This window comes from Talpa europaea, assembly GCF_964194135.1.
Source record: "Talpa europaea genome assembly, chromosome: 6".
NCBI lineage: Eukaryota > Metazoa > Chordata > Mammalia > Eulipotyphla > Talpidae > Talpa > Talpa europaea.
In genome coordinates, this window is record NC_140072.1 from 58,155,467 (window position 1) to 58,443,824 (window position 288,358).

The following is a 288,358-nucleotide window of genomic DNA, read 5'->3' on the forward strand; positions in this document are numbered from 1 at the left end:
TCTCCATAGTGGTTGGACCAGTTTGCACTCCCACCAACAGTGCAGAAGAGTTCCTTTTTCTCCACACCCTCGCCAACATTTGTTGTTGCTAGTTTTTTTAATATGTACCATTCTCACTGGTGTAAGATGGTATCTCATGGTAGTTTTGATTTGCATTTCCCTGATTGCAAGTGATGTTGAACATTTTTTCATATGCCTGTTGGCCATTTGCATTTCCTCTTCAGAGAAGTTTCTTTTTAGCTCTTCTGCCCATTTTTTGACAGGATTATTTTCTTTGTTGTTGTCGAAACTCATCAGCTCTTCGCAGATTTTTGTGATCAGTCCTTTATCATTAGTGTTGGGTGCAAAAATGTTCTCCCAGTCGGTGGGGTTTCTCTTTGTTTTTGTTACTGTCTCTTTTGCTGTGCAGAAGCTCTTTAATTTGATGTAGTCCCAGCTGTTTATCTTTGCCTTCACTATCACTGCTTTGGGTGATGTGTCTGTAAAGATGTGTTTGATGTGCAAATCACGTAGTGTTTCGCCTATATTTCCTTCTATGTATTTTATGGTTTCGGGTCTTATGTCTAGTTCTTTAATCCATTTTGAGTTGATTTTTGTGTATGGTGTGAGGTAGTGGTCAAGCTTCATTCTTTGCATGTAGCGACCCAGTTTTTCCAGCACCATTTATTGAACAAACTTTCTTTGCTCCAATGCATAGTCTTTGCTCCTTTGTCAAATATTAGTTGACCATAAATCTGTGGGTTTATTTCTGGATTTTCTATTCGATTCCATTGGTCGGTATGTCTGTTCTTGTTCAAATACCATGCAGTTTTGATGATTATGGCTTTGTAGTAGAGTTTGAAGTCTGGGAGTGTGATGCCTCCATTCCCTTCTTTTTTTTTCAGGAGAGCTTTGGCTATCTGGGGTTTTTTGTGATTCCATATGAATTTCATCAATAATTGTTCTATTTCTTTGAAGAATGACATTGAAATTTTGATTGGAATAGCACTGAATCTGTATATTGCTTTTGGTAGGATGGCCATTTTAATAATGTTTATTCTCCCAATCCATGAGCAGGGGATGTCTTTCCATTTCTTTGTGTCTTCTTCTATTTCTTTTAACAGTGTTTTATAGTTTTCTTTGTGTAGGTCCTTTACCTCTTTTGTTAGAATTATTCCCAAATATTTGATTTTTTTTGTTTCAATAATAAAAGAGATGGTTTTTTTGATTTCTTCTTCTTCAGATTTATTGTTTGTGTATAGGAAGGCTACTGACTTTTGCGTGTTGATTTTGTATCCTGCCACTTTACTGAACTGATTGATGAGTTGAATTAGTTTTTCTGTGGAGTTTTTGGGGTTCTCTATGTATATTATCATATCATCTGCAAATAGTGATAGTTTGACTTCTTCTTTTCCTATTTGGATTCCTTGGATGTCTTTCTCTTGTCTTATTGCTCTGGCTAGGACTTTCCAGTATTATATTGAAAAGCAGTGGTGAAAGTGGACATCCTTGTCTTGTTCCAGATCTTAATGGAATTGCTTTCAGCTTTTCACCATTGAGAATGATACTGGCTGTTGGCTTGTCATAGATGGCCTTTATGATGTTGAGGTATGTTCCATGTATCCCAAGAATTACAAGGGCTTTTATCATGAGTGGGTGTTGCACTTTGTCGAAAGCTTTCTCAGCATCTATTGATATTATCATATGTTTTTTTTTTTAAAGATTTATTTATTTATACATGCACTGGGTACAGTCAGAAGCGTGGGAGGGTGAGAGAATTCACCAGAGCCAGAGCGGGGAGCAGAACAGGCAGAAGGACCGAAGTACACTGCTGAGGGGAGCAGCGGGCGGCAGGAGAAGTCTGCGCGCCATGCGGGACCCTCCTCTGGTGGCCGGGGAGCAGTCGGGGATTGAACCGGTGCTGCTGAGGCTGTGGGCAGCTTCGCAACCCAGAGCTCAACCGCTGCGTCACCAGGGAGGCCCTATCATATGGTTTTTATATTTCTTTTGTTGATGTGTTGGATAACGTTGATTGATTTTCAGATGTTAAACCATCCTTGTGTCCCTGGAATGAATCCTACTTGGTCATGGTGAATTATCTTACGGATACATTGTTGGATTCTGATAGCTAAAATTTTATTGAGGATTTTTGCATCAGTGTTCATTAGGGAGATTGGCCTGTAGTTTTCCTTTTTTGTGTTGTCCTTGTTCGGTTTTGGTATTAGTGTAATGTTGGCTTCATAGAACGTGTTTGGTATTGTCCCTTCCTTCTCAATTTTTTGGAAGAGTTTGTGAAGGATAGGCACTAACTCGTCTCTGAATGTTTGGTAGAATTCATTTGTAAATCCATCAGGTCCTGGGCTTTTGTTTTTGGGGAGGTTTTTGATTACCATTTCAATTTCGCTGCTTGTAATTGGTCTGTTTAGGTGTTCTATTTCTTCTTTATCTAGCTTTGGGTGATTGTAGAGTTGTAGGAATTTGTCCATCTCCTCTAGATTGTTGAACTTGTTTCCATATAACTGTTCATAGTAGTTACTGATTATTCTTTTGATTTCTGCTGTGTCCGTTGTGATTTCTCCTCTTTCATTTATGATCGTATTTATTTGTGCTTTCTCCCTTTTTTTCCTTTGTGAGCCTGTCTAGGGGTTTGTCTATTTTATTGATTTTTCCAAAGAACCAGCTCTTGGTTTCATTGATTTTTTGGATTGTTTTTTTAGTTTCAATTTCATTTATTTCTGCTTTGGTTTTTATTATTTCTTTTCTTCTACTGGTTTTGGGGATTTTTTTGTTGTTCTTTTTCTAGATCTTTGCGCTTCGAGATTAGGTTGTTTCTTTGAGTTCTTTCTTGTTTCTTGATGTGAGCTTCTATTGCTATATATTTTCCTCTTATTACTGCTTTTGCTGCATCCCATACATTTAGGATATTGGTGTCCTCCTTGTCGTTCAATTCAAAGAATTTTTTAATTTCTTCTTTGATCTCCTCATTAGTCCAGTGGTCTTCCAGTAGTGTGGTTTTTAATCTCCATGAGGTAGGTAAGTTCCTTGCCTTCTTTTTATGGATTATTTGTATTTTGATGCCTTCATGGTCAGAAAAGATGGTTGGTATGATTTCAATCTTGGTGTATCTGTTGATATTTGTCTTGTGCTCCAGTATATGATCGATCCTGGAGAATGATCCGTGTGCACTTGAGAAAAATGTGTACTCCCTTTATTTGGGGTTTAGTGTTCTATAGATGTCTGTTAAGCCCAAATGCTCTAGGTCCTTATTTAGAGCTTTAGTTTCTTTACTTATTTTTTGTCTTGTTGATCTATCCATTGATGATAGTGGTGTGTTGAAGTCTCCCACTACGTATGTGTTTTCTCTGATGTCTGTTTTCAGAGAGGACAACAGTTGTCTGATATATTTTGGTGCTCCTTCGTTTGGTGAGTATATGTTAATGAGTGTTATTTCTTCTTGAAGTATTGTCCCCTTGATCATAATGTAGTGACTATCAGGGTCTCTTTTTACCTTTTTGGGTTTGAAATCTGTTTTATCTGATATATGTATAGCTGTTCTTGCCTTCTTTTTTGGTCCATTTGCTTGTAGGATTGTTTTCCATCCTTTAAATTTGAGCCTATTTTATCTTTTGTAGCTAAGTGTTTTTCCTGGAGACAGCAAAAGGTTGGGTTTTGTTTCTTAATCCAGGCTGCAACTCTGTGTCTTTTTATTGAAGAGTTTAGTCCATTTACATTTAGAGTTAATATTGATATGTTAGCATCTGTATTTGCCATTGTGTTTGTCTTTCCTTTGATTTTATTTATTTATTCTTTTAATAACTTTATTTTTTTGGCCTTCTTTTGTTGTTATTCGTCCCTCTGAGGTTCTGGCTTTAGGGTTCCTTGTAGTATTTTTTGGAGTGGGGGTTTAGTCGTAATGAAGTTCCAGAATTTCTGTTTGTCTGGGAAGATCCTTATTCGTTCTTCATAGAGGAAGGAGAGCTTTGCGGGATAGAGTATTCTTGGTTGGTATCTGTTTTCTTGGAGTCTGTTGACTATGTCCCTCCACTCTCTCCTTGCCCGTAGTGTTTCTTCGGAGAAGTCTGATGTCAGCCTGATTGGTTTTCCTTTGAATGTTATCTGTTTCTTCCCTCTTGTCAGCTTCAATTTTTTTCCTTTGTCCTGGATTCTTGGGAGCTTCACTATTATGTGTCTTGCTGTATTTTTCCTTTCGTCGTGGAAGTTTGGTGTTCTTCTTGCTTTTTGTATATCAATTTTCAGCTCCTTCTTCACATTTGGGAAGTACTCTTCAATTATCTCCTGGAATATTTTCTCTGTTCCTACATCTCTCTCCTCTCCTTCTGGAATTCCTATAACTCTTATATTTCCTCTCCTCATGGAGTCAGATATTTCCCGAAGTCTTTCTTCATTCTTTTTCCTTCGTACTTCTCTTTCTTTTTCTGTTTTGGTTCTTTTTATTTCTGTGTCTTCAAGAGTACTTATTCGTTCTTCCATTTCATCTATTCTGCTTTCATTGCTTTTCCCAGAGTTCTTTAGTTCTTCCATTAATTCTTTGATCCCCTGCATTTCTTTTACTTCCCTCTTTAGGGACTGAATTTCATTCTTCTGTCCATTGTTTTCCCTCTTTAGGGACTCAGTTTCCTTCTTCTGATCATTGTTTTCCTTTATGAGTTCTGTCATTTTTTTAATCATGGCAATTTTAAATTCTCTTTCTGGAAGGCTCAGAAGTTCTTCCAAGTTACTGTCGTTGCAATCTTGGGGGTGGTTTTCTTTTTGTGGTGTGCTTTTTTCCTGAGGAGTTGTTAGGTTGCGTGTGGTTCTTCTACTCCCTACTGTCTGTTTTCTAATTTGTCATATGCATTGGGACACTGTGTTGCTGGCACTGGCCGGCATCTTGGGTGAGCTTCTCTGCTCCCCTCTGGCTCTTCCAGGAGCCATCTGTCAGTTTCAAGCAGTCTTTACTGAAGAAAGGTCCCTGTTCTAAAATACCGATGTGGGGACACACACCCCTGTGTGCTTGGTCTGCCCCGGCGGTGGGTTCCCGCTCCCCCTCTGGGTTTGGACTGCAGGCCAGAAGTGGCCTGGCGTGGGCGAGCTTCCCCGCTCACCTCTGGCTCCTGAGGGAGCCTTCTGCATGCAGTCTTTCCTGAAGAAATGTCCCTGTTCTAAAATGGCGATGCGGGACACACTCCCTGCACATCCGGTCTCAGGCACACTCTTCTGTGCGCCCGGTGTGCCCCGGCTGTGGGTGCCCGCTCCCCCTGTGGGCTCAGACTGCTGGTCTGAAGGGGCCTGGGGTGGGCTAACTTCCCAGCTGGCCAGGGGTTCCCTCAGGAGCCTTCTGCAGGCTTCAAGAAAGGTCCCTGGGTGTTAGTGACTTTTTCTCTGGTTGCTATGTGGCACCAGAGATCTCTCCTAGTCCGTGGGGGGCTGTTTTTCTTCACCCCGTGGGACAGGGTACAGAGAGGGAATGGTAGGGAAAACCTCAATGGCTTTGGGGTGCTGTGTCTGCCTTGTGCCCCACCGACGTGGAGGACCCACGCTCCGAATTTCGTGCCCCAGGTCTCAGTTCCAAAGCCCTCAAGTCCAGGACGCGAGCTGTAGCCCAGTTCAGTGGCTGCAGCAATGGTGCCTTTTGCACCCCACTCCCGTGTCCGGGCGCCTGGTTTCTGATCACTCAGTGAGGGACTTTCACCTCAGTGAGGGCCCCCGCGTGTCTCCCCGCAAGCCTAGGTCGCAGGTGCGGGGACCTGGGCAGCCGCGATCCCGATCCACGTTTGTTTTTCAAGAGCGCCACTTTTCCGGCGCAAGCTTACCAGCCGGCCCTAGGCTGTGTGCGGGTCTCCTGGGTTCTCTGCTGTTCTCCAGTGGCGCCCGGAGCCGTTCGCTCACTGCAGCGGCGAATCCTGCAGGGTTCTCCACAGCTCCAGTTCACGGGGTGTGGTGACTGGAATAGTTCCTTTCCACTCCAGTCCCGCTTGCTGCGTAGTTTGTTCTTGTTGGTCGTTTTAGTTTGTTTTTTCCCTCCTCTCTGCTGGTCGGAGAGTGCCGACTCTGTGGGTGGGGGAGGGTAGCAGGGTTCTGCGCTTTCCTCCCTTCTAGTCCTCTTTTATGGCAACTTTCTTCTTCAGGTAGTTTGTTGGAGTCGTCCGTTTATCTTCCGTGTCCCAGTTCTCACTTGGACTTGCCGCTTTCCCTCCCTATTAACTTTTTTAAATGGGAGATCTTACTCGCAGCGTCTCCTCGCCGCCATGTTGCTCTGCCCTTCTTCTAATTTCTTCTTTGATCTCCTTATTAGTCCAGTGGTCTTCCAGTAGTGTGGGTTTCAATCTCCATGAGGTAGGAGAGATCCTTGTCTTCTTTTTATGGTTTATTTCTAGTTTGATACCTTCATGGTCAGAGAAGATGGTTGGTATGATTTCAATCTTGGTGTATCTGTTGATATTTGTCTTGTGCTCCAGTATGTGATCGATCCTGGAGAATGATCCATGTGCACTTGAGAAAAATGAGGTCTAGATCCTTATTTAGAGCTTTCATGTCCTTACTTATTGTTTGTCTCATTGATCTATCCATTGTTGATAGTGGTGTGTTGAAGTCTCCTACTACATATGTGTTTTCTCTGATAACTGTTTTCAGAGATGATAATAGTTGTCTGATATATTTTGATTCTCCTTCATTTGGTGAGTATATGTTAATGAGTGTTATTTCTTCTTGAAGTATTGTCCCCTTGATCATAATGTAGTGACTATCAGGGTCTCTTTTTACCTTTTTGGGTTTGAAATCTGTTTTATCTGATATACGTATAGCTGTTCTTGCCTTCTTTTTTGGTCCATTTGCTTGTAGGATTGTTATCCATCCTTTTACTTTCAGTCTATTTTTATCTTTTGTAGTTAAATGTGTTTCCTGCAGACAGCAAAAGGTTAGGTTTTGTTTCTTAATCCAGCCTGTGATTCTGTGTCTTTTAATTGAAGAGTTTAGTCCGTTTACATTTAGAGTTAATATTGATATGCTAGCATCTGTATTTGCCATTTTGTTTATCTTTTCTCTGATTTTATTTATTTATTCTTTTAATGACTTTTTTTTTGGTCTTTTTTCATTCTTATTCATCCCTCTGTTGGTTCTGCCTTTAGGACTCCTTGTAATATTTTTTGGAGTAGAGGTTTAGCTGCAATGAAATTCCGGAGTTTCTGTTTGTCTGGGAAGGTCCTTATTCTTTCTTCATAGAGGAAGGAAAGCTTTGCAGAATAGAGGATTCTTGGTTGGCATTTGTTGTCTTGGAGTCTGTTGACTTTGTCCCTCCAATCTCTCCTTGCCCGTAGTGTTTCTTCAGAGAAGTCTGATGTCAGCCTGATTGGTTTTCTTTTGTGTATTATCTGTTTCTTCCCTCTTGTCAGCTTCATTATTTTTTCCTTGTCTTGGATTCTTGGGAACTTTACTATTATGTGTCTTGCGGTATTTTTCCTTTCATCATAGAAGTTTGATGTTCTTCTTGCTTTTTGTATGTCTATTTTCAGCTCCTTCTTCATGTTTGGGAAGTTCTCTTCAATTTTTCCTTGAATATTTTCTCTGTTCCTATGTCTCTCTCCTCTCCTTCTGGCATTCCTATAACTCTTAAATTTCCTTTCCTCATGGAGGCAGATAGCTCCCAAAGTCTTTCTTCATTCTTTTTTCCTTCATATTTCACTTTCCTTTTCTGTTTGGTTCTTTTTATTTCTGTGTCTTTGAGAGTACTTATTCATTGTTCCTTTTCATCTATTCTGCTTTCACTGCTTTTCCCGGAGTTATTTAGCTCCTCCATTAATCTGTTGATCTCCTGCATTTTTTCACTTCCCTATTTAGGGACTCAATTTCATTCTTTTGATTGTTAATTATTTTTCCCATATCATTTTTGACTTCTTTCAGTTTTTTAATCATGGCAGGTTTAAATTCTCTTTCTGGAAGGCTCAGAAGTTCTTCCAAGTCACTGTTGTTGCATTCTGGTGGGTGATTTTCTTTTTGTGGTGTGTCTTTTTCCTTGCTTGGTTGCTTGTAGTTTTTCTTCTCCCTGCTGCTTGTTTTCTAATTTGTCCTATGCATTGGGACACTGTGTCACTGGTACTGACCAGCATCTTTTTGGTGTGCTTTTTCTAGGATGTCGGAAACTGGTGGTCCAGTTGAGTCCAATACTGTTATGCCAGAAGTCCAGTAGGGCAGTGGTACTATGAATATGTTAATGGTCACTGTCACAGAGAGTCTCCTCCTTCTGTATTTAATTCCAAAGGTGTGTCTTGAGGTCCCACAGACTGCCCTGGAGATGGGGTGGCTGGATTGCCTGCTGGGCTCCAAATCGCTGGATCCCCTTCTGGGCTCTGACTCCCTCCAGGCAGGGCCTGGCTTGTGGGGGCCTTCAGCTCACCTCTGGCTGTGGGTGCAGCCCTTTCCCAATTCCACACAGTCTCAGTGGGTTCTGGAGGCAAAGATCCCTATTCTAGAATGGCGAGTCAGAAAGGCACTTCCCTGTGCCTTCAGTCTGCCCTGGAGTCAGGAGTCAGCTGGATCCTCCTCTGGGCTCCCATGGGTGGCCAGACAGGCCCTGGTGCTGGATCAAGGCAAAGATCCCTATTCTAAAATGTCAAGTCAGGAGTGCACTTTCCTGTGCCTTCGGTCTGCCCCAGCGTCAGCTGGATCCCCCTCTGGGCTCCCATTGGAGGTACCTGAAGGGGCCTGGCATGTGGGGGCTTTTCAGCTCACCTCTGGCTGTGGGGGCAGCCCTTTCCCCATTCTAAGCAGTCTCAGTAGTGCCAGAGGCAGAGGCAGAGGTCCCTATTCTTAAATGGCAAGTCAGGAGTGCACTTTCCTGCACCCACGTACTGCCCTGGCGTCAGCTGGATCCCCCTCTGGGCTCTGATGGGGCCTGGCTTGTGGGGACCCCTCAGCTCACCTCTGGCTGTGGGGGCAGCCTTTTTCCTGGTTCCAAGCAGTCTCAGTGGTGCCTGACACAAAGGCAAAGGTCCCTATTCTAAAATGGCGAGTCAGGAATGCACTTTCCTTCACTCACTGTTCTTTTTTATTCTAATAATTTTTTTTAATAAATTTTATTTTTATATTCCCCATACAATTGCAACCCCCCCATTCTGACCCCAATCCCTCCCCTCCTGCCCCTCACCCCCCAAAAAGTGTCTCTGGTTCATAGTTTTTTGTTGATTTTGATTTTTGCTTTCTTATAGTTATTCATTTTTCTGGTCCCTTATTTAAGTTTTCTAGATTCCTGCTATGAGTGAGACCATCCGGTATTTTTCTTTTTCTTTTTGGCTTATTTCGCTGAGCATGATCCCTTCCAGCGCCATCCATGTTGCTGCAAATTGCATGTGTTTATCTTTTTTGAATGCTGAGTAATATTCCATGGTATATATGTACCACATCTTCTTAATCCAGTCATCTATTTTTGGGCATTTGGGCTGTTTCCAAAGCTTAGCTATTGTAAACAGTGCTGCTATAAACATAGGGGTGCAGGTGTTCTTTGGAATTGATGTTTCTGTGATTCTAATAATTTTTAAATTGATTCTCATGGAATTTTTAGGTAGTCATATTGTTTGCAAGTAATAGTAATTTTTCTTCCTGATATGTGTAGTTATTTTCAATTTTAGTCAGGTAATTCACTGGTTAAAACCTAAGGTGGACAATAATGATGATAGCTGAAATCCTTTATTAATTTTTATTTTAAAGAAATACTTCAAGTATTTCAACATTAAGTGTAATATTTGTGTATTTTTTTTTTTGGTGGATACCTTTATCATGTTGTAAGGGCAGGAATGGGCCACAGTGCAGGTTTTCAGTGGACCCAAGCAGTTGGGGTAAAGGAGGAAAGAGTCCTGGAGCCTTGGTGGCTTTTGCAGGCTTTTGTTGGGATTTACCAGGTACACAGCAGGCAGGGGTACTGGGGGGCCAGGAGGCTGGCAGGCCTCCCAGCACCCAGCAAGTCTTCATTCTGTCTGGGCTCTTCGGCGTTTTCTGGTGTTCTCTGCTGCTCTGCTCTCTCGTGGTTGTGCATCTGCTTCTGCTTTTCTGCTTCTCTGCTTCTGCTGGTGTCCCTGTGACACAGCCATTAAAAGCCCAGTCTTAGCCCAGGTGAATCCCATCTACATATGCCCAGACCCTAATCCAGGTGCCCACCATCAGGCATGCATTTGGGACCACAGGGTTTCGTCATCTATCCTGATGGCGGGAGGGCAGAAAAGCCTGATACTTTTACCTTACCCTACACATGTTAAAGAAGTTTTTTCTTCTCTACTCCTAAATTTCTAAGAAAATTAGAATTTTTCTATCAATTACTGCTGTTAATTATAAGCAAGAAAACTATGTCCAGGACACATTACTGGAAGGATTGCTTATTTTTACTAATGGTTCAGTGATCTTTTAAGAATCTCTTGAGAGCAAATATTGAAAAGCCTATAAAAATTCTGATCTAAACATCAAAATTCTGCAAGAACCAACAGTCAGTGCTAGTTGAGAGTGACCATTTGTTTTTGTAAATTTAATGGGGGAAATATAAATGCCTGATGAAGGTCAGATGTGGAATCAAAATCTCCTGCAGGATTGCATATCTTATTCCTCACAGTAATGAGTAATAAGTCTATTCAGCCTTTTTAAAACACACAAAACAAAATCACTAAAACTGTACTTCTGTAACACAGGTATTGATAATAGCCAAGAGGGACTCATTATACCCAAATGGAGTGGAGAAGGCAGTCAGATACGGCAGAAAAGAGTAATTGTTGCAAATACTGACATGCCTGGAAGCAGGAAAGAAAATTTCTTTTCTTGGAGAGATGACTAAAACTCTCATTACTCTCCTTAAGGATGGAACTTATTCAATGGGAGTTTGAGTCTGTAGGGTAAGTGATTATCAGGCTTTTCTGCCCTCCTGCCATTAGGATTAATGATGGATCCCTGTGATCCTAAATGCATGCCTGATGGCACTTGGAGTGGGTGGGGGCATTTGTAGGTGGCTACACCTGGGCTGAGACTATGCTTATAGGGCGGTGTCAGGGGGAATGAACCACCAGAAAGAGAAGCAGAAGAGAGACGAGACCACGAGAGAACACCGGAGAGCCCAGAAAGAGTGAAGACTTGCTGGGGGCTGGGAGGCCTGCAAATCTCCCGGACCCCCGGCACCCCTACCTGCTGTGTACCTGGTAAACTCAATAAAAACCTGAAAAAAAACAGAGGGCTCCAGGACTTTCCTTTACCCGTCTGCATGGGGTGCATAGAGATCCTGCTCCTAGCCTTGCTGGCACTACAGAGTCCCACCATCTTTGCCACCATTTGGATAAAAAGACATTGAACAGGTTTAGTCTGAACTTTCCACTTAACCCCACCAGCTATGAGTGGTGGCCTCAGTGAGGGTGTGTTTATGGAGGGTAAGTGAAAAAAGTATCAGGCTTTTCTGCCCTCCCACCATTAGGATTAATGATGGATCCCTGTGGTCTTAAATGCATGCCTGATGGTGGGCACCTGGACTAGGGTATGGGCATGTGTAAGGGCAGGACTGGCCACAGTGCAGGTTTTCTGATCCCATGCAGACCGGGTAAAGGAGGAGTCAGAGTCCTCAGTAGTTTTGCAGGTTTTTTATTTGGGGTTCACCAGGCATATGGCAGGCAGGGGTGCTGGCTGGGGGGCTGGGAGGCTGGCAGACCTCCCAGCCCCCAGCAAGTCTTCACTCTATCTGGGCTCTCTGGCGTTCTTTCTGCTGCTTCTCCGCTTCCGCTTCCGCTTCTACTGCTGCTACTGCTGCTGCTGGCGTCCCCGTGACGCCGCCCTTAAAAGCAGTCTTAGCTCAGCTGAATCCCATCTACCTATGCCCACACCCTATTCCAGGTGCCCGCCATCAGGCATGCATTCAGGACAAGGATCCATCATCTATCCTGATGGCGGAAGGGCAGAAAAGCCTGATATTTTCTTTACCCTACAGCATGCATAGGTGGGTACACCTGGGCTGAGACTGGGCTTATAAGGGTGTCGTCACAGGGACGCCAGCAGAGGAAGAGAGGGAACCAGGAGAAGGAGAACAGGACCAAAAGTAAAAGAGAGCAACAGAATGAGAGCAGAAGCAGAGACAATGAGAGAACGCCTGAGAGCCCAGAAAGAGTGACGACTTGCTGGGGGCTGGTTGGCCTGTCAGCCTCCTGGTCCCCTGGCTCCCCTGCCTACCGTGTGCCTGGTAAACTCAGTAAAAGCCTGAAAAGCCACCGAGGGCTCCAGGACTCTCCTTTACCCATTTGCATAGGCTTATAGAGAACCTGCTCAGGGCTTTCCTGCCTGTACAATCTTACAGTTACTGCCACCACAAGGTAACTGGTCCGGGGGTTCCTTGCTATATCCCAGTGACTGTATCACCATGCCTAATGTCTTTAGCTAGCAGGGCCACTTAGCTCACTAACCTTCCCAGCTCTAGTTTACACATGCCTTACTCCATGCCAGGCTTGAGTTGCTATCAGTACGCAGCATGCTTTGCCTCCTCTTTCTTTCTTGCCCCTCTTGCCTTGAATGGCTCCTCTCACATTCTCATCTCCCCTTTCACATTTTACACACTATCTTTGGACCCCCATCCCTCCCCAAATTGGTTTCTTCCTTACCTTTTTTTAAATGGAATTTTGATATTTTCTTTTTTATTTTTTCTTTTAAGATTTATTTATTTATTTATACAAGCACTGGGTACAGTCAGAAGCGCGGGAGGGTGAGAGAATTCACCAGAGCGGGGAGCAGAACAGACGGAAGTACCGAAGTACACTGCTGAGGGGAGCAGCGGGCGGCAGGAGAGGTCTGCACGCCATTTGGGACCCTTGCAGGTGGCTGGGGATCGAACCAATGCTGCAGAGGCTGCGGGCAGCTTCGCAGCCCAGTGCTCAACCGCTGTGCCACCATGGGAGGCCCTTGATATTTTCTTTTTTAAAATTAAATTGAGGTAACATTAGTTTACATCGTTGTGTTTTAGAGGTATAGGATCTCCCTCTTCAGGTGATGGTATCATACTGTACTTGTTTTGAATCTATCCCAGTTGGGAGAAGCCTGTTCTTGCAACTTCAGATGAATGTGAATACTTCTGAATCATTTTATCTATGAAACACTCTTTGGATTTGCATGGAATATTTATCTGACTCCAGAAAAATTGGGTTGGAAATGTAGATGATCATTAATTTCAATCCAATTTTGTATGGCTTAGGTGTCCTATTCATAATTTAAAAGAGTAAAACCAAGCAAAAAGACATGGACATTAGATTCTGAAAAGGTGAGATGGGGTTCAAAGGGAGGGATACATCAAAGTGTTGTATTAAAAAAAATGTGAAGCTAGAGGACTGTATGAGTTCCATGGTTACTTTTGGAGGTGCACATTTTTGAAAGGGTGAACTACAGTGAATGGATCACTGACAGCTGTTTTATTTCTCCTCCTGAAAAAAATGAAATGTTTTCTTTCTAGACACTTGCACTAACACCCAGTATTTCTTGTGCTTTGAAACTGTTTTTCAAGAATATTGGTCACTTTATTGCATGAAGAAAATTGTCCTTTGTGAGTTGTGTTCATTCTAATGTTTATAAAAACTCCCAACCAAAGATGCTGGATAAAGAACTGAATGTGCACAATTAATTCAACATCCTTTTTAACAAAGCTTTGCTTGGAGCTTAAATGACTCAGGCAGCATTTGTTAACTGCTGCTTTCATTTTATTAGTACATTGTGATATATTTAAACTAAGTAAAGAAGATGTCACACAGTTTTGAAATCCAAAAACAAAAATTGGCCTAATTTAAGTGGAGAACTAAGTTTTAAGAGACTTTAAAACTTAGTTTCGAACTAAGCCATTTGAATGTTGAGTAGAAAGAAGAGGAATTAAAAATTACCCTAATATAATTGCAAGGCTCCTGATTGGTTAGGTGTGACACTTTTGGGATGGAGGTGTGTTGGTTCAATGCAATACAATTGTGATGAGCATAAAATCCATCTGTTTGGCATATGTTAAAATCTATAACCTCATACCCAATATTTGGTAATTGTAAGCACACTGAGCTTATTTACAAAGTATTTAGATGAACAGAGTTCCTAACTGCATCTAAGTTTGTCTCTAGAGAAACATTCATCTGAAGAAATAAAATTGGATTAATGACGAACAGTTGTGTGTCTCCCACTCAAGTTCATAATCAGCACCTATTCAGTGATCTTTTCCCTGTTACTAATTATTGTTTGTTTATTCATCTTTATGCACTGCTCAGGGTAGTTGTAGTGATGCATAAGTTGGTTGGTAATAAAAGCAGTAAGTAGTATTTAAAAACTATTCATGGTACACAGTAAACATTTTTACCACTTCTAGTATTTTCTTGGTTTCATTTGTTATACTTAAATACAGCTGGAATTTATTTTGGTGCAAGAAGTGAGGTAGAGCTCCAACTTTTCTTATTTGTTCCAGTTAGGCTGTTATCTCAAAAACATTTGATGATTAAAGATATAATTTAAATGTGCATGTGCCCCGGATGCTATTAAAAAGTGAGTACACATGAAGCCTTGGGAAAAAATTGTGATATGACTTATTTTTTGCAGGTGGTTTTATTCCAATTAAGAGGAATTCAAAATGAGGACTTGTAAAGATAAACATCTACTGGTAAGAGATACCATTTTACATACAAGAAATGTAAATGGAGGAGCTGAAGTGAAACTGCTAAGAAGAGTAAAGGGATTTGTATTAGAAGGCAGAAATAATAAAAATATTTTGAGGTGTCTATAGGCAGATATTTATTGCAACACTGTGTAAAACACTACCTCATTTCCTAGGTAGTTGAAAATCTCTGGAGTCATTGGTCAAATCAATCATAGCCAAGTTCCTGTTATAGGCAGTCACATACCACCCACAATCTGAACTGACATAGTACATTGTTTTTTCTGTGTGCCTCCTTGTATGCACTTTTTATTTTAAATTTTCATTTAGCATGGATCACTTTGAAAAATTGAAAACTATAACTAGAAATAAAGAATATTTTGAATGTTGGGCAACTAAGGAAGTAATGACAGAGACTTAGTTTAGTGGGAAGCCTAAAATTGAGAAATATTTGATTTGCAGAATGACAGCTATTTTATTATCAGAATGTTAAGCACTTAAACAATCTATACGTTATTCTTATAACAGAGCAACACATAATCAGGGAAAAAGTTGTTTTTAGGAATTTATTATTTTTTGAAAAAGCAACTTCCATGGTTTGTCATTGTACAAATTTTCCCAGTCTTCTCTAACATGGTACAGTGATAACTGAATTTTTATAACAATGACTCAGAGCACTGGAGATCCATAACTGTCTTCTGAATTCTCACAGAAGGAATAAAGAGTTAGAAGAAGAGTTTAATGTTAAGTGTATTGAAAAAAGTCATACTCTAATTCTTTTAAATTGGTTATTCAAGTATGATAACATAATAGAGCTCAGATAACTAGAAAAGGCAATTGACTAGAACACCTCATTTCCACCTGGTGTGCATTAACAGAGTTTTTATTGTATATATTTTTATATAGTTTGCAAACTAATTCAACCCATTTTACACAGCATTAACTGTTTTTATTGAGTTGGCACTGGGCTGAAATTGTTGCTCATTATCTTATAATTATTTTTTTTTAGTTATTTTTGGGGTTTCCCTCATCTGATACAGTGTTTGGACTTTGGTGTATACTGAGACTTCAAGATCATCTCTGCCCATTCTAGTGATATTTACGATGAGGATGCCCATAGCCAGATATCTAAGACTACTAATTTATCTGCCAGCTCTTTTCTTGACCTTGGTAAAAGAGAGACCTTGTATCTCACTGGAGTATGTGCCAAGTTCCAGGCAAGAAACTGTGAGCTGGTCGAAGCAGAGGGGACCATGGAACTCAATGTTCTTATTAATGCTGTGCAAACAAGGGTCTCGTCCTTTCATTAACTATTTGTACATTTATAAAAGCAATACAGTCATGGAAAAAACCAACAAGCACAGCTTGGTAGAATAACCTGCCATGAAATATCATTGGCTTTATAATAATTTACTACAACTGTTCTTTTTATTCACACTGGATAGGAAATGCTTCCATCTAACACATGGAACACGAATATATACAACGACAGGCTGGGTTTTAGCATAAAACAAAAAACAACAAAATCCAACAAATTTCACAAGGACAATAACATGGGGGTTGAAAAAATTATTTTGTGCAGTTTCCTGATCACAATCATATGTCTGCTGCCTTTTACAGGGAGTGACACAAGTACTGATGGATTTTATAAACCCATTAAAGCACTTTCTTGCCTCTAATAGCTCTTGCTATTAAAATATTTCCTTGTTCATACAGTATAGAAGTTTCTCTGCAACTGTAATTTTAAATAACTAGGGGTGATTTGATGAGTCAGTTTTAAGGGTAAACCCTGCTAATCCTTTTCATATTCATCATGTATTTTCAGTTCCCCATTTCATCAAAAAAGTCCACCAAAACAACATCTTGGAAACTGTACAGGGCTTCTGATTGATGTGCTGTGGAGATCCTGAACACTGATTCTCACCGGATGTCTGCCATTTTGCTGTACAACAATGTTGGCATCTTGGCTTGAACTTCCTTGTGCCACAGTGGGTCATGCTGCAGTGGTGTGGGGTCGACTGTTTCGTACTGCCAGCAGTCAAAACAGTTGCCGTAGGCTCACTGTCTCTGCATTGTGAGCCTGGGGAATCCATTCTTTTTATGGAATGGTTTTCTGGAGTCCAGCAGTGTCACTGCAGGTGGCCAAGACATTCTGGCCCCTGCTTCATCAGGGACTACACTAAAGAAGAAGCCTAGTGTTCTACGAATAGATAAAACTGGCCAGGTTGGGGAGCAGTTGAGGGAAGTTGCTTTCATAAATTGTGGAAGCTATCTCTGATTTTAGCTCTATGAGAAGTCTGGGAGATTATCTGGAAGTGGCAGGCAGGGAGAAGAGCTTGGTCTGAAATATGCTTGGAGAAGTGTCAGTTTGGAGTTGGCACTGCCAATTTAGTGCCTAAGGTCTCCCACTAAGGCACTCTATGTAGATCTGTTTTCTCCTGACTATACTTTTCATGCCCAAGGGATTTTTCATTCTCCCACATAATATTTGGTTCTGATTTCTAAAATAGGGTTGGCAATTAGGGTTCATCTTTCTCTCAGTTCTGACTGATGAGTGGCTCTTTGGGGTCATGATCCTAGGACTCCTTGGGAATAGTGCTGTGATTGATGAGTCTGCTATGGGTACAAGAACTGGTGTTGATGGAATGCATGCCAGGTCTTTAAGTCCTTGTTCTATGAAAGGGGAAAGAATTAGACTGGCTTGATGGGTTCTTGAAGGATCTTTGGAGAGGAAGCTCAAAGCACCAAGTTTAATTAGAAAGATTTAAGAATTTGGGCAGTTTGGGAGAGGAATTTTTAAGACCTGTAGAAAGCTGGATGGGGAGATAATTTTGAAGAGGCTGATGCATCACCCTGGGTGATGAAGCCCTATGCTCAGAAAGTAATTATAGGGCTTATTAATGACAACAGATGCAGAAAGTCTTCCAGGAATTGTAGTGGAGGGTTCCCAGGCATGATGGGAATTTCAGGCAGAGCATCTGTGTGTTGCACATCTTGTGTATTTCCCTTGGGTTGACAGCTGATTTTTGTGATATGTTGAAAAGCCAAGAAGAAATATATTTGTATCTACCACACATATCTCTTTTGGGGTCAATCTTTTGCTTCATGATCCTTACTATGTCAGAACGATGGTCTCTCATCTCTACCTAGAGAAGTCTCTGGTGCAAAACTTTATCAAAAGAGAAAGGAAAAAAAAAGTTGCAAAATTGGTAGTGCTAATGACACCATTTTGGGGAGTTCAACTCATTTTTATATCTGGAAAATGAATCAGTTGTATTTCAAGTAATTTAAACCAAAGTAAAATCTTGATTTTTAACCTGAATCATTAACAGGTCCTTCTTTGCCAAAGCTGTTGTCTGTTGGGTCACAGCCAGTCACCTCTAGCTGCTGATGCTGATGGCCTGTGGGTTTCAGAAACTGTCTGATGCGCCCATCAATACTCTCGATGCCAATGCACACATCTGATTTCACTTACACAGCAACATGGCAACGTACCTTTTTTCCATCAGTGGACACTTGCTCTCTTCCTCACTGGGAAACTGGGAGAATTTGAAAGGAAAGTGAGGCACACTTCAGGAAAGCATGCTTCTGGATAACTATCTGATGTTGAGTTTTTCGCCACAATGGGAAACTCAAGTTTTCATAAAGTTGTAGACAAAGGATTTCCACCTTCCTAGATGAGGACTCCTTGATGCCTAGGCCAAGGGTCTAGGGTAAAGTGGAGGAGGAAAGGCAGCATTTAGAAACCCAGCAGTGTTATTTCTTATCCAACTCTGCATTTCACCTTCAGAGAAAAATGATTTTCTTATTGGTCTCCATGAGACACAATCCCATTTAGAGCATATCAGCAGTTTCACTCTCTCTGGAACCTTCTAGACTGGTTGGTTGACTAGAATTGTGACTGTGGTTGCCTCATTATTTGTTTTCAGGCATTTCAAGATTTCTATTTCCGCTGATCACAATTGTTGGCATACTGGCATTACAAACCAATTTTAAAGTGTGTGAATGTCAGTGGGCTTTATCACCACTCATTTCCAAAGCAGAAGTCTCCTCTAACTGGAAAGACTTGTTCTAACACCACAGAGGAGCCTCCTCCCCAAAGTTTCTGAGAACCCAGAGCATGACCTTTGGGATTTAGACAGAGGGCCTAGGAGGAGGTCGGGAGGGGGGTGGTGCCCTGTTGGGAGGTGGAGCCTGAGGAGGAGGAGGGAGGGTGGAAGGTGGGGATGGAATTGGTGGTGTGGGAGCACTGGGGGGTGGGGGAGGGCAGTGGGGTGCAGGTGGTGGTGGGGTATAGATAGGGGCAGGAGGTGGTGAGGTGGTGTGGTAGGAGTTGTTGAGGGGGTACTTGGCAGGCTGGTTGTTCTTGACTCTGGTGAAGTTGATACAGCGCCCCTGGAAGAGAATCAGAGAGGAGACATGAGTTGATGATTGCAGTGGCCTTATATACAACAGGGCAGTTGGGAAGTGTAGTGTGTGGCTTCAAAGAAATATGTAGAAAGCAAACACTTTATGAAAATGTTTTACTGGTACATAGTAGAACTTGACAACAAATAAGCCCCACATTTCCTTTTTCTGGGCTTACTGTGTTGCAGAATTATTTGTTAATGTTTATTTTTCCTGGAACATCTCTACCAAGGGAGAAGGAAGAGAATGGTAATGACCTTAACTGGATGCACAGGATTAAGCCAAATATAGATGCCATCGAAATTAATATCCTCAATAGCCTTGTCAGCCAAATATTATCTTTAAATGTTCCATTTCATAAATGAGGAACCTGAGGTTCAGAAAGGCAAAGTCATCTTCTCAAGTTCACACAGTGAGGAGTGTGATTGGTGATTCAAACCCAAAATAGACTGCAGAACTACTATACCTCCAGCTATACTATATTGTCTTATAAAATGAGGTCCTCAAATTTTATAAACAAAGGTAATACATTTCTTTGTTTTTTGAATTCTTAAGAACATTCCAGTTTATTCTGCCCACATATAATGAACTCATATATTAAAATGTAATAATGAGCATAAAATTGTCATTTATGCTTCTTAAAAATATTGCCTTTATTTTGTCATTTAAACAAACATACTATTAAAGGAACTTATAGGTTTTTATTTTTAAGTACCAGTCACTTGACTACAGTAACTTAATAAGCAGCTATATTCCTCTTATACCCTTTCAGTCATAAGAATCTTTGTGATAAATCTTTTTTTATTATTTTTTAAATTATAAATTATGAACCATTGTAACTAGTGATTAGATGGAATATGAACTTATATCTAAGTAATAAATTTCTTAAAAAACAGTTTCATTAGAATTATTTTTTTTCATTGATCAAAATTTTTAAATTTTCACTTATATTTTAACTACATTATTTCATTGAGGTAATGTTGGTCTACAACACTGCATATGTTTTAGGACTATAGCTTTGGGCCTCTTCAGATGTATGTTACCATATCACACCTATCATCAAAGCACCTAAAATCCCCCACCGTAATCCCCTCCCCTCTTCTGGTAGCCTCAGTTCTGCAATCATATTTCAAGACCTTGTTCTGGCTTATTTTTGTCTGTACCTTTGTCTATACCTTGTTCTGGTTTATTTTTTTCTGTATCTTCTTTATATATTCCACATATAAAGAAACATATATTTGTCTTTATCCTTGTGACTTACTTCACTTAGCATAATCCTTTCCAGTTCTGTTCATGTTGTTCCAAATGGCAAGATTTCATCTTATTTAATAGTTGAGTAGTATTTCATTGTGTACATATACTACATCTTCTTTATCCATTCACCTGTCATTGGGCATTTAGTTTGTTTCCATAGCTTGACTATTGTAAATAGTATTGCAGTGAACAATGGAGGGTATGTATCTCTCTGAATTAGTGTTTTTTGCATCCTTCAGGATGTAATCCCTAGGAGTGGGATTGCTGGATCATATGATAGATCCATTTTTAATATTTTGAGAAACAGTTACACTATTTTCCACAAGGGCTGGACCAGTCTATATTCCCACCAGTAGTAGAAGAGGGTTCCTTTTTCTCCACGCCCTCACCGACACTTGTTCTTTCTGGTATTTTTGATGTGGATCATTCTTGCAGGTGTGAGATGGTTTTGATTTGCGTTTCCCTGATCAGTGTGGTTTTGATGTGCATTTTCCTAACTAGTGATGACGAACATTTTTCATGTACCTATAGGCTATGTGTATGTCTTTGGAGAAGTGTTTATCTCTGCTGCCTATTATTTGCACTTTTTATTGTTGAGTTTTTTTTTGAGTTGTATGAATTCTTTGCAGATCTTGGATATTAGCCAAAAGTAACTTATTTCCATTACATTCTTGGAGACAGTAGATTAGCAACATGAGCTTCTCCTATATTGTAAATTGGGTGACAAATGAATGTGTTGTCTGTGTTGTCAAATGTAGCAAATTGGGGTGATTCTCAGAGGTCCTCATGTATTTTCCTCTCCAGCCTCCTTTTGCCCCTTCAATTGCCAGTGCTGGGTAGATAATTAAAGAGGTAGCTATTTCTACAGATGTGAACAAGACAGTTTCTGTTCCATGCTCTGCCTTATCCAAAGCAATACCATGAACAATTTAGCTTGCCTTGGCCCTGGTTGAGGGAGTTCCTCTTCTTGCACCTGCCTAGGTAGCTTTAGGTTCTTAAGAAATACGATATGGGGACAATTTATTGCAGAGCAGGTATCAACCCTGAATTCTGCTTTTTACCTACCCTTCTGCAATCCAGACTGGACAATGCAGGGCAGACACCTAGAACCCCCCAGCAACCTCTCGAAAGTCTGGACTTCAAATCCAGCTCTGAAAGCTCTTTCTTTCCTGTGGGCTCTTCTCTCTCTGCTCTCCAGATTCCTGGTCTCACCTTCATTTCTCCCCAGCAGAGACCTCTAGTCTTAAAAGGCACTTGAGAGCCTCCCACCCAACACGTAGCTCTGCAAGGGACAGAGCACAGGACCTCCTGGTGCCTGTACTACTTTCTCTTTCCCATAAGATCCTCCCTTACTGCTTGGGCAGAATACTGGTCACCTTTGTGGGGTCCTGGCCTCCCTCAAAACTCCCCAAGTTCATGGGGCATCTTATTGTTCTCTCTCTTGTGTGTCTTGTATGCCAACAGAATCCCTCCACAAAGAAGCTGAGGCAGGGCCTTGTTTCTCTGTGGCTGCACTGCCCCTTTCTCCTTCTGCTTATTTTTAAACCCAATACAGTGCAACACTGGGGCTAGGGTGGGGATGTGGACTTTTCCTGGCTTCACCCTCAGCCTGGATACCTACTTGGTGGTGTCATATCTGGATGGGCTATATCCAGAGAGGTGATAGCTTCCCCTTCCTGGTCTTTTGAAGGAGTCTGAGGGGGAATGAAAATGTGGATTTTAAGGACCACAAATGTGATTTGAGACTGGCATAGGATGAGAGCCATAGCAGGGACATGATGCACATTTGTGGGAAACATTGGGGACTGAGTAAACTGTTCCCCACAGGTGAACATCTCACTCATCCTTCCCGTCATGTCAAGTTCTTTTGCCTCCACACATCTTACCCCAATAACTCCAGTCTCCTTATCCTTGCTACTCGCCACAATTTCTTCTCTAACTATTGTCTACACAGCACACTGAAGCCTGCATACTATAATTATTTGATCTGTAGAAGTGGTCTTTTACCTTTACAGTGGTCTTGTTTTGCATCAAAGCCCCACAACTGGGAGCCTTATGGATGCCCTCCACGGCAGGGAGACTCTTGATCAAAATTGCCTTATTTGAAGCCACTTGAAAACTATAGGGCTTTGGGCAATACTAGTTATGAACTGAAATTGCATTTACAAGACAGAATTAGCCAGAGAATCTTGACAAGGAAGGGCCAAGCTTTACTGGACTGCAATTTGTTTAAGAATTACAATGCCATATTTAGATGCCAGCACCCATTTTCTCTGAGCTTGTGTTTCATGAGATTGAACTGGGACTTAATGTTACTAGGTTTAGATTTGGGGCCTACTACTGCAGAAATAAGTTACTCTTGAATATCTTCTCCAGAACTCCAAGATTGTGTTCAAGCTTTTATGCGTAAAGTTGATTTTGTAACCCAGTACTGTATAAATTCCCTGTTGTCCAAGCAGCCCTATTTTACAGCTTTATAAATCTAAGCCTTGGTTACAGTTTATTTATGATTCTGGATAAAACTCTTTCCTTCAAGATGTTAGAATCCTAATGATTACCATCTGTGATAAATTCCTGTAATGGACAACGCAGAGTTGGGATTTACTGTACTACATATTCTGCTCTTCGTTCCTAGACATGCTAAGTCAGACCAAGAGACTCAAGAGATTAATTCCCTTTAAAAATGAAGGAAAATTCTGATTCTGGAGAAGCAGCTGCTGGTGTCTGGTATCAAGGCCCCACTTGGCTGTGCTTTCCTTTCGCCCTGCCCTTAGGGATCAGTGAGGGTAGGCTAGGGTGAGAGTATGTCCATTAATCCAGAGATCCATTTATTTCACATAATTGTGATTCTTAATATTTTTACTAGCAGTTCTTTTGTCCAGAGACAGTCAGGAGTGCCCAGCCTTCCTATTTACAACCCAGGTTAGGATCCCAAAAGGTCCTCAGAGTAACAGATGAGTTCTCTTATGAGTTCTCTCTAGGCCAGCCCCTCCAGCTGCTGCCTCTGTCTCTCTGCCAAAGAAGCTGAAGAATGGGGAAACTTGGGGAAAGGCAAGGATTGCATTCTTATGGTCAGTAACACTGAGGGGTGTACCCACAGGTCTGCTCAGAACGCTGGGCTGTGGCTTTATAGACCCCTAGTCACTAGAGCTGAGCATAACAGCCTAGAGCTCTCAGTAGGCAGCCAGAGGGGAGGGGGACAAATTCACAGCTTTTTCCACATCCCTGCTGTGTGACATCCCACCATGTGATGTGGGGTGGGGATGCTCATATCACCTGCCACTTACAGTCATTATGAGGATTAACTTAATCAGTGTTGGTGAAGTCCTTGGAAATGTGCCTGGCACATGGTGCTTAGTAGGTGAAGTTGAGTCTAGATGGGGAAATGTGTTCAGACACAATAATGACCTTGTCTAGGATAAGGTGATTTGGAAGTAGTATCAGATTTTCTGACTCCTAGTTTAGTGCTTTCTAAGTGGGCACAGGCTAGAGTCTCTGTCTTCCACACCTGGCCTCCATAATAAAACTGGCACAGCAAAAAAAAAAAAAAAAAAAAATCTTGTAGGTTGGACATGTGACAAGACTAGCCCCCCAGAGCCACTCTATTGTGCCCCCCTTCAATCCTCCCTCTGCTACAGAACTCCTGCAACTTATTCTTATAGGACCTCACACCGTGCTTTGTGCATACAATTGACTGACCATGCATTTACACTTACTTATCATCCTGAAAAAAGGTGCAGACTCAGTATAAATGAATCCCCAGGGTCGGTTACAGTAAGAGGCAATTAGGACTTCAGGGAGGGGTGTGGCTACAAATTAAGTTCTTAAACCTGGAGCCAGAGGAGCCAACACAAACACTGTAACACTTAGACCATATAATTGGCCTAAAGATCAGTTTACACGACATCATTTTTTGCTTGCAAGGGGATAATAGAAAGGCCAGATGTTCTCAGTGTCATATCTGCCAAAAACTCTGCACTAGTGTTTGGTTAAAAGGTTGCTAGGATGATTGGTGCTCTTTCGTACACTGGCCTTCAATAAGCAAGTTAAATTCTTTGCAATATTGTTTTTTTGGTGATTTGATTCAGATCCAAGATTTAGCTTTGACCTCAGTTTACCTCAGCTTGCTTATTTACAAAGTATGAACATAGTTATTTCCACACATGAGCAATAAAATACTCTTGTTAAATTCTAAGAAGAAAATGCCACAATATCTCCTGCTAGGTGATGGTTTAGCAAGATGCTAGGTGACTTTCTTCCTGGCTGGTAAGTGGCATCGTGATTGAACTGAATCTTAAGGCACTGAGAAGATTATTAGAAACAGTGAGGCACATAATCTTTTTAATTTATTATTAAAACCATGTGGAGCTACGTATTATTATCTTCACTGTGTAGAAAGGAAACTGAATATTCAGATTTATTTAAATTAGACAACCAAGATTACATTGCACATAATTGGTTGAAGTGGGATTAAAACCAGCTCTGCTTGTTTTAGGCTTTTAGCCCCTTTCCCCTGTATTATTTTGTTTACAATGTGCAAATAATTGACTGTGCAAATAATTCCTTGAAGCACTTGTAGTTGATATCATACAAGGTAGCATTTGTTATAATCCATCAGTTCTTGACATAGCTATCAAGAGATCTTTCCAGATCATGTGTCTGGTCAATTTACTGCCCAAGTCAAAATCCTCCAATGGTTTCCCATCATCTTTAGAATAAAATCCAAATGCCTCCTTTGTGATCTGGTCCTTGCTTACTCTTTCAATTAATTCTTTGCCCTTTTATTGAAGGATGTCCAGCCTGGTCACCCTAAGCCCTCCACATATATTTGTTGGTACTCTTCTCAGTGTAAACATTGCTCCCTGACTGAGCAGGGAATGGGGTGAGCATCTCTGAGGCAGCATTTGAGTCTTCTTGAGTTCTTTATAGTAGCATTTGGTTCAAATCTAAGTTGGAGCTCAACAAATACTCTCAAATCCCTGAGATGGGGCAAGGATTTTAGAAAGCTCAGATTTTCCTTGCAAGTTTAGTTTCTTAGCGGATCAAGGGTCCATGCACTCCTGATGTGAGTTTAGGTCTCTGTAGTCACTCCCTCTAGGTCTTTTTGGCACCTTCTAGGCTTTTGGAGGAAGAGTAGCAAGATCCTATCTGCTCACCTTGATTTCCACATTGAAATGCTATGAAATTACCTTTAAAAATACAGTTTTGGGTTACTTTTGATTGATTTATTAAAAGAATTTTACCTCAACAAAATTCTTTACCTAAATTGCAGGTGCCACACACAGAAGCAATTTGGTGTAATCAGGATGAAAGATCTTGCTGATCTAGTTCTGCCTTCTTTCCAGTCTTGAGCTGCAGATACTGATGGTCCATGGAGAAGAGAGGCAGGAAACTGGAGCTGTGGGGCTATGATCTGCCCTGTGGGTCAGCACTGGGCAGCAGGATTTTTTTACCCCCCATTCTGCCACACACACACTCACTGTGAAACCCTGAGTAAGTCACTTTCTCTCTATAGGTCTCAGCTTCTTCCTCTGTAAATATAGTTGTTGCACTAGCTAGATGATGTCCAAAGGCCTTTCATCCACAATATTTTATGGTTCCATCAAAATTTGAATTGCTTTGGAAACTTTTCCTCAAATACTTGAATCTGAATTCTTTTGGGGTTGCCAATTTGTGCATTTTATACTGAGTTCATATAACTCTTTTGTATTGCATATTTCCCAGTTGGTCATTAGATTTATAAAATTCTAATAAATTGGAAATTCAAAACTGAACTCTGCACCTACTGCTCTTTTGTGACCAGGGTAAGAATTTGAGTTAGCTTGTGAGTTGTGAAATTGGGTGTGTGGAATGACAGGGGAGATGTGAGAGGAGCTGTGGGCTTATTGTGTGCAAGACTTGCCAGTGGTGAGCTCATGTGTGCTGAGTGCTATAAAACATCTGTTTGGGTATCAGGCATGCTCAGTGGAGCGGGAGCTGGCCTTTGGACATGGTTAAAAATATGCCAGGGCTCCCACAATTATACCAAATAGTTTCCTATGAAGAGAGGTCACTTAAGGAAATTGGATTTCACAGGAAGAATACTAAAATAATCAGATGGAAAAAGTATAACGTGTATCCACGTTTCTTCTAATGAATACCTTTTGTCTCTGGCCTAATTCTCTCATTGATTATCTTGTTTGGAGGACTGTAGGTATTTCGCAGGTTACAAATGGACTGGGTTTCTGAAGTTTATTTTAAGTCAGTTATTTAGAATTAGGAGCACAGTTTTTCACTTGTAAATGGGGTGTGGTTCTCAGGCTGGACCCCAAAAGTTTATTGGCATATGGAAGACAATTAATGTAATCCTGCTGAATTTGATGCTCTCCTGATAAATGAGACACATGAACAGGGGGTTGATGGAGGTGTATACTGGATGACTAATAGTGCCTTCTGTCCTTTTTATGATTTCTTCATTTAAGTAATTTAGCAGTTATTTTTTTGACAAATGGTTTTTGAGTGCCAGCTATTTCCTGGACATCTTATAAGGTGCTGCAGACAGTGCTAAACAACCAAAAATATCCCTACTGTCATGATGAATATAGTCTACAGGTGGAGAGAGATAGTAGTCAAGTGATCCCATGAACAAAAACCCCAGCAACCATATTTGTGGTTGATACTGGCTTGGGATTTGTCTATGATACTGGCTTGGGCCATAGTTGATTAGTCAGTGGTGGACACCTAACCTGATTAGCTAGGCTGGTCAGATTCTTTCTTCTGTGATTTTGGAATTGCAGTTGAGTTACTGGCAGTGAATTAGGTTGATCCTTTGAGTAGAGGGGATGTATGTAGAAACTGGGTGATGGTCATCTTTTGCCATGTCCAGGAAAACAGAGTTCTGATTTTATCTCTTAAATATCCATCATATACCTTCACTTTACTTCTCCCTACCCTCACTATTGTTCATCTTCTATAGCTTGGGCTTCTATAGCTTGGGCTACCAGTCTTGCTACCGTCATTCTTTCTCTTTTTCAGTAATATTTTGGTTTCCATATAAAATGTATATGCACATATAAATAAAAATGTATGCACAAACATACATGCACATGTGTTTGCACATATATACATAAAATTTATATATGGGGCTTCCCTGGTGGTGCAGCGGTTGAGCACTGGGCTGTGAAGCTGCCCACAGCTCTGCAGCACCGGTTTGATCCCTGGCCAGCCGGTGAGGGTCCCACATGGCATGCAGACCTCTCCTGCCATGCCCACTGCTCCCCTCAGCAGTGTGCTTCGTCAGTCTGCCTGTTCTGTTCCCACCTCTGGCTCTGGTGAATTCTCTCACCCTCCTGCACTTTTGACTGTACCCAGTGCTAGTATAAATAAATAAATAAATCTTAAAAAAATAAAATAAAATTGATATATGTAAATGTATACATATCCACAGCCACATATTCACAGTTGTTTTCCTGCTTAAACTTGTCAATGCTTTCCTACCTTCTATAGGAAAATATCCAAGTTCTCAGTACACACTGGCTCTGCTCTCTTTTTGTTTCTGCCATCTCACTTCCTTCTCTTTTTTTCAACCTTGCACTTCAACTTTGGTCCATCATTTGTCACAGAGCCACCATAATCTGACTTTTCTTTTGAGAGCCTTCACAAGATGGCACAGAGACACACATCTTGCTTCCTGCTTCTTTCCCAAAGCTGGAGCTCAGGATAAAAGGAAGGGCATGTTGTGAATGGTGATGCCATATTCCTTCTTGACTTCCTGTTCTCCACCTCAAGCTTGTCCCTCTATAAATCACAGATAATAGCCCGCCTTTTGTGTGCTATTCATGGCAAAGAATCCAAGGTCAATCCTTTCAGTTCTTTGACTCATTTTGCTGACACATACACTGGCATTCTCTCCGTAATAACTTCTTTCAATGCCAAAACTGAGGGTAGGATGAAAGCACAAAGGAAATGTTTGGTAACAAGAGGAAATTAAAAAAATGAAAGGGTAGAAATAAAAATGAGACCTCTATAGTAGGATATGAGTAGATACATGGTTTGTTGAGAATTATTAGTGAGATAAGACTTACTTAAGAACAAAATCTAGTTGTATTTCTTCTTTGGAAAAGTATCTTTTTAGCTTTTCTGGCCCATATTAAAAAAAACTGGCAACAACAAATGCTGGTGAGGACGTGGAGGGAAAGAACCCTCTTACACTACCGGTGGGAATGCAAACTGGTTCAGCTACTATGGAAAGTTGTGTGGAGGATCCTTAAAACACTGAAAATGGATCTACCACATGACCCAGTGAGTCCACTCATGGGAAAGGAATGCTGTGAGTCCAAAGGAGGTATAAACGCTAATTTGAAGGGAGACCTTCACTCCTATGTTTACAATAGCTATTTACAATAGCTAAGATATGGAAACCTAAATGCCCCTTAACAGATGAATGGATCAAAAAGATGTGGTATATATACACAATGAAATACTACTCAGTGAGCCAAAAAAAAAAAAAAAAAACCCAAAAAAAAAACAACTCATGCTACTTGAGGCAATATGGATGGAGCTGGAAGGTATTATACAGAACAAAATAAGTCAGAGGGAAAAGAAAAACATCTGATGGTCTCACTTATAAGGAGATTATAGGGAAACCAAACAGAGAATCAGGAAAAAAGACAAAACGCAGTCAAACCATAGATCTGAGGTATATAGCAGGAGAGAGGGAAGCAGAGGATTCAAAACAGGGGAAGGAAGAATATAGGGACTATGGTGATAGTCACAGTTGCTGTTGTGGGGGGATAATTACAGGGTCTACACCTGATGGGAAAAGTCAAATATTGTACAAAAATGAACAACAATGTAAGAAAACAACAAAATCCACCCCCACTCTCTTTAAAAATTTTTTTTTTTAGAAAAAGTTCTACTTTTTCTTTGTGGAGAATACACAAAGGAGGGAGGAGGAAGAGAGAAAAATTTTAAATTGTAGCACTCAAAGTTGACATTTTTATTTTATTTTATTTTTTAAAGATTTATTTATGCATACAAGAACTGGGGTGTAAGCCAGAGGTGCAGGGGGTGAGAGGATTCACCAGAGACAGAGTGGGGAACAGAACAGGCAGATCGACTGAAATACACTGCTGAAGGGAGCAGCGGGTGAGTCAGGAGAGGTCTGCTGTGCCATGTGGGTAACTCCCTGGCTGGCCCAGAATTGAACCCGTGCTGCAATGGCTGTGGATTGCTTCATAGGTTGCATCTTAACCCTTGTGCCACCAGGGAGGCCCTATTTTATTTTTTTTAAGATTTATTTATTTATACAAGAGCTGGGGTACATGCCAGAGGTGTGGGAGGGTGAGAGGATTCACCAAAGACAGAGCGGGGAGCAGAACAGGTAGACTGACAGAAAGCACTGCTGAGGGGAGCAGTGGGTGAGACAGGAAAGGTCTGCTGCACCATGTGGGTATCTCTCTGGCTGGCTGGGAATCAAACCCATGCTGCTAGAGGCTGTGGACAGCTTCACAGCACTGCGCTCAACCCACTGTGCCACTGGGGAGGCTCTCAAAGTTGACATTTTTTGTACTTAACCTTTCAGTGCAAGCATTCTCTCTCTCTCTCTCTCTCTCTCTCTCTCTCTCTCTCTCTCACTCACACACACACACACACACACGCACACACACACAGAGTGGTGCATAAATTTACAAAAATAGTATCGTGTATCACAGTTTTTTTTTAAAACAAAACAAAACAATAGGCTTGGAACATTTCCCCCCTGGCATTTTAATGGTTGCATGATCTTCTATCATGTGAAAGCACCAACTGCAGTTTCTAAAGTCCTTATTGGGCGTGAAGAGTCCATCTACCTTCTGCCTTCTAATTACTCCAACATTACTAAAACTACTGCTGAGATGTTCTACAATCAATTGTTAATCTTTGATTATGGATTTTTGCATCTGATTTCATATGTGAGATTGACTGTTTTTTGTTGTATGCTGTTTTTCTCATCAAAGTTATGTTAACTTCACAAAAGAAATTGGGAAGATTTTTATATTTTAATATAGTCTTTATTGCTGAAATAGCATCAAAGTTATCTGCTCATTAGATACATGAGAAAATTCTCTCAAAATATGGAATTACTGTTTTTCTAGAGAACAGCTCTATGGTGACTTCAGAAGTTTTTGCCACAAGTATTGACCTATTCAGATCTTGTGCTCTTTCTTGGGTCCATTTCCATAATTTATCAATGATTTTCTTAGAAAATCATTCATTTCATCAAGATTTTTAAAGCATTAACTTAAGTTAGCACTTTGTACACAAGAAATTCTTACAGTTAAACATATTTATTTGTAAGTGGTCCTATCTCTTGTCATTATTAATATATATTTATATATTTATACTGTATAAAATGTATTAATATATATTTGTACTGTATACATAATATACATTTATCTGACTTTTTTGACTTTGTAAGATTTATCAATGATGTTGGTATTTCCAAAGAAAAAAATTAAGTTTTCTCAATTCTGCTGCTTTCGCTTTGCTTTCCTTAACATGTTCTTATATTCAGATTCCTTGTTTTTGCCTTCTGTAGATTAGTTTCATATTCTTTTCTAAGTTTTAACTGAATGCTTAGCTCACTTATTTTTATTTCTCTTGTTTAATAATGAAAAAATGAAGGCTATGATTTTTTCCAAATCCTGTAAGTTTTTATTGTGATTTTCCAACCACAATATTATTATTTTCTAGAATTTTAGTAATTATAGTTTTGTTTTTTTTCTTAGATTCAACAGTAATTTATGAAAATATCTTAAAACTTCTAAGTGCTTTAAAAATCTTTAATACTTTATTGCTAACTTCTAGTCTTTTTTTTTTTTTTTTTGGTGGTGTTGGTGGTATGGTGGGAATTGAGGCTTCTCCTTTTTCAGGTTTTCTTTGTTACCTAAGCTATAGTCAGTCTTTACAAATTTTGAAAATAATATAAATTCTTTATTTGATGGGTGCACTGTTAAACAAATTTTCATTTGATTAAAACCTCTATTTTATTTATTTGTTCATTCATTATTTCTTTGATCTGTTCACTCTGTGAATTTATTGACTAGACCCCCACCCAATTTTTCTTAAAAGTACCACCTGCTAACCAATTGCACCCATTGCATACCCTCTAATATTTTAAAGAATTATATTTGCTGAAATTTCACTTTGCTACTTTAGTCACTGGACCACCCAAGAGTAGCAGGGAGGCACACTCTCTCAGGCAGTCTAGGCAGAGAGAATGTCTTCTGTTTCAAAGAAGTCTCTCTTTCTGTTGGATGGCAATTTGTCTGCCAAGATGGCTGCCACCAATTTCTTCCCTTCTGTGTGAATGGGTCACTCCCCCAAGATGAGAAGGAGTCTATTCCTTTACTCCCTTGAATCTGGATTGGTTTGTAATGGTTTTAAATAGTGGAATAGAATGGAAGTGATGTAGTGCTAGCTGTCAGCCTAACTTTAAGAGGCCTGGAAGTTTCTGTTTTCTGTTCTTGGTGTCCTGAGACTCTGCATAAAAAGTCCAGGTAGAGGAACACTGAGCAAAGACAAGTGGGTAAAGAAGTCCTCTTGGTTATCAGTCCAATCAACCTGCCAATGACTCCAACCCTCGCTACTATCTGACTGCGACCTTCATCAGAGACCTCAAGTGAGAATTTGCAGCTGAGCCCAGTCATCCCACAGAAAACAGTAAGTTTAGTCACTATGCTTTGGAGTGGTTTATTATTGAACAATATTGAAACAAGTAGAAACTCATTTCTTTGCCTAGTGGGGTCATTTAGGGTGTGTGGAACTGAGTATAGGAGTTGTAGTTCTCCTTATTTTGGGGGATGTTTAACTTGGCACTTGGCACCCTTCCCAAAGGTACTGGTAAGGAACCAGATCTGTGCTCCATTCATTGTCTGATAGTCTAGGAATTTACATCATTAGATTCTAAGGGCCCCCAGGAGAGAGATAAGATCACTAATGAGAGAAAGGAAATGTTAGCCTGCACTATTAGTTATGAAGCATAGTCTGTTTTGGTGATGAGAAAAGGCTAAACTGGGAGAGGATTGGGAAAGATGTTGCAATATTGAAAATGTTTTGCCTATTTACAAAAAACCTTTCATTTAAAAAATTTATAAATAAATTTTATTTATGCAAGCTTACTCATGTGAGCTTGAGACATCCTCTCACCCACCCCCATGCTGCCAGTGAGTAGCTCAAGGCTGAAAAGTCTCTTGATTCTGCAAACAACCAAAGCACGTGCTCAAATTGTCATTCTGACCTGAAAGTCTTCATAAATATTTCAATAAATACTCTGACAGAGAGGAAACAGTAAAGTAGTCTTGCCACCCAAATGGGGATGAATAAATTCACCTTACATGAAAATCTGCAAAGTGCCCAAGTCTAACCTATGCCTAAGTTACAAGTAGTTACTTGTCATACAAATGAATGAATTAGTAATTCCAAGTAGAGGACTCACTCTAATGGTCTCTGAAGAAGGTCAATATTTGTTGACAAACACAGAAACACACAAGATGACATAAGGAACTGTTTTACAAATGAAATGTTACCATCTGATGCATAAAGCCCTTTCTTAAGTTTCATCATTATATAAAACCATGGCTTATTATGTCTGTACTTAACTAGTTACAGCAAATCTTAAAAAAACAAAACAAAACAAAGCAAAAAACTAGAGACAAAATAGAATTGCAGAAAGGAGATCCAGGAAAAGTGATCAGGTGGCCAAAGCACTATCAGTAGGGCCTGGCTTTAGAAATTCAGACCATTTAGCGAAGCAAGAGATATCATAGATGGCACACTTCAGAGGTAGAATTAGTTGCAAGCATTTGTTGATTCAAGAAAAAGCTTCTTCATGGTGCTTAACAGTCTGACCCAGCATTGCACACCTTGTGTTGTTTCTTAACTTTGCTTTTTCTAAAAATCAGCCAGTGGGACTGACCACTGGCATCAAGTCCAGTGCATACTCCATGGGTCCTATTGAGCAGTGCAGAAATCACTCCTGCAATGAGTCTGCCATTTTGGATGGGTCTTAGTAATAGCATAACTTTATTTATTTATTTATATATTTTTAAAAGATTTATTTATTCATTTACACAAGATGCACAGGAGGGTGAGAGGATTCACCAGAGACAGAGTGGAGATCAGAACAGGCAGACTGACGAAATACACTGTGAGGGGAGCAGTGGGTGAGACAGGAGAGGTCTGCTATGCCACGTGGGACCCTCGCTGGCCAGCCGGGATCGAACCAGTGCTGCAGAGGCTGCGGACAGTTTCACAGTGCGGTGCTCAACCGCCTGCGCCACCAGGGGAGGCCCAGTAATAGCATAACTTTAATGCCCTTTTCTAAGATTTACAAAAACACTGTGGCATGGTCACGCTGAGTGAGTGGAAGTCTGACTCAGGATGAACTAATAATTTTATTCAGAATCTTCCTTCCCTCTTCTTGTCTCTCCCAGTTAACAATCTTGAGAATATTTCTCCTGCCCTTGTTCATGTCCCCAGTCAAATGATTCTGACAAATTAGAACTATCATTAATAGAGTCTTTTTGTTTATTATTTTATTTATGTTCAGGTATTTGCTTTAAAAATTGATTCCTGAAGACTGAACTTGCTTGGCCAAGAGCATTATTTAACTTGGATGCAAAAATGTAAATTTTTATGAAATTACTTATTTTCTAGCCCAACCTCATCCTGCTGTATATAGTCAAAATTCATGGATAAAGATTTGTTTTCTTCTTCTGTATAATGTTAGAAATGTCTTCTTTAGGATTATTCTTTTTCTGATGCTTGTAGCTATGGAAGAACTTTCCCCAAAAGTGGAGATAACATTACTTAAAACAACAACAACAACAAGTTTTTGCTTTTACGATTATATTGTCACTGAGTTGCATCTTTAATGGCTATGTGCCCTTAGGGCTTGGGACTAATTATTTTTCATACACCACTCCATTTTGTCCTAATAGTTGGTTTATATTATTACCCTGATTCAAAAATATGGAACTAGGCTCAGAAAGGTGAAGTAATTTGCCTAAGGCCTCCCTGCAAGAAAATGATGGAGCAGAGATTTAAATCCACATCTGTTTAACTCTAAACTCTTCCTTAGAGCAACATGTGCTTCTATTTTTTTTTCCACAGCATCGGTGCCCAGGCTCCATAACAACTCCTGAAGATATTTAAGTACGATACGTATCTTCCCTCTCCATTTACAAGGCAATAAAAAGCTCTGTGTTTTAAGAAAACTATCCAGAGGAAAAAGAGCAAAACTTTTCTTGTTTTACCACTGAATCTTTTCAAATTGTCTGGGCACTGGTTTTTTTTTTTTTTCCTGTTTCAGAGTACTCATAGGCAAAATAGCAGTGGTTTTAGGAATATGGGGAGAAGTAGTGATATGATTTAATTTTTTTAATTTTAAATTCAACTAATTAATTTTTAGTATTTTTTTTCTCAAATTTTATTGATTTGCCAATTGTTTATATATCTATATAATTTAGGACCACAACTTTACCATACCCATATATGCTCATCATTCACCCTCCACCAGAACCCCAATGCCAACACCATATCATCTTCCCTCCCTTACCCCTTCCTTCATCCTCTCTATTCCATGTGGTAGTCAGTATATTTTTCACACAGTCTAAGAATATTTTTTTGTGGTGCTTTGCCAGTTTGTTCTCTTTGGTTATTTCTATTCCACAAATGAGTGAAACCATCCAGTTAACTCTTTCACTTTCTGGCTTGTTCATCTCAAGGTCTACCTATTTTGTCCCAAAAGGCACTATTTCATCTTTTTAAATAGCTGAGACTATTTCATTGAGTATATATCACACAATTTCTTTATCCAGTTGTTTGTTGATGGACATCTATGTTGGTTCCATGACTACGTCATTGTGAATAATGCTTCTGTGAATATAAGTGTGCATAAGTCTTTTCATATTAGTGTTTTCATATACTTTGGATAAATACCTAGTGGTGGTATTGCTTGATCGTATGTTTTCTTTATTTTTTGGAAGAATCACTATCCTATTTTTCACAGAAGCTGCACCAAATTACATTCTACCAACAATGGATGAGTGGTTCTTTTTTTCCACATCCTTGTCAACATTTTTTTATTTCCAGTGTTATTGATATATGCCAGTCTCACAGGAGTGAGGATATTCATTGTGGCTTTGATGTGCATTTTCTTAATAATCAGTGATGTTGCATTTTTTTCAGCACATGTGCTTTTAAACTAGAATGATCTAGGGCAAAATGAATCAGTAAGGATGACTTCTTAATGGAGCTGGCCACCAGGAACATGCATTTGAGAATTTACCTTGGGTCCCAATGCTTCCCTACTCCTACCATTCTCTTCCAGTTTTTTATGTCTCTAGTTTTTCCTTCCTCTGAATTTCAGTGTCCCTAGCTGACCTTTCTGGACATGGGCCCCATGTTTCTAGTCTCTAGTCTCTCTAGCTCTAGTCTCTCTTCTAATCAAAACTTGAATGTATTTGTGTGCCTCAATTTTTCAGCCCTTCTCCAATAGACAAATCTCTATTGGATCCATGAACTTGGTCCCCTATGAAGGTTTATTCCTTAATAGGTACAGCCAAACCTGGACGATATTGTGGGTTTGGTTCTAGAGCACTGAAACAAAGTGAATGTTGCAATAAAGCAAATCCATGAATCTTTTTGATTTCTCAGTGTATATAAGTTATGCTTCACACTGAAAATCTGTTATTTAGCTCTCTGCTCCTCCCAGTTCTGCAGGCAGACACCTTTTCTCGTGCAGTGCCAGAGTGTCCCTCATACACCATGATGAAGGTTGTAGTGGATGGATTTGGTTGAATTGGGTGTCTGGTCCTCAGGGATGCTTTTAACGCAGGTAAAGTGGACATTGTTGCCATCAACAACCACTTCATTGACCTCAACTAAATGGTCTACATGTTTTAAAATGATTCCACCCATGGCAAGTACAGTGGCACAGTCAAGACAGAGAATGGGAAACTTGACATCTACAGGAAGTCCATCTCCATCCTCCAGGAGCAAGAACCCACCAACATCAAATGGGGTGATGCTGGTGCTGAGTATATTGTGGAGTCCATTGGCACTTTCACTACCCTGGAGAAGACCAGAGTTCACACAAAGGGTGGGGCCAAAAAGGTCATCATCTTTGCCCCTTCTGCTGATGCCCCATGTTTGTGATGCATGTGAACCATGAGAAGTATGAAAAATCCCTTAAGAGTGTCAGCAATACCGCCTACACTACCAGCTGCTTGGCCCCCTGGCCAAGGTCATCCATGACAACTCTGGCATTGTGGAGAGACTTATGACCATGGTCCATGCCATCACAGCCATCCAGAAGATTGTGAATGGACCCTCTGGGAAGCTGTGGTGTGATGGCCAAGGGGCTTCCCAGCACATCATGTCTACTTCTACTAGTGTTGCCAAGGCTGTGGGCAAAGTCATCCCTGAGCTGAAGGAGAAGCTCACTGTCATGGCCTTCCCCCTGGGGGACCAACCCCCAACATGTCAGTTTTGTATCTGACCTGCCAGCTAGAGAAAGCTGCCGAATACAATGTCATTAGAAAGTGGTGAAGCAGGCTTCACAGGGCCCCTTCTAGGGCATCCTGGCCTACGCTGAAGACCAAGTTGTTTCCTGTGATTTTGATAGTAACACCCACTCTTCTACCTTTGATGACAGGGCTGGCATTTCCTTTAATGATCACTTTGTCAGTCTCATTTCCTTGTGTAACAATGAATTTGGCTATGGTAACAGATTGGTGGACCTTATGCTCCACATGGCCTCCCAAGGAGTAAGAGTCCCTGCACCACTAGCCACAGTGAAAGCAGGAGAGAAAGCCCCTGCTACTCCAGCTGCTGGGGAGTCCTTCCCTCACTCATCCACAATGAAATTCTCCTGCTCTGTTACAGTTCCATCCCAGATGCCCTGGAAAGTGGGAGGAGCTTAGGGAGTAAGCTGCCTTGTCATGTACCATCAGTAAAGTGCACTGTACCCAGCAAAAAGTTATCTGTTTTGGGGCCTCTCTGGTGGCGCATGGGGTTAGGAAGCAACCTATGAAGCTATCCGCAGCCACTGCAGCACGAGTTCAATCCCTGGCCAGGGAGCTACCCACATGGTACAGCAGACTTCTCCTTACTCGCCTGCTGCTCCCATCAACAGTGTATTTCAGTCAGTCTGCCTGTTCTGTTCCCCACTCTGTCTCTGGTGAATCCTCTCACCCCCTGCACCTCTGGCCTGTACCAGAAAAAAATTATCTTAAAAAAATTATCTGTTTTTAAGTATAGCTACTTTCATCAATGATCTCAGCTAGACCTTCAGGATAATTTGCTGCAGTTCCTCCATCAGTACTTATGGCTCTACCTTGCATTCTGATGCTATGGAGATGACTTCTCTCCTTGAACCTTATGAAACACCCTTGGCTAGCATTAAGTTTTTCTTGTGTAGCTTTCTCACGTACCTCTCTCAGCCTTCATAGGATTGAAGAGAGTTAAGGCCTTGCGCTGAATTAGGCTTTGGCTTAAGGGGATACTGTGGCTGGTTTGATTTTCTATCCAGACTTCATGTCAGCAATAAGGCTGTTCCACTTTCTTATTGTTTTTGTGTTCACTAGAGTTGCACTTTTCATTTCCTTCAAAAAGTTTTCTTTTGCATTCATTGTTTCGTATAAGGGGTCTAGCTTTCAGTCTTTTGACATATCTTCCTCACTAAGCTTGGTCATTTCTAGCTTTTGATTTAAAGAGAGACATGAGACTTGGCCTTTCACTTGAAGACTTAGAGGCTGTTATAGGGTTAATTGGTTTAATTTCAATATTTTTGTGTCTCAGGGAATAAGGAAGCATGAGAAAGGTGGGGATCTAACTGTGTAAGTAACTCTTTTTTTTGGTTTGGGAATGTAAGTTTCTAGGTAGAAAAACATCATCTTCATGCTCATTTGACTTAGGACTGATTTTCTGGAACTGCAGCAAACAGAACAAAGCATGGACAGCCTTCATCTCCTGACTTCATAGGAGATATGGATTTGAAGGCCTCCAAGATGCAGAGATACACACTACCAAATTCTTTTCCTCTAGGAAATGTGAGGAAGGTGGGTTTTCTAAATGGCTCTGGTCTCCTCTGGACATAAACAAAAGGCAAAGTTGCTCCAGCTCATCCAATCTTCCATTATCTCCTGTGCAATTAGTCTCTCTGAGCCTTCACTTGCACTCTTCCAGTCTATCCACAAAGCAGCAGAAAAGCCCAAACATCACAGCATCAGGCCACATCCCAGAATCCTTCCCTAGCTTTCCAGGACACATTGCTGAAACTTAAACCATCAGTGTGGCCAACAAGGCCCTGCACATTTGACCTCTCACCATTCTGTGCACCCACAGCCCTGTAGCTTCCTTTTCAATGATCACCTCTACTTCATGACTTTCATGTGTCCTGCCTGGAACATGCTTTTCCCAAACCCTGATTGGCTAAATGCTACTTATACCTCATGTATCAGCATAGTTACTTCCTCATAGAGGTTTTCGCTGCCCCTGCCCAGCCTCAGTTAGGCCCACCTGGTAATCTCTTTCATGGTTTCCTGCACATTTCCACTTCAACCTTGCTCATTGCTTTTATATTCATCTCTCTCTTTGTCACCATCTTGGAAGGTCTTTGCTGACCACTGTATTTCCTTTACCACCAAGGGCCTGACACACAGAAGAGCTTCCAGTGTATTGTAAAATACAGGAATTGAAGAAGCAGACCCTGCCTCTTAGAAACATGGGGAAACATTTGTTAAATACCACAGTAAGCCCCATGAAGGTTATAATTCTATGTGTGTCCTGTGGACAAGCTTAGAAGCTTATCTAATGGGTACAGAGTGGTATTATAACTATAATGGCTATGATTGAGCTAAGCCTTCACTATGTTATCCTAAAACCACACCATAATTTTATAGGCAGGTTTCACTCTCCCCATGTCAAAGACTTAAAAAAAAAAAATGGAGGCGTTTGAAGACTAAGACCCTTCTCTAGGGCCATACAAATAGTACACTGTAGGGTCAGGATTCAAACACAGGTTGGTTTGACTCTGAAGATATTATGCTTTCTCCTCAATACTTCCTCTGAATTGTGCTCCTTGGTATTTCCCCAGCATCCAGACATTACAGACCATGATGGTGGGGGACACCTTGAAGGGTTCCCTATAGAAATAGCTCAAGTAACTTCAGACAGAGAACCCAAATGAACCCCAGTGAATCCAGACAGTCCAGAAAGGTGACCTCATACTTAGTAAGAGCCATCTTTGTTCAGATTCTGAAGACCCTGCAGTGAATGGGAGCTGCTAGTGGTTGGGCCCACTCCCCTGTCTGCCACCACCCATCACAAATCCTTTCCCAGTTCTTGGAGAAAGAGGATTCCCAAGGCTAATGGATGTGGCTGGAGCCACAGCAGAGGAAGGTAGAGTGCAGCTGTGTGGGCACGCACCACAATTCCTAGCAGTGCATTCTGCTTTCCTAGAGCTCTAGCTGCGAGGAGGTGAAATAATGAAGCAGCAGAAATGCACGGAGCAATGGCTATACTCCTTGTGCTCATTTTGGCCATCACAGATCCCACCTGATCAATCCATGTTTCCCAGCCAGCCTTCTCTCTTTGAGGACAGGGCTGATGTTATATTATTTGGTTTGAAAGAAGCTTCTGGAATAGCATCAGACTTGCTAGGTGTTCAATAAATAAGCTGTTTGAAGGGGTTAATGCATCACATTGAGAAGCTAGAGAGGGAAGCTGAGAATGTCTGCATTGTTCTTTTTTTTTCCTGTGGCGAATGAGGAGAATCCTTTGATAAGTGTAGCTTGATCTGCTGGGACTGGTCCCTGGGCCCCAGCTACTGCTCTGCTCTAGTCTAAGGATACCTAGGTAAAAATGCCTCTTAGCAGTTTTTCACTCCTCAGTCTTCCTCACCATCCAGGGATCTGGGCTCATTCCCTATCCCCTTCTGACCTGCTGTTCTGATTGATGTAAGAGCAGCCTACTAAATAGTCTCTGGGGGGAATGTCAGTTTTCTTGGGCTGTTTGTTATATTGCAAGAGCTCATTACTGTTGTTACAGAGAATCACAAAAATTTGTAGTGGGGACAGATGGGGACAATGACAGTTCTGTCACTGTGGAATGAACACTAGGAAAACATCACTGTCCACTTAAGACCACAGAGAGAATATTGGATACTGGCTTTTTAAGCTCTCAATGTTTTTCACTTTTAAGGGTTTAAATCTTATGCTAGCCTGCCAGAAAACATTACCTCATCTTCCTCTGTCACTGATTTAAGAAAAAGAATTATGAACTAAATGAATACTGAACTTCATGCCAAAGTTCTGAGTTGAAAAACCTTGGGGAATCACTAGATAAATAGAACAACAAGACTAGGGAAAGATTTTTAATGAAGGTGGTCTTGTAAAGGAGTGTCTTGGGAGATAACTGGGCCACAGACATGAAGGTGATGCTGCAGGTAATGAAGGCAGAGGTGACCTGGGCAAAGCCCTGTGTCTCGGTAGGACCAGCTGCTCACACCTCCTCACTTGGGCTTTGATGTAATGGACTGGAACATTTTTCTACCCACCAGGGAGTCTAGTTCAGACATCACAGATCCAGTTCTACAATCATCTCTTAATACTTGATCCGCTTCTTCCTTTCTCTTCTTTTAAATGTCCACAACTCTCATTAAGTGAGAGTTATTAATGACATTAATAATTTTATGGAAACAAGAGAAAAGAGCAGGTTCACTACCCATTGTTAACATTTTGGAACTATATGTTTATTTTCACATTTCAATGGAGCCTCTCATTTTGAATGATGCAATAGGAACCAGAATTTTTTATTTTAGGAGTGGAAAACTGAGGCTGTATTTTATGAGTTGCTCCAGGATTACAACTGAGACCCCACTGATGCCTTTACTTTATTTTTAGGTCCCCTTTTTAGTCTCACATTGAAAGTTATTACATTATGTTATAAAATTATGTTATAGTGACAAGATGGGACTTTATTTGGAGAATTTTAAGGAAATAATTTTTAACTTTGGCACATGGACTAATGAAACCCCTTAAATTCTGATAATCCCTCATGTGAGATCTTGCTGTATTTTAGGTGCATAAGATAGTATAGATACTTACTGAAAAGTATCTTTAAGTAGGTCTCAGTGGCAGGTGACTATTTTGGGGAACAATGTCCATTAGTTCTGGTCCATTAATTGGATGGACACTTTGCAGCTCCTGGCAATAAGACCCCATACTATTGAAGGAAAAAAAAAACTTTCCACATATTTCTACTTCTCAGAGTATAAAAGAATATTACTTAAGTCTTTCCTGTGGCATTCCATCCATCTCTTCCATTCCTTAAATAATGTCTTATTTAATAGATCTTCATTTTATTATGACCATTCATATAAGTTGTATTCTCAGGACAGATTGAATACCACACCCTTTGCATTTGAGGTAATGAAGACCCCTGTAAGAGTCTCAGAACAAATTCAATATGGGAGGAGGGATCATTGGCACATAGGGATCTCCAGGGATCAAACCCTCCATTCTTTAGTTTCACAGTTAGCTAGGATTCTAACTTCTCTCTGCTCAGAGAAAAGGGAATAGACCCTATTTTCACAACCCCTCAGAGGAGAGTCAGCTGCTCCTACGTACTAATTCTGAGAAGTACAGACTGAAGTCAAGTCATGGAATATATGTTTTGAAAAGTTTGTTTTAAAGAAATAAAGAATGATGTACACATACCTGCTTTAAGAGCAATTATTATAATTTATAGTAATATGTACAAGAGACCTTCTAGGTTATATATATCTAAGCTGAAATTTTCTTAGTGTCGTAGACCCAGAGATTTCAAAGCAGTGACTTGTTCCATCAACAACTGGTGGGAAAACTCTCAGTGAATTGTCTTTACGTTTTAAGCATTTCTCATTCTCTTAGGCACTAGAGGCACTAGTGGTAACATCAGACGATGAGGAAGCCTTGTTTCGGAGAATGACATGACAATGGCAACTGTTTAATTTTGCTTGGGAAACTCAGAGTCCAGTACAGTCTTGTCTTCCGGATCCTTTCTGTGTGGAGAGGAGGCAGTAGTAATCACTGCTTCCTTATATGGCTGGAAAAATTAAGCCACAAAGAAGAACGTTAGGGCACAGCTCCAAGGTTTCCTTGCAGCCATGAGACTGTCTTGGCTCCCTTTGTGGATATTTCTGTTAAGTATTTTTGCCTTTTCAATAGATGGAGCCACCAGCAACATAAATGTTAAGCAAAATGGCTCTAATGCTGAGAATTTAATAAAATGCAAAAGGGTACTGTCTATAGTTTGAGACAGTTTCCCTTCCATAAAGATTTCCTTGCAGAGTACTACTTTGGTTTACAATAACTGAAGACCTGTTAAAAAATGCACAGGAAGGATGGAGATGCTTCTGGAAGGGCTAAACATAACAGGAGAGGGGAACTTCCTGATGGTGAAGCAACTGTGGCCAAGTTCGGAGCTGCTGGTATTGGGTGCTCCTCACTCAGATGGATAACAGGGCCTACAGGCACTTTCCACCACGTGTGCTGGTGACTCCTGGCTGGAGGCAGGAGACATTATGGGAGAACAGAGTCAGCATGTTAAAGAGAACTGGACAGGTTGGACAAGAGGATAAATTAAATGAGATGGTACTTAAGCACAAAAGTTCTGTCTGACACTTAAGAAAATGAATTCTGGCATGATGGGGCTCTGGCCCAGTCACAGCCTGCGTGAAGGGGATCTGGGTGTTCAGGATGCCTGGTCAGCATGAGGCAGCAATAAAAACCAAGAGAGGCCACATTTCTGTAATCATGGCATCTGGCTAAAGGCAGGATTTTCAGATACACACTGGGACCTACATTCATGACTCTCCTCCCAAATTGATAATATGAAAAAAAAGAACCTTGCTTTTGCACAATATCTGCTTCTACTGTTAATGGACTAGGTAGACTGGAATGTAAGTACTTAATTCATAGCTAGAGAGCTTTGTCATTGTTATGAAAACTTTTAAGATTTACTCTCTTAGTAAACTTTAAACTATAAATTTAGTATTATTAGCTATAGTCAATATTCTGTAAATTACATTCCTCTAAGTTATAAAATATAATTGGATGTTTGTACCTTTTGACCCCCTTCATCCACTTTGCATTACTCCCCTCCTACCCCAGCAGTCACTAATCTGTTCTGTGTCTGTGAGCTCATTTTTTTAAAAAGAGCCCACATATATTATAAATAAATAAATAAATCTTAAAAAAAGAAGAGTCCACATATAAATGAGATCATACACTATTTGACTTTTTCTGTTTGACTTTTTTCACTTAGAAAAATCCCTTCAAGGTTAATCACGTTGTTACAAATAGCAAAATCTCATTCTATTTTACAGCCTGAATAATACCCTGATTTTCACACTTGTGTATAAGCCTTTCTCTTGCTAGTAGACATTGGGATGTTAACTAAGTTCAGTTCCTCAAATCAAGGTTAACCTTTCTCCTTTGGAGAGTCTGGTAGAGTCAAGGACATCAATATGCACAAGGAAGTTTTCTAATCAGAGAAGGTGCCTACAGTCCATTTTGCTTATGTGTCCTCTGATTAAGCCCCAAAGTAGTTGGAACACCAGAACGCTGATAAGGAATCTGGGGACTTCTTCCCCAAAGAGTCTGACTCTGGGAAAAGTTTCCTTGTGGCTCACTGGTTTAATTCTTGTAAGTTAAGCAAGTCCACAAAGAAAAAAACAAAACAAAACAAAAACCATACATTATGTTCATTAGCAGAACTAAGAATAGATTTCCTGATGTCAAAATAGTACAGCTGTGAAGTCTCCTGGCTTGTTTTAATTGGATCTGGGCCTTTTGACCAAAGTCCCTCTAGCCTTTAGAATCATTTCTATTCCTTTTGCCTTTAGGGCCCCCTCCCCAATTAAGTGGTGAGTCTAGATAGGGCAGGGATTTTTAATAGGCCTTTGATTTTCTGTTAACCTTTTATTAATGCTGTAAGTTCTACTGGCCAAGTGTTTTTGGCTGTGTCACCTTCTGGATTCTTGGCTATTGTGGTTTTGCTCCCACTATGAGTTCTCACTCCTGTTAAAAGTTGGTCAAAGTTAAGGCTGGAAATATTATCCCTCCCAGAAGAGCTCCAAGTTCACCCAGACAAAAAGCAACCTGGCAATCTTGCCCTTTTGTAGCATCTTCCTAGCTGCTTCTCCTACTCATATAACTCTCGCATCATCTAGTGAGGATGGCTGAATTCTGGATTTTCTAGCAGTTTGAAGCTACCACTATGGCTCCTTAAACTGACTGCTTTTGGACTAACAGACACAACTGAATCTCCTTATTGACTAAACATTAGTATGAACATATGAAAGGATACCCAACTTCCTTATATTTTTTCAGAACTGAAAGTAAAAATTTCCCAGCTGTCACTTATTACTATTGCCTTTAGTTCAAGTACTTTTAAAATAAATTAATTAGCTTTAGAAATTGACCCAGAACTTCTAAAATTCACTGCAGCTGAGTCCTGCCAGCTTAATTTGAATCAACAGTCACAGAGTGACTTTTCTGCAATTTTCCCACGAATGCTGGTTCCATGTCCTGTAATAACCTTTGTTTTCTGGGTTGACATGGTTCTTTTGAGGGGCCCTCAACCAGTTCCTTGGTTTCTCCTGTGTGTTCGAAGAGACTGAATCTCTTTTACTGTTTGGGAGCTACCCTGAGAGCCTGCCCATGAGAAAACCTGTGTGTCATCTGCATAGTAGTTCGGGGAATGAGCCTGAGTCAGTCCTGAAAACAGCAAATTCATAAACTGTGTGACAGAAAGGGGACAGACATTTTCTCATGATTTCTTTATGAGAATCCAAACTTTATTGGGGGGGGTGTTTTCCACATATTTCCTTGTGCCTAGAAAGATAAGTGAATTGTGTTGCTATGGATGTGCCCCTCACATGCAGGTCTTTCCTTTGGGCCTATCTCTAACCCTGCCCCTCCCTTGACCTGCAGTACTTGGTTAATAAGGTCATCTCTTAGAACCTGACACGTACCAGGTGTGTTGCTAAGTACTTCATGGACAATACTGCCATTAATCCTCACAAGCTCCCCACGAGCTGTTATGCGGGTTCAGAGAGGTTAATTAATCAAAGCTACATAGTAAATGGTAGAGTTAGGGTTTAAACATAACTGTGTTTGATTGAGAAGTCTATTCTGACACTCTCAGCTAAGCTATCATGGGCCCTGAATTGCCGCTGCTGATACAGAAACAATTATACAAACTAGAACTCTCCATACCTCACCTTGTGCTCTTGTGCATATAAGCAGCCATCCCCTCTGGTAAAGCTTATAGGAATTAGGTATGAGGGATACATTGCTGCGACCTGGACATGGGCCAGCAGCAGGGATGTGAGACTCTGAGGCCCTCAGCATTTTTGGTGGGAACTGCTGACTGGTGAGATGGACGTCAGTCTTTGGCAGGAAGCTACAACAGATTATTAAACAGATGGCTTGTAAGTTCCAAAGACAGGAAACAGTGGTTATCCCTGTGAGCAAAGGTTTGCAGAGAGTGAATCATGCCAAACCTTGGGGTTTTTTTTTTTTGCAAGTCTTACTAGATTCATAGAGGGGAGACTGACCACTGTAGTTTATCTGTAGATCAGCAAATCAGATCATACAGTGTCTCACAGCACTTTTAGAGAAAAGATGGACAGATGTGGGTTGAATGCTTAGTTGCTATTTGGATGGTTAGAAGGATGGAAAAAACAGCATCTGAAGAATGTGGATTAAAGTAGCAATGACAACAGTCATTTGTTCTGACTGCCAAACACAGGGTCAAGGATCTAGCAAGCACTGTAGTGTTAAACTCATGAAAAGTCTTTGGTGGACCCACAAAGGGCTCTTTGATTTAGCAAACACTTAGAATAGATGAGAAGTTTGGGAAATAGGAAAGGGGAGTAAAGTCTGATCGTTGACGGAGGAAGGGGAGTAGAGGTTACGGTTATCCATTTCTTTGGCCTTAGGAGTCTAACCTTTCGGACATGGTGATGATTGAGGGAGACTGCCACCTTTCATTGGTAGGACACACTGTGTTTCACCAGCACTTAGGAATTCTGAGTGGGGGGGGAGGGGTTTAGAGAGACCACTGTGTGCCAAGTGTGAGTGTGTGTGTGTGTGTGTGTGTTGTGTCTAGTCTGTGCTTGATTTCCTGACCCACTGCCCATCTGGAACCAGATCATCTGTCCTTGTTTGTTTTTCATATTGAGTTTTTGGTAAGATATCATTTAAAGAAGGACGGCTCCTTTTGGCCCCAAAAATGCTTGAAAACCACAGACTCTCATGACATCTAAGATTCCTTCTACCTCTAAAAATTCAGTGGTTCTTAAAAATTGTGTGGGAGGAGGAAATGCAAAAGGCAAGCTGTAAAAAATATTGGTGTTATTTTCCATTTTCCTTTCACCTCCTGGTATGCTCAGTGTCTCTGGCAAATCTCTGTATTATGTCCCCACCTCCCCAACAAGTCTTTCTGTAAATTCCTTGCATCCACTGGTCTTCTTAAGTATAAATGACTGATGGCATCCAAATGCAGATATTTACATTGTTTTTTTTTTTAAGATTTACTTATTTATTTTTAAGGATTTATTTATTTATTTTACACAAGAACTGGGGTACAGGCCAGATGTGCGGGAAGGTGAGAGGATTCACCAGAGACAGGGCAGGGAAGAGAACAGGCAGACTGACAAAATACACTGCTGAGGGGAGCAGCGGGCGAGTCAGGAGAGGTCTGTGCGCCATGTGGGACCCTCGCTGGCCGGCGGGGATTGAACCAGCGCTGCAGAGGCTGCAGATAGCTTTATAGCATGGTGCTCAACCGCCTGTGCCACCAGGGGAGCCCTAAAGATTTATTTATTTATACATACAAGAACTAGGGTACAGGCCAGAGGTGTGTGTGGGGGGGTGAGAGGATTCACCAGAGACAGAGTGGAGAGCAGAATAGGTAGATTAATTGAAATACACTTCTGAGGGGAGCAGTGGGTGAGTCAGGAGAGGTCTGCTGCACCATGTGGGTTGCTCCCTGGCCGGGGATTGATCTCATGTTGCAATAGTTGTGGACAGCTTCATAGGTTGTGTCTTAACCCTTTGAGCCATCAGAGAGGCCCCAGATATTTACATTGTTAAAGAAACTCAAACTGAGGGAGATGATCTCTGATTGGTAGAGTTTTAAGAGTGTGATCAAGTGAAGAATTTTGGGAAGGGAGAGACAGAAATGCTTTGGGCCTCCCCTCCATGGTCCTCCCTAGAGAAATGTGCCTTTTGTCAGACTTATTCCAAACTTTTTAAAGCACCTACATTCCAAACTTTTTAAAGCACCTACAGGTGCTTTAAAATGATAGCCCACACTTTGTTACGTGGGGTGCGGGGGTGGATTGAATAAAAATAATCTCACTCCCTACTCTCATAAAACTTATAGTCTGGGGAGAGGAGATTCTTTTACTTAAAAATTAATTGAAGTCAACGGTTATTCATTGAGAGCCTATTATATGTTGGGGTATAGCAGTAAATAAACCAGATGAAGTTCATGCCCCCTGGGGCTTTTGTTTAAATAAGCACATAATTAAAATCTGAGATAAATGTGTAATACATGTTGAAATAGGAATTTCAAGTAAGCTACAACTCATAAGAAGTTCTAATGACTGGATAATTGCCTATGCAGATTTCCACAGCAACATTTATAAGCTGGCTCCCTGATGCTGGGACCTTTCATTCAGGTGAAAGATATTTAAAAAGGTCTTAGCAGGGCAAAGGATTTGTAGAGGTATTTTTTGGAGACAACTCTTGCTGTAGGCCACCAGTGGCCCTCCCACCAGGGGCAGGAAGGGAGGGGTGAGGGAAGGGAGAGGGTGTGGCTCTGTGGACGGCCCCTCAAGGTTAGAAGGTGAATGAGGCTACTTTGAGAGCCTGGAAATGAGTTCCCTGAAGATGGTGAACACAGAGTTCTTCTATCTGAGAGAGTGGGCACAGCCTGTGGCAGCAAGATGGAGATGGCTTCCATAGGGCTAGCCTGATCACATGCTGTCTAAGTGTCTCCCATGGAGCAGATATGGCCATGGGGAAGGAGGCCCATCTTGGATCCTGTCCAAGGCCATCTGGAGGGATGGAGAGAACTTAGTAGTGAGAAGCTAAAGGTGAATGCTAGACCGAGAGGTTGTGGAAGCAGCCACATTGCAAACATTGGGAATAAAGAAGTTTCCTGCCCATGTCAAGGAAACTGCAGAAGAGAATATCTGGAAGGAAAGTCCAAAGAGCACATGTGGATGGAGGTGGGGTAGAGGGACAAGTGAGCATTAAACCTTTGCTGAACCCACAGAGCATGTGCCAGCCTAACAGGCCTGTTCAAGGAGATCTACTTTTTCTCCTAGCTCTGCTCATTTGTCTTTGTCGAGGAGAAATAAGAAAGTAGCTAGCAAGCTGGGGAGGTGACCTGAGAGTGAGGCAAAGTGGAGAAATGTGAGAGACAGCCATAGTCCTTTAGCCGGAGGAGGGAAGATTTAACACCTGAACAGTTTTGAGGTTTGGATTAACCTCTTAAATTGGACTTTCTAGCTATTGAATTTAGTGTGGTTTTGATTGCAGACCTGCCTATAACCTAAGAGTGGGCTGAACAGTTATAGGACCTGCCAAGTTTATATTTGGTGGCAGGAGAAAAACCTCTCAGAAAAGTTTTTAAGGGGTGGAAGATAATACAAACGAAAGCTTTGTTTTGATTACATCACAAGTCATCTTGCTGAACACACCAGGAACTAGAGAGAAACCTAATTTAGTGGAAGATGATAACAAAGGAACTCATCTAGACTGCAGGGCAGGGAACTGTTGGCCTCCCTGGGCTTGGGGACTCTGTTGTCATTTTTTCTTCTTCTTTCTCATAGGCCCCAGAAGTGTCGTGCTAGAGGGGCCCTTACAGGCAACTTGTCCCCTAACACATTCAACTGGTTTTCGTCTGTAGGGCTGGGGCTGTGGATACTCTGCTCTGGCTCAGTCCTGCCCTGGCTGAGCTCCACCTCACAGTGGGAGCTCTGGGGGCGAGTGTGGTGGAGGAGGGACAGGAGGAACTGGGGCTACCTCTTTCCCGTGGCTGCACCAGCTCATCACACTTGTTGTTCAGCGCCCCCACCCATGACTGGTGGCTGTTGGCATCTGGGGCACTGTCCTCTGCTCACAACTTGTAAAAGTCTGAGAAAACATTCACTGGACCCCAGGCCTCCTGGCACTCAGGCTCTTTCCACCAACTGTAATTGGGCGAGCGATTCAGGCGTTACCCTAACGCTCTGAAGTGGAATTTATGCACAACCATGCAAGAAATACAGCTGGACATTTAACAAAGTGTTAGAGATGGGCCTTGGCGAGCCGCACTTCCATAGGATGAGCTTTTCCAGGGTGGAGCTCTGGTTAGGCCACCGGTGTTTGCAGAAGGTGACTACATCAGAGGAAAAGAATTGGCTTCTTACAAAGAAGGGGCTCTTGAAGATGTCTGTCTAACCTTGTTTATGACATATACCATCTTGTTTGGCATTTTGAAAATGTAGAGGGAAAACAAGGGCTTGGTCTCTTTAGGAAACAGCTTTGATAAGGAGAGTGGTCACAGTTGTGTGAATCATATGCATGAAACAGACGTGGGGATATTTCTGGTGTCTCCATTGCAGGCAGTTGGCCAGTTAGTACAGAGACCACAGACTGTCTAGTCACCAGAATCAACGCTTAAGCAGTGTAAGTAGTGAATGCACAGGACTACACATTTGAGGCTTAAGGCCCAGGCCACACAGCCTTGGGGTCCAGGCCTCTTACAGCATTAGCTTTACAGTTTATGTGTACTTTTTGGTTATGTATTTGGTTTAATATTTAGCATTAAGTATATATTGTATCATGTTTACAAAAAATGGATACATACGCTGTTTTCTTAATGTGCAATGATAGACATATACTATTAATCATTTTTACAAATCACAGGTTAGGTTAAGGGTCAGTAAATGACCATTCTCAGATATGATGGGGCACCTCCAGTTATACCTGATTTGATACAAATGGACACCAGCCTATGACAAAGTGGGCCTGGGTCAGATTTACCTCCCTGTGGTTGCCTCAGCTGCTTGCCTAAGGAGAACCTCATGAACATCTCTTGCACAAAGCAGTCGAGGTACTTTCCCTGCCACCGCTGCTCAACAGAAGCACCATGCGAGAGGCTGTAGAATTCACTTTCCCTTTGTCACCTTGGTGCACTTCTCTCTTCCTCGGCTTCCTTCTTTCCTTCTTCCTCCTCTCTACCTCTCTTTCACTTCTTTCCTGTTTCTCCTCTTCTTTCATACCAATCCCACACAAGGTATCAGAGATAGAAAGGGGTAGAAACTAAGCTGTAAAATGCTCAGTGAGCATGACATGAGCAGTCAGGGTCAGAAGGTATTTCCAAGTCCTGCAAGGGACCAGCACAGCTCTCAAGAGAAGACAGGACTTGGGTTGAATAACAATGAGAGCAGAGGAAGGGTCAGGGGACTCTGGACAGGGGCAAGGCAAGGTCTGAGTGGAGGTCTAGAAAGGGCCACACGGAAGGCACAGAGCCTGCAACAGTGCCTCAAAGGGCAGTCTGCTTTGTGCAGGATTTGTGGAGAGGCAGGCAAGATCCGATTGACTCTGGGCTATTGGAAGAAATGCATTAAAATAGTTGCAAGTTATAAGACTCTTGCAAATACTAATTCTCATTATTGTTTAAGTCACGTCTGTTCTCCATGGAGGGAGAGAGGGGAAATGCCACCACCAGAGTGCAGAGCGCAGGCAATCATTTGAAATGATGTGCTTTAAAAACAGATCAGCCATTGACGAGTTGGGGAAATGCTGCATATTATATCCTCCCCTTCTCCAAAGGCATGTTGACTTAGTAAAGATCTTTGAAGTCCTGCAGAGAAAAAAAATCCTGTTTGACATTAACTGCACTTTCCAAACTTATTAGACGTTTATGAACAGTTGTGGAAAAAGCATTCTGCAAAACACACCTTGTGTGGCCAGGCAGTGGGAGCCAGGGAAGGTTTCAGAGGGGGCACAGTGCATTGATGGGAAGAAGTAAAGAGTCCCTCATGTCAGAGAGGGGATGTGGCGTGTATGCAGGCATGCCAAACACCTGCTGCTGGGGTTGATTCCCCTCTGTTTTCCTGGGAGGAGACTGGCTATGATGGTAGGTGTAGAAGGGCGCGTCCTCATTCTTTAGCACTGACAGCATTTATGGCCCTTGAGTATTGATGAAAGCTCAATGCACCGATGCCAAGAAAATGTTTTCCCTGGCTGGAGAAGGAGCTGCATATCCATATGCATGCACATGCAAACTATTGCTGACTGGCAACCCTTTTGATCTCACATCCTCCCTGCTTCTCTTTGTTTAGCCAAGCCTGAGCATCCTCTAAGGAAAAGCATAAGTCATACCACCTCTCTGCCGTCTTTTCAGCCCAAGTGTGGCCTCCGGCTTACCCCTCCACCCATGATCTTTCTCTTCATTTACTGTCAGCAGCAAACAAATAATTATTTTATGACACATCATCTGGATCCTTCGTGGCCACCCCTTTGTCTCCTACTCAAAAGTGCCTACACCATTCCGGGCCCCAGTGTGCATGGCACATTTGCTGATGATTGGTATATAAGACATTGCATTCTGGTTTTTTTTTTTTTTTTTTTTTTTTTTGGTTTCCAGATGGTAGCAGGGCAAGTGACTGTACAAACAACTCATTTTCCTGCCAGCTCCAAAATGAGATAGAAAGAATCAAATTGATTCGCTTTATTTCCATTGGAGTGATCCTGGAATATATCAAGGCCTCCTTGTTCATCATGGATGTGCTTTTATTTATTTATTTTTAAAGATTTATTTATATATGCATACAAGAATTGGGGTACCAGAGGTGTGTGTGGGGGGGTTAGAGGATTCACCAGAGACAGAGTGGGGAACAGAACAGGCAGATCAACTGAAATACACTGCTGAGGGGAGCAGCAGGCAAGACAGGGGAGGTCTGCTGTGCCATGCGGGTAGCTCCCTGGCTGGGGATCAAACTCGTGCTGCAGTGACTGCGAATAGCTTCATAGGTTGCCCCTTGTGCCACCAGGGAGGCCCCATGGATGTGTTTTTATAGGTCAACATGAACAATTAGGAGGCTAACAGTTAGGCAGAATGATGAATTAACAAAGCAAAACAACAGGCTCCTGTACAATGGCAATCAGCTGGAATTTCATCCTGTGTCTGGGCATTATTGTGAAGCCATTTCTGAGTAAACAGGAATTAGACTTCTCAGGCACAGCATGCTGAGAAGGGCAGTGAAGGAGTGGGCAGTTGGGGTAATCAGGTCAAAAGTCTAACCGAGGCTAAGCAAGTCTCAGGGGTTCTATACCCATCCATCCATCCATCCATCCATCCATCCATCCATCCATCCATCCATCCATCCCTAGCCATTTTGCTCCATTCTCTCCTTCCCACTGCCTTTCACTCAGGACTGTGGCATCAGCCTCCTCATTGATTTTTCCTCCTTACTTCTACTCTGGCCTCCCTACAACTGACTCTTGCCACCACATCAAGAGTGGTCTTTGTAGGACATGAATTATATCATGTTCCTCCTCTACCAACCCTCCATTCCATGACACCTTCACGTTACACCCAGAGTAAAATCCAAATGCCTTTCCTGGTTTATAAGCCCTGCCTGCTGGGACCCTGCCTTCTCTGGTCTCGTGGCTCTTCTATCTCTCCAGCCTCATAGGCTTTGCATTAGTGGTTTGTCCCCCCTATCCCAGTATGGCCAGTTCCTTCTTGTCAGTGAGATCTCACCTTCAGTGTCACCTGTTCAATATCAGCCTCTCCAAAGAGAGGGCTTTTCTGACCATGCAGGCTAGATAGCATTCTCTTTCTATCCCAGCATCCTATTTTAATTCCTGGTATAGCTCTGAATGCTTGGGTTCTAAGAATCCTAGAAGCAAACCCCGTGGAAAGACCATAGTCTCATGTTCAGCAGTGCTTAGTGAACAATAAACATGTGTTGAGTGAATAAATGAGAGTTTTTCCATTTATCAATTGTGGAGCCTAAGTTCTTGAGACCTGTGGAAAGAGTGTTTCCTCTTCTGTAAAATAGAAATGAGAACACCTACCTCAAAGGGTGATCAGAGGAAATGCATTAAAAATAACTGCAAATTATAAGGCCCTTGACAAATACTGTCACTGTTCAAGTCAAGTCATTTTCCTATTTGGTAAAATGAAGATAATATTTGCTGTCCAGGAATTTTTCAAAAATAAACTAGATAGAACAGAAAATCCAATAAATTTATAAATTCATAGAACCAAGTTTGAAATGCTGCAAGATCCTTCTTCTCCATGATGATTGTGGAGGAAAGATACAGTAGAAAGGATCTCTTAAATGCTTGCTTGCTTAAAAATCAAAGCAACATGAAGGACTTCTGGCTAGGAACAAGAAATTTGGAGTAGGAATTGGCCCCCCAAAGCAAAGACACAGCTGTTCACATAGTAAACCAGGAAGGGCAGAATTTCTGAAATTCTTATTATGTCTACAAAATATAAATGGCTGGAGGACACAGGTCCAGTGTGAAACCATATCATCCCTCTTCTCACAAGTATTTTCCAAACTAGTCCTCTAGACCAGCACAGTCCAATAGAAATACAAAGTAAACTGCAAGGATAATTTTTAGTTCTTAGTAACCACATTTGTAAAACATAAAAAGAAACAAGTGAATTTAATTTTAACAATCTATCTTATTTAACTCAGTATATCCAGAATGTTATTTCAACATGTAACCAGTATAAAAATCACTAATGAGATATTTCACTTTCTTTAATACTGCATTTTTGAAAATCCAGAGTATATTTCAAATTCAGTGGACATGTCATTTCTGACTGGCTGCGTTTCTAGTGCTCAACAGTTAGATGTGGTTAGTGTCTGTCATACTGGACAGGGGAGGTCTAGACTTTACTTTTTTTTAAAAAAAGATTTATTTATTTATACAAGCACTGGGTACAGTCAGAAGCGCGGGAGGGTGAAGAATTCACCAGAGCCAGAGCGGGGAGCAGAGCAGGCAGAAGGACCGAAGTACACTGCTGAGGGGAGCAGCGGGCGGCAGAAGAGGTCTGTGCGCCATGTGGGACCCTCGCCCAGCTGCCGGGGATCGAACCGGCTCTGTAGAGGCTGTGGGCAGCTTCGCAGCCCAGCGCTCAAGTGCTGCGCCAGCAGGGGAGGCCCTAGACTTTACTTTTGAAGTGTTTTAAGATCTAAAACACCTTTTGATACTTGTGGGCATGGAAGAGGTGGTCACTAGTAATTTTAACAAATGTGACTCCATTTGTAATCCCACTAAGTTCCAGTGTTCTACACATGGAGGGAGGATCTAGTTCATTCTGCCATTGAGCAGTAAGAGCTCAAAAGGAAATTCCTATAGAAAGTGGACAGGAAAGATACACACTAAAATTTTACATGTGGTATCTTGCAGTGGAATATCATACCTATTTTAATTCCTCCTGCGTTTCATTATTTTTCTAATTTTTATAGCTAATACACTATACATTAATGCTGAAAATTATTAAACATAATACAATGTAACAATACATTAATAATGAAACATAATGTAACATGCTACATTAATGTTAAAAAAAAGATTTTAAATTACTGTCATGGAAATACTTTATCCCCTGTTCTTCATAGACTCTTTCAGACATATGAGTCTGTCTGTCTATCTATCTGCCTCTCTCTCCCTCTCTCCCTCTCTCTCTCTCTTTCTTTCTCTCTCTTTCTCTCTCTCTCCTGGAGGGATAGGAAGATTACTCATTCAATATCAAATCATGTCCCTCTCCTTGAACCTTGATGTTTCTGGGAAGGATTTATGAGAAACTGTGTTTCTTTAGGGAGGGACAGTTTGTTTCATGTCTTGGAAAGCCAGAGAATGTTAATGAAATTGTTTCCATTTAAAAAAAATCAAACTTGGAAATGTATTAGAACTAAATATGTCATCCACAGAATAGGCTTGACAGTGCAAGGAAATTATTACAAAGTTATCCAGAAATTATTCTCTTTTGACACATAAGCCTATTATATAGTCCTGGATTTTTGGGATGTGGATTGGGTGTGTTTTGTAAATGACAGGCGTCAAAGCCTGGCTATGGATGACAATTTAGGGTCAGATCATTTATTCTAGCATTAGAGTCAATGATATCCTGAAAGCAGAGTAGTAATGCTGGGTGAAAATGTAGTTTCCTAATGGGGGGGTTAAATATTTTGAAAACCTCTAGTCATGTTGCTTATTAATGGCTTGATGTGGGATATAGATAGGTGAGTTGTTGGCTTGATAGATAAGTATTTGTAAGATCCAGCTTTTGCCAAGAGATTCTGTTTTGATCCACCAGCAAACATATTTTATTTATTTATTTATTTATTTAAAAATATTTTATTTTATACAATTCTTACATCATTTTTCATCTTTGTACAATGTATGCATTTTCATTTTGGTTATATTCCCCATACAATTGCACCCCTCCCCCCTTATTTTGACTCTAGTTCTTCCTTTCCCTGCTCCTCTCTAATCCCCCCCACCCCCGTAGTGTGTCTCTGGTTTATAGCTGCTTGTTGATTTTGATTATTACTTTGCATTTATTAGTCTTTTTCCTGGTCTCTTATTTAGGTTTTCTAAATTCCTGCTATGAGTGAGACCATCTGGTATATTTCTTTTTCTTTCTGGCTTATTTATTGTTGCAAACATACTTGTAACTTTAGGCTACCAGCAGAAAATCTAGTGCAGAACAGCTAGTGTAGCACTGGGGTGCAGTGGGGATCAGGGGCTATGGGGAGTTCTGGTGTACTTATTCCTGCTTTGGAGAAGCACTTACTGCTTATAAACACAAAAGGAGGCCTCAGTTCTGCAGCTGCCTTGGACATCTCTGGAGGACCACAAGACAGCCCACAGGCCCATAGTCATGATGGGGACATGGAGTCAATGACCTCAGAAATTCTTGAATGCTGGTTTCCACTACCAAAAGGAAAAACATTTTCCATTTCTCTAGACCTCCATGCCTAAGAAACCCAACCTTACCTGGTCAGAACTACTTCCCTTGCTAGAAAGAGAAAGGAGAACAATTTCTATATGGTACAGCAACAGATGTGATCCCACATGGACTTTCTGGTGGGCCCATTTTTATTTGTTATACCACTAAAGAGAATGGCTGTCAAGACAGATGTCCAGTTTCCAGACTCTGTGACATTGAGAGTTTTCCATTACAAATTACCTTTGGTAAGTAGAGAGAAGGTAGAAAAGCTTATACAAGATTTATTCCCACTTACAGCTTGTATTTAAGTCAGAGCCAGTGTCCCGTATGCCAATGTTTGAGGCCAATACCTGGGTGTCAGCTGCTAGGGCCATACTAATCAATGGGACAACCCAATCAGATGTTGGGGAGAGTAGCACAGGAATGCAGAGAGGTGCTGAAGGCTAGAAGAGTTAGCAGCCCCAAAGCTAGCTCTGCTATTACTGTGGGTTCTGAACATGACTTTGCTCTTGACGCTATTAGTCAAAAATAAAAAATGGAAAGGCTTTAAAACATTGAACAGAAATCATCAGAATGAATTTGTAAAATGCGACTAGTAAAATCTTACAGAATTATTTTTCTAATAAACTTTATATTTTCAAACAAATAACTTTTAAAAGTGAAAGTTATTAATAAGTGGTAATATAACTCTTTTAATCAGCCTCATTATACCTGGACAATCTCCAGGAGACAGTGTGAACTCTCTCCCTATTAAAAGGCAGTGAGTTTATTGGGATGTCTTTTGTCCACTACCAAAATTCAATTGCTTTTTATTAAAGTTTGATTGCTTAGGAGGTTTACAAACAGCTGTGACTAGAGTTTACAACAGGACCTAGGGACTGCAGAAAAGGTCTAATCTCAGTGAGAAGGAAATAAATTGAGCCATGTCCTCATCCCAGTGAGTGAAAGGAAAAAAAAAATATATGAGTTATGGTCCCTTTCCTCAAATTATTAACAGTTTCTCTAGGGAGTTAAAATTCAGTGTATTGATTTTAAATAAAAATGGTGCTAAATTCTGTGACTATAACTAGAAGCACAGGAGAAAGGAGGGGGTCGGACAATGAACTGGGATTGGGGAGGGTCTTGGAGGAAGTGGGACTTTACTTGAGTGTTGAGTCCCCAGTGGATGCCAATAGACAAAAGTGGTAGAGAAGGCAGAGCATGGAGGTGGGATATGGCTACTGCCTCCCTCCATGCCCATTCCAGTGTCACTTGGGCCTCCTCTTTCAGTTTGCTTCCTATATGGGCTTTCACATATGCTGTTCTTTCCAACCAAAAGTTCTTTCCCTCACTTCAACAGGGAGGTCTTGCGTTAGTTCTCAGCAGAAGGGTCTCATCTTTTTGGATGCCTTCCTTGATTGCCTAGTCTAGATTAAATCTTGCTCTCTGCTCCCTGGAAAACTTCTGACCATATCACTCATCAAGTGGTAATTAATTTAGTGATCTTTCTGACTGCTTTACTGTAGACTCCCTAGGGTGGGGACCTTGCTTCATTCACCCTAAATCCTCACTGCCTTGCTTAGTGCCTTGTGTAGAGTAAGAGCTTGAGAACTGTTTGTGGAATAAGTGGGTATACTCTGTTCTAGCCATGGTGCTTGTGGTAAAGGGGGAGGCAAGGAGAGGTAGAATCAGGGAGAATACAAAATGAAACAAAACAAAACATGAGGTAATTTGGGGGCACAGTGCACTGTGCAGGAGAGTGAGGTAGAGTAGAGGCCTTCAGTGGCTATGTCATCTTGGACAGGGTATAAAAATAGAATGGTGCTGAGAGGTGGGAGAAAGTAGGAGGACAAAAAGGAGGTGAATGTGGCAGGGACTAGCTTTTCCACAGTTGGGTCTAGTGCTACTTTGTCCTCAAAAAATCAAGTCCAACTGTGACTTCTACCTTCTTCACCTAGCCTGGGGTGAGGATTCAAGGAAAACCAGGCAGTATAGGTCTAATGGGTTCTAGTCTTCCCATTTCCACTGATTCCCTTTGTGACTCCAAACAGAGCAGGAAACTTATCTGAGCCTTATCTTCCTATTATGCAAAAATGGGGTAAAGTAAGGTAGTTATAGGGAGCAAGTGACAAAATGTATTGGGAAAAGCTTGGAGGTTTCCTATCACCTCTCTGGACCTCAATTTCCTTACCTCATAACTGAAGGGGTTAAAGTACTGAGGAATCCCCAAACTATTCCCAAGACTGAAGGTCAGATTGTGTTGGGGTGACCATGAAGACACTGAGAAAAGATGGGTTGATCTTCTAGAACAGGCTGGCTCTTCTTCCGCTGTAAATTCCAGAGAGCCATCTCCTAGGTCAGATGTTGCCATTTATGCTTAAATCAAATGTTTTCAGACCAGAGCAGAACTTCTGCCAGCTCAGCTTATGATGATTCTCAGTTGAGGTCTATCACAGAGTGGTAGATGTCCCTAGACATCTCTTCCAATGTCTCTTCCAATGCCCTCAGCCAGTCGGACAGGCCTGTGGCAGCTAAGTGGCTAAACATAAGCATCACATTTGAACAAAGTAGCAAACTTCCTAAAATGTTATGTACTTCAGTGAAATTTTCACTCTAGAGCCAAATCCTACCTCCCACAATCCTGACTGTTTAGAAGGAAAAGAATGAGGTCAGAAAATGTGAACAGGAGTGTCTTTATTACCCAGCCCTGTCTTGTTCAGCCTCTAATATTTATTTCTCCTCCGTTGGCTATTTGCAACTTGATATCAGGACTTGACCTTCTGTGGCTGCAGCTGTTTGGGAGATGAGTCAATTCAAAGGTGAAAGCGCTAAGAGAAGTTATAAAATGTTATAACAATGATAATGGTGATGGTGATCATGTGTGCGAAAGAATGTGTTTTTGTGTGGACAAAGGGGATCTAATTGTGGGGGCTGGAAGAAAGAGGGAGAATAAAGAGGGAAGAGAGAGGGAGAGTCCTTAATCACATCAATTGCCTTCACATTATTTATTAGAGAGATCTACTGTGAGGGAAGGAAGTTGGTACAATTTTTTTTTTAACATGGTGTATTTTGCAGCATCAACTTTGAGTTTGACTTCTCTGAAAAAGTTAACTTTGCAGGTTTTTAGTACACTTTGGTTTATGCTGTGGACAGAGGGTGTCTTGAACTTTTTCTTTTTTAAATTCAGGAGAGTGAGCCAAGAATTCTAAGTACTCATGTCCCTCTCCAATGACACAGTAGAGGAAAGATTTCCAAGGGTGAGAACTGAATAAATACCACTGAGAATTCAAACATCCAGGGAGGTTGCTCTGCCAAAGTAAATCACACCCTCTAGGAACATTTCCTATAATTTTCTCTTTTTTAAAATGATCTATCCTTACAAAAGCTTAGAAAGGTCAGGAGTCAGTGGCTAGTAAATTGGAATTTCTGTCCAGATCTCCTGAGGACTTACAGCCTGGTGTCAGACACTTATTGAAAATGTGAACATCTCTATTTACTCATTGTAAAAGCTAATATATTCTACATAAATCTCCCACCCCTTCTTTTTGGTAGAAATGTCCATTATCTCAGCAGTACTATGAATTGAATTAAAGATTACAGTGACTATTAAAAAAAGTCAATATAAAATTCACTGTTTATTGTGCAAGAAAAGATAGACCTTCCCATAAGCACTTCAGTTTGCAGATAACATGATTCTTTTAGTTATTGCTGAACATGAGACTAAATCTGAGACATTTTCATATATATCGAGATATAACCAGACTTCTCTGAAATCAACTGTAGTTTTCAGGGAAAAATGAAGAGAAGAATTAATGAACTCCCATCTATTTGAATTACTTACATTTGTCATTTTATTTAATCCTGTTAACCTAAGGAAGAATTAATAGATCACTTTTATGCAAGAGGAAATTGAAGCTCAGTGTGGTTGATTCACTTAACTTAGATCACAAGATAGCATTTGATTTAACTTGGGCTTCCTGATGCTAAAACTGTTGCTGTCTTTCTCCATACAATGCAGCAACTACTATCAGACAGTGCTGCCTTCACCTATGCCTTTTCACTTCCTGTGTAACCATTTAAATTCAAGCCTAATGATCCATGCTTGGACTATTGCAGTAGCCTACTAGCTTGTTACTGACACATTAGATCCATTATTCCTGAACTTTGGTAGAATGACTTTAATGTGGCTGCTCTGCAAGATGACATCTGTAGACAAATTTTACATATAAATTAAAATAATTAAAGATCTATTAATATCTAGTCAAACCATGGCTTTGCAAACCTTTGGAGAAACTTTGTATTATATGAAGTTTCTTATAATACAATATAATTTGGCATTATTACATTTATCCCAGATCAAAATTAATCATAATGGCTACAGAATCATGTCTAAACTTTTTAATCTGATTATAAGGCTGGTAAAATCGCATCCATGTTCACCTTATGGGGCACCAGCTACTTTCCTTACTCCAGCCTGAGGTGTTTCCTCATTACCCTGCAGGCTGGCCAGAGGCACTTATGGGCTGCACATGTCCCCTCTTGTTCTCAACTTAAATGCCACCTCTGGAAGTCACTTTTGGCTCTAAGGCTGGAGAAATTTCTTTCCTGAGGGGTATCCCCCATACCCCATGTATACTCATTTCATCATAGAGACTTTCATACAGGGTGTTGCTTGGGGACAACCATTTGTCTCTGCTCCTCAAGGGCCTTATTAATCAGTGATCAGCACTAACAAACACAGTGCTTGCCTCATAGAAGGTGGTTGAATTTGTAGTACAGGGGCTCAGAAATTTCTGTGTGGATTTTCAAGTCTGGTAGTACTGAATTCAAGTCTCAGCTCTACAGTTTGCCAGCTGCATATTGTTGGCAAAGTTAATAACCTCCTCTGAGCCTCAATTTCTGTTCTGTAAGAAGATCATTATTCCATCAAAATTACTGTGAATGGATTTGTGCTGCTATAATCATTTGCAGTTAATACAACACCTAACCTTCTCTTATCTTCTAAATCTTACACTGCACCCCAGGACATCAGAAGGAAACCTATTCTATTGTAATGCGTATCTCTAGTGCCCAGCTCAATGGCTCAATGGTGGGTTCTTAGTGGGGGCAAAATGGATGTTTGATGAAATAATCCTTAAGGGACGGCAACCAAGGTGAAGGGGGAAGGAAGAGGTAATACAGGGACTGTGAAGGAGAAAAGAGAAAGGAAGACAATAAATGTGGATGCTTCTTCTGAGACTACTTATGTTACAGGAGGCTCTTCTACTTTCAAGGTGTTGAACTGACTCTCTGCTCAGAGATAAACTACTTTTGGATATTTGCCTGTGATATGGTATAGGGTAAGGAAAAATGTCAGGTTTTTCTGCCCTCCCGCCATCAGGATTGATGATGGATCCTTGCGGTCCTGAATGCATGCCTGATGGCGGGCACCTGGAATAGGGTGTGGGCATAGGTAGATGGGATTCACCTGGGCTAAGACTGGGCTTTTAAGGGCGGCGTCACAGGGACACCAGCAGACGCCAAGAACGAACAGAAGCCGAAAGAGAAGCCGAGAGAGAAGCAGAGAAGCAGAAGCAGAAGCAGAGATCACTGGAAAGCCCAGATAGAGTGAGGATTTGCTGGGGGCTGGGAGGACTGACAGCCTCCCGGTCCCCCAGCACCCCTGCCTGCTGTGTGCCGGGTAAATCCCAATAAAAAACCTGCAAAAACCACTGAGGACTCTGACTCCTCCTTTACCTGGTCTGCTGGATATTAGAAAACCTGCATCATGTCCATTCCTGCCCTTTACATATGGGGAGACCTGATGCCCATGTGACTGGCCTTGTTCCCTTATTGGAAACAGCTGGGCAGACAACAGCCCTGGGCTGGAGCTCAGGGAGATTTCACAACCTCCATGACTGTACTTCAGATGACTTTCAAACTGTGTTTATATGCATTTATATGTGCTTCTCTGGCTCTCTTCTGATTGCAAGGAAGCCATCTTGGAAAACAAGCTCAGAGTAAGGCTAAACGACCTAGCATTTTGTTCTTGCTTATAGTAATAGAATGCCTCCTGATGCCAGATCTGGGAGAAGCCAAGGAGTTGAAAACAAGAAGACACCCAATCCCAGAGGACATGAACGGGTAAGGTGTTTAAGTTGAGGTGAAAATAATTGGGGAAGGTTTAGATTGGCTGAATATTGATTGAATTCAATGGAGAAAAGACATAGGTAGAATTTATATATATTCTCTTCTCTATCCTCTCTACCTAAGAAGTAACAATACTGTCACAGCCAGATCTATGTTTCTATATTCCTGGTTGGAAAAGGACAGTTGAAAGCACATAATGATTGTAATTATCCATTTCCCTTATGCTTGCAAGGCACAGATGGGTTTCTGAAAGTGTGGAGAGCTGCCTTCAAAATGTTCCAAGAACCCAGAGGACACAGAAACATCAATTCCAAAGAGTACCTGCATCCCTATGTTTATAGCAGCACTGTTTACAATAGCTAAGCTTTGGAAACAACCCAAATGCCCAAAAATAGATGACTGGATCAAGAAGATGTGGTACATATATACCATGGAATATTACTCAGCATTCAAAAAAGATAAACACATGCAATTTGCAGCAACATGGATGGAGCTGGAAGGGATCATGCTCAGCGAAATAAGCCAGAAAGAAAAAGAAAAATACCGGCTGGTCTCACTCATAGCAGGAATCTAGAAAACTTAAATAAGGGACCAGGAAAATGAATAACTATAAGAAAGTGAAAATCAAAATCAACAAAAAACTATGAACCAGAGACACTCTATGGGGGGTGGGGGGCAGGGAGGGGAGGGATTGGGGTCAAAATAAGGGGGTTGCAATTGTATGGGGAATATAAAAATAAAATTTATTAAAAAAAATCCCAAAAATTTTAATGGAAAAAAAAAATGTTCCAAGAAGGAGAAATGATACTGGGTGAAAAAAATAGGGAATTAGATCATATCACTGTTTCTCAGCCCTGGTTGTGAGGGTCCATTAGAGTGTCTGAGGGACTGCAGTATCCAGAGAAAAATTAAATAGAAGTTTTGGGGTGGGTCCCTGACATCAATGCTTTAAAGTCTTTCAGGTGATAGATCACAATGATCATTGTTTGAAAATCACTGGATTCCATGGACTTTGCTCCCTAATACTCATTTACATTTCTGCATTTTAAATTAGTAATCTAGGAGCATAATTGTCTGCAGCTGGGAAGTGTTTCTGTATAGTTGGTTGGAACTTGATATTTAGAGTTCAGCTAAAGTAGTTATTCCCCAGTGGTGTTAACAGATATTATATGGAGAAATACAGGAAAGCAATGGCTTAGAAGTAATTTATGTATAGAAATGTTGACTTTGAATTCTAAAGTTTCAGAGTTAGAGAGACTTGGAGGTCAACAAATTCATTTTATCTCACTGGTTCTCAATGTGTGGTCCTCAGAGCAGCAACAGCAGTAGCAGCATCACCTGGGAAATTGTTGGAAATGCTAACTGTCAGTTTCCATCTGAGAACAACTGATCAGAAACTCTTAAGAGTGGGGTTCAGCAATCTGTGTTTTAACAAATCTAGGTGATTCTGTGCTCAAGTTTGAAAAGCACCCATCTACTACAGAAACCCTGTAGTAGTGGTATAACCTGTTTTATATCTTTTGGTAACAGGGAACTCAATCTCTGGGGCAACATATTCTGTTAATGAAACTCTTGTCCTTCCATTCTTTAAGATTAAATCTGCTTCACTATAACTTCTACCTGTGGCTCTAATACTGTCCCTTGGAATGACTGAAAATAAATCCTAGTCAAATTCCACACTTCAAAGAAATTGAAAAATTCTCAAAAAATGGTCGGGGAACACAAGTTCCAATTTCCATACTTCCTTGAGATAATATTAGTTCTAGGACTTCTGGTTTAATGCAAAATATGGCTAATTGCCCTTGAAGATAACTTCCTTAAATTTGCAATAAAATCCACAAGAAAATACAGAAAAAGTGCTAACTTACATTACCACACAAAAGTAAGAATGAAGTAGTTGAACTAATAGAAGAAAACTTCCAAAAATATATGTTTCCTTGGAGTAAGATTGTTTAAAGTTTGGCACCAAAGGCAGACATTATAAAGATTTATAGATTTCACTGTAAAATTATTGATGGCTTCCATATGTTTTTAAAAAGTTAAAGGCAAATGACAAACTAGGAAAAACTTTGGGGAGATACATATATTTTTAAAATCTTTTATATGTATATTTTATAAGGTAAGCACCATATATTGAAGGTATAGTACAGGAAGTGATACACACTAGGTTCTCAAACATTTGATAATAAATGAATGAAGATGAGTTAAGCAAATGACAATATAAAAACTAATGTTAAAATAGCCAATAGAAAAATGAGCCAAGGGTATGTATATGCAATTGACAAAGAGAAAATAAACACTTAAAATGTTATTCTATCTTAATGAAAAATGAAAGTTAATTAGCACCTATGAAATAGCTAAATTTAATGTTGGTGAGCATCTAGGAAGATGGACTTTTCATAGAAACAGATGGGAAGATTAATCCACACAATGTTTCAGGAAGGCAACTGGAAATATGTACTAAAATTTAAAAATTTTGCATGCCAGTAGATAGCTATATACATATCCTAAGGAAACATTCATAAATATGTATAATGATTTGACAACAGGGATACTGATTACAGCTTCATTTATAAAAAGTAACACTTGGAAATATCTCAAAAGAGAAGATAGGTAGATATATTATGTTACAGATAGACAATAGAATAAGACATGACCCTTAAAATATTGTAAAAAGATAGAGGCATGGAAAGATTATTCCTTGAATATGGCTGAGTGATAAAATATTGATTACAAAATGGCAAGTAAAATGGCTCTCATGGTCCCTTTAATTCTTTTTTTTTTCCAGATTGAATATTCTCAATTCCTTTGACCATTTTCACTTGAAAAGTGAGCATGTTTTCTGAATTCAAAGGAAGACTTGGGGCCACCCTGAAAAATGCTTGGGGAATACAAATTCCAATTTCCATACTTCCTTGCTTAATTTCCATGAACACACTCTGCTTTGTAATGTTACCTTAAAACATGGGTCTGGTAATCCCCTACTGGGATACCATGGGGACAGTGCACACTATTCCCAAGGTGATAGATACCACTAGGTAGAGAGGGTAAGAAAGGCATTCCAAGCAAAACCACAGAGACAAAAGAGGTTCTGGCATGTTCTGGGAAGGGGGAGTAATTCTACTCCACCAGAACCTAAATGGTATGACGAGGGAACCTGGCGTGGGTAATAGATGAAATGGAAAGGTAGTAAATTTTTCTTTCTAAATAAGCTAAGGATTGGAGCTTTTTTCTAGTCATGCCAAGTCTGAAGCTTTAAAAAGGCACACTGAGATCCATGTTTTGACTATATTCTGGCAGGAGGGGGATGGTTTGAACAAAGGATACCATATGCTTAGTGAACTTTTAAAATTTTAGGATCAGATGTGTGGCTGCTTTGCTATTTAACTGGTTTCTTCTGGTACTTTCTCTTTTATTTTGGCTTAGGGTTTTCTTGGTGGGCTCCAAGGAACAAGAAGAATGTGAGCCCACCCCAGGCAGAGATAGAGAGTAGGGGCAGACAGAGAGCATGCATGTCTCCTGCTATTGTCCCATTCATGTTTTCCCTGATGTGGGACTTGGGCAGCACTGAGGAGGTGGGCACCAATCCCAGGGAAGGGTGTGGCTCTGGGCTCAGGCCTTCCCCAACCCTCTCCTCTGTGGTGGGGGTTGTAGGCACTCAGCGCTTTCAGCAGCCTCGTGGGCTCTGTTGGTGGGCCTGTGTGCATCTGTAGGGCTATGGTGTTTTGCTGGGGGAGCAGGGGAGAGAAATGGAGCAGGCCGAATTTGAGAAGGAATTGCTAGGTTTCTGGGAAGTCAGCATGTGCTTAAAACAATTTAAATTGTAACTGAGAATGTAATTAGGTGATTTTTGTTTTTGTTTTAATGGAAGACTTCAGAACCTGTGACTATTGTTCATGAGCACATGCCTGGATGTAGTAATATTTTGAGTTTATGGAAAATGTGGTCAGCTTCATAAATCAGCACTGAGCAGTTTGCACAGAGTCATCCTTGTGCAAGTAGCACAGATCTGTAGAGTCTTCTAAGGTTATGCAAAACAGAGCAGAATGAGCATGTAGGCAAAGTTCAAATATAGTCTTCCCTTCCCCTGAAATTCTTTCCTGAGTGGCCATGAGGCAGCTCTGAATTCCCATTCCTACCCAGCCCATGACCTCGTTTAACTCTGTGTAGACAGAAAAAAATTGAGGTCAATGCTATGACTACAAAAACACAATTTTCTGTATCTATTTCTCCAGAGTATCTTAAAATTTTAGCAGGATTTCTATAAAGAAAACCCATATAAATTTTAAAAGCAGGCTGGACAATCACAATTTGTGATGGTTCTGAGAATATGGTCAAATATATTCTAATTTTTAGATCTCATGCATCTCAAATCTATTATTTTTGGGGACTGGAGGATGACAGTTCAAGGTGGGATTATGTTTCTCAAAAACATATGGAACATCTTCAAATGTTAATAAAACTTTTAACTTAGAATTAGTAAATAAAACTCTGCAATTTTGTTGTGATTCATTAAAGGGAATTCCACCAATTTCATTCCACTGTTACTGGGCATAGACAATTCCAGTATTTGGTTCTTACATCTTAAAAGAAGTAATATTTCCTTCTATCCGCTTTTCTTCTTACATCCCTCCCACTTCTCAAATTGGCCCCTGTTTAAGAGTTTGTTTCTGCCAAAGTGTTCATCAGAGTTGGAATGCTAATACATTTTAGTAGAGATGTTTTTCAGTTGTTCTGAAAACAAAACAAAACAAAACAGAAAACCAACAGAACAAAGCCTTGTGCACTGTCACAAAACAGAACCAGCATGTTGTCACAAAAATATAGTATTGCTGACCCTCAGTTTTAGGTATCTTCTTTTTTTTTTTTTTATCATCTCTTAGAGGAGTCTCATGCAAAAAAAAATTCTTAATTTTCCACAGAAACCAGATGTATAACTTATAAGGCCAAATATTTACCAAGTACAAAGTTTATGGCTTTTGCCAATTTCTGTTGATGGGAGAGCCTATACTTTGGAATTTGCTATAGCAAAGTGTTTTTGTTGACTTTCACAGACAGAATACAAATTCCATGTCATGGGGGACAATCAACCAAGCATTTATTTGATGTCATACTTGCCGGCTGTCCTTGCCACAATCTGGAGCAGAAAGAGCTAACTGGATAGTGGCTTGACCTGAAAGCTATGAAACTTTGAAACTTTCAATCAAATCCCTTCAGTCACAAACCACCCACTGTTACCAGGTGCAAATGGAGAGAGGCTCTGTCCTCATGTTTGTCTTAATAGCTGTGCCATGTTGAAGAGTGGGTAAGGTTAAACATGTGAGTGTATTTGATAAACATCAACTGCAGTATGTCTTGAATTTTTGTATCAACCCTCCACAGACAGTAGAAAAGCACACAGCAAATAATAACAAAATAATACAGTTTTCCACTGATTGAGCATTATTGTGTTCAACATTGAGCTAAATACTTTATAAACATTACCTTCTCAAAGCAGTCACACCATGAAATAGATTATCAACTACTTTATAATCATGAAGTTCAGAGAGGTTAAGTGACTTGCCTGGAGTTTTTCAGCTAGTAAGGAAGTGAGATTCTAACCCAGTCTTAGCCTGCTTTGAAAGGAGCTCTAAATTAGACATGTTTATTCAGCTTTTGGGTTAATTTGCCTGATTCCTAGAGAAGCAGGTAGAAGATGCAGGTTACTGGTAGTTGAGAGAGAATCTGGTCTCAAAGTTTTGCTCCATAAAATTTAAAGAAGAGAGACCAGCTCTTAGAAGACCACATAGTAATGATGTGATTTCAGAGGAAGTGAGGTAGTTTCCAGTATTGTTACTATTCAAACAAAAACAGGCTATTCAGCTTCTATTTCCTCTGTTTCCTCATTTACAAAATGAAGACAGGAGCTAGGTGGTTTCTAAGGTCTCTGTTGCTCCCCCTTTTCTAATTCCTCTAAGTTGGAGCCACTCCATGCTTGGCTCTGAGAGTTTCAGGGCAAATCTTCACCAGGATAGAAGATCCTCCTATAGCCCTGGGCCAGCTGGGCCCATCACTTGCTGGGAGATGGTGAGAGTATTTTGTGTCCCTGTCTCCTGGCCCTGGCTTGTGGTACCACTGTCCTATTGGTCACCAGTGGCCAGTGTGACTGAGAAATGACGCCTTTCTCCTGGTACTGCCCAAAGTAAAACCCTACTTTATTCACTTGTTCTACCTTTAAATCAAGAGGCTCAGGTCCTAGGAAGTTAAATTAAACTTATTTCTGTTAAAATCCTTTTCAGAAAAGCAAGTCAAAACCCAAGGTGTTGTAGTAACTGGAATTTTGAAAACTGGCATCTGATTTGCACAATAAGAAATAATAGCTGGATTTGTGTATCTGGAATTATTCTAACTCTACAACAACACAGAAAGAGCAAAAAGGAAAGTGTGTGTTATACTACTGATGAATCCTACCGTGTCTCCTGGCTGTGGACGCATCACAGACACACGATCATATCCTTTCCTTAGTAGGACCCACAAGGCATCGAGTTTTCCCTGAAATAAAACAAATGTACCAAGATTACATATGAAACCAACCAGTGGCCAGCCCAGACAGCTAAAACTTTCTATGCTTCTTCAATCATGTGAACAGCCCAGTAGTGGCAATGTTGCTGTGATAGGGCAAGTGGCTCTCCAAGTCCCCATGTTCAGGAATGTAGGAGAAGAGGCACCTCACAGGGGATGCTGAGGTTAATGCAGGATATACCGAGAGTTCCATACAGCCCCACATAAACAAGAACAGGGAAGTTCATTCACACTCTTGGCTTTGCCCATACCACATTTCTGGACATATCTTCAGAACACAGTTGATCTTTTCAACTTTCGCTGTTTCTTTCTTCCTATTTGCTCAGAGTTCATAAATGAAAACAATGATGACAAACCAGGAACGTTCGTAAATAGAAGTGTTTACAGGATAAGACCGAAAAGAGGTCCATGGGCTGCAGATCCCTGGCTCTCCCATACAGTCACTCAGCAGCTGTGACTTACTCAGGAACCCCAAATGGACAAATGACCAAACGTCACAGGTTATTAAAACTCATAACTCTTTGGAGTTGCTGGTAATTGGTTGAATCTGAGCTATGAGAAAGTCTATGTCTCTGGCCATTCTAGCTCCCTGAGCATGCTGAATGGAAGCTGTTTTCTTACACTGAAGACACTAAAATAAAAGAAAGTTTATTTAAATTGGCTTTTAATATTAGCCCCCATTAGTGACTCTGTTAACAGGCAGAAGAAAACATTATTTTGCCTTATTTCTCTTCATTGTCTTGTGGTAGGCAAAAATATCCCCTCCATCTCTAAACAATGATATACTAGTCTCTGGAACCTATGAATATGTTGCTTTCCATGGCAAAAAGGACTTTGCAGATGTGAAGTTAAGGCTCTCTCGTGGAGGGCTTACCCTGGGTTATCTGGGTATGTCACTCTAATTACATGGATCCTTACTGCAGGAAAGCAGTGTGTGTGGGGGGTCAGGTTAGGGAAGATTTGCTGATAGAATCAGAGAGCTTCGAAGGAGGACTCAGACTGCTGTTACTGGCTTTAGAAGTGGGAGGGATTCACAACCCAGTGAGTGTGGGCAGCCTCTTGAATGTAGAAAAGATGAGGAGACAGAGTTTCTCTTCGAGCCTCCAAAAGGAACATAGCCCCGAGGGTACGTTGATATTGGGTTGCTGAGACCCCTTTTGGACTTCTGAAACTATAGGATAATAAATTTGTGTTGTTACAAGCCACCAAGTTTTTGTAAATTGATATAACAGCAATAAGAAGCAAATACACTCCCAGACTTGTTCTGTTTGTTTATCAGCTCTCTCTGCCAGCTGGCATGCCAGTTCTGTGAAAGTAGAGGTGTCATTGGTCATTGGTTTTATTAACTGTTGTATGACAGCCCTTAGGATGCCTCTGGTGCTCAGTAAATATTTGTTGGATGAATGGATACATTCAGCACTACTAAATGCTGGGCTCAGTGCTTTTTCATGTGTCTTCTCATTTCAACCTTCCAGTGATCCCAAAACATGGAAATGGAGAGTCCGAGAGGTCAACTAAGGTGCCCAAAGGTATTCAGCTTGTACACTGGAGAGGTGTGATTGGAACCCATGTCTGTCTGATTATAAAGCTCATATGTTTTCAATTATACCAACTGCAGAGAATTCCTCAGGCAGATCTTTTGGCTGGAGAACTTTAATTAGATCCTTTCTGTGGATCTCTATCCGTCAAGTCCTCATGAAACAGTTTTGTATGTTAGGATCAGAATTGTTAGAAAATAGAATAGAAAAAAATATTAGAATAAGTATTGTTTTGTGAAAGATTTGTTTCAGATAAATATGTATGGGTGTGTGTATGAGTGTGTGCGCACATGCACAGATGCACACTCAGACAAATAGTGGGTCAAATGTATTTCTTAGTGGAGTCTCAGCCAGGCATGTTGGAGAACACTGATTTAGAAGAGGTCTTTGAAGGACAGTGCTGGAAAGGCTGGGGATGACTAGAGAGTTCAAGTTCCTTCACATAAAGTTTTAATAGTGGCAATGCTAATTTAAGATATCATCTCGCATGAAATACTATACAGCCACGAGGAAAGAGGAAATCCTGTCACTGACAACAACATGGATGGACTTGAGAACATTATGCTAACTAAGATAGGTCAGAAAAAGAAAGGCACATTTTGTATGATATCTTGAATGTGCAATCTAAAAAGGATCTTTGGTGGTGGGCATGGAGGGGTATCATATGTGAAGAGGAGTGAAACTCTACTGCTAACACAGAGTGTTGTAAACTAATGTTACCACAATCAATCTATCAATAAAAATCAGATAAATAAAAAGGGGAACTCATTGAAAAAAATCTCAAAGACTTCATGTTCTGAACTAATTTTCTGGCAGGTTATATTCAGATACCAAAAAAAAAAAAAACCCAACCAAACATTCTTGAACTTTTATCAATTGTTGCTTGAGTTCTTGTGGGTTAAACTTTGTCTTGCTAAGTGTAGCATTTCTCATCTCTTGTCAAAGTATTTAGGAAAGCCTCTAAAAATATTTTTAAATGACTTGAGAATGCTGGATAGAACTGCTGCTGTGTTCAGCACAGTTTTCTGCATTAAATTGTTTCCATCATCAGTTAAATGTTTTCCTTTAAGGTTCTTTCAGACAAACATTTATATTTCAGGAAATAACCAGGTGGATTTCCTGGATGGATGCCCTTTCTCTTTCTCTCCCTTTTCTTTTCCTTTTTTGGGGGATATTCCCAGTATTTGGTTTTGTAAATCAGCATACCCATGCTATGTGCGAATCACTCAGCTCCTTGACAAGTGAGGAACAATGACAGAAAGAAAGAAAATTTGAAACTGAAAGAAAATTTGGCTGTTGAAGAAGTACATTAATTTACTCAGAAGAAATTTAAAGCTATACACAAGCAAAAGAGCAGAAGTCAGCTAGATGCAGAATCCCAGGGGAATGGTCATTAAGCTCTGTTTCTTTAGGGCAACAGATCACAGTGTAACATTTAAACACAAAATGACTGCGTTCAGACTGTCTGTCTATCCCTCACCAGCTCTGCAGACTTGGGCAGCTGTTTCATACTCCATAGACTTGTTATAGGGCTCAAAATTAAATATTGGAGTCAGGTACTTGCCTCATAGTATATATTCATTACATGTTATCTGAGATCATGGTAAAGTCATTAAAATGATAATTTGGGAAGCCCTGTAGAAAGATGGAAAAGGATGTAATGCAGAGTATAAGAATCTAGTTATATGAATTTTACTAGCATGAATCTACTCATCTTCTATTCTGCTTCCCTTCAACCCATTTCCCCTTTCCCTCAAGCCACACTTCTTATTCCCCTTCAACATGCTGTGGTCTGACTTCTGTGGCGGTGTTCAGTGGCTTCACCAAAGTTGCGTTCCCAAAGGTCACCCAAGACATCTTCATCACAAGTGCCAAATACCTTGACCTCTTTCCTGCAACTTCTGCAAACTGCTGTGCTGGGATTCTTTCTTTGCACATACTCCTCTGGCCTCAGTGTCCTTAGCCTCGCCTACTCCTTCTCACCTCTCTGAGTAGTTCCCTTCAGTCTATTTGGCTTCTCCTTCTGCACTTGACACTGAAATGTTCCTCTGGGCCCACTTCTATTCTCATCCCTCAGATGACTGCTCACCCTTATTCTCAGCTACTCTCACAGGTCCAATTTCCACCTATCTGCTGATGGCTCACCATTTCTTCTTCCACTTAAGACTTCTCTTGAGCTTTGGATCAGGCCTCCAGTTACTTATCAAATCTTAGATATAATGTTTGAAAACCAGATATCACAAATTGAACTTTCTCCAGACAGGTTCTTTCTTTTGCACTCCTGTCTTGCTTTGTGGCACCACCAACATCCAGGAGGGCCACATCCAGAATGGACACCATAACTCATTTTCTCTACCTTCACACTTCTTATACCCAACTCTGACCACATCTTGTGGATGTTCTCTGTGACAGCTCTCCTGTCTCATTTTTCCTGTCCATCCCTGCCCCACCATCTCCATGGCCACTGCCTTGGCCCAGATCCTCATCATTTGTCATTCATCTTGTGAGCAGTTTCCTGATTGGTCTTTTACCTCCAGGCTCCCTATCTTCTCTCCTACATGATTAATAATGGATTTCAAATATTCTGATTACTAAAGAGTGTGTGTGTGTGTGTGTGTGTGTGTGTGTGCGTGTGTGACAACAGGGGTTAGGGGAAAGGAAAGGGCTAGGGCACCAGTACTAGTGTTTGGTGGAGGGTGAGCAAAGCATGTGCACATATGAAGGGGTGTACTTGTACTCCCAAAACTATGTCATTATGTAAATGACTGGCAAATTTGAAAACAGCTTTCATGATGGTTTGAATGGATGCACTGCAGTTTGTAAAATCAATTAAAAAATCTTACTAGCATTGTGAATTTGGTAAGTTATCTAACCTCTCTTGGTTTTTACACTTGTAAAATGGGAGTTGTAGAAGTTTCTACTTTACAGGGTTGTTGTGGGAAGTAAAGGAGTGCATGGAAAGCCCAAGGGAGCTGCTATCACTGGGATTTTCTGCTGAAGTGAGACCAGCTAGTTCCAGTTGTACTCTCAGTGTTCTGAGTTCTGACTGTTCCACAGGTAAACTCAAAGTTCTGACCCTGTGGCACAGAAAACATTCTGAGTAATCTACATATTTTATACCTCACTCTACTACATGGATACCTTTTTAAGGGAGAACTGAAGTAGACTTTAAATTTAGTGTTTAGAAAACTTAAATAAGGGACCAGGTAAATGAATAACTATAAGAAAGTGAAAATCAAAATCAACAAAAAACTATGAACCAGAGACACTCTATGGGGAGTGGGGGGCGGGGAGGGGAGGGATTGGGGTCAAAATAAGGGGGTTGCAATTGTATGGGGAATATAAAAATAAAATTTATATAAAAACAAAATAAAATTAGTGTTTATTACTATGAAGACAAAAAAAAAATGAACTCTTTAAAGTCAAAGGGAAGTATGTAAGAAAGGCTCTTGGAGTCTTGGTTTTCTGAATGTTGGCAGAAGCCTGTCATTTCAAGACAGACGCTAAAGTGTTATTAATAACATTCCTTTGGGGTCAGAAGAGGCTCAGGGGATTCTTCTAACCCATCCGTGGGCTTTATCTAAAGTCTGAGGAGAAGGCTTTGCATTGACGTCACTATTTATTTCTGATTTAAGTATTTCTCATACAGACCTCGCTGGGGGATGCGCTTTAAGACATAGGTTCTCATGCCCTAGAAGAAATGCCTAACTGCTTCTGTGAAGCTAAAACAAAGATTTACCCACCAACCTGGGAGCTTTCTGCTACAGTGTACAATTAGCTATCGAGTAACACAGGCTTTAACTGAGGGGGTCCACTTCTATGCTGATTTTTTTTTTTTTATTTGCAGATTCTGTATTCACTGATTCAGTCAACTCAGATGTGGGTTGGTAGAATCTGCCCATGCAGAACAGAGCCTTTGGATACGGAGGGTCGAATATAAGGGACTTGAGCATCCTCAGATTTTGGTATGGGGTGGTGCTTACTGAAACAATCCTGTCTGCCACCCTCTCAACCCCTGTTACTAAAGGATGACTATAATTAAATTTATTTGGGAGCCAAGTTATAGGCTGATTTTTTTTTTTTTTAATGTAAAGGGTGTTGGTGCCCCAACATTTACACTATTCAAAGGTCAGCTACTAACTGGAATTTAAAAATAGTTTTCTTTCATACCAAGATCACACATTTTGACTCAAAAATGAGAAATTTAGCAATTCCAGGCCCCCAAACTGTGCCTGTGTTCAGACAATAACTTCTAATCCACAAAGGCAGGCAAACTGGAAGTTCTATGTAAACTCTAGCTTTTGTTTCTTCCTAAGCATTAAGACTGCTGGGAATGTTTATTTGGCCATCATTCAAAGCCCCCTGGTGTGTGGGGTTTGTGGATGGGTTTTCTTTCTTTTTTTCTTTGACCAGGCAGCAGCTGTGCCTTCTTTTCTGGTGTGTCTGCTTTAGAGAATTGGAAGTTAATCAGAGGTTGAGGATGGTGAAGGTAGTTCAACTTATAGGGTTATTAGAGATGAACACTTGGATTTTTATATGTTAAAATATATGGTAAGTAATGTGATTTATGTTTCCCTGCAAATAAAATACATTAACACATAAAGTTAAAAACTCACCCTGCCCCCATGTTAATTTTTGTCTAGCTCTTTTTCTCTCTTAATCATTGTTTTAAAAAAGTTTGGAGCCATTCTACAAAGCAGTCAGAGACGGACAAAAAAAATCTGTTTGACATCAGCAGGCGGTCTACAGCACTTGAAGTTTTGGTGTGTCTTGCTGGGCTACCTACAGCTTCGTATAGCAGAGTTTCATGACTGAATGCTATTGATTACAAGGTCAAGGTCCTTAAGGCCAGAGTTGGCAGACTGGCCTGACAGAAAATGCATAGAAGACCATCCCTCCCAGGTCCTGCAAGTAGTACAGGCAAACCCTTCATGGTCTGAACATCTTGCCAAAAACAGCCAGACTGCCCAGCCAGCCAGGGTCCGGCTTTTGTCCTTTGGCTGTCATCTCTGTCATTTCCAGTCATGTGGAAGAGCTACTGGAAAGGGAGAAAAATGATTCCTCTGAAGGGCGGCAAGCCTCCCAACCAACCTGAAATAGTTCTGGTTTTAATCTATCTGGTGGCCATACATCTGAGTATTACTTAATATGTCTGAAATGGTCAATCCCGCCTTCATGAGAAGCATGGGGTGCTGTAAATCTCAGGGGGTGAAAACCGAGCAAAGGAAAATTCAGGCCAAATATTGGAAAATTTCCTGATCATGAGCCTGGAATGAGAAAAGGGTGAAGTGTGGTTGGTGTGGTCAGTGCCTTAAATTAGACTGGGAAGACGGTGGAGAGAAGTCCATTGTGGACATCTCATGATGAGTTTCCATTGGGTTTGCTTAGCAAATGTGCTCATCTGCTTCTGTTTCTTAAATTTATTTCATAAAATGCAAGAAAAAAAAAGTGAGTCAAATGCAATACATTTAAAATGTACATGATTTTGACCACTTTTACTGGGGAAACAGGAGTCTTCCCAGGACATCCTGCAAGTTTTGCCCTCGGCAGAGAGTGGGAGCAGAAAGTGGCCTGCTGTCCATTCTCTGCCTTCTTTGCTCTGTGCTGTGGAAGCCCAATTTCCACAGATGACACCATCTGACTTCCCTTTGGTTTGACCAATAGGTGGCACCAGAAGGAGATGAGAGGGTCAGATGAGGCAGAGGTTGAGGTTTTTATTCTTTCTGCTCCTTCCTGCTACCCTTGCCCCCAACAGTGGCTGCCTTCATAGAATTGTCTGCAAATATTTTCTGTAAAGGACCAAAGAGTAATATTTTATGATTTGGAGGTCAAGAAGCAAACTCAAGGATATTATGCAGGCACTTATATAAATATTTAAAAATATAGAAAACCATTCTTAGCTTGTGGGTCAGATAAAACAAGTGGCAGGACAGATTTATAGATTGCTAATCCCTTCTCTGTGACCACAGCTCCTAAGGGGTCACTTCTCCCCAGGTCTGCATCTCTCACTGGCTCCAGTCCTCATCTGCCTACTTGCCTTTTAGGCCTGGGTAGAGGAGGGTACAGGTAACAGCTTTAACTTGCAAGTTCTGTGTGCCTCATCAAACCTGTGGGTTCTTTAACTCTGCCTGCACCTATGTTAGTTCAACCCTTTTGAATGTGCTTTCTGTTTCCTGCCAGGACCATGACAAATCAGTGAGAGGGTTCAGGAAAGGGAAATAGAGTTTACAGTTACATAAACCACATGAGGTTAAGTGCTTTGTCCAAAGCCGAGCGAATGCCCTGTGGCACTGTGGCTAGAATAGGGCTCATCATGGAGCAGACCTCATGTTAAAACAGTTTGAAACTGAAGTTTTGGGAGCAAGTCTGCCATTCTGGACACCGAGTACTTTATGACTTATCAATTCCTTTCTGTGCTTCTGTTTTCAAACCTCCATTTTCCTGCCTTTTCCTCATCTGTCTCACCCAGATACACATAAAATGACCTCTGTTTCCGTTTCCTTGGACAGAGATTACCAAAGGGATCCACGTGGGTCACAGGAGATGGTCTAGCTGGTCTGAGGCTCTGGGTGTGGTTTCATAATTACATCTTATGCTCACTCACTAGAGATGGTGGAGTCCCCTCTGTGCCAGGTACCATGCTGTTTACTAGCCATTCAAACATAATTCAAGCATAATTGGTACCTCTAGAGGCTCAATTCTGGTGGAGAGAAGACTCATAAACATGAGCAATTACTCCAGTGGGTGATATGTACATCTCCTATCTGGCAGAGCGAGCTGAGTCAGCATTGGAACGAGTGGCTCTGCCAGTGAGAGGAACAGTCACACTGTCTCATGTCTGCACAAGGAAGTCCTGCTGAGGTGCCTAGAGAGTCTACTGGCTTCTGAGTCTTTTCCATCTGCGTTTTTCAGCGAATGCTTGACACTCAGATTCCCAACCACTTACTATTAATTTAGCAGTTGTGTTTGTGGTAAAATGGGTCCCATGTAAAACCTAACATGGGTCCCCTTGCTGAGACTCCTGACAAATCGCCAAGATGTGATTATAGCCTCTTTAACATGTACCACAGTTCTTGGACTTAGGGAACTGGAAAAGACTGGTTAGAACTTTCTGTGACAACTTCTTAACTGGACTTGTTAAAACCCAGATTGCTGGGCCCTACCCCAAGGGTTGCTCAGTCAGTTGATCTGGAATGGAGCCTCAAAAATGTAAATTTTCACTTTGGAGCACTGGTGGTTTAATCCAATAATTAGGCTGAAGAGCAGGAGCTATGGAGGGAGTGATAATGGGGGCAAAGAGGAGCAATGCTTATGGAGTTTGGATGTGAAATCTGAAAAGGGAAGCATTGGAGAAAAAGTTTCCCATGATGGGGAAAGAGGGTGCACTGTGAAGTCAGAATGCCTTTGAAAGCCTTTTGTGAAACTCTGAGTCATTAAGGTTGAGATGTCAGACCTAGGGGTCTGTGTTTTTAAAACTTTCTCAGGTGGTTCTGACACTCAGCCTGGTTTGAACACCTCCGTAAACTCAGTGTCTGGCAGTGCCTGGCAAAGAGTAGGGGAATAGCATATACTCATTGAATTGATCCTAATTCCAAGTGGGCATTGGGAATGTTTTTAGATTTGTAAACCTAGCTGTTCATTTCTTTATTTATTTCACAAACTAGTCCTCAATCACCAGTTAATAAACCAATAGCACGCTCTCAAGCAGAAAGTAGATTCTTCAAGCAAAATAAAGTACTGTCAACATCCAAGATTATAGAAATGAAAACCTTGCTGTAACCAAAGATGTTGTATTACTCACAAGGTGCAGATTCCTAAAAAAGACATTATAAGAAAATCCCCTTTCTTCTTCATCTCTGAGATTCTATTTGGCTCCTTCCTGTCTGCACATGCAGGCACGCCACTGCATGCTCAGCATTAGAAAATAATTAGAAGCAAACAGCTGTTAGTCAAGCAAGTTACATTTTGCCCACATCTTTCTAGAGTTCAACCCATTGCCCCAGGGGTGCTTATCTTAAAAAAGAATCTTTCTGCTTTAAACATAGCAAACCAAAATGAAAATGTGTTGTAATCAGTGTGAGCATGAACTAGCTCAGCTGGGAAGAGACAATCGTCAATAAAGTTTCTCTCCACTGTTTAAAATTAGTAAATAATTCAGGGAATAATGAATGTTATTTTTATTGTCACTAGAGGAGGGAACAAGAGTCTCTGTGTGTGTGTGTGTACGTGTGTGTGTGTGTGTGTGTGTGTGTGTGTGTGTTAGTGATGAGAACAGGCTCTTATATTCACTTGATGCCTTGGAGCTGACGCGGTTGGTTGTAGCATAGAACTTCAGGCTATAGACCTGAATTGGAATGTTGAGTTCCAGACCTGGGCAGAGCAAGGACTTTGCTTACCTCAGTTTTCTCCTGTAGGAAATGAGGGAGTGGAGGCAGATTATGTGAGTCTTTCAGCTATGATTTTCTACACTTCCCTGACAATTGACATGGTGCAAGGCTGAAGAGCAAGGGTGTTGAATGAATCATGTAAATTCAAATATTTCCACCCAAGAGGAAAAGAAAAGGAGGTCTTCAGGAAGCATTAACTGCCTCCAATGGCTTAAACTTCCTAATGAGCTAAAGAAGGTCTTAAGCTTTGGACCTATGGGTGGAAGAGAGATGGTGGAGAAACAGGGTTTTTGCTCACAGTCAGCAACAGTGAGTCCTTGATCCATCGCCAGTGATCCATTCTACTAGTGTGTCCTGAGGCACTGGCAGGAGTCTTAGGTTAAAGGGAATGAGCTTATGTCATGGCAAGAAGAGAGATCAGGCATCAAGGCGAATTCTACATTTTTGTTGGGTAGTGGGACTGCCCTCCAATGAAGTTGTAGAATGTTACAGAAATTTATAATGGTCCTACGGGGTTACTACCCACTTTCTTCCCATTACTGTGCCACAGTGGTTTTATTTAAAGTTATGAGTGCCTAATAAATCTCTTTTCTTTTTATTATTGAGGTAACATTGGTTTGTAGAATGGTATATGATTCAGGGAGAGCCATGTTGATTTTAAATAGTCTAATTCTCAAATTTGATGATGTGGAATTTGAAAAAGTAAGTACCTATACTTTCAAGTCCATGATTTTAGAAATTTGTTCCTTTGCAATAATCTGGAATTTGGTTTGATATTTTATCACATCAAAAGTCAGATTACTATGGAAGTGTTTTATCAGAGTGAGGAAGGGTTTTTGAGTAGAAAGGGACACACCTTGATGGGAGAGTACCACTTCCGGGGGGAAGAGGGCCTGCGCATGTTGTTGTTGAGATTTCGAGGTTCAGGGAATTCATACTCCTGCTCTGGCATCTTGACTCTTGCATTCTTTGCTTTTTCCAACTTAGCACCTTCCTCTGTGGAGCCCTTTTCTCCCCAACGAACCTAAAAGAATAACATAAAACAAAATGACAAAATAAAATATGATGCCCCTCATGGATGGGAATCACAAACACAAGTGTGATTTGTAACATAAGTGCTATCTAATCCTCCTTCCTTTGGACATCAAGGCCAGGGAAGGGGCGGGGTTTGGAAAAGGGGAAAGAATGAGAACTAAAGGAGCACAGAAAGCAAGCCATAGGTAGGAACTATCTAGGACACCGGGCAGCACCTGTGAAGACCTTGCAGGTCCAGGTAAGCTCTTTGCATTTTATTCCAGTAAGAGAAGAAACCATGGAGGCTGGTGTGGGGGTGCTGTTGAGCAGATGAGCACAGTTAAAAGGCTGTACTTGCTTTCTCTTCATCTGATGCCTCATGAGCCACATCCCACCAGATTTTAAGTGTGAGTTGTCACCAGTTTGCTGTGGTTTGCCAGCATCCAATCAGCACACAGATAATGGGAACTTAAGCTGCCCTCTTACCTCCATCCTTTTAATGCCTCCAACACCTCGCCCACCATAATAAGAGGCATCTACTGTAGGCCACTTTTTCTTAGGCAGACCGTCATCATCTTCTTCCTGCAGAGAGATGTGACATATGAAGGAAGCAAAACCTCATTGCTATATGTATGTGTGTTTTGACTGTGGTGGTTTGGATACGATTACACAGCTTGAATAAAATTTCAAGTAACTGGGCCTCCCCGGTGGCGCAGCGGTTGAGCGCTGGGTTGCGAAGCTGCCCGCAACCTCTGCTGCGCCAGTTCGATCCCCGGCTGCTTCCCGGCCACCGGAGGAGGGTCCCACATGGCGCGCAGACCTCTCCTGCCGCCCGCTGCTCCCCTCAGCAGTGTACTTCGGTCCTTCTGCCTGCTCTGCTCCCCGCTCTGGCTCTGGTGAATTCTCTCACCCTCCCGCGCTTCTGACTGTACCCAGTGCTTGTATGTATGTATGTATAAATCAATCAATCAATCAATCAATAAATCTTTAAAAAAAAAATTTTCAAGTAACTGCTTAGTGTGAGCTTGGACAAGTCACTTAACGTATCTAAGCTATTTTTTCTTATCTGGAAAGTGGGGATAAAAGAGGTTCTATCTGGTAAAGTTGTGATGCAATCCTGCCTCTCCACTCCTTTGCAAGCTAGTTTATTTAATCCTATTTTCATGCTGATGACCTGTGAATCTCCACCCTTGAATCTTTTGTTAACTTTGGACTTGAGGTTGACAGCTACATTTCAAGAGAGATGTCACAGAGAAGTCCTGATTTCTCTACCTCATACCTGCTCTTTTCACAGTCTTCTCTACCACCTGGGAGTCACCCTTAAATCCTTTTTCCTTGCCTGCCCCACCCCCACCCATCTCAATTTGCCAACAAATTCTGTTGATGTTACTTTAAAAAGATCCCAAGCCTATTACTTCTCCACCTCCATCACCACCCCCACCACCCTGGTCCCAAGCTGCAGTCTTTCTCCTGCCATATCCTCCTGACTACCGTGTTCTCCTCTTTCTTACCTAAAATCTGTTCTCTACAAAGCAGCAGAATAAAACCAGTCTTCCACTCTGCCCTGAGAGCTCTGGTCTTTGCCTACCTAACAGCCTTGTTCCTTACCATGCATACCTCCTTCTTGCCTCTCAGACTGCTTGCCCTCAGACAGAAATATCTGAGTACATTCCTGTCTCCATGACTATGCAGCAGCTGTTCCCTTGGTAGGAATGCCTTTTCTCTGGTTTCTCATGGTTTTGTATCTTCTTATCACTGCTCAGACAGGCCTTCCCTGGATATCCTATTCTAAAGTAGCCCCAGTCTTTTCAGCCCATCAATCTGTTTTATCTTTAGTTATGGATCTTATCATGGCTTGACATTTATTTATTGTCTGTCTCCCCATGCTGGAATGTAAGTTCTTTGGAAGCTTCTGTTTACTTCTCATCTTTACTATTGTATTCTCAGTTTTTAGAGTGGCACATGGTAGGTGTCCAAGATTTATCTGTTGAATTTACAAATCAATTAAATGAAGCTATTTATGTAAAGCAGTTATCTCACTGTCTGCAACTTAGCTCAGTGACAGGAAGTTAGTGCTTATTATATTTTTAAGATGAAGGGAGAAAACAAGAGGAACTTATAACTTTATGGATGAAAAGGGGAAGGATAATTAGCAAAACTGTTCCTCACATTGTTACTGTGGTAATTCTGTTATAGGGCAACCCTAATGTGAAATGGGTTGGCCTGAGTGTGGGTCCTCAGCCACCCACATGCTTAAAGGGACTTATAATGAGACTTGACTTCAGGCACACACAAAAAGTCTAATGAAGGGTTTATTTGCAAAAAAGGGGAAATGAAGAAAGGAATAACCCAGGGAGAAAGAGAGAGAGAGAGATAAATTGGTGAATGTGTTCTACCAGTTCCAATAGCATGGGCCCCAATAGCATGGGCCCAAGAGCATGCTGAAGGCTGGCATAAAACCAAGAACCCACAAGGCACACATGTCTGGTTATGTACCAAGCCTGGCTGCTTAATGCCACACTCAGTTCCCAGCAATCCTCCATTCGGTGGTGATGACATTTTGGGATTTGTAATACTTGGTGTATTGGATCTCTTTGGTCTGGGGTGGGTGGAGTCCATAAAACCTGTGTTTGTGGAGTTCGTTCAGGACATCCTTTCCCCCTAACAATTCCTGTTGTGGGGAGAAAGATATCACCATCTATAGTCCTAGATGTGTTACAGGGCAGTGGATGATTTTTTTTCTGGGTAGAGAAAGGAAGCTGCAAAAGGTGTCTGTCTACAAAGGAGAGGAATGAGCCAATGTGGATGAAATTGCTCAAAATCAGGCTACTTCCCACAGGCTTGTGTGGGTGGCATTTGGGGAGTCACAGATTCATGGTGAAGTCCTATGCAGGCTACCACTGTGTGGAATAGGGCATCCCAATGCAAGCGGCAAGAGGTGAGCAGAACAGAAATCAGAGACAGAGGTAACAAAGAAAAACACATTACCATATTAACACATGAAGACCTGTTTAGTGACCTGTTGTGCTTGGGATGTACAGACGTCTTTAAAATTTTTTTAATTAAAAAATTAATATATCTTAATATATCTCATTATATATATACATTACATATATGTGTGTATGTATGTGTGTATGTGTGTGTTTATATATATGCAGGTGCTCCTCAGGCTTCTGATCTAACATGTCTGCCTTTTAATCCCCTGACCCTAGCTTGCCTGCCAAAATCCAACAACAGCAAAAGACAGCACAAAGACCCAGAGTCTGAGCAACGGGACAGTCAGAATTTCCCTGCAGTTACCATGGCTCTGTTTATACATTCTAGAGACGGGAAGGTTTTGCAATCTTCAAAAGAGAAGGGAATCTTTGATGTGTCTTTCCATTTGGTCAAAATTGGTGGAGAAAAATCACAGTCCCCGGCAATTCCACTAAGAACATTGCAGCATCTAGTTAAGTAGAAAGGCTCTTGGGAAGTTCCCCTCACATTGCTCTTCAAGGAGGAAGCAGGGAGGGGGAGAACCACCAGCGTAGAAATCCTCTATGGTTACTAGAGGACCAACTGGAGGAGCTGAATTGCTTTGCATGAGTGAAGTAGTAGGAATCAGGAAGGGGTGGGCAGACAGTTGAAGACAGCAGAAAAGGGTGGAATTGAGCCACCAGCCAATTGCCAAGGTCCACCTGAGGAGAGGACCACTGTTCTCAGTAATGGGAATGATAGATAATAAAGAAGAGGTGTAATATTCTGTCCAAAGTTATTTTTTCTGGCTGCATTGCATTGTAACCCACTTGTACTTATAAATCCTCGTCAAAATTCCCTAAGCCGATAGCCTAGTGTCAGTGTTACCTTTGGGGGAGTGTAGGAATTGTGTTTGTAAGATGGTGTGTAGCAAAAGAAGAAGATATTACAGAAGAAGCCAGAAGTAGGAGTAGCAGTGCTGGAGAAACCGCAGAGATTAGGGAGGGGTGCTTGTTTCCCATCAGGGGAAGTTATGTTTAAATCTTAAAGGATGTGGTGGCCCAGATGTCCAGTTGACTGATGTTTGGGTAACACAAGTGGCAGCACGTTACTCAGATGGCAGAGGCCCCTCCTGACCTGCTTGTCCTCACACAGACCTGGGTGTGCCCTCAGTGTCAATCCTGCTCTAGGAAGAAACAGCTGTAAAATATGAAGTGTGATGCACACATCTGGCAGGTCCATAATTGGGTTAGTCATGTGCTACACTCAGACACTGAAATTTCCATATTTTCAGTCATTTCAGGCTTTAGTACAGCTCCACACTTCAACAGTCATGGCTCCATATGATTGGAAAACCTGTCCCCCATTTCAACCCATGTTTTAAGATATTGCTCAATATAACCTATTCTGTGAAGAATGCCTTGATTCTCCAGGGAATTCAGTGCTCCCTTCTTGAGTTCCCTATGGCTCCTTGTACTGACCTTCGTTCACTCAACAAATATTTAACAATTAGTTACTTATTCAGCAAACCAGTGAATAGAAGGGGTAAGTTCTCTGATCCTAGGGATGCCTTATTCTTCCATATAGATGGTGCTCTGGACAATTCCATAGACTTAATGTTAACAGTGCCACCTGGAGTTGTGCATATGGTGGCCCTCTCAGACCACACCCTTCCTGATTCTCTGATATCCAATTGCCAGGAAAACCATATGGCCAGTTTGACTTACATAGACTCTTAGTGACCCAATTTACTGTGCTACCAATGGGAACTCTCTGGAAGGGAGAATATAACTGAAACAAATAGTTTTAAATTGGCCTCTGAATTCACTTTAAATTTTATTGAACTGCAATACATCTTAAATCCTTATGATAAACTCTATATAGCTCCAAAGAAGGGCCATTTATATGTCCATTCCTTACTTCACTTAGGCAACTGTAGTTGAGTCCCCTCTGCTTGCCAGCACAGTATTATATTCTCAGGAAAAAAAAAGGTGTAGCTTATGAACAAGATTGTTTACATTTACAGAGGAATAATTTTTGTGAGCATGATGGCATGAAATTAAGGACTAAAGCCATAGAAACTCCCATGTCTTGAGGCTTTAGAGGGTAGAAGCTGAAGTAGAACTGACTGTATCAACTCACTACAAGCCTTTATGGATAAGTCAGAGATCACCATGAATGTCTGTCTTGGAGTGAATTGGCAAGTCAGAGAAATCCAGTAACATTTCCATTTGTAAATACAAAAAACTCCCAGATAACTTAACATTTCCCTGTTCTGAGTTGCATTTAACATGTTTGGCACCATTGTATCTGTTTATATATACACAATGATTAAGGACAACACAATTGTTCCTTATTCTTCAATAAAAACTAGAAATGTTCCTTTTTAAACTGTTGAAATAAAGAATACTGGATTCTGCGTCTGTTCCAGGACTTCTGTTTTGAGTGTGTGTGTATGTGTGTGTGTGTGTGTGTGTGTGTGTGTGTGTGTGTGTGAGAGAGAGAGAGAGAGAGAGAGAGAGAGAATCAGTGTAGGTGAGTATAAAGAAGATGCCTGAAAATAACATGGACCTCCACCTCTCCAGGGTGAGAAGCTACTCTGGATGCAGACACAGCTGTGAAGAGTACCAAATCTACTGCTATCAGGGAGTTCAATTTGTCTGGTTCTAGACAACTTGTATAATTTTTCCATAACCAAGTTTTCCCACTAAAAAAAAAAATCTCTTGCCACGAAGACATTGTCAGAATCAGTGAGCATGATAATAAATCTTGGAATAAGTTCATTATTCAAAGCCAGAGCCTAATAGTTGATTGGATGCCCATCCAGTGTCAATGTCTTCAGTACATATCCCTCGCCCTTCAGACACAGCCAGAAAATCCATGGAAAGTTATTATATTTAGAACTAAGCCATCAGATGAAGTACCCCTTTATTGGATTCTCCCATAAATTGTCAATTATTTGGAATAACTGGAGACATCATGGAGAATTATCACTCCACTCCTCCTTAAAGAACTTACCCCAAGCAATACCTCCTCTTAATTAAAACTGAGCTACTTTGCTTTTGTTGAGATCTTGAAGTCTCAAGTTAATTAGACATAGACCTTGACCTTCAAGTAGTTAATGGTCTAAAACTTTGATGCATGAGGAAGAACCAATAAAATACTGTGGGTAAGTAGAGAAGGGAGAGAAGAGAAATTAATTCTGATGGAAGGAATTTGGTGTGTTTTGTGGAGAGAGTGGCACATCAGCTGTGCTTGAACACCAGGAGCTGGAATAGAGAAGGCTGTTTAGAGTCAGACTGATTTTCAGAGCTTTTTGTAAAATACTTTGCATGGACTAAGTTACACTTTCTGTTTCTGTATTATTTCTTTCTTATTTCTTTCTCTGCCAAAACACATTAAGAAGGAGCTTAGGGCCACCTAATTCATAGGGCCAAGGAACTCTCAAGGCCAAGACACATGTTAAAGTAATCAGCAAAGCCTGTTGGCCTTCCCTAGCCAGCCTGGAAGTTCTTTTAGGTCTAACACAATGTTTCAGATCTCAAGTATCTCCAGGTTGTCATTCTTAGAAACCAGGTCTGCCTTCTTCAGGTGAAAGTATGACTCCTATAAGAATATTAAATGAAAAACCCAACCACCTTTCTTGCTTTTACCTCTTTTAGTGGCTTGCTGATTTGGAGTTTTCTTTTTTCCCCCAAAATTGTGTTGATGAGTATAGTACTTCAGTGCATAAATACTTATTGAGCTTGTTCTTTCTGTGGTGCCCTGTGCTAGATGTTGGGATCTAGGCTAGCCCAGATCCCACAGTCTTGGACCTGAGTTCCCTGGCCTACTCCAAAGGCAAATGCAGAGCCAGTACCAGAAGAAAGGGCACCAACTCTAACTGAATATGAGAGGATGGAGCATTCTTTACCTCAGGGCAAACAGAGCTCCTCTTCAAGGGAACTTCTCACTCTGTTTTTCTTTGGGAATTTAAGAGACAGCTGCACAGAACAGAAATATAGCCAAACTGGAATCCATGCAACTAGCACGGTGCTTTCTTTTCAAGAATTAAGAAAAGGCTTTTGTGGATGTAAAGAGGTTTGTTTTTTTTTCCCCCTCTCCTCTTTGCAGAGCAATGTAATTTCCTCCCTTGATTTCTGGGCAGAGAGTTAGCATTCCAACAAGATGTGCTTTAATTGATTGCAGCTATTAAATCCCTTGGCTTACATGCTTATGGTTCAGGATATAAGAGCCACATGGAATTTTAAATTTAATCATTATTCTTTCTGTATGTAGGAAGCTTGACAAAGGCATTGGGAAGAGAAATGGTGATGGGGTGGTGCTCAACTTGCACACAACAGACCTTAGGGATTGAGGACAATGAACTTGAAACCTCATAAATACATCTTTTGACCTTTTAGACTATACCCTGGTTTCTAAGTGCTGCAGTCAGGGTGGTCAGCTATCTTTGAAGTGATCAGAGGATCAGGAGAGTCACTGGCTATGCACACCTGTCTACAAAGGCTTTTCCTCCCTATTATTCTTTAATTCCTCCACTGTACTCTACCCTAGGTCACACTGGCACCAGGACAGTGTGCATGGCCAATTTGGTGTGGAGTCTAAGTTTGTTTTTTTTTTTTACAATTCCCTTCAAATGATGAGAATTTGAGATCAAGGCCAGGGTATTATTAGAATCTCCTCCTCCAGTATATTTTCATCATTGCCTGGGAAATCTTTACATGACATTGTGTTGGGAAAAATGGAATACTTCAACATCAGGCCATACCTAGAACAACTGATTGGAGAATGTGGGAAATTTGTCCTAATGCACACATGTAGCATAAGTCTTTGTGGGGAAAAAAAGAACACTGATGTATCTGCTTTAGAGAAAAAAATCAGTACCTTGGGGGTCCAAATAACTGTATTGATAAAAGCATTAGTGTATGTATCTCAAATTTTATCTTTGAAGAGAGAAAACCTCCCAAAGCCATTTTGTCTATGGCTTCCAGTTTAGTTCAGTTCTTGTTCATCCTTGATTTGGAAATGGTCAAAGATTTCCCCCCTGCTGCTTCATAGCAGTAGAAACCTAGACCTGTCTTAGTGCTGATTTGCAGGGGCCTGAATCTTGGCCAGTCAAACCAGCTCTCCACCCTACTTTACCACTCTGTCTACCTGGCTGTTCCCTGCTCTGGTTACTTACCTCACTCTCCTCAGCAGGGGGTGGAGGGACCTCCTTTATAATCTGAAAAGAAAAAAAAAAGAACAAGTCAGTAGAGATTTCCAGCCACTTACTTTTCAAGAGGTCTGCTCTTAAGAGGTGCCTGGTCATAATTACCTAGTGAAGGGCTCAAGCTATGCAGGCTTAATCTATGCCATGCTGTCTTTCAGGGCAGAATAGCTCAGTGAGCTCATGATCCAGGCTGAAGGTTCCATTTCTCATTTGTGTCTGTGGTAGTTTCGTATAGAGAAAACAACACTGCATGGGTAACAGTTTTATCTCTTACCACAGGCAGCTATCTTGCAAATTCATGCACTCCTTGATTCATCCAGTCTTTTAGGCATCAAATCATTCATCCAACCATCCAAATGCCAACATATTTAACAAAGAATTGTGCGTGACAGAAGTTAAGATAGCAACTGCAGAGACAAGTGAGGTAGTTGGCAGTTGGCAGTTCCATGAACTGTCCCTGTTCCCAACTGATACCCATGGAAACGGTATGATGGTCAGGCAGATTGATTCCCAATTGGGAGCAGAAAAGAAGCCATCAGGGATTGATTTCAGGGCCCTAGCACTTAAAAGGTGCAATGATTTACATTGCAATATTATAAGACTACTCTGTACCTTTCCCATCAGCTGAAGAGAGATATGCAGACACTCTGGGCAGGTAAACAGTTGTGAGCCCCTTCTACACCCATCAGAGAATGGGCACATGGGAGAAAGATAGAAAAGAAGGACAACTGGAGGGTAGTAAGCAGTCACTCCTCGCACTTGACCCAGGTTGCACACCCCATATTCTTGAAAGGACAGACCTGTTGTCAATTGAGGTTAGAGTCTTTTACAAGGCAGTTTTGTCTATTATGACTTCACCAAGTCACCTGGGAGGGTACCGTTTTCTCACTCCAAACTTTTATTAACAGAATTTTGGGTCTTCTACATACATTCCTTTTCTTTAGAAAAGTTTTGGTAATACAAAACTTATTATCTCTTAACATCTTAGTGTCATGGCTGGTCTCGACCACTTTGTGGATGGGTGCTCAGGCTTTATCCATGGGACCAATTCTCTAATCTTCTAGGGGAGCTCACCCAGCTGCAGGCCAAGCTGCTTGTCTGGCATCAAGCTCTGCCTACTAAGTACTTATCTCTGATTTGATGATTATCCTGAGACCTCATTTAGGCTCCAGTCCCTACTACTGTTACCTACAGTACCATTATATGCAGCGTCATTTCTGTATGATGAGATAAGCTATAGACTTGTGGTTCTGTTAATACCAGCCAGGAGACTAAGACTCAGTCATTTAAAAGAGCGGCATTCAATTAATTGAAGAGGCAGAGATTAGGGTCTCCAGAGGTTTCAAGCTATCATTTCATCTGCCTCCACTTCCTGACCACTGTGGGAAGCCTGGTGAAGGTCTTTGGAAAGCATGAGCTCAGCACTGGCTATGACCTCCTTAAGGAACTCTCTGGGGAGGGACATTAGTGCCCTATACAGATTTCCTATTAGCCCAGAGGCAGTGGCAATATTAAAACAGGAAATGCCTGGAAACTGGAGGGGGCTCTGAGGAGCTGGGGATAGGAGGGGCAGATCCTGAATGCATCTTTAGGACAAGACTAAGGAAGGAGTGGGAGAGCAAGCAAGACACTTGTGAACAGAGTTCCCTAGCTGACAATAGTGCTGTGGGCAGCGTGCATAGTAAGTACCAGGGGTATACAGAGGTTCTAGCAGAGCAGCAGTGCTTTTGTCTTAAGTGTGCTACTAGCTACCTCCTTCACTGCATGGAAGCACAGTGTCATTGTCAAGTGTGAACACCAGATCTGCCTCTTTCTGGCTGAGGATTTGACAAGAGTCCTTAACCCTGACCTCCACTGTGCTTATCTGTTCAATAGCATCAACCCTGCAGGAACTGAGTCATGATGAACAATAATGTTTGCAAAACATCTGGCATGGAGTAGATATTCAAGAGAGAGCAAGCACGTACTATCAGTCTTTCATTTTCTTGGGGTCTGTCTCTTGTCTTTATTACATATTTAACAAAGCTTTCATTAACCTCCTGCATATGCTAGATGACAATGTGTTGTGGTTTCCATGTGGGCGGTCAAGAGGCCAGAGCCTCATAAAATGAGGAAGTCAGGAGGCAGGTGTGCAGACAGTGCTGGCCACCTGAGAGTGGCCAGGGACTTCAGCGGCCACATATGTGTAGGCACATGGTAGGATCGAGGAAGTGCAGCACAACTAGCCACTACTCAGCCACCCTACCTGTGGTTGTTGTTCAGTGTAAGTTTTTGGGTATTTATTGAGTTCTGCTTCAGCAATGTGCCAGATCTTAAGGGGGACCCAAAGACAATGGCAAATAGGAATCAAGCAATTAGTTTACAATCCAGATGCCACACTGACTATCTGTAACAACTGGAAAAATGCCAATCATGTTCAGATAAACAGGATTTAAGAATCTCCAGTCTGGCCTCATTGGTTTGATATAAGCTATACTTAGCAGGACCAAGGACAAATCTACCTATTGCTTCAAGCCTGACCTCCATTAGTCTTCTCCTGGGGCAGAGAACCCAGAGGATGTCCCATAGGATGGTGGGACAGTCTTTCAAAGTGGGATCCAGATGGGCTATCTTGAAGCCATGAGATGATAATGTCAGGCAGAAAAGCTGGATGGGTTGTCTGTGTCCCATGCCAAGTCCAGCACAGGAGCCACCTAAAGGCAGGTTCTGAGCACAGTGACCCATTAGCCCAGTCTCCACCTCACACTTCCAGAGAGCTAAGCCCAGGCTTCCTGGAAGAGCAGTTGGGCAACAGCCTGCATCGCCGATGAGACCACAACACCACTGAGGCCTGGCTACACAGAGTGACTCTCACCTCAGGGGTGTTATGCTGATGTAGTAAGCCAGATGGAGAAAGACAAATACCATATGACTTCACTCATATGTGGAGATTACAAAAAAAAAAAAAGGCAAATGAGCAACTGTATGAGGAGCAGGAAGACACCAGGCCTGATTCTTCTATCACTACAACTTCACATTTTCTTCCTTATCTTTCCTGTCTCTTCACTCTGTGACAGCAGTTGACTGTAGACTAAGGTGCATGAGCGCACTTGAAACAGATGTACATCTTAAGGCATGAGAAATGGGACAAAACAGGAGACTGTTTTTGAGCCCCTTTCTTTTTAAATTGTATCAGTGTCTCAGTATCCTTTTTGCATGCATTGGATGAGGAACATCTCCCACAGCCTCCTCTCCATTGAAGGCATGTTTCTCCTGTTGCAAAGGAGACACTTCTAGTCAATTTTGTTGTTCAGACAAAGGCCAAGAGAACTATTTAAGATCACTAAATACTCTGGTAACAAGATTATGTCCCTTAATTTGAATTAGCTCAATTTGAATTAGTTTGAAACTTTATTGAATATCACAGATACTTGTAAGTTTTCTTAAAACACAAATTTATGGACTTTACTGTGGAGTTTCTTAATAGGACTGGAGCTAGGTTTTTATATTTCTAACAAGGCCCCAGATGACGCTTATGCTGCTGGTCCATGGAATATGCTTTGAGAACTACGAATTTGCTTATTCCTGACTATCTTATACTTGAATGAAATATGTGGGAGTATGTTTTGCTTTAAGTCGACATTCTTCTTAGAGAATTCTGTTGAGAGCTGCTTATGGCTGATTAGAAACACCAGCTTTAGAAATGTTTGAGTCAAAAAATTGTGTCCCTGATCTATTGTCAGGAGCAATGGGATCACCATTGCCCAATGGTATCCCTGTATGGGAAAGACAAAGAATTATTTCTAGAGGAAACTCTCAACTCTGCTTGCGGTCACTCTTGCTTCCTCTGGTGAGTGAGTTTGTGCTTGTCTGTGTGCAGAGCTGGCATGGCTTGGATTCCTGGATCTCGCCTTGAAGCATTCTCAGCCAGATGGCTGCCTGGGAATTAGGGACAAAGATCTTATCTTTCACTGTCTGCACCATTGGCAACTAACTCACTGAACTGTGTTTGCTTCTTTTTCTTCCGCACTGCACTCTAGTCCCCAGAAGAGAGGGGCATACTCGGTCAGCTTTTATCTCCTGACAGGTAGTTCAGTCCTTGTTACTTAATCACTGTTTCTAGAATTAAAGAGTGTGCGTTCCTATAAAGGAAGAAGTAAAGAAAACATCTCTGATTATTGCAAACTTCCTTGCCTCTCAGATAAGCATTTAAGTGATATAAGATTCAAGTCTGATCTATTAACAGGACATATAAACTTTTTTTTGGTATTTAATATGCCAACAGTCCCAGCTGTTCATAGTGGGTTGTGACACTTGGATACATGATGAAGATCTCATTAGTCATAAGTTATACTTATGGTACTTCATTGACACCATCCACCATTTCATCAACCTCCAAGTAAATTCATTTGCCCACCTTCCATGTCTGTGTCCCAAACTAAATTTCTAAGAAGGCTTAGAAATGGTTATATTTAAAAAAAAAATTATTTATGCATACAAGAACTGGGGTGTAGACCAGAGGTGTGGGGGAGTGGAAGGATTCACCAGGGAGAGTGGGGAGCAGAACAGGCAGATCTACTGAAATACACTGCTGAGGGGAGCAGTGGGCAGGACAGGAGAGGTCTACTGTGCCATGTGGGTTGTTCTCTGGCTGGCTGGGGATCGAACTCTTGCTGCAGAGGCTGGCAATAGCTTGACAGCTACGTCTTTAACCCCTGCACCACCACGGAGGCCCCAGAAATTGTCACTTTCAAAGTAACAATATCTAGTCTCTTTTGTTACAATACAGGTATATATTGTATATATGAATTTGTTCATGTGTGGTAGGTAAACTGGGTAACAAAATCATTAAACTGTGAAATCGTATCAGCTCAAAATGTGATTTTTCACAAGGTAAAGCAGAAGGTTATATATATATATATATATATATGATTTTTGTTCATGGTAAAATTCGCATACCAAAACCTTAACCAATGTTAATGCTATGGTAATTATAACAAGGTAATTATATTTGGTGTCCCTGAGTAACACTGGGTGAAAGTGAAGATGCTGCTCAATTTCCAGTAGTGTGTGGGGAGGAATGCACACCACCCATATGGACCTCATCTGCTTTTTCACTTCTGTTTACCTTCACGCGATGCAAGTTTATTTATTTACTTATTTATTAAAGATTTATTTATTTATTTATACAAGCACTGGGTAAAGTCAGAGGCATGGGAGGGTGAGAGAATTCACCAGAGCCAGAGTGGAGAGTAGAACAGGCAGAGTGACGATGTACACTGCTGAGGGGAACAGCGGGTGGCAGGAGAGGTCTGCACGCCATGTGGGACCCTCCCCCTGTGGCTGCGGATCAAACCAGCGCTGCACATGCTGCGGGCAGCTTCGCAACCCAGCGCTCAACCGCTGCGCCACTAGGGAGGCCCTGCTATGCAAGTTTAAATAGTGTTCTTAACTTGTGTACTTTTCTTCACAAAAAGCATTTGTTTATTGTTATCATTTAAAATTTTAATTTAGGTAATATTAAGATCCCTCATCAGGTATCACCACCTTAGTGTACCCACCAACCAAATAACCCATAGTCCACCACCATGGTCCACTGTGCTTCCTTTGTTCTTTGCTCTTACATGTCCCCAGCCTCCTCTCCCCGTGAAAGCATTTAATCTGGCATCCTCAAATAAGTGCGTGTCCTGATTATAAGGATGCAGGGATTCAGTGATGAGAAAGTTGTCTGTTTATGGAAGAGAAACTTGTGAAGAGATGAGAGAAGATGGGAGACAATAGCAAATGAGAGTAAAGGAATCCACATTAAATTTCACCAGAGACCGTGATAAAGGACTAAAAGAAAGGGGAACAGAACTCATAGGGGGCCATAATTTATTTGCTTTAAAGAAGCATGTGACACAGGTTGAAGAACAAGCTATAATGCGGACAGGCAGAACAGCACTTTCCATGGCATTTGGTCTTACTTGGAACCAAACAAATAGCTTTTTTTGTTACAAAAGAAGAAACCTGGCAAAACAACAAAAGCTGGATTTCTATTTTAAGCCAGCACAGAAGGAATAACAAGACAGTGAGTCAGAGCCATCCACCTCTGGTGTCACGACCCTTCACCCTATGAATGTCCGCTGCCTTCCAGCCCAACTCTGCAACTCAAAGTCAAGGTGCTTCATCACATTCATAGCCACCAGTAAATTCATGTATTTATTTTTAAAAAATCAAGGCAAAGTGCTATATTTACTATGATACTGTCTTAATTAAGAATTTACTATCCTTTAAATGGGTGGAATTTTTATTGAGTTGTCAAATTTTGAGTATGTATTATTTTATCAGACTGCAGAGTTTTGAATGTTCTGCTCTGTACCGATTTCCTTCATAGTCTTGTTATTTTCATGAGGTCAAAATTCCATAATGTGATATTTTTAGGAACAGCCTCATGTTATAAGAGAAATGATGGCATTTAGAGAACTTGCTATGTATCCACTACTTTACACTACTGATAACTTTGAGAAAGAGCAAAGAAAAGCACAAAAGAACACTGGTGGCTCCTGACAGACTTCCTTATTTGATTTCTGGGATTTGTGCTTTCTGCATCACAGTGAAACTCCAAGGAGTCTGAGTAATAATATGCTTGGGTTTTGGTAATTTTGGACTATGAGCTCTTGTGTAGTTTGCATTTATTGGTGAGAATTTGATAAGGACTGAATTGAGGGACCAACCTGCTAGAGAGGATTCAAGTTTCCTTCTGCAGATTCATAAGCAGAGTCTGAGTAATAATATGAGTCTGAGTAATAATATGCTTGGGTTTTGGTAATTTTGGACTATGAGCTCTTGTGTAGTTTGCATTTATTGGTGAGAATTTGATAAGGACTGAATTGAGGGACCAACCTGCTAGAGAGGATTCAAGTTTCCTTCTGCAGATTCATAAGCAGATTCATGACCACTTTTTCTCAGTTTGTAATTTATAAAACCTCCATAGTACGTATTTGAAATCTATAACTTGGAGAAATTATGGTTCTGAATTCTTAGGGATACACACACACCCAAGTTCTAACTTCCAATTTTTGTGGCCATATGTAAGACTAATACATCAAGTAAACAAGGTTTTTGAGATCAGAAAATTTCCCATAGGACAGTCACTGCTTTAGGGTTAGTTAACTATGTGACCTCCAGATCCTTCTTTATTTTGGCCCTGGAAATTTACCCTATTTTCCTGTGAGCCTGACTATGCATTTAAAACACCTTTTATTATATCTTTACCCAGGATTTTTTTTTTTTTTTGCTATGTAGATCACTGTGCCACTAGTTTAGATTATTTCTTGCATGTTCAGTGGGGTTAGCTTAAATAAATGATGTACTCAGATGGGAAAGATTTTTTGGAGGCTTTGATTTAAAACAGTGCATATTCTGGGACTAGGTTGATCTCTTAAAGCCAAGGCCTGTCTCTCTGACCTCACAGGTTCTATGGAACCGATGTGAGTTTGTGTGATTTATGAGGGCAGGGCATAGGGGAACTCTGTGTGCTAGTGAGAAATGATCTTCTACACTCCAGAGTGAGGAGTGCCCAAATGGGAATGGGTGGAGGTTGGAAAGAGATACAGAAACACTCTGATTTGAGGTCCAAGATGCCTGGCTAAGAAGTTGCTTGTACTAGTCAGGTTTCTATTAAACAAACTGTCAGTAAGTCCCTTTGGTGATGTTAGGCTTAGTTGTCTGGCCCCACAGATTAAATGTTATGCTTAAAGGTGTGGAGAACATTCTTTGAAGACTTTATTTTCATTTCATTTAAAGGCATATCAAGTTCTTGGTTAATTGTTATCCCTTGTAATTTGTCACTGGAGATGTCTAAGGGATTTATTTGTTGAACTATCCTTCACATTCAATAAAGTGAATTAAATTTGATTCCTTAAATAATTCTGTAAAGCCAATTCATAACATACTTTTGAGGTTATTAAAAGTAAAACAAAAAAGAACAGAATCTTGCTTAGATAGGGAGAAATTCTGAATGCCTGTACAGGATCCTCTTCCAACACACTGAATACAAATATTTGCGATTGTTTGAAAAGAAGGATAATGATTTCATTTGATCTGTGTGGTATGGCTTAGTAGAACTGTAAAAGAATCATAACCTTGTAGTAGTTCCAGGAGGATAAAGTAAAAACTTATAAGGAATGCTGAAGTTCTCATATATGAACAGGGCTCCCCATTAGCATTTGGGCAATTCTCTTCTCAAGGGATCAGTATCTTGGGAATATGAGGTGAGACACAGAGTTGGACTAGGTGTGGGATAGGGCTAGGCAAGACTGGTGAGGGTGAGGGAATAGAGGGTAATGATCAGCGGGTCAACAGGAAGTCAGTGGATTAAGAGATCTGGCAGGACCCAGAGTTTTGATTTGGAGGAGTTAGTCCCCATTACTAATCAGAATCTATGAGGGTCTTGCTACCTGTCCAAATTTGGGCTGCCTGTGATGGCCTTAAAGCTACCAGTCCTGTTGGGCCCAGGATCACATCAGGTCACTGCCTTATAATTGGGATGATACAGACTCAGGGCTGCTTGCATTTTCTAGAATAGCTTCCTGCACTAATACTACTGATTTATCACTGACTTTTTTTTTCCTCAGTACATATTCAAGCCATTTGTAATATTTACTTTTCTTATACATTTTAATTATTTTTGTCACAACCCTCTTTTTATTCAGATTTCTTAATCTTGTTCTCTATTAAATGCAGTTCAGATATTTCAATAATATTGGACCAAATTTATGAACAGAGGGAAGGCCACTGTATGACTTAAAGGGTTCTAGCAATGCTACTTGTGAAGCAGAGGCAGGGATTTTTTTGGGGGGTGGGTAAAATATAAACTCCTTGAAATTCATTTTTGAAAATGCAAGTAAGCCTACGGTACATAGCCCAGTGCTACTTTCTCTTTCAATGTGGGTGCTTTTGTGCCAATACATATAAGAATCTTAGATATAAGAATCTTAGAAGACAAGAGTTTACCTGGGGATACTGAGGGCCAAGTTGGGAAACACTAACAGATCTTGATATGATCTGGCCAATTTCTCTCCTAGAGCATACTCTACCATGTCAGCAGTAAGTTCCATCTAACTGGAAGATAAGAGCCCAGATGGGAGTGGAATCTTTTAGGGAAACAAAAATGCAATGGGTAGCACCATTCACTCTCGTTCATTAGGTTTCTTCTTCCAAATGGGACCAACAGGAAGCAAGATGATGCTGAGGCAGAGGGGAGGCCTGGCAGTAACCACTATGCCTAGTCTGGTCATATTGACTGTTATATTTTAAAATGCTTTTTAAGGTTAGTAAATAGCAAGTCAGATTCCTGTCCTTCCAAGAGACAAATCTCAGGTGCTACATATTTTGCAGGTACTTTTTACTTTCTGGCTTTTTCCATCATTGGGAAGCAGTTGTGGAACCAGGTTATGGGGCATTTACCACCCTTGGGCAGGGCAGAGAGAGTGACAGTAGGTTTCAGGACCTTGATTTATAAGGATGCCACCTGCTAATTTGAGAACTATGGTGAGGGGTATTGTCACTTTGGAGAGAAACTTACTGTATTTACTGAACCAGGATTCCAGTGTGTGAGTGTGGAGTGTGTGTGTGTGCATGGGGATGGTTTATACATGTCTTTCTCTTATCTCCCTCACAACCTCATCCCTCATCAAGAAGCAATTGATCAACAAGTAGTTTGGGGGGAAATACTAAGTATTAGAGTTCTGGCTACATTTTAGAAACAAGGGCGGGAGCAATTTCATAGGCATCAGAAACAGGAAAATTAATCTCCAGGATTTCCCCTTATCAAGAAATCTTTCAGGACTTACAATATCATTTGAATGTCTTTCAAAGTTACATGCACATAACAAGATAAATTCATTGAAAAATATTTTGAATATTGCAAAACAATCTGGCCTTGGGTGACACTGTTCCTAATAATGCAAGACATTAATTAAGAGACATTTCCCTGTAAATCAAAACCACAATGAGCACTCACTTCACACCTGCTGGAATGGCTATCATCAAAAAGTCAAGGACTAACAAATGCTGGTGAGGATATGGAGAAAAGAAACCCACGTGCACTGTTGGTGGGAATATAAATTAGTACAACTGCCACAAAAACCATATGGAAATTAAAATAAAAATGAAACTACCATATGATCTAGTTATCTCACCTCTCTGTATTTGTTCAAAGGAAATAAAATAACAATCTCAAAGAAGTATCTGCACCCCCATGTTCAATGCAACATTATAATAGCCAAGACATGGAACCCATCTAGTGCCCATTAATGGATAAATGGATAAAGCTACAGTGACACACACAAACATGTGCACACACACATAGAGGGATATTATTCAGCCATAAAAAGAAGGAAATCTTTCTATTTGCAAGGATGGACCTTGAGTGCAGTGTAATAAATCAGGCAGATCATACAAATACTGTATGGTCTTACTTATATATGGAATCTAAAAAAACTCTAAACAGAAATTAGGTTTTTGATTGCTAAAATGGGAGGAATAGCATGAAGGTGATCAAAAGGTGCAAACTTCCAGTTATAAAATAATTATATTCTGGGCCTCCCCAGTGGCGCAGTGGTTGCACACTGGGTTGCGAAGCTGCCCGCAGCCTCCGCAGCGCCGGTTTGATCCCCGGCCACTGGGTGAGTGTCCCACATGGTGCACAGACCTCTCCTGCTGCCCGCTGCTCCCCTCAGCAGTGTACTTCATCAGTCTGCCTGCTCTGCTCTCCCCTCTGGCTCTGGTGAAATTCTCTCACCCTCCCGCACTTCTGACTGTACCCAGTGCTTGTATAAATAAATAAATAAATAAATAAATCTTTTTAAAAAATAAAATAATTATATTCTGGGGATGTAATGTATAGCATGGCAGCTACAGTTAATGATACTGTATTGTATATTTGAAAGTTGCTAATAGAGTAGATCTTGACAGTTTCCATCATAAGGAAAAAAATTGTAACAATGTGAGGTGATGGATGTTAACTGAACTCACTGTGATGACTTCACACTGTATATCTATATGAAATCATTATATTGTAGGCCTTAAACTAATACAATGTTATATGTCAATTATATCTCCATGAAGCAGGGAAAAAGACATTTCTCACCAATACAAATTGTATGCTATACAGTATCACAATATACTATAGTCTATTATACTTACTATTTTATGTTACTAATTAGACATACTATTTAGACTAATAGACATATTTTTACTCTCCTACTACCACTACTATGACTGCTACTGGTGTTCAGTACTTTCTGTGTGCTAGGTGCTCTTCTAAGTACTGTATATCCTTTAATCCTCACCATTTACCTGTTCTTTTGTTACTAGCTGTCCCCATCCATGGGAACTTTTTAATAATAAAAGGAACTGAGTGACAAGGGTGAGGCCTATTACAATAGAAGCCCTGGTGTTAGGTGCCTGCTGTCACCACCGCCCCCACCCCCCGACTATGTATCCCCATTTTTTTAAAGAGCAACTGCAGGGTTTTTGTTTTCCCCCAGAGTTCTAGATTTGAAAATGTCCTTGTTTTTGAATCACCATAGAAAGCACTCTGACTCATGGGTTTCTTTTTTTTCCTGCTCTCAAAATAAAATGGTTGAACAGCCAGGAGTATTTAGAATAACATTTAACACTTGGGGCTGCTGTGGTAAGAACATGTTTAAAATCTTGGTAAAACCCGTTGGGTCTGAATTGCATGAATTGACCTGAGCTTGCGTCTTAGTCCCTCCCTGCACACACTCGCTCTTGTCTGCTATAAGTCATCTCTTTCTGTCGACACCCAGAGGCTTATGTTGATGCAAGTCTGTTTCTTTCTTGAAGTCCTTGCCACATGGATCCCTATCCTAGCCCAGTTTCTCATCTCATTCATTTGCCACCTTTTAAAAATGTCATTGTGAGCCAATCCCCTCCTGTTTCAGTTTAGTGATCTCTGAGTTTTCACTCAGCTCAGTTCTACACAGATATGTGTGCCCTTGTACTGTGTGCTGAATGCTGGAGTTTCCAGGATGAAATGAAGACCAGCTTTTGCCTGGAGAGGCTGGCCATCTGTTTTCCCTGACCACTGTGGGGAAATACTACAGTACAGGGCATGGGAGGTGTGGAGGCAGACTAGCACTCCCTTCAAACTCCCCTTGACTTTACAGTGCACACTGATTTTGCTTAAAGGAAGGGCATATGCTAGAACTGAACATGTGACACTATTTGTTTTTCTTTATTTGGCTATTACTTTGGGCTTTTCCTAATCTAGGAGTCAGGGATAGCAATTGATAAACAGGTAATGCAGGTGAGTCCATGCCCTAAGCTATTTGGGGAGACATTGACAGGAGTTCTATGGTGACAAGGATAGAGAGGAGGCAGGTTCCAATTGTCCTTGTAGCCCAGTGCTAAGACCAGTGCAGGGCACATAGTAGGTGTGGCCTATAAATATAATCAAGGTAGGTGCTACCCTTTGTTGTCATAAATAAAGAGGCCAGAGGCACTCTTTCAGATGGGCAGACTAAGACCTGAGTGGCCTTGGAAGAGCATTAACTAAGCAACTCAACAGGCATGTGTGTGTGTCTATGTACACGTGCACACACACACACACACCATATAATCACATACATTTATATTTATTACATGTCACATAACACTCATCAGGTATGGCATTCTGTGGGTCCTTGCTAAGCACCAGAACCAGAGGGTCACCCCCGTTGCCCTACCCCAAATGCCTTTTGGAAATCTCACTCAACCCATATTTACTCTGAATGACATGTGGTGACATAGATCAATATTAATTTATGTGAATTTTGTATAAATTGTACAAACAATGCAAGATTTGTCTTCAAAGTTTTTACAAAGATTTTTGTCTTGTGGTTACATTAACTTTGTAATACCCTTGTTTTGAGTGATTGGAGGCCTGAGTGGAGGAGCAGAGTATACTTACCACAGTACAGCAAAGGGGCCAGAACCACCACAGGAGAGCCAGGGCCAGCAGCAGGAACAGGATCAGCAGGGCGATGGCCAGGATGGAGCCATCAGACTGTGGGGCCAAGAGAAAGGGCAGTCAGCAGTGGGGCAGGCCATGGGTGCAACCAGCACAGGAGCCTGGGTGGGGCAACACCTGTGGTCTCCCCCTTCCACACTCTTATCACCAATCTGCAGAGTTAAGACCCAGAAAAGAGCACAGTGTGCCAAGCAAATGGCTGGAAGTCTGCCCAGCATTCCGGCCAACACACTTTATATTCAATAGAAATGGATTTATCTTTTCAGTGAGGCTCTTCACTTTGAGCAACATTCTGAAGAAATCAAACCTGCATGGGACAGGTGGCTGCCTATGCAACTGGGCACTGAGGTGGTCTACCACTTCCATATGCCTCTAACCTGTCACCTGTCTGGTGACTCCCTCAATCTGCTGTCCCTCCATTACCTGGCCTGCACTCAGGACCACTCTACTCAGGCTTCAGCCTGTTCCCCTGAACCTTTTCACATAAGAGCAGGTAACCAGTTCACCTGGCTATGGGTGGAAAGTCTAGAGTCCGACCACAGGACGTGATAAAGGGCAGCTGGATTCCAGGGAGTGGAGGGCAGAGCAGCTGCTCTGAGCCAGGGAGGGAGGAGTATAATGACTGAGTCAGCACTGCAGTAAGATCAAGTGAGGCAGGTACCCAAGATGAATTATACCTACTTGAAAACATGCCTAGGCCAGTCCTGAAAATAGGCTCTGTTGGTATGGCCTGAGATACCATTCGCTTTTAGCAAACAGAGATCCCAATAGGAGTCAGCATTCAGAAGCTACTGGTTCCAGGAAGCAGATTTAATTTCCAACCATCCCTTTCCTGCCTATCAGTTACTGGGATGCAAATGGGTACAACCTACTGGAGACTGTAGGGGGAAAGGGTGTATGTCACTGGCATTGATTGTCGTTGGTATTCCTTCTGAGTAAAGCTAACAAGTACACTTTTAGGCCAAGGAAACAATCAGGTATGTTTGCTCCTCCTCTACCTCCTCCTCCTCATTATCATCATTATCATTGTCATAAAAAACAACTTAAATATTTAACAATTAGGGAATAACTAAAAATACATAATAGAACTATGATATAATCATGTAGACATTATGTTTTCAAATAATAAATGACATGAGAAAACATTCCTGATATAATAAGTGGAGATATATATCTCTATCTATATATATTTCCAGAGTGAGTGACAGACTGAAGGATATTTACTAAAATATTAATAGTGCTTTTACTGGTGGTGAGCTTATGGTAATTTTCTTCTTTCTTTAAAACCTGCATTTTTCCCTTTAAAAAAATTTCATAATGAGAAAATAAACTGCTGAAGTTTTTTATTTTAAATGTGCACTTGGGGTGCCCCAAGTGTCAGAGCTCACCTGGCCTGGGATTCTTACCCAGGGTCAATGGGCCAATGGGGTACATATATGGGCTCAAGTAGATGGAACTTATGACTCTCCTGAAATGACACCCCTGTCCTCTTCAGTATCTTCATGGGAGACTGTTCACAGCAAGATCAGATTCTCAAATCTCCCCTTTGTTACAGAAGGGCAGGGTTGGGAGGGGACAGTTGGTGGGTTGTCCAGAGTAACACAGCAGTTAATGGCAGATCTGGGCCATGACTCACGCCCACTCTGAGTGCTATGGAGGGGCTACTGGAAGCTGTTTAAAGGCAGTTCCTACTCCCTGGAATGTCTTTGACCAAAAAGCCAGGGAGTTAAATGCCCTGACCCCCACCAAGCCAAGACTTGGAATGTCAGACTGTCGCCAAGGGAGCTGCAGCCTCACAAGTGCAGGTGTGGGGCTGGGAAACCCAGGGCAGTGGGTGGAGATAAAGCACAGGGGTCAACAGATGGACATGGCCATGGTAGAGAGGAAGCTTCTGAACCTACACATTTACTCTAGACCCAACATTTATGCATGAGCTATGTCTGAGAGCTATAGTCTCAGTGATGACACAAAAAAGCACATATTTTCAAAACTTGTTAGTCAAGGACAGTCCTCTTGATCTTCTAGTCTCTAGATTCCATGCCCTAAACATAGTGATACTGAACTCACCAGCCTCAGCGGGTTGATGTGAGGATCAAGTGGGCTCTAAGATGCAGACAGACTTGGCTAGACAATTATGATCAAAGTCATCTCATCAACTTTGAGCTGTAGCTTACCATCCCTCTATTTCCCCATGACATCAAACATGGTGGGCATTTTAGGTCAAATCTGTTTGCACTTGGAATAAATGGTTTTGGTTACTTAGAGGCCTATTAAGCAGCTTTCTTTTAGTACTGAGTTACAGTTTAGTAAAGACGATAGGCCACATTTATACATATTATTTTCAATTTCCCATCTGATTCTATTTTTCACTTTAGATAGAGGAACTGAAGCAGAAAGTCTGATTAATTATGGGGAAAGTTTTTCACTTCCTTCTGGGAGTTTTCCTGGAAGTGGGGTGGGTGAAGGATCCAGTCCATGAAGGGAGAGAGGAGGCTTCAGCACGGGGAGATTTGCTGGATTCTGACAAAACTACCTCTAACTTTTCTCCAGCCGGGCTGGGACACAATTCTCAGTGGCAGAGGCCAGTGTGGCGCTCAGGTAGGAGGTCTGGGGGGAGTGGTAGTGAAAATGGCTGGAGGCAGTTCCTCCTGGGGGAACTTCTGCTCTGGAGACAACCCCTTATAAAGCCCCTAAATGCACTGCCTGGTTTCCAAGAATTTCCAACAACCATTATAACCTCAGGTCAAAGATTCACCGTTAAAAAATGGCATGAATTTTTGATAAATTTAGACTGGAAACTAAAGTTTATCTAGGAGACAACATTTAAATGCTATCTCGGGGGTTCATTCATATCTTTGTTCAGTAAATATTCACTGAGGGTCTGCTCTGTGCCTACTGACCAGACCTCAGGGATCAGGATCAATTAAATAGAAGCCAGATGCTCAAGAGCTGCAGGGAGATGTAGACACAGCTAACCACGTGCTGGGGGCTGTCCACCCCGCAACTGCTGTTCCAGGCAGTGACCAAAACAGACTCTGTTCTCCCAGAACTTCCCTTCTGGTGTAATAATAATGATGAGAATGATGATGATAACTACTATTATAGCCAATATCTGAGTACTTACTGTATGGCAGGGACTAATCCACATACTAACATGCTCTCCATATGCTTATTTAATTCTCACTAACTTCAGGAATTCAATATTTTTTCCTACATTACAGAAGAAAATATGAAGGCAAGGACAAGTGAAGAAACTTGCCAAAAGTCACAGGGAGAAAACAAGATTTTTTTACTTATTTATTTTTTAATTATTTAATTTTACTTTAAAAAAAAATCTATTTATTCATTTATTTCTTAATTGTTTTTGAAATTTTACATTGCTGCTAGTGTTTTGACCTTATAGGATTTTCCTTCCTCAGGTATAGTCATGTTAGCACTTGCACCACCAAAGCACACGTAGTCCTCCATCATAGTCCACTATGGTCTACCCCCACCCCAACCTCTCTCCCTTCTTTTAGCCTCCCTCTCCCTATGAAAGTCACAGATCTATGGTCAAATTTCAAGGGTTGATGGAAAAGAAGATTTAAACTTGGGCAGTTTGGCGCCACAGCTCACAGGTTTAACTAGGAGATTAATATTCAAAGCAGGCACCAGAACAGAGACCCTGGGAACTAGTGCTTTATAAAGGAATTGACACAAGCTCTCACCCTGCAAGGCCAAGGAGAGCTTGGCATTCCTGTGCAGAAAGGGTGAGCACAAAGTCATGGGATCAGGAAGTGCCAGGAGTGCAAAGGCCTCTGTGCAAGAAGCACACAGTGTCTTTAGCTGAGGGGGGCCAAGGTGTCTTTAACCCAGGGACACTGGGGTTGGATTTATTTCTTGGGAAGCAAATATTATTGACACAGTAGAGTATAAACCTGACGGGGGAGTGATTGGGTATCAAAGGCCTGGGGTAGGGCTGCCACGATTCTGCCCCATTCCTTTAGGGTGATATTTTACAGGGTGACTCCTTCTGAAGCTTTACATTTTCTTGGATGTGTTCAATAGCAATTTTATTGACAAGAGCAGACCACATGTGATCAATAGTTGACTTGTTGCTGTTTCCGTTCTTTGTACCATGTTAAGTGCTAGATAGGCATTATCTCATTTAACGAAATGAATCTTGTGAAAGCAGTCTTGTTGCAGGGACTGTTAGCCTCTCTTTGCAGAGTCAGCAGAGGTGTGTGACTTACCCAAGATGCTACACATATCAATTGTCAATAAACATAAATTGACTAAATTTATATTTATATGCCCACAATTTTAATGTGGCAAAACTGGGATTTGATCCCTTACAGTCTGATTTTGAACTTTGCCCCCTCCTACTTATCACACTATAATGCCAGATTTATAAAAATTCACTTAAGAAATATCTGTATTTTAAAGACTGAACTTTAATCAATTGCATGATAGACTGAGACTGAGACTGAGACTGTTTGTAAGCTGCCGTGGCTTTAATGGAAGTTCCCTCACATGGCCCAGTGTGATTAGCATGTGGTGTGGGTGAGAGTGTACTTCAGAGTGAAGTTGGAAAAGGATGGGGACCACAGCACAGCCTGCCTTCCTTTCTGTTCTTGGCTTGAGTTTCAATCAATAACCATGTGAAGAGGGATTGATAACTCACATAAGAGTGGCTCTATGTTACTCATTAAATAGGTATGAAGTATGTAGTACACATGTGCATTGTTTGGTAGATGGTATTTTCCTCATTCATGAAACTGGTTTAGTTATTCTAAAACAGTCCTTTTGTATCTTCATCAAGTCCCTTGATGGAGAGTCCCCTTGGGTGCCAACCAGTAGGCTCTGTCAGAGGGGAGACGTGGTGAGTTCTAGAATCCACACAGGGTAGCCTGGGGGCCACAGAAACTGGCTCTGCTCTGTGCTCCATTCTCCTGCTCAGGTATAATCTGCTTTGACTCCCTGGGTACTGGCCTCTGACTGCACTCCTGTGTCAAGGCTCACTGGCTATTGGCATACCCCTTGCCAACCACCACCTGCTCCTGAAAGCTGCTTCATGAATGGGAGCCCAGGAGGGTCATGGGCTCACCACTGCCCTCACTCTGACCCAGGGCATGTGTGTGGGCTCCCTCTCTGCTTTCCCTTTTACCATGGCACAGGGTAGCCAGAACTGGGGAGAGCCTCCAGGCTCATGACCACAGGACTGAGTGGGTCCATGGGTCAGTGGCCCCTCTTATGGAAATGTGCCTGCCTGGGCTGTGGGCTGGCGGCACATGGTGGTTTCTGAAAATTCACAAGTTCATCATGAGCCCGCCTCTAGGCCTGGAAGCAGACGTGTAACCCTGCCAGGCTCTCTGCTTAAGAGTCCTCATGGGGCAGGAGAGCCTGAAGTGGAAACCTGGATGGACCTGATTTTATGGCACCAAGTGAGGGTAGAGGCTGACTTGCCCAGCAAATTCTTTCTCTGACACCTGTCCTTCTGGGCAGCCCCTGCATGTAACTCACAGATTTCAGAAGGGAAAAAAGCAGCAGATAAAGAACAGAGACTGATTTTTACATTGTTCTTTTCCTGATTCCCTAAATATCAACACACATTGAATTCTTATTTCATTCTAAAAAGTGAAAACTAAGTTTGAAAAATCAACATGGGTCTTTTATTTTTAAAACTTTTGGGCAAGGGGTGGGGGATCTACGGTGTGTGACTTAGAGCTAAAAGGAAGCCCTTGGTACAGCAAGTAGTCTAAAGTGTGCATCTTTCACTTTGGGGGGAAATCATCCCCCCACAAAAGGTTTTATGCCTTTTTTTCTCCTATTGAATGCTGCAGTATACTATGTTCACACAGAGGTTGCTCTTTTTTATGCAGATGTGGAATAGTAAATAAGAGGGAGGATGAGCTCAGTTCCTAGGGAGTCCCTGGTCAGGTGACCTGAAAGTCTAAACCCCTGCAACAGGGCTTTTAATTTCTTCTGTTCCCTGCTCACAAAATGAAGGCGTCTCTTTTAAGACAAGGAGGCATTGTTTTCAAGGGTATAGATTTAGGCACTTGAGTAATGAAAGCATCTCTTACTTGGTAGGTTTCTAGGTAATTTTGGATTTTTGACACATGGCATGGGATACAGGGGGCAGGGGTTCGTTGTCTGGCTCATCTGTGGTTTGACTGAAAGAGGCCTGGACCCTGCAGGATCAGGCAAGGCTGCTCCTTTCTGTTTTGTTAGTGGGTTGCCATGGTAAAGGGAGAATAAAATTGAGAGGAATTAGGGAAGTTTTCTTAAAGTGACTTTACGAAATCCTTTATCTCAAAGTTGGGTTTGCCTGGGGATTCTGCCTGCTACTTGTGGTGTGGGACTATGTGATAGCCAGCGAAATGTCTTTAGTTCAGCCTGGATAACTGTCTCAGTTAAGTAGAAGCATAGGCACGAGGGGGCTCAATGGATTATGGTGGAAGATTAGGGGTGCTCTGGTAGTAGGTGTGGTGTAATAATAGTGACAGTGTTGTAAATCAAAGTTCCCTCAATAAGCATAATTTAAAAAACAAGTGTCTCAGTTAAGGAGGGGGAGTTCTCGCTGATTATCCTTTCACGTGATGGGCACCCCATTTGTGCAACCCAGGTCTTTCTCTTCCACTTCACTCATTCAGGAAATGAGACCAGCATAGACAGCATATGGGATCTGTTCTCCCTTTTTCTCCAAGAGTGTGCTGCCCACAGGGAGCAGGGATATCCTCTTCTGCTCCATGCAAGCAGGTTTTTGTGGGGCCTGAATTTACACAATTTGGGGAGGCCCCCTTAAGGAAAAGAAAATAAAAATACAAATGTAAATTATAAGGAATCCCTCCCAGGCCCTTAAAAGAGTCTAGAAGGGACTCTTTCAAATGAAGATCCCTAAAACATAAGCTTCATTAGCTTCCCTGTAACTCTGCCCCTGGCAGTCAGTCTTCCCCAGACAGGCCCCATGTCTGAAATGAAATTGGTAAATCTATTTAATTCTGGGTTTTAGTTCCCTACCCATGGACTGCCACAATCAGTCATAGGCTCCAGTCCTCAATAATAAAAACAACACTGAGGCTTTCATATATCATTTTTTGGGATCTTATTTACATTTGTTCACATCCTTTATTGTCTCCACTACACTGACTTCCAGTTTTTATTTTTAATTAAGTAAGGTTGGGTCCTGGCAATTGTAGCTATTACATTTTGACAAGAGTATCCTTGAATTATCAACAAAGAGGTGATGAGTGCCCTCTCTGGTAGATGGTGGGTTTGCTATAGTTCTGCCAGATGTAGCAAATTCTGAGTCTTAACACATGGTTAGACTATTTTTTTAAATGTTTAACATGAAAGACTAAATCAGCAGGTTTATTTGAAAAGATATCAGCCAATCTGCAAAATGTATGACAGGAAAATAGCTGATGATCCATTAAACCTCCTTAAAAACTGATACCATTTCCTGGATTCATTGATAAATGATGGTGCACAGGGCACTCCCAACACAGGACAGAGAGTGTGTTATGGCCTGAGGCTCTTTCTTTTCTGCTCCCACTGCCCCTGGCTCTCTATCTCTGGTAGTGATGAGTTGTCTTTGAAGCACTGTCAGAAAATCCTGAAGGTAATGAGACCCTCTGGTCTGTGACCTTAGAACCTCAGTCATCTGTGTGGTCTAAACACCAGAGAGGCTGTCCAGGTAAGAGGAAATGTGCAGAGAGATAAAGGGGTTAGGATTGTGTTGACTAGTCCTGTTCAGACAAACAAAGGAGCATCAACCCTCTCCTCCCATCTTGCAAAGGGAGGCTGGAGGACTCCCCACTATGGCTATATTCCCTTCTGCACCAGGCAAAATTCCTCCCTCCCAGAGCAGGGGATGATGCTTGGGAGGTGTCACATTCCTGTACTCTGAAGTGGAATTTAAAATCATCCTTAGCAGCTGGTCTGAACTCTGTTTCCTGCCCAGACAAAACTGGCAGAGCATGGGCAAGTTTTATTTTGAAAGATGAAATTTAGGTCATTTTATTGCTGCTAAGAGTTCTGAATGGGCAAGCCCATAGACAAAATTCTGTCTCCTAGTTTTGTATATTCTGCTTCTGAAAGTATGCTTAGAGATTATCTAACTTATCTTTCAACCTGTCCTGCATTTTTTTTAAGATTTATTTTTATTTATTTATGCATATAAGAACTGGGGTATAGGTCAGAGGGGTGTGTGTAGGGGGGGGGCGGTGGTTAGAAGATTCACTAGAGACAGAGTGGGGAGCAGAACAGTCAGATCTACTGAAATACACCGCTGAGGGGAGCAGTAGGTGAGACAGGATAGGTCTGTAGCCCCGTGTAGGTTAGTTCCCTGTCTGGGGCTTGAACTCTTGCTGCAGTCGCTGAGGATATCGTGATAGTGCTAAGACTTTAACCCCTGCACCACCAGGGAGGCCCACCTGTATTTTGTTTTAATAAAAAATATTTTTTTTTGTAGTAACATTGGTTTACAATGTTATGAATTAGGTGAAGAGGTTCCTACCTCCTCAACTTATGTTATCAGCACACCTACCACCAAAGCACCCACAGTTCTTCACCATAAACTATTGGGCCCCTCTCTCCTTTGTTCTCACTCCTACTTTCTCTCCCTCTGTTGTAGCCTCAATACTGTAGTCGTATTTCTAGGATTGATTTTTATTCATTTTGAAAGTACTTTGTTTTGTTTTTCTACATTACACACAAAAGTGAAATCTTCTGGTATGTGTCTTTCTTCTTCTGACTTATTTTGCTTAACATTATCCCCGTATTGTCACAAGTGTCAAGAGGTCACTTTTTTAAAAAATAAAACCAAAAAACTGCTGAATAGTATTCCATTGTGTATACTAACCATATTTTTTTCTGATCTACTCCTCTGCTATCGAGCATTTAGGTTGTTTCCATAACTTGGCTATTATAAATAGTGTTGCAGTGAACCATAGGGGCTCATATATCCCTTTGAATTGGTGATTTTCTATTCTTTGGGTATATATCTAAGAGTGGAATTGCTGGATCATATGGTAGATCCATTTTTTAAAAAAAGATTTATTTATTTATGCATACAAGAACTGGGGTATAGGCCAGAAGTACAGGGGGGCGGTGAGAGGATTGAGGCTTCTCTTATTTCTGCAAGCTCCTTTCTCACCATATCTACCTTGCTGCTTACTCTTTGTGACAAAACTAAATCACACAGAGCTCCCTTGCATGCCTCCTGTTCTGTCATGTTCTTCTCCTAAAACATCCTTTCTTCCTTTTATAGCTTGGTAACTGGAGTTCATCTTTCACACTGTGGCTCAAGCACCCACCCATTTTATTCATAACTCAAACACCTATTATGTGCTAGGCTTTCTACAAGCACTGCAGAGCAATGGCATAAAAGATGGACATGGTTTCTAAAATCAAAGTGAGTAGGGAACACAGACAAGTAGATACTACCACTGAACTGACTTTGTGCTCTCACTGTCTATTATAACTCATCTAAGCACAATGTATTTTAAAGAAATATCATTATGTGTTTGCCTCTCCCACTGAACTGTTAAGTCCTAAGAGGACATATGTCTGACTTCTGCTTATCTTTGTAACTATGAGACATAGTATAGTGTTTCAGGCATGGAAGGGCCCATCTATTTATTATATTGAATGAAATGAGGATCTAGCAGACTAGTGCCTTCCACGGATAGCACTGGGTGGAAATGGTACTGGAGCCAACGTCACCTAAGGCTCTCACCCTACTTGACCCCATCATGGGAACAGCTCTCCAACCTTACCACAAAGAGCTTGAGCTCAGGAGTCAGGAAAAGACATCTAATTCCAAATTCTTTCACTTATTAATATGTGAAATTTGGATTAGTTCCTAACCTCTTTTAACCTTCTTTCTCTTTTAATATATGAAATTGAGATAATTCCTACTGTCAGGATTGACTTGATACTTACATAAGATAAGGTATGTAAAGGTGTCAGCTATCCATCAGTAAGTATGACTTTTCTTTCTGTTCTCCTCTTGTTTCTATCCTCAAGTCATGTTCTTGGTGATCATCCAGACGTGGCTGAATGAATTTGACTCCTGTGAACAACTTCATACCAACTCTGATGGAACTAGTGGGTAATCCCAGGTTACATTTTTAGGAAATATTTTTAGGAAACCACAGGTTGCCATCTCGATTTTCCTATGGTATACTTAATAACCGTCATTAAAATTAATCAACATTAATGAGGATAAAACATAATCAAATACTATAATTCATTTTTGCTGCCTGAGATGTAATCTGTGCTAGAAATGGTCATAAAATTGATAGACACTGAAGATATTGGATTCCTTAACCCCAGAAAAAGGCAATATAGGAAAAATATTAGGTGAGAATTACTTAAGCCCTTATGGAACTCTCCTTAAAATGCATGGCTATAAAGTAATGAGGCTGTTCCTGTAGAGAACATAGCAGAACTCCCACATCCAGATGAACCTAATTCCCTCCAAACAAGTGGCTTTGAATGCTGGAGACTCTCCCACAATACAGCCATAGCTCAAAACACTTCTGAAACACCTCCCTTGGAAGTCTTTCTGAAACCAGTTTATAGGCCACACAAAGAAAATCACATAACTTCTTAGTCATGCTTTGTTTTTCACAAAGGAGGTTCCCAACTTTATAACCCACCATTCACCAGACCAGGTTCCCATAATTTTAGGGTTGTTTTAAAATCAAATAATGATAATGTTTCCCTATTCTCCTATTGAGGATATTCAACTACTGTGCTTCAAAGTTATGGAAATCTCTGGGATGAAAACGATAGTTGGAATTGCCATAGCATTGTTGGAGAAAGTTTATGGCTTTCAAAGGTCAATACTTTTGAAGGACCATCAATCATTTGGCTGTGTAAATTCTAGTTTGCTATACATCTTATTATATTATGCCTTATAAGAATAATACCAGAAGGACTTGGGGTGGGCCATCATTAGTGTGTGAGGAAGGGGAAGCTTGATGTCACATTCCTACAAACGCAAGCTTTGAGGCTGTTATCATAGAAAGAGAATTTACATCAAGGTTTTCCAACATCATCTTGGTCCTATTGTCACCCTGACCCACTAAAGAAATTTTACCTTCACAATGGGGTGAGGGTAATAATAAGTACACTTTTGGTTCATTCAGCACTTTCCTTTCTCTCTGTAAAAGGCATAGGGCTTGTTAATACAAACCAGTTCTTAGAGAATAATGCAGGCAAGATGTAGCTCATTAGTACTCAGAAAGCCTTAGTTCCTGTGAGTGGGCTGTTGAAATAGGATTATAGAGAAAGTTACTTAGTAATACTCAAATACTTTGACACTGGAGGAGAAAGGCTACTTTTTTGCTCTTTTTTTGTTCCATACAGAGACTTTTGTTCCATTAGATATAGCTCCATTAGATACAGAGATACAAGGACTCTTCACCTCAATGTAGCTATTTATTTAAGGTATATGCTCAGTTGCTCTTATTGATCATCTCAAATATTAGTCCACATTTTATTACATAATATCAATAAGGAAGCTTACCTACTGCATACTGTTGACTGTTGCTTTAGATTGTCAACTTGGAAAGGTGGAAGCTATGTCTGTGATTTGGTGGTGTCTCAGAGACAGATGCTTACCAGTAGTGACTATGATTATGACTGCATCCTTAAACAGTATTTCTAAGATGCTTAAACTATCAGGAAACCAACAAATCATTTTCTATTGCATTTCTAACACATGCTCAGCAGTAGGAGACACAGAAAGATGAATAAAGTCAGCTTCCATGCTGGAAGATGTTATCACTGTTCACTTAGAAAGTCAGGACTGCTTTCCAGAGCTCACACAGGGAATTTAGAGGTTTGCCAAGGTTAGTGAGGAATCGAGGGGCAGGTCCAGGCAGCATTGTGTAGGCCTGAAGCTGTAGTGAAATTTGGCTAAGTTGTGAGAAGAGGATGTTCTAGAAGAAAAGTGAAATATGATGAAAGGCACAGAAGTATGGATGGATATAACTTATTTAGAGTGAGGAAGTATGAAATACAAATGTTTAATCATCATCAAACATTTTTACCTATTAGGAATCATTGCACTCACAAAATTTAAGACCAGCAGGTAAATGTCAACCAAGGCTAACAGATTGGACTCTATGATGAACAGCATGTTATATATTTATTTTGGTTGAGTCTTCACCTTTTATATGCAATCTCAAAAACCTTGAACTTCATAGATATCTCTTCTAAGTGCATGAATATGGGCAACACAGGTAAAAGAACATTGCCTTAGTTATACTTTTCATGCTTGCTCAACTGACAAGTGAAGCCATTTTCCTGACATGAGGTTTTGGTAAAAGAAATGCAGGAATATTTTAGTTGCTCCCTATTCAAGTGATTTTTAATTAAAAAAAAATGAGACAGAACATTAAGCCCACTGCTTTGAGTATTGACCAAACTAACATCTGTTTTAGTAACCACAGTAACAACAAAGGAATGCTAGCTATGTATAGTTGTGGCACTGACTGACTCTTCCTTTGGGGAGATATAAATTATTGATAAATCACTGAACTTTGAATTTTCTTGGCACCCTAGGATAGGTGAGAAGCTAGCTGCTTTGCCAAGGGAAAGGAGCTTTTATATACCCTTGTCATTCAGTCGGGAGCAGAGGGAAGTTTACCTGTTTTTTGGGAGCACAAATATTATAAATTGTATCAGTCCCAAATACTTTGATCAGAAAGTACATGTAAGGACCTTGGGACAGCTTGTGGTTTGGTGCAATGTGCATGTAAAATACCAACGAGGATAAAATGATATGGGTTTAGCTGCTATCTCCTCTGGTTTTGTGATTCTGAACCATTTAAAAAGCAGGAAATCATTTTAGTTTTGGCAGAAAGGAAATCCTGTTAGGCTCTCTCTGTTGTTAGGTCTTATTTCTCAAACTATTTTGTCTTCCTCACCACTACTCCTCCGCTTTATTTCTCCTTCTCTTCTTCCTTCTTCCTCTCTCTCAAAATATACACACACCTTTAGAATTCTCTTTAAATTGTACACTCTCTCCTTATAATCATGCCTCTCACTACTGTATTTGCTCAACCAAAAGACTCAATCATTTGGAATACCCCGAATAACCCAGGAGCAGACATCAATGGGCACATTAGTCATTCACTAAAGTTTATGTATTTAGGGCATACACTTTATTTCAAGTTCCTATTTGGAGACAAAAATATTTTGCCATAAAGTTAATTTTATCTACTGTTACTATAATTATACTAACTTTCTTTTGGTATTTGCCTGATTTAACATTTCTCATATTTTTTATTTTCAGCTCTTTTATGTTCATATATTTAATTGAATGCATGCTTTATTATAAATAGTCTATAGCAGGATTTAAATTTTATTTTTTTATTATGTGTATTGAGGTAATGTTGGTTTACAACATGGTATATGTTTCAGAGGTATAGGTTCATACCTCTACAAGTATATGTCATCACACCATACCCACCACCTCAGCCCCAATAATTCTCCATTATAGTTCACTGGACCCCCTCAAGTGGATGCTTTTAAAGATAATACACTGATCTGTGCTTTAAAACAGCTGGGTTTGGTACATTATATTTATTTTGGTTATGGATTATTTGAATTTAACTTTAATTTCTATAAACAAATATTAATGTCTTACTATGTGCTTGTCTCAGAGTTTCCTAAAGCATACATGCAGAAATCCCTTTCTCAAAACAAGGAAATTTACTCTCAAAACAAGGAAATTTCAAACTTAGGTCAAACATTCTTTAAAATACTTCACGATAAAAATATTAAAAGTCAATTGCTTAAATATCCAAGAAAAACAAACCAGCACGAATCCTCCAAAACATATTTGAAAAGATATTTTTATGAACATAAGGGTTATCAAAATAGAGATGTTGGCTGACTATTTTTCTTTCAATTCATAAACAACATTTGAGAATTGAATTCTGCCTCCTGATATTCCTGTAGTTCTTTTGCTTTTTTTAATGACAGTAAAAGAAACCATAGGTCATCGTGTTAAAATAATAATAAAGAATATTAGGACATTGTAAAAAAGACCTTGAATTATGTATGTTATACTGAGACTAGATAATAAATAGTTGAGAATGATTTGTGACTATCACTTGTTCGTAAATGACATAGTGGGTTTTGGGGTTCTTAGTTCTGGAGGAGCACTAAATATCTACTGATCTGACAGATAATCTCATTTATATTAGGTGGAAGTTGGCCCATTTGAATCACACTTAAGAGAAGTTGTCTTCAGAATTACCAGCAAAAGCTCTCACATTTAATTAAAAAATATAAAAGTCAGACTCATTTGTTATTCTATATAGGACTGATAATATTAAAGTTACTCCTTTACTAGCATTTTTTTAGGTCTAGAATTACAGACTCCTGAGTGTTGGAAGGAATCTGAAAGCTTTTCTAGTCCAATTCCCTATCTGATGCCTGTATGGCATTTACATAATTCTGCTAAGTTGTCAAATTGCCTGTGCTTGAATGTAGTCATAACAGAGAATTTATTCCCGTATGAAGCAGTCAATAGGAAGACCTGGTGATCAGCTTATTCTTCTCCTTAGATCTAGTCAATGAAAGCAGATGCACCTGTCTCAGGCCTTCAAATATTGAAAATAGTCATCAAGTCTATCTTCATGTCTCTAGTCTAAAGATTTCCATTTATCAATAATTCTATATAATCTCTATATTTGGTAATATTCTCCACATACTCAGTTTCTCTATACTCTCCTTTGTTTTTGGTATTGGAATGGAATTTCAGAGATTCCATCACTTCCTTAGTCTTAGATACCATATTTCCGCTAATTTAAGCAGAAATCAGAGTTTCTTTGGTAATTAAATCACTGTGCTGATTCTAATAAAACCTGCAGTACCAGTACAACATTATCTACTGTGTGCCATACCCCACTCCAGTATGTGATCTTAGAGGAGAACCAGAATTTTATTCACATTAATCTGATCTCAAAGCCTATGTATATTCCCATTTTTCTTCTTCAAGTCTTTCCCCTTTGTTTTGCTAAGCCTCATTTTTCAAAGGCTATATCACCTAAAATAACCTATAGTAATAAAGACCATCTTTTTTTCAAGGTGAGTATGATGTGCTAACTAGTCACTTGTAGCCCCAGGGCTGTGCACTCTTGTTAGGAAGTTCTGTCAACCCAAATAATGTTAGAGTAAATATTCCCTTTCCAAATGACCAAACTTATAAATCAGTGGTTTTCAAATGAATGCCATTTTATTATAATTAGTATTTAGAACATGCAAATGCTGGATTAAACTCCCTAAAATAATTCTTCATGCTTCCTATGAATGGCCTCCTATTGGTCAATTCCATATTCTGTCATTCAAACCCTCTTCAAGTTCAAGCTCCTATTTCCCCTTCAATCCAGTCTTCTCTTATTCTTTCAGGCTGTATGAAGAAATGATAGCTAAATATGTACGAAACAAAGTGGGTTTAGGAGTGATTTGGACAGGAAGTGGAATGATGGGATGAAGAAATCTATATGGGAAAGTCAGCTTGTGGTCCTGGCCCTGTCCTCCTTGACTGGCTGTTTGGAAAGGGGCTTATCTTCTCTAAGGTCATTTCCTAGAAATGAGAATGTCTGGGCAGGGTCTTGTTGGAGAAAAGACACTAATGGGTTAGGGTTTTGGGACTGTGTGCCTATAAATTATCCTAACTTCCAGAATAAGTTGTCCAGCTCCTCTGGCAGGAAGGGTTGAATACCTACTTGGGTAACTGAAAAGTAATAGGAGGCCATTAAGTGGACACTCTTCAGAATATACAGTGCTCATGTCAATTTAATTATGTGGAGCCTATATGGAGGGTCATGGAATAGAAAGGGGAACTTCTGGGCACCTGATATTTGCCTTTTGTACACCAAAGTGTATAATATTTACCTCCTAGAGTGCATCTCTTGCCTTAGCAACTTTGTAGTAGGCTTATGGAGGGCAAGGATGGGCTATTCTTTGAGTTCCTAACACTTTGCACAATACTATTTAACACACATTGGTCCTGAGCTTTGGCTCCCTTTACCACCAGCAATCTCCTCCCTATATTTTTTTCATTATCAAAGAGGCCCACATATTTATAGCTGCTGAATGAATGATATGTCCCAAAGATAGTTGTCTGTTTTGATTGATGGACTGTTTTGTTGACCTTAGAAAATAAATAGAAGAAAATGGTCTTCTCTGAGTTCCACTTTCTCCAAAGCGTGTGCAATATATATATATTTTTATTATGTTGGAAGATGAGATTGCCGCTCAGCACAGATTACTGGAGTCATTCCCTACTAGGGTGGTGAAATTCAAAAAATTTTGGCAAGGGAAGTCATATCAATTGTCTGTTTACCTAGTCATATGACTACAAAAACCAAACTGGATTTATTGATTTTCCCAAGTTACTTCGAAGCAAATAGTAAACAGAACTGAACAGACTCACAAAGCCCTTGTACAGAACTCTGAAGACAGTGTTAGGAGGTGATCCCTGCTCTCCCTCTGCTGCCACTTTTAACTGCAGTCACTCTAACTTTCATCTGTGAGCTCCAATATATCCCCTGTAGAACCAGCCCTGACCAAGGCAAATCTGTATATCCTCAGCCTTGACCAGATTATGAGTAACAATAGCCTAAATTTCTGGTATTCTAGGGTGAGTTCGGGCCATACAAATGTTCCCCAAGGCAGTTTTTTTTTTTTTCTTGTGACCTAGATTCCATGCTAGTATCTGTAGTTCTGCCTGGTTTCCAGCTTTATGTTGTAGACCCTCATGATCTAGGGACCTGCCTTGGTCTGGATTCAGTTGAGTTGCCTATTTCTAGACCCATTCTCCTGGTCTGTACTGCTAACAAGGATCTGTACTGAGAAGTCTTTGACTGTTGTCCTGTCTGGAATAACTGGTTGTAGTATCTTAGCTGGCAGATTTGTACCTCTCAAATTATGCTTATGCTCCCCAAGCTCCTTGGGTGTGCATATTGGATTGTTGGTCATCCTCTTTGGAGGCCTATTCTCCAGCCAGCACAGTACCCCTGTTTTAATCTTGCCTTATTCAGCTCCCATCCTCTCGTACTAGCAGATGCCATCAGAATCTGTGTGACTCTTGAATGAATGAGTTCATCCATTCATTCATCTATTTACTCAATAGTCAGTTGTCTACAGAGGAACTACTGTGTGCAGGAATTGTGCCATGTATTGGATTGTCATGGTGAATAAGACACCATTTTTGTTTTTCCTCAAGAAGCACATGGGCTATACCTCATGAGAGATGATTGCTCTTTCCAGGGTCTAAGGTATCTTTATTCCAAGTTTCTAGTTTCTGAACTTGTAACCTACTTCTGTATGGCAGCAGAAGGTCCACTTTCTTTTGAGACATCGGAAGTCATGAAATGTTAAGAGTAATACTGATGCTTACTGGATTCTGTCTTCCTGAAACAATGAGCAAGTCTGTGGCTGACCAGGCTTCAGCATTTTTTCAGCCTACATTTTCAGCCTACATTTGTATCCTATCCTATCCTATCCTATCCTATCCTATCCTATCCTATCCTATCCTATCCTATCCTATCCTATCCTATTTCCAGCTTGTATTCTAAGAAGAATACAAGTTTATCATAGATTCAAAAGGAAGCACACCTCTTAATCAGGGAAAAATAGCATAGCCTGTTTATAACCTATAGGACATGGGAAGCAAATCTTGTAAAGAGACAGGTCTTTAGACTTTTATTTGGCAAGGAAAGAAAATGTCAATAAGCTAATAAGTAGCTGACATTTTTTGACAGACTACTATGTAATCAAGCTCTCTATATTGTACCACGAATCTTTACAACCATGTAAGACTGGTTCTGAGACAAGTTCAGGTTAACTTGCTCAAGATCACCCTAAAAAGTGGAAGGGTTAGGATATGAAATTAGGATTTTAGACTCAGTACCCTATATTCCTAATTCTTCCATTATGCTATAACTATAGAGAAGTTGTTCTTGTTTTGATGCCACTGGGCTGAATTTATTGCATTTTTTAATTCATTCAAAAAGAACAGTGACTTGACACGGGCCATATAAATTTAATTGACCTTGTTGCTGTTTGTAACAAGGCTGTTTTCCTCTAAATTGGTGGTAGGGGGGAGGAGATGAGGTTCTCCATTGAGTTAGCGTTGATTTTAGACCCTTATGTCTAAGTTTAGAACTCTTTCTTTTACTCAAAGATGGTGATTCTTCAACCTGGAAACTGATGCAAGTCAAATTCTGATCATAGTTAATAGGGAGAAGCATCAGTTGGACCTTTTAGTAACAATCAGGGTGATCAAGTGTATGGCGGGTAATCCTAGAAGAGCAATTGCTCACTGAGAAATGGTGCCAAATTAGAAGTGGATACACAGTGAGAAATAAAGTAGAAAGAGTCATGTTCCCTGGGTGTGGCCATGAGCAAACTGCTCATAGACACATCGAGTCCTTGTGCAGACTGAATTTTCTGGAGTTGATGATCTCTTCCCATTTCTTCATCTGTAATTATTATTTTTCAAATCACCACTTGGGTTTTATCTCTTCTATGAAATCATTGTGACTCTTCCTGGCTTCCTTCCTCCTTCCCTGCTCTGAAATCCTATAGCATTTATACCTGACTCACACAATCTTCTTCTTTATTACATATTTCTAAATAGGCTTGTTGGATTCATTTACTCAGCTGAATTTTAAGCTCCTGATAGATAGCAACTTTATATAAAATGTAAATGGAGCCCTGGAAATACTTGTTGAATGATTCCCTGATTTTTGTATACTTTGCTTGGGAAATTATAGCATTTGAAGGTATTTATCTAAAAGAGGACAATCTTTCATGAAAAGTTATTTAAGTTTCTAAAATCTGCTTGCTTTGTTCTGAGGACAAACTTATTTTTGATATTTCCCTTAAAGCAACACTGTATAATGACTTTCTTAAGCTACTGGTAGAGGTCAGGGAAGAAAAGAGAAGCTGGTAGAGATGGGATGTATTTAAATATGCTGGAGAGAGAGGACTTTGGATTTTTGACCAGTTTCTATAGTCAAGGAGCTCCACAAAGTTTGCCATTTGTATAGGAATCTTTTAATTCTTGGATGGTAAAAACTCTCTTTCCTGTAAAACTTCATGGAATTTCTGCTCCTGGCATGGGTATTAGTTATTCACTGTGGGTCTTGAAAACCTGTGACACGGTTGTCCAAATGGGCACCAAATAAAGCGAGAAAAGTCTCAACTACATATTTTAAAATTATTTTGGTTTCCAGGTGATGGACTGCCCGGTTGTGACTGGCACTGACAAGACTAACCCTTTACTCAGACCCAAGGGATCATTTTGATCTAAAAACCTTGTCCTCCAAACTAGCTGCCCAAGAAACAAATGCAAGTCCAATACTTTACTTCATAATCTGGATGGCTGCACATTCCACCTGCATCTCTATTTTGCCCAGTGGTGGCTTCAGTCTTTTTAATTTGCCCTTTTGTGGGGGAACTTTTTGGGGAATGGATTTTATGTTTGAATCCCATGATGATTTTGGCCATCTTGTCTACCTCCTTTCAATCACCTGGCCTGGGCTGAGTGATGAACATGTACTCCTAGGGATACATCTTGTCTCAGAAGAGTCCTTATGTTGTAACAGGACTCTGAAGTAAGAAGTCAATTTTTTGGGAAGAATCTCCAGTTAGTTCAATACTTTTGACTAAGCTTCCATGATAATAACAGCTAACATTTATTGAGTGTTTACTAACTACCTGCCAGGCCTTTTCCCAAGCACTTTAATATTTTTTTTTTTTTAGAAGCATGTTTTATTTATTTATTTATTTTTTTGTTTGTTTGTTTTTTGTTTATACATGTACTGGGTACAGTCAGAAGCGTGGGAGGGTGAGAGAATTCACCAGAGCCAGAGCAAGGAGCAGAGCAGGCAGAAGGACCGAAGTACACTGCTGAGGGGAGCAGCGGGTGGCAGGAGAGGTCTGCGCGCCATGTGGGACCCTCCTCCTGTGGCAGGGGAGCAGCCGGGGATCGAACTGGCGCCGCAGAGGCCGCGGGCAGCTTCGCAACCCAACGCTCAACCACTGAGCCACCGGGGAGGCCCTCCCAAGCACTTTATAGAAACTGTTTCATTTAATATTTACAATACTGCTAAGAGATACAAATTATTATTCTGAATTTACTGATTAGGTAATTGCAGCAGAAAGGTCACAGAACTAGTTGATAGCAAGACTGATTTCTGATTTCTCCTCTCCACCCTAAATCTCCTCCTAGAAGACTTTCCTTACACTTTATATTTCCTTTCAATTACTGCCCCATTTTTCTGCTTATCTTTAGAGAAAGTACTCTCTGCACCTCACTCCTCAGATGAGTCTTCTATATTTGCTTTCCAGTTCCTTTCTGTGCATTTCCTTCTAAACTCAGTCCATGCAGGCATCCATCCTCATTACTGCACAGACACTGGTCCTGTCTCACCACGTGGTCATGCTGGTATATTCAGGTCTCACCCTCAGTAACAAAAATGGGGAACCTAGAGAAGATTGTCACAGACATTGCTGATGCACACTAAGGCATGGCACATCACTTATCTATCCGGTGGCTGGCTTAGCAGTAAAGGATCAAAGAGCAATGAATAGAACACAGAATCAGAGAACTTTCCAGGGAGATGACAATGACAATGACAACTTCAGTAAGGGGAAAGGTGATGACTTACACAGTGTGTGGTGGTGATGATGACAGAACTGGAGATGAAAGACAGGCCATCATTCATGCTGACCTGGAGTGCAGCCTTCCTGCAAAGACAAGGGAACCAGAAAAACTCAGCATGGCCTGCAAGGAGCAAGGGGCTGAGAATCCCTTATAATAGATGCCCTACAGGCTCTGCTCAGAACTACCCTTGGGGGCTTAAGCTATGTCCTTTGTAAACTATGGAGGGTGGTCTCTGGGGCCTCTCCACCCTAATATTCTAGAGACATGTCAGGATAATGCTTGCCTGGTGTATTAAAGCAGTATGTTCAGTCCTTCTTCATAACAGCCAGTTACAATGAGTGGGCAGAGCCTGCTTTTATTTAATTTACTTGCCACATTATAACAAGAGGAAGTATTCTTTAGAAATACTCTAAGTCAATGGTGATAAAATAAACTTAAAGCTCTGTTGTTGTTATCTGGAATCTTGGAGATCTGATGTGGGTGCTTTGTTACTATTTATCAAACACAGAGGTACAGGAGTATATGAATAAATTTGCCTTCTACCATCTCCCATCTATATGAGACTCACTGAAACATAAGCTTGGATTTTAGACCATGGGCACATGCTTGTTTGTGGACTCAGTGGTCCAGGCTGATGCTAAGCAATCAGAGTTGGAGGCTTTACAATCTGAACAAATGATTAAAATTAGAATTCTGATGAACAAGTTTAACATTTTTTTCTTAAAGCCACCATTCTATCTTCAGCCTTTATAAACAGGTTTACAAAGAGGCCAGCATTTGTTTCTTCCAAAAGGTGCTTCTCTTTCCCCATATATTCTTTTCTTGTTCAGGAAATGTTTTAATCACACTTCACTAGCATTTATTGTAACTATACCATCTGGGATCCCCTGCAAAACTTAGTTCAGGGAAACTTGTGGCTCTCAGTGTTACCCAATGCTCTGCAGAGGCCCAAAGAAAGGAGCACTGAGAGTGGCCTTAGATAGCCTGAGTCTGGGGTCTTGAATTGCCTTGAACAAAATGTGGACTCACTTAGCCTTTCTGAGCTTCCTTGTCTCTGAGGTTAAGATAATCATCTAGCAGGACAATTGTGATGACAGGGCAAGGTAATTTGTGTGAGGATGCTTTGGGAAGTATTAGAGCTTTCTTGAAATGTGGTTGTGATTAAGCCAGAAAGACCTTGGTTTGAGCCCAGACTCTGCTGTGTGGTCTTGGGTAAGCTACTCACATTCTCTCAGCCATACATTCCACGTCTGTGAAATTGGAATAATATGCCTGAGTATCTGATCCATTAGTAACATGGGAAGATAAAGTGAGATATCCATGTTTAGCCTGATATCTGGCTCACTCTAAGTATCAGCACCATTATTATTCCCTAATGAGTCTAGAGAAAGGCTCTGTTATGACAGGGAAAAAAGATATTTCCTTTTCTCTTTACTTCATCTATTGCCTATCTCCTTCATGGCTCTGAGGGTCAGTTGAGGATGGAAACTTACATGCCAACTTCTTTTAAGATAGGTGCTGGACACAGCAAATAAGTGTCTTCCACAGTGAAGGGCTTCTCATCTGTAAAAGGAAAGTCAGAGGATGAAAAGTGAGGCAAGTTTATAATTTCAAATTTGATTCCTAGAACTAATCAGCCAAGTTCTGGGCGAATATCTAATAGCAATAACTCTTTGAAATTAACTTCTTATGAGTGCAAAATTCGCTAGTGTGTGCTCAAGGTGTCCTACCCAAATACTAGTCACTGACCATATATGTCCAGTTGAGTCAGTCAATGTGCAAACAGATATATCCAACTCTTATCATAGACTAGACATAACTGAGAGGAAAACAATATTTTAACTAGGGTGGTGTTCAGAGAGCTTCAGGTCTGTGTCTAGTTTGGAAGAAAAACTATATTTTTGTAAAAAGTTATCAGTATTACTCTCATAATAGCAAAGATATAGATATAAACTAAGTGTCTATCATGGATGAATGGATAAAGAAAATGTGGTATGTAAAGTCTTGCATTATTTAACAACAGTCAATTTTGGGCTGCATAAATGATGGTGGCCCAAATAGACTACACAGTATAACCTAGATGTGTAGTAGATTATACCATCTAGGCTTGTATAATTACACTTTTAGATTTGCACAAAAAATAAATCACATAAAGATGCATTTCTCAGAATGTATACATGTGTGCATGATTGTATTTTTACAATGGAATATTATCCAGCCATAAAAAAGAAATCTTGCCATTTGTGACAACATTGATGAATTTTGAGGATAGTATGCCAAATAAAATAAGTCAGATCTCACATGTGGAATTTTAAAAAAGAAATCATAGCTACAGAGACCAGATTGGTGGTTCAGAGGTAGAAGTAGGGAGTGAGCAAAATGGGTAAAAATAACTAAAAGATACAAACTTCCAGTTATAGAATAAATAATTCCTGGGTCTGTAATTTATAATATGGTGATTATAGTTAATACAATATTATATATTTGAAAGTTGCTGAGAGAACAGTTCTTAAGCATACTTATCACACACAAAAAAGTTGTCACTTTGTGGTGATGGAAGTTTGTGAGACTTACTGTGGTGATCACCTTCAAATATATACAAGTATTGAATCATTATGTTGTGTACCTAAGATGAACAGAATGTCAATTATATCTCAGCTTAATAAAAAGGAAAGAGAAGGTTCACTGACCAATATGAGAAGTTGCTAGCCAGAAATATCATTTGGTTTCAGACAATAGGTAGTTCCTTTATGTAGGTGAGATGGTGAAGACACAGGGACACAAAATTTGAGTTGTGCTCTGGTAGGAAGATGGGGAAGAGCATTCCCAGTGGGAGGAGGAAGCAAAGATAAGCAAATAAGAATCATGTTCCAGGGCAGGATGTAAGTGGGATCTGAAAGATCAGTGTAGGAAGAAGTTTGGTCCAAGTTCTGAGTTAGACTGAGGGATGTGGACCTACAGCAGAATCTTGAAAAATGTTTCACATTGATGAGAAAAAAAAAAATCTAGGTCAACATTAATGTTGACCAAAACAAAGTTATTTGAGGATCAGTTTTCTTTACATGCTGCTTTCTTAAAGTCATAGTTTTCAAAAACCTATCCAACATTTTAAGTGCAGACTTATTATAATTCTATTAGCTATGAAAAGAACTTTGTAAATTTTTGTAGGAAAACTTACAGTGATAATTTTGGAAGCTTTAGCACATGTTGTGAAAAATAGATTAGGAGAGGGAATTCTGGAGGTATAAGCTTTTGCTCTTATCCTAGTGGATGACCAGGAAAAGTGACCAGCTTCAAGCTCCAACGTTTTAAAAACTTCGTTGTGTCCCAGATCCTGGGGTCAGGAGCAGAGGTGAGCATTTACTATTTTCAGAATATAGTAGTCATTCCTTCATATATATGTAGCATATGAATATTGGAATATATACTATTGGGTTCGTGTTCTGTACAAAAGACAGTGGGAGGACCTGTAGGTGACTTGAAGATGAATAATAGTAGTCCTTTTAATCAAGTTGTGAATACAAACACCTATACTAGAAGGTAGAAAGGAATGAACATCTAATTGAAGGAAGATATTCTGCTGTTGGCACTTGTTGTGAAACTGATATATCTAATGCCATTTGCAAGTCAAGTCCTCAGTTCTGCAGCTGACACTAAACAGTTGCTTGAATGGAGATTAGAGAGCCTTGTTCCCTCCATAACTGGACTCAAGGAGAAGAGCCACCTGGCATGGGAGTTACAGGACACATGTGAGCACTAAGTACTGAGTTCCCATGGAAGGAGAAAGAAGAAACAGTCAATTAGTCTCACCACCTTCAAGTGGTGAAAAGTTAGGGAGGTTATTCCAAGTCACTTGGTCATTCATGTATTCATTCAACAAATATTTACTGAAGGTCTACTAGGTGCTAAAGACAGGCTTTGAGAAGAAAAACACGGTCTCTACCTCTATGGATTTTATAGGAGGTAGTTATTAAACAGGTTCATTTTTACTAAAATATGGTTTTTTTGAATGTCTACTGTGTGGCAGGCATTGCGTTAGATCTTGCAATGAATGAAACAGATGAAGCTTGCTTAAGGAGATGGCATATTATCAATATTATTTTTAATTAATTTTTGACTATAAATGTGAGCACAGAAAAGGAGAAGGAGAGGGGACACCTCTGGTCTGGAAATGCTTTCCTGAAGAAAGGCTGTTGAAGCTAAACCCAAAGGTAGAGTAAAGAGCAGATGAAGGTGGAGAGAGGTGGCACTGCAAAGATCCTGGGGCAGGAAGGAACGCAGATATTTTGTGCTACCAGCAAAGATATCATACCCTTCATTTTAAAGGTGGGGATCAGATGTAGAGTGATGAAGAAACCTGCCCCATGTTACACAGAGGAGCTGAATGCACACCCAGGAGGTTCAGGACAAGAACAGAATCCTCTGTTCTTCTTTCCTTGCCCAATCTTTCCATTTCAGTAAGGCTTGTATTAGAGAGTAAACCAAACTCAGGGCAGGTGTGGCTGACAGGATTTAGACTTATTTTCTCATGGCCATGGCTTATCTTGCTGTACGTGCACTGATGACACTTGGGAGTGGTGACCCCTGTCTGTGGAGTCCGCTCTCAGAGCCCATGGCTCAGCCACAGAGCAGTCATATGAGGCCCGTCACTCCTGGCTGCATTCTGTGGGAAGAGCTGGGTTGCACTGGGGAGGACGTCCCAGTTAGCTCACTGCCGGGAGACTCCAGAGGCTGGCACGCTCGCATGCCTGTTTAGGGTCCACCCTCACTTCTGGGCTTTCTCTGAACGACTTTCTTCTTCTCCCATCCCAACTGGAAAGAGTAAGACTGGCCTAAATCAAGCAGACATTTCTCACTTTCCCCTTTCTATCATTCTCCTTTCCTGCCTGGGAGGCTAAATATCTCTGCAGCAAAGCAGAGGAAAGCCTTGCTGGGTAGACTCAGGAAACTTTGTCTTCCATTAGTTTATCAGCCTCTGAGGCTGCAGGCCTGCTGTGCAGAGCTGGCATTTTCTGCTCTGAAAGGGATTGCTTGGTTTGGAGCCTGTTTTCACTTTACCACAAAAATGAGTGACTTTTTTTTCCTCTCTTTCTCTAAACAAAGAAGGGCCATTTGGTTTCCATAACTCAGATCATATGACTCCTTCCTGGAACGTCCACTTGGGAAGCAGGGCACAAAGCCTTCCTCGTCTGCTCCTCAACTGGGCCCTGTTTGGCCTGAGGACCGTGCCAACCTCACTGCCACCTCTGCCAAGGTCTGTGGTGTTGTGACGTTTATGGGGCCATAATCCACCCTGAGGATGACCGAGGCCCCTGGGTCCCTTTGTCCACTAGGCAGCCATTTCACTGCTCATTAGCATTGAGTGGGCAGGGGAAATAGAGAACAGGAATTAAGAGCAGCCACTGGCTTCTTTGCAACTGGGAAGGAAATTTGGGAGGGGCAGGAGTTTGAAACCAGAAGTTAAGGGAGTTTTTAGATGAACTGTAAATGTAAATTTCCTTGCTTTTTACCAAAGATATTTTAGAATTTGGTGCACATCCTTGATATAGGTAAACCTAAAGCTTTTGTCTTCAAGAGCCTGATAATCAGAAACTGGATCTAAATCAGGATTTGGGATTAATGATTGTCAGTAAGTCAAACTGCCAAAAGTACTCGAGGCTTGAAAGCTGGGCTTCCCTGAGGCTGACTACTGAGTACACAGAGGAGCAGGGTAAACTTCAGAGTCAAATAGATCCAGGGAGCTAGCCCACATAGGACACAGCAGACCTCTCCTGTCTTGCCTGCTGCTCCCCTTAGCAGTGTATTTCAGTAGATCTGCCTGTTCTGCTTCCCACTCCTGTCTCTGGTGAATCCTCTTGTCCTCTCCCTCTCCCTGCTGCTCTCTGGCCTACACCCCAGTCTGTCTATGAATAAATAAATAAATCATAAAAAAAAAAGAAGAATAGCACAGCACTTGGCACTTTACAAAACATTCAGCAAATATTATTCCACATTATTACAAGGGCATTCACATCTTCAAAATAGACTATGTGAATGGGTAGTTTAAAAGCAGAAGAATTGAAGGCTAAATTTTTAATTGCTTAACTTAATGGTTCTAACCAACTAGTACCTTTTTAGACATTAAGGATTGTCTAGGAAAAATGAAAAGTGTATGAAGATAAATATTTTTTTTTAAAGACATATTTATTTATACAAGCACTGGGTACAGTCAGAAGCGCGTGAGGGTGAGAGAATTCACCAGAGCCAGAGCGGAGAGCAGAACAGGCAGACTGATGAACTAGACTGCTGAGGGGAGCAGCGGGCAGCAGGAAAGGTCTGCGCACCATGTGGAACCCTCGCCCGGCAGCCAGGGATCGAACTGGCGCTGTAGAGGCTGTGGGCAGCTTCACAACCCAGTGCTCAACCGCTGCGCCACCGGGGAGGTCCAGGATAAAGATGTTTTGTGTATAAAACCTTAGGAAACTGAGGCTTAGAAAGGTTAGTTAATTGAGTTATTGTTGCACCATTAGTAAATGCCAGAGCTGGAATTCAGGCCCAGGTTTTGTTGAAATGACTCACTCAAGGTCAACCCACCAAGTTTTATGATTAGCCTGAAATACACCAGGAGCAGAGGCTCTTTATACCTCACTACTTGGGAAGCAAGTGGTCCAAGAGGTTCCACTGGGGACTTAAGGTACCAGTGGGAGGCATGTCTTCCAGGAGAGGTCAGGAGAGAATACTAGGGTTGAAGAGCTGTGATAAGGTTCAGACATCTCCTAGGAAACCCTGATCTACTGTAATGAACCCACATTCCAAAGTCACTCACTCCAATGTGTACATTCCCAGGTTTTGCTATTGGATCAAACATAATTCTTTTCAGACTGGTAAAGGAAGGGATTTCCTCGAATTCTTCTCTGCATTTGGTAACTGTCTAATGGATTTGGGATAAAACCAGGATTAAAATTCATTAGCCAATGCAAACACCAATCACAGTGAATCCTTTTACAGAGCTGATTAAATAATTCAAATACTTCCCCAGTCTTGGCAATTGTTTCTAGATATAAATATTTATTTATGGCCAAAAAGAAAAGCAAAATAACCCTCAGTCTTATCTGGAGGAGCTTGTTGAAACTTTCCAAAAGCTGATGTAAGTGACAAAGTGGAGTTTACATTCCTACTGTGACAAAATAATGAAGTTTAGGGACTAAATGAGCTCACCCTGCTCTTGCTCCCAATCTCCCCTGGGCCTAGGGTGCATTTTTATGGCATCCCTGAGCCAAGTATAACTGTTCAGCACCAAATTATCAGCTGGTTTGGGAATGTGTCTCTGAATGAAGGGAAAACAGACAGGCTAAAGTTAGGCTGGATGTTTCCACCTTCTCAAAGACTTCAAAAGCAACCACTTAAAAAAAATTGGACTTTTAAAATATTGTGCAAATATCTGAAATAAAAGTGATTGAGCTGGCCTCCAAGTCAGTGACACTTAAAGCATCAGGCTTGAGCTTTCTGAGGCCCTTGCCAGAAAGAGGCAGCTGTTGCGCTACATGGCCTGCCTGCCATGATAATATGAGAATGTGGGGGGTCTATACAAAGCTAAATGGGACCCATTGCTTAGAGAAGAAGCAAGTTGACATCTGTTGGTCATGTACTATGTGCAGGCTCTGGGCTAGAAGGCTTTCAGATGGATGAGACAACAAATCTAAGGATTTGTTTGCTAGAAGTTAAACTCTATACTGGGGAATAAAGAGAGGTTTCTAACTAGAAAAGCTGGACAGTGTGGTTTTAAGGTCAGAACAGTGAGAAACAAGAATCAAAGCAGGATGAGAAGAGATGGCAGTGAAGCACAAGTAGATGGGAGCAAGTTGGGACTAATCTTCAGAACATAGCTTGTCTACTACACTGTCCTCTCAGGACTAGTTGGAGCCAGAAGTATTCCTTTCATGTGGCAGAACCGAGCTGGCCATCAGCCATTTCCTCAGACATGACCCACACTTACTCACACCTCCCCTGGTTTGCAGTTGTTGCAGGCTTTCCTTGGAAGGCCTTTATGACTAGTCACTAGGAGGTGGGGGGTGGTGGGGAAGAGCTTGGTCAGTAGGTCCTGGGTAAGTTCTCTGGAGCTATACATAACCTTCCAGCAGTTCTTACGTTAGAGGTGTCTAGGACAGAGCTTTGGCTCCTGCCCTGTTCTCTGGGGGCAGGTTGGAGTAGAATGGAAAACAACAAGCACATGAATCTAGAGTCTGGGGTCCCTTCACAGCTCTGCCTCCCACTGGCTATGTAACACATTCCATAACCCATAGAGTTCTCACCTCTAGTATGGGAATAATACTTATTTTATAGGTTGTTGTCACTGTCAATGAGATGATATTAGTAGTGCTCAACACTTAAAATGCACTCAGCCTAAGCCAACTGCTATTAACTCGGAGTACTGCAGAGCTGATTGTCTGAGGCAGCTGCTAAACACAAGATGTGATTGTGGGCAGAGACCAAGTAGGTGTTGTAACTAATTTATGGAGTTGTGTTAATGTTCTTTGGCAGAGCTGTGACAAGAAACAAGTCCTTCATCCCAATCTGTGGATCTGTGGATATGCATCTAGGCAGTAAGTCTCACATGAAGGAGATTTTTCCCCTCAGGAAACAATTAGCAATGTCTGAGATAGTTTTGTTGGTCAAACTGGGGGTGGGGGACTAATGGCATCTAGGGATAGAGACCAGGGAGGCCTTCCACCTAAGCAAAATATTATTTGACCCAAAATGCCAATAGGGCAAAGGTTAGATATCTGATATACTGTCTACCATGGCTTTATATTGTTCTCTGACCCATTGAAGAAGACCCTCAGCTATCATGGGGTAATTCACAGCTCCCAGAGAAGTTAGCAGTGTTTTAAAGTGATGGGTAGAGGTGGGGGGAAAGGGAATAACAGCTAGAGTGCATTGGGAGACATGTTCTGGTTGGAGTAAGGACGGTGTTTATGGATAAATCCCCCACGCAGGCTTCGATGGGTTCTGGTTTTCCTAGTAGCAGATTGTGTGGCCCCTGAGCCACTCTGCTTTGTAACTGAATTGGCTCTCCCCAGAGTGAGACTTACACTGCTGCCCAGGTTGAGATGGTGTAGGTGGGAAGTCTGGTAGAGTCAGGACAGCTTACATCTAAATAGCAAACCAGGACTTGGCACTTGAGGGCAGTCTTGGGAGGAAATGATGGGGGTTACCTTGGTCCTTGTGTACATGGGAATCAAGATGACATCCTGAGCCCGGAAGGAGAGAAAGGAAAAGATGAAGGACCATGAGTCCATTCCAGGAGGCGTGCAGGGACAGGATCCTGCAGTGCTGCTGGTCTCCGGATTGCCTTTTTTGGGGCTTACACATTTTCAGCCCCAGATGAGGTTGCTAGACCCAAATTCTGGCACACTAGCTGTCCTCAATACAGCTAGTCTGACTTCTCAGGATGTAAATTATTTTCTGCCCATATTCATTGATATTTTTATTAATTACGAAAGTAATACATGCTTAGTGTAAAAAACCCACGAAATACAGAGAAGTACATAAAAAAGAAATGAGAATCCTTGGTAATTCTAACTTCCAGTGACACACATCATGAACACTATCTCACAGTTCTTTCCTATGCATTTTTTCACATAATTGGGATTATATTACACAAAATATTATAGTAGTTATCTCTTTCTCTAGCTGAAGTTAATTGGGGCAGCTTTAGATATTACAAGAAAACTCAGTGAAGGTGATCGGACTCAGGCTCTTGCAAAATATTTCCTCTTCTCAATAAATCTACACCAAAAAATTCTTGACTGTTGACAATTATAAAACTTACAAATTATCTTCTAAGCAAAACATCAACCTTTAAAAATTATGTAAGCCTGAGGTCAGAATAGTATTGCATTCAAAACAGCTGTAATTTGCTTAGAAAAAAATGTATTTCTGAAAGCTTTGTTTTCAGTTGGTGGAGGACAATTCAGGATTCATGTACAAGTTATGTGTCTCCTGACACACAAACTCTTGCAGCTGTGCACAATTAGGTTTGGAAAGATTTTGCCTTTGGAATTGGGATTGAGGGCAAGTCCATCCAAAAGTCTAAAGCCTTCTACACAATCATGGCCATGACTGCTCTTAAATAACACAAACCTGGGCAGAGACTCAGGGGAGAGTGGGAAACAGACCCCAGGCGCATACTTGAGTATCTGTGTAAGCTGGTGTGGCATGCATGTTAAAGACCTGAGCTGAACTGAATGGAGGAGAGAACCACCAGTAGTCTTTCTTTTTTTCCCCCTTTGCCTTAGTAGCATTTAACCTTTCCTCTAAATGACTGTTGAGCAAATATTTGAAGGATGTCAGTGTTAAAGGGTTCTTACTGGTCTGATCCTTCTTCACGTTAACCACTTTCTCTCCCATTATTTTGTTGAAGTGCACACACAGATACTGGAAAGCCTGGGGCTCTTCCCCCCTTGATCCAAGGCATTTTTCTTGAATTTGAACTCAACATTTAATTCACTAACATGTTCTGAGATCTTTGGAAAGTAGCTAAATCTGAACTGAGGTTTCCTGTGGACAAAATGAGGCAGAACAGTAGGTATAAGCACCTCCAATAGGGCATACATCAGAGTGACGTGGCCATATGGATTTAGGGGATCCCTGGATCTGTGGGGATATGTTTTGGAAGCAATGTAGAGAAGTGATAGAAAGTCTCTGAGCTTCTGCCTCTTGGTATCTGGGTGACTTGGTATACTTCATCTCTCTGAGTGTCAGTTTCCTGCAGCTAAACAGGAAACAAATAACTCTTCCTTACTGGGCTGATACAAGGAAGAAATGAGATAGTATAGGGAAGGTATAGGGTAGGTGCTCAGCAATATGCATCTCCTATCCTGTGGGTAAGCTCCCTGGTAATTCTATTGTGCAGAATAATAATCACGAGGTGAGATGCTCTGTTGCACAAAATTACATCCATCATCTACGTTTGACATCAGCTCTCCAGGGATGCATCCAAATTGCAATAATACTTTCAATCACTAAATGAACCACTAACTGGTGAGAAAGGAAACAAGAGACTTTTGTCTGGGGAGTTAATGTTGTCCTTTTCTCTGAACTCCCTTATCATCTGCCACATAAGTGCACTACGATCATCTCCTTAGAGTGCCCACAGCAGTCTTGGAGCCCAGATATTTTCTCAGATGAGTAGAAATTCTGGATAATTGGACAGATTTCTAAAAATAAACCCACCAGAATTTCTATATTTGAGTCTCTATATAAGAGGTATCTCTTATCCCCTTGGGAAGCTAGCTGAGCCCCACTTTGGAATTCTTAGAACTGTCTTCATGACTAATGTTTACTTAAAGAGAATATCTTCAAAGAGAATAAAGTTTTATCCTCTGATAGCCATATCTAGTGAATAAGACTGGCAATCAAGCTGGGGAATAAAATTTTGCATCAAAAAATAAACGAACCCATAAAACCACAAAACTGATGTCTCACCTGTCCCGTGAAGTTGAATTTTAGTGAGTTTCTTGAAAAAAATCAGTCGCATAATGCCTCCATGCAACAGAGGATAGCCTAGCATGTTTGTCATTACTGCATTAGTAAAATGTCCATTTTTTCATTTACTGTTCATTAAAATGGATCCTTTCTCAGCTCATATATCAGGGTCTCCCGTTTAGCATTCTGATCTCCCTACAAATGGAGTTCCAATTGAAAGTGGATCTTTTCCTGGCATAATACAGTGGTACTGGAGTTGGGAAAAGTGCAGCCAGAACAAATAAAGCTTATGTGAAGATTTCCAAGATATTTTCTTGGCCAAGAGAGAGTTTGGCTTGGTGGTTTGGAGAACCAACCAAATATTACACGTAATATGTGTGCTAGGGCTAAATAATTAGTAAATTTTTTAAATTAAATTTTAAATAACTGCTTTGGTTTTTCTTTCTCTCATTACATAAGGGACATGTGATTACAGAAAGCAGAAAAGGTAGATAGAAAGAAGAAAATAAAAATTAATAGTGGTCTCATTCAGAAGTATATACTGTTAACATTTTGATCTGTTCACCCAAAGCAATGATAGTGAAGGCAAAGATAAACAGCTGGGACTACATCAAATTAAAGAGCTTCAGCACAGCAAAAGAGACAATAACCAAAACAAAGAGAAACCCCACCGACTGGGAGAAAATTTTTGCACACAACACTAATGATAAAGGACTAATCACAAAAATCTACAGAGAGCTGATGAGATGCAACAAAAACAAAGAAAATAATCCAGTCAAAAAATGGGCAGGAGAGCTAAAAAGAAACTTCTCCAAAGAGGAATTGCAAATGGCTAGCAGGCATATGAAAAAATGTTCAACATCACTTGTAATCAGGAAAATGCAAATCAAAACTACAATGAGATACCATCTTACACCAGTGAGAATGGCACATATTACAAAAACTAGCAACAACAACAAATGCTGGCAAGGATGTGGAGAAAAAGGAACTCTCCTGCACTGCTGGTGGGAGTACAAACTGGCCCAACCACTATGGGGAGCTGTGTGGAGATTCCTCAACCTACTAAAGATAGAGCTCCAGCAATTCCACTCCTAGGTATTTACCTAAATGACACAAAAACATTAATTCCAAAGGGCACCTGCACCCCTATGTTTATAGCAGCACTATTTACAATAGCTAAGCTATGGAAACAACCCAAATGCCCAAAAATAGATGACTGGATCAAGAAGATGATACACACACACACACACACACACACACACACACATGCATACACACAATGGAATATTACTCAGCAATCAAAAAAGATAAACACATGCAATTTGCAGCAACATGGATGGAGCTAGAAGGGATCATGCTCAGCAAAATAAGCCAGAAAGAAAAAGAAAAATACCAGATGGTCTCACTCATAGCAGGAATTTAGAAAACCTAAATAAGGGACCAGGAAAAAGACTAATTATAATAAAGTGAAAATCAAAATCAACAAGCAACTATAAACCAGAGACACACTACCGGGGCAGGGAGGGAGGGCAGGGAGAGGAAGGATTAGGATCAAAATAAGAGGGGTGCAATTGTATGGGGAATATAACCAAAATGAAAATGCATACATTGTGCAAAAATGAAAAATGATGTAAGAATTATATAAAATAAAAGATTAAAAAAATTGTTGATGTGTGTCTTTCAAGGCTCTCTTCCTCTGTATATAAATGGGCATAAAACAAAGATAGCATCAAGTACTATTTTTTTAACTTATTTTTAACATACATTAACATTCTCCGTATCAGCAATTTTAATTGTTTTAATATTATTTAGAGTGAAGTATAATTTATATAAGGAATTATCTATTGTTAAAAATTTATGTTGCTACAATTAGATGTTCTGATATCCTTCCTCCCTCCCTCCCTCCCTCCCTCCTACCCTCCCTCCCTCCATCTTGCCCTCCCTCACTCTCACTCCTGTATTTTTCCTTTAGCCATTACAGACAATATTATGATGACCATCTTGTAGCCAAGTCTTTATAAACATTCCCAAACATTTTCTTTTAATGAAGTTGAAATTAAAATTTTGGGTCAATAATGTATGAAAGTTTGATCCATTTTAAGAATTGCCTTCCAGAAGATTTAATGGTCTCTCACCAATGATGAGTGAAAATACTTGTTCATCCTATATATTTGACAATACAAGGCACTGTATTTTTTGTTGCTCTTTGCCATTTTGATAGATTATTTCAGGTAGCATTTCCTTGATTAAAGTGAGCATTTTTCAGATGCTTATTGTCCATTATTATTTTTCTTGTAAATTTCCTTTTCATATCGTTTACCCATTGACTGATGTGCTCATTTTTACTGATGTTAAGCTCTGTCTGTATATTAAAGCTGTTGACTCTTCATTATCTACATTACAGATAATTTTGGCAGCTTTCTGTTTCCCTTTAGGTATGTTTTGGGATGTAACAGAAGAATGAAAAAATATGCACTCAAACTATTAATATTTCCCCTTATGGTATCTCCCTTCAGTGTTGTGCTTAAGAAAATCTTTCTCCACTGGAAAATTATGTAAATATTTATTTTTCTTTCCTGCTGGAACTTTTATAGTTTCATGTTCACATTTAAATTTTAGTTCATCTGGAATTTGTTTAGATGTAAGGTGTAAGATAAAAATCAAACTTAATTTTTTTTCCAAGTAGTTAGCCAGTTGTCTCAACACCATTTTTCAAAGAATCTACTCCTTCTCTGCTGATTTGAAAGGTCATTTTATTTTACACTAAATTCACAGAAGTGTTTTGGCTCTGTTTATGGATTTTGTTTTCCTGTTCCAGTGCTCAGTTTGCCCTTTGTGGCACCAATCATACATTGTTTCCATCACTGCAGCTTTTTTATACATCTTAAAATCGCCTAGGTTTCCACAAAAGTTTCCACATTTTTCTTGGCTATGCTTAAATGTTTATTTTTCCATATAACCGTTAGAATTATTTTGTTAACTTAAAGAGTCCCATTGAAATTTTCATTGAGGTTGCATTAAATGTAAATATTAATGTGAAGACAATCAATGTCTTTCAATACTCACTTGCTTTGACAATCAATGTCTTTCAATACCCTTTAATTATAGTGATAATGATAATAGTAGATTTATACCAGCAGCCAATGTTGATGGACAGCTCACTGTCTGCCAGGCACAGCTGTAAGCCCCACTTCTGACATTTAAGCCTCATTATAGTACCCAACAGTGGTGCTGTTACTGCTGTACTCATTTTACAGACAAAAATTGAGTCATGGAGCTGTCAAATACCTTGCCACGTTACAAAGCAGGGTAAGACAGGGCCAGAATTCTCTTCCTGGGTGATGGTATCAGGCCTGTGCAATATGCTACTGGGCTCTGCTGCCACTCCATTTATTTGTGCTTTCTTCATATATGATCGCAAGTTTCATAGCATTTTTCCTATATATATTTACAAGTTTAGTTATATTAGTTCTCATTAGATTTCATTTTATGTTCTGTTTTTCCTGTGATGTTTTCTATTTGGTCATTATTGAACTCATGCAAGCTATTGGTTGTTATCAGGTAGGTATTTATGTTAACCATCCAGTTTAATAGTCCTTTTTAGTTTTATAGAAAGAGAAACCATTATCTCTTTATTATTATTATTATTATTATTATTATTATTATTATTACGAAGATGAACTGGGATATAGGCCAGAGGTGCAGTGTTGAGAGGATTCACCAGAGACAGAGTGGGGAGCAGAATAGGCAGATGTACTGAAATACACTGCTAAGGGGAGCAGCGGGCGAGACAGAAGAGGTCTGCTGAGCCATATGTGGGTTAGCTCCCTGGCCAGGGATTAAATTCAAGACATAGAGGTGATAGTGCTAAGACTTAAACCCTAGGCGACCAGGGAGGCATGACAATCATCATTTTAAAGTAATGATGGGCTGGCCTCTTTAACTTTATTTCATTCTCTTTAGTTTATTTTTTAAAATTATTTAAATCTATAGCATTGTCCAAGAGGGTCCGGTAGCACTAGCCACCTAATATTTATGTTGATTAAAATCAAAAGAAATGAATAATTTAGTTCTTCAGATGTACTAGCCACATTTCAAGTCTCCAAAAGTTCATGAGGCTTGTGGCTACCATACCCACTACTATTTTACATTTTCATTATCAGAGTAGGTTCTATTGGACAGTGCTGCTCAAACTTTCAGATTAATAGTATATAATAATAATGAACTGGGTTGTCCTGCTCTTCCTAACTATAAATAAAGTGAATACCTCTAAATAGTGATTTACCATTAAATGGTGCTGAGTTTTGAATTCAAACTTCTCTTTATATTTTTTACTATGTTAAAAATCATACCTTTTTCTTAGTTTTCTAAAAGTATTTTTTATTTGAAATGGATAATGAATTTTAATACTTTTTTTGGCATTAAAACATTTTGCTATGTAAGATACCTCCTCTTCTCTGAAATTGTTTTAGTTATTCTCGTCCTTTTAAAACACATTGCTGGAGGGCCTCCCCGGTGGCGCAGCGGTTGCGCGCTGGCTTGCGAAGCTGCCCGAAGCCTCTGCAGCGCCGGTTCAATCCCCGCACACCGCCCCCCCCCAGGGCCCCACATGGCGCGCAGACCTCTCCTGCCACTTGCTGCTCCCTTCAGCAGTGTACTTAGTCACTCTGCCTGTTCTGCTCTCCCCTCTGGCTCTAGTGAATTCTCTCACCCTCCCGCACATCTGACTGTACCCAGTGCTTGTATAAATAAATAAATCTTAAAAAATAAAATTAAAAAAAACCACATTGCTGGATTTCATTTACTAATAGTGTATGTAGATGTTCATCCTCTATGAGCTTGCCCTCAAATATTCATTACTTCTCATATCCAATTTTTTAGAAACAAAGATTAATTATCATACAATGTATTTTAAAAGCCTGTTATTTTCTTTGGAATATTATACATCAGATATGGGCCATTTGTCTCTTAAAAATCTGGTAAAACTTGGGTGAAAAAATTCTAGAACTGTTGTTTTGGTTGGGTGTGGGATTTCCTCATATCTCTTTTCTAGAGCACTCATTTCAACTTCATCTGTCTAATCTGACTTAAACTATCCATCAGGTTGTGTTTAATGACTATATATTTTCAGGTCTAGAATTAATACTAGGTTATTCTGCAAATCTGCCTTTGTTGCGTGTTCTTCCCCTTATGTCAGGTTACTCTTTTTACACATTTAAATTGTTTTACATTCTCTTTCAAATTCTTCTGTCCTGTCTTCTTGCTTGTTCTCCTGTTTCTTTCATCCATCTTCCTATTGTTTGTCACTTGGTGTGGGAAGCTCATCCTCAGAGGAGGTTGTTGGTTGCTGGGCAGCTGTACGTTGAGTTGGACACATGTGACCTCTGCCAGCTCACAGGGGTTTGGATGGTAATGGGTACATTCTGGGTTTATTTTCCTTATTTGGTGCTTCTGTGTCATGTTTGCTTCCTTGGGTCATTGAGACACTTTTCCATTCCTCATGGAGTCTGACTTCTGCAAGAACTCTCTCTTGCCAGTTGCCTTCCACAGGCTGGTGTGCTGTATCTACATTAGCATCACATTTGCAAATGGCAGATCCTAGGCCTGATGCCTCCTCAGTTCTGTTTCCTGATTAGATTTTGCATTTCTTTTTTTGTTTCCTGTATCTGGGGATTTCCTACTCTTTCCTCTGAGCAAGACCACACATTACAATTTTCAAACTCTTGTTTTATACAGAATTGTTGGATCTGTCATATTGACCATAAGCCCAGAAATTCAGATCTTTAACTGGTTACTTTATTCATTTATTTTTAAGCAAAGGCAAAGAAGGTAGAAGAGAAGTGGCTGGTAACCTATGCTTTTAATTTCTGACTACATGTAACATCTAAGAATATATTTAAACAATTTGTACTTTTTGGCATTAATATGTTGGCATTTTACTTGTATCTTAGTACAATATGTGTGAATATTCATAGCCACTCAAGATATATATATAATATATATAAAAATAAATGTTTGCTCTATATCTTTAATAATTTTGTATAATTCATTCAAAGGCTTAGAAAGTCATGTTAATATCTCCCACAATAAAGATAGTTTTTCAGTTTGCTCTTTGGCATTTAACAACTTTCGCTTCATATAATCTGCTGCTGTAATATTTGTTGAAGACTCTGGGGCCTGTATTATGTTTGAACTAGCTAGAGCCACAACAGTCTTAGCATCATTATTAGCTACTTTTTATTACAGCATTTATCGCCTCTTTTTTTGTTATAGAATGTAAAGTAGTATTTAGGAAAAACTTGAAAGAGGAAATATACATAATAAGAACAAAAGCAGTTAAAACTTGGGATGTACAGGAGAGAAAGAATAATGGGAAAAGTTAAGGAATTTAAATTTATCTTATTTTGTAGGGATGGTTCAAGAGAGACTGTTATATTCACAGGGTTGACAGAAAATATATAGGTTTTAATATGTTGCATTTTAAAATTTATCTTTTCTGACCGCCATTTAGTGAATGGCATGAACAGGTGAACTGGCATGAACAGGTGAACATTTGAAGAAATGTTTTCTTCAAATTCCATTATTTTCCCTTTAGAATATTTTTAACAGCCATATGCTTGCATTTAGGAGTGCTACATGCAAAATATCATGTTGTTGAATCACTGCCTTCCTCTTTCCAAACTGTCAATGTGGTGCTGGAAGCACAATTTCATTTGTGGCTTAAGCCAAATCCCTACCCTAGAAGTCTTTATTTCTATGTGAATACGAATGAGCTTGAGAGACTGTCAGGTGTCTGCAAGTAAATATTAGGACAGGAAGGGAAGAAGAAGAATGGGCTGGTTTCCCAAGAAATAAAATTTCATGGAGAAATTGGAAAATAAGTCTTCAAAATGCCACCTTAAAAATCCATAATCAACTTGAATTTCATTTTCTCTGAATACACCATGTCTGTAATCATCCAGGCAATGGCACACCCCATGCACCCCATTCATCTTCAGACAGGGGTTGGGTCTGAAGACGCCCTTGTCTGGGAAGTCTTCTTTGAAAGGTGTGGATGACTTCAAGTTTAACTCTCAGAATTTTCTGATCTTAGACTTGAAATTTTGCTTAGAGAGAGGGAAGGTAGACTCAGGTAATGTCACATTAAAGGGGTGGAGGGAAAGGAGGTACTCTATAAAGTGACTACTGTGTGAATATCAGAGATATTTCAATAGATTTATTATTTCAATAAAATGTTTTCAAATAGCACACACTCTCTGGATGCATGAGAGCATTTTCAAGTATTAAAAGTAATTCAATGTTGTGAATGTTTGGAATTATTCCAAGGCCAGGAATTCCAGATGTTTGTCAGGAAGCCATTGTATGTGTGTTGAAATATTCAAATGGATTTTAAGATATTAAGGAAGAAAAAAAAGAAATATGCCTCAATTCTTCCTTTTTAAATACAGAACAATTCCCACTTCAGAAGTGGGTACTGAGCTAGTGTGAGTGTGAGTGGTTAGTTATCCTTCTTGCCCTTTGTTTCTCCCAGGGCAACTGTGCACCCCCCAAAAAAAAGGAAAGCATTTAAAAAAACATGGCATTATAGAAAACACAGTATATTATTACTGTTTATCACTGCAGATACTGAATCAATCCTTATCTATGTGATGAATGCCAGATATAACTATGACTCAGTGCTTCTGGCCATCTGTCCTTACATAACTAGTCCTCCCCATGTCACCTAGACAGCTAAGGGAATCACATATGTCTTTAAATCAAGAGTTTTGCCAGCTCCAAATGTCTTGTGAAAGTGCCAATATAATGAAATTCATTTTTTTTTGCATGAATTTGTATTAGTTCCATGTCCCTCTATTTCATGTCAGTATTCACCATGGTAAGACTTTCTTGGCTATTCCAAGCAAGAGTCATCTAGATTAAAAAAAATTCCAGAATTTATACATGCAAGCCTAACAGTACGGGTTTTGGTTTATTCAGAATTCATAAACTCAGGCCATCTATCTTTCACTTACACTTGACAGTTCCTAATACCTTGTTAAGGACATCAGTGCCCTAACCAACCAGTGCTAACATTGCACCTGAGAGGAGTGACTTAGCAGACAAGCTGGTGGGCTATGGAGCAAGTCCCCTGCTGGCTTTCCTGATGGAAGCAAGGGAGCCATGGTGGGTAGCCATGCTCCAGCAGGGAAGAACCTCTCTGTATAATGCGCTGTGTATGGATGTGCTAACTGATGGGACTAGGACTTCCCTTCCCTGAAGCAGGATGAAGAAACCCCTGGACTCTGCCAGAACTTACTGAGTGTGACTGAGTCATTGATCTTGAAGCTGCAGAGGACCCTGTCCACATTTCGGGCATGTCGGAAGCCATTTCCTCTCACGACTACTTGAAATGATTCTGAAATGAAGCATAATGATAAGCCATTAATTGACTGCAGACCATTAGCTTGAAATGTCTCATCTATCCCAATTTAGGGTATCTGTTAACTATTTTGTCAGGCTTAAAATAATAAAAAATTAGTTCAGGTTGGAAATCAAAAGCAACTATGTGGTGGCTTTCACCATGGACTCACCCCCTCTTTCTTACTAGATGACTGTAAAAAAGGTATAGGAGTTCCTACTTTGATTTCCCACCTTTGTTCTTGCTGTTCCTCCTGGAATGTCTTTCTCCCCACTCTCTGACATTCAAGTCCTGGCAGTTTTTAAAACTAATGATCACAATCAGGCGGTCACAGGGGTTCTCCCTTGTTCCATTGACTCAACTCTTTTTGTATCTCTTTTACATACTGGACTTCCCTGAAAGGATTTCTCTAGAATTCAAGGTGCTGTAAGTTTTGGAAAACTACCACCTTATGGCATTTGGTCTTTCTTGAACAAAGCAGTATGTGATTTTGTGCTGTCTGGTGTCATTCTTGCATCTTTTTTTGCCACAACTAGAAAGACATTCCTTTAGGCCAGGAACTAGTAAGTAGTGGCCTTCCCTTGTCTGCTCCTGCCGGGCACAGGGCAGCCATACTAGTGTTAGGTGAAATAATTGTGTGTTTGGGCCTCTCTGGTGGCGCAGCAGTTGAGCGCTGGGCTGCGAAGCTGCCCTCAGCCTCTGCAGCGCCGGTTTGATCCCCAGCCACTGGGTGAGGGTCCCACATGGCGTGCAGACCTCTCCTGCTGCCCGCTGCTCCCCTCAGCAGTGTACTTCATCAGTCTGCCTGCTCTGCTCTCCCCTCTGGCTCTGGTGGAATTCTCTCACCCTCCCGCACTTCTGACTATACCCAGTGCTTGTATAAATAAATAAATAAATCTTAAAAAAAATCATTGTGTGTAGTGATAAGTCAATTTCTTGCTCTTTGAGACTGGTTCTCAAGCGTTTCCTGTTTGGACTAGGTTGACCCTGTAGTACAATTAGTACTCATTTCTCTCTGAATGGAGGAGATACTATATTTTGGGCTCTTTAGCCCTGCACATTAGTTTCACATTGGCGTAAAGCATGTTGAATTAAAAGGTGCCAAGAAATTCCATATAAAGTAAAAATAATGATGATTTACCAAGGAGAAAACCAACTAATTATTTGGCCAGCTATTCAGGAATAGTTACTTAAGTTTGATGGTAACAAATAGGCAACATTCTACTTCGTTGTGGTTTTGTCTTTTTGTGTATAAAAATTGGGGCTTGGGATAATGCTGTGGAGGAAAAATGTGAGAGCAAAGGAGTAAGAAGAGAAGTCACAGGAAAAAGACACTATTTGTGAAAGTGGATCTTAAGCTCTAAATTGCTTTTAAAATGGAGATTTTTCTTGGAGGCAGATTGGAATTAGAGGACTAGCAGGAGGTACTCTTCCAAACTTTAATAAATATCATAAGTGTATCTCACCTTCATTCCCAGGAAACTAATTTAGCGATGGTGTTTGCCAGGCTAATAATAACATGTTAAATTGCTCCCTTGTGTGCCAAACCCTGTGCCAACTGTTGTATGTGTTTGATGTCTTTTAAACATCACCACAGCCCAGGGAGATACAAATGAGAAAAATGATCTTCATAAGGTTCAGTCACTTGTCTGAGATCACAGGCTAGCAGTAAGAATCAGAACTGGAACCAGGTCTGTCAGGCATCAGATGCCATGCCCCTAAAACTCTGCTGCTATGCTTAATACTATTATGCTGACATAGATACTTATTATCTTGTGACCACTGACAAATCAGAGATTGATGTGTCTTTTTTAAGGCCTATTTTATTTTTATTTCAGGCAAGTCTACCCATTTTGCAGAAAAGTAGATTTGGCCTAGATGGGGAGCAAGAAAATGAAACTTATGTAAAAGAACCCAGAGGCACTGCACAAAGAGTACAAGTTAGGACAGATTTTTTTTTTAGAAGTCTAAAGAATCTTAACAATAAGGAAATTGAGATTTTTGACATTTTCAATGACTTGATCAGGTCATGTAATTAGTAAGCAACAAAACTGGCACTATACTGCCTTTGTTTTGAGCTACTTTAATTATCGTCATGGGCAAGTGCTTTTTTTTTAAAGACCATAAATCCTATGAATATTGAGTATTTACATAAACATGTGCTGCATATACATGATTGATAAGTTTAGAGATAGACTCAATAGTTTTCTTTAGATGTCTGTGTGGCATGTGACTGATCACACAGTTGGTTCAACAAGCATTTTATTAAATGTCAAGCACTGTGGAAGAATCTATTGTATCATATGTACTCAATTAAGACTATTAAAAACCTATTTCTGTTTCCAGTTTTAGTGACAGACATACAGAAATCTGCTGTTGGATACTATCACTGATTAAAAATGGTTTCTACCTCCTGATTGCTTTGACTACTTTCCTTGCATTCTCAAAGATCGGAGAAGAGAAGACTCTGGAAACACAGGCTGCATGCCAAGCTCTCTTCTCTAACACCATGTTCTAGCATTACCACTTCAGCTGCTGAGTCCTCTATAAAAGAGGCTGCCCGTTTGTCTGCTTGGCCCGACCTCAGGGTGTTTAGGAAGAAAGACAGCAGGATTCCATGATGTGGAAACCAAACAATTTAACCCCCAGAGGCCTGGGGCAGAGATGGAGGAAATGATGCTGTGTGAAGCACACTAGAGCAGAGGCCAGCTGCCACCCTGCCTCGTAGTTTCCATGTTAGTGAGCACATTTGGTTTCCAGAAGAGTCCAAACATCTGACCCAGCAGCCCATCTGGAATGTCAGCTCTTAGTACATAGATGTTATGTAACATCACCCTGTCAAATGAATCCATGGGCAACTGAGAACCAGGACACACCAGAACCAGGACTTACTGATTTAACTCCATTTATCTCCAAGGCCCTGAACTGCTAAAAAATGTACAGCTAAGTATTCTTAGGCAATTTTCATGCTGGATTACAGCTCCTACAAGAAGCACCTCAGGGGAATTTAGGGAGGAATTTCTACTTTACAGTCACCTTTGATCTAATCTTTTAAGATACATATTCTTTGAGATATCTTTAAGATCAATGTTCATTATTATTCTGTCATTCATTCTCAATTATAATTTAAGCTTCTTGATGGTAGAGGCCATCATTTCTATTTCATCAGAATCTTTGATGCTTAACTCAGGGCTGAGGTGTCTCAGTGTAAGCTCATTGAATGAATAAATAAATGACTTCTTTTGGTATAGAAAGTGAATAAAGGGGAAGGACAAGGTAGTCATTTATTCAGGTTTCAGTGAGGTCTAATCTAGCTTATTTTCTGAGGCTTAGTAAGGTTTATGAATAAAAGATGCTCAGCATCATCTGCCATAAGGGAAATGGAAAACAAAAGCATGAGATATCATTCCACACTCATGAGAATAGCTAAAATGAAAGAGATTGACAATTACCATGTTAGTGAAGAAACTAGAACCATCACACATTGCTGGTAGGATGTAAAATGGTATAGCTACTTTGTAAGCTACAATAGTTTGTCAGTTCTTCAAAAAGTTAAACAAAAAGTCATAGCATTACCTTATGACACAGATGTTCCACTCCAATTGAAAATGTATGTCTACACAAAAGTTTGTATATGTGGGTTCACAGTATCATTATACATAATAGTGAAAAGGTGGAAACAATCCAAATACCAATCAACTGTTGAGTATGGATTCATGTAGTGGAATATTATTCACCCCTAAAAAGCAATCAAGTTCTGACACATGTTATGACATGGATGAATATTGAAAAATATCATGCTAAGTGAAAGAAATCAGATGTGAAAGGCTACATATTGTATGGAAAGCGCATATTAGCAAATTCATAGAGACGGAAATAGATTGGTGTTTGTGAAGGCTGAAAGGAGGAGCCAATGGTGAATGATTGCTTAATGTTTTTTTTTTTTTTTTTTGCGGGGGGATGATGAAAATATTCTGTAATTATATAGTGGTTGTGGTTGAACAACTTTGTGAGTAAATTTGAAGCCACTTAGCTGTACTCTTTAAAATTATTGTTGGTGATAATTCATCTTATGACTCCATTTGAATTTGATCTCTTATTAGATGCTTAATGTAACATGTAATGTCTAAAATATAAACTAGAGGTTAAAGTATATTAAGTGCTTTCTGATGCTTAAATTATTCTAGAACTTTAAATTTTTATAATTATTTATATATAATAGCTTTAGCAAGGTATACTTAACAAATAATAACTGGCATATTAAACGCATAACTTGATTAAGTTTTGACATATATACAATGATAGGATAATACCACAATAAAGATAGTGGACACATCCATTATCTTTAAAAGTTTCCACTTGCCTCTTTGTAATCTTGTCCTTCTGCCCCTCCCAACGACTACTCCCTTATAACTACTGAATGTTTCTTTGTTATTGTAGATTAGTTTGCATTTTCTAGAATTTTATGTAGATATAATCATACAGTAAATTTTTTGTTTGACTTCTTTTACTTAGCAAAATTATTTTAAAACTCATCCATAATTATTTTTAGATTTATGCATAGTCTATTCCTGTTTATTGCTGAGTATTATTTATTATATGGATAAATCACAACTTGTTTATCTAGTCACCAGCTGATGAACATAAGAGGTGTTCCCAGTTTGACTATGAAAAACAGAGCTACTGAACATTTGTATGCAAATCTTTGGGCAGATATTTCCTTTTTCTTGGGCAAGTATCTAGGAGTAGAACTGCCAAGTCACATGGTGGGTGTGACTGTAATTCTTAAAGACTGTTAGAACTATCTTCCAAAATGATGGTGCCATTTTATATTCCCATAAACAGTGTATGAGAGTTCCCCCTCCATACAGATAGAGCTTTAAGTGAAAAAAAAAAGATGGAGTGGAAATTAAACAAACCATTTAGAAGAGGAACCTAAGGGCCAGTCCTAAGATTTGAAAAACAACTGTGAAAGATATGAAACCACTATTGGATGTTGTATAAATGTGTCTGTTTTAAGCATCTAATTCCCAAATGGTAAACACGAAGCCTAAGATTACCTTTTTTATGTAGGTAGAAAAAAAAACACTCAATTTTATTATAAACAGTGGGAAACAACACAGTAGGAACAAAACAATTGCTTCTGAAATGACAATGTGAAGAGCTAATTATAACCTTCTATTTCTGGAGTATAAAAACTTCAAACATAGAGCAGTTGGCAGGTTGCACACTTAACCCCAATTAGTTCCTTCTGGTGTACTTACTTACATAGCACACTGTGAGCTGCTCAAGTTTAAGGCTAACTGGTTGGGAATAGAGAAAAATTGTGCCTAGGCAAAAGGGTGCATTTCCTAGAGAGGAGTCTAAGTTATGCAGAGCCAACCAATTAACAGGACAATTCTAATTACATAGAGGATAATTTAGAAAAATATTTAGCTAGGGACTTCGTAAAAAGACTCTATATTGGAATGGACACAGAATTATTGAAATACAGAGAATGTCAAGGGTTCTATAAAGGCTCTGTGCTCAGAATGATAAAGAATAGGAATAAACACAGTAACATAAGTACTGCACTAAATGGCAACCATATATATGTTTGGTTTGGGTATTTGGGTGATAATAGGGAGAGGTGGAAAGTATGGTAAACTGGAAAGAACAGATGCTTCTTTTAAAGAGGAGATAGTCAATCTCCAATATCTTAATAAATACAGGCCAGTGTTGCTATATCTGATTTTTTAAGAGAAAGTGAAAATATGAAATTTTAGGTGAAATCAGAATTTTAAATGTTAGTAATAAAAAATTTTAATGGAGTGTGGCTCTAAAAGAACATATACACAGACCAGAAAAGGTTTGTAGGCTGCTAGTTTATAGCTTCTGGCAATGGAGGAGAAGGCTCTCTCCCCAACTAGTTTTACCAAAGACATTGAATCAAATTCTTTTTGATCAAAGCAGATTAGGTATTCTTCTTGCTCTCCCCCCATTAAGATTTCCTGTTAAAATGTAAAATAGTTCCAGGTTGTACTTATTTCTTCAGCCAATAAAAATAATCAGCCACTAATACCTTAGTGAAAATAGAATCAAGTCTTTAGAAATTTAAGGAAGGAAACCTCAAGGATTTCTCTGGATAGTGTTTAGTTACAGATGGCCATTTTGCCGCTGCTCATGTAATTCCTGGGGTGGAGATCTAAGGCCATCCACTTCACTGTTGGAAAACTCTAGTTGTAAAAGTTGCATGTGTTAAACCAAAATCTGCATTTCTGGATTCCTCTCTAATCTCTCCATGGTGGTATCCTGAAGTTATACATAATAAGCCTAATAATTCTTTTCTACATGGGAATTCTCCAAACATTTAAAGATGCTCCTATGAGTGTCTCATTTCTTTGTCTAAATCTCTGTGGTTACTTCAGTCTTTCCTCATTCCAGAAGCATCTCATAAGTGCTCCCACTGCTCTCTGAGCAGGTCTCTGCTGTTGTGCTTCATGCAGGAAGAAAGGAAAGAAGGAAGGCAAAAGGGAAGAAAACACCAAAGAAGAAATGGAAAGACAGATATCGAGAGAGAAATATTGACTCAGTGAATGAATTACGAATGTGGTTTCCAGATTCATTGCCTTTTCTCCTAAAAACATGCCTGTGTCAAAGGCTTTCTTAAAATGTGGGACTTGGAACCACAGTCTGAATGTGGAATCAGCTCTCTTGCTGTGGACATTCAATGGCTATTGATGCACACTAAGGTTGTATCAGTCTATTTTTTTTTTGTCAGAGGCATTCTTGCTGGCTATAAAGACAGCCATCGCTCTCCTTGTTCTGCCCCGCCCCGCCCCCCCCACCTTCCTGCATTAACTGTAACAGTCAGATTTTCCTAGACTTTCCTATTTGAAACCAAGTTCAAAAATGTTAAATTTGTCCCATTAAATTTTACCCTGTTATTTGTACTCAATATATAAAGATCTGTGTTGGATCTAAGTTTTCTGTCCACCCAGTGTATCATCTTGCTGCCTCTGTCAGAGACAAGCTTGCTGTCAGAACTGAGTCAGTTGCTGAGTTCTAAGTGAAAGCCAGGTGAGATCATAGTCTTGGGAGAATGCAATTGTTAGCAGATCCCCTTAGGCAGGACAAGCCTAGGCAGGGCTGCACAGCAGGGATGTTGTAATTCACTGAGAGTGAGGATAGGGGACTGAGGAAAGTTATTTGGGGAAAGTGCATTCTAATATCTTCTTCTCAGAAATGTCTAAGGCTCAGGCCTATCATTGTTTAGCAATATGAGCAATCAGTTATTTCCTTGTTGACTTTCTCGTCCAGCACATTTTAAGTTAATTAATCAGTTTGCTGGTACTTTGAACCTTATCAGTGTTCTCCCTAATTTTTTTTTCTGCATGTTTTCTCATCTAGTTATGATGTTGCCAGCATCGATGACCTTAAATCCTGATTAAAATGATGTTGCTCAAGACAAGACTGTCCACACTCAGTTTAGTGTTGGAAGTCGGAAAGGTTTGCTAATATACATAAAAAATCCCAAACACTCCAGCAAAAAGCTGTTAGAAATAGTTCATAAATATAGTAAGGGGGAGCCTACAAAATTAACATACAAAAATCTATTGTGTTTCTATATACAAAAAGCAAACTAGCATAAAGAGAAACCAGGAAAACATTTCTATTTAAATTTCATCAAAAAGAATTAAATACCATGGAATAAAATAGAAGTGAAATCTGCACACTGAAGTGTGCATAGAAGTGAAATCTGCACACTGAAAACTATAAAACATTATTGATAATAGAAGACACAAAGAGATGGAAAGATAGCCCATGCTTGTGGAATGGAGGAATTAACACTGTTAAATATTGTTATCTAAAGCAAGATGAAGACTCAATGCACTTTCTACCAAAAATCCCAATGACTTTCTTCACAGAAATAGGACAAGAAAATCCTGATTTTATTTGAATTACAAAAGACCCCAAACAACAAAAATAATCCTGAGAAAAAAAAGAAGAAAAATGGAGCACTTACTCTCTCTGACTTCAGACTATACTATACTACAAAATAGTTGTAATTGTACTATACTACAAAATAGTTGTACTATACTACAAAATAGTTGTAAATAGTTGTACTATACTACAAAAAAAATGAAGTTGAAATAAAACAGACAAGCAGATCAATGGAACAAAACTGAGACATCAGAAATGAAACCACATGCATACTGACAACTAATTTACAGTTAAGGAGCCAAGAACCTACACTGGAGAAAGGAAAGTCTCTACAATAAAAGGTGCTGGGAAAATAGACTGTCACATACAAAAGAATGGCCACTGTCTAACACTATACACAAAAACTAATTCAAAATGGAATAAAGACTTGGAATGTGAAACCATAAAAGATAGAGTAGAAAACACAGGCCTCTTGACATTAACCTTAGAGACATGAAAATAAAACTTCTGTACAGTGAAAGAAATGGCTCAAAACTAAGATACCTACTGAATGGGAGAATGTATTTGCACATGATGCATCCAAAAAGGGGTTAATATCCAAAATATAAAAAGGACTCATAAAATCCAACAATTCACAGAAGCAACCTGATTAAAAATTGGGCAGACGATCTGAATAGACACTTCTCCAAAGAAGACACACAGATGGTAAATAGGTATATAAAATGACAGTCATCACCCCTTATTATCAGGGAAATGCAATCAAAACAAATATATTTCACTTCACACATTCTTGTGAGAATGGCTATTATCCAAAGACCAGAAACAACAAGTATTGGAGAGAACTTAGAAAGAAGGGAATGCTTGTACACTGTTGGTGGGAATATAAATTGGTGCAGTCATTATGGAAAGCAGTATGGAGATTTCTCAAAAAATTGAAAATAGAAATTTACCTCTGGGAATTTACCTGGAAAATACAAAAACACTAATTTGAAGCAATATATGCACCCCCCATGTTTATTTTAGCATTAGTGACAGTAGCTAAGACATGGAAACAACTTAAGTGCTTATCAATGTAAGAATAGATAAAGAATTTGTGATTTATGTACACAGTGGGACACTACCCAGCTATGAAAAAAAAAAAAAAAAAAAAAAGAAATCCTGCAAGAACATGACTAAATCTGGAGGGTATTATGCTCTGTGAAATAAGTCATATGGAGAAAGACAAACACCACATGGTTTCACTCACATGTGGCATATAGAGCAGGCAAACACATAGACAAAATAAAACAAAAATAAACTTTCAGATTATAAAAATTTTGCCTCTGATAAATAAATATATATATATGTATACTGACAAATGCAAATGCAGTAAATTACTGCTTGAATAATTAGCACATTGTTTTAAACTTAGTAATTAAACAATGAAAAATGGCCAAAAATTGATGTTGCTGGTAATGTCTGTCATCTTGTTTTGTATAACAGTTTATAATTTTCAAAGCACTTTCATGTAAAACTCTGTATCTTCAGTGTCACTTAAAGAGGGGGGTAAGACTAGGTCTACCTGACAGGTATGCATAGCCAGGGTCAAATAAAGGGGCTCCAGAGCTTCCTACAGAGAATGATCAGCAGTAGATCTAGGAAATCCATGGAAGAACTTTTGGTGCAAGCTATCCTTTGGAAATTTCATTTTCTTCTCAGTAAACTTATCTTCTCATTATTATGTTTAAGCTTTATAATCCTAATTTAAGAGAGGTGGCAACTTATCTTTCTCAAAACCCAAGGTGAACTTCTATCATTGTGTCTTGTATTAATTTTTTTCCTTTTGTCAAAAATGAAATAGAATGGATAGCTCACTGTGATATGGAAACTATAGTTTGTCTGTAAAATATGCAATACTGCACATAAGCCAAATACTTAAAAAAAAATCTAAAGAAAGATTCCTTGGGTTGAATTTATGGGAGATTTGTTTTTTTATTGGTTCGACCAAAAGAAATAATCTCTTCCATTTATTTTGTTTAAATTTGTTAATGTATTTTTACCTTTTCTTCTTGCATTTTTCTAAAAAACTGTCTTTTGCTTAATTAGTTTTTCTTTCCCACTTACTAAGAAACATGCTATAATCTATGAATTTGCTGGGACAAGATCTTGTAGATCCTGGTAATTCTGTGTTGTATTCATTAAGTTTGAATATGTGGGGCTTTTAAAAAATTGTTTTATTGAACACCTTAGTGGTGTGTAAAGGAGATTTTTGCTTATTAATAATGACCTGTGGTGAGTCTGGTGTGGAGAGATACACTTGAGGAGGTGTGAAACTAGTCCCCTATCTCATATACAGTGTTGTAATGTATCTCTACTTAAGAAAATGAATTAAGAAGATATTTTTGTATTGTCCTAGTAGTTCAGATTTTTGTTTTTATTTTTAGCCTTGTTCAATCTGTGGTTATTTATTTCTAATTTTGCTTCATTTTGACACTTTCAAGGTATGGTATTAGTATTTTATGATTAAAATGTTGAAAGAATATATGAAGCAAGACATTTAGCCAACATTTACTGACTATCTATTAAGTGCCAGGTAATCTACTGGTCAGTGGGAAGTGGAGAAAAATAAGATTCTTTTTCTGTCCTCAAAAATCCTAACAAATGGGAATTAATTAAACTAGTAAATTAACAGAAATTATATTTATTGTCTTTAACTTTCTGAGCCACTATGAAGTTGCAGCATCCAATAAGATTGTTAAACTACAAGTCTGAGTTTTCTTCATGAATACCCATAATTGCATAAATAAGGAACGCTGCTGTTTTCTAATTATTTTCAAATGAAGGACCTAGAAAAATTATAGTGGTATATTCACCCTGACATTGATGAACCCAAATTGAAACTCGTTACTGTCCAGACCCCTTTCCAACAGCTGGGGCTGGGCTCATGTGATCATATCCTTTTGTCAAATTTACATAGGTAAGATTTTTCAATTCTTTTTCTTAACAAGGTTCTCCTGGATCGTTACCTGTGGCAACCGCATTTGTCTTTACTATCTGTGTTACTAGGTAGCAGCTATTGGCATATACTATTGAATACATATAATTTCTTGAAATCTTTCAGCTGTTCCAAAATATAACTTAGAAACTGGAATGAATTCCTCAGGGAATCTCTTTGCTTATACCAATCAAATATGTCATAGAAAATTTAAATGTAGAGTGTTTGAAAAAGTTGGAAAGTTCTTCCTTAATGCTTGCTCTCTTATAATATTACATGACATATTTTCTGTGATAAACTGGCATTTGGTATCCAGGAGACTAGGAAGGTGTTATTAACAGTGAACTATCAACAGTGAAAGATGGAGGCTTTTGGAATATAAGGAGTTAAGGTGAGAGACTTTATATTTTTTTGTATATCCAGTACTGTAGCACAGTGCAGGGCATTCAGTGGGTACTTAAGACTTATTAAATGAATAAAAGAAACCTGTTTGGAACTATATTGCAAAAGCTAGCATGGTTGAAGTTTTAGTTTAGTCTCTTACAATACAACATAATATCAAGATCCCAATTTTGATTAGTCAGAGAAAATACTGTGAATAGAAGGCTGATTCTTTGTATAGGTAGAGATTTTCTGCATCACTGACAAGCTTATAATGTCCCATTAGTGGGACAACTGGTTTTGCCTACCACCATTTTGTGAGGACTGGTAGATTGAGCAATGGATTAAAGTCAATGTATTAATTATGGAGAAAGACAAGCAAAATTATATAATTAAGTATGTCAACATTTCAGGGTTGGAGTATGATCACTGCATGAGAACTGCCATGGGGATAAAGGGTCAGACTCCACGTCTGTACAGAGTGGTGTGTTGGTGGTTATACATGGGAATCTATTTCTGGGAAAGTATTTCTGTGCTTCCTTTGTAATTAGCTGCCGTGAAGAGAGAGAATTTGGATAGTTTTTCAAACTTTCAAACAACTGACATGTTGCTTCTTCCTTTTCTTTTTTCCCTAGAAGCAAATTAACTTAGAGTTCGCCTCCTCTTTCTCCCCTTTGCCTTCTTGTTCTGCCTCCCCTCCTCCCCACAGATGAGAGATAAATGTGTGATTTGAACTAAAAAGTTTTGTCATCTGTATAAGTGCAATTAGCATTTAGTTTCAGTTTACCTCCTGCACATATGGTGGATGGTTCAGCTGCTAGGATTTCAATGCAGGATTTCTTCAAAATCTAGGAGGAGAGGAAATAAAATAGTCAAAGCATGTTTTATTTTGCTGAAACAGAGGAGTAACATTTTGCTTTTAGCTTCCAAGATGTGAAAATTCAAGGACAAAGTGTTTTAGTGGGAGGGGTAACATCTTTACTGATATCATTAATGTCAAACATTCAGTGAGCTAGCATTGTGCTTGATGATTTTGGGTGTCCCCAAAGTCATAAGAATTATTCTTTTTTTTTTCTTTTGGGGCTGATTTTAATCAATACTATGATATGCTAGTCCTCACTATGGAGAAGTTTAACATAGAGTTGGGTACCTGGGACTTACACTTAAAAATATAACAAAAGCCAATCACATGTGGTAGGTGCCAGGGTGAAGGGGCACAGAGCAGGGGCCATGGAGTTCATGAGGAGATTGCTAAGGGTTGGAAGCCTGGAAAGAACTTCATGGAAGAGATGGGCACTGAGGACAAGACTCAATTGGGTAGGAGGTAAGGGAAGATTAGGCTGCAGGCACAGAAAGGTGTGAGCAAAGGTGAAGAAGTAGAAATACACAGAGCTCTTAGCTGGAACAACAGGAGCTTGAAAAATAGAAATAAAAGAGAAAGATAATGAAAAGGGCAAAAGGATGAAGGTAGTTAAAAGATCCTCAGGAAGATAATTTTCAGAATACTCAGTGTCCTTTTTTGTTAGCAAAGTAAGGAAAGATGTTAGGGGAGAGGGATATGAAGGCTTCTCATGCCTTACCCTGTAGGAGGATCCCCTAAACCTTACTTAAGTGGGAATGTTTTCTCTCCCCAAATGAATCTTATAGGGGTCAGTGGAGAGCCTGGGGAATCCCATGACCACCCAGGGAATTAATAATGAGGGTTTCTGGCCAAAGCAGGATTTTAAGCTTTTTGCTACTATTTATGAATCCCACCTCTCATTGAATAATCACTTTTAAAATTTCAAACATTTGAAAATGTATAAGACAGTAAATTGATTTTACCGAGGGAATATAATATATTTATTTGGGCATTACTCAATTTGGAAATTGATATGGTTTGGAGGGCAGAAGGGACCCATCTGTTTATGAAAAGGGCATTTGTAAAAGCAATTAATGGTAAAATTATAAAATTTAAGGTGCATAAAGAAGAAAACACTTAGCACTAGGAAGCACCTATTAATTTGTATTGATGTATTTGGCTACATATGCGTCTTTGTTCCAGCTTAAGTGAAGTGACATCACAAGACAAATAAATAAATTATGAAAGGGGAGGATGTGGGTTAAAGAGAAAATACAGAGATGAAGTAAAAAGTCAGAAAATAACAGAAAAAAACCTGTGAGGAGGTCATTTCCTTGTCAGGAGTGGCTCAGGAATTTAGTTCTAAGCTTTCGAGTAGCAATTGTGAAGGCAAGACAATATAAGGTTTTTGCTCTGTAGATTAAAAGTAGGCCATTTAGTCTCTCAGAAAAGACAGTATTTACCCATTCCAAGAGAAATCTGGGAGTCCTCATGGAGAAGCATTGGGAAAGGAAATAAACAACATGCTTCAGCAAATCTTTGTCTGATGCACAGATGACAAAACATTAAAATGTATTCATTGACATAAGTTCCCTCACAACCATATATTTTAGAGAAATTTATATATACTTGAAAGTTGTAAAAGGCAGCACTTCTTTTGATTATTTTCTCAAAATTTTACAATTCAGATGTCTAGCTGCTTTTCCTAATATTCCTTCCCACTCGTGTATAAGTTAACATATTTTCATACTTTGATTCCTCTATTTGTTTTCCTCCACCAGATTCCTGAAGGAGACATTTGTTTCTTTTTGTCAACTTTCACCTTATTTTCTCAGCCTCTGGCATACCCAGCCACCCCTACTCCCATCCCAGGTAAAGAAGCAACCTTGGCTCCTCCTATTGCCTGAGCCCATTATAACTGTGACAGGAGGCACAGGCACCAAACTTAACTCCTCATGTCCTGGGCCATCTCTGTTAGTGTCAGTGGTGCTCACCCACCTGGCTCTGGGGACCTGGTATCAACAATGAGCACCTGAGTTCCCTTCCATGTCTTTCTGACTTGGGACCAAAAACACCAAGGATATATCCAGGTTCCCCTGATGGCGTCTCCATCTTCTTTTTTTCCTATGGTTGATCTAGGAAAAACCTTTTGGTCTCTTGTATATGTAACAATGCCCTAGCACTGGGTCGTGCTAGGATATTGGTGTGCTGCAATTCATAACCTAGATACCAACCCTTCTTGAATTGTGACGGCTATTCATCCTCTTCAAAGCAATTCACTGTCACTGCGCTCTTCCTACCCAAGGGCTGCCTCGGTCAGTGGCTGCCATGACTGAGAGCAGTAGCTACCTCCTTCAACAAGTCCTCAGGCACAAGTTTTCAAATGGGCCGCATTGGAAGAAACAAAATTAACCCATATGGAGACACTTACTAAATAGTGGCATTAAAACAGTGTGAAGCTATTTTTTGTTATAAATAAAATTCCTCAGGCATTTGGCATCCCTCAATAAATCACTTTATTATCAACAACTAAAGATTTCAAAACAGTTCAAGAATAAAAATTGAGCTATTGGAGCTACCCTGTCCCTGTTCCACAAACTCCACCAAAACAGATAATGAAATCTGCACCCATGTGAGTTCCTGACTTTGAACAAACGTTTTTGAACCAATACTTAACCAGGGTTTGGTAAAGGAAACACCCATGAATCTTTGACCACAAAGACACACTAGCAACTTTTGTCATAATAAACACATGCTGTACTATTCTTTCAAAGTGTCTGCAATTAGCAGATAAATCTAAGGAGTGTATGAAGGGCCAAAATATGTCAGCCAAGCAGAGTGATTCAATCCAGTAAAAACACAGCTTTCCCAATCTTAACTTAAAACATCTGGAAGGGATGTATTGTGGCCAATAGAGTAAAATTTATCAGTGAGGGGGATGGGCAGGAATCTGTCTGGGACTGTGGCTTCTATTAGTTTGAAATGTCTGGTTTCAAAAGGTAGGAAGTTACAATGGTCATGGGTAGATTTGGGGGGTTCCCTTGGTTATGAGAAGCCCAGACTGTATGGTAATCAGTCTGTCTGAACTGCAGCAAACAACAGATCAACTTAAGGGCTGGAAACGGGATGGAGGTGGGGAGGTGGAGGATCACATCTCCCCCAACTAGGCAGTGGTGGCGTGGAGGAAGTCTAGATACACTGCATGGAGTAGAAGGGACTCACACGGGATGAAGACAAAGCTGTGAACAGGCCTGCAATGGAGACTGGGTTAACACCAACACATGCCATAAGTATAGCCTTAATGTGAAGAGTTGGGTCCTTGTCCCGGCCCTGCACTTACCTGACCTACAGTCCTTGACAAATCCTTCAACTTTTCCATACCCCAATTTTGGGAATGAGTATAACATACTAAATAATATTGATAGCTTGAAACCTGGAATCAAATGGCTTGAGTCAATTCACTCATGAGCAGGGTGATCTTGGTAAGTTTCATAACTTCCCTTAGTCTGTTTTCTCATCGTAGAAGTAGGATAAGGACAATAACTACAGAAGAGTAAATGAGATCATAAGGCAGAGCCAATAGCCCCAGGGCCTGTATCTGATAAGCCCTCAACTAAAGGAACTATTATTCTGAACATCTTGTGCTCTAGAGACAGAGAAAGATAGACCTGGGCTCTGAATAATTTATATTAAAATTAAACATCATTCACTGGCCATATGAACTTAGAGAAGTTATTAACCATCTACATCTTAGTTTCTTTTCCTATAAATGATAAGAAAGACACTGACTAGATGGTAGATGGGCTATATCATGGTAAAATGAGTAGTAGACATAAATGGAGAGACAGCTTGTAAAACCAAATGGACTTAGGTGGTAAAATTCACATTGGATTGGAGTGAGCTCAAGGAAAACTGACAAGGTTCTTGTCTTATGACAGAACTAAACAGATGTGATTGGTCAACAGAGAGTGATTTAACAATCCTGGAGTCACCAGCCTTTCATGGAAATAAGGCACTAAGGAACTTGCCCAGAACAACCTTAGCTGGAAAAGCACTCAGGAGAATATGTGATAAATATTTGATCTTCAGACAATGGTAGCTATTTCTATTACTTTAGTAATTACTATCACTTTTGTTTTTACTATTAGTACTGTTACTTTTCTTGGGTATGGATCTCTGCTCAGCTCTGCTTCTATCACATGCCCATCACTGACCTTGAGCTTACCCATATTTACTGGGGAAAAAAAAACTGGAAAAAGACTAATAATATTATTCTGCTACTTTCTGGATAGATTCCAAAAAGAAAATACATGGGAGAGCATGTTTGAGATCCATAAAATCTACCTTACTGGTATGGTTGTTTTCATGCACCTCCCTAGGTTCTTATATATAGTTCATAAGAACTGTATATACTTGACGTGAAATTCATTGTGGACCAGTTCAGATTGTATAGAAGGGTTTATGTTTTTGGAGTCTAAATATCTATGGTTCGTTTTTTTTTTATAAAGTTATCTGTTGATGCAGTGGTTTCTCATGAATCCTTAAAGAATTGTGAATATTTACACAGTTATGAGGAACTCCTCCCTTACCATAAGCTCATTACTTTTTTTTTTTTTTCCCTAGTCTGCCTCCTTCCCCAGTAAACAACCAATCTTTATTTACTTGGCCATTTCCTATTGGATTATTTTTTGGTTTGTTAATGAAAGACCAGCTCTTTTGTTCATTCGTGATACAGAGGACTTTTGCTTTCAGAAAATCTTCCAAACTATGTTCCTTGGTGTTTTGTTATGAAGGACATATGTGGCTTGAAGATGCCCGGGGCTTGTACTAGGCTGGCACATGGGTGGTTAATGACCTACTGACCAATTACGTTTATCTTGACAAAAAAGAAAAGAGCAGTTTTCCTTAATTTCACTCTCTTTGCCCTTCTTTAAATATAATACAAATTTTATCACCTAAGTCCTGGTGATTTAACCAGTGAAAATTGCTGCATCTATTTGCACTTTAGTATAAATTACCATCTTTCAGGGAGCTTACTATTACCTATAATTAGAATATAATGATTGTTTGGTCATTATCTATCATCTTCCTTAGACTATGAACTCGTATGAAGGCATTGACTAGATTTGTTTTACATACAACTATATCCACAATGCTGAACCTGGTATATAGTGGACATGAAATAACTCTTATTGAATAAATGGCACAATTTTGCATGGCTTCATAAACTGGCAGTGCAGCATATTATATATTGGTCTTCCTATAAATAAAATCTTTGGACTTTTGAATACAAGTCATGTTCTGCCTCTTGTAATACCTCCCTCTCTTTAGAACCACCATCTTTGGGGACTGCATTCCCAGGAGGCCTATTTCAACACCCCTATTAAAAAAAATAAACTTATCTTTTAAAATAATAAGATGCATGTCATGTCCCATGTTATATTGACTAGCCTGCTCTGTAAATGCCTTGACAACTTTACTTGAGAAAAATGTAGGGGTCTGAGTTTAGGGACTGAGGTTTAGGCTCTGGCTGCCACAGAAGGGCCACGTACACTATTGCAGCTAGTGGCAGAGAACACAATACACAAGCCTGAGGACCACTGTTTTTAGAAAGGCCCGGTAGCTTGAGACATACAACTGGCTCATCCACGCCTTCAGGACTGGCCATGGTGACCTCATGAATTCTGAAGCTCTAATAAGATCTCTAATAAGATTTCTAATAAGATTTAAAAAAAGATAGTCACTTTTCCTAACTAAATTCTACTCCACACTTAAAACCAATAGACACATATATTGTTAATCATGAATATTATCCTAAATTCATGTCAGTTCTATAGAATCTGAATTTAAAATAGAAGATTTACTATTATACATTCATCTATCTGGGCTTCATCTATGGTTTATGTAAACTCATACATTTATCCAATAGATACTCTAACATGCAAGAAATAGTTTTAAGGAATTAATGAATTTTAGATAAGAAAGCATATCTTTAAAACATGCAAAAGCTTTTTGTCCAGTTCATTTAAATAAATGCTACCTTTCTCTCTGTTTCACATTCATGGAGAGTCTGGTATGAGGTAGCACAGAACAAACAAAGCTCTGAAATGGAGGAAATTCATTTTTTTCTACTCAACTAGTTTCCTCTCCTGTTTTCAGAAGCTCAGATAGCTGTGAACTCTAACACGTGGTTTATTTAGTAAGATGAGCTTGTGAGCTGCTGCATGTTGGCAAAGTCGGTGGCCTTCCTTGGGAGGTGAACCCTACAGCCTTTCATTAGATTTTGCTCTAAATTCTGCTGTTACTTGTATGATGGGTCTCATCATTCCTGGATGGAGGAGTTGTAGTTGGAGGGAAGTGGGAGGCGACCTGAAGATGAACAGAAAAGCCCCTCTGCAATCTTTGTAGCCTCTGCAAGCTTTGGGAAGTTTTAGTACATTTGGACTTTATAATAAGTCAAATAGAAATAACAGCTTACTTGAAATATCTGGCCCTAAATGCCTATACAGACCAACTCTGATTAGTGACAGCAAAGGCAAATGATTTTTACTTTTTATTTTTTTTAAATGGCCCCCACCCCCTCCCCGAGGCAAATGATTTTTTAAAAAAGATTTCCTGCTCACTACAGAAACCACAGTTGATTCTATTTATGTCTCCTATCAAGGCAGGCTAATATGAATGGAGCCCCAAATGCCATCTTTCAGAGAGACAATCTTAGAAGACAGGGTGGGGGCAGGACAATGGGAATTTTACGAGAAATAGAACCAGAGAACTGTCCACTGGTTGTGCAGGCAGTGTAGTCTGGGCTGCTTTTTGATGCTTAAGTATGCACAGCATGGCATGGAACATCAAGGGAAATATGACAAACAGGCAGTCTCTGTGATTGCACAATTGTGCATGTGACCAGAAGAACAGCCTATAGCATAACATAGACCCAAGTGTCAAGCAAGTAGTTCTAATATTTGTGTAGCTGGAGCTCAAGGCAGATCTCATGGTGGAGAAGAGACCAGAGCAGGCTCTGTGGAAAAGACAGGAACTGGGCCTGGAGGTTGAGACAGGTCTTGAGATAAGATTCATTTAGTGCAAAGCAGAAGGGGGTTTTCTCCAATCATGAATAGGCCTGACTTAAGAGAAAGGCTGCTGCTGTGGCTCTGGAAGGAGGATCAGCTCAATAAAGTCAGGTACTTTCCAGGCCAAGAGGGCTGTGGTGTAGATTTTGATTGGCAGGAAAGGCTTAGCAGTTCCCTAGTGGGGTCTGGCACAGTGGATAGGAGGGAAAGCCTGGGAGACAGCTTTTACCTTTCTTCATAGCTTTGCGAGGCCCTTGGTACGATTAGTGGAAGGGAGAAATCAGCACTGGACCTGGTTTCCATAAGTAAACATATAGACCATGGAACATGTTCATTCCTCAATCTTGCTGAATTTACAGCTTCCTTGATAAAAGGGATATCATGCAAAACTTGCAAGAAATCCTTGCAAATATAGTTGTGCTTGCTCAATACTTGTTTATTGTTGATCAAACACACAGAAGCCCTATGCTCTGATTCACCCTTGAGTTAGTTAATAGGAAGCCCAAAGCAGGCTTAAATATTTATTCTTCTCCTAAACAGAAATGGCTTGGTGCCGGTAACTGGGTCCTCCATCTCATACACAGTGTGCCAGGTTTCAGACAGGAAGTGAGGACAGCTGGGAGGAGGAGTTGGCATCATAATTACCAGTGCTGGGATTCAAAGCTGCAGACCCATTTCAGTGTTATCGGAACACAGCTTTCATGCAGCTTCCCATTTCACTGCCTGCAGCACTTTTGAAAAGGCAAACAAAGACCCAGGAGCCTTGCTGGACTTTTGCTTTGAATTTTCACTTGAGGGCTGGTGCTACATTCACCAGTTGTGGTCAGTGGAAATTCCCCGAAGAAGCCACAGTAAGAGAAGGCAAAGGGATAGTTTCTTCCTTTATAGTTAAGCTGGCTTAAGGGTTACAATCTTCCAACTATCCAAGTTTGGTCTTCTAAAGTCTTCAACTGTATTCCACAAAAGCAAGTAGAAATGCTGAACTCAGGGGTACAGTTCTGAGCAAGTGTGGAAGCCTATGTCAAGTTGTCAGCTTGTCATGATGATAGAATTTCAGCCATCGAGTAGAAACCGAGATTTCGAGAGGTTCTCTCCACCTAGTAGTAAAGACAGAGCAGGCTCTGGCCCCCAACTCTGCACTCACACAGGTCTTGTTTTGCCTCCATTGTAACTGTGTACATTTTGCTTCAAATCATTTCACATTTTCGGTCTCATTGTCTCCTCAGAAATGGATTCCCAACATACTCATGTTATTCAGTAGAGCACTGTGACCTTTCTTGTCATGAGCATTAGAGACAGACCCAAGTCTATTCTTCATCACTCCCCAATGCTGTGTGACCTTGGGCAGGTTAGTTAACCTTTTGTCTTACAGAATAAACTTTTGTAGAAGGGAAACAATAACTATGTGAAGTGCTCATGAGAATTTGATGAGATGACTCTGTAAAATGACTTGCACAGAGTCTAGTACATAAGAACTCATAACTTCTGGTTTTCATTACTTTTACTTTCCTAAGGAAATAGAGGTGGGAGAAAGCATGGGCTCTGAAGTCATGGAACTGGGTTCCAACACCCAGTTACCCACCCCCTTAAACTGTGTGTTCTTAGAGGAATTATATGAGGTTCAGTGTCTTCTTAATCTACAAAATGAGAATATGAATATTCCCTTCACAGAGTTGTTATGATTTTTAAAGGGGATAATACTGTAGATGGGATAAAGGAACAATGCTTGGCTCCCAAATAAGTGATCTATTGTTGTTTATTTCTTTCTGCCTTTTCCCTGTGTCCCACTGATGAGAGATTTAAGTGGAAAACAAGGGAGAGCCCTTTGAAAAATAATACATTATACCAATCACATATCTTCTTTGAAGTGGAGAGGATTGAGGAACAGTGAAAAGGCCACAATATAGGGATGAGATTAAGGAAGCAGAGAATCTGAGGACTTGAAGAATCCTTGCCGTGGATCAGCTTCTGGTAATCCAGTGATGATTTTCCATTTCCTCAGGCACTCATGGCCGAGTATCGTATAAGAGAAGGATCTCTGCAGCCAGACCTGGGTTCAGATCTTCCACTTCGCATTATGAGTGGCAGACTTGTGGCCATTTATCCAACCTTCCTGCACCTCAGTTTCCTCACCTGTAAAGCGGGGATATTAAGCCCTTCTTCACAGAGTGGTTGTGGAAGTGCCTAGCAGAGGAGTTGGCACCAAGAAGATGTTCAATAAGCCATAGTTGCTTTTCTTCTTCTTCACAGGGCTCATTACTGCTGATTCTGAGTGTATATTTTTTCATCGTCTTTAAGGGTTATGAATAAAGTGGCCATGATCTAGATTCCTTGAGAGTCTTGATTTCAAGCTGATAGTTCCTGTTGTCAGACTTTGTATCCGACTAGCGCTTCCTCTGTCTTTGAGTATAATACTATGTCCTGCTAGACTCCATATGATTTAGTCCCTCCTTGCTTGTTCACTTCATTTTCTGCCACTATCCACCTTAAACACTGCTCTTCTTTCATTCTGCTATTCACCATGTAGGACTCTGCTCTACCATGAATGGCTCCATTTCACCCTTCAGGTAATCTCTCCAAAGAAGCCTGTTTTTTTTGATCAACTCCTTTATTCTTAAACTCAGTAGTAAGCTACTTCTTTTATGCCATTTATCACAATTTTAATTATGTGCATTTATTTTTATGTGTCCCTCACACTTGATTGTGAGCTCCGTCAGCACAACTTCTCTATCTGTTTTACTTGTAAGTTAATGGATATGAAATGTTTTCAGTGTGTTCTTAATGAGTGAGTAAACATTAGCTCCTACGGGTTGATTTGGGATTTAATAGACTGAGAATGAACTAGTTGAGCTTACTGAAAGTTTTCTCTGCACTCCCATTTTGTATCATAAAGCCCAGTCTATCTTATTATGAGAAAATAACCAGTCACAAAACAACATCCCATCCATGGGAACAAGCTGGAATAGATGCTTCAGTTGGGGGGGAAAAATGAGAGCTTTCTTTTTAGTATCCAAAGGAGAAATGAACCCGCTTCTTAAAAATAGCCAAATTTTAGGCCATAATTATTTGTCTGACTTGAGAAAGATGAGACCTGCTGTGCTTGTCCCTGATTCTCTATCCAAGCAAGCGAATTAACAACTGCCATAAACATGGGTTTCAAGTAGTAGAAGGATCAAAACCACTAGCATAACTCCCAGATAAAAGCTCATAGGAATGTTATCATTCAGCTAAAAGTCTGGAGACTCAAGTCTCAAATTATTATTTTTTTTTCCTTTTCCATTTCACTAAAATGTCTTAAAAACCTTTGGAATTATTTCCATTGGGGGTAGAGAGAGATTTACAAGCACTGGGGTTCATGCTGATTTTGGGTAAGTTGCTAAGATGAAAATATTCATGGATATCAATTTATATAAATAAAAATATTCTAATTATTTGGATAAGAATCAACCCTGGGCCTCCCCTGGTGGTGCAGCAGTTGAGCGCTGGGCTGCGAGGCTGTCCACAGCCTCTGCAGCGCTGGTTCAATCCCTGGCCACCGGGCGAGGGTCCCACATGGCGCACAGACCTCTCCTGCCATGCCCACTGCTCCCCTCAGCAGTGTATTTCTTCATCAGTCTGCCTGTTCTGTTCCCTGCTCTGGCTCTGGTGAATTCTCTCACCCTCCCACGCTTCTGACTGTACCCAGTGCTTGTATAAATAAATAAATAAATCTTTAAAAAAAAAAAAAGAATCAACCCTTATAAGATGTTAGGCACATGGCTCATAAGAACCTCTGAACAGATATGACTTGTCCCTGCTTGGAATCCCACATCTGAAGGCATGACTTCAGCAGTAGCCTCATAATTGGGCTCCTGCTTCTGGATATGCCCAGTCTCCCTCTTATATATACAGACACTGTCTTCGCAGTCTCTTCCTAAATATCACTTGATAGATGGTCAAAATGTTCACATGATTACATCCACTAAGTTGGAGTCAACCCCCCTTCAAGGCTCTTGTCAGTGTGGTTCTAACCCAAAGTCTAAACTTACTTTCTACTTTCCTGGCTTCTTTACCAAAACTCTCTCATCACACAGATTGGCAATATTAGTATTGTCCTTGGATTATGCTTTATTCTCTTCCAGCTTTAGGACTATCATGTCACACTATGTAACCTCTTCTCTGGTGCTACCTTCACCATCCCTTGGGCTTTCAGGGATTCCAGTCTTCTCCAAACTCTCAGGAGGCCTCCAGCCAGAATAATCTACTTCTGAACTGCCAAAGAAATCATGATCACCCCCAAATCCTGCTGTTAATCATGTTTTGCAAGGGTATTGTTACATATTGCTATTACAGTTCTTGTTTATATTTCAAGTATGCTGCACTGACCCCAGAAATTATTTAGAGCAGAGGTCTCTCACCTAGGGATCCATAATTAAGACTAAGACTTCTTTATCCTTTCAAGAATTTCCACTTTCTAGTTAAGGTAGGTTGAGTGGGTTTCTCTTCCTTGCAAACAGACATGTCTTGAATAAGGTGACTGTCATCTGTACAGATTTAAGATAGGAATTCCCAAGGTGAGGTGGGACTATTTTTCACAATTCTGGGAACTTGAGGTCACATTACAGCAGTGTTCTTAAAGTACATCTGAGGAACTTATTTTAAAAAATGCGGATTTAAAGAATGCAGATTCCTAAGATTTATCCCATACTGACTGTGATAGATTCTTATGGAATAAGATTTGAAAGTGAGTATTTCAAACAAAATTCCCAGGTAATTTTATACATATTCAAGGGAAAATTATGTGAAACCAAAAATAATGCCTCTCATATGATGGGGAAAAGAGGTACCTTGAGTACCTATTATATGCTTGGAAAAATATTAGGCATTTTCACTAATGTTATCTCTTGTAGTCGTTAAGCAAGCCTATGATACAAATTTTATCATCAATCCTTCTTTACAAATAAGGAAAGAACTGAAATAACTCACTCTGCTGCAGTTCTTAGCAAAACTTGGAGGCAGATGATGGAGCATGAAGTCATATGGTGGAGGAGTCTTAGGGTTGATCCTAAGCCCTTGGATGCTAACCCCTTGACATCTTAAGATGGCTCTGAACTTTGAATTTGTGTCCTGCATCCCAATGTGGAGTTTGGTGTGCTTTCACTAGAAGAATAGCTGACTTCCTGGTCATAAAACCTAAAGGTGGAGGCTGCAGTGCCTCTGACTTCATTAGTGTAGACCACACACTGGCCTTCTGGCTGACCCTTTAAAGACCAGCAACATCCAATATTCCAACTTGACCAAAAGCCTGCCCAGTGTATGGAAGATGGAAGATGAGGAACAGACACCCTGGATGCTGTCCTGTTCACTGATAAAAAAGGGGGAGATGAAAAACTAGTTGTTTTCAAGGGTTGTTCTAGCCACAGACTGGGATGGAAATGAATGCTACTGATTGTTTAAAGCCTAGAGGATATTAACACCCTGATATGTGGGAATTATAGATTTAAAGCAGGGGCTCCATTAAAATCACTTGTGAAGAGCTTACAAATTCTAAAGCCCAGGCTGTTCCCCAGACCAGAAGTCCAGACATTGATTAGTATTGGTAATTTTCCAGTTGATTTCACTGGGCAGCAAAGGTAGAGGACTGCCAGTTCAAAGTATCTCCCATGGTCAAGTGATAAAGACTGAGATTGCAAGTGCTCTGTGGGCAGCTAGTGTTCAGCCATGTTTTGGAAAGCTGAGGCTAAGTCAAGTGCACACCATCAGCCACAGTCTTTCCAGTATGAGAACCTGGGATAGCTGAAGTTTGGCTCTGCCAGAAAAGGGTTTCCTTCCATTTAAAATTTTCCATTGTAGAGTAGAAATGCATAGGAGAATGAAGAAAGAAGCTAGCATGAAAGGCAGAGGGAAGTGGGACCTGATATATAGAAACTAAACGCATGTTCTCTCAAGCAAAAAAATGACAGCCTGAGAGAGACAGCATTGGGGTATTTATAGAAAGTCGGGGAAGAAAGTGCCTGAGCACCAGTCACAGGGCCAGTGCTGTACTCACTGAGTGGATGATGCCTTGCAGAGCTTGAAAGCCGTCATTTACAGGAAACACGTGATCTTTACTGTCTGCAATCCGGGCCAGCTAAGAACACAGCACACACAACACATGGAGCTTTGTCAGGCTAGGATGTAGAGAATTTAAGAAAGCCACTGGATCCAGAGGGGCTTGATCTACTTTTAGATCCCAGAGGAACTTGATGCCCTATTGGACTTAGGGGCCCCATTGAAATGCCCTCAGTGATAATGATCTTACCAGGTACCTCCCTGGATTAGCTTAGAGAGTCGACTTCAGAGTTTACATTTCTTTTAATGCTTTTTGCCTTGAGAGCAGAGGTAAGCTTGCCTGGTTAGATGAATATTTGGCCTGGCTTGATCTATTTATGAAATTTGGGGGCAAGCCATTGGCTCCATTTTCTTCCATTCACCCAAATGTCTGTTGGCAATTGTATTAGGATCAGACTCGTTTCTTTTCAGAGTAACTTTAAAAATAAATCAGGTTTTGATTTTGGGTGAAGCCAATGAACAAGGACCTGCAGCTTTCACCCAAATTCATTGAGGAAAGGACACTTGCAACTAGTTTAGCAGCTTCTGCTTTATGGAGCAAAGGATTAGAAAAAGGAAAAGCTGATCTGTTAGCTTTTCTATTCTCAAACCTCTGTATGGTTCTGTGATTGCCACAATTGTGGTCAGTGCCAGGATTTTTATTGATTTTCCAAGTAAAACACAGTCACTGAGAAAATCCAGAAGTGTTAAAATAAAAGAAAAAAAGTAACTTGTTATCTATTGATTCATCTATCTTTCTTTTATTGTTAACTTGATATATAATCTTTCAAATCTTTTAATGTAAATATACACATACTTGTTTTAAAAGTGGACTCATAATTTTCCAATATTTTTGTAGCCATATTTTAATCAATAAATCATAAATCATTAACATCATCCAATGGCAATAAAACAGAAGGAAATTAAGAACTACACTGAAGAACATTTATTTAAGTTGTCAGAAAACTTTCACCATTTGCTCATATATACTTACACATCCTTTTTTTTCTCACTTACCAATCATTTCCCTTTTATATAGAAAACACATTGTATTTTTAATGAGAAAGAAATATTTGCAATAAAATCAATAAAATCAAGAAATTTTCCAAGTTAATTTAGATTTTTGGACATCTTGACGATTTAATACCACAAAAGTTTTTTTTAATTTATCAAGAAAGTCAATCAAGAAAGATGATGCCTGAATGGTCTGTGCTAGACACCCATGTATATCAGCAAATGACTTCATGTTTCTTACACATCCAATACTTCCTTCTCTGTTTTGCATTTCTGGAAATATAGTGTATCTAAGTGGTATCTGTGCTGCCGATGCATCCTCTGCATGGAATGCATCTTTTCTCATTCATTCACAAGATTAGCATGCTCCCAAACCCAAGAAATCTACAATCATACCTGAGTTTCATTGAAATCCTTCACACCAACACAGTAAACAATTGCGCCAAGATCTCGGGATCTGTTAGCCTAGGTCAATGAAAAAAACAGACATTAGAATAATGCCATACACACAAGACCTACATAATGTTATAAACAATGTCACTTCAATAAAAAAATTAAAAAGTAAAAACCATTCAGGAAATAAAAGAAAAAGAAAATATTGTGGCAAATGTAATCCTTTTGGATTAGCCAGAGTACCAAATGATCATTCGAAGCCCTGTATATTTGTTTAGTGAGCACCTAATATAAACTAGGTCCCACAGTGGAGAGGACCATCCTTGTCCCAAAAAAACTCATGCTCTAGTGACTATAACATTCTAACCCAATGCATGGTGGACAGGATGTATTGAGAAAGATCCATCAAAGTAGAGTCTTGATCAAGGGCTTTAAAAGATGAGAGGAGGGAGGGAACCTGTAGGCTAAGGTAAATCCTATTAAATATTCTGGAGAAATACTATCTTTTCTATTCTTCTGATGGATTTTTATTGATATTCTTTTCTTCCTTTGTAATGGAAGCATGGTATAAATGGAAAGGAAGCAACCTTTGGAATCAGTATGCCTGGGTTTGACACCTGGCTTTCCTCTGTAAAGTATTGAGGGGCTAAAGGATATAATGTAGGCAGAGCTGCTCACACTACGCTTAGGACAATGCAGCTGCTCCTACATGTCAGCATCTTTGTAAACAGGGCCTTTTTCAATTTCCCGGGATATATTATTGGTTAATGGTATGGGGATTATGGTCCATATTTGAGTGGTTAGATGAACCCATGACCTTCTCTATCATTAGGTATTAGAGGGTAGCATAATGAATAATATCCAGATTTTGGCTTGATTGTAAAATTTATTTATTAAATCCTCTGATACCTGATTCCCAGGTTCTTCTGTGTTTTAGAATAAAAAACAAAAATTGTAAACCATTGGTATGTACAGTACTAAATAAATAGTAGTAAATTTACAGTTGGTTCTCAATATATGCATATTGATTTGAATTATGATTTTTCTCCCTCTCAATCCCCAGATCCACTTGTGACTAACACTTAATTTTAGAAATGATAGAAATATGCATGTCTCTTCCTTTATGTTAGAAACATTTCTTGCTGCTTTCAGGATAAAACAAACATTTAGATAGTTTAGCCCCAGTTTTATCTGCAACAAGTTCTGTGGCTCTCCTCCTTCAGTTGGGCTCAATTTTTGAATCATAAAAACAAATGGTTCCTTTTCTTTATATATCTGGAACTTTTTCAGAAATGCTCCTAGGCATTGGCACTCTAAATATTTTTCCAAGTTTCTATGCACCATACCTAAAATTCTTTTCTGCTAACCCCTATTTTAAGCCTCTGACACTGTCATTTATTTTATATTCAGTTATTTCCTTATTAGGGTTTTTACTCTATTTGACTATTTTTTGGCATCCAAATAAGCCATTTTGGACTCCCTTTTTTACATCATTAATTTTAACTTTAGATTATAGTAATATATTATTTTCCGGATGCCCAAGGGACATCTGTCATATTTACTGTGTGTCTTCCCAATGTGAATTATCCTTTGTACTAGTTGTATGGTGGTAGAGGGAGGTAATGTATTTACCCACATAATTTCCTCATGCTCTTTGCCAGGAGAGTCTTTTAAAAACTAAACATATTACATGAGGGCAGCAACTGTGTCTTACCCATCTCTGTGTCCCTAGCATCCAGACTGATGTCCAGCATATGTCAAGTTTTCAGTTAACAATGAATAAATGAATGAATGAATGAATATGTAGGTTTCCCCTGCTATCCAAAAGTAGATCATGCCTATGAAACTTTTCATAAGTTAAAATGGCTTAAATCAAAGAAGCAATTACCATTAGTTTCGATGGAAAATGTTTGAGAGTTCCCAGATCCCCAAAATAACCTACCTAGTCATAACAAATAACACATAAAACCTAAAATAACACTAACATATAGTAAAAGCAGGAATGCTTTATTAATATACGGTCTGGACAGTGTAGTTCTAGGGAAAGCACTTAGTGTTGCTTTGGCTACTTGGGGTACCTGCTGCCTCTAATGCAGCTGCCGCAAATAAATGCTGGATACTGTTTCCTTTTTCTGCCTTTTGTCATAAAAGGGAAAATCCTTCCTGGGTTTCTTTCATTTAGTGCAAAGAGATATTAATGTAGGTCTTTCGAGAAAGTAAAATGACGTGATTAAAATTTTCAAAGGCGGGGAATACCCACACACTTCTTATATGCCAGGGGAGCTGAATTTAAATAACAGTCAAAAGCTTGAGGTGAGTGTAAACTGTTTACCTTCACTCCCAGAGGCCAGCATGTCCCTCCCTCACTGCCTACCTTTTCCTTTTTTGTGTTTCGTTCTAACTTGGCATGAATGAGCATTTGTCAATGTGAGGTTTTCATGCTTTTCATGCTTTTCCAAGGAGAACTTGGTTTCCTTGGGTTAATTATATATATATATATATATATATATATATATATATATCTTAAATCTAGAACTTGAAAGGATTTGCTACATACAAGTAATACTTTTAATTCTTGAATAAACCTCATTTTCTGAAGTTCTTTATACAAACTGAAAATTTCATTTAGAGAATTCTTTCACTAGCTTTAAGGTGTATTTATTGAGACCATAAATCAAAGGGAAAAGGATACATTGAAGGTGAGATTACAATTTACTTTGCCACCAATTAATGTGAAACTTTGATTCTTAGAGTAAGAGTCTCAACAATTTGGCACATTCTTCTGATAAGATTGGTTCTTTCATATTTCAAGTAACACTTTCCCTTCCTCTTGTTTTTACTAGAAAATATGAGGGTGAGTAGAGGAAAAATGATACCAAAATTTTGGCTTAAAAGTAATATGTGGCATTTTAAAACTGCTAGGTAAATATAGTGTTTTCCATAAAGACATGGTAAATATATTATATATATGTATATATCTATCCCTCAAAAAACAGAGTAAATGCAAATACTTTGAAAAGGGCAAAATGATGTACCATGTGTAAGATGCAAAATTTCACTTAAAATGAATTATCATTTTTTACATATGAGACATTCTTTTACCCAAGAGTTTTACCAAGAAACCCTATCATTTTGTCCAAATAGAAAAACTGCCACCCATTTTTCAGAAGGAAGAAACCCTGTTTCCATGTCTGCATTTAGACATGGGCCAGACCATTGCTTACCTCCCTCTCTGAATAGAAAAAGAGATCTTCATGGAGTTCTCCATCAGTCAAAGCAATGATGACGCTGGCTGTCCTGTATCCTGCTCAAGACAACACAGACCACTCAGTCCACCTGTAGCACTGTGGGAAACCCCCTCCCTGAGAGTCTGTCCCTTAAATGCTCAGCCACCTGAGGTCAATATTATGAGAATCAGCAATTCCGTGGGGGGGCAGGGGAAAGGGGTGTTGAAGCAACTCCTACATGAAGAAGAACGTGTCTGTGGGAACAGATTCTAGGGAAAGAGGTTTTATTTCTGAATTTCTCAGTCTTATCTCAAAAAATGGCCAAACCTGGTGAAATGGTTATAGGACTGATAGCTAAAGAAGTCAAATGTGGTGATATTCTATTAACAGTTCATGTGACTATACCCAAGGCCTGAGAGCAAACTCTACCACCTGATTTGTTCAGGGTCCTGACTAATAGGGACCACCTCTTGCAAAATTTGGTAAAGAGTAATTATCACCATGATTTAGAAGTTGATGGGTAGTTATTATAGCAGTTGGCAAAACTTACTAAAATTTTTTCAGTGATTTTTAGGTTTGGAGTTACATTGCTGATGACTGACTTATATTAACAAGGGTGGGTTGGTGTTGATGGTGTAGATGTTGGGTCTGTTCTGTTTGCTGTAGTTTAGAATGAAATAGAATATACACACTTCTACAGGCCTTGGAGGAAAAATCCTCACTGTAATATTGAATCCCTTTTGTGAGACTTCGATAAAGAAATGCTGTCCATGAAATATACCATAATGGTAGTAATTTAGAGTAGTAATCTAGAAATTTAGGGATCTTATTATAATCAATATTATTTCTATGTGGTGGGCATATAGAAATGTACTTAGTAAAGTACATTTTATACATTTTTTTTTAAATTTAAAGGAAGGAAAGTTTATGCCAAATTGGCATCCTAACCTTAATATTGTATCTAGTCACAGTATTTAGTCTCAGCTTGAGGCTGAGAGAGGATAAGAAAATTAAAATGGACATAATAAGTCAAGACTTTACTGACCCATCCAAGTATTTATGAATTAAATGAATTCAACAAACAAATCTTTTCAAGGGTATTATAGACTACAGCTTATAATAGGATCTTAATTACTTTACTATAACTTGGCAGCAACAGGACAGCAACATTTGACTTAATACATGCTGTCTTCTGATGCATTTCTTCTTTGAGATGAAGTATGTGTCCAAGGATTATAGACATTATTTTTTGAAATGTGAAATGACTAGGGTACTTTTTCCAAAACAAATGCAACAAAAAGTTAAGTAATTCATTATATAGTCTTACCTTGACTGTTTTCATAATAAATCTGTTCACTGGCCTGAAAAACACATGAAAGGGCTATTAAACATAAAGTAACTGTATGCCATTTCAAAGACCATGTAGGGTTGTGGGATCTGATGTTGAGGGGGCCGCCATGGCTCAGCTTTGATTCTTTATATAATTCACCCAGGCTTCACTCAATATCCATGGCTGACATTCAGCTAAAGTTACTCTAACATGAAACTACTCAACTGTGGACATGGATCAACCCATGTTGACTTAGACTTAGACTTGTTTTCCTTAAGGTTGAAATCATTGACATTCTGTCTCAACTGCTGAAGCACCAGGGGAATGAATGGAGGGGACTTATTTGTGGCATGATTCATGGGTGCTAGTTAAACATTAGATAACAAACCTTTTATTGGTGTCAGGGAAGGAGGAAGAAAATTCATTTCTTCAATTCTTTTGGATAGTTATTAGTGTACAAGCTAATGGGAAATTTTTTTAGTGTCTTACATTAGATGTTATTCAGTTTCCTTAATACATGTGCCTTATCTCATCAGCCATCTGTATGCTGGTGTTTTCATACCACATTTATATTTGGAGTTGAAAATTGTTTTAAAATTACCCTTTCAAATCCTTCATGCATGTAAGTGTCTCCTCCTGGCAGGACCTTCTGGAGTTCTTCTAGACCTTGACGGATCTGTTCCCTGAAATCCAAAGACACTCAATTAGTCTCATTGGAGCATTTTTGTAATTTGCTATTGATAGTCATATGCATTAATCTTTTTCTTATATCTGTGCTATACTGTCCTAACAATCCCCCAAATGCCTATCAGAGGGAAAGTCTTTGCAGTACATTATCCATTCAGAATCAGCCACAGTATAGGGGAAGCAAGATTTCAAGGATTGGGGCAAAGGATCCTTCTGCAGGAATATCCATCTGCTCTCAATAGTTTTCCATTTCCTTAGATGGATAAAATTTTCATTCTACCTTGAGAAAGAGTCTTAAAATACAACTGCTCTTGAGTGGACACATAGCAACTTAGACATCATTAAATAAACTTTATATCAAGATGCAAATGGCTCACATGAGCCAGAAAGAGGTAAGTTCATGGACCCAGAACAAGGTATGTGTGTGGGGGGGCAGGCATCCAGAGCAAACTCTGCCACCTTCACAGCTGTGCCAAAGGAAACCATGTAGTCAGTTTTGAAAACAAAAGCCCAGGCAATCCATGCTTTCCAGGACAACCAAGAGTGTTTTATGTGGGTTGGTGCCTATGTTTTCTTACACTGGTTGCTCATGGTGGCTATGGAGCAGGAAGAGGAAGTGGATTATGGTTGGAAAAGGGTCTGGCTGGCGCTGGAAAACACGGATGGTTTGGGAACCAAACAGAATCTTTGAGGACTATTCTCTCTCAGATGTAAGATGTCCATATTCATGTTCCTATGCTAAAAATGGCAAGAAAGTGTAATTTCTGGGGGAAAAAAATGAACTTTATTCACAAACTATAAGTGTATGAAAGAGTTTGAAATTACCCTCCTGTCACCGGGATTTCTTTAGTGGTAGATGGCAGAGATGCACTATTTAAATTAGGATAGGAAGCTCCTTTTGAGTAGCAAAAGAACCTAGCATAAACCTAGAACATTCATTGTGTACAACTTCCTGCTCAAAGATTTCTGATTTTATCCTCACAATAACCATTCCTAGTGGGGAGTACTGTGTTAATATTACAGAAATCTTGAGTTCAGAGAGGTTAAATAAGAGAGCAGAGACTTACAGTCAAATGTGTCTGACTCAAAAATGTCTTTCTATTTTGCCAGGCAGTCTCACAGCATACATTTGTGCTGGAGAAATGGGAAGTTTTCAATAACACCTCTATTAGTGAAGAGCAATGGAAACTTCTGACAATGTCTGAGTAATTATTGTATGCCAAGTTCTGCTGCTAACACACTACATATAATTAATTCACTTCTGCATTATGACTATTCTTCGAGGTTCACATTTCACAGATAAATGGGCAGGCTAGAGCACCTGAGCTTCCTTGTAGATGAAGACACTACTTAAAGTTCAGGCTGAGAAATTCAAAACACCTGCTACCCCCATCAAAACAAAGAGATGTTTTAACAAACTAGAGCTCAATAACCTATCAAATAACAGGAGCAAACATCCCAGAATAAAATTATTCACTAGAAAAGAGAACAATTTCTGACCTATACTTCTATATCACCTACAACCTTTGCCCAACACTGCATCTTGTACTTAAAAGTAGCCTAGAGTGGAAGTGGACACGAGACTATAATATACACTAAGACTGAGGAACTGGCTCAGAGGAGGACATCACTGTAGACTCCCACCACAAAACTCTGGCATCCACAGCACAGAAGGAAGATTGAATTCCTATTTACTGAGGGTGGTCTTCTGGTACCCCACTCCCCCAGTTGTCTTTTATATCTGCTAACCCTTGCCAGTACCAGCCCTCAGACTATTTCAACTGGTGCAAAGATGATAGTGTGAAAAATCTAACCTTATTACAACCATAAAAATTGAAAAATGAGAAGACAGAATAACACACTACAAATGTTGAGAAAAAAAGCCCTGAGAGGGGCCCCAACTCAGCAGAATTACAGAACATGACAGAAGAGGAATTCAAGGTAACAGATCTAATAACATGCAACTCACAAAACAAAAAACCAGAGCATATAAAACAACAAAAGAATAGGGCCTCCCTGGTGGCACAAGGGGTTAAGATGCAACCTATGAAGCTGTCCACAGCCTCTGCAGCATGAGTTTGATCCCCAGCCAGGCAGGGAGCAGCCCACATGGCGAGGCAGACCTCTCCTGTCTCGCCTGCTGCTCCCCTGAGCAGTGTACTTCAGTCAATCTGCCTGTTCTGTTCCCCACTCTGTTTTGGTGAATCCTCTCACCCCCCAAACCTCTGGCCTGTACCCCAACTCTTATATGCATAAATAAATAAATCTTAAAAAAAAAACACAAAAAAAGTAAATATGGATCAGTTACAATTACAAATAAGAGTTAAGAAAAATTATATATAATAAAAATATAATTGAGGGGGCTTCCCTGGTGGTGCAAGGGGTTAAGTCTCAGCACTATGAAGTGATCCACAGCCTCTGCAGCACAAGTTCAATCCCTGGCCAGGGAGCTAACCCACATGACACAACAGACCTCTCCTGTCTCTCCTTCTCCTCCCCTCAGCAGTTTATTTCAGTCAGTCTACCTGTTCTGTTCCCCACTCTGTCTCTGGTGAATCCTCTCACTCCCCACACCTCTGGTCTATACCCCAGCTCTTGTATGCACAAATAAATAAATCTTTAAAAAATATAATTGAGGGTCTCAATAGCAGACAAACAGAATCAGTGGAGGGAGTTAATAAGCTCAAAAATGCAATGTTAGAGATCACACTAATAGAACTAATAGAATAAAAAAATATAATAATGTAAGAACCCTTTGGGACAATTTAAAGAGACATAACCTCCATATCATAGTCTCAGAAGGAGAAGAGAAAGAAAGGCATAGAATATTTATTTAAAGAAATAACTAGTGGAAATCATCTCAATCTGGGAAATGAAACAAGACATTGTGATCGAGGAGGGCCAAAGAGTTCCAAACAAAATAATACCAGATAGACACACACCAAGACACATCATAATAAAGCCACTGAAAACCAATGACAAAGACAGAATATTAAAAACATCAAGAGGAAAGAGGATAACCTATAAGTGACACCAGCCAGACTCTCAGTGAACTTTTTAGTAGAAACATAACGAGCATGAAGGTACTGGAAGTAGATATTTAAAGTTCTCAAAGAGAAAGTTTTCCAGCCCTGAATTCTTTACCCAGCAAGATTAACATCCAGGACAAAAGAAGGAATAAGAAGCTTCATGAGGATCAAAAATTAAAAAATTTTCAACACCGAACCACAAGTGAAAGAAATTCTAAAGGGGCTACTATAAAGAACAAAACAATGAATGTCAAGACAACAGATACTTAAAACACAACATGGAGGAGGAAGAAAGTAACAATGTAGTCCATGTGAATGAGTTAGAGACCACACCATCCAATGGATCAGGACAACAGCTCACCATACACTAACCTCAGTAGATAGCTCAAAACAAAAACTTAGAAGTAACACATAAGACAATGGAAATGAAAGTTAAGCAGATATAATAGGATGCCCTCAAAAAATAAAAAGGACAAAACAAACAAAAACTCAAAAAGCAAAAACATAGCAAAATGACAATGAGCATTTATGTCTCAATAATCACCTTAAATGTAAACACCTTGAACTCATCAGTCAGAAGATGTAGCATGGCTGATGGAATTTTAAAACAAAGCCAACCTTCTGTTGTTTCAAAGAAACTCATCTTACCAACAAAGACAAGCACAGATTTAGACTTAAAGGCTGGAAGGCAGTTATACAAGCAAGTGGCAACCAATAATAATAATAATAAAATTAGGAACAGCTATATGATAAAATTAAGAAAAGTAATCAAAGATGGAGGCAGACACTAGGTTGTGATTACGAGTCTAATAAAACAAGAAGAAATTACATTCATAAGTTTGTATGCACTCAGTGAGCACTGAGATACATGAACAATAATAGAACTTAAGAGAGATTGAGGGCCTTCCTGGTGGCACAAGTAAGTCTTGTTAAGTCTCAGCACTATGAAGGTATTGGTTAAGTCTTAGCACTATGAAGGTATTGGTAGCCACTGCCCCACAAGTTTGATCTCTGGCCGGGGGACTAACCCGCTTGGTGCAGCAGACCTCTCCTGACTTGCCTGCTGCTGCCCTCAGCAGTTTATTTCAGTCAATCTGCCTGTTCTGCTCCCCATTCTGTCTCTGGTGAATCCTCTCGCCCTTCTCCACACCTCTGGTCTACACCCCAGCTCTTGTATGCATAAATAAATAAAATCAATCTTTAAAAAAGAAAGAGATTGATAACAACACAATAATACCAGGGAACTTTAGTACCCCACTTACAAAAATAGGCAGATCAATAAGACATCCTGTTGAATGGGAGAAAATATTTATACAATATATAACAACTGAGGGATTACTGTCTAAGATATACTAAAAATTCATACCATCAACAATAAAAATAAGTAACCCAATTAATACATGGACAGCAGATATGAACAGACAGTTCAAAAAGGATCTTCAGAAGACCATAAGACATGAAACAACGTTCATCATTACCTTGAATAAGAGATGCAGATTAAAATCATAATGAGATACCATCTCACATCCATGAGAATGACACATATTAAAAAGACCTCCAACAACAGGTGATGGAGAGGATGAAAAGAAAAATTACACTGTTGGTGGTAATGCAAACTGGTGCAACCATTTTGGAAGCAATTTAGTGCAATCTGGATTTAACTTAAAAAACTAAAAATGGGATTACCAGATGTCCCAGCAATCCCACTCTGGGGCATATAGCCAAAAAATATGATATGATCAACACAAAAACCCATATGTCCCACAATGTTGATAGCAGCATTGTTTATAATAGATAGGAAATGGAAGCATCTTAAATATCTATCAAGGGATGATTAGATGAAGAAGATGAGGTATATCCACACCAGGGATTATTATATATATATCCACAAGAAAGGATGAAATGAAGCCATTTTCAACAAAATGGAGGGATTTGAGAGAATATGTGTAGCAAAGTCATAAGTATAAAAACAAATACTGGGCATTTATACAGCAGAAAATTCAATAATGTAAAACACTTTCAAAGACCAGTAGACATCAATAAACATCATGGGGTCTCTGAGTTTAAGAGGGAACAGGAAAGGAAAGCAACAAGGGGATATGAGGGATGGTGGTGGGAAAAAATATGAAGTAAAAAGGGCATAGCTCATGAGGGTATTGCTGACAGCTTCTGAATGGATATTTAATAAGTCCTGTTTGCTTAAACATTAGTAGGTTTTTCTCAATAAAAATAATAGTTTGAAGAGATGAATAGGCAGAGGACAGAAGATTTTTGAAACTATTCTGTATGATACAACAATGATGGATATATGTCAATTGTACATTTTATCAAAACTCAGAGAATGTCTTATACCTGGTGTGAACCCTAATATAAACTGTGGGTTTTGTGATAATGTATCAATGTAACACATATACCACTCTGAATGTTCATGTTAGGGGAAACTTACAGCATGAGGGGTAGAGAATATACAGGAACTCTCTAAACTTTCTGCTCAAAAAAAAAAAATTAGCCTATTTGACTTTCCCAATCCAAATTAGCTACCTGTAGTAGACTTCCTCATGGCACTACATATTTTTTTCTTTTATAGCACATAGGACATTTTATAACTAATAACATTTTATTACATACTGATTTGTTATTTTTCTTTTTAATGTATAGACTTTTTTCTTGTGACTTAAAACTTTTTTTTAATTGAGGTAACATTGCTTTACAATACTATGATTCAGGCATACGAATTCACCCCTCTTCAGGTGTATGTTACCACCCCACACCCACCACTACGGCTCCCATAGACTTTAAACTCGCTAATGCCTTGGGATGTCTATTTTGGCCTCCACTATATCATCTGTGTCTACTGCAATGCCTGGAATAGTACAGGCATTAAACAAATATTTACTGAAGAGGCAAGAGGAGGGAGTGGATATCTCCACTGTTAATTATCCTGGGAAAAGGTCACTCTTGGGCCATATAAGGGGAGGCTAGACAAGAACTGTTTTGGTCATTGGACCTATGGCAAACCTGGGCCTGTGTTAATTATTATAAACTATTTTATGTGCTGTATTTTTTAACATCTCAAATCTTTCAATAAATCTCATCAAAAGCATAGTTGGATTTCAGCTCTGGTTTTTGGTGCATAAGAAGGAAGGATAAAGATGAGAGCAGTGTCCACAACCAAGGTCATAGAATTGGGAGTGGGGTAGAGAGGAGTTGAGATTAACAGTCATGTGGCAAAAGGCAACTTTGCCCTGCAGGTGGGCAGTCTCATGAGGTAACATGGAGGCAAGGTGGCATGAGGGGGAGACTGAAATATGAAGGTGCAAGCTAGGATAGGAAAATCAGGGTTTGTTTTTGAGCACAGAGGGATGACACCATAAAGCCCTTCAGAGTGCCTGGGTTAAGCTATGTGGGTGGGAGCTAATTTCCGACAATTCAGTGGGAGGAGATTGGGCATTATAAGTCAAAATGGTCTTCTTTGGTCATGGATTTGTGAGGTATGAGACACTCTTGGTAATATTAAAATTGGAATATTGTACAGGACTGACTGAAGCTTAAAACAGGCATTTTAGGGCGTGGAAAAGCTTCCTTGGCCTTACTGTATTTTATTCCCTGCCAAATAAAGTCTGGGAACTAGGGTGTTTTCTCTAAGCTCATTTCCTTTTCTTTAAGAGTATTTGCTTGCGCTTTCTCTTTTCTTAGTACCAGAACAAGCAAAGGCTGTTTGGAAAATGTCCTTCTCCTTGATGCTTTGTGTTTGGCAAGATATGAACTCACTGGTCCCAAGCAATGATCACAACCTTTCTATATACCACTGTATATAGAGCAAAATGACTTATGGCCCTACCTCTCTAGTTCTTGTACCCTAAGCACCCACAATATCTAAGCAAATGAAACATGGTTTCATGGGAATTATGGGGCCATTTAATTCTGGGATGATAAAACTACTAACAAAGGCCTATTTTTTAGTGCTCTCTTAGGAACATAAAAAGAACTGGGAGAAAGATCTTTTAAAGAGGGTGATAAGAACCTCTCTGAGGACTTGGTGATTACCAAATGAAATGTCATCTTCCTGGGAAATAAGAGAGGCTGCTATTAAACAGTCTCCTGTTTTCCTTGGTGGTTTCACATGTTTGCCAGTGTTCCTGCTTAGAAGTTAAGGGTTTTCAGGTCACATGTCTTGTGTTGCTTTTGTAACTCCTACAACACTTAATGACAGGCATAGAGAAGGTGATTTGTTGTTGAATGAAGGATTCCAGTTTAAATGCCTGCAGCTTAAATCCTCCGTTCATGTATTTCCACAACTGCTTATTGAACTTACACTGTGCACACAGAACTGTGCTAGTTTGTAGGGGTTCAGGGTGGGGAGAATCAGTCCTAGTGCCTGCTGGACTTTCTGTCCCCTTGGGAATTTTTCTTCATGAAGATTACTTCCTGGGATTCTGGTTGTGCTGTGACATTTTCATATTTGTCAATGAGAACACTAAGGGAAGAACACATAAGCACACCAAGAAGTACTTCCACAAGCTTTTTTCCTAAGTATCCTAGCGATGTTTCTACTGCAAAATCTTCCTTAAGGTTATGCAATGTCTACCACATTTCAGTCTATAAAAACAACCTTCACCACCACCCTAAAATAACCCAACAGCAGCTCTGCATTGTCAACTTCTTGCCTCCGAGTGAAAAAGCTTCATGGAGTTGGACTTTGCTCAAATGTCCTGCAGTTATTGGTTTCAGAACCTCAACTTATATAGTAAACACACATTACAAATGCTGCACTCACATTTCCAGATGGTCTTATGGCTCCAGTGTTGACCACAAAAAAACATAGAGTGAGCGGAACAGAAGAACACAGATTAATTTAAGACAATTTGCTGCTACTTCAGGAGTCATGAAATTTCACAACTAATTCTAATCATTTGTTTATAATGCATATTAATCATAACCTCTTTGGGATTTTTATCTAAGTATAGGCCAACATGGTTAATGATATCAAGAGATACACTGAGCCAAAGCTGTGTATATATGTACATTACATATATATGTACATATTCACACAATGAGATATATTTATAATATGCACAACTATTTATTCATTTCCTTCCTTTATAATTACTGAATTTATTTCAATAAAGTTCATAATATTCCTTTATTATCTTCTAACATCTGTGGGATCTACAGTATCATCCTCTTTCATTTCATTGGAACAGTTGCTCTATGGATTATATTTTCATCCTTATTTTATAACAGGCTGCCATAATTAATATTATGCCATTTCTTAAAAAAATTAAAGAACTCTTTAATATACTTCCATATAATTCCCATCCATCCTTTGTGTTATTATTGTTATATAGTCTACTTCTACATATGTAATAAGCTCCAAAATAGTTACTATTTCTGTCTTAAGCAGTCAATTGTGTTTTTATAAAGTGAAGAAAATATTTATTATTTTTCCTTTTTTTTGTGGATCTGGTTTACACATGATATTATTTTTCTTCAGCCTGAAGAATTCCTTTAGTGTTTATTTTTTGTAAGACACGTTGTGGTGAAGATTATTTTAGTTTTCCCCCTAGACTTTATTTTGTCTTAAACTTTGAGGACATCTTCACTGAATATAGAATTCTAAGTTGACTTTACTTCTTCTCTTTGAAGATGTTTATCCTTTGTCTTGTTTGGTTTTTTTTTTTTTCCTTCCTGGTGACAGCTTCTTTTTCCCCTTAGTAAAAGTTATTTTCATTGTTGCTCCTTTGCTTGTAATTTGTCTTTGCCCTCTGAATGATTTTAAGGTTATCCATTCATTCTGGTTTTTAGAAATTCAACTATGATTATACTTAGGTGATATTTTCTTTGTATTTGTCCTCTGGGGTTCTTAAAGCTTCTTGGGATACCATTTGTTATTCCTATCACATATTATATTAGACCACTTGATATTAACACAAAAATGATAGGATCGGCTTCATTTTATGACCCTCCATCCCCAATCTTTCCCTTTTTCTTTTTCAATTTAAATAATTTCTGTTAACTTGTTTTAAATTCTTCAATCACTTCTCTGTAGATATTATATTTTCCAGTTTTTACTCGTTTTTTCTTTTCCACCCTGATAGCCCATGTCTTGTTCTATTATATTTGTCTTTTCCTATAAAATTTTTGCATGATTACAATAGTTGCTTTGGAGTCCCTGTCTGCTGATTCTAATAATTAAGTCATCTGTGGTTTGCATCCTTTACTGAATTTTTTCTTGATTATGGTTTGCATTGTCCTGCTTCTTCCATGTCTCCATCTTTTTTTTTTTAATTAATTTATTTATTTATACAAGCACTGGGTACAGTCAGAAGCACAGGAGGGTGAGAGATTCACCAGAGTCAGAGCAGGGAACAGAACAGGCAGACTGACAAAGAAATACACTGCTGAGGGGAGCAGCGGGTGCGGCAGGAGAGGTCTGTCACACCATGTGAGTCCCTCGCCAGCAGCCAGGGATAGCAGCCCAGCACTCAACTGCTGAGTCACCAGGGGAGGCCCATGTCTCCATCTTTTAATTTGTAGTTCATACATTGTACATTAAAAAACGAGTGGAGACTTAGGTATAATACTGATTTATTTTTGCAGAGTGTAAGCCTCTTATCTTTGTGAGTTATGGTGGGGGCTGATTATTTAGATTCATCTTTGAATGCAGCTGAGCTTGGGCTGAGCTATAGCTTTAATTAGTGAGTTCCCTGTTATTAGCCCATCTACCAGCCTTCCTCTCTGCCCTGCCTTTGTGGTCTTCAGAGATTTTTATCAAATGTAGAGAGATCTTTAGTTGTTCATATCAAATGAGTACAAATAACAGGTACTGAAAGCTCTGTGTACATGGTGGGGCATGCCAGTTGGTTATCCACCTTTTGTCAATAGGATTTTGAGCTGGGAGGGAGTTAGCAGCTTCAGAATTTTGCTTTACTTTTGGAGTCAACTCTGGTTGGATTTCAGAATCCATGCCCCACAAGAATACATGAGATTATGCAATTTCTCTTTACTTTTTAGCAACTTACCTACTGCTATTTTCTTGGACAAATACAGAGGTATAGGCGAGGAGGAAAAATTATCAAGCTGATAGTTGTTGGTTTCTCTCTCTCTCTCTTTTTTTTTCTTCATTTGGGACTCTTTCACACAATCTATCTCTCTGGCACACATTGTTGTTTGAGGTTCAGCAGACTCTTCTTCATCTCTGCAGTCTCAGTCCATGGCTGACCTACTTTCCTATTGCCCATACCCTAGCCAGGCATCCACTCCTAAGTATGGAAGCTTCTGCAGATCTCTGCTCAATTATAAAGAGCTTGTTTTTCTCTGATCTAGACCATCAGTGCTTCCTGTGTGTCTGCTATGCCACTAGAGACATATGAATTTTATTTTCTCTGGACTTTTCTGGTTGACCATGGAAATGAACATTTTCACATCCTTCTACATCCTAAGCAGAAGCAGACATACTATAAAGGATTTTTTGACATGTTTGTGACTACTCATTTGTCTTAGGTCAGGAAGAGAAATAGTAGAGACTAATTACTAGAATATAAATACATACTAGTAACTCTCATCTTAAAAAAAAAAATCCTGTTACCCACCCCACACCCCACTTTCCTCTAGGTATTGATCAGTTTATTTGTATCTTTCTTCATGATATAACTTTTGGAAGAGTACTTTCTTCCTATTTTCTCTGTCTTTTCTGGTGGAGATTTTTATCAAATATAGGAGATCTTTGGTTGTTCATATCAAATGAGTACAAATAACAGGTATTGGAAGCTCTGTGTACATGGTGGGACATGCCAGTTGGTTATCCACCTTTTGTCAATAGGATTTTGTTATTGTTGAGAATTCTCAATAGTGTAGTACATTTTTTTCCTCTGAGATATTTATATCTATAGAGAGGTGGTTTTCAAACTCTCTAGTATTAAGTCTAGAATTCAACAAAGGGAAGAGCTGGAAGTAACATTTGTTAATAAATGTCTCCATCATATCCATGTGTTGGTGTCCCTGACACAAAACCATTCCAATGCCAGAAAATTTCCTTCTCTTCTCTGGTAGAGCTAGAGGGGTGGTATTTTCAGATATCACGGAAATGGGTGATTCTGAAGGTTGAGCTTTTCCTTAGATTAACTTGCTTTGCAGTATTATAGTTGTCAGCTTCTAACCATTCTTTGCCCTTTTCAGTATTTTATAGTTCCAGTTTTGAGCTTTCCAGAGTTCTGCAAGGCCATAAGACTTGTTCCTCTTCAGCATCTCTTGCAGAGTTATTTTTCATTTTTTCCCCCACACTATTTACATTCTTTGTCACTCCTCCATCCTCTTTTGTCCTCATATTTTTTAATATTTTAAGTATTTCCTAGTTTCTTCAAAGATAGTTTTGTGGTTTTGTTTCACATTCTCTGGTTTGGGGTATCTTTTGAAGAGAAAAGGGCAAAATATCTTTATATCCTTCATTTTAAAATTGGAAGCATTCACCTTTTAACTCTTTCTGCTCTGATTTCGATTTCCATTATTCTGATGAAATTGTTTTTCTCAAGTTTCCAGTGATCTCCGTATTGCCAATTGATAGTCACTTCTCTGGCTTCCTCTTATCCCATGCTCATGGTAGTCTCATCCTTCCTGTGATTTCAGTGATTGAAAAGGGAAGAGACTTAAGAACTAAATTAATAAATGGAGACATTTATTAACAAATGTTGTTACTTCCACTGCTGAGGCATGTCTAGCAAAGTTCTCTGAACTTTAGAGTTCTCAAATGTAAAATGAAGGTGTGGAACTATAAGATCTACCAGGTCTCATCCAACTCAGAATGCTGCATCTGATCTTTTGTGGGGCAGAAACAGAACCTGGGCATATTCTGGAGCTGGAGAGGTTCCTCGTCTACAGTGTGATATAGGGTCAAATGCAGACCACTAGAAGTTTACTAGAAGGAACCTCTCAAGGGATTTCCATAGGACATTATGATAAATGTTTTCAATCAAACTCCTCTTTGTACAGCTCTAATTTGGTCAGTTACTCATTTGTGCAGTGGTGTTTACCATACAGTTTCCTATAATGTCACTTTGCTTCTGAAACAAATCCCCTTAAGATCCTCTCCATTGGTAATCCTTTTACCCTCTTGACTCATATCTTGCAGGAGATGGAGGTGGTGAAAGTGGGTTCTTATTCAAGATTGCCTAAAATACAGCTTCCTTCTATGAGAAATTTCTATTATACGCCTCTTGTACTTCAGTGGGAACTGAGTATTCCCAGGGGCTGGTGGACATTTACAGTAGTCAGGTGGATGTATTGAGCTCAGTACTATTGACCACAATTAGTGTTTGGAAAGCTGTCACATAGAATAGCATGCTTCTAAGTCCTGTGCAACAGGGCTTGTGGTGCCCTGAGTTACCTTCTCCCATAGAAGTTGAAAGTAGAAAGCACTAAGGTGATAGTAGGTATCTTGTCTTCTGTTTTGGTCATACAACATCTCTTTAGTGTAGACTGGTGGGTGCTAGAGTTCTTTGTGAAAATAGGACTTCCACACAACACTTTGGAGCAATGTTGGGCTGGAGGTAGGAGTAGGTATGAGTATACTATGTCCATGCTGGATAATCAAACTCACAAAGACTTAAGAGGCTATAATCTGCTTAATAAGAAGAGTTGGGGATCATGCAAGGTGTCGGGAGGCTGAGAGACAATGAGAGCTCTTATAAATCACTAGTGCAAGTATAAATTGGCCCTTCTGAGAAACAACTGAGTCATTCCTAGTGAAGTTATATATTCACATACTATAAGATCTAGCAGTTTAATCTCTGGTTATATATCTTGATTCTGTTCCCCCAGGAGACAGGCACAGAACATTCATTGCAACTTTACGTTAATAAGCAAAAAGTTAGAAACAAACTGGTTGTTCATGGTTAAGGGACCAGATAAGTACATTATTACAGTAGAATACTATATAGTAGGGAAATATACATTAAAATGAACTAAGCTAGATATATATATCTACATAGAAAATGTCTCAAAAACGTGTTAAATGTGAAAAATTGGTTGAAGAAAAATACATATAATGTGACCATTTATTATAGTTTAATATGAAAAAAGTAAAATACTGCTTATGGGTACACAAATGTATATAATGTTCATTGAAATGATAAACCCCAATTCAGGATGGTGATTATCTCTGATGAGGAAAAGGAAAGGGGAGTGTACTTAGCAGGTGTCAATACCAGTAACATTTTATTTTATAAGGTTGGTGGTGGATAATAAATGAGTGTTCCTTATGATTTTTACATTTTTATAACACTTGAACTACTTAATAATTTTTAAAAAATTGTTGTGGGTGAGTAGCAAAGACTAAATTGGCAACATGTGAGGAAGCATTCAGGGTCTTTCAGAGGCACCTCAGAATCTAAGGTTCAGGTCCCTGCTCTGTAGGACCAGGGACTAAGAGTAATGGACAGAGCAGGTGCTTTCACTGTGGAGCTGCCTCATGTTGGCCAACTGTGGAGACATTTGTTGGACAACATTTGTTGGTTTTGGCTGTCTAACTTAGGAACGCTGCCATACTTTGGTTCTTCTTCTTGCTGGCTTCATCCAGATAAGAGTATTTCTGAATGCTATTCTGTCAGTTTTATCCTTTACATGTATCAGTATGTTTATGAGGGATGGTAGATGAGGAAAGAAATTAACACTTCCTGGGTATCTTTGATGGGCTGGGGTCTCTGCCAGGAACTTTCCATGCATTAACTCACAAAACCTTACCAGCAACACCATATGATGGACATTGTTATCTTCATTGTATGTATGAGAAAACAGACTCAAAGAAGTGTATGAATAGGCACGTGCCAGTGGAGCCTGGAGTGGAAATCAAACTGGGTCCTGGTCCAAAGACTGTGGTGCTCAAATTTGATATGGGACTGTATACTATGCACAAAGATATGGGACATATCTTTTCCTGGAGCACAAAATTTGAGAAAGAACATGATTTTTCTATAAAAGCAAGCATTGGTAAATTATGGGATAGAATACAAATGCACATGCATTTTAAAGATGAAAGATTTTGAAGATGTCTCCTACTTTCAGTGGGCTACTTCAAAACTACACACTACAATGCTAGGGATACAGTTTTATGCTTTTCTACTAAGAGGTGTCCACCAGAAGAAGAGTGTGAGAGGCACTGACCACATTACTCAAACAAATCAGTCTGTTCCCAGACCTGCTAAATCGATCCAAGCAGGGTTCTTCCTACCACCATCGTTATGACTCAGTATGAGGAGCCCTTAGACAAGCATCCTCAAGAGACACTGCCTGTACACTCTTGTTTGCAAGAAGTCTCACTATAACCATCAGACAAAGAAGATGATCACTTTTCCTGGTCTCATGATAAAATGTTATTTTTCTACCTGTATCTCTCTATGTAGGAACAGATTAGCTAGATATTAAGAATGTCAGAGAAGGATGTGAGCCAGGGAGAGTTGGTGGATATGTTGGAATAATTTGAGTAGGTGTGTCCAGGTGGATTTGAGGCAATCCCTTAGCTGCTTGTCAAAACCCTTCAAATAACCACAATGACACAACACTTAGTATGTGCCTGACATTGTTAATCCTTCCAACACATCTGTGAAGTAGGGGCTACTATATTCATTTCACAGATGAAGAAACAGAGGCATAGAGAGGTAAGGAGATTCCCCTTGGCTCAGACCTTATGATATTATCTCCTAGTCAATAGGACAAGAGAATAAATGCTCCTCTCCTGTTCTCTTAATTTTGTCATCAAATTTTCTTGTACCTAAATGAATAGTACCTCACACTACAAAGATTCCATGTTCTTTTAAGTGCAAAATATCTGCAGACTCTTTTTCTCTCTTATTATTTTTAAATTTAGAAAAGGTTTTTAGAACTATGTCTCCTGGTAATGACAGCCTGTAATCATTCTGCTCCAGGAATCAAGTGATGTGTTCAGAATATGTCATTTTCCCCAGTGACACTAATGGTAAAACCACACTCTCAACCAAAGCAAAGGATGACTGAGAGGGCTAGAGAAATGTGGTCTCTTGGTTTCCATTCAGCAGTTTGAGCCAAGTGTTCTTGGCTTTCATTCCAACCCCTTAAGCAATAAGCAAGATACTTAACCTCTTAACCCCATGTGCAAAATGCTGATGCTACTGCTTCACCTCTTTGTGAAGAGTATTTCCAACCTGAAACTGAAAGGTTATGAAAATGAAATTTGCAGTGGGCACATGATTTCAGGGAACTGTTTTTTGAAGAACTTCTAGGGTTTTAGGTGATAACTTGTGTATGCTTAAAATAAAATGCATATGCTTTAAAACTGTTAATTTAAAACTGTAAATAAGAGTAAAATTGTATGCTTATATTTGTTGTTAGTTTAATATTGTACATCAGAGTAAAATTGTGGGAAGCCCTGCAGTAGAATATAGATACTGGTTAAGAGTGTGGACATTGGGACAGTGATGTCTGGACACAAATCCAAGCTTTTAGACTTTTATGGCACAGTGGCCTGCCACCTTCTTTGTCTCAGTATCCCTACTTATAAAATACATGTATCAAGAATATAATTCTCCTAACAATTCTACAGGGTAGGTATTATCATTTTTTCTTATTATGGAAGAGAATATTTGATGTTATTAGTACATAATAAGCAACTTATGAAAGTTTAGATACATAAATGCATTTGCACAAATACATAGTGGTCACTTCATTTGGGTCTTCTGTCAATAAGAAAAAAAATGACAGTAGCTTACACACAGAAGCAGTGAGTTGGGTGGACAATGTAATATAGTAGAAAACCACTGGCTTTAAAAATTTTTAATTTTTAGAGTTTAAAAAAATTCTGCTATCACTGATTACTTATATGAAGGTGGCAAATAATCAACTCTCTACAAATGACTTTCCTCGGGAGTAAAATGAGGTGAATGGGTTGGATAAGACATACTAATTCTTTGACCCACAATTGTTTGTTATGCTTTGTTTTTAGAATCTAATCTTCTAAACTTGTAAAGTTTAGCAGTAAAGTTTAGTCAGAGATAATGATCTGACCCTATATATTTAAGGCCATCTTTTCCTTCTAAAATACTATAAAGACAGTTAAACTAGTATATCAGAGGAAATGCTTTTCACTGCTGGAAAATAGGTAAGGGTGCCATACATATAGCAGATACTTGGAAGAATTCCTGCAAGTAGCAGAGCAGCTGAGATCAGAGGGAAGGACCAACCAACCTGGAACTCCAGGACATGAAAAGGAAAGTGTGTGGTAGATGGGAGAAATTAACACAGTGGCTTGCCACCTAAATCTCAGCACTGAATAACCTAGTTGTTCCTTTTTAAAATCACAGTACTAAGGAAGAAGTCTCAGAAGTTGGAAGGAATGAGGACCAATTTGAGGAATTTGAGAATATTTCTCACTTGAAGCAAACTGATATGAAAAATGGGAATACTTAAGGGCCTCCCTGGTGGCACAAGGGGTTAAGCACTGCACTATGAAGCAATCCAAAGCCTCTGCCGCAGGAGTTCAATCCCCGGCCAGCCAGGGAGCAACCCATATGGTGCAGCAGTTCTTTCCTGACTTGCCCGCTGCTCCCCTCAGCAGTGTATTTCACTCAGTCTGCCTGTTCTATTCCCCACTCTGTCTCTGGTGAATCCTCTCACCCCCCACATCTATGGCCTGTACCCTAACTCGTGTATGCATAAATAAATAAATCTTAAAAAAAAAAAAGAAATGGGAACACTTAAAACAACTCTTAATCAGACATGATAAAAATTTCCCTCTCCTAACACAATAGAAAGGACACACACACACACCAGGAAAAATTTGGGAACAGAAAAGTATTCATAGGGTTGGAAGATACAATTTGTCAGCTTAAAAATGCAATGGCATTAAAAACTGATCAGAGAGATGGAAGAAGCCATAGATAGATGGAAAATATCTTGAGTTCATGAATTAGAAGACTTAATATTGTTAAGATGACAATATTGCCCAAAGTAGACTACAGATTCAATGCTATCCTTATTAAAATTTTATGACTTTATTTTTTTGCAGTGATAGAAAAACCTGAAATACATACGGAATTATAAGGGATACTATAATATAAATAGCCAAAACAATCCTGAAAAAGAGCAGAAGTTGGAAGATTTACATTTTCTGACTCTTAGTTTCAAAACTTACTACAAGGTACAGTAATCAAAACAGTTTATACTAGCATAAGAACAGACATAGGCCAGTGAAAACAGAAGACACAAAACAAAACTTTGCACGCATGGTCAAATGACTTTGGACAAGATTGCCAACCATTCAATGGCAGAAAAGACAGTTTTTCAACAAATGGCTCAATGAAAACTGGATATTCACATGCAATAGTTGGGTCTTTATTTTAAACTATACAAAACTATTAACTCAAAATAAATCAAGGGCCTAAACATAAGAGCCAAATATAAAAGTCTTAAAAGAACACAGGGGAAAGTTCAATGACATTTGATTTGGCAGTTATATCTTAGGATATGAAACTAAAAACAAAGGTAACAAAAGAAAAAAAATAGGCAAATTTTGGACTTCACCAAAATTTAAAACTTTTGTGCATCAAAGGACACAATCAACAGAGTTAAAAGTCAACCTATGGAATGGGGGAAAAAACCTGCAAATCATATACCTGATAAGGTATTAATATCTAGAATATATAAAGAATTCTTAGAACTCAGCATTAATAACAACAATAAAAACAAGCCAACTAAAAAATGGACAACAGATTTGACATTTCTCCAAAGAAGATGTATGAATGACCAATAAACACATGATAAGAAGCTCAACATCACTAATCATTAAAGAAATACCAATTAAAATAAGATATCATTTCACAGCACTAGAATGGCTGTTATGTATAAAAAAAAATAAGTGTTGGGAAGAGTGTGGAAAATTTGCAACACTTGTGCATTATTGTCTGCTTCAAAGTGGTATAATAGCCAGTGTGGGAAGCAATATGGTGGTTCCTCAAAAAATTAAACAGAATTACCATGTGATCCCGCAAATGAATGTCTAGGTATTTACCCAAAAGAATTAAAACAGGGATTTGGACAGATATTTACATGCCAGTGTTTATACCATTATTACGCACACCATCAATTTCTCAAGCTCTATATGGAAAGATGAAAACAACCCAAATCTCCATCAATGGATAAATAAAATGTAGCACACATTTTATTACAGTTATGCGACACTTAACAACAAAGATAAGCTCTGAGAAATACATTGTTAGGAGATTCTGTAGTTGTGTGACCATCACAAAGTGTAATTACACAAACTAGATAGACTACTACACACCTAGTTTCTATGTTATAGCCTGTTGGCACCACTGTCTTATATGCAGTCAGTTGACTGAAATGTCATTAAATAAGGCATAACTATATACATACAATGGAATATTATTCTGTCTTAAAAGGGAATCAGATTCTTATATATGCATCTTGCAACATGGATGGATCTTGAAAATATTATGTTATGTGAAATAAACCAGACACAAAGGTTAAACATGTAATTATATGAGGTACCTAAAAAAGGCAAATCTATAGAGACAGAAAGTAGAATAGAGATTAACAAGGGGCTAGAAGAGAATTTCTGTTAGGATGATGAAAAAGTTCTGGGTATGGATAGTGGTGATGGTTGCACAACTTGACACCACTGAATATGCTTAAAACAGTTAAATGTATGTTTAAAACAGTTAAATGGTATGTATATTTTACCACAGTAAAAAAAAAGTGCAATGGAAGCAGTGAGCAGTTTTGCAGTTGGATACTGCAAAACAAAAACAAAAGAACTTGAGTTGGTGAATTATAAGACATCAGTAAAACATTCTCCAAGAATGCTAAGAAAAATGATACATAAAAATTATACTTAGAATATAAAAGAGATGTTGGATAGATTCAAGAATCCAATATACTAAGTAAAAGTAATAATAAGAAATAATAAAAACATTTTCTTAAGACGCAGAAGTTTATTAAGTTGTCGGATGAAATTGCCAAAGACCTATACAAAGTATAATGCATAATTAATGAAAGGACATACACCTACATAAATTTTCATGACTATTTTTTTAATTCCAAAGGTAAAGAAAATTTTTTCCTAAGTATTCAGGAGAAAAAAGCCTTCCTGCAAAAGAGAAATATGCTAAATTGGCATCCCTCCTTTTTCTAATGTATGCAAACTGACGTTGTGTCAATGTCTGTAGTAAATTTAGGGGAAGAGGTTACTTATCTGGAGGTGAATAACAACAATTCTCAAGTAGGAACTTAGAAAACTTAATATTCACATAATCTTCTGGAAAATTTTACCTAAAAAAAGACTCAGTCCACTGATAAATTGAAGAATAAAATAAAGTACAAACTTTGAGAAATGGAAAGGAAATATATGTACATATATGTATAAATTATAAAGCAACATGTTGGAGATTCAAATAAAACATGGTGAAAGTGTTAAAATATCTCACTATCTTTATAGTAAACACAAATATTTATAAAATATATTAATTTAATCAATATATATTTTTTCTTTTTTTCTTTTTAAAGATCTATTTATTCATGCATACAAGAACCGGGGCACAGGCCAGATGCGCGGGAGGGTGAGAGGATTCACCAGAAACAGAGTGGGGAACAGAACAGGCAGACTGACAAAATACACTGCTGAGGGGAGCAGCGGCGAGACAGGAGAGATCTGCCGCGCCATGTGGGACCCTTGCCGGCCTGTGGGGATCGAACCCACGCTGTAGAGGCTGCAGACAGCTTCACAGCGCTGCGCTCAACTGCCTGCGCCACCAGGGGAGGCCCATAATCAATATATTTCTTATATTAAAAATTCAATTCATCTAAGTATACAAAATCTCTAACATCCCTGGATGGTGAGCACAATTTGATCATATATTAGTCCACCAACAAAAATTAATAAATTTATTATTTTGTTTACCACTAAAATAGTAAATTTAAAAAGTAGAGATTATATAAATCACATTTTTGAAATAATGAAATGATTCTAGAAATTGAGAAAAATTTAAAAAATAAACCAAAAACTTGCACAATCTTTTTACCCCAAACATGGCAATATTGTATATATAAACTAAAATAACTGAATACTCTTAATATTAAATATTGATAAGCAATATCCCACTTACATTAAATCAAATCCATAACTATAATAAAAGAATAAACTATGATAAATAAAATGTATTCCAGGAATGTCAGAGTAGTGTTTCATCAGGAAATCTTTTGATTTAAAAAAATAAAATAAAATTTTCAGATGGAGAGGAAAAAGGAAATAAAAGAAAAATATAATTACCTTTATATGGCAAAAATGTATTTAATATAAGTTAATTAATTTCAGATAAATTTTTTAAACTAGCATTAAGAATAATTCCTCAATATAATTCCTCAATATAATGATAAAACATCTCTATGAAGTCAATGTACCATAAAACACATAACTGTAAAATACAAGTCATTTGCAGTAAAGCTTGAAAATTTTAGTCAAGACTATTGACATAGTCTTCTTCTGATACAAACCATAATCTCCCTGACTTGCAAATTTTTAAAATTTATTTTATAGGGTTCAATAAAAAGCCACAGACCCCAAAGTACAGGTTCACTGCTCTATATTAAATCATAATAATTTGAGAAAAAAAAAACAGAAAATAAATTAATGGAAGAAAAAATTTAAGCTGCCTAGCAATATATTTAAATAAATTTAAATAAATAAATAAATTTAAATAAATAAATTTAAATAAATTTAAATACAAGTTTAAATAAGTTTAAATAAATCCTATGGGGAACTGACCTGAAGAAAATAATAAAATCTTACTGAGGGACATGAAAGAGAAGTGATTTATCCTTTAATAAGAAAATAGATAATATAAAAATGCAGCACCATTTTGCTAAGGTTACTCTGCACTTTTTATACAATTCAGATAAAAACCCCAAGAATATTTGGAACAGAAAAAATTATGTGAAAAGCACATTGTAGGGGAAAAAAACCCCACAAATAATGAGGAAGATTTTCACCCAAAATTAGAATTGAGAAGGGACTGGTGAGCCATATGTTAAAACCAAGTAAAACAATGTAATTCCTGTAGAGGAACCAACGGAACTGCAGAATAGAACAAATAGTACATACATCAGAATAGAAACCCAGCAAATGGATCCAAGTCTATTAAAACATTCAGTTTTTGGGCCTCCCCGGTGGCGCTGCAGTTGAGCGCTGGGTTGCGAGGCTGCCAGCAGCCTCTGCAGCGCCGGTTCAATCCGCGGCCGCGGGGTGAGGGTCCCACATGGCACACAGACCTCTTCTGCCACCTGCTGCTCCCCTCAGCAGTGTACTTCGCCAGTCTGCCTGCTCTGTTCTCCCCTCTGGCTCTGGTGAATTCTCTCACCCTCCCGCGCTTCTGACTGCACCCGGTGCTTGTATAAATAAATGTCTTTAAAAAAAAAAACTCAGTTTTTTAAATCGGCAGTAAAATATTACTTAGCAGATGAAACTGACTGAACACTTGGGGAAAATAGATGGATCTTTGTTTTATAACCTATATCAGAATAGATTGTAGAAGAAATAACCTAATTGTAAAAACAATTCTAAAAAATTGTATAACTAAAGGTAGTCATAAAAAGAACAATAGCAGCTCAATCATGATTATGAGTACTAATGCCAACCTTCTGAATAACAAAAAGAAAACAGAATTCATTTTTTATTAAAATATAAAAATTTCAATTGTATAATAAAATAATAATTTACACTATCCAATTTTTATAACATACAATTAAGATAGGCAAGAATGATCCAATATTAAAAAAAATCTTTTTAATGCATTTCACTCTTTTACTTGGTCAAAGAAAAATATATAATCATCTCAATAGATGCCAAAAATGCATTTGAATAAATTGAGTATCTATTCCTGATTTCTTTTAAAGGAAGAATTGGACTCCTTTGAAATGATCTCATTTCCAAATGATGAAACATCTGAAGTATTTAAATGAAGGTCAAGAAAAAGATGAGGGAATTTTCTGGGAATCATATGCACTAGTTAACACTAAAATAATTTATTTTATTTATTTTATTATCTAATTAACATTAGATAGTTTATTATGCTAATGAAGAAAGTAACAAAATTTGTTATCATTTTTAAATCGTTTTGCAATCAGATGAAGCTAAGAAATTTTAGAAAACCAACATGACATAATGCAAAGCACATGAGTTGTACTGAATCCAGAATCATAATGGTTCTGTGATTTTTATTATTTATTTGATATGAGTAAGTTATCTAAACTCTGTGAATCTGTGTCCTTACCTTAAATGGAAGTAACAATGGACAAGATGGAATAAAGTTGCTACTGGCTTTATCTCCTGCTAATTATAACAAAACTCTGAACAAAATTAAAAAGCAACCACATGAGGACTCTGAAAATGAGGACACATGAGGACAAAGCAGATGAACTGGGGAAGGCAGTTAAAACCTGAATGACCCACACAAAAGTGAGTTCCATTTTTCTTCCCTCTTTTCTCTCATGACTTGAATCTGAGGGTGGGTCTCAGTCATATGGAAATGGCCTGCGATATTACCTAAAAGGCCAAAAAAGTCCCTTTGAAATATAGTTCAAAGAATATGGAGGAAATTCTTATTTATATTTCTCCTTTAATACTCTTGGTTTTGTCTTGAGGGTGAACTCAGTGGAAAACTGCCTGACACCAATGTGGTGGCCAAAACTCCAAAAGAAATTCCACTTGTCTGGTTAGAACACTTGAAAAGGACCTCAGTGGGACAGATACTGTGGGGGGAATCTTAGAGAGGGAAATGCTAAAGAAGGGAATCACTCTAAATCTGTATCTGAAGCTGTGTAACTTCCAGTCTTATCTCTGAACTGCATACGTGCAGGACAGACCCAAAGCAGTTTGCAAAGACTTTGAAAATGGAACTGACATCAAAAGAAGAGAGAGAAGAACAGAACTTGTGGTGGGAACCTAAAAAGGGTGATTGCCTATGGAAACAAACACACAAAATCAATATTCTCTAGAGTATTTAAACATGACTCAAAATCTAAACAACAAAATATTGAAAGATTGCAGGATATAACCTAAAATTTTTTCACATAGAAAGCACCTAGAAAATGTGACCAAGTTTTAAGGAGAAGACAATTAAGATGTCAGTCCTGAGCTGCTGGAATGATCAAAGAATTTAAAGCAGCTATAATAATTGTGTTCCATGAGGTAAAGGTAAATACACTGGAAATAAATGAATAGATAGAAACTCTCAGCAGTGGAATACAAATTTTAAAAAGAGCCAAATAAATAGCTTTAAATGAAAAATACACCTGTCATAAAAATTCAAAAGATGAGCTCAATAGCTCAATGGAGATTAAGGAATCAGTAAATTTGAAGACAGATCAATAGTAATAATCTAATCTGAAGAATATAAAAAAGAAAGATTCAAAAGGCAATGACTAGAATCTCAGGGACATGTGGGATAACACCAAACATTTGCGTCATTTGAAGTCCCAGAAGGTTGGGAGAAAATGACTGATGCAGAAAATATCTTTGAAAAACAATGGTGCGAAGTCCCTAAATGTTGTGAAAGACATAAATTTATACATTTAAGAAGCTCAGCAAAGTCAAAATAGAATAAAGTCAAAGAAAACCATTCCCAGACACATCACAATTAAACTAGTGAGAACTGAAGATAATGAAAAAATCTTGAAAGCAGTTAGTGGAAAAAATGATGTTACATATAAAATAATGAATTAAGTGACCACTAAGATTCTATCAGAAATTGAAGTAATCAGGGCAGCCCTGGTAGCGCTCAGTGCTTTCAGGTTATGACTTCTGTAGCCTGAGTTTGAATCCCAGCCAGGGAGCTAACCCACATGGCACAGCTGACCTCTCCTGTCTCACCTGCTGCTCCCCTTAGCAGTATATTTCAGTGGATCTGCCTGTTCTGCTCCCCACTCTGTCTCTGGGGAATCCTCTCATCCCCTGCACCTCTGGCCTATACCCCAGTTCTTCCATGCATAAACAAATCTTTTTTAAAAAATAAATTGAAGTAATCGTGGTTCTATGAGGCTAAGAAATGATAGAAAGATACAAGTAGTTGGTATTATTATTTTAATTGTATAATTGTAGTCTAATTACCACATGTAAACACATTTATTTTCTACTCTATTTCCTCAACTTTGTCATGGTTTCCCATATGTGCAATTAATCCCAAGAATTGGATATAAACATACCTTTGCTATTATTTCTTTTGATTCACCCCCAAATCTTCTGCTCTTGTTGAAATGAGTTTCTAATTCATGTTTTGTTTTTGAACAGGTTTTTTAACTATAAATTTGCTCAAATTACATGGTTGTAATGCATCTTTTACTATTCTGTAGGGATATTATGAAGATCAAAAGAAATAAAGAGAAAAACTTAAAAGTGTATATGCCAAAGAAAACACTGTTAGTCATATTTCAGGAATAGTACCAGCTTGAAAGTTTGGAAAGCCTGCTTGCTTTTTGTCTATCTCATGAGAAAGTATTTTAGAGAGCAATGTTTTGCTCTCATTCTTCCCAAGGCTGGTCATGTTGGGGTTGTGTCAGTGAACAGTGACCCACAGGTAAGGCACCCACAGGTGCCAGCCAGGCACCGCATAAAACCCATACGGCCTTTAGCAAGGTATATGGCTGTAATTTGATGCACATTCAGCTCATATTAAATGCTACTTCTAATAAAAATGGAGATTCTGTCTTCTCTCTGGCACAGGAAACTAGAAGTAGTGACATTAAGGCACAAAAAGTTACATACAAAGTAGGATGCAAGGAGGAATAACATAACCAAATGGGTCTGAAAGTGTAGACTTTCTAAAAGTGTTTTCAGATCTGTGATCCCCTCTGCCTTCCCCAAATTCCTAGAGGCTTTAAAGCAGTAGCACACAAGATATCCACAAGGGACTCATGAACTTGGTTTCTTGACCAAATTCTTAGGCATGGAATGAGTGGAGTCAGCATGAAACATTAGGCAATCTTGGGTTGAAGGAGGACATGAAGAGTGGATAAGAAGTGTGTTTTCTCTGAATGAGAGACATTTCTGCTTAAAGGATGTCATATAAAGACAGAGCAAATTAAGGGTCTTGCAAATAGCTCATATGCCAGATGCATTTTCTAGAGCATCTTAAAATCCTTGACCAGAAAACAGCAAAAAAAACTCATTAATAACTTTATACTGTTACATGTTAACACTTCAGAGATAGAAAGTTAAATAAAATATATTGTTAATATTTTAAAAAATCCTTGGCCAATACTGAAGAAGAGGCACAGGCTTCTTGAACTCTATGATTCTCTGTTTAACAAAGGGCAGCAAAGCAAAGTAGAAAGAATGTAGAACCTGCAGCTAGACTGGGTTTCACTCTGATTCCTTGGGAACATGAGATGACCTCAGTTTCTCTTGGTTATAAGCAATAAGAAACCTATGTTTTTAAAATGAGATTTCTGTGCATTGCAAATGGTCTGCATGCATTCAATAGACACTTCTGAAAAAGAAACAGGATTTGAAAACTTCCTATGGTACAGAGTATTCTTTTTGCTATAGATGGGAAACAGACATGGAGAAAAATGGACACTATCTTAGATTTGCTGTGTTGGTACAAAATCCAGTAAACTTTATCCTGTTAGTCTTATTCTCATTCTAGAAGAAAATGTTAGGGAATAAAATCTTCCTACCCCCCCCCTTTCACTTTTCCCTTCTCATTTCCTTTTTCCAACATGTACAGACATGTCTGCCAATAGTTCATGCCCCTCTGGTGCCTCTCTCATGTAGACCCTATCACTTTTTAAAAAGTGGATCAAGTGTCATTAACTCAGATAAACTTGTCATCTCCATTCACAGTATACCATCCCAACTACAAATAAATAACATGTATTTGTTATGGCCAGTTTTCATCTGCAAGTGGTAAAACACAAAATAATATTTTTGTTAGACTTAGTCTAACTAATTCTTTTGTATCAACATTTCCTCACACCCGATTCATGTTTTTTATGAAGGACTTATTATTATAAGTCCTCCCTTTCTCTTCCCTTTCTTAGTAATTACATATAACATTTCAAGTTCTTACTTTTCTCACAATGCCTTTATTATATCTCTGAAACCCAAATCCACAAAATAAATCTAATTTAAATAAAAAAAAAATAGTCCCCTAAGAACTTGGTTTACTAATATTTTGCTCCAGCAGACTGAGTCACTAATCAAATATAAGATTTATTTTAATGTAATTTAGTCATTTAAAATTTCACCAGCATCAATAAATTTATCAGTCATTGCAGACTAAAGTAGCAGATCACTCAAAGAGAAACTATTACTCAAAGAGAAAACTATCAGATTAAAATGACCAGTGGTCAAGGCTAGCACTAGGGCACAGATGTCAGAACTACTCAAGAAAAGATGGGCTTTACAATGACAAGGATGGAGAGCAATCTTACCTGTCTTCTGTAAGCTTCATTAAGGTTGTTCCTCGAGTAGAGAAGACAATAAAGGACATTCTTAACTGTGGGCTGGAAATGAAAGGAAATTCTTTTAGGGCAGATGGAGACTGTGGAATGCTATTACATCATGACTGGCTGAGATGAGAACCAACGGTCAAAGGAAGCCTCCACAGCTGGTGTTGCAAACATTCAGCAAGCAGCAGACCCGATGCTATGGACCAAAGAAAAGACTCACTTTTTTTTTCCCCTAGAGGTTGATTCTGATTTGACACAATGGTTCATTGAGTGTGGATCACAAGTAAGAAAGCTGAAATTCATCACTGCCCTGTCCTCTGTCTGAAGAAGTATTTTCTAGAAGAGAACTTCAGTCCATATTAAATGCTGCATGGTGTCCGCATGGTGTGAAAACAATAACCCTGCAGATACAGTTTGATAGCGTCCCCACAGTAGCTGGGTGTATTCTACAATGATATCATCAGTCATTAAGAACACACAATAAGCTGTGAAAGTAGGATCACCTTCAACATTTAAATTCCACTTGGTTTCCAAAGGAAGTTATCCTATAAGAAAAGAATGTGCTGATGGGTGACAGATATCTATTTTATCCTTGGTAGTTATACTTCTCATATTAATGAGTAATGGCACCTGGGATGGCAGTGAGAATGGCACAGTTTTTATATGCCAGTGCTCAGGAGATGTGTCAGTGTAAAATCCACACTCTGGGAGATAGAACAACTCTCAGTTAAGAGCCAAACATGTTTCTTTGTCTGCAAGATGGACTGTTAAACTGTAGTGGATTCACCAGTGAATTGCTATCCTGTGAAGTTCTCTCTAGGTGACTAACTGGTTCATCAATAATAGCATCAAGCCATTTCTTCACAGTACAATAATCCCCCTGCCTCACCTGGCTCCAAATCTCATAGTTCCCACTTCCCTTTTCCGTTTTCTTAGTTTAGGACCTTGCTCTCAATTGTATGCAACTGTTTCCTAGCTGGTGACCTTGCCTAGCATCATCCTTTGCTCTGATCTATTCTTCACATTGTTTCCAGAATTGTTTCCCTAAAATATAAATCAGATCAAACTCTAGTGGCCCCTAGTGCCTCCAAGATATAATCTATGTTCACTGCCATATGTCTGAGGCATCTTTGGAAAGCCTTAGATGGTCATTAGTACTTGATAGGCACCCAACAATACCTGGTGAATTGAGTATTGGTCTCTTGAAACACATTTAGGTTCTCTGTCCATTGCACTGTGCTATGTGTTATTACCTTATTTGTGCAGGCCAGCAGGACATCATGTCCTAAATGACAATACTAACAATTTTTACAGCAGTCAAAATAATATAATGCCATCAGGCCTGATAACCACACAGCACTTACTAGATGCAAGGCACCATTGTAAGTGATTTGCATGTATTGTCTCATTAAACTAGGAACACTTTTATGAGATCAGTACTATTATTGCTCTTATTATCGTACCTCTTTCAGAAATTGGGACCCTGAAAGATAAAGCAATTTCTCAAGATCACACAGTGGGAGAGTGATGGATCTGGGGCTGAAAACCAAGCATGTTGTTTCTAGAACTTGGACTCTGCGCCCCATATAGAGAAATATATACAAGCTCCCTTATAGCAAGTTAAGCTCTGGAAAGAATGAATTTGAAATGTGGGAAGAAATGTAGGTTTCCAAGAAGTAATTGGTATATAAGTCTGAGCTAGAGACATAATTTGGGACTTCTCAGAATACTGATACGAGTAAAATTATTCAGAGTCAGCAATTAGAAGGGAAGCAAGGAAATGTAGAATCGACAGTAACGTTTAAAGATCTGGTTTAGGTCAGTGAAATGACTGAAAAACCTGAAGCCAGGGGAGAAAAGACTTTCAAGGAGAGAGAGGCTGAATTAAGTGAAGCCCCTCAATTCATCAGAATAAGCATTCAAGGAGCTCAATGGACTTTTACTCCAGGATATTACCTAGTAGCTTTGGTGAAAGCAAACAGGTAGAGGGTGGAGATGAAGGCCAGATGGCAGTGGGTTAAAGGATGACTGATGACTTAGGATATGGAAGCAGCAAATCTTCAAGCATATCAAAGTGAGAAACTAGTAAGGAAATAGGTTAGACTCTATAGGAAGTCATGATTGGAAAATGCATTGTTTTCAGATAATGGAAATGGAGTCAAGGGGAAGGTAGAAAAAAATACAAGAGAAATAAAGCCCTGAAGGAAAATGGAAACAATGGGATAAAATGAAATAAAATGAAGGGGTTCACCTTAAATGGGGGAGATATTTGAAATTCAAAGGCAGGTGGGAAGGTCATGCATGCAATTTTTAGAAGTCGGATTGGAACTGCAGGAATCACTTGCCTGCTGTTCTCTGGGTTCATGGTGATATAGGAGGTGAGGTTTTTGCTTTGAGTGATGGGTATGAAGTATAGGCTGGGGCATGAAGAAAATAGTGAAAAGTTAGAATTGTTATTAGGAAAACAGGAGAAAGTCACAATAAAGACAATCAAAAGGACTTGATATTTCAAGGATTCCACTGAAATTTGAAATGACATATTTGCACTGGCATCAGTGATTATTAGTGAATGAATATGCCCTTGCAGGACCAGTTGCTTATTTGAAGTGAATAAATAAAAACCATTCATTCCTTCTCATATTTTATTCACTTATTCAAAAGTACTGATTAAGCATGAACTATGTATGTGGCAGGAGCTGTCACAGACATTTGGCCTTCAGCAGTCAACAAAATATAGTTCTGCCTCTTGGAGTATGCCTGACAGTTATACTGCCGTGGTGCCGCACTATGAGGGAGTTGAAACAATCAGAGGAAAATGCCTCATAGTCTGGATAAAGCTATGCCAATATCTCTGGTCCTGTTTCTTCATCTATAAAACAGGAAGACTGCATTAAGCTGTCACTTAGTTCTCCCTACTCCTACCTCTTTGAGTCTAAGATAATGAAGATTCTGGAATTGCTGAAGGAATTGGGAAAGAGAAGTGTTGAGTGCCCACTCAAAGCCAGGTACTCGTTGATTTGCACATGTTTTATTTTATGATCTTCTATGCAAATTAGGGTTCAGCCAAGGTAAGTAAACTGCTAAGGTTGCGCAATGGAGTTTGGATTCAAATCCACATCTGACTAACTTCAAAGCCTTTTCCAGTAGACTTCTCTGCTTCACAGGGACAGATGAAAATAGCAAGTGGAGACACAGCAGATACTGTCAAGTTCTGGAGGCAGACTTGTTTTATATCACTCCCTTGGACCAAAGGATGAGAGTGCAGGAAAGGCCACTTTGGATCAGTGACAAAAACTTTCTGGAAACTGGAATCCTCCAACTCCTGGACTGCTTGCCTCAAAAGACAGCAGCTTCTCAGCAGAGCTATTCAAGTTGAGAGTTAGTTAATACCTCTTAGGATGGGTTGGAAGTCATTCCTTTCAATTCTAAGCTCTAAGAAACTCATAAGGGCCTCCCTGGTGGCGCAAGGGGATGGGGCGCAACCTATGAAGCTGTCCGCAGCCACTACAGCATGAGTTCGATCCCTGGCTGGAGAGCAACTCGCGTGGCGCAGCAGACCTCTCCTGTCTTGCCCGCTGCTCCCCTCAGCAGTGTATTTCAGTCGATCTGCCTGTTCTGTTCCCCGCTCTGTCTCTGGTGGATCCTCTCACTCCCCGCACCTCTGGCCTGTACCCTAGTTCTTGTATGCATAAATAAATAAATCTTAGAAAAAAAACCCACAAAAGTACTTTTACTACCACTGATGTACTTGTTTTTCTCCCCTCCCTCTTCTTTTGTCTCCCCTCCTTCCTCTAAAATCTGTTTTCCCTTTTTATATGGGTTTAAATGCTTCCTACAGCAACTTCCAATTTTTGATAAGGCAAAAGGGGACACTTCCTAACCAATTCCCTCCAATCAGGCAGGCAGGAACCTGTTAAGACCCGTAGTTGTATCTGGAGGGAATACATTTGCTATTATCCTGGTCTCAGAAGACAACGTGTATTCTGAAATAAGAATGTTATTCAAAGAAGACACTTATGGTTACTCATATCGGCTGGAAGACTCTATGGAGGCCATTAAGCAGGAGGGGAGATAGGCTAGTATTTACAATTATCAGGTCAGTTTTACCAAAAACCATGACAACTGGTTTTAAGCACAATCCAGAAAGCTATTACAATTGTGTTATCCCTTGGAGGCTGTATGCAAGAAAGGTGAAACTAGCTTCTTTATTACACTAGTGGGTGTCTATACTTACTGGAAAGTAGGACTGTTAAAACCTATAGGTTTATAGTGATGGTGTTCAAAGTTGTATTCTCCTGCCTTAGCAGTTTTGAGAGTGCTCAGAGGATTCTATCTGATAGGGCACCTAGTTAGTCTGGCCAACTGTCATGCTTTGCCCAGGACTAAGGGAAGCATCCAGGATTTGAGATTTTTAGTGCTAATACTGGGAAATTTCTGGGCATATCAGCACAAGTTGACTACTATAATATATCACACAGATGCCCAGTCAGGATAAGCCAACTGCCCCAGTGAAAGAAATTTCACTGTGAAAGAAATGCCCATGATCCAGCTACAAAAATATGTGTTATTTAATAACAGAGAGGAAAAGTTAAAATTGGCTCTTACAACCCAAATGTTCTCCTCCTAAAAACATGAAGTCAAAACCTACTTTAATATGTGACAAAGATTAAAGCAAATCAAATCTCTGGTCCAGGATCTGAGAGTCTAAAAAAAGTGTGCTAGAGTCACCAGTCATTAAAAGATAGCAAATACGGACTAGTTTTACTGATGGCAAAGTATAAACACTGACTTACTCACCTGATGAATTTGTGAGCCAGCTGTTCCACAAAGTAGTAAATTTCATTCCAGTGGTGTAGCACACTTCCCGACCTAGGAAAACAAAAGCAGATATTATTATCAGGAGTTCTCTTCATAGTCTCTAATTTTACATTTGACCTACACATTAACCGGGCTCATTATCTGAAACTTCAATAACTTTAGAATTATTTGAAAGGGCATTTAGATTTAATGTTAGAGCTCCTAAATATTTTGTAAAGCTCTCCTCCCACGCCATCTCCCAATCCTCCCACCCACTCCACACCCTCCTACACTAAACAAATGAAAACACCTGGGTGCAAACTTATTAACAGGTTAGTTTCAAATCTTTGTGAAATAGCTAATTTCATGACATTTAAATTATTCCTCTGATTGGGAAAGAAAAACAATTCCAATTTATTTCTTTGAAATTCGTACCAACTAGATGCCCAAATGAAGATAAACAAATCCCCCGCCTCAAAAAGAGTACAATGCCATTTTTCAATATAGGTGCAAAAATCTCTAAATAAAACAGTAGTAAAACTAATCTAACATGAATCCAAAAGAAGAATAATTAATTAATTGGTGGATTTTATTTCAGGAATGTATTGATAGTTTGACATTTAAGAAAAGCAAATGTAACTTGCCATACAAAAAATAAAAGTCAAACTACAGAGTCTTTCATTTCATTCACAAGGAATCCAGAAATCCTCTTACTAAAAAAAGAAGGAAACTGTTTTTTTGGTATATGTGAAATCCTAGAATTTTAGATTTAGAACAGGGTTTCTATATTTCCCAGGATTGACAGTGATGCCATTTATTCCTGCTTCAATTCAGCTTACAAATATTTTCCACAGTGCTTGTAGTCAGTCTGTTGCAGTGACTTCATATTAGGTTTTCCTATTCTAACCCACTCTTTTCTTTAGCTAGGAAGCCTGCTTCTTTTCACTGAAGGATCTGTTACAGCTGAGCTCTGCATTTCTGCCCGTCATTCTAATAGTTGTTGAGGTTAGAGCTTGCTTCTTATACTCTGACATGTTATACTGCAAGCATTTTCCACTGATTTCAAATTACTTTTATTATTTTATCCACTCATGTAACTTAATTTCAACTTCTAAAGAGTTATTTGTTATTTTTTTCTTTCAAAATATATCAAAGCTATTTAAGATGAATCTGTGCAAAGCAGATTCTATACCTTCATTTTCACGGTATAATATCCCTAATATTATTTTTGGGATAAAATTCTCATTCAGGTTGAGTATAATCCATCTCTAGGAGAATTTATTTTTCTCTGCCAGATACCCAGAAATGATGTTTGTCTGACCTGAACAGAAGTGATATAATATGTCTTAGTGATGAAAAGAAAGACTGCATCCTAAGGCTATCTCACTTTTTCTAAATTAATCTATAACTTCAATGCTAGGAAAACTTCTCAAAGGATGTTTTGTGAAAATGACTTAAAAAGTGAAGTGAGGGTCTCCCTGGTGGCGCAGGCGATTGAGCGCAGCGCTGTGAAGCTGTGCACAGCCTCTGCAGTGCGAGTTCGATCCCGGCCAGCTAGGGAGATTCCCACATGGTGCAGCAGACCTCTCCTGTCTCGCCCGCTGCTCCCCTCAACCGTGTATTTCAGTCAGTCTGCTGTTCTGTTCCCCGCTCTGTCTCTGGTGAATCCTCTCACTCTCCCGCACATGTGGCCTGTACCCGGGTTCTTGTATGCATGAATAAATAAATCTTTAAAAAAGTAAAAAATAAAACTAAATTGAAATTCTTTTTTTTAAAGATTTATTTTTATGCATACAAGAACTGGGGAACAAAAAAAGGCAGGTTGACGGAAGTAGACTGCTGAGGGGAGCAGCGGGCAAGACAGGAGAGGTCTGCTGTGCCATGTGGGTAGCTCCCTGCGGACAGCTTCATAGGTCACGTCTTAACCCCTTGCACCACTAGGGAGGCCCCGAAATGAAATTCTTTTCTTCAAGACATAAGGACCCTCTAGTACAAATTCTTTTAAAGAAAGGGATAATTTATCCACCTAAAATGGCTACAATTTTGAATGAAGTAAGATACCATACATAATTTCCAAGATAAGAAAAGATGTCTGCAACAAATATAAAAGGAAAAACACTAGTGTCCAGGAGAGGTCAATAACTTGCACAAGTGAATATTAAAAAGTCAAATAACAAATAAGCAGACAGAGGACCAGAACAGGCAGTCTCCTTAAGCATGGTGAATCAACATTTGAAGTAACATTTTAGAGAACTCTGCTAGTAGATATAGAAATGCGTAAACAACTGTGAAACACCATTCATACCCTTCAGATTGGTGAAAATTTAAATGTCTGAGAGTATTAAGATTTGGTGATAATATGGGCTAAGCAAGAATGCTGGGACATTGCTGGTGGATATGGAAATTGATATCACTACTTAGGAGAGCAATTTGGCACATACCTAGTGAGGTTAAAGATAAGCATTTCCTATGACCAGCTGCTCTATTTCTAGGTTTACAAACAAGGGCATGTGTACATGAATCTTGTAAAATAATGTTCCTTGTTGCATTTTGTAATACAGTCAAAAATATATAAATAACCTGAATATGTATCAGTAGATACCATCTATGAATACACACATTCTCTCTCACACACACATCTTATTTCTTAAAAAAAAAAAAAAGTGAAAAAGTGTTGACATTTGCTCATTTTATGTGGAGAACTCATGGGTGTTTATTATGTTTTCCTTTATTCTATTTTTAAGGACGTAAATTGTTCTAGGAACTTTTAAGGGGCACTGCAGAAGGAATCAAAAGACAAGGATAGAGTCCCAGGTCCTTCCTCATATTAGAGATAGTTTTTATAGTTATAGTTTCATGTACTGAACCTATTTTAGCTAATTTGAGTATTTGGCATGACCACCAGCAGGGGAATTATACCTGGAACTTCATACTTCTTATTAACTAAAAAAAAAAAGCTTACTATGCAGCACTATTCTGGTTGCCTCAGGTGCAGAGATGGATAAAACATGATGCTTTCCCCACAGGAATTCAGAGTTGAGTGGGAAAGAAAGGTGAATTAAACTGTAATATTCATGACAAGAACTGCAGTTTAGGGCTGTGCTTTTAGAACTAGAAGACGAATGATTCGCATTGCTTGCACAGAATCTGACAGGGGTTACTTAATTTAGATCTTGAATGATAGGTAGAACCTGGCACCGTTCTCAGAATTATGTACAATTATTCCTAAGGGTTTAGAATGCAAAATGTAATAACAAAACAAGAACTCTGAATCTCATTCTGATTTCTTTCTCAAATGCATTCTTCTGTATTTATTTGAGTTTCAAAATCTCCTGTGGTTAGGCTCCTTAGAAAACACAAGCTCTTTCCATTAGCCACACATACAACCTGAGTCAGCTAAAATCAAGTGAGCCAAATTCTGTTTAAATACCCACTCCCACCTCTTTTGTACACGGGGCAGAATACAGTGAAAGGAAAAAAAAAAGAGAGGTCACAGTTGGAACTATCACCCTTTTATCCTGAAGGAGAACTATTGCCTAATGTATGAACATTATAAAACTGTCAGTCCCCACTTTCTCTTAGTCCCACCCAGATGAAGTCACTGATGTCTTCAGTGACCCATCCAGCTCCCCAGCTAATCCAGGAAGGGAACGGCAGCATCAGGTGCTACTAAGTGGATCCAAAATTAGTCCTACTGGGCCTCCCCGGTGGCGCAGCGGTTGAGCGCTGGGTTGTGAAGCTACCCAAAGCCTCTGCGGTGCCGGTTCGATCCCCCGCTGCTCCCCGGCCACCGGAGGAGGGTCCCGCAGGGCGTGCAGACTTCTCCTGCCGCCCGCTGCTCCCCTCAGCAGTGTATTTCATCAGTCTGTCTGTTCTGCTCCCCGCTCTGGCTCTGGTGAATTCTCTCACCCTCCCGCGCTTCTGACTGTACCCAGTACTTGTATAAATAAATAAATACTCTTTAAAAAAAAAACCCAAAAAACAAAAAAACAAAATTAGTCCTACTGTCAAAGGTCCTGAACTTGTTATCTCCCTCTGTTCTCTCCCCAGCTTCTTCATTGACTTTCCTCTCCTTCCTCCTGGCCTTACCACTCCAGACCCTTAATTGGCTGGAGTTCTAACCTGGCCCAGATCTTCTTGTCCAAGTACTTACTAGGGTCATAGACAAACCCTCCTCCTGAGCAAAAAAGCTTGACCTTGACTCTTGCCTCTACTCTAGCTTCCTTAGTTACCAGTATAGATCCCAACCAAGTCACTCAGCAGGACTTTTGAGTCTGGACTACCCATCCTGCTCCTGCCTGTCATGGAGATCCGATGCAGGATGCCTAGCCCACCCCACTGACTTGTGAGCAATGTAACGGATGGTTATTAAGTCAGTGATTTTTTTCTTTTCCTTTTTTTTTTTTTAAAGATTTATTTATTTATTTATACAAGCACTGAGTACGGTCAGAAGCACTGGAGGGTGAGAGAAATCACCAGAGCCACAGCGGGGAAGAGAACAGGCAGAGTGATGAAATACACTGCTGAGGGGAGCAGCGGGTGCGGCAGGAGAGGTCTGCATGCCACGTGGGACCCTCGCTGATGGCCGGGGATCGAACTGCCGCTGCAAAGGCTAAGGCACCAGGGGTGGTCCAGAGCTCAACTGCTGCGCCACCAGGGGTGGTCCAGTCAGTGATTTTTAAGCTATAAAATGCAATGATTTTGAAAATCAGTTTGGTGGGATGTTGCCAGCAAAAAAACCAAACAAACAAGCAAACAAAAAAACCTAAAATAAAATGGAAACAGGGTACATTGCAAACTATAACAGAAAGAAATGCTATGTGAAACTTGTCAGTTTTTTGTAAGTATTGCATAATACTGCATCAAGATGTACATTATATTTTTTCTTATAGATGATGATCAAAAAGATATAGGAAAATATCTCTACCAGCTCACTTTTTCCAATGCACACACATACCAGAAAAGGCCAAAAAACATTTTCTTATATCAACTATTGGTAATTCTGGTGCAAATCCAACACAAGATTGTTACTCGTGTCCTTGAGAAACCTACAATTGAGGTAGCTCCCCCAAAGATATTTCCCACAACTGAAATACACATTAAGTGACATCCATAACAATGTGATCTATGGAGGCTGGGCAACTGACCATGACCATACAAGGGGCTGCACTGTGGCTGCCAGGGAAGTCAGGAGACCCTGCTACATCTATGCCATAAGTACACCAGAGCCCCTACTCTGCCCACCCCCAAGCATATAGACCTATGAGCCAGAGAAGTACAAGGAAGGGGGAGACAAAACCTAAGAGACAAATCTACAGATTCTTGCAATGGGCTGAGATTTTCATTTTGGAATAAAGTTGCTTCTTCTCCTCACTACCCTTGATACACCTGCACCCAGCAGGAGAGAATTATGAAGAAATGCAAAGCAGCTTTAAATTATTTTCTGTATGTCTAAATATGGTAAGAATAATTTTTTTTTTCTTATCAGAGACACATACTTTTGATTACTGCATTTCTTTATACTGGACTTTTAAAAAATTCTTATAGATTTTCTGGGTTAAAGTTTATTAAAAAAAATTCTAATACTCTTGATAACTATGGCCAAATTGCACACTACGGCCTTTGCCCGAGATGTTTTACTTTCTTATATTTCAGCTTCCTGTAGGCAATGGGGATAACAATGTCTATTGCTTGATGATTGTTTAGAGGATTAAATCTAATGTTTGTAAGATTCTCATTGTCTGTGGAGATAGGATAAATCCCTTCTGAAATACCTGTACATTTTATAAATGAAAATGGATTGCCACTATAGTTTTTATTTGGATGTATTCAATTACAAGTCACAGATTTTTAAAAATTTATTCTTCATTTGATTTTCCTTATTTTAAAAACACTGAATATCAGTTACGACCAGCACATAATGTGTCAAACCCAGTGCAAAATGAAAATGCAACTCCTCTTCCTCAAAACTTAAGAATTTCAACATGGCAACAGCAGAGCATTAAACTAAGCTGGAGCCCCAAGGTGTGTATAGGTCCCTGGCCCATAAAGCTCTGCATCCATCTTTTTGGCCTATTTCTATTAAGATGCAAGTGTTTTCTTAGCAAAAGTGTGAGCAGATTTTTTCTTATGAGGATCAGGCAGTACATATTTTGGGCCCTGAAGGCACGTGCAGGCTGCCATCCTAACCTCCGCCCTAGACAGTAACTTGCATTCAGTCTTCCTCATAATGAGATAGAATAAAAATCTATATATTTTTTCCCAGTAGCTGAAGTTTTAGTTTACTATTCATTTCCTGTTATTTATTGCTGAGAATGTGGACTAGAAAATTGTGTCTTGGGACCTATAGGGAGGCATTCTTTGTGACTTAATAAATATTTCATGGGCATTTGAAAGGAAAGTTTATTCTCTGTAGGATATAGGATTTAAGATGTACATATGAAATCATTAATTATTATTCATGTCATCTCTATTCTTTGAACTCTTAAATATTCAGTGTAATGTCTTCTGATTCTATTGAGAAAATAATTTGGTATTCGTATTTGTGAGTTATCTTTATACATTTCCTAAATATTGAAGCCCCCTTGTATTCCTAGGATAAATTTTACCTGGTCTCGGTGTATTATTTTTTACTACACTGTTGGTTTTGTTTTAATGATATCTGATTTTTGGATTTTAAACTTTTTTTTTTCAAATTGGTTAGAAGTTTTGTCTATGAATGTATTATCTTTGGGAGATATTGAAGTCACTTGTATGTTCTTTCTAAAATAAATTGGGAAACTCACCATCTTTTTGTCTTTAAGTTTAATTCTGAAAATTTCTGCTACTTGAAGATGTGATAAGACTTTCCATTGAAACCACCTGGTCCTAAACCAAAGAACATCCTTACTAGGGCAAATTAGTTCCTCTCAAAATTCCAGATTTTAGTGGGGGAGGGCAAAATATGAAAGAGTGAGCATTTCACTTAAAGAGATTTTTAGAAGTCCCTATACTAAACTGTAATCTAACACTGGTTCAAAATTGAGGGATTTCCATTCCTCCTGCTACCCAGTACATGGATTTGGGTGAAAGAGGAATTTGTAAATGAAAAAAACCTTTTGGGGGATTGGTATATGTAAATGTAGGAGTAATTTTTGGTATCTTCAGTGAAAAATTGACATGTACTGCTTTGAGATCCATTTTTAAAATTTTGTATTTGCTATGTAACATTCTGACTTATTTTTTCCAGTGCCATTACTGATTACTGTTTCTTTTATAAATAATTTTTCTTATAGTTTTCTTCTAACACATTTCCCATTTTGATGTCGATATTTTCATGTTGTTTTATTCAATAAGGGTATGTGGATGGCATACACTTTGAATTTTTGTGTGTCTGAGGAATCCTACTTATAAAATCGCAGTATCACATTTTACTCTAGACAAATTACTAAAAAAATTTTTTTTAAGATTTATTTATACAAGTACTGGGGTACAGTCAGAAGCTGGGAGGGTGAGAGAATTCACCAGAGACAGAGCGGAGAACAGAACGGGCAGAGTGATGAAATACACTGCTGAGGGGAGCAGCAGGCACAGCAGGAGAGGTCTGTGGCACCATGTGGGACCCTCAGGGCAGCCAGGGATTGAACTGGCACTGCAGAGCCTGCGGGTAGCTTTGCAGCCCAGCGCTCAACTGCTGCGCCACCAGGGGAGGCCCTGAGATTTTTTTGAGTGTTTAATATTGTAGACTAAACAACAAATCTAATGCCAATATTACTTTTACTTTATCCTTGGGGGAGGGAAGAAGAAAATGGGAAGCTTATTTGTTTTGACTTTTTAAAGAATAGACCTATATACTCTTGTATTTTAATAATTTATCTAAGATTATATAAATTGTTGATTCTTTAAAAATATCCTTGAAGACTTGTTTAGTCCTCTAGATGTGAAGGATCGACTCTTTTCTTTAGCTCAGGAAAATGAGATTTTATGATCATTTTAAATTATTTTATCTCTTATAAATGTTCCCTTATCTCTTCTTAGAATTTTTTAAAGATATATTGGATATTTCTATTCCTAACCTTTATATTACTTATCTTTAATCTTATTACTTTAATCTCTTTGTTCTTCTTGAGTTCAAGGAAAAGATTTATTCACTTATTTTTTTTCTTTTTTTAAAATACTTATTTATTTATTTATTTATACATACATACATACATACATACATACATACATACATACATACAAGCACTGGGTACAGTCAGACGTGCGGGAGGGTGAGAATTCACCAGAGCCAGAGCAGGGAGCAGAACAGACAGCCTGACGAAATACACTGCTGAGGGGAGCAGCGGGCGTGGCAGGAGAGGTCTGCTGAGTGTTATGTGGGACCCTCCCCAGGCGGCCAGGGAGCGAACTGGTGCTGCAGAGGCTGCCGGCAGCACAGCGCTCAACTGCTGGGCCACCGGGGAAGCCCTTATTTACTTATTTTCTTACATCATTGCTCATTATGCTACAAAATTTGATGTCTCCCCTCAAGTGTAGTCCCTATTTAAGGATACCTTTTTTTAACTGTATGCCAATGAATTTACTTTCTGCAATATTCAGTGTGGTGGATATTGCTTCCATTAGCGTTGACGATTCGAAAATGGCATATATTTTTTAAAAGCTTCTTATTTTCACCTTATTCCTTCCTCCTGACAGACTGCTGGTTTCTTGATGCTTGATGATCATCTAAAAGTTTATTGAAAATGCTAATTAAATATCGATCTGCTTAAATGACTTCAGTGGTCATTGTTCCTTTTTTAAATAAAATAACATATTTTAAAGTATTTTTCCAATCTTTGATTCACTTTTTGCATGGTTTCTTGAAGAAAATTATCCCTAATCCTGTTTTAAAAAAATTCACAACTATTTGAATTATGTCTTTTATTTTCTTCACATGTAAGTGAGTTTTTGGCTAAATGTAACATTTTGGTCATAAATTTATCTACCATTTAATGTTGTCTCAATCTGTCAACATTATCTACCATTTAATGTTGCAGGGACTTTGCATGTAACCTGTGTATGTTTTCTCCCCCTCATAAAACTCTTTTGTCTTTGAAATTCAAAATTTTCACATGAAGTATCTAAGTATTAGTCTCTTTTAATTAATTAACTTATATTTCTACTTAATGAACTATTCCCATTTGGATTTTCAATTTTTCTTAAATCAAGAAAATCCACTTGTAGTAAATCTTTCAAGATTTCTTTTAGAAACATTGTCTTTCTTTAGCAACCCAAATTATCTGGCCTATTGGAATTCTATTTTTGTCATTCACTATCATCTTCTCTCTCAACACTTTCATATAACTCATTTCCTACTCAAACATACTTTATTATTTATTTCACTTTCTGCCATGTCAATCCTGCTCTGTACTCCATCTACAGTGACTAAATTTTTCCATATTACTTTATATTTTCTTAACTGTTATAGGTCTCTTGTCTTCTCATATTTTATCCCATTTCACAAATCTCTTGACTTCATTGAGAACACAAAATATATGGTGCTAAAGATTTTTGTTGAAATTCTTTCCATAAATTTGTTTTTCCTCCATCTAAAGACTTTCGTTTAATCATTTTAAGTCACTAAAATTTTGTAGACCTTATCCTTGAATATGGAAAGGTGTAACTAAATCTGGTTTCTGCTTTCCAATATTAGGTGACAGACAAATGAACAGAGAAGATTTTGCATTGTCTCACACACAAGATAGATGTTGCATTGGCTCACACTTACAGATTTCTCTAAGAAACTTAATCCTGGGAAGAGAAGTTTGCCTTAAAGGCTAAAGTAAGCTTATGTTAGTGTTCCATCAATCAGGGGAGTGGAGAATAGAATAAACCTTAATCTTTTGCCAAAAGGAACGTCATCCCTGCAAGTGTTGTGTGTTTGTTTTGGACAAGACTACTCCAATTCCACCTTGTTGTATGTAATGTAATGTTTTTTTGTTTTTTTGTTTTTTTTTAACCTGGTCTCTACTTCAGGCTCTATATTGTGCTGTACCTGACCTCATTCCTGATCCTTGTTATATCCACATGATCAAGACAGAACTCTGTCAATTCCCTGGAATCACAGGATCTGTGGGGAGGACTCTGCAATGCTGGACAGAATAACTCTCACAAAGATGCCTGGTTTTCATGAGCTTTCTCTCTTGTGGCTTCATTTCTTCTTTGACTATCCAATGCAGCTGCTTCTGTATGATGCTAATGCACAATGGCAAGTAGGGTTCTCATCCTTCTTACATCCCACTCTTTACTTTAAATTCCTTTCTAGTTTTGGGATTGTTCTTGGGACTCCTCCAGAATCTTTCTCTACATGTTTTTTACAGCTTAGCAACAGGGTTGAAAGTAGACCCTAGCTGACCTCTTTCAAACTCAGTCCGTCTGATTTGCTTCCAGAGAATTTCTTAAAAATGTTTGCATGTCAATGTCACTGTCCTTGATCTTTGGACCTGGTGAAGATGCCTAAATAAGACTTTCTCTTTTTAGGAGGGTTAGGTTTATATGATAGTGGGGGAGATATGAAGGAGGAACTATCCATGTTCAGCTTCATTTTCAAAAGTCATAAATACATTTTCTTTCCTTTCCCATTTCCCACTAAGCCCTTCAACTCATTAAATTTCAGTTTCTGTACTTACAATTCCTTAAGATAGCACCAATTGGTGACTTTCAAAAGTCACCAATATCTTTATTTCTGATGAAGTATATGTCCTTTCTCAATTTGCATCTTGCTGGATATATTTATACATGCATAAATACAAAAGATAATACTGATTGATTCAGCAAACTGATTTTGAAATGCTTACAAGGTCCTTTTGTGCCTATAAAAATTAATAATCACAACATTCAATGTTCATTAAGTACTTACATAGGCACTGTGCTGAACATTTTACATTAATTGCCATTTAATAATAATAATAATAGCTAGACCTTAATGAGCACTGCTTATAGGTTCATAAGACTGTTCTGGGCACAACTACCTATTGTGTGCCCAGACAGCACTATTAGTTTCCTTTTTATAGATGAGAAAAATGAGTTCACAAAGAAGTAACTTACTCAAAGACACACAGCTAATAAGTGGTAAGATTGAGACTTGACCTTGGGTGGTTTGGTTCTAGACACCATGTTTAAACAGCCTCCCCTCTGGTGTTTAAAGCTCTACTTTTACTATATTTCCCCCTTTCTGCTTTATTTATTCAATGATCAAAAAGATTGTAGGTTTTTCTAATTAATTAATTTTATTTTCTTACATCGCTGTAGTCCCCATGGTTCTCTTGCCACTATATCACCCATAAACCATCACCACAGTCCCTTGTGTTCTTCCCTCTCAGTGACCAACTTTTACTATTTGGCCAACACTTCTTTTTCTGCCCCCCACCACCATTCCTTATATCCCCATGTTCCTTACTCACCCCACTCCCTCTCTACTTCAGAGCCTTCAAGATGCTTATTGATGTCCATGGTTTTGAGAATATTTTACATTATTGAATTGTCTGCTATGTAATATCCAGTATTTATTTTTATCATTCTAAAATACTTTGCTACACATATTTCTCTCAAATTCCCTCCATTTTTCTGAAAATTACTGTATTTCATACTCTTGTGGTTATATAATACTCCATATGTGGACATACCACATCTTTTTGATCCAATCATCTCTTGATGATTGATCAAGGCTGCTTCTAGGTCCTAGCTATTATAAATAACACTGCTATGAATATTGTGGAACAAAGGGATTTTTGTGTTGATGGTATCATATTCTTTGGGCATATGTCCAAGTGTGGGATTGTTGAGTCATAGGGTATTTCTATTTTCAGTTTTTTAAGGTAAATCCAGGTTACTTTTCATGAAGGTTGTACCAGTTCACATTCCCACCAACAGTGCAATAGAGTTCCTTTCCTCTGCATCCTCACCAATACTTGTTGATGTGTGTCTTTTTAATGTGTGCCATTCTCATGGGTGTGAAATGGCATTTCGTTGTGGTTTTAAACTTATCAGATGTGATGAAGAACAATTTTTCATGTCCTTTGGCCTTCTGGATATACTTTTTGGTGAACTACCTGTTGATATCTGCTATCCATTTATTGATTGTTAAATTGTATGAGTTTTTTAATATCTTGGGTATTAATCCCTTATCAGTTATATGTTTTGTAAATATTTCTCCCATTCACCAGGATGTCTTTGTCTTATATTTTCTTTCACTGTATAGAAGCGTTTTAATTCAAGGTAATCCCAATTGTTTATTTCTACTTTTAACTTCCTTGCCACAGGGGTTAAGTCACCAAAAATATCCTTATTGTTTGTATCATGAAGTGTTTCACAAATGTTTTCTTCTATATATTTTATTGTTATAGGTCTTACATCTAAATCTAATCCACTTGGAGTTTTTTTGTGTGCGTATTAACAAATCCATCCAACTTCATTCTTTCATGTATGACTTTCCAATTTTCCCAGCAACATTTATCAAAGAGACTGTTCTTTCCCCAGTTTTTAGAATCATAGGTCTGGTGCTAGTATGTATATGGACTTATTTCTTCTGGGCTTTCAATTCGATTCCATTTATCCATGTATCGTCTTTTTTTTTCTGCCAATACCATATTGTTTTTACTACTATTGCTTTATAGTAAAATTTGAAGTCAGATAATGCGATACCTCCATTTCTTATCTTTTTTTCCTCAGTGTAGTTTTAGCAATTTGAGGCTAAATTTGTGTTTTTAACACCTATGTACCACTGCCTCCTCGTGGAAGGGTCAGGAAATGCACAAATACAATTCATAGATTTAGGTGCTAAACTAAGTAAGAAGTGCTAAAGAATTTTCACAATGAATATTTGGTGGTAGGGATACCAGGAAAGGTCTTAAAAATTTGTGCACTCAAAATGGAATCAGGAGCACTACACTGGTTGTCCATTACAATGCAATAAAGTGTGCAAGGTGCTTTCTCTGTTTGACTTCCAATCCTCTCCCCTTTTATTTTTTTGGCATTATCTTGTGTGACAGTTCATAAGCAGGATGATCATATAATTTAAAATCCAAACTGAGATTCTTTCAAGAGTAAAATAGAAAGCTATTAAAAATTCCATTGGCTCAGCAAGAATAGGTCAAGAATGTCCTGAGCAACATGGTTACTTATTTGTGGTTAGATTATAGCTGTCCAGTGGCATTTCCTTTTACTTTACATTGTTTATTGTTGTGACTGGTGTACAGTCACATTTAGGATCCTTCACTTTTACTTGCTATGTAATACTACAAACTGGATAATTGTGATTCCGATCATAATCCTTTTATCACCAAGATGTTGGGAAAATCCTGTTCCAGGTGGTTCCTACAGGTACTTATTAATTAGAGTTGTACATGGCTGAGTATTGCCATTGGAGGAAGAAAAGATAAGGCTTCTGCAAGAGACTCAGAGGACAAATGCTAAAGTTTATTTTTCTCTATCCCTTGCTTGATATTGGGCTAGTCACTCCATATTATGGGATATGAATTGTGACAGAGTTGAGGAAGTCCCAACAGGGAAGGGATTTTGAATGAAGATATAATGTAGAAAACTGATTGTTCTTGATTTTTTTTGTACCATGGAAAGCCCTCAGCTAATGACAGGAGCAGACCAACTATTAGTAATTATCTCAAAGGGTAAGAGAGCATCCACTTTTGTAAAGATGGGACAGGTAATGAAGGGAATTAAAAATAAAAGCAGGAAAGGGCACTGGGTTAGTTGAGGGAACTGCACAATATAGTTTTGTTGGAAATTACAAGGATGTGGGATAGGGTAAGCCATGAAGTCAGGGAAATGGATAGTAGCCTGAGCAATAAAGTTCTTGGATACCTTGTTAAGGAGTTTACGTTTTATCCTAAAAGCATTCTAGAAGTGTTACAGTTTACAGGGTAGGTAAAATGATGTCAAAATTAGTTTCTGTTCTAAAAAGATCAATCTGATACCAGTGTTGAAAACACAGGTGGGAGAAAGTGTAAAGAAAGAAGATAAAGAGAACAATTTAGAGATTGCTTAAGTGAACTGAATGAGAAATGGTAAAGATCTGAACTAAGGCAGCGATGGGGCAGAGAATGAGGTAGACAAAGGAGAGACATGGGAACAGATACTATGAGGCCTGGCAATATGAGAAAGAGGTTCACTTCAGATCTTGCACTTAAGTGGCTGGGTTTTTGGTGATGTCACCAAGACTAGAAAAGAAAATACTTTTTTAGGGGACAACATCTAGCTGATCTTCCACTGAAATTCTCTCTTCTCATTTCAGTGGTACAGTTCTTCATTGGTTTTCTTCTAACTGTCGTGGCAACTTCTCAGCTCTGTGTAGTGGAGTTCCTTTTTTTACACAGGCATCCTTATTGATAATTCCTTTAGGTTGGACCCTGATAATCTTCCTCTATAAACTCCACTTCTTTTTGATATTTTTCCAATTCTGATTTTGTCTTGATATTATCTCCACATTATTTATTATAAATATCCACATTTCACCTACTACCCTTGGGCTAAGAACACTCAAATATCTATTTTCAGTTCCAGGATATAAACCCAACTGCCCACTCAACATCTCCACCCAAATGTGTCACATGTCCAGACCTAACACATCCACACTGAACTAACTCCTCTTTCTAAAACCTACTCCTTACCCTTGCAATTCTTTCCTCTCCTACTCATTCACCCCCAATTGGCTCAAGTTCTGATGCTACTCCCCATAAAAGAGCTCTCAATTTCCTTTATTCTTTTTTTCCTCATGCCGACTACAAGAATAAGTGACATATAGTCTTATATATGATTATACCTATAATCACATGCACACATATGCTTGCCACCTTTGCCTTAAATTCCTTTAATCCCATAACCTATTGCTAGTATGAGAAAGTCCATTTTTTTCCCCTGTCATGTCTATGTCACACAGTATGCGTCACTATGCTTTCCCATAAATTGCTCCTTTGCCAACTGATCAAGTTCCAGATTCAAAGTTACCTCTTACATGAATCCTCCTAAACCTCTTTCATTTCAACCAAAATTATTTCACCAATTCTCTTCCCCTGCAATTAGTCTTTTCTACTAAACTGTGAAATCCTGAAGTACCAGGGACATATTCTATATATTTCATAATTTCAAAAATTTAGCAGTTTGATACATTTTAAATTGAATCAATATATTCCTTATCTTAGTCAGGCAGTCCTGCTTGAACTCTAGGGTGGTGCCTTTTGTTAGAAGATTGCACTCCCTTTCTCTGGGGCTAATTACCACCACCTCAATCACCATCACCACTGTGGCCACCACCATCACCACCACCACTATGGCACTCACATACCAAATGCCTCATTGAGGTTTTAATCTAATATTATTTAATCTTTCCAATACTTCTTAATGCCTATTTTATTGATGAGGAGACTGAGGTTCAGGGAGCCTAAGCAATTTTCCTGAGGTTAGAAAGTTTGGTGAAAGGCTGGGCTGGTATTTAAAATCAGAGACTCCTGATTCCAAAGTTGGGTCTTTTAACTCCAAAGCTGGATCTTTTAACTCTTGTGCTTGACCCTCAATTCATTGCTGAGGCACTGGAGCACATTTCATGTAAGAGTCTTGACAGAAGGGAAGCAAATGACGGTCCTAGACAACACCATGGCTTACAGATGTGTGCATGTATGGCAGGACCTGGTGATGCTGAAGTGCACAGTATGGTCTGTCTGTGACCTTTGCTCTTCCTGCTCCATATCATGTTGGGCTTCTCCTACCACCATACCACCATCTAAAATAAGAAATCAGCTTGACATCCAGTTCTTTGGTGTCTGCTGCTTCACCTACATTTTCACCTGAGAAAAGAAAGGACATCATTATGGACAGATTTTCCTGTCTTCCTGTTCAGTATCACTGTTTATTGTGGGAGGGAAAGAACTACATCAGAATCACAGGAGAAGCTTTTCCAAAATACACTTGCCTGCCTTAACCTTTGGATCTGGAACTTGAATATTGAACAGCTGATCTGGTTCCTGGATGAGTAGTTCTGGTAGAACATATTAATTTCCAAGATTTGCAACTTCTACTGTTCCTCTTATTGCTGAAACCTTTCCACTTCTTCCTCTAGATGGATATGTCTCCTGCTTACATGTAATCTGGGGGTGCTCAACCAGGGTGGCGGCATCTCACAGGAAGGCATTGAGAAAAATGTGTAGAGGCACTTATTTACTGGATATCACACTGACCAGAAAGGTGAATGGCATTTACAAAGTAAGGACTGGAAATGCTAAGCATCCTATAGGTCTGTACAATGAAAAACTGTCCCAGCAAAAATGCCAGCCACACCCCCATGGAGAAACACATTCATTTGGAGATCAGTTACTCTTGATTTAGTCTCTGAATCAGCCTCTGCACGTCATATCAACTACTGTGCTATTCCAGGGCAGAGCTCCCTTCAATTTCCCCATGCTCCACAAACTATGGAAACAGAGATTCTCACTTTCAAATATACTCGTTTAATATTTAAGTGGCAGGGAAGCTTGTCTCAACTCCATTTCTTCCTTCAATCTTATTTAATTCTACCCCTTACCCAGTCCACTGAATGTTTCATTTAAAGGACATGTGGCATGGGAAAGGGAGAAAAAGAACAGGAGCCATCACAGCCTCAGAGATTGGTTTGAATTCTCACGTCAGACAATAGTTTCAGGTTGGTGAATATATCTAAGACCTGGCTCAAAGCGAAACCTTTTCCAGAAATGATCTCCTTACTCCCTGTCTTAATGACTACCCCCTTCTTGCTTATTCATGCCAAAGCAGTGTGTAGGTTTGCAGTAGAGGCTTTCTAGTGCTCACCCATATTTGGCTTTTCTCTTCTTTTAGCTACATGGGACGATGCCATTTTTTCCACACTCTTCCTGTAGGATGAGGACAAGTGACTAGTTCTGACCAATGAGTCATGAGTAGAAGGATGCCAGTCACTATAAGCTGAAGCATTTCACTGCCAGTGAGAAGTCCTCAGTGTTTTCTCCCCTTGCAGATGTGATAGTGGAAGCTAGAGTTAAGGAGTTCCCACCAATCTGGGTCCCAGAACAACAACCATGAGCCCCTGAAGCCTCCCATCAAACATGTCAATAGGCAGAAATGATAAATATGTAATTAGCTTTTCTACTGTTGTTGTTTTGTGTCACTGAGTTTTGGGGAATTATTTGTAATCTCAGCACAACATGACCTACCCTGCTTAATCTGGTGTTCGTTTGCATGTTTAGTCTTTCCATCTTTGTGCATAAAGCATGAGACTTAAGTTTAAGGCTGAGTTTCGCCACTTAAAAGTGACCTTGACCACTAACCTTTCTAAACCTCAATTTCCTCATGTGGCAAATGGTGATCACGACAGTACTAAATTTATATGATCATAAAATCTGCATGGAATCACACAGGCAAAGTGCTTACCACAGTGCCCGGTAAGTAGCAAGGACATAGTAAATGTTACTTACTATTTTCTTTTATTGTTGATCAGAAATTGACTTCCCTTGGCCCTTCCCAAAATCTTCCAGGAGTCTTTAGCTTTGTCTGCCTGAAATCCTTCTACTGTCCTTCCCCCTAAAGAGCAAGTAGTCTAGGGCTGCTTCCTGCTTCTTTACATTGCTTGCAGTTCCCAGAACAGGATATTGTTTGCAACAGGCATTGTGTCATCCATGCTTTCATGGAACACACAATTGTGATTGGGATTGAGAACATATTTATGCCAAATGAATGAGTCAGCTCAGCCAAATCAAAGAAATAGAATTACTTTTTTTTTTCAGTGCAAACCTGGCATGTCTGGGAAACATGTCAGGAAATGTCCAAATACCCACTTTGTCTTTTGTTGCCGAGTATTCGCTAGGAGAGGCGGAATCCAGCCTCTTGGCCACATATCAAAAATAAACACATGTTCTAAATTAGCATAAAACAAATCCCATTTGCATTTATGTGACAGCCAAGTCTCACTATTGATGCCAGAGTTTGTTCCTGGACCACTGGGAGTCCTTCAGCACTTGGAGATAATTGCAGGTTATCTTAGGACGGATGCCTTCCTCCAACACTCCTGGATACTATTCTCAGCTTGACACTGACTTTTATCAAGTCTCCACAGGTAAGGAAAGTGGAGATAATTACTTGGCTGACCCAGACAGAAATACAAAACACTTATGCCTTACTTATTTTTATTTTTGACCCACACATCAAACTTTCCAATTGTAGAAAGTTCTACCAACTATTCCCTGGTCTGTTAAGTCTTCTCCTTACCTAGAACCTAGTTGGAGGAATGTTGAAAGGCAACCATAAAATCTATTTCAAAAAGAAGAAAGGCTGAGGATAGTATGCTCTATGGAAGGGAGAAAGGAAGGGAAAGAAGAAAAAGAAAGATATTCCTGGTTCCTGAGAATCTTGATTTTTTTGTTATTATTGATTTTTTATTTTATTTCTTTGAATTGTCTTGGAATTACAGCATTTTCTGAGGGATTCTTTTTTCCTGATTCATAGCCAATTTTGCATTTTCCTTTCTTGAAGCTCTCTTTCAAAGTATTTCTAAAAACAAGCTACATCTGTGTGTTTTAACACATTTGCAAAGTTGAATCCCCTTTTCCCATGAGATTCAATCAGAACAAATTATTAATTTATTGGGCCTTTAAGTGCATCATAATCCTGTGTCCTGAGCACACCTCATAGTCTTACATCAGTTAACCCCCCAGTGCTCTGAAGCATCTCTGGACTGCAGGGGGTTGGTGTTCCTGAAACCTTTAATCAACTACAATTGATTTGACAGCATAGCAGCAGCTTTTTGATGGAATAATCTTAATTGTTTTATGTGCCTTCATTTAATGAAACTCTAATGTGGGATTTTTTTAATTCCTGGAATCCACCCAGGTGTTTTAGTTGTATTTCCATGTACTTCTCATTATGTCCCAACTGTACAGGCAGTGATGAATGGAAAGACCTGGGGTGCGACTTAGGAACCAACACTGTCCCAGCTCCATCATGAGCTAATCCAAGATCCTTGGGCAGGTCACTTAATAGAGTGGGTCAGACAAAGGTTTAACAGTACATTAAGGACAGTAGAGCTTGTCCTAGTTACCAAGCAAGGTTGTTTGGGGGGTAGGAGGTATTGTGAGATAGTCTTAGTGTTGGGAGAGTCTAATTCTGACTCTAGAGATTTTTTTTGTGAGGTAGTAGTTGGAACCCAGAAGGTAAGGTGAGGTTCCCAGCCTAATGCCACAAAAATGTGTTCTATTACCATGTCCCTGGAGTAAAATACATAGAGTATAACATCACCAATTTGGGGTAATCCAAGTGGGTGCTAGGGTTGAAACTCTGGGTGAGTGGCAAGATGGGGTCCTTTTGTGTGGGGAAAAAAGAAAGAAAATTGGTGCTGAGCCAAAAGGAACTAGCAGAGGGAGGAGTCTGGGGTTCTACTGGGAAGGAGTATGCAATAAGTGCTTGGATGTCTTTACAAATGTAAGGATTTATTGGGTGACAGACTGTGGTTAGGGATGTCCTGTAAATAAGCTACTTAGTGCTACTGTCTCCCTCCCAGCCATCATGCCCTCCACTCCTGCTCTGCTTTTAACCCACCATTTTACTTTTGAGGTCTTCAGGGCACATGTGAATATAACAGCACTTCCCAGAGACTCATGATGGGAATCCATGTTTTCCATGTCAATGACTACTAGTTCTATATAAAACAGACCAATATGTGATTCATAAATATGTGCTGTAACACCTGAAGAGCCCTGCAAGAGAAGAGCCCTGTGTGCATGTCCATGGGATGGTCAATGGGGTGCATTAATTTTAGTACTCCTGGGAGACTTAAAGGACCTAGCTGCTCCTTGATTGTTTTTCTCTGGATAGAGGCCTTCCAAATCTCACTTTCCAAATTCCTAATTGAATTCCCAGCAATCTACTTTTCCTGACTATAACCAGAAAAGCATGTTTAAATGAACATGAAATTCCATCAGTCTAAAGCCTTGTTCACCCCAGTCCACCGACCCTGTCACCAAAGCCACTAACCATGCCCTATTGTGTTACTGTGGTATTCTAGGTTATCATTATGAAGTCTTTGCTCCTATTTGAGAAAACATGACGTTCCATTAAATGTATAATCTGGGTTCCTGCCAGGCCGGGGGTGCATCCTGCTGAAAATTGAAATGAGCTGAAATTTAACGTCAAGGAAAAGAAGAGAACCGTACACCAGGAAAAAGGAAGCTAAGGGTTGGGGAGAAGGGTGAATTCGGTGCCCTGTGATCCATTGCTTTCAGCCTGTAGATAGTGTCTTGTCAGCCAAGGATCTTCGAAGCCCAAGGAAAAAACAAGTCAGCATTCTTTCCCTCTCCACCGTGCTATGGTTGATGCTGGACAGCACTATCTGAGGAGGTTCTTTCTAGAACAAAAGACCATGTCTTTAAGGACCACCAGGGGCCTCTTTGCCATCATTATCTCTTGGCACACCCCCAGCTCTGGGTTCAACAATCATAAGAATGAGCCTGGATGGAGATAGCAAGTGGGGGGACAGTATGCTATGTCACACTGAGTTCTAGTGAGTTTTTCCTTCAGCCTCCAAATATCTCTCTCTTCAACATGACAACTAAAGGAAGTCTGAAGAGTCTACCTAAAAGTAAAGATAGGGGTCTGTAAGGTCTCCCATCATTTGTTTCCCCAAGAGCAATTGGGTATTAAGCGTACTGCAAAAGATCCTATGGTGCATTTAGAAATTTACTTCAGGGCAAAAAAGAAAAGCAGCAGCATCCTCCATAATCACCAGTTTGGAGCTCAGAGCCCTGGCTGGAGACCTGCCTCACATTTTAAATGTTTTTTAAAAACTCAAAGTAACTTATTTTTGTTGAATATAGAAAAATAACATATGTTCATTGTAAAAAAAATTCTGAATATTCAAAAATAACTTAAAAAATAATTTAAAAGTCCTGTCTTCTGGAGAGAAATACTATCATACATTGCCTAAGCAGACACCTAGACACGTGTGTGTTTAGTTGTTTGGTTTTTTTTTTTTTTTTTTTTACAATGGACAATCATAATGCACATAATGTTTGGCATGTGTATGTTTGGTAATTATATTTTCACCTGGGAATATATTATGAGCATTAAATATTTGTCCTAAAATGGCTTACAAGTGCCCCTAATATGCATCTTCAATACTATCTATATGCCTTGCCTTAGCTCATAAATCCCTGATGTTGGACAGTTAGGTAACTTTCAGCTTGATTATAACAAACACCAATGTCATGAATGTACATAGAGGCACTTCTTGATGATGATCTTGGATTTTTTTCTGTAGGATATGGGATTTCTGGGTGGAAAAGTAGAGCCCCACTTTAAAAAGCATTTGATAGATGTTGCCAACCCCTCTTCTTGTCTACACTACCCAGTACAGAAGCCACATGTGGCTACTAAAATTTAAAATCACTAAACTTAAAGTAAAAAGTTCACCTCCTTGATTGTGCTGGTTATATTTCAAGTACTCAATAGTCACACAAAGATAGTAGCAACCATACTATTATCAAAGAAATTTCTATTTGGACAGAAATTTCTATCAGACATTGCAAGTCTAGAAAGACTATACAAATTTGTATTTTAAGATCAAGCAGCACCTACTGCCTGTAGTTGACCAATACTGAATATTGTAGATCTTTAAAAATCTTTGCCAACTTAATAAATATTATATCTTGTTTGATTTTTTTCATTTCTTTATGACTAATGAAGTTGAACATTTTTGTTTAATGAATTTCATATATGATTTTTTTGAGGGTGACTTACTTATGTAGTAAACCTATTTTCTATTGAGCTTATCTTTTTAAAACAACTTTTTTCCATATTAAGATCACTCTTTAAAGAGTAATGTGTTGTAAGAGTTTTTGAAACATCTTTTGTATATTACATTTTTCACTGGAGAAATGTAAAATTTTAATGTATTTAAATCCTTAAATAGTTTTAAAAGCTCTAAGCCTAAGATGATAGTAATATTCATCTAAATTTTCCTCTAGTTCTTTCATCATTTCATTTTAAACATTTAAATTTCCATTTCTCCTGGAATTTATTTGGGTGTGTGGTATAAAATATGTATCTAATCTTTTCCATTTCTCATGTTACCATTTGCCCAAGAATCACTTTTAAAAATAACAAATAACTCCCTTGACTTGAACTCCCACTAAATGCTTACATGCCCTTGGATCTATTTCCAGACTTCCTATTCTGCCCACCTATTCTCTGATCTTTACCATCCTGTTTTTCTTTATGAATTTGCTTTATATTTTAATATTTGGGGGATTTGGTATTTTTCACTATTTCTAAAAAAATCTTTCCACTCTTTTTTTAAATCAGTTTTTTTCTCTCTAAGATAAACCTAAAATCATTTTTGCTAAATTCCTCTCAACAACAAAATAAATTCTTTCAGAACCTTAAGTGAGACTTGACTTGAAAACTTAATTCAACTCAAATTAATCTGGGAGAAAGGGTGATCGCTAATCACTGAATTCTCCATTCCGGGATAATTATCCGTTCCTTGTTTGTCTTTCTGATCTGGTTTCTTTTAGGGGGTGGGGTAGGGTGAAGAGCACAAGATGGGCAACTGACTATTTTCTGACATTGTCTTTGAACTATGAGCTAGTGTTCCCAGACTCTAGAAGTAACAAAAGAAATTCCATTTCTTAGCACTGAAATACATTTCAGTATCCACCTTCTCATAAATCTGCAAGAAAGAGATCTCACTTTTCATCCCAAGAATCTGGGAGTTCAAAACAACCTTTACGGAAAAACCAAACTCCAGGGGCAACTGCAAAGCACATTTGATGTCTAGCTGGCCAGTTTATTTTGCAGGACTCTTTTTTCCAACTCCCAAATACTTTTCCAGTCTGTGAAATTCATCTCCCCTCCGCCGTAACAGCAAGTCCTCTCCTGGCACTGGGTAGCTCACAGAGTTTTAATGGGCAGGGACCTTTCTGAGGGGCTTTTTATTGTGGAAGATGGATTTTAGTCGATAGCATGATGCTTCCTTGAATGACTGAGGTTTGGCAAATCGATGGGTATTTGGGAAGTGTTTAATTGTTCAGCATTCAGCTCTCCCTTGAACTCAGTCCTGAAGCCTGACCACTTTCCATTTCTGTAAGGAAACCAGCGCTCCTGCACCTCCCTGGTAGCCCACCAGTCAATCCAAAGGCCAAGAACTTGAATTCGCTTACACCGGAGTTTCTCAAACCGAGGGGGAAGAGAAATTTACCCGCATGGGGCTTTGGCAATATCTGGAGGCTTTTTGGGTGGTCACCCCAGCAAGACTGGAGGGGGCTGGAGGGATCTGGAAGGTACAGTACTGGTATCTACAGCGGATAGGCCAGATGCTGCTAATCACCACTCTACAACGCACAGGGCAGCCCCCACAACAAAGAATTCGCCCGCCTCAAGCTCAGTAGTGCCCAGGTGGAGAAGCCCACCTAACATTTTTTCACAAACTGCCGTAAGGCGGCGTGCATGACCTTGTCAGAAACAAAGGTGTTGCATTATGTAGGACGCGTTTGGTTTTTTTAAAAGACATGACTGACTTTTAAAAGCCCACGCCTCTTGGAGACTTACTTTTTAAGTTTTGCCTCTCCTAAGCAAGGCTTTCTCACCACGATTTCTAAAGCAAATTTAAAGGGTTCACAGAAACGTAGTAGGTCAACAGCATCCTCACACGCCTCGCACACTTCTCGGTCACAGAAAGCAAGTCAGAAAAGAAGGCTGTCTACACCACAGGCGGCGGCGCCTGCTCCGCGCGGGCGGCAGCGGGGAGGGATGGAGCAGCCACCTCCCTGACAAAGGCGCGGGGCTGGAGCCCCTGGCACCTTCTGCGGTCCCTTTCGGGCCCAGGAGATAGACAAGCCGTTCCCAAAGCGACCCTGCCGACAAGCCCAGCCCGGGAAAAAAAGCATCATCAGGTTAGCCGGGGATGGAACGGCTCATGGCACTTACTTGTCCAAAATGAAGTACAGGTCAAATCCCCCATAGCAGGCGGGTCCCCCTTCTTCCCTGCGTCCCCCTTGGCCGGCGCAGATGAGCACAAAAGTGGCCAAAGAGAGACACTTGAAGCCGATGCGGAGGGCTTTCTGCTCCACGGTGGCCATGACCTCAGCCCGGGGAGAGGGTCGGGTCCGCTCCTTCCCACGCGCCTCGAGCTCGCCAGCACCCTTAGGGACGCGCCATCCGAGGAGCCCTCCTCGCGGGTCCTTTATTCCCCCTCGAGCTCCAGAAAACTCCCCGGAAGCAATTGTCCGAAAGAGTTCAAGGTTTTCCTTCTGGTTTCCGCTCCGATGCTGGTTTCTGGGTTTCAGGTTTCAAGAATCCCAATACTACACTTCGCTTTTTTAAAGGCGCTGCTCCTGACTCCCGCCCGCGCGCCCCTCTCGAGGCTGCGCTGAGGTTTTGCAGTTTGAGGCAGTTCCGTCCTGACGGTTCTTTGTCCCAGATTTCAGATCTTATGGGGTGGGTTTGCAAATTGTTCTTGGCGCGGGGAGTGCTGTGCCTTTTCTGCCTCCTCTTTGCCCCCCTTTTTCATTTTGATGCAGGAAGAACGTTGAAAGGGTGCCCCCTTGTGGCCGAAGACGGCGAACGCGCTCTTGGGCTTTCTGGGGAGTGTGACTGCTCACGGTTTCTTACTCCTTTTTCCTCTTAGACCTTCCCTTTCTTTCTCCGTAGCTTCTTGTCCCTTCCCAGTTCTCGCTCACTCTCCAGACGTCGTCCTCGGCTTTCCTTTCCTACCCTATGTCTGCAGATAAGTCACTGTAAACATTTGATGAGGACGAACTTCCTCCAAACACTGTGGCTCTGACTGACCCCAGGCTGGGAGCTTTGCAAACAAGCTGTTGTGCAAACGAAGTAGAGAAGAACAGGGCTTTTGTGATATGAATCATCCAGTCATTAGCACACATCATAAAAGAGACTGTAGGGATCCAGTATTGTGGATGAGAATTGCAATAAACAGTCTCCCGGACAAGGCTGTTCCTGGCTGCGAACAGTTGCACTTTCTAAATCTCTAAATCGAGGTTTTCTATCTCCAGATATTAGGGATTCTGCGAAAAATTCTTTCAGCCTGTAAACTTTGACTTTTCCCCACCCTGTCTTTGATTTAGAACGGGAGAAGTGAACAGCTCTGAAGGTAATAGACTTTCCAAATAGTTTGGGAACTGGCAAGGAAGTCTTGTGCTAACCTTCTCAAGCGAGGAATCTTGGTTAGAGTGGCTTCTGAGCCCCCCTGGAGCTGGGAACTCAGCTTGAGCTTCGGATGTCTTCCATTCAGGGAGCCCTTAATGCACACTCATGCTCCATTTTCTAGGATTATTTTTCCAGACATACCTTTTCCAGACACACCCACTACTAAGCCTCTAAAACCTTGTTTCCCAATGTGGCCACCACAGTGGTATCCCCTGCCATGCATTCTATGGGATCCTAGTATATTTGGAATGCTCTATTAAACATTAATTTTGTTGTCAAATACGTTTTGGCGATTCACAATGTATTGCAGTACCCCGCCTTCAAAATGATCTTTAATGTTCCTTATCTCCTAGTATTCATACACACTGCCGTCCCCCGTCCACTTCCAAAAACCACACTGAATAAAATTGACTTGTATGTAACTAATAAGGCATTTTAGGAATGATGGTGTGTGACTTCTGAGGCGAGGTCATAAAAGATATTGTGGGTTGGTCCTTGCTCTCTGGGGAGGTCATTCAGGCAGCCTTGTGGAAGTGTCCAAGTATTGAGAAACTCACATCCCCTGCTGACAGCCAGCATCAGTGCCATATGAATGACCCATGTTGGAAGTGAATCCTCTGCAGTTCTGTGATGAGGAGAATCATTTCTTTTTTTTTTTTTCCCTCAGAAATGTGGCAGAGAATTTATTAATTTTTTAAGATTTTATTTTTGCTTAGAAGAACTGGGGTATAAGCTAGAAGTGCTAGGGGTGAGAGAATTTGCCAGAGACAGTGAGGAGCAGATCAGGCAGATCTACTGAAATGCACTGCTAAAGGGAGCAACAGGGGAGAAGGGAGAGGTCTGCTGCACCACATGTGGATTAGCTCCCTGGCCTGGGAGTGAATTCAGGCCACAAGGGTGATAGCACTGAGACTTAACCCCTAGGCCACCAGGGAGGTCTGAGACACCATTTCTTGAGAGCTTTACAGATAAAAGAATTTAGGAGTTAGTCTGGAAAGGAATCATAAATGTTTCAATGGAATTCTTCAAAGGTAGAGACACCATTATTATTATTTTTAAATTTTTATTTATTTTATTTGTTGCATAGAAGAACTGGGGTGTAGGCCAGAGGTGTGGGGGTTAAGTGGGTTCACCAGACACAGAGTGGGGAGCAGAAGAGACAGATCTACTGAAATATACTCCTAAAGGGAGCAGCGGGTACCATTATTAATGACAGGTGAGGACACAAAAACATTGATTCAAAAGAACACCTGTACCCCCATGTTTATTGCAGCACTGTTTATAATGGGTAAAACCTGGAAACAACCCAAATGCCCAAAAACAGATGACTGGAACAAGAAGACGTGGTATATACACACAATGGGATACTATTCAGCAATCAAAAAGGATAAACTCATGCCATTTGCAGCAACATGGATTGAGCTAGAAGGAATCATGGCCAGTGAAATAAGACAGAAGGAAAAGAAAAATATCAGATGGTTTCACTTATAGGAGGAATATAGGGGAAATCAATAAGACATCAGTGTAAAAAAAATAATAACCATACAAAGCACAACAAAACAAAAACAGACAATTATAAATCAGAGTCATCCTGCAGGGGAGGAGGAGGGAGAGGGATCAGAGGGAGGGAGGGAGGAGCACAGGGGACTGTGGTGGTGATGCACAGGTGCATTGGTGAAGGAAATTCTATGGGGACTACACCTGAAGTTGGGAGGGGGGGAAGCAAATATTGTTTACAAATGAACAATGATGTAAATTTTTTTTTTTAAAAAGGCAGGTGAGGACATATCTCATAGGAGACAGAGATGATACATTAGAAAATGGAGAGGTAGTTAGAGGGATTCAGTGTCTCAGCTACTCCTGCCTTTCTTCCAATATTCCAGAAAGAGGTCTATTAATACAAATCAAGCTAGATCTTAAAGTGGCTTCTTCCCTCTAGCCCAAAGATATCCATTCTATCCTCTTCCAGCTAGAGGGTTTTGCACTACTTCCTCATTCACTATGGAGTGGTGTCTTTCATATATTTCCATGAAGTGAACTTGCCATTGAGCTAAGAGATAGGGTTTTTCCTGAGCAAAGGTGAAGCAGAAAAAGAAATCCAGAGTAGAGAATAATAGTAATGAAGCCCCTGTGTGACCCTAACATGATGGCTCAGAATCTGTAAGAGGAGACATGATCAGTTTCTTTAAAATAGCAACATTTTCCTTTGTTGGGATGTGACAACTGTATTAGTAGTGCATGTATGGAAATGAGAGAGGTGATTCAATCACTTGAAACTGGAGGAGCTCTTGGGATGAGTCTCTGGTGGGTTCCTGTTAATATTCCTCAGACTGATTTCACAGCTCAGAGATATTCAAATATCAAGATTTTCTTATGCAAATGGTATCACCCTCTTGAAGGAACTCTTAGTGCTGTGATTGAAGTAAGGTTGTGCTCATTCTTGATCCCTTCCAAGAACCCCTGCATTCTAGAAGGATTCATTGGCCTTCCTAAGGTTCTTAGAGATAGGTATGTAAGGTTTAGAAGGAACCTCTCTGTCTCTCAACCTCAAGTCAAAGGAAGAGTAATGTAAATGGTGATATTGGGGCTCTCGGTGTGGATATTTCTGGAGTTGGAGAAGCACAAGAGCAGCTAAACCATGCACATGGGATAATTTCAGTGGTAACCTGGAAGAAGGTAGAGAAGAGCTTCTTAAGGAAGAAGTGGTCAATGGTACCACATGCTGTGAATGTTAAGAGGACTAAGCCCCAAGAAACCCCCACTAATTTGATACAAGTGCTGAGCATTCCAGTGGTGTGCGGTGGGGACATGAAACCTCACTAAGTTATCAGAAAGGGGAAACTTCCCTTTCAAAATAGTGGGATATGGGGATAATTTCTGAATGTTTGAATGTTCTCCCTGCCACCAGGAAAATCCCAAGATCCTTAAGGGTACCAGAAAGTATCCTGCTTTCCAAAAGACTGGAGCTTTAGTCTATGCTACCATTTTGCCTGAATTTTCCAGGCTCCCTTCTTTGAGATAGAAATTATTAACTATGGGGCCTCCCCGGTGGCGCAGTGGTTGAGCGCTGGGTTGCGAAGCTGCCTGCAGCCTCTGCAGTGCCGGTTCGATCCCTGGCTGCTCCCCGGCCACCAGAGGAGGGTCCCACATGGCGCGCAGACCTCTCCTGCCGCCCGCTGCTCCCCTCAGCAGTGTACTTTGGTCCCTCTGCCTGCTCTGCTCCCCGCTCTGGCTCTGGTGAATTCTCTCACCCTCCCGCGCTTCTGACTGTACCCAGTGCTTGTATAAATAAATAAATAAATCTTTAAAAAAAAAAAAAAAGAAATTATTAACTATGACCTGCCTGTCTACCAGCATCCGTGACTACTGTTCTTTACTCCAATACATGTGACTGAGCCTCTTTTGTCAAGTGTCAACACAAAAAGTTTGCTGTCCTGATAACATTAACATTACTATTTAGCCTTCCAAGAATCTCATTTGGCACTTAAGCAGAATTTGTCTGGGTTCTTGATGAAAGTTTAGACATTTTCCAGATAACACAAACTTCCCAAGAAAACTTGGGAAAATATTTCCCTAGAAATATTTGTCTACAATGTGGACAGATCTGTTACTTTCTACAAAATTTTGTATCCCTCCAATAGGTCCAATGTGTGTGGAGTTCTTGGATGTCTTCCTGGTTCTTGGACTTGGGGGCATTCCCTAGTTTCCTAAGGTAGAAAATTGTTTAGTAAAAGTAGTGTATTTTCATTGTCATGAGATTTCCTCCACAGGACCACAATTTTCCATAAGCTAAGAGAAAATCCCCAGAAGCAATTTATCAAGAAGGACATCAACGTTTCTAAAGAATCTAAGTCAGCTGAATAATGACTTTTGGTCAAAGGAAAAGTAAAGACACTCGTAGTACCTTGCAGTCCAGGGATAGAAGCATATAGTCAAAAAAATTGTTACAGGGCAGCCCCGATACAAAATGGGGTGCCTGACTGTGGGTCCTCACCAGCGCTTAAAAGGACTTATCAATGCTCTACTGCAGACACACGAAAGGTTAATAAAAGGTTTATTTACAAGGGAAGGGCAAATGAGGAAATGTACAGCTCAGGGAGAAAAATGGGAGACAAAGTTTTAAATGCATCCTACCTGATCCGCCAATCAGGAATCCTAAATGGCGCTCTGAGAGCTGGCCGCAAGCCAGGAGCCGTGAAGCCAGGAGGCAAGCGACAGAGTGAGAGCCCCAAGGCCCACATGTTTGGTTTTTATGCCCAACCTGGCTGCTTAACTCCACCCTCAGGTCCCAGCCACCTTCCCTTTGGTGGTAAAGGGATTTGTCTTTCCCAGTGTCCTGATGGCTTTGGTCTGGAGTGGGGGTGGAGTCCACAAAACCTGTATGGTATTAGTGCAGGACATCCTTTCCCCCTAACAAAATGATACCCTATGAGTATCTCATTGGACAGATCATTCACAACCTCAGCCTAGAAACAAAGCCTCATTGAGCAAGCATCCCATTAATAATGCTTCCAAAGCCAAGACTGTTGTAATTTATAAATTATCTTAGTGCAATACATCTCTTGAATTAAACTTAGGGCAATCTCATGTCCACCTAAATTCCTGTTAATAGTGACCCAAATGCAGAGATAAAACTCTTTCAACACAGACCCAGTTCATCTCTGATCAATCCAAAATCCTGAGGGAAAAAAAAAAAAAGCCAATGTCATGTACTAGTCAGTGTCATCTCAGAGTCAGATACTGTTTAATCTGGTTCATAAACCAACTCAGATAAAACCACAGACCATCTCAGACAGTTCTAAGCCACACCCGAGTCCAGAATGAAGTTTAATCATTAATCCATTCTTAACCCAATTAGCTAGAGTCACACGCCTTATGAAGGCACATCCCTACAAGGTCTCACCCAGAGAATAATATAAAATCTATACTAGTATGTTTTAGAAAGAAAGAAAATCCACCCTGTATCTTCACAAGGACTCAGAACCTTCATGAATCAAATGTTCTTTTCATCTAGTGCAGAGACAGGCCAATCCAACCTAGAACTTAGATGAGGGATGAAATGAACTAGTACAGTCCAAGGTCTGACATGCTCAGAATTTATAAATGCCCAATGAAAGACTATTTCAGACAATTAAAACCTAGCACAAAACTAAACACAGAAATAATTCTATTCTTTTCTACCCATTTGTGATCAACCTTAGCATATTTAAGACCAGGGTCTTACTCAGACCACTTTAAAACTGAAGACAGCAGATGAAATCTACCTAGATCTGTTAAGACTATGCTATTTCAACACTTTGCCAATGTGTCAAATTTCCAAAACAGACCAGTGATTCTCAAAGTGCATGAGCTCACATGGATGGAGGAGCATATATGAAGGGGTACAGTGAAGGTGGAGACAAAGAGGTTTACTCATTTTCAAATAACCAATGGAGACTTCTCAAGAAACATATCTATTAAATGTCAGAAATAGTTACAGGAACTTCAGAAACATATTTTAATATAGTCTTCGAGTGGGCTATTTCTTTTCTCTCCTTACTTCATACCCTCTTCTTCTCTGTTGAGACTTAGTAAAATAGGTAGACAGGCTAGATGGTAATTCTCATACACTGATTACTCAGCTGGAAAGTACATTAACAGATAGTGTAATTGTATATCAAGTTATTTGGGGCAAAGCACAGCTCTGCAATTGTTATAGGACAGGGAGAGGGGCAGCCCAAACCCCGCAAACCTGCCTATTTTAAATGGGTTCTGCCATCCGCCGCATCAACAGAAAACAAAGGAGACTTTAAGGGGAAGGAACTTTAATAAAACCAGGAAACAATACAGGTAAGGCAGAGTCTAGTTTCTAAATGAAGCACCCAAAGTTACCCATCCCCTCGTGGGTAAAAGTCCATCCAAATGGGACTGGCCCAGAGCAAGGCCCCAAAGTCTAAAGCATCTTCCAGTGGGGACCCACAGAAAAGGGCCAGAAACAACCAGACAAGCCCGGAAGGAAAGGAGCAAAATCAACATCAAGATAATAGCTGCCATTGTCCCCTCCCCATGGATCTCACCCACATCTGTGTCACCCAGTCCACAACCAAAAGACAAGCGCAGTTTCTTCACGTGTCTCTAGGCTCCATGCGCTTCCTCCAGGTCTTCTTCTGGCTCCATCCTGTTTCCTTCCTCAGTCTCTTCTGCAGCTTCTCCTCTTCCTGCTCAGCTCCACCCTCCCTTGGGTGGGGTAGGGAACCTCCCCCTTTCCTGGGGACCACCCTGTTGCACAATTACTGACTGGGTGATATCACTAATATGTTAAATGACCTACCATCAACATAGCCTCTCATCTCCAAAACAGAGACAATAAAATTACCTGCCTCATCAAGTTGTGTGGTTTCATGAAACAATTATTTCATATGTGCTCCTCAGGAAGCACACAATAGATGTTGAATTTTATCGTTATTGTGGGATTCTGAAAAAGCACATATGAATTTCTCCTAGAGGTGAGAAGAATAAATGTAGAAAAACTTCTTTTAGAATGTCTCATTTTTCTACCACCAGTGAAAGAAAGCTGTTACTGTACCATGGACACTCACATCATATTATCTACTTTGAGAGTTTCAAAGATGAAGGGTTTAGTTTTCAGAACAGTGGGAACTGATGCTTTCCTAAGATGCATGTAGAAAACAAATAGAAACTATGCATTGGGCTGGCAATAATCTATTGGCAGGAATGCTGTTTCTGCTAGCCAAGAATTCATGATAGCTAAATTCTGAAGAAATATCTGAGTAAATGTTTATAATCTGTGATTATTCTTTCTGATACTGGTATTTTGTGTCTAATGTTATAGTCAGTTATGCTTCTTTCTGACACTGGTTTTTTGAGATCTAGTAAACAATAGAGAAGAATCTTTGTCATTTCTCCATGTTAACTCATTCATTGATTGAAAAATAGTTTTTGTCTATCTACTATAGGGAGCCCCTGTGCATACGCTGAAGATACAAAAATGGATAAAAATATTGCTGAGTGGTTGGGAGACACAAATGTGTAAACAGATTTTGATACAATGGCATATTTAACTCATATTCATTAAATTCAACATGCCCTCTTTACTCCACTATGGAATTCTCAGTGCTGCACCCTTGGACCACAATGTTTTCAGATGACTTATCCAAAAATGTGAATGAGTTAAGGCAGCAAATGTCTCTTACTACCAGTAAGGTGATATTCCTTTCCTATGAAAATCCAAAAGTGATTGGGGCAGAGGTCATGACAAATATACAAAATTCTTGGCTATTGAGACTACCTCCAGTCAGAGTGAAAGGAATTTATAGGATACTTGTCCCTACTCAGAGCCCATCATAGATGATCAGGGTACAAACAGCTTAGGGGCAGACCTGTGGCTAATAACAAGGTATGCATTAACCTGATGAACTTGCCTCTGTGCATTGACTTCTTAAGGAACTGTTTGGGAAATTGTCAAAGTTGGATTAGCTTTCTGGTGCAGATTTTCAGTCAGTTGAATGTGTGTCCAAAATAAATGTCTAAGAAGCAGCTTTACCCTGGAACCTTAAATTTGAAATTATCTGTCTTTACTGTGACCAATATAATATAGGGAGGCAATAATGTCATTCATCATTAGAAGGTCTCCAGGTTCTCTGGGATAGGATTGATTCCTGAAGCTGGAGCAGACTCCACTGAAAATAAGTATAGATCAAGTCATGGATGTGCTGCTACTCAGGTTTATTTTTTCTCTCAATTATATTTGTAATCAAGGGTAAGGTCTGACCTGCTATGAAATCTTTATCACAATAATAGTGTGAAGTGTGAGTTTAAACTGAAGAAAATAATGGAGTCAATCAATTAACAACAACAACAAAAAAGTTTAAGAGTTCCTACAGCACAGGGAAATTATCTTGGATTGAAATAGAGGAAAGTACCATGGGATTATTAAAAATCTAAGAGACAACAAAGAAGAAATAGAGACCCATACCCAGAACACTGTCCTCTAGAAACCATATTTGCTCAAAGGCATAGGGAAAACCTTGGGTGATAGATCAATAGATAAGAAGATTTTAAAATTTGGTTGTCTAAAAGCAGAATTTATGAAACTAAAGGGTGGAAAGAGTTCATCACAAACTTTCTAAGTAATGGGATCTGTTTAAAATATAGTTTTAACCATGCAGTCAATTTTCAGGGACTGTGAGAAAGAGAGAGGGGGAAAAAAGGAAGGATAAACATCCAAATTCAGCAAGCTCTATGCATACATAGTGGCATTTTTGGAATACTTTCCTCACATATTGATAGTTCTCCGTAAGTCATGTTCTCCTAATATAAAATTATAACAACTACTACATTTTCTTGTCTTCATTATTACTACAGTTCATATATATATATATATATATATATATATATATATATATATATTAAGTGGATTTCTTTTCTTCAAGATTTCTAATATCCCCTCCTTCATTCCCAATTGGTATGGCTGCTTTATACATAATTGGAAAATTAGATCCAGAGGTATTTACATATGTGGACTTTATACTTAGGAATGATGCCTGGCTGGAAGCTTTGGAAATCATGGGAGTAAATGTTGAACTATGAGTATGCTTAGGTACTACCCTGAGTTAAGTGATAATGATAAGAAATTAAGATCAAGGATGGAACCAATGGAAATACCAGAATTTTAAAGGAGGTTGACAGAGAAAGAGGAACAAGCTAGGGAATGAGACATGGTAGGGAATAATCGTGAGTATCGACTGAGTAAAGAAAGTGAGAAGATAAGAATTGAAAATTGTTTATTTAGCAAATAGGACTTCTTTGGTAACCTTCACGAAATGAGCTTAGTTGAAATGATGTTAGAAAAAAAGAGGAACACTTAGAAAAAGGAATAAGGAATTCTTAGAAATTAAGCACAAATTGAAGAAAACTGAACAGAAAAAAATGGAAAATTAGCTAGAAGACCTTTAAAAAATAAATAGAGCAAAAAAAAAAAGACAAGATAAGAAAAAACATAAGCTATATAATGGATAAGTGCAGGAGTTCCAACATCTGAATAACAGAATTACAGGATGTAATAAAGGAAAGGAAAGAAAACAGTACAAAGAAAATTTTCTGGAATGATGTGCTAGTTTGAAATGCCCCTCTGAGTCTCCAGAACAAAATCTACTCCAAACTCACCATTAAATTTAAGAAATTTGGGACAGAAAGAATTTTTTTATAATCCTCTAAAGGGGAAAAAATCAGAGTACACGTAGAGGAGCAAAAATCAGAATGGCCCAGGACTCCTCAATAGTGACACCTGAATCCACTAGATAAGGGAGCCTTGAAATTCTGAAGGAAATCATTTACAGTACAGAATTCTATACAAAGCCAAACAAGGAAGATCTCATAGCTAGAACACAGAGAGCCCAACTGTGACGTTAATTTCACATGTCAATTTCACTAGGCTTTGGTGACAATTTGTTTGGTCCAACACTGATTTAGATGTTGCTGTGAAGGTATTTTCTAAATGCTGTTAATATTTAGTCAGTAGACTTTGATAGAAGCAGATTGGGCATAATACCTTCATAATGTGTGGGCTATACCCAATCAGGAATCACCCAATCTCCCTCTCTCTTTGTGTATACATGATATTTGTTCTATTTGTCTGAAGGCCTCTCACTAATGCCCCAACTCAAGCTCAAGACAAAGAGAATTCTTAGGATGACAGCAGAGGGATGTCCCAGGGAAGAGAGTATAGCCAAACAGAAGCAGAATGAAGGTTTCCTGAACGGATACTGTGAAGAGGGAAAAGAGAAGCTGATAGCCACTTTCATGTCATTGACACAAGAGAGCTAAGTCTCACCTCTAAAATAGAAAGTCAGTGGATAATGTGAGACTGATGGATCAAAACATATCAATGTGTGTCTGTCATTTAGAAACATGGTGATATGCCAGTGCTGGAAGAATTAGCTAAAATAGCTGAAAGCAGATGGTGACAGGGAGCTATGGAGAATCATGGGGCAAGCAATGGGAACATTTTCTGATATAATTTTTAGACAGTTTGATTTTAAACTGTGCCTTTATAATTTTGAGTAAAAATTTGCGTTTTTTAAAGTTGAAAGTCTTCAGGTTTTGTTAAATATTCTGCTAAGAAATTATGATAAGTTTGTTTCACTCTGTTGGGCTGTTAGCAAAATGGAATACCATGTTGTCTTTAAAAGTGGTAATCATATGGACAAGATTCCCATGCATGGAGATTTTTACTTTAAAAAGTTTAAAAATTAGGGCCTCCCCGTGGCGCAGCGGTTGAACGCTGGGTTGCGAAGCTGCCCGCAGCCTCTGCGGCGCGGGTTCAATCCCCGGCTGCTCCCCGGCCACCGGAGGAGGGTCCCACATGGCGCGCAGACCTCTCCTGCCGCCCGCTGCTCCCCTCAGCAGTGTACTTCGGTCCTTCTGCCTGCTCTGCTCCCTGTTCTGGCTCTGGTGAATTCTCTCACCCTCCCGCACTTCTGACTGTACCCAGTGCTTGAATAAACAAACAAACAAATAAATTAATTAAAAAAAACCCAACATGCCTCTAAAAAATAAATAAATAAACTTAAAAAAAAAGTTTAAAAATTAAGTAAGTTAAAAATAAACAGAGCATGTAGTAATTTATAAACATTACATGCAACACCAGAAATCACCCATGCACACATTTGCACACACTTGCATGCACACAGACACATCTTATGTGGGTTATGTTGGCAACTAGCAAAATAATTCATGTGGAAAAGGGCTCAAAAGTAAGTTTTACAGATCAAATAGTGTTAGAGACATGAAGAGTAAATTAAAGGAGAGAATGGATTCAGTTAGTGTGAAAAAGATAACAGTGAAACTATTAAAGAGACCTGGTATAAGGGAGTTGGGGCTGGGAGAAAACAGACAAGGTCGAGGGAGGTTTTAGAGTTTGCTTGTTAGTGTAATTTTTTTTTTAAGTTAGAAGATGTTTAAGTTGGTATCATGACTGGGATAGGATCCAAGGAAATGAGGTTGAAGAGAGAGAGGAAAGGGGGAGGGAAGGAGAGAGGTGATGGTGTTGGAGTGAGGACTTAGGAAGAAGGGCATGAGGGAGAGGTTAGCATCGGTCACAGAAATAAACAACTATATCACAGGAATCCTACTGAGGGTCACAACGATTTTCACTTTGTCATTTTGATCATCATTTTGTGAATGAAACTTGAAGCTTGGAGAGGCCAAATAATTTTCTGTAAAAAAAACTAAGGCCTGATAAGTGAGAAAGCTAGGTTGCAGGCTTGTACTTATTTACTTACGCCCTTTCCATCATGTGACCTTTTGTACAGTGAAAAGGATGTTGACAAAGTTCTAAGTGCAACATGAGAGCTGAAGTTTTGAAAGATTAAGTTTAAACATACTAATCCTTTTTTTTTTTGCAGTTTTCTCCCACTGCTCAAGTTCCTGGTAACTAGATCTACTGCATTCCGTTCATAACACAGTATTTGGCAGAACAAAGTACTTAACTCTGATATTTCTTTATTCTACCACTGGTTTTTATATCATCAATCTTCAATGGACCTGAATATTTAAAATCATTTAAATGACTGTACCATGTTTCGACAAGTGGATGATGATTCTTCTTCCTTTGAATTCTGCAAGAGCTGACGATCTTTGAACTCAAACCCAGGGTTGCTGCTTTCTTTACTTTAAAATTTTTTGTGCAAAAAATAAAATTACTCATGCAGAGCATGTACAAAGGGAACTCAAAACTCTCAAATAAAGCAGTTGCAATTGTATTGCATTTCCATGAATGTGATGGTCTCCAGTGGACACACCCCGTGCTCTGAAGGGTGAGGCCTCAGGGGGAGCAGAGATGTTGGCAGACCCACCAGGGTCCTGTCAGTGCTGTCAGGCACTCTGTGCTGCCTATGTCTGCCGACTGGCCTGTGTTTCAAAGAATTTGTGAAATGGGAGAAACCAGTGCAAAATTCTGGGGAATCAGATTCTCAGAAAGCCTCCTAAATATAGCTTTATGTATGTTTAGGGTCAAAGGCAAAGATTATCTACTAGTTGGAAGCTAAGGGTAATTTTTTTCAAAGTATTTTTTTTATTTTTAAACAATATTTGCTTCCTCCCACACCCTCAGATTGAGTCCCCATAGAATTTCCTTCTCCAAGGCACCCATGCACCATCACACAGTCCTCTGTGCTCCTCCTCCCTCCCTCCGATCCCTCTCCCTCCTCCTCCCCTGCAGTATGTCTCTGAGTTATAATTGTCTGTTTTTGCTTTGTTGTGTTTTGTACTGTTATTATTTTTTTACACTGATGTCTTATTTTTTTCCCCTATATTCCTGCTATAAGTGAAACCATCCGATATTTTTCTTTTTCCTTCTGACTTATTTCACTGAGCATAATTCCTTCTGGCTCCATCCATGTTGCTGCAAATGGCATGATTTTATCTTTTTTGATTGCTGTATAATATTCCATTGTGTATATATACCACATCATCTTGATCCAGTCATCTATTTTTGGGCATTTGTATTGTTTCCAGGTTTTACCTATTGTAAATAGTGCTGCAATAAACATAGGTGTACAGGTGTTCTTTTGAAAGACTCATCTCCCAAAGCAGTGCTAGTGAAGGCAAAGATAAACACCTGGGATTACATCAAACCGAAAAGCTTCTGTACAGCAAAAGAGACATTAACCAAAACAGAGAGACACCCCACTGACTGGGAAAAAAATCTTTGCACTCCAGTCAACTGATAAAGGACTGATCACAAAGATTTAAAAAGAACTCACACTGCTCAACAAAAATAAACAATCTGGTCAAGAAATGGGCAGAAGAACTTAAAAGACATTTCTCCAAAGAGGAAATGCAAAGGGCCAATAGGCATATGAAAAACTGTTCAACATCCCTTGTCATCAGGGAAATGCAAATCAAAACCACACTGAGAAACCACCTTACACCAGTAAGAATGGTACATGTCAAAAAAAAAACAAGCAACAGGGCCTCCCCGGTGGCGCAGCAGTTGAGCGCTGGGTTGCGAAGCTGCCCACAGCCTCTGCAGCGCCGGTTCGATCCCCGGCTCTTCCCCGGCCACTGGACGGCCACTGGAGGAGGGTCCCACATGGCGCGCAGACCTCTCCTGCTGCCCACTGCTCCCCTCAGCAGTGTGCTTCGGTCCTTCTGCCTGCTCTGCTCCCCGCTCTGGCTCTGGTGAATTCTCTCACCCTCCCGTGCTTCTGACTGTACCCAGTGCTTGTATAAACAAACAAACAAACAAACAAATAAATAAATAAAACATGCCTCTATTAAAAAAAAAACAAGCCACAACAAATGTTGGTGAAGATGTGGTGAAAAAGGAACACTCCTACATTGCTGGTGGGAGTGCAAACTGGTCCAACCACTATGGAAAGCTGTCTGGAGTTTCCTCAATCTGCTAAAAATGGAGCTACCACATGAGCCTAAGGGTCATTTCAATCCATCTGTAGATGAATCTTCCTGAAGGAAGTAAAGTGGGGAAATATACATGTGCCTGGAACTCTGAATAGCCAACAACTATCTTCAGCCCCTGAAAGGGCTAAACCTAAGTGTGTTCGCTTCTTCCTGAGATGCTGGCAAACGAATCCTTTTCACTTCTCATACTGTGGACACCCTCCATTTGAAGTACAATAGATGGAGAGAAGGCAGAGTCAGTGCTAAAAGCTTTGTCAAAGGACTTTGACAGTGCTGGGGAAGAAAGGCAGGACCAGCACCATGAATGAGCTGTGGTGGTTTAGGGGTGAAAGGGAAGATGGTGGAGTACTAGGTTCCCTGTCCACCAGGGTTCTGCATGACCCTAGTGGAGATATTAGCACTGGCCAGCATACTGATCACTTGCTCCTATACAATAAACTACCCCAAAGGTAATGACTTAAAACAATGATTATTATTGTTCATGTTTCTGCAGGTGGACTGGGGCTCAGCTGGATACCTCTTCAGGGTGTCTCGTGTGGTTGCAGCAAGACACCAGGTAGGCTGCTGTCATCCAAAGCACCTACTGGACTGGGTGTTCAGCATGGCTGTTCACATGACTGGCAGTTGATACTGACTAGTAGCTACAAACCAGGTGAAATTTGAAATTGTAACATGTATCTGTGTCTTCACCATGGGACTTGGGCTTCTAACAGCTTGGCCATTGGGTTTCCTGAGAGAAAGATGCCCGAACATGCATTCCAAGGGACTCAGGCAGAAGTGGCGAGTCTTCTAATGTTTGAGCCTTGGAAGTCCCAGAACATCACTTCTGTTTCTCTCTATTAGTGAATGCAATTCACCCAGGCTACCTTAGATTTGAAGGGAGAGAACTGGACTCTGCTTTTTGGTGCAAGGAAAAGCATGTGTATGTTGTGAAGTGAAAAATAAAATTGATGGAGGCTACATTTCAGGAGTCTACCACAGCTTGTACAGGCTCCAGTCAGAGCATGACATGGTGGACCTGGAATGTACATAATGGGACGCCACAGATGGTCATTAAGTGCCCTCCATGCAATGACATCTGTGCATACCTCATTACATTTAATCTTTACAACATCCCTCTAAAGTAACGCTGCAGGTTGACTTTTCAGCTCCAGCTCTTCACTGCCCCCTGGATCCACGAGCTCTGCCATAACTTTTCAGTGCCTCTCACATGAAAACTGCACAAGGGGGACTTTTCCCTGTACCTTAACTTTTGGCCAGCCGTATGACTTACATTGGCCCCTGGGAGGACAATTTGAATAATGTAAACAGAGGTTTGAAATGTGCCTGCATTATTTCAAAGGGTGGTTGGCCGTACTCTCTGGCACTTTTGTCCTCAGCATAAGTAGAGTTTCTCCAAGGGAGAAACCTAGAGTTCCACCTAGAACTCAGAATGGGACACGTGGAACAGACTGGAGCCAGCTGGATTCATAACTCAAAGCAGAGCTTTTTGGCCAAGTCCAGCCTAGGTCAGCCAATTCCCAACCAGCTGACAACAGATAGGAAAAAAAGAGAAAGAAAGAAATGCTTATTATTGAATGCTACAGAGATTCTGTGGTTTTTTGTTTTGTGTTTTTTTTTTTTATAATAGTTGACTAATACAGTAGGCATTATTAGCTTCTTTTTCTCCCTTGAGGCTCTCAGCAGTTAATCAGCTTAGCTAAAAACTAGTTTTTGAATCCAGCACTACTTAATCCAGCCTCCCACCCTGTCTGCTATACCAGTGCCACAGGAGATGGGTTCAAGTGGTGTGAGCAAGTGCCTGCACTGTCCCCCTGGGGTGGGGAGTTGAGGAGACTAGTTCCTAGAAATCTAAGTGGAAATCCTCCCTCGACTGCTTCCCTAGGACCCTCTCAGGATTGCTGAGAGTTCTTACTTTGGGGGTGTGTGGGGTGGGGCGGGGCATTCCTGTGCTGAGTTTCACTGTTTTGAGCAATTTCCACGGAAGAGATGACCTGAGGAGGGAGGCCTGTCTGCAAGAGCTCAAGCATGAAAGACAGCATTGTTGGTTGTCTGCCTTGTGCTATTGGCTAAAACACTCAGCAGGTCCTGTGAAGGCAGTGGTCTCAAAGATTAACTCTGTGTGTGTGTGTGTGTGTGTGTGTGTATTGCTTGGCACTCTTCTCTATACCTCTAATACTCGATATCCTTTACAATGAGAATTAACAGAGGACTTGGCACTCATCTAAGACAACTTTTGTTATTTTTATAGATTAAAACAGCTTTCTTCCACATTCCATGCTTATTCTCTCAATGAATCATATTATGTGAATAAATGTGTGAGGGAAAAAGCCAAACCAGAGGCCCAGCGCTGGTCCCCAGCAGGTACTAGCTATATGTTTCCATGAGAACCCCTTACCTCACTAAGGCTCAGTTTTTGCATGGACATCATGAAGTTTTAACCACCTTACACCATGAGGGGCAAAGCTGAGCCTGGATAGAGAAATCCACACCTTTATCAGAGAGCTGGTGGATGAGCAAATCTGCATGTTTCTGGAATAAATATGTGGTGTTTGTTTTTTTAAGATTTATTTATTCATGTATACAAGAACCAGGGGACCCACCAGATGTGTGGGATGGTGAGAGGATTCACCAGAGACAGAGTGGGGAACAGAACAGGCAGACTGACTGAAATACACTGCTGAGGGGAGCAGCGGGCGAGACAGGAGAGGTCTGCCGCACCATGTGGGATTTTTGCTGGCCGGCTGGGATTGAACCCCTGCTGCGGTGGCTGCAGACAGCTTCACAGCGCTGCCCTCAACCGCCTGTGCCACCAGAGGAGGCCCAGAATAAATATTGTTAATGCACATCAAGAACCTAGAAAGATGATTTTTAATTTCCTTATTCTATATTAAAAATAATTTTTAAAATGCACCTTATAATTTTTAAAATGCACTGTATAATGCCAGGGGACTGCCTCTGGCATTATATACCTGCAATCTGTAGTGGTCCATGCTAAATCAGCCACTGTCCACCGATGTCAGATAAGATCTGCAGACAGAGGCATCAGCAGCTCCATGATTGTCTCTCAATTCCAGAGTTACCACAGCCCCATCACAGGGGCTGGTCGCATCGTGTCCATCAGCCACCTGCCAGATCCTCAAAACTCCTTGGCAAGTCCCTGGTGGGATCTGTCTTTGGCTAAATCCAAGATAGCACTTAAAGTCTATCTATTAACTCTCTGTTTTTCTCATATTCCCTCTGAACTGAACAAATAATACAAAAATAAAGCAAAAACTTGTCTTAGCCATGGAATGGGAAGGTGCCATGAAAGGTCATAAGTGGAGAACATTTTGCTACCTATACTGTGATAAAGGGCCATGTCGAGGGAAGTACCAGCCAGCTCAGGAGTGAGGCAAGGGAAAGAAACAGTTGCCTGAAGAGTAAGTTAATTGGACATAGAACAAAATATTCAGGAGAATGGAAGTGAAGGTGGGACAGAGAGCATCTGGGTGCAGTTGTAACTGGTGGCTGAAGCCAAAGACTGTTAGAGGTGGTGCCCCCTGGAGGGGAGAGTTTGTGAGGGTGAATAGCCCCAGGGGAAATGGGAATAAATACCAGTGGGGATCAAGACTCTGACAGGACATATAAGGAACTGTAGAAGCAGCACACTTCCCTTCCCCATACAGTGTTCAGGATTCAGCATTCGAATTTTCAGTGTTTTCTGATCTTCAGCAAATCTGGGGTCAGCCATTTCTGCCCCCACCATGCTGATCTTCCGAAAGGCTGCTGAGGGCCTCCAAAGGATGTGGAGAGGCTGCCAGCAGCCAATGTCAAAGAATAAAGGTTTGGAGGCTTTGCAGGTAGCTGAGGCACTGAAACTGTTCCCAGCTTTGCTGCTGTTACAGCCTGGAAGGGGAGGAGAAGACCTGGGGCCAGGTGCCTTGCTAAGCTGTGTGAGTGTGGGCCATTTGTTGGGTCATTTGACTGCTGCAGCTGCTGTTTTGAGGTCGCTTGTCTGGAGCTGTGCTGGCACATCTCAGCAGCTCTGGTGAACATCTCCTGTTGTGTCTTCTGCTGTCTTTGTAAGTTGGATCCTGAACTATCGTCTGGCTGCCCTGTGCTCCAGACCCTCAGTGGCAGGAAGATGCCATCTGGGGAGTCTTTGTGTATAGGACTTTAAAACACTGGACACTGCTTCAGGTGAGGTAAACAGCCATTTGTGCCTCCATAACTCTTTGTTTTCCTTGGTTTGTTAAATAAATCTCATTGTTGTTCTCTGAACCTGAGCAGTCTTGCAATTGTGTGAGTGGGTGAGGAACTCAGATGGTGAACGTTAAACTGTATGGGCACTGTCCTTGGCCAGTTTTAATGCCCTTTGCTGCCCTGTATCATAGTCACATTGCTGATGTACAAATGAGTGAGGAATGGGTCTGTGCCAGCCTGAGAGCTGCTCACTGCAGCAACACTCATTTGGGTGCCATATGAAGTAGGTTTTGACAGGTGTTGGGTTCAGAGAGTGGGGTCCTTGGGTTAACCCTGGGAAAAGTTTTACCAGAGCTCCCCTTTCAGCACCACACAGTGAATTTCTCTGTAAGACAGAGTCATTTAGATATATTTAAAAGAATAGGTTTATTACAGAGGGAGAGAAGAATGAGGAATGCTTGCTGAGACACAAGCAGGCAGAAAGAGCTGCATTTCAAGGGGCAGCCTTGTGTTTTTATCATCTCCTTTTGGTAAGGAGGGGGCTCATCTCTGTGGAGTAGTTAACTTTTGTTCACCTTTATTAAAAAAGATTTATTTATTTATGCATACAAGAACTGGGGTACAGGCCAGAGGTGCAGGCAGGGGGTGAGAGGATTCACTAGAGACAGAGTGGGGAACAGACCAGGAGGATTGACTGAAATACACTGCTGAGGGGAGCAGTGGGAGAGTCAGGAGAGGTCTGCTGTGCCATGTGGGTCACCTCCCTGGTGGCTGCAGATAGCTTCATAGTGCTTGTCCTTGTAAAGCTTAATTAACTAGATGGAACCTGAAAGGACCAGAGATTCTCTATTTGTCCTCAATCTCCATGGCTCCTCCTCCCTACTTGAGGAATTTGTTTATTTGATTTGACTAGGTAGAATTGAAAGGACTTGAGACTTTTACAGTGGTCCTCAATTTCCATATCTCTTTCCCAATCTGTGCTCCTCTGGATATTTTCTATAGTTAAGTTTATTATTATGTTATTTACTTCTACACCCCCCCCCCTCCAGCTTTTGGCCTTGTGAGCCAGTTTCTGGTCTTGTGATGGCTTCTTTCCAAATTTTCTACTCCAGCCTCCATAATTCCCAGTTTTCTTTTCATGCAGATGACTTGCAAGACATGCAGCAACAGGGTGTAATAAATAGCCACTCTCTGCATGGCAGGGGACATGGTGCAACTAACTTCAGCACCACTGCCAAAGCCCAGTAAAGGGAAATATTGGCTATCATATGGATAGCACCAGTATTAAGGCTGCCTTTCACCATTTCCAATGCAAATAATGCCACATTCAGAGCTCCGGAGGATGAAGTGGATGGCAGTCGCCATGGGGCAAAGCCTGACTGCCAAGAGAAAAAAACAGAGTGTGATGGGCTTTCATACTACTTCCAACCAAAACACACATGTCAATTGCTTCAATGGTTCCCTAACTAAAAAGCTTTTTAGTTAGGAGACCCAGATAATTTCAGGTAGTCAAATATAAAAGGAGAAACATGTGTCCTGTTGGAACATCCTGGACTTGCTAAGGCTGTGTTGGGGAGATTCTCTTCATTACTCACAGGGGTCACTGAAAGTAAAACAAATGAACACAGGTACTTTAATTGATTTTATTCCCTGCTTTGTCTCCAATGGCTATAAAAACCTACCATATTGGAAGCACTCTGTAATACTTGTTAAATAAACAGCATAAAAAGTTAAAAAGTAGAATTACAAATGGGATGTGCTGTCGATGATGCTCTTAGTTAAGGGCATGAGCTAGGAATTTTGATCTAAATCCTGTGGATCAAGACAACACTAGGAAAGAGGGTGGTTAAGCAGACCCAACATAGTTTGATTTAAATGTATGGTTCTGTATACTTTGCTGGAATTTGTTTGTTCTTCCTGATATTCTTCATAGGTTATATTCAACTTTTGGATATTTGGAAAGTGTGAACTCAATGATAGATGTGTTGGTCCATATGAAAGTTTCTTGAAAAAATTGACTTTAGGCTAAGATTTATTAGTGAATATTCTGGAAGTAATGGAGGAAAAGAATAGAAAACTTGGAAAGGAGACACCACAAGACCAGAAACTTGGCTTACGCAATAGCTGGAGCTGGATTTGGGGATAGAAGTGATTAACATAGTTACTAAACTGGCTGTAGAAATGAAAAATCCTTAGGGGGAGAGGCTCAGATCCAAGCAAGTGTCACACTGCTGTTAGAGAGTGTCATGTGGGCACAGACTAGAGGTGAGGATATGGAGATTGAGGACCATTGTAGAATTTCTGGTCCTTTTCAAAATCTACATAGCTATTAAAAATCAACAGAAACAAACCACTCCACAAAAGAATGAGCCTCTCCCAAAGAGAAGAAAACTGTAATCGTGCTATTTCTGCATTTGTAAGGGGCAGCAGTGCTTCTGCCCACCTGTGACTATGGCAGGTGCTTCTTTTCATGAACCTTTTCCTTTTGTAGAGCCACCAGCTCTCCCTTTGCAAGGCAGCAGCCTTCCTGCCTGCCTGTGACCTTGCTGATGCTTTACTTCATTGAGCTTGGCAGAGGCAGCTCTCTTCTATGCAAGTGTTCTTTATTCTTCTCTCCATTTTATAATAAACCTGCCCTTTTCTTTCTTTTTTTGTGTGTAGAAGAACTGGAGTGTAGGCCAGAGGTGTGGTGGGTGAGAGGATTCACCAGAGACAATGGGAGAACAGGTGGATTTCACCAAAAAACACCCCTGAGGGGTGCAGTGGGCAAGACAGGAAAGGTCTGCTGTAATGTAGGTTAGTTCCCTGGCTGGGGATGGAACTCTGGGGCCACAGTGGTAATAGCACTGAGACTTAACCCCTAGGCCACCAGGGAGGTCCATAAACCTTCCTATTGGATATAACTAAAGTCTGTCTTGTGGAGAAACTTGCTTGGAAAACTCACTAGTGTCGCTGAAAGGGAAGCTTTGATGAGACTTCCTAGAGTTAACACAAGTACCCCACTCTCCAAACCTAACATCTCCAAAAACGACTTCAGAAGGAAGGTTGGAGATTTGGTTTCAACTACTTAGTTATGTCAGAAATGCAATTGGGAGGACACTGGAAAGATATCCTCATAATGGGCAATGACTTACCTAAATATTTTTTGTTAACTTTTCCCTCTAATTCAGGTTTGTACAGGTTATTATCTGCTCCTCTCTAGTGCCTCTTGGCCTTTGGAAGTCACTGGAACTTCTCATGACCCTGTAAGCTAGCTCTGTGCTAGCTGCACTAGCACCTGCCCTTCCTCTTGACCCCAAAGGACTGAGGTGCATAGGACCAGCCACGGTTTCTTATGCATTGTCAGAATATGGACAGGGCCAATCAAAACAGCAAATGGGAAACTGTGCTGCAGACTTCCCAGCAGTGATTTAGAGTTTTGTGGGGAACAGGGTTTGGCACTGGCAGAGTTTAGAAACAGTGACTTCTCTCTACCGACCTGGCATCCTGATGCTGACTGAACTCCTTTTCACTTACACCTTTCTTCTGGAGACATGGGTCAAGGGCTGAATATTTGGAACCATCAGCCTCTGAAGTGAGCCAGCAAGGGGGGCTTCTGTCTTATGTTGGAATGAAAGCACTGTTTCTTTTCAACCACATACATCTACTTTTTTTGTCTTTACAACTTTATCTTATTTTTGTGATTTTACTTTAAAAAATTGCAATTAACTCTTGAATAAGTGTAAAGGCTATTTTAAAATACAAGGTAAAGTATAAAGAATTGTGATAAAACATGCACCCAAGAACACTCCTCCTCTCAATTTAGTTTTGCAGGAGAGGGAGAGTCCATTTGCCCCTCCATGAACCCTTCTCTCCCTCACAGAGATACATAGTTATACCGAAATTTGCATTATCAATCCCTTGCTTTTAACCATAGTTTATCTACTGTGCGTCTGTGTCTAAAATATGCGTGTTGTTCAGTTTTGCATGTTTTTGGACTTTCTATAAATATATGTATTTTTCTCCTGCAATTTAGGAGTTTTGAGTTCAACATGATTTTCTAGATTCATTTGTGTTATTTTTTTAGAGTCATTTGTGTTATGTATGACTGTGATTAATTTGGTTTTCTTTTTATGGTCTTTAGCATTCTACTAAATAAACAAATCACAATTTATCTATTCTATGTTGACAAACATTTGAATTTTTTCTAGCTTTTGCTGTTCTGAATTCTGCAGCTCTGACATTCTTGCACGTGTTTCTAGATGTCATTATGCAAAAATTTCTCAATGATGTTTGCCCATAGATTAGGTCATAGGATTGTCACATCATCAGCTTATTAGTAATGCTGAATTGTTTTCCAGAGTAGTTTAATCAATTCATGCCCTGATGCCCTGGTTGTTTTCCTCCATATCTTCTCTAGTACCTGGTACTAGTTTTGTTTTTTTTTTTCCATTTTCCAATCAAATGTGTATGAAAGGACATCTTCGTTTCAATTTGCATTTTCTTTATTACTAAGTAATATAAAATCTTGATATTTAGAGTCATCATTTAGAATTCTTTTCCTAGAAACCTATGTCCATTTTTTCTATTATTTTTTCATCTTTTTCTTGATATGTAGGGAATCTTAATAGAACTTTTTTTTTTTTTTTTTTTTTTGTGAGACCCTCGCTGGCGGCCTGGGAACGAACCAGTGCTGGAGAGGCTGCGGGCAGTGTTGCAACCCAGCGCTCAACCGCTGTGCCACCTATAAAGGGGAGGCCCTCTTTATAGAACTTTTATATTGACACTTTATCTAGTTTGTATGTTGCAACTATTTCTATTGCTTATGGCTTGTCTTTTCATTCAATTTTTGGAATCTTAAGATAAACATGTTTTTTTAGTAGAGAAATTTATCAGTATTTTACTTTATACTCTGGCCTGTTTCTAAAAGCTCAACAAGTATTTCCTTTTCTTAGTAGTAGGCAGTTTATAAAAGGCTTCTTATTTTGCCTTTTATATTTAGATTTTTTAAATGCCTGGAATGGATTTTTTTCAGGAGTCTGCTTTCATTTTCTCATTTCTTTTTAATCCTTGTTCTAATGCCACTTATTTTAAAAGCTCTTCTTTCCCCCTTGAACCTAGTATGCAACGTGGACCCTCTTTGTTTATATCCCTGTTTGTCTACAGATGTATGGAGCTATTTGTGTGCTTTCTGTTTTGTTCCATTTATTATTTGTATATTCCAGTACTCATATCACATTGTATTTTAAAAAATGTTTTTAGATTTTAAGCATCCTTGTTTATTTTTTCACAATATAGGATTTCTATATCACATCATCTTAATTACTATGTCTTTATATAATTTTGATAGGTCAAGTTCGATAATTTTGTTGTTCTACATTAGTAACTTGGCTATTTTTGGCCCTTTCTATAAGAGTTTGAGATTTTACCTTATTTGAAATCTAAAAAGTTGGCTTGCCATAGATTCATAAATGATAGATGACCCAAGAGTCCCAGGTAAGAGACAAAGAAAGGACTAGATGACGCATGACTTAGCAAGTATTGATAATCTGAGCAGGCTCATGTTTGTTTCAGTGCCTCTTGCCCATAGTCTCCTAGGAGTAACGCATAAGGTCTTAGATGGAAGTGGATTGCATTACAGAGAGGACCCTAAGCTTAGGAAACATGAATCTTTTATAAAAAAGATGTGTTTGCTTTTTGCTGTAAGAGTATGTCTATCTTTTAAGGTTGTTTGCTTTACAAACATCCTTGCAAAAAGTAGTTGAAAACAAATGGCAGTCACTTCTATTCACAAGATGTCTAGAAACACCAAGGACACTTGGAGAATTGTCTCTCAACTGGCCTTAGTCTTCCATCTATAGTTTAAATTTAGCTGGTCAAGTGCCAGACACACCTGGTTGGAAAGTAAGTTTGAATTACTCTGTATTTTGAGTGAGAGTTGGCATTCTTACAATATCAAATCTTCAAACTTGTTTGACTGTTTTGTTTAGTTTGCCTTTTTGTCTCTCAATAAAGTTTCCATAGAAGTCTAGCACATTTTTGTTTAATTTATTGCTAAGTAACATCATTTCTTGGCTGAAATTCCTGAAATGTCTTCCCATATTACTCAAAATAACACCCAAAATTCTAACAGTGGCCCACAAGGCTTCTCATGAACTGATTTTCCGTTACCTCTTTCCCCTCATCGTCTTTGACTCTCCTTTGTGCTGGTTGTGCTTTCGCCGCACTGACCTCCTTACTGTACTTTTAATACGCTACACACTTCTGCCTTAGGCCTTAGCATTGGCCATTTCCTTTGCCCATTGTGATTTTCTCCCAGAATGAGCAACATGGCTAGCTACTTAATTTCCATTTAAAACTATTTAAATATTGTTTTCTCATTGCTCCCCCTACCACCCTTAAATACCTATTAAAAACTGCAAGTTCCTGACATTCTTGATTGTCCTACCATGCCCTTTGGTGCATTTCCCATTGGTGCCTTTGATTGTCTATCCTACTATGTAATACTCTCCCACCAAATATCCTACTAGTAGTTACTTATGTATCTCTTACTTTACTTTGTTGTATGTCACTTATTTTTACCTTTTCTAGCTAAATATTAATTATATGAGCAAAGATCTTTGCATTTTTATTTGCTGGTGGATTTTACATGTGTGCAATAGTGCTATAATGTAGCAGGTATTCAAGAAAGATTGTTAAATATATTGTTTTCTTAGGTATGTCATATCTTTTACTGCTATTATAAATACTATTTATAAGTATTAAGTTTTCTTATGTTTTCTGCTCATATATATGAATGTGACTCATACTTGATTGTTATCTTTGTACACTGGACACTTTGGAAATCCTTTGACTCCCATAACTTATCTAGAGATTTGGTTGTGCTTTTCCACAGAAGATTATGTCACCTGAGCATAACAATAGGGTTTTCTTCCTTTCTTTCCTCCTAATCTTTATTTCTAACATTTCTTTTACTTGCTTTTCTAACTTTCAGTACAATGTTTCTGGAAGTTGTGATGGCAGGTGTCTTGTTTTTGTGTTCACAGAAATGCTTTCTTTATTTTAAGTGATACAGTAATTTTTAAAAGAGGGTTTCATTCAGTTTAATGAAGTTTCTTCTAATTTCAGATTTTCTAAAAATTGCTTGCATATTGTGAATGAATATTCTACACTATGATGTTATTTTGTTGAGCTGCAACACAAGATTGTTGCCTTTTGGTATTTATTTATTTATTTATTTGTTTATTTTTTGTGGGACCCTCGCCCGTGGCCGGGGAACGAACCTGCACTGCAGAGGCTGTATATGTTCATTGAAAAAAATATTATTAATTTTATTCTTTTTTTTATATTCTTAACTGCTTCAACTATAATTTACTGAAAGATTTGTGTTAAATTCTTTTGTTTGAAGATTTATTTATTTATGCATACAAGAAGTAGGGTATAGGCCAGAGGTGTGGGGGGTGAGAGGACTCACCAGAGAGCGGAGAGCAAAATAGGCAGATATACTGAAATACACTGCTGAGGGGAACAGCGGGCGAGACAGGAGAGGTCTGCTGTGCCATGTGGGTCAGCACCCTGGCCTGGGATCGAACACATGTTGCAGTGGCTGGTGTTAGCTTGACAGTACTATGTCTTTAACCCCTGTGCCACCAGGGAGGCCCTGTGTTAAATTCTTAGCTAGAATAGTAAGACTATTAAATTTAACCACAATTCTGACAAATTTTCCTTTATATATTTAGAGATGTATATAATCTAGAATTTTTTACATCTTCCTAGTGAATTAGATTCTTGTACTACAATAGTGACTAGGTAATTTTTCTAAGAAACATGGGAATCACCAGTTCCCAAAATCAGCTGCATGATATTGTATCCAGTTTGTGAGTGACAGATCATTCCTTTCCCACTCTCAGAGAGAGGGCAGTAGCTAAGATCGTGATTATTGATGGGTCTTTGACAGACTTCCACATTGCATGACTAGGATATTTTGGAAGTTCTACTGCTTCAGTAGTACATTTAAGCAATGAACAGTAATGAAATTGCCACAAGTCTAAAATTTCCTCCCAACTGTTAAATAAATATTGCATTTTCCCAAATGATAGGAATCAATGTTTTTAGTTTTGGTTTTTTTTTTTTTTTTGCTAGTATTACTTAGGCTTATCCCATAGGAATGAATTAGTTCTCAACTTACAATACCAGAACTGAAAAAAAAAAAAAAATGAATGGGCACCAAGTTTAAAACATGAGCATATGATGATACTCTATCTTCTCTTATCTTTCTCTTTTAGTGGACGCTCTGTGTTGTCTGTGTACCATGTGACTTCAGTCCCCTAACCATTGAAGAGTGGGGCTTGTGGCCTTTAGTACCTAACAGGTTCAGGTAATTTGAAATTGAGATTAAAAAATATTAGACGTTAACTTTGAATTGGAAAGACATGAAAACATGGGAGAAGAGGCTGGCATTTTGGTGCAGACATCTTTTGCCATGAGTACAGAAAAAAGCATCTGCAAGATGCTTAGACAAAACAAGTAGAACTTGAGAGAAACAGATGACTTTTTTTTTTACTCCAGGGAGAGAGAAGGAGAGTTGGGTCTTGCTGGTTCCAGTCTCTGATATTCAACTGTTTTTCTTGCCCCAAGATTATTTTAGATACTCTTATATCCTTGCAATAAACCCCACTTTCTGGCTTAGCTACACTGACTGGATTTCTACCTTTACTTCTCTGAATGTTACTGTGCACATCAACTGTGTAGTCTTCAGAGCATTTGGAAAGACTTGGAACCATTCCCAGAGCTGTGGTTAGTAGTACTGAAGCACCTGAAGGGATTCTTTATAAGGGGCAGGTCCTGAATATAAGCAATAGTTGGATCAAATGCACACCAAAATCATGTCACCACCAAACTATATATTTTTAATCCCGTGCATTCCAATCAAATCATAAGAAATTATATTATAAACTGCATTCTGTACAGACATAGTTAGAAGACATTTCAGAATGACCTGATAAACACCATTTTTCTGCATAGAATGTTCTGACTAAACGTTCAGAGACTTTTATTTTTTTTTAGTTCTCCACTGTTCCTCCGCAGAAGGAAATGTTCAGAATCCAGAGTATATCAGTATTAACACACTTTTCTGAGATAGAAAACAGGCTTATTCCTGATAAAAAAAGAAAAGAAAAAACCAGAGTCAGTGTCTTCACAAAGACTCTTTGGGGGGGGGGTGGAGGTGGGTCTGTAGTACAGTTTTCAAACTATCTGTGCAATAATTTCAAGATCTGTATATCAAGATTAAAGCTCTGGAAAGTTGCTGTTAGGTTAGGTCTTAGGTGGATACTTTTTTGTGTGTAAGTTATTTTTTTGAATGTGCAGAAGTGATTAAGTTATAAAGCCAATAGATTCTTCTTTCATTAAGTTATTCATGCATTAACTGGTGTTCTCTGTGGCTATGCCTGAGAATAGTCTGATCACTCATCAGTACTAACTTCAAGTCTAATGCTTGTGTTGTGTTCGCTACATGCTATATGCTATTCTGTGTGCTTTTAAGTATTGAATTATTTGCTTCATTGTGATGGGTCCTATTGCAATTCTCACTTCTAGATGAGGAAATGGAGACACAGAGAGAAGTCTCAAATCCCTTGCCTAAGTTAATCCCAAGGAATTTGATTCTGGATACTATGCTTTTAACCATTTGTAAATACTCCTTTTAACAGTGGTTCATGAGTACACAAGATGTATTCAAAGGAATGCAGTATTGGTGTCCTTTGTGAACATGCTCAAGATTACTTAGATAGTTCCAGTAGCACTAACTTCTAGTGTGTCATACCAAGAATACGCACCTTCATTCTCCTCAGCCATGTATGTTGGAATGCCCTTACACATGACAGAGATGGTTTTTCCAAACCTATCCAGGTCATCGACCATGTCAGGGTTGACAGAATACATCAGGGCCCTGGGAGGTGGTCCCCCTGGTTGCTGAAGTTGAGTGTGGAACAGACAAGTAGAAAGGAAAAGACAGTGAATGCTAAACCCAGTGGTTTGTTGAATTGGGGGGTAGGAGCAATTGAGGGTTGAATTGCTTGGTTATCCACAATCAAACAAAGAAGAGTCAGTTCTAATCCTGTGTATCTCAGATTTCTGTGCCCCAAAGGATTTAGCTGGTTTAAAACCTCAGTATCTCATAAGAGCAAAAGTCTAAAGCTAAATTTATTCTGAAACCTGGACCTCATTTGGTAATCATATAATGGGTTATATAATAACCAGTTCTGATCATTCAGGTTTTTAAATTTCTCTACTTTATCAGTGAGAGATAACCATTTATCATTTATAAGAGTATGAATTCAGGCCAATATTTTAAAGAATATCATTCAATAGATGCCTTCTCCCCACACTGTCCAACTAGGGTTGCCAAATAAAATATAGACCATCCAGTTAAATTTACATTTCAGAAAAACAACAAATCACTTTTTAGAATAAGTATATCCCCAATGTTGCATAGGACAAACTTATTATTATGCTGCAAAAAAGTTATCCATTGCTTAACTGAAATTCAAACTTAATTGGGTATTATATATTTTTATTTGCTAAATCTAATTTCCCTAACTCAACTTTTGTATAAAAATGCCCTTGGAGGGGTACTGTGGCCTCTCATTGGTGTGAACAGAACTTTGCCCCTGTAAGTAAAGGTTCTCAGGTGTCCTGCTCAGCCTCTGTAGAGGCAGGGGTAAATCACATCATTTTAGTGTGGTGGCAGCTGCATCGCTGCAGGCAATTTCCAATTTCTTTCTTTTTATATTTGCTATATGTTTTTTCTTTACATATTCATTTTGGCAAAAAGATCATCTTTCTTATGCAGTAGCCAGGTATTTGGTTTTATGCAAATTCCAATTTATCTTCCTCTTTTATACTGCACACTAAACATGGTGTGGTCAAGAGAATGATTATGACTTTCTCTTTGTTTACTGGAGATCATAAGACCTCCCTCAAGCAAAAATAAAGACTATTTTTACCTTCTGTTGCTTGGTCAGCGCATCAAGGGCTTGAAGAGAGGGCATGGCTTCCTTGTTCATTCTGTGTACAATGCACATCTTCTTTCTAAAGAGTCTGACGGCAGCAAAGTTCTGTTAAAAGAATAAGTTAGTACTGAGGAGTATGTTCTCCAACAATCTTTTCTTTCAGAAATCATCTTCACCAGCAGTGGAAAACGAAAGTTCAAGATCATGATGGGCTGGGCTGAGTGTAGAGGATCTGGCCCTGTTTTGCAACCATATCTATTGTTGACATTTGAAAGGATAGAACACAAACTCCTTCAAGACAGAGGTTTAGTGTCTTATTTCAGGTTCTAGTATGGTATAAGGCATTCCATGTATGTCTGTTTTGCTGAAATAAACTTTAAATTATTCTTACATTTTAATCTCCTTTGTTTTTCACAGCATTTTAAGGAGGCAGGTAGGACAGGAATTTGTGTTCTAATTGAGCAGATGTTAAAATTGATACAAAGTTAGCTTTTTGAAAGTATGTTCATTAAATACAGAACTGGTAATTACAGAGTTGGGTTGGTCTCCTGCCAGAGCCATAAAATTTTTTTGCTTCCCTTAATAATTAATAATGTCATTTATATTTTCTTTGGTCCTTTTAAGTTAGAGGTGAATTGTCACTTTCTTTTTAGAAGGAAATTGAAAATAGGATAAGATAGGTTGGGTCTTGGCAGTAATAAAATGATGTAGGTCTTTCATCATTATTGAGGGTATCTGTCGGTAAGGGCAAAGAATGTTCACATTTGTCTAATAGCTCCCAAATTGCTTGAACACAGTGGCTTCTAATCACTGTTTATTGATTTGAATAATAACTATGGTGGGGAGCATTAATAACAGCAGGAGTGAAACTGGGTGTGCAAAGTAGGATCTTTTACTTATAATTCCATGCTAACGTGCAGTTAGAAATTATTTACTTTTTAGTTTTTCATTTTTATAAGGTTATTTTTGCTGCTGAAAGGTTATTTATAAAAAATAGAAGCTGCACCCTGGTTACGCACAGTTCTGTAATCCCAAAGGATGTTCCAGGAGTCCCATCCATTGTTGTTGTCCACGTTGGCCACGCCATGTTCATTGTTGACACTCACTGACTGTCGCCCACTGTCATCACTGTTGCTGTTATCGTTGATGTTGATACTCTGAAATTTATAAGAAATTGACAATGATTTAATAGCACATTTCTTTGCAAATATATTTTGGTGATACACTTTAAAACATGAAACTTACATAACCAGTAATGGCAGGAACCAGGAAGACGCCAAGAAGTCCAGCAAAGACAATCTGAAATGACAAATAACAGCAGCCTGCTGCTACAAGGCAAAACAGTGTCCTCGGCTTTCTTTTTCTACCCAAGCTCATGAGGAACATTTACTATATTACCACTCTTTTGAGTGCTCTTTTCTTCTTTGAATTTATATATATTTTTTAACCAGACACAGTTTTAATGATGGCATAGAATTATAGGTTAATTACTTATAGTAATTATGCTATTGTGGTAGTTTTAAATTTTTTTTTTTTTTTTTTTTTTTTTTTTTTGTTTATACATGCACTGGGTACAGTCAGAAGCGCGGGAGGGTGAGAGAATTCACCAGAGCCAGAGCGGGGAGCAGAACAGGCAGAAGGACCGAAGTACACTGCTGAGGGGAGCAGCGGGCGGCAGGAGAGGTCTGCGCGCCATGTGGGACCCTCCTCCGGTGGCCGGGGAGCAGCCGGGGATCGAACCGGCGTCCCAGAGGCCGCGGGCAGCTTCGCAACCCAGCGCTCAACCGCTGCGCCACCGGGGAGGCCCTAGTTTTAAAATTTTTAATGTTGGTCTTATAAAAAAAACTGATAGAGGGCCTCCCTGGTGGCGCAGCGGTTGAGCGCTGGGTTGCGAAGCTGCCTGCAGCCTCTGCAGCGCCAGTTCGATTCCCGGCTGCTCCCCGGCCACCGGAGGAGGGTCCCACATGGCGTGCAGACCTCTCCTGCCGCCCGCTGCTCCCCTCAGCAGTGTACTTCGGTCCTTCTGCCTGCTCTGCTCCCCGCTCTGGCTCTGGTGAATTCTCTCACCCTCCCGCGCTTCTGACTGTACCCAGTGCATGTATAAACAAAACAAACGAACAAACAAATAAATAAATAAATAAATAAATAAATAAATAAATAAATAAAAAAAACTGATAGAGTGTCAACATTACTGGAAAATAAATTTGGAAATTAATAGCATTTGTGATATGAAAATGGTTATAAATTCGGAGAATCACATCTGACAATATTTGGTTAATTTTCCTGTTTAATCTAGCATACTTTCTTCCCTTTCTAGACCTTCTTATAGCAAGAGTACATTTTTATTTAAAAAGAACTGTTTAGGGCCTCCCCGGTGGCGCAGCGGTTGAGCTCTGGGTTGCGAAGCTGCCCGCGACCTCTGTGGCGCCGGTTCGATCCCCGGCTGCTCCCCGGCCACCGGAGGATGATCCCACATGGTGCGCAGACCTCTCCTGCCACCCGCTGCTCCCCTCAGCAGTGTACTTCAGCCTTCTGCCTGCTCTGCTCCCCGCTCTGGCTCTGGTGAATTCTCTCACCCTCCTGCGCTTCTGACTGTACCCAGTGCATGTATAAACAAAACAAACAAACAAATATAATAAATAAATAAAAAACATGCCTCTATTAAAAAAAAAATAAAAAGAACTGTTTAAGCAATGGATTAGGAAGCAGGTTAGATGTTGATAATGAGACACCAAAATGGAGTGTCTGGCTATCGAGTGTAGTTAGCAGAAGGGGAGTCAAGGACACCTGATTTACTTGTCTGGACACCTGATGCTAGGACACCTGATTTACTTGTTTGTCTCTGGATATAGGACACAGAGCTTTATGCAAGTTGTCCAATACTGAGTATCTCATCTCATTTCTTTTGCCTGGGACAAGATGGTTTGAGAACTGCACTGAATGGTTCAAGGTAATTGTTTTATTAATCTAGTTTTTCTCCTAATAGCTGAAAATTAGTCTCCTAAAAAGTCATAGATAGAGGAAATTTTAGAGCTCTACACACATAATATAATGCAACCCTTTCAGAGCTGAGGAAATTGAGTTTCAGCAGTTAAGTGACTTGGCCAATGTTCAATTGACTAAGAACGTAACTCTTTTTCAAGGGAGAACTAGGAGAGAAACCAGATTTGACCTATATTCGGAGTTACCCCCCTTCCCACAAACCTTGCTGTTATAAGAACTTTTTTCTCAGTAATTATTTTACTGAGAAATAATGGTTGCAACTCCATTCTGAAGCAGAGTCTGCTAGCATATATTTTAATGTTTAGTATGCTGAAAATAGAAAATATTCACCTGTTTTTAATCCTTCTGCATTTTTGTTATAAGTGACAGAACCACCAGATACTTTGGCAGAATTTTGTGGTCCATCTGTCACATTTTCAGCCTTTTATCTGGAGCCGCAGGTGAGCTACATGCTTCAGAATAAATAACTATGGACAAGGTCCAAGCAATCCTTTCTTACTTGTGTTATAGGACAGGGGGGTCGCCAAATCTGTTATAGGACAGGGAGAGGGGCAGCCCAAGCCCCGCAAACCTGCCTATTCTAAATGGGTTCTGCCATCCGCCGCATCAACACAAAACATAGGAGACTTTAATGGGAAGGAACTTTAATAAAACTAGGAAACAATACAGGTAAGGCAAAGAGTCTAGTTTCTAAATGAAGCACCCAAAGTTACCCGTCCCCTCGTGGGTAAAAGTCCATCCAAATGGGATTGGCCCAGAGCAAAGCCCCAAAGCCTGCCACAAGTCTAAAGCATCTTCCAGTGGGGACCCACAGCAAAGGGTCAGAAATAACCAGACAAGCCCGGAAGGAAAAGAGCAAAATCAACATCAAGATAAAAACTGCCATTGTCACCTCCCCATGGGTCTCACCCACATCTATGTCACCCAGTCTACGACCAAAAAACAAGCGCAGTTTCTTCACGTGTCTCTAGGCTCCATGCGCCTCCTCCAGGTCTCCTGGCTCCATTCTGCTTCCTTCCTCAGTCTCTTCTGCTGCTTCTTCTCTCCCTGCTCAGCTCCACCCTCCCTTGGGTGGGGCAGGGAACCTCCCCCTTTCCTGGGGACCACCCTGTTGCACTTGGAGATCCATTTTATAGCAAAGATATCACAATAAGTCACCCATCTGATTTGATAATAAGCTTTTTATCTTGCCTAAACATGCTTGGAAGTCTTGATCAAAGAGGAATGCAAAAATGTGGGGAAAGTTCAGGTATATTCTGTGAATTAGGGGCTGTCTGTGTCCAGATGTAAATCAAAACATTTGGAAAGTAATTTTATTAAAGACAGCACAGCATGATCAGACAGCTTCTGACCCCAGTCAGTGTAACCATCTGTCTCTATTGAGATTCTAATAAATGCCACAACTGCATGAAAAGAAAATATTTTTAAAAACTATTTTGAGGTTGTTATAAGAAGTAGATCCCCTTAGCTCAAAATGTGATCAGTTTCCAATTATAAGATAATAAATTCAAAAGGAAAAGTCTACTTACTGTGAACTTCATCTTGGCTTCACCAAAGCAGTGGAGTGGAGCGGATAGACATCGACCCATATAAGAAGCCCTCTCATATTTGTACTTGACCAGCTTTACTCAGAGTAGGTGTGACCAGGTAGAGTCAAAGACTTATCTTTCTCTGTTTTCTATACCAGTGCCATTATCTGTAAACCAGGAAGTTTTTTGGGATATCTGCCTGATTAGCAAGGCACTTTGACATGGAGTTGATCTGACTCACCATTTGTTGAAATTGAAGATATCACAACAAACTCAACATGATTTATGATAACTTCTGGTCCAAATGCAACTATGGGTGTGTATATTTTATATAGAATTATTACTCAGATTTCAGAGACAGAATGATCCCTAAAATCAAACAAGGCCACAGATGAGAAACTGTGAGCACACTGAGCCTTGCAGATAGCAGCTCCTGTAGGACTGAGGCAGTGGTTTCCTCATTATACCCTTACCTGAGCCCATTGTAAAGGTTTTGCTCAGAATAAATGTTTTTTAAAAATCTTTTTCTCCCCTTTTCCCTCCCCTCCTGAGTGTCTCAGATCTATGATCAGTTTTCAAGTATCAGTCTTAGTTTATTTTTGTCTGATCCTTTGTTTGGCTTCCTGAATTCAACATATAAGTGAAACCATCCAATATTTATCTTTCTCTTTCTGCCTCATCCACTTAGAATAATCCTTCCAGTTCCAACCATGTTGCCACAAATGGCAGGAATTTATCTTTTTTGGTCATCAAGTAATATTCCATCGTATGTACCACATCTTCTTGATCCACTCATCTGTTCTGGGGCATTTAGGTTGTTTCTATATCTTGGTGATTATAAATAGTGCTGTCATAAACATAGGAGTGCAGGATAAATATGTTCTATTAGTTGCTCTTCCCAAAGCTACATCTTTCTGAGATCCAGAGCTCTCTCAATGAAAACATCACGCATACGGTAAGAGAACCTGAGGGCTATTTTCACCCCTCTCTTCTTACCACCACATCCGGTTAGTTTCTGAACTTTTTCATTTTGTCTCAAAATTGTTTCTCAATTCTAGCTGTTCCCATGTCTTCATTCACTTGGGCTTTTACACCAGTTGTGTAATTGATCACTCAACTCACTAGTCTCATATTCCAGTGCATTTTCTGTTTTTTGCCTAAGGTTGGCTTCCTAAAATACATATATAAATAACATGATTTTAACAATGCTTAGAAACATCTACTGATAGTCTATAAGATAAACTTAAAATTCATTGAAATGAGATGGATGGTTCTGTGACCAAAGCCTCCCCAGCCCGTCTCTCACTATATGTCATATTCCTCCACTCCAGCTACACGAGTGTTCTCACTATTCCTGGAACATTCTGCATGTTTCATGCCTCCTTTGCAAATGCTTTGGCCTTACCAAAGCAGTGGAGTGGAGAGGATAGGCAATGGACTCATATGAGAAGCCTTCTCATATTTGTACTTGACAGGCTTTACTCAAATTAGGTGTGACCAGGTAGAGGCAAAGACTCTACCCTAGCTTTCCCTTAGTTGGTAAACTGCAATTGATTTTTCAAGGCCCTGTTCAAACACTACTGTGTCCCTCACATCTTCCCGATAACTAGGGGGAACTTTCTTGCTGGAATTATGAAAGAAATCTCAGTCTCAAAATTTAGTTTTAGACAGTTTAATTTTCAGGAAATTATATTAAAATAATAAAAAGGTTTTCATCACAAGCAGAGAGTAGAGATTGTTACTTGGTCAAACAAATAAATGCTTAAAACTCTCTTGGAGGTGAATTGAAGTTTGACATTCTTCCAATACCACTCCCCTGCTCTCTCCTACTAACTAAAGCTGCTAAATCAAATTGCTAAGAGGAAAACTGTATCTCATTAATTACTGATCAGTAAATTTCTCCCTTGGAAACAACCCTGAGCCCATTATTATCCTTTTACTTGTGGATTGGAATCACACAATGGGCTTGCAAGGTTTTAAAGCTTGATTCACTATCAAAATCTTTTGAAAATGTTGGTATGGGTGGATTAGTATACTGTGGTTAGAGTTTTTTTTTTTAATATTTTTAAGTGTCTGCTAATTTATTTTTAACTTACTTTCTAACTACAAACCATCAACAAGATTTTTTTAGGGGGAGGCATAAGTATGAAAAGGTCTTTATCTACTTTAGAATTAGGTTCCTATCACTGCAGAGTTCTTGAACAGACAGCATGGCACCTTGAGGCTCAGCCATGATTGGTCAATTTTGCACATAGGCTCAGTGCAAAGACTGAGATTGTCATATATTAGCAAGGGTTCCAGCTTGACATTTTTTTCTAGTGGACTGCCTAGTATGCTGGTATAGAAGATACTCAATCCATAGCAGATAGATGATCGATAGATGGAGAGGAGATGGGAGGGAAAAAATGAAGGAAAGGAGGGTAAAGGGAAGAGAGAGAGAGAGGAAGTGGGGAGAGAGAGAGAGAGAGTGAGAGAGAGAGAGAGAGAGAGTTTAGGGTCCAATAAAGCCTCTCAGAAACTTATAACTGACATTCACTTATCAAATGTGCTAAAAAAAAAAAAGAGAAATCTGTGCTAAAAGTGAGAAATCTGTCATAGTGTTTCATCCAGCTTCTCCTAACCTTAATTGACCATAGAAATAAGGTATTTTGTTTTTTCTTTAATGGATTTATTTCTTGTAACACTTATTAGCATCTTTGGGGAGGGGTATCTTTCTTAGGGAAGCAACAATTGTGTTTCCTCTGAGAATGCACCCTTGATCTGAAAATCCCTTTGGGGAGCTACTGGATGGAACTAGGAGCAAGTAGACCTCTACAGTCTGTCCTTCCTTCTTTCAATGAGACTTTTTACTCTTTAGCACTTAGGTTTCCTAAGGTAAAAGTGAAGACATTCCTCCTTTATACATTATTGTTTCCGACTGATTCAAAAAAAGCATAGAAATCTCTTCCTCTGTACTTTGTGTGCTATGTATGAATGTGTGTGGGGGTGGGGAGAGGAAGGGTCAACCCTAACCTCAACCTTGATCTCGTTCAATATCAAACATCTTAAGGAAGCATAAGCAAGACTCTTGCTGTCTCCTACCTTGAAAGCTAAGTCTTATCTGTCTCTGTTCTTCCTTGGAAGAAAGACAGAACATATTAATGCTTTTATCACCTCCACAGAACCTAGACTAAAACAGCACATATATGATATTCAATAGGCCTATTTAAAAAATCAGAATTGCATAAAGAAGATGCTCAATCTAGAGGATAAAAATGAATTATATTCATTTCTGATTTTTGCAGTGAGTTGGAGAGGTGCTGTGCTACCTTAGCTAGAGTGATACACCAAGGGATTACAATGATATGGTTTGGTCCCAGTGTCCTAGGGTTAGAGTGAGACAACCCAGGCCCTTCCCTGTAATAGGGTAAATAGGACCTGCCGTGTGCACACTGCCCATGAAGCTTGATGCTGGGCCTTGCCAAGAGCCAAGTCCTATCATCACTTTATCTCACAGTGCACACACCCATGGCCTTGCTTTACCACACACCCTGTCTTGTCAAACTGGGTGGGAACTCCCTTTATATGGAACAAACAAGGGATACAAGATGATATGCTTATATTATAGATTTGAAGGACTTTCTAGAATTTTCTGACATAAATCAGACTTAATTTTCCTTTCATTTCTCTGAGTGGAATATTTAAACAGTACAGGGCACATTTTCATCATTAAATATCCTCATTAAAGATTCTCTCTGCTGTACAGAAGAGCTAAAAAGACACTTCTCCAAAGAGGAAATGCAGATGGCCAATAGGTACATGAAAAAACCTTTAGCATCACTTATAATTGGGGAAACACAAATCAAAACCACAATGAAATATCACCTTACACCACTAAGAATGGCCCACATTAAAAAAAAAAAAAACTAACAATAACAAATGTTGGTGAGGATGTGGGGAGAAAAAAGAACCCTCTTACATCACTGGTGGGAATGCAAACCCCTGTGGAAGGCTGTGTGGAGGACCCTCAAATTACTAAAAATGTATCTACCATATGACCCAGCAATTTTACTCCAAGGAATCTATCCAAAGGACACAAAAACATTAATTCAAAAGGATACTTGCACTCCTGTGTTCATCACATCACTATTTACACAAATGCTACATGAGACTCAAAAAACAACCAACCAGTGCTCATTCTCGAAGACCCTGAAATCTACATGAGAGGCAGGACTGGCTTTATGGGCAGTGACCAGTAGTGTCACATGGGGTCCATAGTAGGGAGAGAGCCCCATACTTGGTTTTAATTCTTTGTAGTTACCAACTTGAAATTCTTTTTCTTCTTTTTTTTAAATTTTAAAAGGACAAGTTTTTTAGGCAAAGGAGAAAGAAAAAGAGAGACACCTGCATAGGCATAGGCAGGCAGGAGAGCTGCCTCATGCCAGTGCAGCAATTGAATTAATATAGTGTTCTTCATCTTGAAATTCTTAATGATTCTATTTTTGAATTTGTGTTTTGTAAGTGAAGCCCATTAGGACAATGGCGCATGTACTGGGGACTTGGAGCCTTGGTTCACGTGTTGTCCCTGCTCCTACCCCTCCCTACTTCCTTTTCTTCTACCCACTCCTCTCTCCACTGGTGGTGACTGGATGCAAGTGCAGGAAGGGTCAAGTGTGACACTGGCTGGGGCCCCAGGTACTTTTGATTATTCCCACTTACCTTGCAAATATCCCAATGTTCATTGGACTATGATATTAAATAGCAAATTAAAAACATCATCAAAGAAAGGAAAGGCTCTGTGCCTGCTTTTGGGGCAAAAGGTATGGTATTTTCTTTTTCTTTTTTTTTAAAGATTTATTTATTTATCTATTTATTTATTTATTTTTTATTTATACAAGCACTGGGTACAGTCAGAAGCGCGGGAGGGTGAGAGAATTCACCAGAGCCAGAGCGGGGAGCAGAGCAGGCAGAAGGACCGAAGCACACTGCTGAGGGGAGCAGCGGGCGGCAGGAGAGGTCTGCGCGCCATGTGGGACCCTCCTCCGGTGGCCGGGGAGCAGCCGGGGCTCGAACCGGCACTGCAGACGCTGCGGGCAGCTTCACAACCCAGTGCTCAAACGCTGCACCACCAGGGAGGCCCAAAAGTTATGGTATTTTCATTTTGCAGTGGGCTTTGCCATGTATGTAGCTGGCCCTGATGGGAGGCAAGACACACATAGCATGGATACTGCAAGGTAGGTAAGAAGATGAGGTTCCAAGAGGCTTTGCAAAGGTCAGATGGCAGGTAAGACTGGAATAATGCTTTCATATATTCTGAAGCATGTGCCCTTTCCTTTTGCCTTGTATATTCTCCAAGGGAGCAATAGAGACAAAACATTCAGAGACGTGTTAGCTCTCTAAGTTGGAGGAGTTTTAAAGGCTTCATGAGAAAAATGCACTGTTACTTTTGCTCTATGGTGCCACCAGGACACAGCAGGTCAGGGTGAAGGATCAGGCCACTCATCTAGAGGAATAGCACAGTCAAGTGGTGAACTGGGGTTTCAGTGACCATGAGGAAACAAACTTATAACATTCTCAACATTCTTAGATTCACCTTTCATGCTCTAAAATGTCTCACAATCAGATAGAGAAAAATTGACTTATAATTACTCCACTTATCAAGAATCTACAATTTGCTCTCACAAAGCTGAAGATATTATGTGGATCTAGTCTTCACCAATAGTAACATAAAACTTCTCTTCCTCCTTGGCCTCTGTGTCAAGTGTACCAGCCCCTACTTTCTTACATGTCTGAAGGCCCTTTTCTCTGTCCTGCCTCTGTATACTCTAGCACCTTTGGGCACCTCCCAATAAATTAATATCTTAGTTGGTGGCCATGGGTGTTTCTCTTAAAAAAAAAAAAGACTTAATTATTTTTTCTTTTTTTTGCAATTGACACACCAAGTAGCTAAACAAGTACGTATATTTTAGAAATGTAGAAAGCATTTATTGTTTAGAATTTCAATGCTTACCCTAAAAAGATAAGAATATATGCAGGTGGTGTGTGATGGATGTCTTGGGTGTCTACTAGACTGCGAGTCTCCTGTGACATTACTCAGATCCCTAGTTCCTGTCACATGATTACAGTTCATTCAAGGATTATCTCAGCTGAAATTCAGGTACAAAATAGATTGTATTAATTTTGATCACTTTCCTCAAATGTAGAAAAAAGTTTTTCAGATAACTCTCCCTCTCTTCTTGAATGGGAGATAAAATAGAAAAGAATTTAAACTGAAAAATATTTCTCCTCGCATCTGCAACAGTGTCGGTGGAATCCAGCTTTCCTTCTCTGTAGTGAGCTTTTCCCTCTTCCTCTCAGAAACTAAAAATGTTTGCCCTTCTATCCATATCCCCTACATCACCCCTACCCTTAACCTAACTGGCTGTTACACTGAGAGTAAAAGGCATCAGGATTCTTGAACTGTCATTCCTACCTCCCTCCCAATCTCTGTCTTCACTCATTCTTCATTCTCTCTCAGCCTCAACGAATGTGCCCTTAAACAGTTTCCAAGATCAGCTTCTCCATCTCTGATGCCCACCTTCCTCCAATACACAGCTAACCTTTTACTCAGACTTCAAAATCTTCCTTGAAGATCCTCTACTTATCTACTTTTTTGTGTGTATATGGGAAAATTTCCCAAATGTTAAAAAAAGCAAAACAAAACAAAACAAAAGTGAACATATAAACTTTCCTTTACATTCCTTTCTCATTTGGAGAGCATATATCTCCCCTACCCTTTATGTCTCTTAAAAGAATCACTTCCTTACCTTCTGGTTATAGCTGAACCTCTGGGAATTTGGCTGCAGATCCAAAGGAGACTTTGTAGTACTGGCACTCAAAGTTAGCAAAGCAAGGAACCTAACTCTGAAATCTTTTCAAAAGTCATATGACTTGACTTCTTGGTATGTTTTGACCCTGATCATTCTTTTTTAATTTTAATTGTCTCTTCCCTTAGCTTCTGTGACAACTCATCACCCATTTTTACTTTAACCTCCCCTTCCATCACCTGAATAATTAGCTACCTGTCTTTTTTCATTTTCTTGTATCCTACATCCTCTTCTTTCATAACCCTCTGGTTCTTCTTAGAAGATTTCCTCTATTCTGAACACTTGAGCTTCCATCATATAGGCATGATGGAAAGGCAGACAAAACCCTTCCAAGTTCCAGACTTTTGTTTATAGGTGCATACTTTAGATGTATCTAACAATAATGTCTAAAAATCAAATAGACTCCAAACTAAACATTTTCATTAATCCCCAAACATTCTGGTTTTGTATAACTTCTATTTAAGGATATTTTTAATTACTGGTCAATCAAGATAGATACCTCAGCTGTCCACAACTCTGATTTCTCACCGACCCCTTACAAAATTGATCACCATAGCCTGTAAATTCTATCTTTTAACTATTCCTTCTTACAAATAATCTGCAATTCTTTTCTGATCACAAAAGTCATAGGAAATTGTAGAAAATGGATAATTATCAAAGAAGAGTTCACACATATTCTACTATGCAGCAATGGTCACTGTTAACTTTTCCCCATATTTCCTATGAGACTTCTTTAATACATGTGTTACATGGAAGTATATAATTCCATCTCCAAACATTTTATTTCCCAGTTATCTTTCAGTTACTGATTTCTAATTTAATTCCTTTGTGGTGTGAGAACATACTTGGAATGGTTTCCATTCTTACAAATTGTTACAGTGTGTTTTGTGACCCAGAATGTGCTCCATCATGGTGAATGTTCCACATGATCTTGATAACAATGTATGCTCTGCTGTTGCTGAATGAGACATTCCTTGTCAGTTAGATTCAATTAAGTTATGGCACTGTTGAGCTCAACCAAGTCCTTACTGATTTTATGCCTTTTGGGTCTTTCAACTACTGAAAGAAGCATTTTGGTTTTTTTAAAATTTAAAAAATTTATTTTATTTTATTTTTATATTCCCCATACAATTACAACCCCCTTATTTTGACCCCAATCCCTCCTTTCCCAGCCCCCCCAACCCCCCATAGAGTGTCTCTGGTTCATAGTTGTTTGTTGATTTTGATATTTTCTTTCTTATAGTTATTCTTTTTCCTGGTCCCTTATTTAAGTTTTCTAGATCCCTGCTATGAGTGAGACCATCCAGTATTTTTCTTTTTCTTTCTGGCTTATTTCACTGAGCATGATCCCTTCCAGCTCCATCCATGTTGTTGCAAATTGCATGTGTTTATCTTTTTTGAATGCTGAGTAATATTCCATGGTGTATATGAACCACATCTTCTTGATCCAGTCATCTATTTTTGGGCATTTGGGTTGTATCCAAAGCTTAGCTATTGTAAATAGTGCTGCTACAAACATAGGGGTGCAGGTGCTCTTTGGAATTGATGTTTCTGTGTCCTTTGGGTAAATACCTAGGAGAGGAATTACTGGATCATATGGAAGCTCTATGTTTAGTAGGTCAAGAAATCTTCACACAGCTCTCCATAGTGGTTGGACCAGTTCACACTCCCACCAACAGTGCAGGAGAATTCCTTTTTCTCTACAACCTCGCCAACATTTGTTGTTGCTAGTTTTTTTAATAATTGCCATTCTCACTGGTGTAAGATGGTATCTCATTGTAGTTTTGATTTGTATTTCCCTGATTACAGGTGATGTTGAACATTTTTTCATATGCCTGTTGGCCATTTGCATTTCCTCTTCAGAGAAGTTTCTTTTTAACTCTTCTGCCCATTTTTTGACTGGGTTATTTTCTTTGTTTTTGTTGAGTCTCATCAGCTCTTTGTAGATTTTTGTGATCAGTCCTTTATCATTAGTGTTGTGTGCAAAAATGTTCTCCCAGTCGGTGGGGTTTCTCTTTGTTTTGGTTATGGTCTCTTTTGCTGTGCAGAAGCTCTTTAATTTGATGTAGTCCCAGCTGTTTATCTTTGCCTTCACTATCACTGCTTTGGGTGATGTGTCTGTAAAGATGTCTTTGATGTGCATATCATGTTTTTCGCCTATATTTCCTTCTATTTATTTAATGGTTTCAGGTCTTTTGTCTATTTCTTTTATCCATTTTGAGTTGGTTTTTGTGCATGGTGTTAGGTAGTAGTCAAGCTTCATTCTTTTGCATGTAGCGACCCAGTTTTCCCAGCACCATTTATTGAACAAACTTTCTTTGCTCCAATGCATATTCTTTGCTCCTTTGTCAAAGATTAGTTGACCATAAATCTATGGGCTTATTTCTGGATTTTCTATTTGATTCCATTGGTCTGTGTGTCTGTTCTTGTTCCAATACCATGCAGTTTTGATGATTATTGCTTTGTAGTATAGTTTGAAGTCTGGGATTGTGATGCCTCCATTCCCTTGAAAGAAGCATTTTGAAATCTCTAGATAGAATACCATGTTGTTCCATTTCTCATTGTAATTCTATCAGTTTTTCTTCTTGTACTTTGATACTCTGTTAACTTAAAATTGCACTAAAACAATTGCTGAAGAAAACAGAGAAGGAAACACAAAGAAACAAAAATCAAGTGTAACAAATGCAAAATAGTTACAAACCTACCTATCCTGACTGACTAGTGGTTGAAAATGTTAGCTATTAGTCCAACTATATAAATAATCATTTAAATGTGAATGATCTAAATATAAAAGTTAAAAAGATGAAGGCCGCCTAACAACATATCAAAATGGAACTTAGAAGAGTAGGGGAGCAGAGGCAGGGCTATACTATCGCCTAATGTGAACTTAGAATAATTAAAGCAAAGACTTTAAGTCGAATTTGTGTTATTAAAGGAAAGGAGTGATTATTTATATAATATAGTAAACAATAGGGAGTATAAATATGTTTGTGCTTATCTTTGATAGATGCAGCCAATACAATTTGTATTTTGTAATATCACATCATTCCACCTGTTCTTCTCTTCTGGTATTTAACATTTAGTATCTTTTAATAGTTTGCTTATACTTTATTATAGAAAATTCTCTGAAAACAAAGACTCTTTGGGTCTAATTTATATTTCTCTCTTTCAGGATATTTTCCTGGTGATTTTCATAAGGAAGGTAGGCATTAAGAATAAAAGGAAAAAGGAAAATAAACGAAGAAAATAGAGAAGGAAGAAAGACAAAATAGATAAAGACGGTATAGAAAAAAATAACATGAGAAAAGATGCGGAGTCTAGGATATGTTGGGAAAGGACAGAAAAGTGTAGTTGCATGATTTGAATGATTCTTGTAGCAATTGAGTACTAAAAACTCTCCCTGTGTTTATGACCACTTCTTCTTTCCTTCATTTAGAATACTTCCCTATCTGTATCACTTGGGGTGGTTGGTTTGAAATAAGACTGTAGAATGAATTAAATGGCAAGGTAAGAGTTTTCAACCTTATCCTACAGTTGGTGGAGAATTTTTAAAGGTCTTTGGATATAGGTGCACTGTAGACAGAGAGAGCTGAGAGAGGAAGGAAAAGGGAAAGGAGAGAGAAGTGTTGATGGGAGAGGGAGGAAAGCAGGGAAAGCAAGAGAGAAATCCACAAAATAGAGGATTAGGTCTCATAATAAAAAAGTTAAGAGCTAAAATGTGTTTAAACTGAGATAAGGAAAAGCAACTAACCAAATCAATAGTTGGTAATGTATTTACTATTTGTTTTCAGGAATAGAACAGTGAAAAAAAGACATTACATAGGGATGTTTTCAGTCACTCAGTGATATAAATAAGGGTATTTTATATATAAAGAAGAACAAGAAATTAATAATAGACAAAAAAACCAACAATAGACAGAAATAAATAGACAACAGAAAGAAATAAAACAATATTTACTGTGAAAAATAACACATTAGAAATATCATAATCCTTCTATCAGGCTTACGTAGGCAACAGTGGAGGCCAAAGATAATGGAGTAGTAAGTATCTTTAAAGTACTGGAAGAAAATAACTATCAACCTGCAGTTACTACCTAAAAGTGAGGTGAAAATTAAGTCATTTGCAAACATAAAGGTACGAAAAACAAAATAAAACAAAACAAAAAAACAAACCAACAACCCACCTATCAGATCCTAATAAGAGAATTATTTTTTTTAAAAAAAATTATGTATGTATACAAGAACTGGGGCGCATGCCAGGCAGGGGTGAGAGGATTCACCAGAGACAGAGTGGGGAGCAGAACAAGTGGACCCACTGAAATACACTGCTGAGGGGAGCAGCGGGAGAGACAGGAGAGGTCTGCTGGCCATGTGGGTCACCTCCCTGGCTGGGGATGGAACTCAGGCTGCAGTGGCTGCGGACAACTTCATAGTTGTGTAGTAACCCCTTGCACCACCAGGGAGGCCCACCAATATGAGAACTATTAAAGATATACTTAAGCAAAAAAAAAAAAAAAAAAAAGAGGGGGGGAGGGAAGGATGTAAAAAATAGTACATAAATTGATCAAATATTTGAATACATTTAATTGTATATTGATGGTGAGCAACAGTTTTGTGCTATTTTTATAGGGAAAAGTGAGACTCCACACAAACATAACAATATGAAACTAGAAAAGATGCTCAAGAATTAATTAAAAGGTACTGAGTTCCTTATTTCCATTGAGAAGTTAAAAAAAAAAACCCTTTTGAATTTGTAGGAAATGTGAATAATTATGCATGCTAAAATTTCAAAATTAGAAATAAATAATAAAAAAACAAACTCTTCCAGAGAGAGAGAAGGGGGAATAGGAGAATATAAAATCTTTATCAACAAAAAAAGACAGACAGAAATAGGAAGAAATGCAAAGAGAGATAGCAAATATGCAATAAAATAAGAGAGTAAAACTAAATCCGAAGGATATTAGTATTCACAAAACAGGAAACATAATATTTAGAGATTCTTTCAGCCAGGACAACTGAAACCTAGTACAATGCTTCTTGCAAAAGAAGTATTTAAACAAAACCACATATCTGCATTATTCATAGTAGTCAAGATAAAGAAACAACCTAACTATATGTCAGCAGATAACTGGATAAAGGAGATGTGCTAGTGTAATATATAGTTATGAGAAAGAAGAAAATCCTGCCATTTGCAGAACACATGGATGAAACCTGAGGGCATTATGCTAAGTGAAGTAAGCCAGACAGAAAGACAAATACTGCATGGTACCACTCACATGCAGCATCTTAAAAGTCAAATTCATCAAAGCAGAGAGTGTGGTTGCCAAGGTTGAGGAGTGGTGCTAGGGGTGTGGTATAGGGAGAGGTTGGTAAATTGGTGCAAACCTTTAGCTAAAGGTCAATAAGATCTGCATGGTAAATATAGTTGATAACACTGCGTTGCAAAGTAAAAGTTGGTAGAGAGTAGAACTTATGTTTTCTCACAAATATACAAGTGCATATAGGCAAACAGAAGTGAGATGATGGATATGTTAATTGGTTTGATAGGGAAATCTTTTCACAATGTACATGGGTATCAAATCACCATGATGAGTATGTTAAATATCTTGCAATTTTGTCATTTATAACCCCAGTGAGTCTGAAAAATAAATGAAAACAATACCACATAGAGAATTTGAAAATAAAAGGATCAAAGAAGTGTATCATCCAAATAGTTCTACAAGAAAGGAAACAGAAGCAAAAACATGAATTGAGACCAAGTGGGATACATTACATTAAAATAAAAGGCACAGTTCTCCAGGATGAGCTTGCATAGTCCAGAATATTGCTATGAACTGCATAAAGCAAAACACCCACAAGCATTATATATAGTTACAGACAAAAGCACAATTGTAGAAGAAGGTTTCAATGCTTTACCAACTAAAGAATATGGGACCCAGAACCAGAAGGCTTGCAAGGATAGTCTTACCTTCGCCACTAAGTATATTTATGACCTTCCCCAGATTTCAGCCTATTTGAGTCTATTTCCTCCTAAGAGTTTTGGATGGGACTTGAAACAACTTTTTCAATAAGAAACAATTATGAATGTTTAAAACCCATGTGCTTGCCCTCCTCAGACCTACTACATCAGTGTCCCAGGTTGGGGTATGGCCAGCATGAAGCCTCCCACAGTGATTTCACCGTTCAGAGGGGAGCTAGGCAATGGAGCAATTGTACAAACAAATTTACCCTATTTTAAAGTTTCCACTCTTGAGTTGTGGGCATGTCTGATGATTTCCAAGTTATTTTTTGGTTAAGGATCATTCTGGAGGGCTTCCCTGGTGGCGCAGCGGTTGAGTGCTGGGTTGTGAAGCTGCCCGCAGGCTCTGTAGCGCCGGTTCAATCCCCAGCTGCAGGGCGAGGGTCCCACATGGCGTGCAGACCTCTCCTGCCATGCCTGCTGCTCCCCACAGCAGTGTACCTCATCAGTCTGTCTGTTCTGCTCCCTGCTCTGGCTCTGGTGAATTCTCTCACCCTCCCACGCTTCTGACTGTACCCAGTGCTTGTATAAATAAATAAAAAAAAAAAAATCTTTTTTTTTTTTTTAAAGTATCATTCTGGAAGCAGAAGCCTCCTTGCTAATGCTCCTATCTCAAAAGGCAAGAAGTCACACACATCAGAGGCCTAAATGATGTCCAGTTAGGAGTATAGTTGCTTGTATCAAATTGGGTTCCAATCTCAACTCCTGGCCTTGGAAGCAATGTAACACTGAAGAGTTACTCACCTTCCCTGCACCTTAGTTTTCCTTTCTGTAAAACAAGACATGGACAGAAGGTAACCTAAGGGACTGTTACGAGAATCATATGAATCAATATATGCAAAGTGCTTAGAAAGTGTTAGAAAATAGTAAGTGCTCCATAAATGCCATTCACAATTATCTTTATACTTACAGACTCAGAAGAATTTATGGGGATAGGAGGAGAATAACAAGAGTGGGGTGTGATATTCTGTCTGCCCTAATGGCTATAGATGTGGGAGCTAGCTGGATCTTTTCAGACTTTGGAGCCAGATGTGGGAGAAAATTTGCAGAAGTACTACAAACTATAATCCTTGCTGCTGCTATCTCAGAAAGATTTAATAAAGCAGCACATTTTACATACACCCAGGCTGACAAACCATGGTAGGGAAATTCCAGTCAACTAGGTAACACCCAAATTGCCCAAATGTTTGCTTTTTAAAAGCCTGATTTTTTGAAAAGCTGCTAGTTAGGAAGTCATTCCAAAGGTAGAACAAGGACATCATTTATGTGATTTCTTTGCTTACTGTAGTGATTCTCAATATTTAACAATTTTTGCAACTTACTGATTATTTTTGCATTTCCTTAACTTCTGAGTTCATGACCTCACCCTAACACTAACTAACCATTTCTAATTGTGTGTTCTAAAAATTACGTGAGTCAAATGTTATTCTCTCTTTTTTTTTAAATCAGAGAATCTCTCAATGCACCTCATGATATATAATGCAACATTTCAGTGGAGTTTGGGGCAAGGCTTAATGTAAAAATTCAGTTAACTCTGGTAATTGAATGAATGCTCTCTAAGTCTTGTTTCTCAGGATTCTCTGAAAATTGACAGCAACTCTAAAGAAAAGGTACAAAATATCATCAGACTGTTTGCTCTCAAAGCAGGCCCCCGGACACTGTCCTTGTTTCCACACTCAAGTCATTTCCTTATGTGTAAGAGTTTACCTAGCAGGACAGGGATAAGTCATCGAGTGGGAGACCCAACTCAGATCTTACTACTGAGGGAAAATATTTCCTAATTGTTTATTCGATGTTTGTGTAGACCAAGCGCCTTGTAATATTTTTAAAGGGTGGAAGTTGAAATCTCAAATAAAACATAGAATAGATAAATAAGGAATATTTACAGAGTGACCAAATGGTGAATTTTCATTATTGACTAATGAATTTCATTGATATCAAATGGTTGAGTCTCAATCCTGATAAAAGAGTTTGCCAGGGTGTGTCAGAGATAGGAACATGGCCTTTTCCAAACTGATCATTCTGGTAAGCGATTTCTGCATCTTGGAGCCAGTATAAAGGTAGCAGCTATACCAGACAGCCTCACTTGCTCCAGCACCTATTTCCCTTCAGGAAAAATGAAAATCCTTGTGAGTATTTGTCTATGTTTCTCTATATTCTGTGATGACTGCTTTCAAAGAATATTCATATCCAATTTGTCTTGGATTTCAGGGATCTTAGAAAGACTGTACATGCTTCTAAACTTCTCTGACTGAATTAATGCTGTCTTTAGCAGGAATAGTGTTGAACACTAAGTTGAATATGTATTTGTCCCTTGTCTGTTTTTTGAGATGTTTATGAAAAAAAATACAAAGAAAAATTTTGGAAATATGGAATATTTAAAAATAATAATTCCTTTTAATGAGCTTTGGAGGAAGAGTAGGCATTTTAGGACAATTGCATTTACTATCTAAAATAAAAGTGGTAACTTAAAAACAACAATATTAATGGTTATAATAATAATAACAATAGCAGCTGTCATTTCCCAAGTGCATACTAGGTTCTATGCTGAACATTTCACTGAGTAATCATATCGATTCACATTAATAGCTCTGTGACCTGAATAGTATTACTCGATTCTACAGATGAATAGTATGAAGCATGGGAGCATTGTGATTTTCCCAAGCCATCAAATGTGGGGTATCCTCTTACACAAACAATTATAGTAAAATTTAAGAATGACCAAACTTTCAACTTTTATTACTGACTAAGGAACTTCATTAATACCAGCTTGGGTTTCAATCTTGATAAAAGAGTTTGCAAGTGTCATAGATAATGGACATGAGCTTTTCCAAAGTGATCATTCTGGAAAAATATTGCTGTTCATCCAAAATACAATGTCAATCTCCAAAGTTAATTATGCCCAGAGAATAATATTTTCAAAGATTCCCTTTGAAATCCATTGTGTCTATTGTCCATGAATCCAATTTAAATCTGTTTAAATCTCTTGATCTCAAGGAATTTTTATATATTTATTAGAGGACACAACTTGACACCTATAGTGCTGTAACCCAAAGTCGGTGTGAACCACACCCTGGTAAACCAATAGTAAAAAGACTCTTCCCCCCTTGATCATCTGGCCCAAATTTCAATATGTATAAAATACTATATGTATGTATAAAGTATGTATAAGATAGTATGTATAAGATATGTATAAGATGTATAAGATATGTATATGATATGTATATACATATATGTATAAGATATGAATAAGCACATACTATCTAGAAGGTTATGATGTTACAAAGGATTGCAAATAAGTTTGCAAAGGTGGAATTTTGTGTCTGAAAAATAGCATGGCCTAAATAAATGCCAATCAAATGAGTGAATGTGTATGTTTTCTGTTCTGAAAATAACTATCCATGACCACCCACCAACATGTCTAGGTGTACATTTTCTGAGATATTTGTCCAGTGTGCACTCATGTATTTACCCTCAATGACTATCCACTGGGGATGGAAGTGACGGGTCTGTTTTTCAGGTGGCATTTCTGGTGATGCTGGGCATCTTTGGGACACAATCTCATGGATTTGATGTGAGTTGATTTATTATGGACTATATCTTAGAGATATTGGGAGAGGAAAAGGAAGAGACAAGATAATTTTGAAGGACAGTAGAAAGTCTATATGATCTTTTTTGGGATAGAATCCAAAAAATAACCAATAATGGAAACAATGAGGTTGGCTATGACTTTCTAACTGCAATAACTTAAAAAATATAACCTATTGATTAAAAATGAGGTCATTCACATCTTTCCTGTGATGTCACTACTTCTCCCAAATATGGTATAGTAAACCATAGGAAAGAGATTTGCATTCTTATTTTAGCGTGGACTTTTGGTCTGGATTCAAAGTAGGGGTTTCAACTTTCTCTTGTTCATAGCAGGTGGAAGATTTTATTTTGATGGGAGGGTTGGTTTCAAATGCATATGATTTATGGAAACACCTTATTTCTTTACTGTCAATCTAGGTCTATAACCTCATCAGCCCAGCCAAAAATGGGGGCAATGTCCAAGAGACAGTGACAATTGACAACGAAAAAAATACCGCCATCATTAACATCCACGCAGGCTCGTGCTCTTCTACAACAATTTTTGACTATAAACACGTAAGCACCAAGAGAATTTTTTTTTCAAGCCTAGTTTTCTCAGCAGCCATTTGGCATCTTTTGAATTCTGAGATTTCTCTGCAATCTGTCAGAATCTCCTGAGTTCTGTTTTTTTTCCTTTTCATTAATCTAGCCATTCATCAGAAAAGAAAGTTATGTCTAAGAAAAGGTCATTTAAAAGTCTAAATAGGAAACATAAAAGTTTGCTTGACCTTTTCAGATGGCAATTGGAATCATGCTATTGTCTCATCAAAGCCCAGAAGGTGCCAATAAGTACAACAACAAAGTAATATCTGGCAGTCTCCTCAAAAATATTTTTCAAAGGAATAAATAAATGAATCAGGGTTTCAAATGCAAAAAATATGTGTAATAAAAGAGCAATCATGAAACAATTACAAAATAGCAGAAATCCTGAAAATTCTATCCATTTAACTCTGTGTGTACAACAGGCCATACATCATATTTCTGTAAAAAAGGAAGTATGTTAGATGAAAACACCAAACTATTTCCAAGTTTACTTATTGTTTAGTTATTGACTTAACAATGTCTCAGAAACTTGCTCCGAGACTGTATCCTTTATCCCTTTATTCATTTGTCCATTTGTTTCAATGGCAATAATTATGACACTGCCCTTGCCTAGACACAGAACTATGTACTTGGGTATAAGTAATCATCCATCTCTCCATCTCACTAGACATCTGAACGTGCTTTTCTCCTCCTTTTCTCATAGAAACCTCCTCATGTGCCCCTCCCTGGTAGTACTGGGAGTCCAATAACACATTTGAAAGTATAAAGTCTTTGAAAGATGTGAAAGTTTAAAAGGAAGTTGTACTAAAATTGTTTTTCAGCAAATGTCAAGGAAATTCCCAAAATATCTTTAAAAAATCAGTGTGGTGAGGATTTGGTGTAAACCTCTTCCATTATCATCAGGCTTGGCTTAGTCTATTTTTGAATTTTAGGAAGTGGTAATTTGTGGGAACTGAAAAATAGGAACTAGAGAATTTCTATTATATACAACCTCTAAGTACTAATTATCTGGAATACTGTAAAGAAAATTCCACTCTGCATGAAGATTAGATGGCCTTAGCTTCCTCTTATTCCAATGTCCTCACCTTCCATTCCTCTTCTAATTCCCATTCCTCCAACCCATCCCCAACCAGCCAGCTTGGTTTTGAGATGAATGAAGGATGGAGAGAAGATTGTGGCAAAGGTGACAATAGATGAAATATGTATGGGTAGGTGTGAGACTTGGTTTGGGTATATTTATGAGAGTTTCTGAAGCAGCACTACCCAGTAGAATTTGCATTGGGGGAAATGTGTCTCTGCTTTTTTTTTTTTTTTTAAAGATATATGTCTTTACTCTGCACAAGAACTGGGGTACAGGCCAGATGCGTGGGAGGGTAAGAGGATTCGCCAGAAACAGAGTGGGGAGCAGAACAGGCAGACTGATGAAATACACTGCTGAAGGGAGCAGCGGGTGAGACAGGAGAGGTCTGCCTCACCATGTGGGACCCTCGCCATGTGGGACCCTCTCTGGCTGGGATCGAACAGGCACTGCAGAGGCTGCAGACTGCTTCACAGCATGGTGCTCAACTGCCTGTACCACCAGGGGAGGCCCTGTATCTGCTTTTTCCAGTAAGGAAGTTAACAGTAATTTGTAGCCACTGGGCACTTGAAATGTATGATGGAGGAAGTACATTTACAATTTTAGTTAATGTGAATTTAAATTTCAATGTTGCCTAGTACCTAATATGTTAGAAAAGCAGCATTCTAAAGAATATTTTATTTATTCCAAATTGAAGAAGAGGCAGAACAAAATTGATAGAAAAAAAAAAACAGAGAGCTGTTTCTTCTCAATATTTCAAACACAAAACTGTAAACCCTGGTCTCATAACATAAACAATGGGCTATAAAACATGGATTTTCATAATTCCAAAGAGAGAGAAGTTACAAGGGAAAAAGTAAGCATACTATGTAAAAGAACTTGATTGGAGAGAATTGATTGCAGATTGAAAAGCCATCACAACCACTCACTCCAGACTTTCTTCTACTGCTCAGATGTTGTTGTCCTCAGTGAGTTAGGAACCCAGGGCCTGGGTGGGGCAGTAATGGTGCTCTTGCTGCTTCAGGGCTACATTGCATCCAGAGTGCTCTCCCGAAGAGCCTGCTACATCATGAAGATGGACCATAAAGCCATCCCTGCTCTGGACCAACTCAAACGTTACATCTACGAGAGGCAGGTAATCCTGGAATACCCTCAAATATTTTCTTCTCTTGAGCCAAGGAATACTGGAGACATAGAGGAGTGAAGAGGGTGAGGGAGATCATAATATTATAACTTAGCCTTGGCTATGGTGTTCTCAACTTCATTTTTATTGTTTTTGCGTGTGGGAATACTTCTTTTAGCTTCATTTCTGCCAAGTAGTCCCCAATATAAGAATTTATAATAAATTCCCATGTCTTTTTTGAATAGGCTGAATGTCCCTTTTTCTCAGAGCAGAACTTTAAAAATTAATGATTGGCAGAAAAATGAGTGAAGTTATAATACTCAATAACACAAAGGTGTAGAAAAACAATTCCATGTAATGAGAATAACAAACACTGCATGAAGTTAGGGACCTGGGATTGAATTATTCTTCCATAATTTCCCATCTGTGCCACTTTTACATGGGACTCACCCTCTCTGGGTTTCATTGTCACCAGACAGACATCCTGAGATCCCTGACTGCCATCTGTTTAATAATATGAAAAAGAAAAGCAGCTACAATTTAAAACATTATGTTTACATACTATTTCATGTCAACAAAATAAGAACTAGAGGGTTTCTATTACATTAGGCCCACCATATTATATCTATGATTTTTAAACCTCTCCCACTCTGTAATATTGTATATCTGATCTAGGCTCTGAACAACATGGCCTCCAGCAAATACACCTGGGTCAAGTACAACCCCTTTGAGTCTCTGATCACACATGCTGACTGGTTCCTGTTTGGGTCACCTATTAAGCAGCTCTGCAAAGATATACCTTTGTATAAGGCGGAAGTGGTTGAAAAGCCAAAGCCACGTGAGTACCCATAAATCATTCCTTTACCAAAATTTTTTTTTGAAAGCTCCTAGGTACTGGGCACTCTGGGAGGTGTTGTGTGAGATACAAATAAATGTGAAACATGACTCAATTCTTTTTCCTTTGGAAACGAGATACCTATCATGTGGAGGAATTGTGCTAAATGTTAGGGAGATATAGAAATGAAGAAAACTCTTCCCACCAAGGAACATGTAGTCTAGTGGAGAAGTTAACACAGACCGTGAACTACATGAGAGACTCCTTGGTGCCAGGGAGAAAGGATCGAATTCTCTCTTTTTTAAAAAAAATTTAATTTTTTTACATCATTGTTCATTTTTAAACAATATTTGCTTCCCTCCACCCCCTCAGGTGTAGTCCCCATAGAGTTTCCTTCCCCAATGCACCCAGGCACCATCACCTCAGTCCCCTGTGCTCCTCCCTCCCTCCCTCTGGTCCCTCTCCTGCCTCCTCCCTTGCAGTATGTCTTTCATTTATAATTGTCTGTTTTTGCTTTGTTGTGTTTTGTACTGTTACTATTCTTTTACACTGATGTCTTATTTGGTTCCCCTATATTCCTGCTATAAATAAAACCATGCGATGTTTTTTCTTTTCCTTCTGGTTTATTTCATTGAGCATAGTTCCTTCTAGCTCCATCCACGTTGCTGCAAATGGCATGAGTTTATCTTTTTTGATTGCTGAATAATATTCCATTGTGTATATATACCACATCTTCTTGATCCAGTCATTTCAGTTGTTTCCAGGTTTTACTTATTGTAAATAGTGCTGCAATAAACACAGGGGTACAGGTGGTCTTTTGGATCAATGTTTTTATGTCCCTTGGGTAGATCCCTAGTAGTGGAATTGCCAGGTGATATGATAGCTCCATTTTTAGGACTGAGGAACTTCCAGACAGCTTTCCATAATGGTTGGACCAGTTTGCACTCCCACCAGCAATGTAGGAGAGTTCCTTTTTCACCACATCCTCGCCAACATTTGTTGTTGCTTGTGTTTTTGATATGTGCCATTCTTACTGGTGTAAGGTGGTATCTTAATGTGGTTTTGATTTGCATTTCCCTGATGACAAGGGATGTTGAACATTTTTTCATATGTCTGTCGGCCATTTGCATTTCCTCTTTGGAGAAATGTCTTTTAAGTTATTCTGCCCATTTCTTGACTAGATTGTTTATTTTGTTTTTGTTGAGTCATGTGTGTTCTTTGTATATCTTTGTGATCAGTCCCTTACCCATTGAATGGAGAGCAAAGATTTTTTTCCCAATCAATGGGGTATCTCTCTATTTTGGTTAATGTCTCTTTTGCTGTACAGAAGCTTTTCAGTTTGATGTAATCCCAGGTGTTTGTCTTTTCTTTGACTTTCTTGGCTTTGGGTGATGAGTCTTTAAAGATGTTATTGTGATATATGTCTTATAGTGTTTTACCTATATTTTCTTCTATATATTTTATGGATTCAGATCTTATGTCCAGTTCTCTTATCCGTTTTGAGTTGATTTTTGTGCACAGTGAGAGGTAGTGGTCTAGATTCATTTTTTTGCATGTGGTGGTCCAGTTTTCCCAGCACCATTTATTGAACAAACTGTCAGTGTTCCATTGTGTGTTCTTTGCTCCTCTGCAGAGATCAGTTATCCACATAAGTGTGGTTTTATTTCTGGGCTCTCTATTAGGTTCCATTGGTCTGTGTGTCTGTTTTTGTTCCAGTACCAAACTGTTTTAATTATTATGGCTTTGTAGGATAGCTTGAAGTTTGGAAGTGTGATACCTCCTTTTTCCTTTGTTTTCATCAGTAGGGCTTTGGCTATTTGTGCTTTTTTGTGGTTCCATATGAATTTCATCAGTATTTGTTCTATTCCTTTGAAGAATGTCATTGAGATTTTTATTGGAATAGCGTTGAATCTGTATATTGATTTTGGGAGGATGGTCATTTTAATAATGTTAATTCTTCCAATCCATGACCAGGGGATGTCTTTCCATTTCTTTGTGTCTTCTTCTATTTCTTTTAACAGTGTTGTATAATTTCCTTTGTATAGGTCTTTCACCTTTTTTATTAGGTTTATTCCCAAGTATTTGATTTTTTTGTTTCAGCTATAAAGGGATAGTTTTCTTGATTTCTTCTTCTTCAGATTGATTGTTTGTGTATAGGAAGGCTACTGATTTTTGTGTGTTGATTTTAGGATCGAAATGTCTTATTCTTTCACATGTAAGACTTTCAGGTAGGAAAGAAGTCTTTTGGGTACTTAGGAAAGCATCTTTTGGAGATGGTAAGAAGGATGTCATTGAGTAATAATCTTGGGAAATAGAATGGTGGTTGCCAGAGGTTGCAGGGAGGCAGAAATGGGCTGATATAGGCCAAAGGGCATATAAAAGTATATGTTCTGAGAGTCTAATGTACAGCATGGTAACTACAGTTCTGAAAGCAAGTCTTCAGCCTTCTCACCACCAATTTTTTTTTTAAACTTGCCTGTGCTAAATGTGTGAGGAGATGGAGGTGTTATCTTGATCTTCGTAATTATTCTGCAATGTATATATACATTAAATTGTCACCTTGTACACTTTATGTATATACAACTGTATTTGACCATTACTGCCTAATTAAGTAAAGAAAATATTCATAGAATATAGTATAGAACTGGTCCAGGAAAGAGCAGGTGAAATGCATTGACGCATAGGGAATTAAAACCCTGGTTTATCCAAGTGATGTGTCATGAAGTCATTGCTGGCATTTTACACAGTTTCTAAACATTGCAGGGGACCCAGAATGAAAGAGAGGCTGGACCTCAGATAGTGAACACAACACAAGAAATTTTCCAGAATAGTGGAAGGTAGACAAAGAAGAAAATAATTAGCATTTATTGTGTTTCTATCACACAGAAAAAAGATTTTATTACAATAGTTTTCTTTTACTAAGGTGGTAAGTACATACAGTAAAGTCATATAAGCAAGCCATTATTGCAGAATGTTGGCATCAATCTGGATTGAGCCACGTAGCACTTTTGGGTCTTCTTAAAGCTAATACGTTATCCTTTACAATACAGTATAGCAAATATCTTTGATGATAAGAAATCATTTGTATAACCATGAGTTGAGATATATACAGAAAGAAACTGAATTGCTGAATTATAATAATATATTTCTTAATGCTCTTCCTTTGAAAAATTTTCCCCTTTTCAGATACTACCGGTGCTGGAGCCTGTGCCAAGGCAGGGCTGCTGGGCATCTTTGGAATTTCCATCTGCGCAGACATTCACGTTTAGGCATCAGCCCACTGTTTTCATCTTTTCAAAGACATACACCCTGGGTTTCCACTAAGCAGTCACATTAAATTCTTTCTCAATGTCCCAACTGATTTCAAGATTCAGCAGTAAAACATAAACACTGTATTTACAGATATCTGAGTGTTTGCTTTTCTACATATATATAAAGGAAGATATGGAAGAAAAGAAATTGCCAGAATTTCAAGTAAAGTGCAGAGAGTGTGAAGAAAAGTAGGAAAGGTGAGGAGTGGTCTGGCTTGAGTGTGGAGTCCAGATGCTGCTCTTCTTACTTGGAGTCCCAGGTCCAGTTATAGTTATTAATTGCCTTGAGGATGGCATCATTCATCAGCAGGAAGTAGGAATTGCAGTCCTGCATGCAATTTCACTGCTGCCAGCCTGGCTGGGACCCAGCCTGGCTGGGACCCAGCCCATGTGTTGTACCTCACTTGAGTATGGCTTCATGAAACCCAATCCACCCACTTTTAGAAACAGATGTGTGGCTATCTGTGGTGTCCTGGCAGAATGGACAGAGGACCCTTTGCTGAAATAGTTGATTTTTTAGTTGTAGACTATAGGGGAGAAAGAAAGGAGACACCTTATACCTCCATGATGCTGATGTGACATGATATTTTCTAATTTCCCTTTTGAAGTCTCTTTGACCCAAAGGTTATTCAAGAGTGTGTTTTTTTTTTTTACATATATTTGAGTTTTTATTTCATTGCTATTGATTTCTAGTTTGATTACATTGTGGTTGAAAAAGATACTTGGAATAATTTCAATCTTCATAATAATAATTATTATTATTATTATTATTATTATTTTTTGCCTAATGTGATCTATCCTAGAGAATGTTCTGTGCATGCTGGAGATGAATGTGTATTCTACTGCTTTGGGTGCAATGTTCTGTTGTGTCTGTTTAGTCCATTTGGTATATAGTGTTGGTGAAGTCTTCTGTTTCCTTATTGATTTTCTGGCTGGATGATCTCTCCATTTTTGAAAGTGGGGTATTGCAGTCTCCTACTATCATTGTCTTGCTATCATTTCTGCATTTAGATATGTTAATATTTGACTTTTATATTGAGGTGCACTGATGTTGGAAGTGCATGTATCTATACTTGTATCTTCCTGGTGAACTGATCCTTTTATCATAACATAATGACCTTCTTTGTCTCTTTTAACAGTTTTCGGCTTAAAGTCTATTTCATCTGCTGTTAGAATAGCTATCTCTATTATCTTTTGATTACCATTTGCAGGGAATATCTTTTTTCATCCCTTTACTTCCAACTCATGTGTGTCTTAAGTTGAAAGTAAGACTCTGGTAGATAGCATAGAGTTGGATCTTATTTTCTTATCTATTCATCCATTCATGTTTGTTGATTGGGGTATAAATTCTGGTAATTCATTGTGTACACAAACATAAACCTTCTCCAGGCCTTTGGGGTGGTGGAACACATGTGGAACAAACAAAACAAAGCATGAGGGAAGCTATGATAGCTTATCTGGCTACCAGTAGTAGAGGAAGGCAATCTAGGATACAAGTACGCTGAAGGAATCTTTGCAGGAAGCATGGTGAGGTTTGTAGATGGGGTTTTTATTTCCTATGAAATTTTGTTCCTCACAATAAATAACATGTCGTATAGACTCAGCTGTTCATCTGAGGTAGAACTAAATATAATTTTTTTATTTGGAGCTCCCGGGATTGGAATACATGGGTCCAAAGAAGTACTTCATTATGCAAGTTATTTGTTTGTACAATAGACTGATTGAATTATTAGTTCACCCAAACATAATAAATTCAAATTGAAGAACTAATAAAAGTAGACTTCTAGCATATGATAAT

At 39.4% G+C, this 288,358-nt stretch overlaps 3 protein-coding genes and 1 pseudogene across 4 annotated transcripts; 2 read left to right on the forward strand and 2 right to left on the reverse strand.

Moving 5' to 3' along the window:
- Positions 1-18,736: 18,736 nt before the first annotated feature.
- ANTXR1 (ANTXR cell adhesion molecule 1) lies at positions 18,737-228,973 on the reverse strand (the record flags this gene model as incomplete). The annotated part of the gene is made up of 18 exons (XM_084234447.1): positions 228,808-228,973; positions 204,856-204,927; positions 200,041-200,112; positions 173,457-173,538; positions 172,853-172,886; positions 171,523-171,602; positions 168,302-168,370; positions 166,851-166,931; positions 153,699-153,759; positions 141,532-141,630; positions 123,263-123,332; positions 121,774-121,852; positions 101,027-101,122; positions 88,060-88,101; positions 80,409-80,504; positions 79,765-79,932; positions 68,873-68,953; positions 18,737-18,997 (listed from the first exon to the last, which is right to left on the reverse strand). The coding sequence occupies exons 1-18, from the start codon at positions 228,957-228,959 to the stop codon at positions 18,737-18,739; spliced, it is 1,695 nt and encodes a 564-aa protein (XP_084090573.1). The 5' UTR covers positions 228,960-228,973.
- LOC311172497 (glyceraldehyde-3-phosphate dehydrogenase-like) lies at positions 36,053-37,209 on the forward strand (annotated as a pseudogene). Its single transcript has one exon. The product of its transcript is annotated as a glyceraldehyde-3-phosphate dehydrogenase-like (transcript).
- Positions 228,974-256,694: 27,721 nt separating the features above from the next.
- On the reverse strand, positions 256,695-263,188 carry GKN1 (gastrokine 1; the record flags this gene model as incomplete). The annotated part of the gene is made up of 6 exons (XM_084234846.1): positions 256,695-256,789; positions 257,469-257,604; positions 258,639-258,749; positions 259,664-259,801; positions 259,890-259,943; positions 263,177-263,188. The coding sequence occupies 6 exons, from the start codon at positions 263,186-263,188 to the stop codon at positions 256,695-256,697; spliced, it is 546 nt and encodes a 181-aa protein (XP_084090972.1).
- Positions 263,189-278,157: 14,969 nt separating this feature from the next.
- Positions 278,158-286,518, forward strand: GKN2 (gastrokine 2; the record flags this gene model as incomplete). Its single annotated transcript, XM_084235557.1, has 6 exons — positions 278,158-278,169; positions 279,561-279,614; positions 280,049-280,186; positions 282,316-282,426; positions 283,090-283,252; positions 286,436-286,518. The coding sequence occupies 6 exons, from the start codon at positions 278,158-278,160 to the stop codon at positions 286,516-286,518; spliced, it is 561 nt and encodes a 186-aa protein (XP_084091683.1).
- Between the last annotated feature and the right edge of the window lie 1,840 nt (positions 286,519-288,358).